Source organism: Protopterus annectens, chromosome 5.part1 (assembly GCF_019279795.1).
Source record: "Protopterus annectens isolate FY-2018-M chromosome 5.part1, PAN1.0, whole genome shotgun sequence".
NCBI classification, from domain to species: domain Eukaryota; kingdom Metazoa; phylum Chordata; order Ceratodontiformes; family Protopteridae; genus Protopterus; species Protopterus annectens.
The window spans coordinates 564,436,986-564,725,343 of record NC_056736.1 but is presented as its reverse complement, the minus strand read 5'-3'; the positions used below and the strand labels follow the sequence as shown (position 1 = coordinate 564,725,343).

Genomic DNA, 288,358 nt, shown 5'->3' with positions numbered 1-288,358 from the left:
TGGGGGCTGTGAACCTTTCCACCTTCATATATTTTCTTTCTTTGTTTGTAACAATCATTAGTCCATCGTTATATACATTTCTGAATCTCTGCCTTCCCTTACTCCATTTCTATTAGATTATAATCTAATATCAGATATTAAAATAAGAAATAACTGTAAATAGGAGGCACATATGCCAGCAATATATGGAAGATGGGATCCACCACACTTGCCAATATATAGGTTGGCCTTTAATCTAAATCAATAAACTAGATTTTACTGGGTCTGTAATATGATGGTCCAGGATGTTCCTTAACATTAAATATTGACCAAAATACTAGAAATATGGGTCCAGGATACTTGGATTACCATAAAATTAAGATATCAAGATATCAGAGAAGAATATGGGTTATCAGTAACAGTGGTATACATGTGTTTTGTTCAGCTTATATCCCATCTGACTGCCAACCATAATGTGATGTCCCCCACTTAAAAGTCGGGTCAGTAATTAAGGAGCATCAATCCTCACCACTGACTATAGTGTGGGAGTGTCACAGAAGCACCAGAGCACAGAGCACACAAGAGTAAAATTTCACAGTTTGCCTTAAGAGCACAACTGGAACTATTTCATGGGACTGCATGTTATACCTCTGTCCACCCCAAATTAGTCCCTTATCATACATTTCAGAACATGCATTCCAGTTTAAGACCTCTGACTCACTCACACTCAAAATAAATTTAAATCTCACACACACTAACATTTATGGGATCCCTGACACAGATTTCCAGCTGTGTCCTCTCCCCAGTACAAATTGTAATGATGCCACCAGAGACAGACAGGTCTATAAGCCCGTCAAATGGTGATCAATTATTAAAAATTAAATATTAAAATAAAATGATAGCTATGACTAGAAGCAGCAAGGCATTTGAGGGGACCTGGGGAGTATTAAACAGGTATAAAGACTGTATAATCTCTAAAGAACACACTGATTGTCCAGCCACAGTGTAAAGCAATGAAAAACATTTAATGATAAGTAAAATGATTACAAGAATGTAAATCAATAACTTTCAATAATCACCAGAATTCAATCACTAGAAATATAAAATTAAACTGTAGGATAGAAGTCCATCATCTTAGAAAAACTCTATCTAAATAACTAAACTTTCCTAATCTAACTAGAGAATACTGTCCCTGATCTAATCTAAAACATAACAGCGAGGCAAAGGCAGGCTTACAATTTCTGTGAGTCCTTTTTCTGGGTATCTTCTGCACAGCACTGTAACTGACTGTAACTTTCAACTAACTGCTGCTCTTCACAAACTGCCCAGCAACTGACTTTAGCAGTCTCTTTTATATAGTCCAGCTTAACAGTCTCAACTCTCTTATTTTAAAAATAACAGTCAGCTGTTAAAAAAAGTTATTTTTCCTGTTGATCAGCTGTTCAAATAATCACCTAGCAACCAGGAACATTCTGATGACATCATCTACTGTTCAGCTGATTCTCTACAGACAGTTTGTATTTTGGAATCTCCCTCACAAACATGTGCATTTAGAAATGTATCAAAACACTGACAGATTCTTTAAACATTTTGTATAAGCAGGGGGATAATCAACATTTTAAAAACGTATTTACATTTTCACAATTAGATAAGCTAGCATACAATACAAGCTAATCTGAGAATATACACAAATCTCCTGCCAGCCTGCCAGATTTGCTAACACAGATGACAGTATTTCATTTTCTTCACAACATTTATATAAATCTGTTCTATGTACTTTGAAATTCAGAAGTATATAGAAAAAAAAAAAAGAAAAAGTCAGGATTTGAGAATTATGAAACTGGACAAAGGGGAGGGCTGGTTATTATGTCCAATATGGATTATGAAAGGAAATTCTGGGGTCTATTATAGGGTAGTGCATATGCTCAAGTTAGTAGGAACCAGATGAACTTAGCCTATTATAAAATTAGGTTACAGCTAAAGGATGTATTTATTGATGGTAGGGTCAGCATTGATGAATTTAATTATTTGAATGTCATATTTCCAAGGGTGCCCACTTTTTTTTGGTGTCCAGAAGATCCATAAGGATTTGCGTGACCCTTGCATGTGCCCAATAAGTGGATGGGAGGGACTCAATTACTAGTGCTTGTGCACAGTTTTTGGATAATAAATTGAAGCATTTATTTAGGGATGAGGCATCCTTATGTAGGGACTCATGGCATTTTTTTTTTTTTAGAAAAGATGAATACCTTGGAATATAATGAAAATGACATTATTATCACCATTGATGTTAAGGATTTGAATAAGGTAATATCCCACCGCTTGGGGGCCCAGTGGTTTATGGACTTTTTGGTTAGGAGAGGAATTGTGCAGGACAAGGTTAACCTTTATGAGGAATTGTTAGAACTGGTACTGCACAATAACTTTATACTGTTTGAAGAACAATTTTATTTACAAAAAGAAGGTGCAACTATGGGATCTTCATTGGGCTCGCTTTTTTGCCAATATTGTTATGTTACAATAGGAATTCTTGCATATTCATGCATGTCAGTTTAGGACCTGATCAGTCTATATCTATGTTATCTAGATGATATATTTATTTTATGGAAGGGTGGAAAGGATGAAATAAGTAAATTCCTTGAATATATCAACAGTACTACTGAATTCCTCTTTTTCACATATAGTGTTGGTGAAAGTAATATTTCCTACTTGGATGAATAAGGAAGGATCTGTTGAATAACAGGTATATAGTGAGCATTTACAAGATACCAACATATTCAAACACCTTCCCTCATTTTTCAAGTGCTCATCCTTATTCTCAAAAAAGCTGTCATTAAAGGGTCAGTTGGTCGGGGCAGCATGTATGGTCATGACTGACCATGACTTTAGGGAGGAATGTGAAAACCTTAAAAGTGTGTTCATGAAAAGGGGTTACCCTGTTCATCTGATTGATGAACTAGTAGGGGACATTAGCTGTAAGAGGGAAGGTAGTTATTTTACCCACTTGTTAAAAGGTAATAGAAGTATTGAGGGACTTAATGTCCTTGGGGATGAAATAGTAGCTTCGGAAGATAAGGTACAACAATATGTGAACTCCTTTATTACTATATATAGTTTAGAAAATGATACTATTAGATGGGTTTTAAACAAAAACTGGAATATTCTAAGGGAGAATAACACTGTTTTTGAGAAGGTGGCAGAAAGACCCATAATTGTATACAGAAGGAGTAAGAACTTTAAACATATGTTTGAGGTGAAGGCTATTACACATAAAATCATAGTGGTATTACGAAATGTGGCAGATGTAGGTATTGTAAGTTTATAAAAGGGGGACTGGTTTAATGTACTGGGAATAACCTTTATATTAAAAGGGAAATTTAACTGTGATAGTGAAGGATTAGTGTATATTGCATTATGTCAGTTATGTAATTGCTTCTATAGTGGGAAAATGGAGCATAAACTTGTGAGTGTACATATGAGCATAACTACAATATCTGTAAAGAAAAAAGTACAAATGCACTTTGTAAGCATATTAAAGGACAGCAACAGGATTCTATTACTAAATGCTCAATGTCTCTGTCCTTTTTCTCCCTATTTACTGTCCCTGCTATGAATAAACAATACAATATTTAAAATATTTTAAATCAACTGTTTCTCTCCACTAGAACAGTACCTTAATGTACTATGGTGGTTTCACTTTCAAAATACTTATATCCCACCCTGGAAAAGCTTGCTGCAGTCTCCAATTTGTTAATGTCATCAAGGCCACTGAATACAGGTAGTTTTCTGGCCAATTCCCTTCCCAAACTGACATCATTGAGACTATCCTAAAAACCCACTCATGCTGTACTGTCATAGTGCCCTGGTCTTTCCCCTACCCATACAGAAAGTAAAGGCTAGAACAAGGAAACAGTACATGAATCAAGTCTCCTGCTGTGAGCTGTCAATCACAGCAGGTAATAGCTGAAATTACCCTGAGCACTATGACAGCTGCATTACATTGTAAAATGAAAGCGCTTATTTTAATATTTTTTTTTTAATAATTGGTGAAAAAATTACTTTTTAATGAGCACAAAGTATTTCTTGGACTGTGCAAAGAGGCTCTGGACCTTAGGAAGTCTTTGTTTCTTAAGTGTTTGGTTAATAGTGGAAGTTAATCAGGGATGTGGTTTAGAAACCCATCCAAATGGCCTTAATTGTGGGACCAACATATGCAAATTCTACATCAGTCCTACCTGACCCCTGCAAAACTATTTAAAGAGGGTAGGAAAGGAGACTTATCCTGTTGGATGTGCACTCATTTGGAAGTAAACTAAAACAAATATTTTGAGAATGATTACTGAGAGATACTGGTGGAATTAGTCTAAGGCATATGCAGCAAAATACTTCTAAAAAAGTCAAATTAACACATGAAGGATGTGTATTTAGTATAATGCAGTTGCAAATGGATATTCATGTAAACAAGCACATATACACTTAGTTCTAACAGCTGTTCCAAATGCATCATCAGAAGGTGAAAAAAATGTCTCAGCAGCATATGGGAGTGTGCTCAAGGACTATTATGGTCTGCAAAGAATAATCCTGCATTCATTGAAAAAAGGATCAACTAAACCTTCATTCTGATATTAGAATACAGTCTTTGCAGGTTAAACTCAGAGAATACCGACGAGGAACTGTGATTCCGAGACATGTGTGCGCTCGCACACACGTATGTACATTTTGTGTACTGCATAAGACAAAATGGGAACTCCATGCATTGCATGTAAATATTGGGGTTCACTTTGGAATCTCAAAATACTGAAGTGTCAAATTTCAGTATCTCGAGACCAAAGTGTCGAAACTGCAGTTGTGCAAAACTGCAGAATATCGAACCCGGAAATGTCGAACCCATAGTAGTGATTGCGCATTAGGTAAGTGTCATTTTTTTAAGGGTTTTGGGGAGGGTTTGTATGTATGTGAGTATGTTAGGGAGTTTTAGGTGTGGGTTAGAGTAGGTAGGTAAGAGTGTGAGTGTATAAGTGTTGAGAGTGGTGGTGTTTGTATGTGATGTGTGTTTGTGCAAGGGGGGGTGTAGAATGTATGGTGGTGGGTTTTCTGTCTTTTGTTTTTTAGTGCAATCTCAGAGTTAGTATATATAAGTAGGAGAGTATGTGTGTGTGTGTATGTGTAGGGCACAGCTCCCCACATGGAGGGTGGAGGGGTGCTTGCCCCCCTGCTTATAGGAAAGGTGTGTGTGTGTGTTTGTTTTGTTGTGTTCGTGTGTGTTGTTTTGGTTTGTTGTAATGTAGTGTTTTGTTAGGGTGGTGTAGTGTTTTTTGATAGTCGCGGTTTTGTGGTTTCGGGTTTGTGAGTTTTTGGCTTTATAGTCTCGAGATACTGAAATTTGATTCGGGATTATAAAGTGAATCCAAATATTTTCATGAATTGCAAATGTTTGACAATCCATCCTGAGCATACATTGTATTTTTGTTTAAGTCTGAAATGATGTTTCAGGTTTATATATTTTATTACATGTTGAAATGTTTTACTTTATTTTTTTACAATTAAAAAACATAACACTATGTAATTCAAGAAATCATAGCCAACACAGGCTGCCTAGCACCCTGATGATGAAAGATGGGACCTTTTCTACAACTTAGTATTGACTTTAGAAGGGGTCTAGCTCAGGAAAAAAAGACAGTTGGGTGTATTCAGAACCGGTTAAGGGATTTGTCTGGATGCAAAAAGAATGTCTTATGCATTTCCCTTTCAGCATATTCATCATCTTCAAGCCTGTGGAAATGCCTTTCGCTCTTCTAGAATTGTGTTATACTGTTTTTGACCACTGATACAGGCTTCCCCAGGGAAGATTGTACTGGGAATAGTAGAATGAAATACCCCTATCCAAAGATTCATTTACTAGAGATGTCTCTGTTCAAAAAGGTGGGATGGACCTAGAAAATTCTGGAACCCCTCCTCCTACTGCTGCACATAGCTTGACTCCTCAAAATGTCTAACCTAAAATGGCTTACCCATGAAGGAGGAGCCCTACCCAAATGGCTTCCTTTTATGAAAAGAAAACCTCTTGGAGTTCATGGATATATGAGAAAATTAGACACAGACTCTAGTCACCATATTAGCTTTGGTTAATTTACAGTCAGCATTATACTTAGGTCTAAAAAGAAACAGGAATGTTCCTAATTTCTTTAATCACATCAGTATATGGTGCCACTTAAGCCAAACCCATCTTCTGGCTACCATACCATAAACTACATATCCGAAAGAGTAGTAACGACATGGTGACCACTTAACACATATTAAGTGAAATGCTAGAAGTTGTGTTCAAAACAATAGTAGATGATTTCACTTCTCATAAGAACAAGTCATCCAGTATGGAAATAGCTTGTTGGATCACACCACTTTTTATATGTAAATCTATACAGCAGCTAATTAAAAAAAATGTAATCCCAACACATCCTTACAAATGTGTTTCATTTGACAGGGTGTAAAACACCTTAACAGTCTTCTTGGGAGGAAAGGTAACATCAAAATAACTGTTTCACTAGACTTAGCTGCAACCAAGTTTACCCAATCCAAACTGGGGCTAGAGATTTGAACTAGTGAACAGAACCATCTGGTACAGGATAAAATCCCTCAAAGGAGTTAAAACACAGCAGTGAAATATTAAATTCTTGAAAAACAATTTTCCTTAAAACTTCAAAGTTTTTATGTTACAGTGATAGGAAGAACGTAGGAGGACGAGAATACATTAATAGATTCTCTTATCTCATGAAACTATTTTCTTTCTCCAGAGATCTTTTCAGTATCAGAACCAAAATGCTCATAAAACATCATAAAAATAGAAAAAAACTAGCATTTTTGGGAGAGACATAGGATTTATCTTCTCCCCCTACCAAGATCCTCATTTTTATCAGTATAAACATTCTATCTTCTGTCAGCTTCAAATGCTGGTAGATGGGTATACCTTCTCTTGTTGTCATGTTGTTTGTTTATAAAAAACAGAAAAGCATAATTCATTTTCACACACACCAGCAAATTTTTAGTGAAGAATGAAGATTCAGCCCTTAATGCCCATTTTAATATGAACTGAGGCATTTCTGATTTGAAGATGAGTTTCAAGGGTACTAGAACACATTGAATGTTGACTGAATTATCAACACTTAAAATGTCATAATTCTGAAACAGCATTGACATCCAAAACAACTGCTAAATATACACAATCTTCATGTTCACTGGAGATTGATTATTTTTTCCATTTGGAGGTAGAGTTGTAACTTTGCCAGGGAGAAGCAGTTTTTTCATAATAGTCCAGAATTTTTGGGGATTATTTTGGTATGATATTTGTATGTGAGTGTAGTAGGTTTTTTTACCATTTTTGATCTGGGATTTGGATTTGTTTGTTAGGTGGTAGTAAGTTTCGAAGGAGCTTGGGTTTTGTTTCTTTGGTAGTAGGACCATGCATTGTCTCTGTCCTTAAGTAATTGTTTGGTTTCTTTGGACAGCCATTGTGTGTAGCCGTATTTAGTCTGAACTTTTCTAATGGGGACTAATGAGTTTAGAATTTCAAGAAATTTAGTATTAAAGTGTTCCACTGTGGAGTCAAGGTAGAGTTTTTTTAGTAGACACCAGCCATAACACTGCAGTAAAGTATTAAATGTGGTTGCTGAAAATCGTTTATAGCATCTTATCTATCTGTATAAAGTGGGCTTTTGGAGATTGGTTTTGTGTCTGAGTAGGAAGGTGGCTGTGTGGTCACTTAGGCTGTCAGGAAGACAACCTGAGTTGTGAACCAGTGAGGGTTTGTTGGTTAAGGTCCAGTCAAGGACTAACTGTTTTCCCTTGCATTTATCTTATAGGTTCATACTAGGCTATCTGCCCTAGGGCATTTATAAGCCTAGCCAGAGTGTGTTTGGCTTTCGCCACCCATTTTAAATTAATTTTGCTATGCCCTTTTTCAAGGTTAGTATACTGTGCCTCTGTCTAACAGTGACACAGAAGTGATACCCGGGGTAAACCTACGATCTCCCATCCACGCATCAAGATTCCTCTTGAAGAGAGTCAATGAGGGACTCTGCCTAACCTGGACTGGGATTTTATTCCAAGGTGAAGGGAGCCTCTGGGTTATGAATCTGTCCCTCCAGCATGTCCTATTTATTTCAGTGCTGAGGTTCAAGTCTCTCGAGTGCGTAGCTTGATGGGATTTGGATTTTCTGAGGTGCAGCATGTCCATTAATTCCGGGTTGGGCATGGCTTTATACGTCAGGCACAGATCGCCTCTGAGCAGGCGGTATGCCACTGAGTAGAGCTGGAGTTTCTTTAACTGGGCAGCATACGGCATCTATTTGAGCCCTTTGATCCTCTTGGTGAGGTACTTTTGGGGTCTTTCCAGTTGCTGCAGGTGTCTGGTAAGTACATCCCAAAAGGGGCATTGTACTCAATTATGGGCCTGATGAGGGATGAGTAAAGAGGCACAATGACCTCCCCTGATCTAGATGTGAATCCCTTCATGATTAGGTGGGCTACATAAAATGTTTTTCTAACCACTTTGGCCACGTGGTTTTCAAATGAGAGATTGCTGTCAACTTGGGTTCCCAGGTCCCTAATTACTTCTTCTGTACTTAATGGATTACCACCTATGTGGTAATTTGTGGGCACTTTGTTTTTGCCAAAGGGGATGACTATACACTTTTTGGCGTTTAGCTTGAGGCCATGGCTCTGGCACCAGTTGTCTGTTTCTATGAGGCCCTTTTGTAGGATGCTTGTGTCGGCTGGAGAGTTGATTATGGCGCCTAGTTTGCAGTCATCTGCGAACTTGGTCAGCCACAGTCCTTCCATGTTGGCCTGTACCTTTGAGAAATATATACCGAACAAGAGAGGTCCCAGGACTGAGCCTTGTGGGATGCCACTTGTAACTGGTTTGGAGTCTGACATGGCTCCAGCAATTCTAACCATGTGGGTTCTGTCCTTGAGCCAGTTTGCAACCCATCTAGTGACATAGGGGTTTATATTTAAGCTGGTAAGCTTATTTATAATGCCCAAGTGGGGTATTGTATCGAAGGCTTTTGCGAGGTCCAGGTAGGCTGTGTGGACCACCTTCCCCTCGTCAATGGCCTTGGTGACTGTTTCAAAGAAATCGACCAGGTTTAAGAGGCAGGATCTGCCCTTAACAAAGCCAAACTGGGTAGGATCCAGTGTCTGTAGGTCCCCAATATCTTTATTTATGAGGTCCATGATGATCCTTTCCATAGCTTTGCAGACCAAGCTAGTCAGACTTATGGGGCGATAGTTTCCAGGATCCGTTGAGGCACCACCTTTGTGGAGAGGGACCACTGTTGCTGTACACCACTCTTTGGGTACATATCCTGTAGTAAGGCTGAGATTGAACAGTAGTTTTATGTTTGGGTTTAGCTCTTCTTGGAGTTCATGTAGGACGCAGCCCAGGACACTGTCTGGTCCCACTGATGCTGTGTTTGCGCTGAACCTGTCAGCTAGGATGTTGGCAATGTCTGCGGGTTTGGTGTATTTTTTGTCATTTTGGACTAATTCTGAGCATATCTGGGAATTCCCACCCAGGTTCCTAACATAACTAAAGAAAGCCTTGTGATTATCCTTAGTGTCCTGTGCAATTTTTCTCTCGAAGCTGGCCTTATACGATTTTATGAGTGCCCGTAGTTTTTTGCTAATACTGATCAGAGATGCCTTCCCTTTTTGGGATTTTGCTCTATCATGTAGTAGCTTCCTCCTTCTATTGTATAGTTTGTTTTTGGCTGGGGTCCACTAGACAGGACACCTGCCTTTGGAGGATTGGGTCTTGGTTTTATTTGGGATTGCATGATCCATGCATTCCTGAAGGTGTTCACAGAATGCGATTATAAAGGATTCTGCGGTCTGTGCCATATTTTCCACAGGCCCGGGGCTTTGAAGGATTCCACCTCAGTTTTGAGGAGTGTGAAATTTGCTTTAGAGAAGTTTTTCACTGTGGGTTTCTGGGCAGGGGGTGGGGTCAGGATGTGAATATCCAGTGAGATTAGTTTATGGTCTGATCTTACCAGTGAGGGATACACTTCTGGTCTGGAGCATAGAGCCCCCATGTTGGTGATGATCAGGTCCAGTATGTTTCCCCCACTTGTGGGAGTGGTAACAAGTTGTTCCACAGCATTTGAGTTTATAAATTCTAGGAACCTTTGGGCTAGGGTGTTGGAGCTAGAGTAATGCTCCCAGTCTATGTTTGGGTAGTTGAAGTCGCCCAATATAATGGTGTTTGGAGAGACCTTCATATTTTCCAGTGTTCTCAGGAAGGCCGAATGGGGTTCCTGGGTTTGGAAGGGTGGTCTGAAGCAGGCTATAAACTGGAAGGCAGTTTTACCCACTGTTAGTTGCACATGGATAGTCTCTGATGCTTCGTGCTGTGCCACCAACGTGGAGGTGTGGGTATCTTTAACGAATATTGATACTCCCCTTCCTTTTGTGGTTCGGTCCAGGTTTTGGGGCTGAAAAGCACGGTATGAGGTATAACCTGGTAGTGCTGGGGTGCTCTCAGGAGCCTTGAACCAGGTTTATGTTACTGCACAGATATCGATGTTCTCCATGCTAAGGAGAGTTTCGAGTGCGTGCATCTTGAGGTTTAGACTTCTGGCGTTGAGTAGCATTACTCTTAGTTTCTTATCCCTTGTGACACCTATGGAGGTGGGTTTGTCTTTTGAGCCTTGCCTAAAAAAGGCACTATGGGGGTGGCAAGAGCCTTTGCCAATATCCAAAAGCCCAGGGGTGACAGGTGCAAGCCGTCCCTAGCGAAGCATTGTGGCTTGTCGAGCATGTCATCTCAGGCTGACAGGCATTGGATCCCCTTTGAATGACACCAATACTTAAGCCAATTGTTGAAATTGATCATCTTGTCTTCATATTGTGGCATCATTCTTGGTGAGGGTAAGATGCTACTCAAGGTCAGGGTCATACCGGCCTGGGCTACATGCTCAGAGAGCTCCTCTATGTCTCTTTTCATGTAGTCCAGGTCATTCACACTAGCATGGACTTATTTGTACTTGCCTTGTTGGAGTGACCTGAGTGCTTGTGTTATGTGGCGGATCCTAGCGCCCAACAGGCAGCTCACCGAGACCTTCTCCTTGTTCAGCCTGGTGAACGGGACGTCAGTGTGCCTGATGATAGAGTCACCTATTACAAGTGTATCAGGTGTGTTGTTTAGCCTTAAGGGCTGTGACTGTTCGGCACACTGGCTTTGTGATCTATGTGATGCACGTGTTTTGTTTTGGGGTAGCGGTTGCTTGGGTATCTGCTTTGGAGGTCTCTGCTGCTTAGGCAAATTTTTATTTAGAGCCTCCGAGTATGTTTTTGTGTGTTTATGTGTTTGGTTTGCTGTCGTGGTAGGTCTGTGTGAGACTGGAATTGTAGTGAGTGTGGTTTCCTTCTCCTCCTGACTGGCTACGCCAGTACTGAGTTGAGAGAGCTTAGCCTCCAGTTTGGCTATATGGTTGCATCTCTTATATGTGTTGGAATTTGTTGGGAGGAGGACAGGGTTGTCTGTGTACATGAGGCAGTTGTAACATTGCCTCAAGATTCCCAGATTCACCAGCTGGACCGGAGAGGAGATTGACAACTGACCTTTGGACATGCTAGAATAGTATTGGGAATTCTGTCTTGGTAGGTGTGTTTATGAATTGTATGTATCCATAAAGATTGATGAGATTAGTTGCATTGTCAGAAGAGCAGAAAAGCCAATCTGTATTAAAATCACCCATAATGATAGTTTCATGATTAAGTGAGGAAGATGACCAGGAGAGTAGGTTTTACATTGTGGGAAGTTGTTACTGGGAGAGAGGTAGACTGAGATTATTATTATGTTTGTTTGAGTTGATTTCAAGTCTGCAGGTTAGTATTTCACAGTAGTCAGTTTGGACTCTTTGGAGTTTTAGCATGTCCTTGTAAAGGACTGTAACACATCCACCACATTCTTTTGTTCTGTCTAGTCTGTGTATATTATATCCAGGTGGAAGGATTTCATTATCATCTATGTGGGGCTTTAACCAAGTTTCTGTTAAGATTGCAATGTCTGGTGTGTATTGGGTGATGAATGCATGTAGTTTATGGATTTTATTAATAAGGCTTCTTATGTTCATGTTGATGATAAGAATACTAGGAGTGTTTTGTGCTAGGGTAGTGAGTTGGAGGGGTTGGGTGGCATTAGTTATTTGTGTTCTTTGTTGAATCAGGTTTGGGCCAGGATTTGGGTGGATGTCTCCGCTTACGTTCAATTGATTTGTGTGTAAGGGAGTGGGTGGGGGGGTTAGATGTAGTTTTAATTCTTATCTGTGGTGGGAGTGTATGTGGTAGGCTTCAGAGGTATCTATATGAGAAACATTTGGTGATGGATTTATTGAATAGGACAGAAGTAATGGGAAAATTGTGGGGGGAGCTATGGTGCAGAAAAGAGAAAGGGTATGTGGGGGACTTATTTTTAGTATTGTTTGACTATGATAAGTGATAAGGTGGTGAAGGGTTGTGAGTAGGAGGAAGAAAAGCATTTGTACAGAATACATACTTTGGTTTAAGTGTTAGTTTCTGTGGAGGTGCGTTGGTTTGATTATTTTTTATTTTTTTAAATTTTGAGGCTCTTAGGTGAGAAATTACTTTACACTGAGAGGTATGGAAAACAGAACCTATAAAGATGAACAGAGGATTGAACACTAATAATTGATAATTGAGAGGAAATGGACTGCGAAAAGGAAATTGGATGGTTTGAAAGAGGTGGTGTGGTGTGCTTGAAATAAATGTGGATGATGTGGGGGTGGGTGGTAATTGGGGATAAGATATGGGAGTGGATTGAGTCCAAGCATAACAAGGATGAATGGAGCGGGCTGGGACCCTTTCCAGATGAAGAGCAAAAAAAAGAAAAAAACTATCATCTAAAGCCAGAAAAAAATTAGAGATGGGTTTTCTCTCCTTATGGGACTTTGTAAGGATTTTAGCAACCACAGAGCAGTGTCAAATAAGGAAACAAAGCAAGGACTATATACAGTTTAGGGCAACCCAAAGGAAGTGGGTATTGAATTTGTGTGTAGACTGAATATGCCATTTTAAGTGGAATAAGAAAAAAATAATCACACAGTTGGTAAAGCTACAGTGAAAGGTGGGGAGGACAGATAGGAGTAAGGTTGTGGGAGGCAGCTATCGTCCTTGGTGGTGAGCTGTATGAAATGCAGCTTCTGATAGTTTAAAAAGAGGCACAAGTTCTAAATGGGTATTTACTATCTTAGGTATGGTTTTTGGGTGAAGAAATAGTTCTTAAAACTGACCTATGACTCTGGATTTTGGCCACAGAATTCCATCCTTCTGTTGTATGTGTCCACACGTTACAGTGGGAGAAAGACACCAGGAGATGCTTCAAGGTGGGGGGGGGGGGGGTTCAGTTCACACTGGGGCTGAATCAAGTAGTGTGCTAGAAGAGTAAGTGTACATAGACAAAAGTATTAACAATAGTTATGGTGTAACGGGGTTATGGGGTAAATAATTAAGCATTCTCTTTTTAAGTGGATTGGTGTAAGGCATATGTAACCTTACAAGAAATATCTTTTTAGTATGAGAAAGAATGACACTGACCTTCACAATACTTATACTGTGATCATGATAACTACTTTAATAACCTACATAGTATGAGGCACAAAACAAAAGGCCTTATGTCTCACTCCACACGTCATATAACTGCATACAAAAACATGCTTAAGTCTTCTCAAGTGCTGAAGTTAGCCCTTGTCCATTTCCCACTCTGTACCCCTGCCCCATACCATATTTCATCTGTTTTATCCAGTCTTGTTCCTCTGTGTTGGTCTGCAGTTAACTAGTGCCTCTGAAAATGTTTTCAAGGGCCTTGCCACCATCTCTGTGGAATAGTATTTCCTTATGTCGACCTTAAACAATTTCCCTTCTGGCTGCTATGCATGTCACCTTCTCTTGTCCCCCCCCCCCCTTATTTCTTACCAACTTTATTTTTTCATTTGCCCCTGGTAATATGTTGCATGCATATCATATTGCACCTCCCCCTTCTCATTTACAGTAAAACATAGAAAAATAAGATTCTTATGGCAGATAAGGACTACATGGTATGCTAAGCCAGATCATTTTTATGGATACTCTACATATGCTACTTATCAAACAGTTTATCCCTAGCCCAAGCCCTTCTGATGCTGATGTCATGTCTGCCCAGTGTACTCTTAAATCCATTTACTGTTACTGATCTTACTCTCTCAGACTCTTCCAGTCATCTCTCCCTCTTTCTGTGAAATAGAGCTTCCCTATATCTCCCCTGAGAACACACTTTTCATCCCTAGTCTCTCTTATACTGTACTTGTTCTCTCTATTTTTTCTTTTTTCAAAGATGGCACCAATTTGAACTCGGTGTGGAAATGACATGAGGTTCTTAGAAGTACTGTTTTGCCCCCCACCCATACACAGAAACCTCTTTTCCTAAAAAATATACTGGTTTATCTTTTTTAAACTTGTATGGCTTCTAAGCAGAGACTGCATCATTTGTGTTGTCCTTCTCTGAACTGCTTCTAGGCTGTCCATGATATTAAATTGCACACCATTCTAGATGGGTTCTGACTACCTGCTTAGAATGGTGGATAATAACTTTCTACTTCTATCCTGCTGCCATTCTTGAAAACAGAAATCACTTCTGCCCTTTCCTAGCGATCAGTAACTTTTCCCTCTTCCCAAAATGTATTAGCATATAGAACTTAACAAGTTATTTTATTATTATTTTATTTTTATTGCTCCCAAGTGTACTCAGGCCAGTAGTTGTTATTATACTGCTATTCACTGTTACACGTTTTGGGCTGGTGCTTTTACAATGTGATAGTACTAATTATTATATATTTTTTTGCCTCTGGGTCTGTATCATGGATAAAATATTCTTTGGACAAGTCTGCTGACTTCATTAACAGATAAGAATTGTACAATGAATTCCATCTGGCCCAACTACTTTCATAGTATCTTAACATCCAAATGCCTAGGATCTACTCTAGATGATACTTTCTCATTGAGAGACCATGTAAATCTACTATAAAATTCAACATGACATGCAGTGAGCTATACATGAACAACTACCTAACCAGCACATCTAAACCTAACTTGTATGCAGTCTATTCTTAGTAAACCATTCTCTGCCTGTAACATATGCAGAGACTTAACAAATTTCTTACTCTGTAAGCGTGAAGAAATTTACCATATGTCAGCAAAATCAATTCTCAGTAGTTTTCCCAAAATTCAGCATTGCACCCTTTTACATAATCTATCCTGGCTGTCACTCAAAGGCAGATTGGATTTCTGGTATCTGTGTAATGTTCACAGATTCCTCTATCCTACTCTTAAGCATTATACCCCCAACCTACTGAATTTTATTACTCTGCTATAATGCTTCACTTGTCACAAAATATAATCATTAGGACTTGTAGAAACAGCAGTTCATATGGGCAAGTACTCTTCAAAAACTATGTAGGTCAGATGTGGAATAAAGTATCAGTTGCTATTAGAAGTTTAGGAAATATAACTACCTTCAAAAAATAATTCATCAGCTACAGGTCATCTATAGTTGCTGATTTATACTTCTCAATACTATTATGGTGGGAAAACAGGCTCTGAGCCCACACGAGCAGGCACAAACACACACACACACACACACACACACACACACACACACACACAATTGCCTCTCTAAAAGTGGCAAAAATAATAAGCCTATAGCATAGACAGCAAAACCATTTTAGGTTTTTATTTAATTTTACTTTTTATAATATTTTCATTTGAACTTTTCTTAAATACTGTCCTCAGTTCCTACTAATTTCCAATAATCTGTACTGTATTTCCAATAATGCTGAGAAGAAATCTGTAAATTAGTAATATCTTACTACTTTTTGACAATATTCTATGGTACAATATATCCTAAATTATGTTGTTATGTAGATTCACATTTTGCTATTATTTATCACTGGAGTCTATGAAAATAAGCTTCAACCAGGTGAACAACCTGGTTATCAAAAGATAAGTAAACATTTTGTGTATCTTTTAATTCTTTGAGTTATTTCAGAACTGTCTCCTCTGTGTAAGAACTTATCATTAAGGATAATGACCCCTTATAGTTTCTCTTTCTTTGTTCTGTTTATTTATAAAAAAAAAGTTTTATCTTGCTTTGTCTACCTATGTATATCCATATCTGTTAGATTATTTTTTCTTATTCCAGCTGTTCCACTCCCCCACCCCCTTTTACAATTTCCTGCTACACACTCCCTGTCAGATTAATCACCATTTCATAATAGGGCCATCATAGCCAGATATAGTATGCTCTCCAAATGTAGTCTTGCCTCTATACAACAGGCGTATGATCACAGCATGACTCACTTCCACTCACCTTATTAGGTATCTCTGATTCCTGCTGCTCTTTCAGATTCAATTTATTGAGCTCATTACATCCGAGTGACGCCTCCAGGTGCATCTGCAGTTACCTCCTACTGCGCCTCTAGGCGTCAAATATTGCTTCTTCATATTTGCATTAATACTTCCAAAACCATTCTACATACAAGGTATCCGAATATTTTATCTTGAAGCATACATGATGGCAAACACAGTTGTATTGATATCTGACCTATTTCAATGAGTATTTGTTAGAACTGTACAGTCACAGCTTTATTTTTTAAAGGCTCAAGCCACGCCCACTGGGAATTATAGGTACACACTCAAAAGAGCTGTACTGGAGGGAATGACTGAACGTAGGAGTGATTATAAAGGACAGATAGGGCTACTGTCTCAGCCTGTATTTTTTTTTCTTTTTGCATCTCCTTCACAAAAGTGCATACTGATGTTCTTTTTGGATTCAATCCCTGCTGCCATTTGTTTTCGTTTTCCGTTTCATTAAGATTTGCTGTAAACTATTCCTTCTATCCATGTTCACTGCAGTAATATTTTTTCAGCAGTGAACAGAATGAGCTTACTGTCTAAACCTAGTGTGATATTTGCACAAGTGTGATAAAAAAGACTGGTTATAGCATTAAATCCTGCATCATTCCAGTGATTACCTACTTTTCTCCAGACAATTCTATCTTATCTGTTATGCACTAGCTACTGCAGCATTGTGGGTTTTGTCGGTACACCCACAAATTTCCTCAGCTATCTTTTATAAACTGACATGTCAAAGGCCTTACTAATGTCCATACCCACTCCATTCTGCAGGGTTTACTTTGTCTGCAGGGGTGCTGTAGTAGTCATAGAACCCGGTTACCTTGGAATGGCAACATCCATGCTGGGAAGCTGTGTTCCTGCCCATCTCCAAGAGAACTGGCATTCTGAAACCCCTCTATCTTGTCTCTAAGAATCATTTCCATGACTTTGCTGGAATAGGATAGACATTAATATTCCTTGTAATTACATGGGCACTCACAAAATGCATGTTTCTGCAATGAAATTAAGATCACAGTCCCCCAGTCTTGCATCAACCCTTAAAGTTTCTAAGGAGAGACTGCATGGATAAGCCACTGGTTTGCTAGCTCATAAGGAGGTAGATCATTCAGACCCTGCACCTCAGAACCTACATAGTACCTTGAATTTCTTCCTTTCTTCCCCTCTGATCATGGTGCCTTCTGTCCATATATCTATCCATGCTTACATTACTTTGTTAGGCTGACGCCTTACTTTATTATGTAAATAATGATGTGAGGATGTGATTTATTATTTTGACCAACTTTCAGTATTCCCTCCTCCTTCTAGCATCACAGTGTTTTACTGATTGCTTACATCACAATAACAACACAATATATCTAATACGTATTATATTTGACCAAATAATCATACCATTTAAAACAACAATCTTTTCATACACCTCTTATCAAAAAGAAAGTCACCAAATGCCACCTGGTTACTCTGTACGTCTTGAATCAGTAACATTACATTGTATAGCATTATTTCTGCTCTCTAGGGCATTTACTCATGAGTAACTGTTTTATACCAGTTTGCTTCTTAAACTTAAAACTGTCAGAACAAATAGCTGTATCTTACTAGAAACAGTAATTTCAATGTCATTCTCTATCACAAGTGATACATTTATTTCATAATGGCATAATCATTTTAAACATTTTTACACATTCGTTGAATGTGCTGTACTGCTCTCTTCTCCTTCTGTCAAACCTCCTATATTTTGATGTTCACTTTTAACAGCTGCCTCGATCTCACATCCTCGACAACGTCTATTAGTGTCCAAGCAAACACGCCTCACATATTGCCCATCAATATTATAACATAACACTGGAAACCCTTCTCTATCTTGCCATCAAGCTACACTCCTAAATGTATTACTTCCGAAATTAGTCTTGAAATTTTCTTCATTTTAATACATGTATAATTAATTTTATGGCCTCCTTTTCAGTAGCAACTTAAAAATGGGGAACATATTAAGTATACCCCTCACAAAATAAACAGAAGTAGGTATCTTTTAGTCTCAGAACATTATATAATTTTGAACTGCCATCATATTGTGGCCCTGCCACTATTAACTACTGCACTTAGCCAGTGCATAAGTAACCTGGGAAGAAAACCAAGCATGCCCATTCAGTTATAATAAGAGATCAAAAGATCCTTGACATAAATTTTACTTATGCCTATGTTGTTTTTCATTTCTAAATTGAGTTTAAGCACAACCGGTTTCCAGACGACATCCACTTTTTCTACCAATGTCCCTCTTTTCAGGTCATCACTCAAACAGTTTTGCCCTTGCTGTCTTCTCAAGGCCAGGAAACCTCCTCCTTAATAACTATTCTGATGCACACTTAGGAGGAACACAATTGTTATTAAATCAATCAATTTTAATTTCCCTTATCCCAAAATGAAAAATGTTAGTTTTATAAAATACATCTATTTCACCTCCATAGAAACATCCTCAATTAAAGAATGCTATCTTGTTCTTTGAGTAACGTGTGTTTCATTAACGTTCATTTCTGCTAAAATACAAAGATTCCTCTCATTAAAGATTCAGTATTTATGAGTACAACTACTTTATTACTGCTAGGAACTATTACTATTACCAACCTCACACCTGATGTCTGTATCTATGCCTTAATAGCAAATATTACATTACAGTTTCATCTTGCTTTACTGTGATTTTCTTGTTCTTGTTAATGCACACTGTTAACTCCCGCCCCATCTGTTTAACACCTAAGTGTCACAGTAAACAGGCTCCATAACGTTTTTATGCAAATGTTACTGAAATAGCACATTCAAAAAGTTATAACAACACAGGGTCAAACACACAAGTGAAACAATCATGGCATAACATTTTTGAACCCAAAATATCACAGGTTTAAAGCTACCAAGAGACACTAGAAGCTCAATCACTTTATTCAGTGTCTTACAGACGTTTGAGGTGAGAGTTTTCTCTCTCTTACTGTACCATTAGAGACACAGTTAATTTAGACCTCCTGTATGTCCATGAGTCCAATATCTGCACCATTACTAGAACCAGAGATCTAAATCTTGACCAACAGATAAATAATAGCAGAGGGACAGGTTTACTACCCACTGTCTTCTAAACTTCTGGAATGGACTTCTCCTGCATGTTAAGCAGTGTGACTTGCTATCTTATTTTAAACATAACCTAGATGATTGGATCGGTAGAAACAAATTTACATCATGATTGACTGGAATGGCTCTCCTGAAGAAAGCGTGAGGGGAAGGTACTGACAAAGTCATGACTAGTCATAAAACTTAGTAGCCGTGGAATGTCAAAGAATCTTTAACTCATTCAAAAGTTGCTAACCTAATCTTTACTATATCCATGCTTTTACATGATGCCTGTATCTGATTGTAGTATAGACTCACTTTGTAATGGTGACATTATAACTGTTATGTCTTTATTAGCACTCCCAGTGGTTACATATTTGTTGAGTGTTACAGAAAACAGATTTCATGCAATACACATAAAAACAGCATTAGGTTCATAGGTTCATACTAGGCTATCTGCCCTAGGGCATTTATAAGCCTAGCCAGAATGTGTTTGGCTTTCGCCACCCATTTTAAATTTATTTTGCTATGCCCTTTTTCGAGGTATAGGTTCATAGGTTCATACTAGGCTATCTGCCCTAGGGCATTTATAAGCCTAGCCAGAATTAAAATAGTTGTAAAAATTCACCAATACTCTCAAAGCTGTAACAATCATAACATAACAGTTTTGAACATATGTTAACATAAAACATAAAGTATCCATTATCTGGAGTATCTTTATTTTTATAAGTTATATTCAGAGATCAACAATTTGAATTTGTTAATCTATTAAAAGTGTTCTTACTGCCATTGACACCAGTGACTCAAACTTTAATTAATTAATTTATTTATTGACATTTGTTTACCGTGAAAGTCCGACTGTCCACAAGTGCCCTTTTCCATTGGAGGCTCGGGGAGAAAAACTCCAATGTAACAAATTTAATGCAATCAATATTTACAATAAAAAGAAGTTATGTTCTTACCATAACAGTTGTGTTGTTCATTCATTCATTACTGATGGGGGTCTCTTCTGTCCTTAGAACAGAGTTGGCCTTATAACAATCTCATGCCAGCCAAAATCTCTCGAGCTAAGCTTTTACCCATAGTGCCCCTCTCCCTGTTACCTCAGATTGAGTTTGCTTGTGATAGGAAAGCTGAGGCTTTTTCTAAGCAGAAAACCCTAAAAACAGGATAGGACCCAATCCGATCCTCCAGGAGCCTCTGGAGGGGAAGGTGGGTGGGACATAATGAATGAATGAAGATAAACACCACAGATGGAACGTTATGGTAAGAACACAACTTCTTTATCTGATGTTGTTAATCTTCATTCATTCCTTACTGATGGGACAGAGTCCCTAGCTACTTTATGTCCTGGGAGGCCCTTATGGAAGAATGTTCCTGAGTACCATTGAACCAAAGGATGCTCTTCCCCAGGAGACCAGGTCCAATTTGTAATGAGTAATAAAGGTATAGGGAGTAGACCAGGTTGCAGCTGCACAGATATAATCCATTGAAGCCCTTGAATGAAAAGCTACAGAGGTTGCCATTGATCTGGTTGAGTGTGCTTTGACCTTGCTCGGTAGATGAATGTTATTCTTTTGGTAAACGAAGGATACACAGTTTGTCAACCATTTGGATAAGGTCACTTCAGAAAGAGGGTCCCCCAATTTTGGACCTGAGAAAGACACAAACAACTGGTCTGATTTATGTACTGGTTCTGTTCTGTGTAGATAAAAACATAATTGCCTATGTACGTCCAACAAGTGAAGGCAGTATTCTCCTCTATTCGAATAGTTTGGAAAAAAGACAGGAAGGTCAATTGTATGGTTAATTATCAATTCTGAAATAACTTTCAGGAGGAAGGAGGGGTTAGTCTGGAGTGATACTCCATCTCTATGAAAGATCATAGAAGGACGTTTGTTACATAAGCCTGAAGCTCAGATATCCATCTAGCTGAAGTTATGCCTACTAAAAACAGTGACTTTCAGGCCAAAAACTTCATATCACAAGAATCCGCAGGTTCAAAGGGTGGTTGTGTCAGAGATTGTAGCACCAGGGTTAAATCCCAAGGGTCAATTGGTTCTTTGAAAGGTGGTCTGATGTGCAAAACCCCTTTTAAAAAGGTTTTGCAGAGGCGATGGGAGATTAGGGATGAATCTTGGAAACCATCATGAAAGTTTGAAATTGCCGCTAAATGGACTCGAATTGTGGAGGCTGCCACTCCTGACTGTAGAAGATTTGAGAGATAATCTAAAACAAAGTAACAGGAGTTGAGCAAGGATCTAGTTTCTTTTGTTTGAACCAAATAAAAAATCTCTTCCATTTGCTGAGATAGATTTTCCTGGTGGATGGTTTATGTGAAGCTAGAAGAATATCACATACAGGAGAGGAAAGGTTACTCTGTCTGGCTATTTCCGGAAGTGGAGAAACCAAGCTGTCAGCTTGAGACTGGGAAGGCTGGGATGCATCCACACTTATGGATGCAAGATAATGTCTGGAGTTGGATCCAGAATCCAGGGCTGGTATACTAGGTGAGGCCAAAGGAAGGGAAACCATATCTGTTATGGCCAGTAAGGGGCAATGAGGATTACCTTGCTTCTCAGATGAAGGGCCTTCTTTAGAACAAGGGGAATCAAGGGGAATGGAGGGAAGAAATACAGAAGTCCTGTGGGCCAATCGTGTATCAGAGCATCCCACGGAGATTCCCTCTGTGAGGGGATTAGGGCAAAGTAGCTGCTGCTGCATTTGATGTTTACTGGGGAGGCAAAAAGATCGCAGCAAGGCTGACCCCAGCATCTGAAGATCTTGCCGTCACGACTGGATTGAGGGACCACTCGTGAGGCAGTAGGATACTTCTGCTCAGCTTGTCTGCAATCATGTTGGAAACCCCGGGAATATGCATTGCTATTAGAAAGCAGTCGGAAGCTATCGCCCATTGCCAAATTCTTATGGCATCTAGACACAACAGGTAAGACTTGGTTCCCCCTTGTTTGTTGATGTACTAGACTACTGACATGTTGCTGGACTGTATAGCAATTGTCCCTGACAGGAGGGTGGATTGAAATGCTTGCAATGCTAGAAGCATTGCCCTCAATTCTAGGACACTGATATGCAGATTGGCCTCATGTCTAAGTGTCTTGGACAGTCTGCCCTTGGTAAAGCCCCCACTCCCACCCTATCAGGGAAGAGTCCATGGTCACTGTGGCCCTAGGCTGAGGTGGGCAGAAGGGGTGACTCCATACTTCTTCGTCTGGCTTCATCCACCACATCAGATCCTGTTTGCATCATTGAGTTATATGTATCTGAAAGGATAATGAATGATGCAAGGGATACCACTGTGTCAATAGGAGCCATTGGAGAATTCTCATGTGTAGTCTTGCTAAGACCACTATGGTAATTGATGCTGCCATGGAGCCCAGGATTTGAAGAACTGCCTGAGCAGGGACTAAGTTTTGACAGAGTATCACCCGGATCTGGAATCTTATCCTGTGTAATCCGTGGTCTGGAAGAGAGACTAGGTAAGCATGCGTAATGAAAATTGCCCCTATAAATTCCAAGGTTTGAGAGGGAATCAAGTTGCACTTTCCCCAGTTTAATGAAATTCCTCAAGGATTCTGCTAGTTTGAGAGTGTCATTTAGAGCTATTTCCAGTAAATGCTTGGTTGGGGCAGTGAAGAGCCAATTGTTTAAATATGTAAACACCCAGAATCCTTGAAGTCTCAAGTGAGCTGTTACCACTGCCATGCACTTGGTGAACACCCTGGGGGCTGTAGAGAGTCCAAAGGGCAGTGCAAAAAATTGGAAGTGATTGGCTCCTAGCCAGAAGCAAAGAAATCTTCTGGAGCGCTTGTCCATCTTTATATGGTAATACGCATCCTGAAGATCTATTGAGCGCATCCAATTGTCTTTCTCCAAGAATGGGGGGATAGACTGAACCGTGATCACCTGGAATTTTTCCTGTTTGACAAATTTGTTCAGGATGCTGAGATCTAGAATTGGTCTCCAGTCCCCTGTCTTTTTTGGCACTAAAAAGAATCTTGAGTAAAATCTGGATCCTATCTGGTCTGGTGGGACTGGCTGGATGACTCTTTTTTGAAGCAGCTTTTGTATTTCCTGAGCTGCTGTTTCCCTTTGAGTGGGTGGAACGTCAGGAATTCATTTTGAAGACTTTGGATAAAGATTGAATGGGACGTGATAACCTCTGGTTATGATCCGCTGCACCCAAGAATCTGCAGTTATTGTCAGCCAGGCAGAAAGGTGCAGGGAAAATCATCCCCCGACTGCTTCCAGAGGAAAGCAATTGGGTCACTCCTCAGGAGCACTGATAAGGTTGTCCAGAGAAAGAATCTCTGGATCCCTGGTTACACGGACCCCTTCTGCCTCTGTAGGGGCATCTTCCTGAAGAGTTTCTCTCAGATTTCTTGTGCCACATCTTCCAAGTCTTCTGGTTCCTCGAGTAGGGACATTGAGGGGTGGAAAAATGTACGCCCATGGCAAACAGGGTTTTGCCATCCTTCTCACATCTGGCCAATGTGTCTTTTACTTTTGGGCCAAAAAATGAAGAGGCTTCCACTGGAGCGTTCAACAAAGAAGACTTAAAAGGGTCTGCAATGTCACAGAGGTGCATCCGGGTGTGATGTCTCATGACAACACCTGAACCCGATGCTCTAGCCACTCCTTCAGTAGCATGAGAAATCAAATGCATGGAGGAGTTGGATATGGATTCCAGGGTAGCAAGCTGCGAGGCAACCTTGTCATGTACCTCTTCAGAGACTGCTCCTGCTATGGTTTCGGAGACTAAGTCTCTTTGAAGTGTAGTGAAATGTGCCAGGTAGTTCAAAGACCTAACAGCAAAGGTCGATGATGCAAAGACTCGCTTCCCTAACATGTCCACTGCCGAGACTCCCTGTTTGGGGGGTGGACAGTCTCGCTTTCCTTGGCAAGCTCCTTCTTAGTGGTAGTTGCCACCACCATAGCATCTACAGAAAGACCCTTGGACCAGTGTGGATGTTGCTCAGGAGGGGACAAAAATTTGTCTGTTCTCCATGGGATTGATTCAATAGTATCAGGACTCTTCCATGCATGCTGCATGATGAGTTGAACCAGCTCATCTGCAGGTGGGGGGGGGGGGTCACCCAGGAAGTAGAGGGTCGAGGATGAAAGGCCTACAGGAATACGGACTCCTCGGAGGAGGGGTTGGAGTACTTCCAGTCACTCCACTGTTTTAAGATTTCCAGGATGTCTCTAAAGGAGACATCATCAGGTGGCAACCATGGGGACCCCTCCCCTTCATCGTAGTTAGTATCCTTGGTGTGAGATTCCTCAGGGGAGTCCACGTGCTTCCTCTTGCAAGTCCTTCTATGTGGTACCTCTTCAGCGGGTGTTTTTGATGAGGACTCCAACAGGGGTCACCCTTTGGCAGGGTATCCTGAGGTTCTTGTACTCAATGTCCCAATGTGGTGGTCTGTGTCAGCTGCGGCTCAGAGGAAGGACATATTTGGTGTTCCAACATCAATGGTTTGCCTACTGAGGCAAGAGCCCTCTCCATTGCCTGGAAAGCAGGTCCACCTGAAGCGGGATGGGAGCACAAAATCGAAAAGGACAGCCTCGGAACTGGGGTCACACCCCACTCCGACAAACCCACTCCCAAGGATGGATTCCCAAGGGGACTCTGTACTATCAGGACTCCTGGAACAGTGGTAGATGGCGCCATAGAAAAAAATGGAGCTGTACCAGGCAGCCCGGAGCCCGCAGTCCAGTCACAAACCTGGGGAAGACCCGGCTTTGAGCAAGTTGAAGGCCAAAGGGTCGGCTCCAGAACCACAGTGAGATTCACCAGCAAAACCAAAGGCATGGGAACCATAAAGGGCGTCAGTGCTGAGAACTTCAAAGACTGTAAGGAGGTCAAAGGAGGAGAATAAGTTGGAGTCCGTGGAGATAGGCTCCCAAGTCCAGATGGGAAGGGAGTTTTGGCAGGTGTAGCAATCCCTCTGACCATCAGCAGCTTATCCACAAGATGCACCATGTCTAATTCTGAGAGGCTCCTTGTCGATATAGTAGATATCCCAGACAGGGAGTCAGGACATTATAAGAAAGGGTTAAACTGTTGCCCCAAGAAAGGATCCACCATAGAAGAATATCAGGTCTGTGCAGAGTGGTCTATTGGCACTACGGCCTCGAGACTGGAGACCTGTATTGGAGGAATGTCAGGTATGGGTGCAGATGAAACAGACATTGTAGGCAAGCTTGGTGTCATGGATATGGTCAGTGCCGTGATCGGTGTTGACGTCAAAATCTGTAAAGATGGCACTGAGGTAGAAATTTGTAATTTAGTGAATATCAGTGCCGTAGACATAGTCAGTGCCTTTACACAATTTTTGTAGATGGCACCGAAGACGGTGCCATAGAAGCTAATTTCAGCTCTGGAGCTGACAAAGTCAATTTTGGTACTTTTTGCCTTGGTTCCTGTTTCTTATCACCCGAGGGTGAAGAAGGAAACAAATGTGGTCTCTTTTTATGCTCTTTTCTAGGAGGTGGTGAGCCCTCCGATGCAGAAATAACTTTTGAGAAGGGTGGCTTAAGGAGGCCCTTCAAGATCAACTTATTTTTTCTCTCATTAAGGGTTTGAGAGCTGAACCCTTGGCAAATGGTACAAGGAGGTTGAAATGAAACATGAGGAACCCCCAAACAATATACACAAGACACATGTAAGTTACAATTTGGCATCTTGCGACCACATTGGTCGCACTGTTTGAAACCCGACGTTCCTTTTTTCTCTGACATAATATACAAAAAAAGCAGTAGATCCAAATTAACCACAAACAGTAAACTTGGAGTAATTCTGTTGTTTTTAAGCACATACAGTAATAAAAGATAGAGGAAAGTTTTTTTTTTTTGAGAAAGAGATAGAGAGAAGGGAGGGAGGGAAGAATACCAACAATGGTATTTAAAATTTTACCTCAGAGGGTAAGGGAAAACCACCAATGGTACTTGAGAATTACCAAGAAGGTTGTTGAAAAAAGGATAGGAAGAAATTGGTAAATAAGCGATAGATTATAGAAAGATACGAGAATGAAAAAGGAATGAAAATTATTCAGGAAACGGTTTAAATATCAAAAAACCTGAAGTACTTAGCTGAGAGCTGGCTTGACACAGCTTTTCGGATACATGGCAAATGAGATCTGAGGTAACAGGGAGACAGGCATTATGGGTAAAAGCTTAGCTCAAGAGATTTTGGCTGCCACAAGCTTGTTATAAGGCTGACTCAGTTCTGAGGATGGAACTGACACCCATCAGTAAGGAATGAATAAAGACTAACATCAGATCAAATTTTATAATACAGTTTCAGGTATATACATAGCATAGTAGTCAGTATAATAAAATTTGTATTAATCACAACCAATATACAAGCAATGTATTAAGAATTTACAGATAGAAGAGTAGTGTACAAGATAGGTAGGAGTAATTTAAGAAATACATTAGGGTGAGGTATTAGAGGGAATAAGCAAGTTTAAGTGCTAATAGAAAAGTAATGATGGAATTGTAATTTGGTTTTGCTATATTAGAAGCAGGTATAGTATTTTAAGTACTACAATAAAGTCAGGTAGTAGAAGGGGACAAGCAGGTTAGTGATTTAGTGCTTTAAAGGGAAGTATAAGAAGGTGGTGAAGGATGTTAGAGGAGCTATGTCCCAGATGAGGAGCAGGGACAAAGCCAGGAGGCAGAGTGGAAGTCTTTAAACAATGGTTTGAAAAGATGCTTAGAAATTATCCTTCACAGCTCCTAGCTATTTTATTTTATTTATTTAATAATATTTGCTTACTGGAGTAATACACCAATCTCAATGGATCATTTGCAAGCACTGCCGCATATGTATCTCTAATGAAAGGGTCTATCTTATATCATCGAACGCTTAAAAAAGTGAACGCTGATTGATCGACCTAACTTAAGTGAAAGCTTACAATCTCGAACTGTCAGATCAGCGATTTTTTTCCCAGGGAAAAAAAATCGCTGCTCCAAAACACACACACACACACAACAAAAGCACACCAAACAAACAGAAATCCACACACATACACCTAAAATCTGATACCTAACCCTACACTAAACTATGCACACACCACTAACTACCCACTTACCTTAACCCAAACCCTAACCCTAAGGTCCGTCACTATCGCACACTCACCTCACCTGCTCCCTAATCCTAACTCACCTAAATCACCCTAACACTCACATCCACACAATCGCACACTTACCTGAATCCGACCAGTAACTTTCCACCATAACACTGAAAATACCGAAGCAACAGAAACGGACAACCAAATTCTTTCCCTAGGAAAAAATTAGAGTTTCTGCTGCTTCGATATTTTGCAGTTTCGCAAAAATAAGTTCGATCAATCAGCGTTCGCTTTTTTAAGCGTTCGAGGATATAATATAGACCCTAATGAAAGACTTGTAATATTTGTTACCCTACTATTTAACAATTTTATGGGGGCCTCATTCAAAGTAATAGACTCTTCTTTTAAAGTGGTTCCGTCTTCAGGTGAAATGATTCTAGTGAACAGTCCAACTCTTAATTAGTATAACCTTCAAATTTAATATAAAGACTTACCTTCTCTCTTATGTACTCAGTCTCTGATTTTGTTATAAAAATCTTTTTGACCATAATTAGTAGAGCATATACATGATAACTATAAGAATCAATCAAAGGAGGTTAGAAAGGATTGGGAAGAGAGACTGGATAAGCAATTCACAAATAAACAATTAGGTGATATATGTATGTCTCTCAAATATGCAACAAATCATAGAAGATTTAAGATCTTTGCTGGAAGTGTTTACATAGGTATTTTATACCCCAAGTAGACTCCAAAGAATTTTTCCTTACATAGACAGCAAATGCTAGAGAGGTGTGATGCAGAAGAAAGACGTAACTGGGAACATATTTTCTGGCAGTGTAATGAGTTGGCCGGCTTTAAACATTCCCTGCAGACTGCTCTGCCAGAGATACTGGGTGTGCAAATTGGTGTAACTAAGGAAATAATTTTTGTAAGCTATGATACTGAATTGGAATTGCCTAGACATAGTAAGGCCTTTGCTGAGTCTAATTCTGCTGGCTGCCAAAAAAGCAATTACTAGAAAATGGAAATCAAAGTCTGAACCAATTTACTAGAAGTAGAGAATATAGTAACAGAGATAAAACAACTGGAATTGGGATCTTTAGAAAAGGGTAGGAACAAATTACATAGGAAAAAATGGTAATTGTGGAAACAATACATGCAGAGGAAGAACAAGGTTTAAAAGAAGGCAGGATTTGAATCAGCTATGCAATGTTTGACTGATAATGACTAGACAGATTAAAAGTGATGTATAATGTTTGCAACTACAATTGTGTCACGATGGTTTGTTTTCATTAATATAAATGTAAGATTGCCTATGTCATATCTGATAATTTAATAAATATGTTTCTTGTTAAAAAATAGTTATTCTGAACCACTCATTAAAATTATATGTAAACTGGAAAAATATTTTCGACCACAAGCATATAGACTGTTAAGGAACTTGTCTGTTACAGTCTTTGTCCAGGTGGCTTGCTCTAAAAAGTTATCTTACTTTTCTATCCAGTTCTTGTTGCCCCCTCCCATTGCTCCTCCATCTCCACTGAGCTGACACATTTACCTGGATTTACAGTTTTCAAATATTTAGTCTCCATTACTTCTCAAAAATGATTGTAGAAGCAGCTCCTTTAATTTAGTCTTTGCTTTCTTAAAGTTTGTGTAAATGTCAAAGGCATTGTCCACCAAATAAACCTTCAACAGAAGTTCATAGGCATATACTAGGCTAATGACCACTGCGACCTTTATAAGCCTAGCTATGCAACCCAAATGTATCACACTAGTTATTGTGCCTTAGAGGTTATTTTTAGGGGGGGGGGTGTTAGTGCATGATTTAATTTCTGCCTCTGTCCATCAGAGACATAAGTTTTAGACCAGGGGTGAATTTCCAATTTTCCATCCACTGGTCCAGGTAGAGCTTGAATAAGGTTAGGGAAGGGTTCTGCTGGAGCCAATTCCAGAGAATGGGGATTCTCTGAGATATGTACCTTTCCCTCCAACATGTCCTATTCAAGTTGCAGGCAAAGTTTAAACTTTAAATCCTTATATTTAGTAGATATGGTGCTTTTTGTTTTCTGGATATGCAAAAGGTTCATCAGAACAGGATCCAAGAATGCCTTAAATGCCAGGCATAGATCGCCTCTCAGCAGTCTATAGGAAACAAGAGTACAGAGCTAGGGCTTTGAGGTGATCTGTATAGGACATTGTGTTTACATCCCGTATTCTTTTTATGAGGAACCTCTGCGGATGTTCCAGGTGCTGCATGTGCCTAGTCAGGTACATACAGAAAGTGGTGTTATAGTCAACGATAGTTCAGATGAAAGGTGAGAATGAAAAAGGAATGATATTCCATTTGCGTGGCACAATGACTTCCCTGGACTTAGATACCATGTCCTTACTTTTAAATTGAGTGAAATAGAATGATTTTCTTACAACCTTAGACATGTATGTCGAAAGCCAGGTTACTGTTTACATGACTCCCTAAATCTCTGACTACTGTGTCTATAGGGCTGTTTTATCAATGAGGTAGTTTCTCTGGGTGGCCAACTTCCCAAAAGGTACTACTGGCATTGAATTTTAAGCCATAGCCTTGGCACCAGTCAATTGTCTATATTGAACCTTCCTGTAAGATATTAGTTGGTGGGGTTTCTATGATTGCTCCTAGCTTACAATCATCTGCAAACTTGGTAAGTCAGAGGCCCTTGACATTCTTCTGAAAAATAGATACCAAAGAGGAGCAGACCCCACATACAGCCCTGGGGATGCCACTGGTGACTGGCCTCTTTGTGGCAGAGGTACGTCCAATCCTAACTTCATGGGTCCTATCTATGAGCCAGATGGCTGTCCAGTGAGTTACACAGGGCTTTATGCCTAATTCCATGAGCTTGTTTACAATGCCAGAGTAGTATATTGTATCAAATGCCTTAGCTAGGTCAAGGTAGGCAGTATGCACAATTTTGCTCTCATCCATTGCCTTAGTGACTTTCTCAGTACAGTTCACCAGGTTCAGTAGGCATGATTTGCCTTTGACAAAACCAAACTGGGTTAGATCCCATGTCAGAAGGTTTCCTATGTCATTGCTAGTCATTTCCATGATAATTATTTCCATGGCTTCACGTATGAGACTAGTCAGAATAATGGGTCTGTAGTTTTCTTGATCCATTGATGGTCCACCCCTGTGAAAAGGGATGATCGTTGCAGTATTCCATTTGCATGGCACAAAGACTGTGTGGAGGCTATGATTCAATAGTGACACTAGTGGCCTGAAAGGTCATATTTCAGATAATTTAGGAGGCACCCTGTGATATTATCGGGGCCCATCGAAGCTGTATTCTTGGCCTCAGAGGGCACATCTAAGAGCTGCTCCATACTGATAGTGGATGGATTATGTTAGACAGTACTTTCTGGGGAGCAGTTGGGGGTGAGAGTGGGAAAAGATGGAGCTGAATTTGTCAGCCAGAAGAATCGCTATATCTCCTGGTTCTGTGAACACAGTTTCCTTTACCAACATTTCAGCGCATTGTTATGTGCTGCTGTTGAGGTTTCGGACATAGCTAAAGAAGACCTTATGGTTGTTCTTGGCCTTGGATGCTATCTTTACCTCATAATTTATTTTTTTTTACTTTTTTGGTGATGTTTTTTTTTTACTTTTTTGGTGTTAACACTTCCTAGTTTTAGCTATCACTTTTATTGTTGTTGTACAACCTGTTTGATTTTGGATTATACCAGGTTGGTTTGCTTTTTGAGAACGTTTTGGACTTACTTCTGGTATACACAGCAACCTCTAGGCAGCCATTGACACAACTGAAAGAGCTTCTGTGAATAATTCCACATAGGCTGCTGTTTTATCTGGGTTTGGAGGGGCTAGTACTTTTGACAGGTTATCACTTAATAAAAGGTAGTTTTCCCTGGAGTAGTTTCTAACTGTTACAGGGTTTACTGGAGTTACAGAACTGATTCTTATTTTCAAAAGGACTACTTTGCAGTCTGACCTTGCCAGAAAGGACAAAACACTGGGAGATGGGTGCAGGGTTGCTCCATATTTGCGAGTACCAGGTTCAATATGTTTGTACCTCTAGTAGGCATATGCACTAACTGTTCCAAGGTGTTTATGTTTACAAAGTCTAGGAATCTCTGCTTGCAAATTTGGTGTCATGTAGGTATTTCTAACTTATAGAGGGATAATGAAAGTCCCCCATGAGTATGGTATTTGGTTGAATGGTGATTGTCTCCAATAGGTCTATGTATGAGCTATGGGTTTCATGGGACATACGGGGTGATCTATATTTTGCTAGGACATGCTATGGAACTTTGTCTATGGTAATCTGGATATTGGAGAAACTCCAATGCATCATCCTGTTTAACCAACCTAAAGGTATGTTTGCTGTTGATGTACACTGAGACATCTCCACCCTTAGTCCCTCCCTGTCTGTGCAGTTGCTGGTCTAAATGTATGAAAGGCACTAAAGTCTTCACTGTTGGGGGTACTACCTCCGGCTTTAAACTATGCAGTGGTAGCCGCACAGATGTCTACATTCTCCAAGGTGAGAAGACCTTGGAGGGAATGAAGCTTCTTGTTTAGATTGCTGGGATTGAGCAGTAGCATCTTTAGATTTCCTTGGGTAGATTCTGCTATGCTGGAAGGTTTGTCAATTTGGCATTGCCTAAAAAAGGCTGTATGGGGGACGACAATGTTTTAGCCAATATTCAAAAGCCTAGGGGGACTAGTGCAAACCACCCTTGCCAAAGTAGCATGATTTGTTAATGATGACCTCCCACCCTGCAAATATTATAACTCCCTAGAATGACATCAAAATCTAAGCCAATTATTAAAGTCAAACATCTTTTATTCGTATTGTAGCATTATCACTGGTGAAGGTAGAACGTCGCTCAGTACTAGACACATTCCAGCCTGTGACACATAATCTGAGATCTCCATATTGTCTCTTTTCATATAGTCTAGGGAGGTACATCTCAGACCGTTTACACCTACACGGATTATTACTGAATCAAACTTGGACCTCTGGTGCAGCGACTTAAGTGCGTGTGTTCTGCCTTTCGGCTTTTCCCGGTTAGGGGTTGCCACAGCGGAACTCCGGTCCGCTAGTAATTGGCAGTAGATTTTTACGTGCCGAGTTGCCAGCCCTGATGCACAACCTTCAACGAAGGTACACCCATTCACGCATGTCTCCACACAGAAGATGCTTTTAGCTGAGAATCGAACAGGACAACGTCTTACTGTGAGGCGACAACGCTACTGCAGCGCCACCACCGCAGTGACATAAGTGCGTGTGTAACATGGCAAATCCTGGCTCTGAGCTGCAGGTGACCATTATTTTCTCCTAATTTAACCTGGTTAGTGGGGCATCAGTATGTCATACCATGGAGTCACCTATGACTAGAGTCCTGGGTAGTCTATTGTCTTGCCTTATGGGCTTGGTAGTTGAGGCTCCACTGGGTGTAGCTGTATGCGCAGTGTTAGGTGTTGTTTCTGTTATGTGCTTTCAGTTTGTTGACAATAATTTTTGCAGGTGGAGTGTCTAGGAGGTCTATGTAGTTTGGGAAGACTGCATTTAAGTGCCTCAGCATAAGTAAGTCTATGTATGTGGTGCATACTGTGTTAGGACAGTGTAGAGTGTATGTTTCTAACAACAAATTATGAGTGTCTGTATGCAAGAGTTTTGCCTCCAGAGACATTGTGTACATGCATCTCTCAAATATTGTATTTGTTTCTTTGAGGTTTAAATGGTTGTCAGTGAACATTATTCAATTGTTGCATTGTTTCAATATTCTCATATTCACCAAACTGGGTGTGGGGAAGTTGGAAAAGTACATATCCATGATATCTGGTCCTTTACTGGGTGAACTACAAGGCAGCAGTGCCTAATGGATTAATAGTGTGTTGATTAAGTGTTCGTTTGGAGCTAGAAGCTAGAATAGGCTATATAACACTAAATTCAGGGGGCAGTGCTTCTCAAGAGGCACACTCGCAGCTCTATGCTATGCGCAAAATAGTTGCTCTACATTCATTGAGTTACTGCTACAGTTTTAGAGGAGGTGTTACAGGGAAAAGTTGTTTTCTAGGTGTCTGTATCTATACAGGGCACTACTAATTGCAGCTGTACAATGGGCAGTGGTATGCAAATATCCACAATTATTCATTTACTTAAAACACAGGAAATTGCCTTCTAAGTCCTCTGGCCAATAAAACAAATACTTATAGCTTTCTTGTAAGTTTTCTAACTCAGCTAGACCAGGCTATCACCTACTGTCACTATATGGATCCCAGTCTTCTTCTTAACATAAAAACACAAAATAAGATTGCTTGAGAGTGTAATGCTACCACAAAACCAACTTAAAAACTACCTGGATAAGGTGATTTCAAGTATTATAGACCTTCAAAATTATTTAAATCAACAAATCAACAAATAAAGCAAAAATAGAACAGTATCACTCTAAAATAGTTAACTGAAGTGCAAAATAATAAAATAAATCTCTTATATGCCAAGGACAGAGAAGGAATAATTCAGGACCCTCTCAGAGTGTGGCAAGGGTGCCAACCAGATAGGTGTTCTGGGAAATAAGCAGAAGGTAATATGTAGTAAAGGAGGTGTACTCAAAGGCAATACTGGTTTGCTGTGTTGGCACTCATTATGGATCTATGGAAATAACTGGGTGGGAAGAATACTTAAATAGCTTACATAACTGAAGGGGGGAGAGAGAGACTTGGAAATCAGATTACTATAAGAGATGGAGGCCATTGACACAGCCTTTTAAAGCCACAAGAGGAAAATGAGTGGAGGATTAAAGCTAATCAAATAAAGCCAATATTGGAGCTCTAGTCCTTTGACTCTAAGATACAGATCAATGACCCCAGGGAAGATAACATTTTAGAAACTTTAGCTTAATGTCTCAGTGGGGGTGGGGCAGACACAAAGAAGCTGGAGAAGAGAAAGGGACTAGAATATATCTTAAAGCAGGTAAATAATACATAGAATATAAGACTAGCAGCAAAACTGGAATATAAACAACTGTAAAAGCACTGATGCAGCAATACTGTAGCATAATATACACTACTCTTACCACTGCAATTATATCACCCTTAAAGGCACCAGACTATGCAGACATTTACCAGTAACAGTGTTTATGGAAAATGCAGTAATAATGACTAAATGATGCTCAAATCTGGAAATAGTTCACAGTTCTACTACAACTGTGAATGAAACTACAGGACTAAGGCCCCAGACAGGATTCAAAATACAGCTAGCTTTTAGAAGTAATTCTACTTATAGAGACAAAAGTGCAGTATAATGTGTAAACAAAATCTTCCCACAATCTAAAAATGCAAACCGATAACTTATTGGGCTAAAACATGGAACCCCCCCCCCCTTCAAAAAAAGTACAAGAAAGTATCACCATACAAGTCGCCATAAATACAACTTAAAATATTTAAGAAGAACTGAAATAAAAGCTTTTTTTCTTTACTTTTTATGAAAAACTTGTTGCTTACAGTTCAGGGCTTTCCACACATCTACAAGTCTTGCATAAAAGATATAGCTGGAAAAGACAGTCTATAGTTTAACTAACAACTCGTACACTCTGATAAAGCTTCCATAAACTGCAGCATATGTTAAAAAGTTTCATCCAAAATTCATGAACCTCATATACCATTTGACCTACTAATATAAATTTCCTTCCGGATTACCATAACTGCCACAGTTCTTGTTCCTTATATACAGACACAAATTGTACCAAAATATCTATGGGTTTACTAAAGTTTCTCTGATGCAAACAATACCAGATTGATCACTTTTCTCAATCCCGAATGACTTTAGTAAACCCTGTCCACAGTGCCATCTTGGTTTTTACAAAAAACATTAACTCTGAACACTCGTCTTACGCTTCTAGCACTCCAGTCTGTCTGAGATTCTTCCTTCATGCCTTATCTGCAACAGAAATCAACTCTTGTTGTACATATTCTACTTAACTAAGGAAATTACCCATCTAAGTTTGCACTTCTACTGTCTGCTGCTGAATGGACATTGTAGCAAGTCAATTACACAAACAAATCAGTGCCCTCAACTTTAAATAGTTCCAGTCACCTGGTATATAATCATCCAACAGGAAAAATATGTGCCACAGCCTAAACTTCACCTCTTCTAAACTTTTATTTTTTTCCTTGACATTCAAACACATTATTTTTTTTTTCATCTCAGGAACAATATTGTGATAACCAGCAGCTCTCTCAATTACCACGTGTGCATGTTAAGTTTTCAGTATTCAGTTATACAGCCTTTTTTTCACCTTTTTTAAATTATCACTTAAGACATGGGTAAACATACATTAATATAAAAAAACATATTGGCATGTTTCTAGTTCCACACATTATATATCACATATGTTCTTTTTTATAACTATCATCAGTCCAACATTACATAAAATGCTCAATTCCTGCCTTCCCTTAAACCTCACTCCTCCTCCAGAACATTATTCTGCATGTATTCTTCCCAAAATTTCAATTTATTTCTATATAATTTGCCCCTTCCCTTTACTAAATATCCCCGTTCTATATTTTATCTCTGTCACAATATTCAATAATTCAGATACATTTGGTTTAGTCTTTTATTTCCATTGTCCAGTAATTGCTTTTTTTGACAGACACCAGAATTAAACTTAACAAGGCCTTACTGTGTGTAGGCAATCCAGATCCTGTATTCCATCTAAAAAATAATAATTTCCTTAGTTACAACCATTTGCCCACCCATTGTATTTCTGACAGAGTACTCTGTAGGGAATTTTTTAAATCTACCATCTCATTATTCCCAGAACATATGCTCCTATTTACCTCTTTCTTCCCCATCACACCTGCAACATTTGCCATCTACCTGAGGTAAAATGGGTTCCTTTGCCAGTTGGCTTCAGTAAATTCCAGCCCCCTCTTGCCTATTCTCTGTACTCCTGCTTGTGGTCATCCCTACTGGCAAAATCTCCTTTCTCCATTCTCGCATTGGCTTAGTTCTTAGAATACTTTCTGTTACTTTATGAACGTAATATTCTGTGTGGGTCTATTATTCACCTTAAGGATCAGCATCTAAAATCCCACTGTCTCCTTATTTCTTGAATTTCTCCCTACTTCATCATTATCCCTTTCCACTTTGAATTATAACTTTCTGCTTATCGTATGTATATGAGCCGTGATTGTGAACCTCTAAAATATCCCTTCAAATCAAGTAATCCTAAACCACCTTGTTCTACTGGAAAGATCAACTTATCCCAATTAACCCTTGCCCTCTTCTACTCCCATATAAATTCCTTCTACTCTTTATTAATTAATGTCCACAACTTCTCTACTGATTGATAAAAATATGCCTGACTTGTACATAAAACTAAAGGGAATAAAAATACTTGTATATAAAACTAAAGGGAATAAAAACATTTTCACTGCTTGTATCTTTCTCTCTATATCCATAAGCAAAAGCTTCCAGTTTCTCAGTTTTCTGCAATATCGTTTGTTTAGTCTCTTTCAACATAATCTAAGCTGCCATAACAGAAGCATTTTAATCCATACTCCTAAATACTTCATCCTTATCATGTCCTCATACATATGGGTTTTGCCGAACTAATTCATGTGTATATCTTGAGAAGACTTGAAACAATCTCAGAATGTTCCACAACACTGAAATGTCCTTTTCTGGATTTATCAGGCACAAAATAATATCTGTAAATAAAGCCAACTTTCCTTGATTACCATACCAATTATATCCTTCAGTTTCTACTTCTCTTATTTTCTTTGCCAATGGCACTAAGAATAATGAAAATAACAAAGGGGAAAGAGGATACCCCCTGCATATTTCCTCTGTTCAGACACAACTTATAAGAGGGGAACCCTCCCACTTTAATTTTTGCCTCTGATCCCTCATATGCCCTCCTAATTAACCTTATTATTGTATTAGGGAATGCAAATGTTTCCATTGCCCTACTCATAAAATTCCAGCTTAATCTGTCAAATGTTTTCTCTGCATCAAGACCCACCAACAACAGATGTATTTTCTAACATTTTGCTTCCCTCTGGATCACCCTTGTTCTATTAATGTCATTAAATGTTTGCCTCCCCTTCACAAAACCACATTGATCCATGTCTATACATTTTGGCAACATCTTTGCCATTCATTTAGCTAGAACAGACATAACACTTTGTAATCATGGTTTAAAATAGAAATGGGTCTATATGAAGCTGGATATGATGGGTGTTTGCCATCTTTAGGTATTATGAACCACACAGCTTTTTCCAAGATGTTGGTGCTTTCCTTTGCTTTTAAAATACTGTTAAACAAAACCTTCCATATCTTAATCACTTTCTTCTCTCCTAACTTCCAAACTTCCATAGGAATACTATCTGGTCCTGGAGATCTTCCTGCAGATTGATTGTACATCGCCATCTTAATCTCATCTCCTCCAATTTTAACTGCTAATTTTTGAGCCTTATAACTAACTTTGGCATAATTATGAATTCTATAAATATTGAATCACACCATCTGGTCTCTTGCACACACAATATAGCAACCTTCCTTCTCTCCATCATATCAGGTAGCTCTCTCCCTATACCAGTCATACTGCCAACATTCAAAGTTCCTACCCTCACTACCACACTAACCTTCCTGTTCTTTATCCTACCTTTGGGCATGCCTTCCCCCTCTTCTTCTCCTTCTCATTCAGCCAACAGTAGCCCAGTTTCCACCAACACCCTGTTGGCTAACTGGTGATGGTCATTGTAAACCGGGCCTCAACCGATCCGGTATGGAAATCTGTATTGTTGTTTGCATATGTCATTTGGCAAAAGTTTTACACCAGCTGCCCCTTCCTGATGTAACCCTCCCCATTTATCCAGGCTTGGGACTGGTACGAAGAAATGCACTGGCTTGTGCATCCGCAGTGGCTGGATTCTGTTACCCATTCCTTAAATTCCTCTGTTTTTAACAGGTAGGTGGAAAAGCACCAGAATCTCATTTTTACATAATTACCTGCTTTTCTATCTTATTTTTTGGTGCATGATCTGAAACAGTTATTGGATATGTATCAAAGCATGCAAATACAAGCTAATGTTCCCGTGAAATATAATTTCTGTTTAGTCTAGCCCTGTACTTTGGGGAATAATAAGTAAATTTTCTGTAGAGTTCCTACTACTGAATTCATGCCTTACATACTAGAGATTTTCATAAATGTTTTCCAAAATCTGTTATATTTTCCTTTCCAAGTCCTCCCACATACATCCTCACTGTTGCAAATCAAGTTCCAGTCCCCACTTAATTTTCCCTGCTGAAAGCTGATTATTTCTCCCAAACTTGTCTTAAGCTCCATAATAGCAGTTTTTGTTGGAATATAAATATACGCCAGTGTAATTCTCCTTCCTTGCCAGTAGCCCCTTACTGCAAATCTATTTTTTATATTATTTTCTCTCTTCTATCACTATATGAACTCTTCTAGCAATTAGTATAATTACTTTCCTTTTCCTTTGTCGCCAGTTCTGAGATGAATATTCATCCTAAAACCATTTCTTTATCTAATTCACATGCTCATTTTTTTTCATATGCATCTCCTGCAGCCTTGCTATTTGCACCCTACGCTTTTTAATATAATTCAGTACTCTTTCCTTTTTGTCTATACCTGTAAGGTGATTTACATTCCAAAATAATATGGATAGTATAGCTATTATTATAATAAGAAGTTATTGTTCTCACCTATTATGCATGACAAGTTTTTTTCTGAATGTGTGTTTCCAACTTTTTTGTTACATGCACACACTGTTTGGCAGATGATTTTTATACAGTTGTTTTTTGTCATCTTTATTTGAAGTTGCACATTTTCAAGACTTTTGGTTTTAAGTTCCAGTCCTCACTTAATTTTCCCTGCTAAAAGCTGATTATTTCTCCCAAACTTGTCTTAAGCTCCATAATAGCATTTTTGTTGGAATATAAATATATGCCAGTGTAATTCTCCTTCCTTGCCAGTAGCCCCTTACTGCAAATCTATTTTTTATATTATTTTCCCTCTTCTATCACTATAGGAGCTCTTCTAGCAATTAGTATAATTACTTTCCTTTTCCTTTGTCTTCAATTCTGAGTTGAATATTCATCCTAAAACCATTTCTTTATCTAATTCACATGCTCATTTCTTTTCATATGCATCTCCTGCAGCCTTGCTATTTGCACTCTACACTTTTCAATATAATTCAGTACTCTTTCCTTTTTGTCTATACATGTAAGGTGATTTACATTCTAAAATAATATGGATAGTATAGCTATTATTATAATAAGAAGTTATTGTTCTCACTTATTATGAAAGACATTTTTTTCTGAATGTGTGTACATGCACACACTGTTTGGCAGATTGATTTTTATACAGTTGTTTTTTGTCATCTTTATTTGAAGTTGAACATTTTCAAGACTTTTGGTTTTAATGAAAATCCTCAAGCAAAAACAAAATACATGTACAGAACACCTCATAACTTATTTAGTTAGAACAAATACACAAAACTATGTACATCTTCAAAAAAATGAAGTTTAACCTATCAAATGGCAACTGCCCCAACTTGACAGCTGCACCAGCAGGCGTTACCTAACCTAAAATTAAGGTTGCCCGTGCAAAAACACATGCTACAGCCTGTTCTCCCACTTACACTGATTGCTGTCTCTTCTCATCTCTATTACCCCTCCCAGATGTGAAAAAGAACCTGGATGCTTTCAGAGTGCATTTACGTTTAGCCTTAAGAAAAAGTACACTAGCAATCTTTACATAAAAATAAATTATACAGCACTGGATTAAATGCACTGAAGATTACAGCTGCTAAGGAAGCTGCTATCTCTTACTCTCTTCCAATAATTTCAAACTTTATTTTTAATGAAATGATTGCCCTTTTACCTTTAAAATTTTCATTTCCCAAAGCAAACAATGCTCAGAACTCTGAAGATTAATTGCTTGCACCTGCAGTCAGCTCATCTGCATTGTAACATAGCAATTTGGGGGAAAAAAGGCTAAAAACTGCAGATACTTGAATGAGTTTTTGTCAGTTTCACTCAAAATAGAACAATGTTCAACTGCCTTTAGCTGCAGACTTCTTGGCTCCCACTGAACATTTACTAAAGGAAAACACAAGCGAATATTATTGCATATGCATGAAACTTAGCATTTATTATGATAACTATGATTTTGTCTTATTTTTCAAGCCTACTTTTATTACAGAAAACATTTGTTTTTACATTAAGCCAAGGGCATTAATCCACACATTCACCTATGCAAAAATAAGAGAAAACATCTCATCTCTAAATAAAATACAATCAGTGCACTTTTACACTCCACCCCACCAGCCCATAATTACAACATATTAACGTAAACTAGCCTTTGTCCAGACTTTTCTTTTATATTGTAAAGCCTATATTTCTTAAAAGTAAAAAGTACTTGTTTTCTTTAATATCTTTACATACAAAAATCACTGAAAAGACTCATCCTCACCACCACATTTAAAATACTCTGACTGCATACAACACAAAACTGTTTTACTATATAACATGCAGTTTATAACTTGAAATGCTTTATACAAATACTATTAACACCACAGATTATTTTACTTACAGTTACTTTTTTCCCTTTTAGTGTCCCTCTAAACATTCATGACAAAGTATTGGTACATGCTTTACAGTCCACCCACAAGTTTAACAAAGTCAACAAGAGTCCAATCTTTCTCAGCCATTTTTTCTTGCAAAGCTATATTTCACAAATGTGACTGATGCTTTATAATCTCACATTTGTTCAATAATTTCAGTGTTGTTGGTCTTCACATTTGTTCACTAATTTCAGTGTTGCTGGTTTTCTTTCTATTCATTTCCATTGCCAAACTCTGGTTCTAGTCCAAGGTACTCTTGATTTGTGTAGTCAGCCCCTGTGCTTTTTTCTCTCTCTCAAGCATTTTTATTTGGAACATTGGAAAAGATTTCACTGGCAAAGCCTTTCTATGAGTTGTATTGTCAGTAGAATGAGAAGCACAGCCTCCTTCTGTTTGATGGCTCCTTTTGTTGTATATACTTTTGTATTTCTCCTTAGCTTATTCTGGATCAGAAATGTCTTTTTTTAAGCACCTTTATTGAAATATCACTTGTGACACAGGCAAACTTACATTTATATAAAAGTAAATAAACCATATTAATGAGTTCACATTTGCAAACATTATACATCACGCACATTGTTACATAGCCTATAATCTAGACAAATTTACATAAATTAATTTTTGCCATCTCTTAAACTGCATTCCTCCCCAAAAACATTTTTCTGCATGCATTGTTCCCATAATTTCCATTTTATTCTATGTAATGCACTCCTACACTTTTCTAAAGAACCCACCTCCTATTCTTTTATCTCTGTTACAATATTCACTACTTCATGTATAATTGGTTTAGATTTTAGTTTCCATTTTCTAGTTATTGCTGTTTTGGCAGCCACCAGAACTGAATTTAACAATGCCTTACTATGTCTAGGTAATTCAGATCCTGTATCCCAGCTCAAAAAAAATCCTTAATTACACATATTTGCTCACCCAGTATTCCCCACAGAGTACTCTGTAGGGATTTTTTAATGTCTGCCAACTCATTACACTCCGTTACCTCATTCTTCCCTAACACACCTCCAGTATTTGCCATCTACCTCATGAAAAATTCTTTGGAGTCTGTTTGGGGTATAAAAAGTATCTATGCAAACATTTAAAGGAAACAATCCTAACTCTCCTAGACATTTTCTTGCATATTTGGGAGACTTACATATGTCCCCCATTGTTTCTTTGTGAATTGCATGTCTAATCTCTCTCTTCTCAATCTTTTCTGACCTATTCTTATTAATGCCTATAGGTATCGTAAATGCGCTGCTAAGTACCATTTTTCAACAGCAGCTTCTATTCTAGATTCAATTAAAATCTCATCCAGCATGTCTTTCACTTAGGTTTCCCCTATCCCTTCCTCTTTGTCTATACTCCGATATCAAGCCCTGAAAGGGAAGCCAGTCACTAGCCTGTAGTCCAAATGTTTTCTTGACTTCTTTCCATTCTATTACCTTTCCTTCTCTAATTATTTGTTCCCAGTACATTGGTACCTTTGCCAGCTTCCTCTAGTAAATTCCAGCCCCCTCTTGTCTATTCTCTGTACTCCTAATAGCAGTCATCCCTATGAGCAGCATCTCCTTTCTCCATTCCTGTTTTGGCTTAGTACTTAGTACACTTTCTGCTACTTTATGAATATAATATTTTCAGTGACTGCTGTTATTCTTCTTAAGGATCTGTGTCCAAAATACCACTCTTTTCTTATTTCTTGAATCATCCTTATCCATACTGAATTGTAGCTTTCTGCTTGTCTTATGTATAAGAGCCTTAACTGTATAGCTCTAAAATAGCCCTTCAAATCAGGTAATCCTAAACATCCTTGTTCTCTTGGGATGATCACCTTATCCCACTTGACTCTTGCTCTCTCAAATAAAATCCTTCATCTCTTTATTACTGTCCACATCTTCTTCTCCTCTGGTTGACAAAATATGCCTGATCTGAGTATAAAACTAAAGGGACTAAAAATATTTTTACTTCTTGCATCTTGCTATCCATATCATTTGGCAAGAGCTTCCAGTCTCTCAGTTTTTGTATTATCTTTTGTTTAGTTTCTTCCCACATATCCTTAACTGCCATAACAAAATCCTTTATAAGCCATACTTCTTAATACTTCATTTTATCATGTCCTCATAAATACAGGTATTGCCGGACCAATTCATGTGTGGTCACATACTTTATAGCTGTAGCCTTTGTTTTATCTTTATTAATTTTATATTCTGAAAAACTGAGATTAATCACATGAAAACAACAGATTTTTATGACTGTAAGGAGAATCAGCTGAAAGCAATAGATACGTCTCGTAACTCATAGAGCATCATTTAGAGAAGTGTGTACATTTTTGGGGTGGGGGACAACAATACAAGGGTGTAAGTAAAGCTCTAACAGTGTTGACTGTATCCCTGAAGTACTTGCCCACCAACAAAAGTGACTGCTAATATACACGACTTTTCAGCAAAATATGTGCTAATTTTAAAAAGCTTATTCACATTATTTAGAAAATTGCTACCTTAGCTTCAGATGTTTTGGTGGACAGACTTACCAACTACCAAGCATTTCAGTAATCCACAACCTATTTAATCATTATTGGTAAATCCCTACCAAGACTATTTGGCACTTCTATTATAGTCTGTCATTCTGTTTTTTTTTTGATAAACTTTATAACACTTATTAGGCATGCAGTCCAGAAAAGTGCTGAGGAGCCCAGTCTAAATTCCCAGTTGCCCCAAAGTATTACCTGGTTAGGTTTACTATCAAGATGTTGACGATTCCACAAGTGATGACTTACGCAAACAAAAATGCCGAAAATGACATCTAACAGTCATAATTACATCTTCAAAACATTATCGAAATTTATCTTGACTTCCGGTGGCTGTCTACTCTCATTTTGCTGTGCCACCCCACACCCCCTGCTAATTACATATTACAACTCCGAGATCGCCCTACAGTGAGGAAAAGGGCAAAGTTCCCAGTCCCCACTGTAATGTGATCTACAGTCGAAATGTCGATCTCACAACAGCAAATGCACACTAGCATTTGTTATTGTGGGTTTGACATATCTCGAATCACCATTATAACTTTGAAAACTGCCTTTCGATAATCAAAGTTTGCATAACGGCATTCTTGATTTTGATTGTAAACCACTTGGTTATACAAGTTGCGAGGAGTCAGACAGTAGGGTAATGGAGGCTGAAGGAATCAAACCTCTCCTTTTTCATAAACACATTACTTCCCTTTCAAAATAAGCTTTATTCTTTAAAAACAGGAACATTCATGCTATGCAAAGTAGCTTAGTTGACACCCTGGTTGGCAAAGATGATTGAGTTGATTAAAAAAACTGATACCTATCCTGAAAGAAGTGGGAAAAAGCCTACATAAGATGGAAAAACACAATATAAAACTTTTAGAATATTACTGGAATTAGTATCAACAAGGCAAAAACTAATTATTGTAGAAATGTGCAACAAGCACTCTGGGAGCAATGTAAACAATTCATGAACAATGTAAAATGTTTAGCTCACCAAAAGTATTTAAATAAGATACAAAAGCAAGCAAATTAAATTCAGAAACACTGTAGGGGGTTTATAAGCCTTAACTTCTACATTAGCAACAAATACACCTCCGGGATGGTTACACAAGATAATGCCCTGGAGTTCATCCATGTGCAAATCACCATAGATAAAGTCCCTTACCATATCCTAGCAAGCTATAGGTCACTATATATACCCCAAGAATCCCATAACTTGTACCTAGACTTAATGGAGGCACTCACAATCCAGCCAAATACCATATACATGGGAGACTTCAACTACCCATCCATAGACTGGGAAACCTACAGTGCCTCCAACTTGCAGGCACAACATCTCCTGCACTTTATTAAAACAAATACCCTTGACCAGATAGTGCAAGCTCCAAACAGAGGTCCAGACATACTGGACCTAATACGTAACAATATGAGAGAGTGCCCCCCCCCCCAAGTGTCACAGCCTCACTGTTGAATTCAATCACATCTCAAGCACTATGCATCTTCATGGGGTGAAATACGGTTGTAACAGTGTAATTCAGTGCTCTGGCATAACCTATAACTTTTACTGGGGGTGGGGTGGGGATGGGTGCAGTTTGGCTCCTGTATGCAGAACTTTTAAATTCCTGACTACACTGTTTGATGCCTCAGGTTTTTGCCTTATACCTTATAAAATGTTTGATTTTCTGTTAAGTCCATGAGGAATACAGTCAGTTGGCACTGCCAGACATTAGGGATTCATACTTTGTATTGCTGAAAAAATGTATGTTGATCCAAGGCCTGCTTTTCTATTAAGTTTTTGAGTGAATTAAAGTAATATTTAAAAATTGTCCCTGATTGTGGTCCTTTGCCCCCCACACCCCCATTACATTTTTACTTTGTCCACAATCCTTGAATACGTTGTAAAATGTGGGAGAAGGGGACTATCAAGAGATTTAGTTCAATCAACTTAGTGTTGGAAAAATACTAGTCTTGCAGTTTGCCTTATTGTCATTACTTTAATCTTAAAATAGGTTACAAAATAAATCTATTCTTTTCTCTTGGCTGTTTCATTGTTTCATACTGTTGTCTTCTGGGGACTGCTCCATTCATGGGCATGGGCTGTGACAGGTTTCTTAAATGGGTAAGTTGATGCTGGTGCTGGCTATAATTCGTTCCTTTCTTCTCTGGTAAATTAGTGAGGATTACTGGCACTAATAATGACAGCCTTTTGAGTTATAGTCTTCAAATTCTTCAGAAGAATGGATGTTAATATAAAATTTCCCTCTCTCTTTTTTTTTTTTTTTTTTTTTTTTACTTTTGATGGTCACGGCTGTACAGAATGGTGCTTAATTCACAGGTAGATATTTTAATAGTTTAATATAAGTACAAAGAGGAATATTTCATATTTGTGACTGTAGGCCTTTGGCCCTTCATTAACTTTTGTTTTTGTTCCTGGTTGATGTGCTAAGAGGATGAGAGCTTTGGCTTTTTTTTTTTTTTGGTAAGCTAAAGTGAGTAATCTTGCTGCAGCAACTTGATCTTCCTTGCTGTGTTTGCTTTTTCTTTTTTACCACTTCTTCTGACTACAGATGCTCACCAGAAGAGGTTATCTATTGGGGGGCAGTTGGTGAATGAAAGCAGAGTGCATACAGGATGATCACAATCAAGTGATCATTGCTGTAGCTTGGTTGGGGTTTGTGGTAAACAAAGCATGGTGCCTGAAAGCTCCAACCTGAAATACATTTGTGAAACATCTTTTTTTCACTTTTACTGTAGGAATCCAAATACATGTGTGAGCCCTGGTAACACTACATACTATCCACATCATCATAGTCTTATATATATATTTTTAATTTTTATGGAAGTCAACATAAGAGATATGTATCCTATACTTGAAGCAAGGTGGAGTACTGTAACCATTTCTTCTATCCTATAGTTGGAAGTGAAGCAGATTACTGTGGTTCTTATTTCAACAATTTTGGCAATCACACATGAGGTGATTGCCATAAGTGGCTGTGTGTATGTGCGAGGGCAGACTGTACATGAAAACAAAGAGGAATTGCATGCATTATGCAAAACAGTCATTGGTATGGCTGGTTTGGCAGAGAGGGAGTATGTCCAATGGTTCCATGTAGCAAGTAGGGAGATGATCTGTGGACTCCCCTAACTTGGTTGCCCTTGCCCATAAATTGTGTGACCTCAGGGAATGGTTTCACTAGGGGATGCAGGCCCTCATAATGCCCAAGGCAGACTTGACAGAATCTTATGAGAGATGGAGTTAATTATAAAGACAAAGTATGCAAAGGATTTATCCCAAATTGCTACCAGTAACCAATGCCAGGAGCATGTATATATAGTTTAAAATGGGGGGGGGGGGGTTTGTAATAAACTACCGTCCTAATCCCCCCCCCTTTTTCTTTTTAGATTAGACAGAGAGACAAAGAAAGTGTATGTCTTTACAGGGGAGGGAGTGAAAAGGCCTACAGCATGTGAAATAACTATTACATGAAAACTTTTTAACATTTGTTTACTGGGAAAGTCTGACTTGGAATGAAGCAAATTTTCAGCTGAGGCCCGGGAAGAAATGCTCAACACGCATACCTTTGTAACGTGGAAGCAAACTGGAGCACCCAGAGGAAACCCACACAAATGCAGGGAAGACATGCAGACCCCACACAGAAGGAACTCCAGCCGAGAATCAAACCAGAGAACCTCTTGCTGTAAGGTGACAATGCTACCGCTGCACCTCTGCATCATCTAAAACGAACTAAAAACTATCAAATAAAGATATGGCTCATCAGGGTCAGTATATGTGATGAATAGCAGCTAGCTGAAATATGGCACTTTTGCTGTTATGCCTGTTGTTTTCTTTGCATCATGACATTAGATGTATACTCATTGGAGGAAGTCTGGGGGTTCATGGAGGTGGCTGTTAGACACAGTAACGGATGTACGGCACCAGGTACAGAGCCATAGGATAATGAAGGGGAAGAAGTAGTTAAAAAAAATGCCATGTGGCCATTACATTTATGTTATTCCTTTGCAGCCAAATGTAGTGCATATTCTCAGAAGTTGGAAATTCCATTGGATAATGTGTGTTTTGTACCAAATACTTTATTAGATGTCCTTAATTTTTATATTGTGAACTGTCTTTGTAAAACTGGCATATGGCCTCTTAAATACAGCTGATAAGGCTTGGTTTTCAGAGGGGCTTTTTTGTCACAGGCTAACACTCTGCTTGGTGTCCACCTGGGTACTGTTTGTCCACTGGACAAAAGGGCTGGGGGAAGATGATGTATGAAATCAAATGGCTGCTATAGGACCACTTTTAAGTGATTATTCACATGATTTGTTAGAGTAGGGTGACAGAATCTACCAAAGAGCTAAATTACCATTATGTCATTGTGATTCCTTCAGTCAAACATAATATACCCTTTCAGAAGTATGTTTGTGTTTTACACTACAGTACCTTATTACAAGTCCCTGAGATATATTTTATGTGAACTGTCTTTGGGGAATCAAAATATGACCTATTACACATCTAGCAAAGCCAGAATTTCAGAGGGCTTGTGTTTTTACAGTCTGGCACTATGCTTGGTTTCTACCTGGGGAATATATGATCGCTGCAGAAAAGGCTGAGAGCACGTTATGTATGAAAGCAAATAAGCAGTTTCAGCATGAATTCTAATTATTGACATGGTCTACTGGGGAGACAGAGTCTGTCAAAGTGCTATATGACTATTATATTTATGTGATTCTGTCACAGTCAGAGGTAGTACACAGTTTCAAAAGTGAACACCCTCTCAAAAGTGAAAACTGTATGGTTTACCGAGACAGCATGTCTATGGTTTATTCCAAAGTACAGTAAGAAGCTGTCCGGTTCGATTCTCAGCTAGAGCGTTTTCTGCGTGGAGACATGCGTGAATGGGCATACCTTCGTTGAAGGTTGTGAGTCAGGGCTGGCAATTCGGCATGTAAAAATCTACTGCCAATCATCAGCGGACCAGAGTTCTGCTGTGGCGACCCCTAACCGGGAAAAGCCGAAAGACACAACAACCTTTTAGCAATTTCTTTTTTTTTTTTTTTTTTTTTGGGAGCTGTCTTCAGAGATCTGACAAAACTTATCAGATACAGTAAGTAAAGGCAGATACAGAAGGCTTTTGTTGTCTCGGTCTTTTAAAATATTTGTTTCTATTTGTGGGATATTTGACCTCTGAAAAAAAAGCTGAGTAAAAATGTCCAGAACATATGTGTACTAAGCTTGCAGTATCTCATTAGTGAAAATACTATATGCTTTTCCAGAATGAAACTGTATGTTTTAGTTGTAACATGTTGTGGCTACAATGCCATGCTTTCTGGCAGCTAAAGCTGTGGAGTAAAATTCAAGGGTGGAGTGTGTTGCACTGGAAGCTCTGTTAGAATTGCAGTTCTAAATGTGTTTTGTAGTCAAATACCATGTTATTACCTAAACATTTTTGTAATAATCTCAAAGGCAAACAGCAATGAAGCCTTTGGTTTAACTGAACTAATTTGCTTTTACTGTCAGTTTGACATTTTGCATTGTACTTGGTTTTCACTATGGGTGTTGTGGTGAACTTCTGTTTAGTATACTAAGTAAAATAATGGGATGATATATTTCTTTACTGAGTAGTCAATATACCTGAAGTAAAACTCCTACATATTTTTTTCTGATGAAATATAGATTTTTTTAGTTGTTTTATGCTGTGGCTACAATACCATACTTTTGAGTGGCTAAAGCAATGGGAGTGAAATATACAGGTGTGCTACGCTAAAAAAAGCTTGTGAGGTTATAACTGCAGTTTTAGGTGTGTTTCATTAACTGTACACTCTCTATTATCTAAAAGTTTCATGATGACATTTCAAAGGAAAACAGAAACATAACCTTTCAAAGACAGGTTCCAGTAGCTTTAGTTCTTAAGCCTTTAGTAACAGTCTAATATTATACATTACACACTGTTGTCATTGTGCATGTTGTAGCAGACCTTTGCTCAGTGTTCTATGTACAGCAGTAGCCTGGAATATTGGTTTACTGAGGAGCCAATGCATCACTTTTTGACATTGGACTTGTACCCACACAACAAAGTTTAGACTCATTTGCAGTAAACTCTGTTATAAGAAGGCTCAATTGTGTGTCTTTACAGCTAAAAACTCCAAAAGCAAGTTGCAGAAACAGAGATGATGTACAATCCACTATAGAGCTTTATTCAACCACCAAATCCACAAACAGTACGAAACAGAATGAAAAACGAACACTTGAAAATACATAAACGCCTTAGATATTCCACCATGCATTTTCATCTCATACATAGACTTCATCAGATGACCAGCCTGTTTCAGGAGGACCAATATTTAAATACAACCAATTAATCAGTTTATTATACAATTAAGTAATCTACCAATAAGTTATAAAAGTACTTAAGACCATAATTATACCCATACTTCAAAAAAGCTTGCTAAAATTTATCAAACCAACATTATAGTTCTTTATTCTTCTCAAATTAAAACCCATTAAATAATATTATTATAAAATCTTCAAAAAAGTCATTATTTAAAAAAGTCATTTTTAAAACAAAAGTTTCTAATATAAAAGTATAAATAAAATACAGGATATTCATTTTGTGCAGACCTGTGCCCTCTAGTGGCTATGTTTAGGTTATATTTCATATCCCTTTAGTGCTTAGCAGATCTTAGCTTTAACAAAGGTTTAATAGAGATATAGTCATTTAAACCTGGGGGGTCACTTGCTTCTAGGGTCATCTGCCACCATAGCTCCCTGTATTCTATTTTATCTTCCCAAGGACCCCCCCTAATATCATTTTTAATTTATTCTAAGACCATAAACAACTGTTTGTGGATTTGGTGGTTGAATAAAGCTCTATAGTGGATTGTACATATCTCCATTTCTGAAGCTTGCTTTTGGAGTTTTTGGTCATTTTGGGCAGTTTACAGTACTTTATTTTTGGTTATTGGTACTTTGAGTGGCGAGGAGATGGAGACGCAACCACTTCCTGATCCCAGAGGGCAGGATGAACTAGGCCAATCGCGGAAATTGATTGGCCAGCTTACTGAATTGATAGATTTACTTACCCCACTCAGCCAATCCCTGGTGGGGATTTACGGAAACCTAGCTCAGCGTCATAAGCCAGGACCCGAAGGGTTATTTATACAGGATGAAAATCCAAGGGAGCTTTATAGTACAAGGCGTCGGCGACCCTGGAGAGGAAAATGGTGAAACCTTTAATCCAGCTACTACTCTGAACATCTTTAAAGTGGGCGAAAATGGAGTTAGTTCCAATAAGAGCAGAAATACTGGGCAGAGATCAAAGGCACCAGACGCTAGAGCTATAGCGACAGGTACTGTCAAAACTAAAGTTTTTAAAAATATGAAGAACTGGTTACGGACTAAATATTCATTTAAACTTGATCACTCTAACAACAAACAGTATGTTTCTGGCGACTCATATAGAAGTAAATGTGATAAACTTTACAAATTAATGCATAAATATCGAACATTAGAGATTGAAAACGAATATTTAAAAGAATGTATCTGTAGGGAAATTGTACCTAAAGGCCTACGGGTATATAAATTTCCCAATAATGTTTTGGTTGGTTCTACTTTTTACAATGAACTCATTGAAGAGTTTAATAAATGAGGTTTAGATGTATTAAGATTAATCATTAGGGAAAATGTTAGGAATAAGGATTTAATCCAAAAGGACATAGATGAGTTAGACCAGCAGGTAAAGGAGGATTTAATGTTTACTATTAAGGAGGAGAAAGAAAAATATTATTCCATTAGAAACGATATAGACAACAAATGTGATGATTTAGTTTACAGAAAAATGAAAAAGTTGGAGAGGGATATTAAGGAATATAATAGCAACAATAGTTACCCCATACCTCCACAGAAGTATTCTAAACAAACTTTTGATAGACACAATCTTAATGAACCTATGGTAGAAAACAAAAGGAATAAAGAACATTTTTATGATGATGAACAGGAATATGATCAAGATTACCCCCCTCTAAGGAGATCTGAAAGACTGATGAATAAACAAGGCTTACAAGAGACAAATTTTCAGAGGGGGGGGGAGGGAGAGGGGGAGATTCTAAGGAATACTCACCTAACCCATCCTACCATATCCCCTACTGATATTCTTGTGGAAGGGGTCAGGAATACGTACAATAAGTATTCTATATACAATTTTAGCAATTTAAATATAGTAAAGGAACATTTTGTATTTTTTTTCTAAGGGGCTGAAGTTCATTCCCTATAAAAAGGGTGATATGACTAGAAGCCTACTAGATATTAAGATGTTCCTGAGAAAAGTTAATTTAAATATCACGTTCCCAGTTAAAAAAGTAAACAATAATACTGAATTAAAACTGAAAAGTACTTATAATCCCCCCTTACACCCCCGGTTAAGAAATTTAGAAAGGGTATTAGAAAAGGAAATAAGAAAAGAACAGACTAAGGTGGGGTATAAAGGAAACTTAAGTAGAAAAGAGAGAGAAATAATGTATGAAATTAAGGACAATAAAAATATTAGGGTAATGAAACCAGATAAAGGAGGAGGAATGGAGCTTATGGACAACATATTATATGAGAGCAAGATGAACACATTATTATGGGATGAAACAAAATATTGTAATGTGTCTTTAAATGAGATTAATATAGCTTATAATAAAATAGATGCGAGTATAAATGATATGTATGAGAAATTGATTGATTATAATACTTTTACGTATATGAAAGTAGATAAACCCAAAACTCCCACTATATTTGGTATACCTAAGATACATAAACAGAATTTTGTGTTCAGTTTACAGGGTAGGCCGTTTCCAGCTTTACTTCTTTTTATAGTGTTGATTATCCTTAGCATGGATTCCCTAGATGAACTACCATCGATTTTTTCTCCCAGGAGGGAGGATATAAGGGGTATCCAGTCTGAAATGGAAATCATGAAGGGCGAACTGACTCGTTTACTTGATTTAGTAAGTCAGCCTAATTACAATCGAAAGGGAGCAAAGCGGATGACATCATCACGCATGCAGCAAGGGAGTGGAACTGTTGATCCCCCACCAAATGGACAAGTGAATAGCGGACAACGGAATGAGAGAACCTCTTATGGATCCCATCAGGGCGATTTAGGTCATGCTGGCCAGTCCACCAGTGGCTTTGGATGTGGGTCGGAGGCAGACTACAACATTTCCGGCGTGAAACCAAAATGGATGGCGCCCAAGAGAACTTACACTATGGGGATGCATCCTTTGCGTGCAGGTACTGTTTCTAATCCCTACCATGGTAAAAATGTCAGCTCAGGTGCGCATTACAATTTTAACAAATTCATCACAGCTGACTTTGACTTTAGTGGTAGAAAAAATATAGACGACGAAGGTGACAACAATGTAAAAAATGATACAAATGACAATAAAACACTCAAAGATCTTATTTATGATTTTGGGAAAAAGCTGAAAACGCTCAAAAGTTTACAGCTTGAAAATGTTTATTTGAAGAAATGTTTAGATACTGACATTGTCCCTATGGGACTTAGGTTTTTTAAATAACCTATGGGTATTGATATGGACTCTATTACTATGGCTGAATGTTCAGAAATGTTTGACAGCTTCGGGTTCACATTTATGAGGTTTATTATGGACTGTAACAATAAGAAAATTTGCATTTTATTAGCTGAACTTGAAAAGTTGAATGATATTATATCCAATGATTTGTTATTTGATGAATGTGAATTTTGTTTGAACACTCAATACACATGGGTTCAAAACCTAGTTAATAAACAATATGAGAGAAAATGTAAAAAACTTAGAAGGGACATAGACCAATATGAGAAGGGTAATGCATATAGGTGGGAGCAAACTGATTATAGTAAGAAAAGGATGCACCAGAAAAACATAAATGAAGTACAACAGAATTATGTTAATATAAGGGACAATAATAGGGACAGTTATAGAAAAAAATTTCCTTCCCTGGATTTTTTAGAAGAAGATATAAGAAAGGGGAAACCCAACAGAGAACAAAATCAATGGCAGCGAAAGGGAAGTACCAACCAATGGGGGAATCAAGGGTGGAACAAGGACCAAAATCTACAGAAAAGAAATTAGGAATAGTAAAGGTGAATAATATTATGAGTAGTTCATAGGTTCATAGGTTCATACTAGGCTATCTGCCCAAGGGCATTTATAAGCCTAGCCCATAGTTATGTGGCTTTCGCCACCCCTTTAGTTTGAATAAAAACCTCAACATCTACAACTATACTAATACTGAACTTAAGGACGAATACTTTTTGTTACTTTCTAAAGGGATGAAATTTGTTCCCAACAGTAATTTTAATGTAGTGGACTATATTGTAGATTTTAAAAAATATTTAAGGAAATTAAATCTAGCCATACATTTTAATAATAATAAGAAAGAGCAGGATTCAATTTTTAAAAAGAGAAGTGTATATACTCCCCCCCTGAATTCTATTTTAGCCACATATGAAAAAATTGTAATTGATGAAATATATGCATATGGAAATAAAAGAAAGGCACACAAAAGGAAATACAATCTTACTAAAAATGAGGCTTCTACATTAAAAGATATTCAATTTAACAAAAATATAAGAATAATGAAACCTGATAAAGGGGGTGGGGTAGTAATATATGAAAATGAAGAATATATTAATAAAATAAATAGCATACTATTAAATTCAGGTAACTATGGTATTTCTTCTATCAATGAAGTTAATATTGGTTACCATAAAATTGACTTGTTTTTAGAAGACAGAATTAATATTGAATTGTATGGATTTTTAAAAGTGGAGTTTCCTATCGTCAGTACCATTGTAGGCATCCCCAAAGTGCATAAAAATATGGATGACCCTCCTTTTTGGCCTATAATATCAGGGAATAAATCCCAAACTTTCCCTTTTGGTAAAGTAGTTGACACATGGTTAAAACCCCTATATTCTAAAATCAAGCATATTATTATAGATTCATGGGATTTTTTGGGGAGATTGCAGTCAGACATGTTAATAAACAATGTGACACTAGTGACCATAGATGTGGTTGAGCTTTTTTCTAGTATACCCCAGGAGGAGGGACTATCAAGGCTGAATAATAGTATTAGGAAATATAGTGACATGTCTTGGGATAGAATTTCCCTTATTTTGGAATTTATGGAAATTATTTTAAGGTACAATTATATCCTGTTCGAAGGAGAATATTATGTACAAACTAAGGGGGGCGGCATGTGCCCCCATTTTCGCTAACTTATTTTTATTGGGTTGGGAAGATGAATTTATATTCGAAACAGATGGTACAACAAAATGACATGTTACTACAGATTCTTGGATGATATTTTTTTAATTTGGAAAGGAGATTTACAAGAATGAAATGGTTTTAAAGAATATTTAAACACCAGAAGTAGTTATCTCAAATTCACCTTTAACACTGAGGAAAAATCTATTTCCTATTTGGATACCTGTATTACTGTGGAAAATGGAAAATTTAAATCTAAGATTTATAGAAAGGAAACTTTTAGTAACTGTTACCTAGAGTATTCTAGTTGTCATCCTTTTAGCCAAAAAAGGAGTATAATAAAAGGACAATGTATACGGGCGGCTAGGATGACCTCTGAATTTTCAGATTTGACAGCAGAACTAGATTTTATAGGGGGATTGTTCATAAAGAGGGGGTACCCCCTTGGAATGGTGATAGACACTGTAGAATATGTTAAGAACGAGTGGGGGAAGAAATATAAACCTTTAATAGGGAGTGGGCCATTGAACAAAGGATGTGGTAGTATGGATATGAATACAGATAACCCCTGTGAGTATACAAGGGCATGTATATTACAATATGCTCCTTACAGTTCCGACATTAAGAATATTATTTCGAGAAATTGGAATATTCTAAAAACTGATAAGAATATTTTTAAGATTGTGGGTGAAAAACCCAAATTTGTGTCAAGGAATGGTAACAATATGAAAATGGAATTAGAAAAGAAAAAAGCAAGGAGAAATATCAAAGAAGTTTTGGGGGGTACTACAAAATGTGGTACATGTAACCAGTGTAGGTTTATTATAAACACACCCCTACTTAATTTGGAGGATATTAATAAGACAGTGGTCAAATTTTAGAAGGGTAATTGTAGATCACAACATCTAGTGTATTTAGCAAAATGCACAAAGTGCCCTTGTTTTTACATAGGGAAGACCGATAGATGTCTTAGGCAGAGAATTTATGACCACTGTTATTGTATGAATAAAAAAGATGTAAATAATGCCCTATGGAGACATTTGGATGGTAACAAAATATGTGACACTTTCCATTTTGGTAAACTGGAAATAGTTAGAGGCAATCCCAGGGGTGGTAGTATTAAGAAGAAACTAGGAGAATTGGAGGCTAGATGGCAAATTAAAGTGAATGCCTCAGTACATCCTGGTATTAACGACCACATATCCATAAAACCTATTCTAGAAAACCTTAGGAGATGGCTCACTTATTGAACTGTCTGGTTACTGTTCTACAAAATAATCACTGTTATTCACCATTATTACTTGGATGGTGGTTGCATATAGGAATGTACGCACTAGAATGATTTTATAGTTAGGATGTACATATTTCAATGTGTTGCATAGTATAATGATGAGTTATTTAATAAGGATTTTAAATGTGAATGAAAATGTATTTTATAATTAATGAAAAGGGATTAAAGCACTGGCACTTTAAAGTTTAAATATGAGGAAATTCAATTAATTTCCGATTGGTTGAAGGCTATATTTAAACTGTGAGCATTTTAATTTGTGTGTTCTGATGAAGTCTATACTATTAAATGAAAGCGCTTAACAATTTGTATTTCGTAAAGAATAAAGTGGTTTTGGAGACATTTCATCGTACTTGGTGTAACTTGTGCTAGTGCAACGTACATGCTGCAACTTGGAACGGACTTTTGTGTTCAGTTTACAGGGTTGGCTGTTTCCAGCTTTACTTCTTTTTATATTTTTTAAGATACATAAATGTGAAAGTGACCCCCTACTTAGACCTATTGTATCTGCAGAGGGATCTAAAACCTATGCTTTGGCTAAATATGTAGATAAAAAAATTAAAAAATGTATGGCTACATAGAAATACTATATTAAGGGATTCCTGGGACCTTTTAACAGAAATTTCTAACAAGTTATATCATGATAATCTTCTTTTTGTAACCAGAGACATCATTGATTTGTTTTCTTCCATTCCCCACAAGGAGGGGATGGAAATGTTGGAGGAGATTGTGTATGAGGACAAAATATTAACACAGGATGAGAAACTAGTAAACATATGGTTGATGGATTTGATTTTAAAGAATAATTTTATTTATTTTAACGGTGAATTTTATCAACAAATTCAGGGGGTAGCAATGGGAGCTGCCTGTGCTCCTACATACGCGAACTTGGTCCTTGCTAAATGGGAGGAGAAATATATTTTTAATACTGAATTTGAAAAATGTTGGTCTTTATATTGTAGGTTTTTGGACGACATAGTAATTTTTTTGACAGCTGGAAAAGATAAATTAGAGGAATTTATAATGTATATAAGTAATACAACTAATTTTTTGAGGTTTACATATAAAATTTCTGACATTAGCCTGCAATATTTGGACATTGAGGTATATAAAGTAGGTACAAATTTTGAAACTAAAATATGTAGAAAACCAACTTTCTGCAATTCCTTCTTGCATTTTGAAAGTGCACACCCTTTACATTGTAAGAAAAACATTGTGAAGGGACAATTTGTAAGGGGTTGCCATATGACAAGTTCGGAAAGTGATTTTCTTAAGGAGTGTGAATTACTACAGAAAATTTTTTAGAGAGGGGCTACTCTCTGAATTTCATTACCCAAATAAAGGAAGAAGTGGAAAAAGGGAGAATTGACAAATTTAAACCCATACTAGGATGTAAAGAATACAGTAATATTTTTATCAAAGAAAAGGCTAGAGAGGATTTTAATCAGGCCTTAATACTAGAATACAATGTTTTAAATCGTAATGTTAAAAATATTTTTTTAAGGGAATGGGAGAGATTTGTTTCCCTCTTGGACATAGAAGATTTGTCCAATATACCACAAAAGGTGATCTATAAGAATTCCCATTGTATCAGAACTATTTTAGAGAACAAACAAGTAGGTAGTAATAACAGGGGTAAGAAGGGAACATAGAAATGTGGCCATTGTACCCAATGTATATATATTTTAAATTTAGAAAATTACTACCTGGAAAGTAGAAAAAAGTGGATAAATAGCTCTGAATATTACAATTGTGAGACTAAGGGAATTATATATTTAGCTATTTTCAAGACATGTGGGTCCTTCTATGTGGGAAAGACAGAAAGGAAATTAAAAAAGAAGGATCTATGAACATAGTTATGAAATTTCAGTGGGAAAGGAAACTAATGCTCTTTTTAAACATACTAGGACCTGTTCAGATGCTAGTTTTGGTTTTATGGTCTTAGAACAAATTAAAAATGATATTGGGGGGGTCCTTGGGAAGATAAAATACGATACAGGGAGCTATGGTGGCAGATAACCCTAGAAGCAAGTGACCCCCCAGGTTTAAACAACTATATCTCTATTAAACCTTTGTTAAAGCTAAGATCTGCTAAGCTCTAAAGGGATATGAAATATAACCTAAACATAACCTAAACATAGCCACTAGAGGGCACAAGTCTGCACAAAATGAATATCCTGTATTTTATTTATACTTTTACATTAGAAACTACTTTTTTTTAAAAAATGACTTTTTTAAATAATGACTTTTTTGAAGATTTTATAATAATATTATTTAATGGGTTTTAATTTGAGAAGATTAAAGAACTATAATGTTGGTTTGATAAATTTTAGCAAGCTTTTTTGAAGTATTGGTATAATTGTGGTCTTAAGTACTTTTATAACTTATTGGTAGATTACCTAATTGTATAATAAACTGATTAATTGGTTGTATTTAAATACTGGTCCTCCTGGAACAGGCTGGTCATCTGATGAAGTCTATGTATGAGACGAAAACGCATGGTAGAATATCTAAGGCGTTTATGTATTTTCAAGTGTTCGTTTTTCGTTCTGTTTCATACTGTTTGTGGATTTGGTGGTTGAATAAAGCTCTATAGTGGATTGTACATCATCTCCATTTCTGCACCTTGCTTTTGGAGTTTTTGGTCATTTTGGGCAGTTTACACCACTTTATTTTTGGTTATCTTTACAGCTAAAACCTTAATCTAAGTGCCTGAAGGTCATGACATAGCAGCAGTATTCTGAAGAAATTGTGTAATATTTTTGCATGGTTACAGAGAAATAGTCCTTTGTGTATTCATTTGGATGCTCTGGTTTTTCAATTCTTTTCACAAAAATATACATTTTGTATTTTTTTAATCCGGCAAATACTTTTTATCTCAGTCATATTTTTTGGTGTGTTCTAATGAAATGAGAACCAAAAATACTATTTTCTTGGGAAAAGTGATATTTTATGTCATTTTTATGTTAAAGCAAAGTACAAATTCTACATACTTTGACAGACATGTACATATTTCAGATTCTATTGTCTGCTTCTCATGGTAGTAGATGCCAATTTATAAATCAGTAAATATTTGCCTTTTTATCTCATTAAGTGCCCCTGCTCCTCCCCAGCCTAAAGCAGCCTCTGGAACCTCTGTCTATTAGTACATAGCTTACCAAATTCAGTCTTTGGTTCTGCTTTTCAGCTCAATAAGATATATCTATAGCTTTTGTAGACCTTATCCTTGTAATAAAAGTCAGAGGCAGGAAATGAGGCTAACCTCCATTTCACTTGAATCTCCAAAACTTCTGCATGGCAATGAAAACCATTTGTAGCTCATTAGCACTAAAGCTGTACACCCATATACAACAAGAAGCAAACACAAAATTCAGACTTGGAATAACAATCAACCCCAACTTATTTATACTCAAAAATAAAGCCATAAATGTGTACTATTTACAAGGTCATAATGCATTCCTTTTGGAGATATTTTTGTCAGTCAGGGCCCAAATTTCATGTCCTAGCCTTATTTGGTCTTCAGTCCATTTTAGACCCAATTCACTGCTGTAATTGCACTGTTTTGGATTGGATTTACATCAATTTCCTAGGTAGGTATTGCTTCACAAAAGCTGAAACACTGCTAAAGCCAAGGAGCTCCAAAGCAATATGACCAGTTACAGAGTATATCATTATATACATCGAACTGACCTTTAGTCCTTGCAACCTAGTACTTCATGGTTCTGCCTTACAGATCAAACAACTGTAATATGGCAACTGCAGCATATGCTCGATATATTATTAATGTCACAAAACTTATACCGCCCTTGGATGATTCAATTACTTCCAAGGTGGGGGAAATTAGAAGCTCCGCATCTACTAGTGAGAATACATGAGAAAGAGATAAAACAACAGCAATTATGTCTGCAGATACTGATGGCATTCCAGTGGAAATTTAGAAGATGGGGGGAGATTATTAAAAATCTGAAACAATTGTTTAATAATATACTGAAAGCAGCAGAGATGCTTACAGCTTGAAAGGAAACAGTGTTGGTGGCAGCTTTACCAAAAGATGGAAGGGATCCACAGATTATTGGCAAGACACTGTCTACCCCCAAATTACCTTTTTTTAGGCAATGCCAACCTGATAAATCTGCCAACCTAACAAAGCAAAGGAAAATATGCAGGTGCTGCTGATCAATGCTAGGAAGCTAAACAAGAAACTCCACTCCATACAAGCCCTTCTTACCCTGCAGGACATTGATGTCTATGTAGTGAATGAGACATGATTTAAAATAGCAGAGAGCACTCCAACTGTGCAGGGCTATAAAGCCTTACACATGTTTAGACCTGCTACTGTGCAGAGGAAAAAAAAAGGTATTGGTGTCTTAATCAACATCCAGCAGAGACTCACAACAAGGCTGGTAAAGCAGCATGATGAACTAGAGCTTCTTCATGTCCAAATAACCATCAGAAAGGTCATGCACCATATATTAGCTAGTTACAGAACTCCCTCTTTGACATAAGAAAGCCACAATGCCTAACTACAGTAAGTAGAATCACACGGTATTAAATCCAATACCATTCTTCTAGATGATCTAAACTATCCAACTATAGACTGGGAAACTACACCCCCAGTAGTGCACATACACAGAGGTTCCTGGACTTTACCGATACAATTGCCCTAGAACAATTATTCAAAATACCCACTAGGGGGAAGAACAAGAAGTTATGTACTCACCATAACGTTCGATGTATGTAGTCCATCTCGCCTCACATTCTTACCCGTGGTTCGGAGCCGAATAGCAGCTCTGACTCGGCCAAACTTTTCTAGCTCGAAGTCTTCTATTGGCTGGGCTAAGCAGGTATCCCATGGTGCACTGCTCCATATCCCCAGATCTAGTTTGCTGCAAATACTCATTCATACTCCATGCATACACAACATCCAGGTAAAAAAGAATAAGCTAAAGGTGAAGGGAACTCTGTAAAGAGAAACTTAACCTCCAGATCCTCCAGGAAGGGGGAAGGTGGGAGGGTAAGTAAGAATGTGAGGCAAGATGGACTACATACATCGAACGTTATGGTGAGTACATAACTTCTCTATGTTATGTAGTCCAATCTCGCCTGCATTCTTACCCGTTGGACAGTGTCCCTAGCACCTACATCCTGGGTGGCTCATAGGAAAATACTCCTGAGTACTGTGGAACCAAAGGACGACCTGCCCCTAGATACCACTTCCAATTTGTAATGAGAAACAAATGTGGGAGGAGAAGCCCAAGCACATATATCATCCATCGACAATCTGGCATGATAGGCTATAGATGTAGAAACAGCCCGAGTAGAGTGAGCCTTGACCGGAAACAGCAGGACTTTTCCTCCTGCGGAGTAGGCGAAAGAGATGCAACTAGATATCCATCTGGATAGGGTGATTTTGGAGACAGGTGACCCAATTTTGTTTTCCGAAAAGGAGACAAATAATTGATCAGACTTTCGGATATCTTTTGTTCGGTGCAGATAGAAACGTAACTGTCTGTGTACATCCAACTGATGAAATTTAAATTCTGCCTTGTTTGAAAAATGAGGAAAGAATACAGGCAACTCAATAGATTGATTAAGATTGGATATGGAAGCCACTTTAGGAAGGAAAGAAGGCTTTGGTTTAAGAGAAACCCTGTCCTTATGGAAGATCAAGTATGGAGGTTTGATAGAAAGGGCTTGAATTTCTGAAACTCGCCTGGCTGAAGTGATTGCTATTAAAAAGGCTGTTTTCCAGGTCAAGAATTTCAAATCACAGGTAGCTGCAGGCTCAAAAGTTGGTGAAGTGAGGGCTTGTAGAACAAAATTGAAATCCCAGGGCCTGACAGGTTCAGAGACTGGAGGACGGAGTAATAGAGTATCCTTCAGGAAAGCCTTACAGAGTCTGTGAGCCATGAGACTAGGCTCATTCGCACCATGAAAATTAGAAATCGCTGCCAACTGAACTTTTATGGTAGCTGATGTGGAACCCTGATGGAAAAGCATAGACAAAAACTCCAAGACTAAAGCAATCGGGGCTGTGTAAGGATCAATTCCTTGAGTATGCGCCCAAATAGAAAACCTCTTCCATTTGTTAGAATAAATCTTCCTAGTAGAGGACTTATGAGAGGAAGATAAAATGTGAACTACTTCCGGTGAAAACTGGTGAAGCCTAATTAACGAAGGAAGTGGAGTAGTCAGGCTGTCAACTGGAGGGTCATCAGAGAGGGGTGGCACTGTCCCGACATGTGTGTCAGTAAATCTGGTTGTGGGTCCAGAATCCAAGGAGTGTCCACAATGTAGGGTTGGAGAAAGGGGAACCAGACTTGACGAGGCCAGTGTGGGGCAATCAGAATCATTCTGCTTCCTGAGGACTGTGCTTTCTGAATCACTTTTGACAGCAAGGGAAACGGAGGGAAAGCATAAAGAAGACCGGAGGGCCAACTGTGAACTAGAGCGTCCCTGGGTGACTCCCCCTGTGGGGGGATTAGCGTGAAGTAGCTGCTGCATTTGGCATTGAGGGGGCTGGCAAAAAGGTCGCAGCAAGGCTGACCCCATCTGCTGAAGATTCGTTCTGCAACTAGAGGATTCAGGGACCACTCGTAAGGCATTAGAATAGCTCTACTTACCTGTCCGCTATCACGTTGGACTTCCCCGGAATGTGTGTTGCCACTAGAAACCATTGGGAAGATACTGCCCACTGCCACACTCGCATGGCCTCTCTGCACAGGGGATAAGATCTGGTTCCCCCTTGCTTGTTTAGATACCACACTGCTGACATGTTGTCCGGGTGTACTGCAATCGTCCCTAGAGGCAGAAAGCTCTGAAGTGCCTGCAACGCAAGTAGCACCGCTCTCATCTCTAGGACATTGATATGTAGATGTATCTCATGATCTTGCCAAGTGCCTTGGACTGTCCTGCCAAGACAATGCCCCCCCACCCCATCTGGGAGGCGTCCGTGGTCACTGTGACAACCGGGATGGGTGAAACGAAGGGTTTTCCCCTGTCCAAATTGTTGGTGCAAAGCCACCAACTGAGATCCTGTTTGCATCTGTCCGTGAGCAAAATGGGGTGTGAAAGTGGAAATTTTTGGAGAGACCATTGAACAAAGAGGAGCCATTGAAGAAGTCTCATGTGCAACCTCGCTAGAGGGACCAACATAATTGTTGCTGCCATGGTCCCCAGGAGTTGAAGAACCCATCTTGCCTTTGCTTTCCTCAGGGGCATCAGGTTGTGTATTTGTTGCTGTAAGAATCTGATCCTTTCCTGTGGTAAAAATGCTCGCATTCGAATGTTGTCTAATTCTGCGCCTATAAAGGTGACACGCTGTGAGGGCAACAAGGCAGATTTTTCCCAATTTAGTGTTATGCCCAACTGTTGACATAGAGCAATGGTAGCGTCCCTGGTTTGGACTAGTAGATGCCTGGTGGGGGCGGTAAGGAGCCAGTCGTCCAGATATGGAAACACATGGAATCCCTGACGTCTCAAGTGAGTAGTCACCACCGCCATACATTTGGTGAACACCCTGGGGGCTGTGGTGAGACCAAAGGGCAGGGCTCGAAACTGGAAATGACTGGCTCCCAGCCGGAAGCGTAGGTGACTCCTGGATGCCCTGTCCATTTTGACATGGTAGTAAGCATCCTTGAGGTCGATGGAGCACATCCATACCTCTTCTCCCAACAATGGGAGAATCGACTGTAGTGTGACCATACGGAACTTGGACTTCTGTACATAGTTGTTCAGTCGGCTGAGATCTAATATGGGTCTCAGGTCCCCTGTTCTTTTCAGCACCAAAAAGAATCTTGAGTAAGTCCCTAATCTGACTTGGCCTGAGGGGACACGCTGGATGGCTCCTTTTCCTAGCAGCTTTGAAACCTTTGAGGCTGCTTAATCACTTTGACTGGGTGGAACGTCCGGGATTTTTCTAACTGAAGGGGGGGTCTGACGTAAACGGGATGACATGACCTCCGGAAATTATTCGTAATACCCATCGGTCCTGGGTGATGCTTTTCCAGGCTTCCGGATATAACGAAATCTGACCCCTGACTGGCTCCGGATAAGCACAGCCGGGCACGCCCTCAGGAACGAGAGTAGGGGGAGCCGCGAAAGGAATTGCGGTCTCCCGAATTGCAGGTTCCCCCTCTGCCTCTAGGGCGGCGTCTCCCTGAATAACCTCCCCCTCCTCTGCCTCTGGAGGGGGACTCACCTTGTGCGGCAGGAAAAAACCTCTGTGATTTTTTGAACCACATCTTCCTACCCTGCTGGGCCTTGAGGTAAGGCCTAGAGGGAAGGGAAAAACGGACCCTTACAGCAGACAGGGTCTTTCCCTCTTGTTCGCACCTGGTGAGGGTGTCTTTCACTTTGGTTCCAATCAAAGAAGAACCATCAAAGGGGGAGTCAGTGAAAGAAGACTTGAAGGCCTCAGCGAAGTGACAAAGGCGCAACCAGGCTTGCCTTCTAAGGGTGACTCCTGAGCTTGCTGCTCTACTCGCTCCATCAGCTGCATATGAGATGAGCTGCATGGAGGAGTTGACTATGGAATTGAGGGTAGACACCTGGGCGTTAACTGTCTGGGCCACCGCCTCAGGAACGTTACCTGCAAGAGTATCTCCTAACTCCTTGAGGAGATCTCTCTGGAGCAGAGTGAAATGAGACAGATAGTTCAGCGACCGTAAAATAAAGGTTGCTGACGAGAGGGTATGCTTCCCGTACCGGTCCATGGTCATAGACTCCTTGTTAGGAGGATGGACTGAGGAAGAAGTCTCTGCTACTTCCTTCTGAGTGGCCACCGCCACCACCATGGCATCCACAGGGACTCCTTTGGACAGAAACTCCTTACTCGAAGGAGCAGAAAGAAACTTGTTGGGACACCTGGGTACGGGCTCCACAGAATCAGGGTTTTCCCACACCCTTCGACAAATTAAATCTAGGAGCTCGTCGAAGGGTGGGGAAACCCAGGAGGCGGAGGGCTGAGCACCAAAGGCCTTAAGGAAGACCGACTCCTCCTCGGAGGGGGGCTTTGGATGGCCAATCACCTCTTTGTTTCAGTATCTCCTGTCGGAGAAGGAAACATCATCAGAGGATGACTTGGGGGACCCCTCCAATTCCTCGAGGTCAGTATCAGAGGTGAGAGACTCATCCTGGGAGTCTATGTGCTTCCTCTTGCACGTTTTCTTTCTAGGGGGCAGGCACGAACTCTGAAGGGCCCTCAGAAAAGTACAGTTTTGTACCTACCATAAATGTAGATGTCCGATAGGTATGCATCTGCAGTCATAACATATGGGTTGTCCTGCCTCAGGCAGCCCTTCAGTCGGCCGGATTCTAAAGTCTGGGTCTGGCCTCAGCTGATGTCGCACTTTCCCCGACGTCAGAGCGTCTGGGGTATAAAAGCATCAGCCAACGCCATTTTCTTCAGTTTTTCTTGCCCCAGATGCCAGGTGCCCTCTAGGAAGGCTAAATTTGGATAAATGCTGAAAAGTTCCAAACATTTGCAAATTATATATATGTATAACAAACAAATACACCATAATAGATTCCCCCAGCTAGCTGAAAGAGGGGTAAGCACCCTAGGAGTACCACAGAGGGGAAGGAGGGAGGGTAATCCTGACTGCAGATGCATACCTATCGGACATCTACATTTATGGTAGGTACAAAACTGTACTATGTCCTTCAAAGATGCATCTGCAGTCATAACATATGGGTAGAATACCATAGCCAATGTGGGGGAGGAGGTACTAAGAGAAGGATGGTGTAGTTAAGATCCCCTGCAGCACTGCAGTTGCAAACCCTGCTCTGGATCTAGAGTATAAAGGTAGATTGTAATGCTTGGCAAATGTATGCACGGAGCTCCAAGTAGCAGCTTCTAAAATGTCCTTGGTAGCCACCCCTCGTAGGAAAGCTGTAGTGGTGGCTGTGGCCCTTGTGGAGTGAGGCCTGATATTTTCAGGAACTGTCTTTCCATGAAAGGAGTAGCAAAAGCGAATGCAATTTCCTATCCATTTTGAAATTGTCTGTTTGGAAATTGCTCTTCCTTGCACCCCAGTTGCATATGCTACAAAAAGTTGGTCAGTTTTTCTGCTAGTTTTTGTTCTGTCCAAATAGTAGCGTAGTTGTCTGTGTATATCCAGGGTGTGCAAAAGTTTTTCCCCTTTATTCTGTGGGTTAGGGAAGAACGTAGGCAAGTGAATAGCTTGGTTCAAGGATACCCTAGATACCACCTTTGGCATGAAAGTAGGGTTGGTTCTTAGTGACACTCTATCCTGGTGAAAAATAAGAAAAGGCTGCACTGCCATTAACGCTTGTAACTCAGATACTCTTCTTGCTGAAGTGATTGCCAGAAGGAATGCAGTTTTCCAAGATAGAAACTGTAGTTCCACTGATGCTGCTGGTTCAAAAGGAGGTAGTGTCAGTTTTTCCAGCACAAAATTGAGATCCCATGCAGGTAGAGGGGGTCTTCTTGGAGGTTTAACATTCTTGATCCCTCTCAGAAATTGTCTGAGAAGAGAGTGTGAGAAGATGGGTGGATCCATATTGTATTCTGCTGAAATTGCTGAAGCATGAATCTTAATGGAAGAATAAGACAGGCCATTGTGGAACAATTCTGCTAAGTATTCTAGGATGTGTGCTAGGTTTGCCACTGTGACATCTGTGCCCTTTGATGTTCTCCAAATGAGAAATCTCTTCCATTTAGCTGAGTATGTCTTCCTTGTGGAAGGCCTGCGAGCCTCCAGGATAATGTCCTTCACCCTCTGAGATAAAACAGTTTGGTTGGAATTTAAGGAATTTTCCAGGCAGTTAGCCTGGAAAATTCAAGTTGGGATGCAGGGTCTTGAAATTGTTCTGCGTTAGAAGAAGAGGCCATAGGGGAAGAGGCCATGAATTTGCCTGAGACATGCTTCTCAATAGTGGGTACCAGTGTTGTCTTGGCCAGTCCGGAGCTATTAGTATCACTTTTGGCTGTTCCTCCCTGATCTTCAGTAGAACCTTGTACATCAATGGGAGAGGTGGGAAGGCATATACTGTTAGGGCATTCCAGCTGAAAGAGAGAGAGTCCACCCTCCAAGCTTGTGGGTGGTATGTCCTTGAGAAGAATGTCTTCAGTTGGTGGTTGAGTGGGGAGGCGAACAGATCTCCGGCATTCCCCATGTCTTTGTTATGAGTTTGAAGATGTCTGGATGCAGCATCCATTTGTGTGCATCCATGGTAGTTCTGCTTAAGCTGTCTGCCAGTGCATTTTCTTTTCCTGGTACGAATTGGGCCTGCAGCTGGATATTGAGATTCAGGCATAGATTCCACAGATTCATAGCCATCTGGCATAGAGGGTAAGAATGTGTGCCTCCCTGTTTGTTTATGTACCACATGACCGTGGTGTTGTCTGTCCTTATTAACAGATGTCCTTGTTGGAGAAAGGGTCTGAATGCCTCGATTGCATGCCTCACTGCCAGCATTTCCTTTTGGTTTATGTGCATGCTTAGCTGCCCTTGAGGCCATAGGCCTTGGATACATTTGTCCTCCATGTGTGCTCCCCATCCTCGGTCTGAGGCGTCCGTGGTGATGGTCTGCCTTGTTTTTGGTTTGTTGAAAGGCAGCCCTCTGTTGGACTGGCAGGCCTGAGCCCACCACAGGAATTCCTTTTGAAGGCATGGAATGATTGGTATCATGGTTTCTAAACTGTGACTGTGTTGAGACCATACACTCCTTAGGTACCATTGTAATTTCCTCATATGCAGCCTGGCATGTGGGATTAAAATTATGCAGGATGCCATGTAACCCAGGGCCTGCAGGACTTTCCATGCAGTAAGCTGAGTTTGTCTTGTCAGAATCATGAAGTAATCTGGAAGTTGTTTTTGTTTTTCTTCTGTGAGAAAAGCCATCTGCACCCAAAAAGGTTATCCTTTGGGATGGTACTAGTCTTGACTTTTTGATGTTGACTGTGTATCCCAAGGTCTGTAGCAGGTGTATGGCATAGGCCAAGTCCTTTAACAGTTTTTTCTTGTTGTCCGCTTGTATTAGACAGTCGTCCAGGTATGGATAAATTTGAATTCCCTGAAGTCTGCAATGTGCAATTACTGATGCCAGGCATTTCGTGAATACTCTGGGCGCAGTAGATAAGCCAAAGGGCAATGCTGAGAATTGATAATGCTCTGATCCTGCAAGAAATCTGAGGTGTCTTCTGCAATTTGGTCGGATAGGGATGTGCAGGTATGCCTCCTTGAGATCTAGAGTCACCAGCCAAGACTCCTTGCCCAACATGGGAAGAAATTGCTGTAGGGTCAGCATTTTGAATTTTGGCACAATGAGATAAGTGTTCAATGCGGACAGGTCGAGAATAGGCCTCCATTGGTTTTCTTTTCTTGGTACAAGGAATAGTCTGGAGTAAAATCCTTGGCCTTGTTCTGAACATGGTACCTTTTCTATAGCTTTCATCTGAAGTAAATTGCTGATTTGTCTTAAAGCCTCTGCCTTCTGATTTGGTGGAAGGTTTGGCATTCCGCTTCTTTATGGCAAAGTGTGGAAGTGAAACCTGTATCCTTTGTCTATTATTTGCAATGTCCATGTATCCTTTGTAATGCAATGCCAGTTTTTTGAGAATAAAGCCAGCTTTCACCAAGGGTGCTTCCAATTGATCCCTGGTAGGCGGAATCAGAGTCAAGTCATTGGGTCTGTCCTGTAGTAGTGGTTGTAGTTGTAGCTGTTGCACTACTCCTCTGGTTGGCAGGCTGCCACTGACGGCCTCTGTAGGAGCCCTTCGATTGACCTCTGCCTCTAGGGCGCCTGTTCCTGCCTCTCTGGGCTCTGGTTGAGTCTGGAAAGGACCAATTCTTTGTAGGCCAGTTTCTGCTGAACCTCGGTGGTTGAACTTGCAGGAAATCTTTAACTGTTTGCACAGATTTTGCTTTTCTTCAACCTTTTTTAGAATCTCCTGTGCAGGGGAGCCAAATAAATTTTGTTTCTCCATTGGAGCATCGAGGAGTTTAGCTTTGACATGGTCTGGCAAAGATTGCTCCTTCAGCCAGGCATGCCTACGAATGACTGCCCCAGTCATAGCTGATCTAAATGAAGCCTCCAGTGCATCATAGCCACATTTTAAAAATGATTACTAACCTGTTGTGAGTTATGTACCAAATCCTGAAGGGATTTACGGTCTAAGGGTTCAGGAGAAGAAAGTTTCTTATTCAGTTGATCTAACAAAAACTCTTGGTACTGTATCATATGGAATTGACAGTTTAATGCCCTGGCAGAAAGAGTTGCAGATGTATACACCTTTTTTCCCCATCTCTCTAAAGCTCTAGACTCTCTTTCAGAGGGTAGGGGATTTTTGGCAGTAGCGGCTGCAACCCCTTTAGGGCCCTGGGAAATAGTTTCTGGGTCTGCAGCATGGGCTTTATACAGATGGAAATGAGAATCCGGGACCCTGTAATATCTGTCAGGCTTGGCAGGGGCCGGAGGAAGAGAATCAGGGGCTGTACTGACATCATTGTACACATCATCAATTACATTTAGAACAGGAGGTATAGCTAAGGGCCTATGCTGAGGCAAATACAAAAAGGTCCTTAATCTTTTTCTAGAATCAGAGAAATCCTGACCTTGCCATTGAAAGTGCTCTCTCATGGAGTGTAAAGTCTCCCCAAAAGAAAATTCTTCAGGAGGGGAGGCCGAAGGGATAGATTCCTCTGCATCTGAATCCTCATAAGGCGAGTAAGCCCCTTCCTGGTGGTCTGACAAGTCAGATCCATCTGTGGAGTAATCTGAGGAGTGAGGTCCAGAGGGGTCAGTCCTGGGCCTTTTGTCTGGAGGAGGTTGAGAGGCCCTGTCTGGGTGAGGTTGTGAACCCCTAATTAAGGAGATAAGGTCCTCAGCAAGGCTGAGTATCTGTGAACTAGAGGAAGGCCTCTGGGATGTAGATTTGGCAGGCAAAGCTTTTGAAAGTTTGGCAGCTTTAGCCCTGGAAAAGGCCTTAATAGACATAGACCTAGCTGCCCCACGTGCAGGGGTAGAAATGTCCAAAGGTATGGTGTCGGACAATTCCTGAACACTAGCTTCGGTAGGGATTTCTGAAGCCGACTCAGCCGGGGCCTCTCGGGCCTCGGTGGTCGGAAGTATGGTTTCGGAAGAAGGAATCGCCGTGGACTCGGTTTCAGCCGAAACTGAGACACTCGCGGTAGGCCTAGCCGTGGTTTCAGCCGAAACTGCGGGCCGCGAGTGTCGGTCCTTTTCCTTGCGTTTTTTGACCATATGCGAAGTCGGAGTCTCTGACGGCATTTTATAAGCAAAAGCGGCTCCAAAAAATTCCTCTGCAAACTCCGACCGACGTCTAAGAGTTCATCGGTTGAAGGAGGCACAGGCTAAACAGGCTGATACGTCGTGGTCTGGGCCTAAGCAAGGAAGGCAGTAAGAATGGAAATCCTTATGACTTATTTGTTTCCCACAAGTTAAACAATTATTTACTTTGTCTGACATCGGCTGAGGCAAGAAAGAGTCCCCAATGGGGTACTTAGCTTTTTTCGAAGTCTTCGGTAGCTGAAATCTCTGGATCTGACCGACCGGCACTTGCGAACAGCTTCTGCTTCAGGCACCGCGCGGCAAGAAAGACTGAAGAAAATGGCGTCGGCTGGTGCTTTTATACCCCAGACGCTCTGACGTCGGGGAAAGTGTGACATCAGCCAAGGCCAGACCCAGACTTTGGAATCCGGCCGACCGAAGGGCTGCCTGAGGCAGGACAACCCATATGTTATGACTGCAGATGCATCCTTGAAGGACATCTTGGGGACCAGTCGTGGGGGTATCCCTAGGCCTTGGTGCTCTGCTGTTTACAGATAGGAGGTGATAAGAGGCTCTCACGGGAGTGGTGGGGGACAGAATGATCGACTCGCATGATGTAGCTGGCGATCTGGCCAGTGCAGTCCACATGGCCTCAAAGGCAGGCCCCCCCCCAAGTCTGAGGACCGGCCAGCCTCCGAGATCAAGACAGGAGTCAGGGTGCCTCGAGCTGAGGCACCGAGCAGAAGACTTGGAACCGAAATATGTCCCGAGATGTCCCCCTCGGGCCCAACTGAAGAATCTTGAGTCCTGAACCCCGTGGACAGAGCTGACAGGGTCGGAACCGACCTAGGAACATCATACGTCGCGGAACACACTGACTCCGAAGACAGAGATGCGCTCGGAGGAGGAATGATCGAAGAAGGGGTCGGGACGGGCTCCGGAGCTGACTGGGCTGGAGCCGAAAACAATTTTGCCAAAACTGGTGACTGGAGGAGCCTCTGCACCACCCTATCAACATCCACATCAGAAAAGGTCCTGGAGGATTTGGAGGACAGGGAGGGAGATCGAGATCTCCTCTCAGGTGAAACTGGTCTGACTGGGTGGATTGGCTCCGAAGAGGTTCCAGTATAATTGGAGCCGACGCCGGTTCCATCAACACCGACACTTCCTGTGGCCCCGAGGACAGTGGAGCCGAGGAGGTCGAAGCAAGTTTTGTGACTTTCTCCGATGGCTCCGAAGAAACTGAAGAAGCCGGAGATCTCTTTTTAGATTTTGAGGACTTAGGTTTAGAACTGGGAGAAGAATCCATGGCCTCTTCGAAAGAGGGTTTCAAGAGTCCCTTTAAAATCAGCTTATTCTTTCTTTCTTGGAGCACTCTGGGACTGAAAGCATGGCAGAAGCTGCAGCACTCCTGCAGATGGATGGCTCCCAGGCAATAAACACAAATTGAGTGCCCATCGGTGATGGACATTTTGTAACCGCACTTAGTGCATTTTTTAAAACCAGAAGGTTTGTGCTCTTTGGAATCCTTGGACATTTTCCAACAAGCAATCACAAAAAACCAACACAGCACTAGACAGTGTCTGACAAGAAAGGACCCAGACACACAACACCACAAAAAGCGGGAACAAGTTAGTAAACTTCACAGCACACACACAAGCCCCAAGGAACACGCACTGAAACAAAAAAGGCCAAAAACCTCTAACTAAAATGGTTTTCTGACCACAAACAGCAAGGGGAAACCGACACTAAAACCTCTAACTTAAATGGTTTTAGCACGAACAACACAGGACAAGAGGACTAGGTCCTCTAACTGAACTGGGCCTAGCCCGAAAGAACAGTTAGCGGGATACCACAAACCACAGACACACTACCTAAACCAAAACAACACTAAATAGACACTAGCTATGAAAATAGCTTTTTGTTTGTAAGAAATTTTCTCAAATAACAAGAAAAAAAGGTACTTAGCCACAGCCAAGAGCGAGACCACGTCCGAGCTACACAAGCGAAAAACGAGATCTGGGGATATGGAGCAGTGCACCATGGGATACCTGCTTAGCCCAGCCAATAGAAGACTTCGAGCTAGAAAAGTTTGGATGAGTCGGAGCCGATATTCGGCTCCGAACCACGGGTAAGAATGTAGGCGAGATTGGACTACATAACATCATCTTGTTTCTTGTCCTTACTAATATGAGAGCATCTTGTATTGCTCGTTGCATATCTTTACCACTTTTTAGGTCTGACCATAAAGCAGTCTCCTTCAAAATATAATTTAAACCAGAGACCCCTTCCACCCAAGGTACCATTAGAAATTTCTTTAAGACAAACTGCCTAGTCCTAACTGATACATTGGTAAGCTTCAAAAGGGTTCAGTAATAACTCTCCTGTATGGAATATACTTCTCTAAGTCAAGACAAATATTGAGGGCCTTTGACTGAGCAAATCTGCTGATGGCTGAAAGCTAGGTACAATCACTGAATTCCCTGAAGATATAGATATCCTCCAGGAGGGTCTGACAGACAAATAACTGGTGCCAGAACCATGGCCTAAAACTCACTGCAGAAAATGCATAATTATACCCTTTGGGAAGACAACCACCCCTGCAAATTACAACATTGATAACACTCTCCTAAGAGTAGATCCCAGTTGTAAGGGACTTGGGAACCAGGTTAACAGTAACCTGAATCTTGATCACCATATGTCTAAGGTAGTGAAAATCCATGTAGATAGCACAGTATCTGAGTAAGGGCATGGCATCCTGATCTAAGGAGATCAAAGTCCCACTATACACAGCCCTAATTAGACCAATAATTGAGTACAGTGCACCCTTCAGCCTGTACCTGACCAGGCATTTGCAACAGCTGGAGCAGTCACAGATGTTCCTCACTAAAAGAATACAGTGTGTAAATAATATGTCCTATGCATAAAGCTTCAAAGCCCTGCCCCTGTACTTGGTTTCCTACATACTAATGAGGGGAGACCCATGCCTAACCTGTAAGACATTCTCTGATCCAGTCTTGATGGATCTGTTACACAACAGCAAAACAAACAGCATTAGAATTACCCAATCTAAGGATCTAAACCTCATCTGTGACATAAACAAAGCATGTTAGAGGGACAGGTATGTGTCTCAGAGAGTACCCCTTCTCTGGAACAGACTCCCCATTCACGTGAAACAGAGCTCTTCCCTAAGCCTATTCAAATGCAGTTTGGATCAATGGATAGGAAATAGCAAATTCACTCCTGTCTTGTTGTCTGTGGCCCTTATGGACAGGGGCACTTTGTAGATGCCCTGAGGCTCAGGCATATACCAAAGCTAATCTTGCAGGTGGGCATTAATAATCAAGAAATTGAGGCAGGAATGGCTAGGCTTGAAAAGGCTCTATAGCAGTTAGCCTAATAACCTCCTATGATCCTATGACTCTGCGACATGCAGGCCAATTTCAATTTTAAAATAAAAAGAAAAACACCAATAGTCCAGAAGCAACATAAAAAGGGTGACCACTTTTTCAACAGAGATTTGGCACTTTTGCCCCTTCTATGAACAGGGCATCATCAGAGTAACTTCTGTTGCACATTCAAATTTTATTTATTATTTATTTTTATTTTATAATGCAATCAATCAACTTGTTTATTTAAATAAACAGTCAACAATTAAACAGAAGCCTTAGAATATCAAAGTTCAGTAAAATCACATACTAAACAATCTCCTATAAAATTAACATGCTATTTAAAAACAAATCTAACCATATTGTTGCTTCTATAAATGCCAGTAAATATTTACTCCATCTTAACTAAACCACACTTATAAATAGCACAAATAAGTGTAAACATTTTTTATCAAAATGATCAATAGACTAAAACCTTTGTGCTTTTAGCTTTAAAATACCCAAAAGCGAGCAGTGATCATTAATCCCTGGTTTTTGCATAGTTAACGTTAACTGCCAATAACTTTCTCTTGCATCTAGTATACTTTCGCCCCTATCTTTAAACTCCACTTTGTCAACCACAAAGAATAAAAATCTTCTGTAGTTCTCACGTTCTGTGGAGTGTGTGTATAGGGCAATACTCATTTTTTTATTCATGATGTCCCTAGCGTGCGCGCCTATATATTCTTTTAATTTTCTTACTGTCTTGCCCACAGAAAATGCCTGACATGTTGAGCAAGTTGCCAAATAAACTACCATCTTGGAATTACAATTGCAATGTCCTGGATAGCTCGTCAATCTATTATAACTTTGTACTGTAATGTAAGGTCTATCACTGATACATTTACAAAACTTACAAGCTCCACACGTATACATTAGTGACTGCATGTTTGTGATTTTCCCTGGGTGTTACTCTCCAAAGTATTTTTCAAGTTTCTGCCCCTATTAAACACTACCTGGCGTTTGTCACCCACTCATTATTTTCACCTCTACAGGAAATGTGTTCCAACAAGTATTGAGAATTGTGGTATAGCCATTGCATCGTGACTGTAATGTATTATCATAGCCTCTTTCATATCGTTCTCACTCTGGGTAATAATGAATTCATTAAATATATTGTAAGGGAGGTCAACCTTTAAAATCGGTGGAAATCTCTTAGTACGGTTCTTAATAACCTCTTTTTTACCATCCTAAGTAAATTTAGCAGGTATCCCCTATCTATAAATATGTTAATTAAAAAATAAATAAATAAAAACATTTCATCTAAAAAGTTGTCTTCTTCACTGACCTACCAAGATAAATGGACTATTTGGCCCTTGACAACACTATTTTTCTGATATTGGGGATGGCAACTGTCGAAATGTAGGAGTGAGTTTGAATATGCCTTTTTCAAAAAATGTTGGATGCTAAAGACCCTGTTAAGGGGTCTTTGTACAAACAACTGTCTAAATAATCTATTATCTGTGGATGTACCTTAAATGTGAATTTCAGGATGGAGGTAGTTGTGTTTAAATGGTCACTACATTTTGGAACTTCCCATGTATCCCTCTTCCATAAAATCAGGATATCATCTAAAAACCTGAAGCAAGATGTCACCTTGTTCATAAAAACAGAGGGGAATACATATATCCTTTCCTATTCTGTAGCTACCAGAGTTGTGTAAACTGAGGCACGAATAGCTCCCATTGCCACTCCTGAAACTCGCCTAAAAACTCTCCCTCAAACCATACAAAGTTGTTTGACATTAAATCCACTAAATCAACCATCAAATTGAATTTCATACTGGGTAACCATTCTGCCATATTTAATGTGTTACGGAAATATTCCAAGCCAATTCCATGAGGTATCACAGAAATTAGGTTAATCACATCAACTGCGATAAAAATGTTCGTGTTTGATTTAAGGGATCTAAACAATGCCATGAATCTCTTAAAATGTAAGGTTTCCCTCCTAATATCAGTTTATTCTTGAAATCTATACAGGCTGCTAATAGCTCAGTCTTAGGAGTCTTTTGCTGCCACTATAGGTTTGAATGGCGTGTTGTACCTATTTTGATGGATTTTGGGAATTCCAAAGATCAAGGGAATTGTTGGTGTCATCACCGTTAAACTTGTTAATCATCCCTTGACTGTAAAAATCGTATGACAAGGAATCAGTTTTCATATATGCGACATTAATCTCAATTTTAGAAATGCTCAGGTAGGTGTTGTCATCACTCAATATTGCAAAAATTTTTAATTGGTCTAAGTAATTCATAATGACAACCTTATTGGGTTTCATAATCCTAAATTCCTTGCTGGAAATCAATTCAGATAGACAAGTTGTCTCTTTTACTTGTAAATTATCACTTTTCTTCGTGTTACTTTTAAATAATTTCCTCAGTTCTCCCTCACATATTTTTTCTTACAAAGAAATCACTGGACTAGAAGGTGGAATAAAAACACTTTTTCTTTTGAACGACTTGGCACCCTCTGCAGGTATATTGCCATTAAAAAATAATCTCAGATTTAGTTGTGTATAACTTGAGGTGGATTAATAATTTACCAATGTCCATATTAAATGTAGGGACAAAGGAAAAAACATTTTTTAAGCAGAGAAGAATGACTAGATTCAACAACAAACTCAATTAAATTGTAAATGTGAAAACTCTCAGAGTCTGTTCGCTTTACTTTAGGTTAGGTGCATTCAACGCCCTCTCCCTTTGGATCTCTTTTGGTTTTGTTTGCCTCTCCCTTTCCTCTTTTCTTGCACTGAAGGTCATTCCCCCCTGATGTCCTTGTGCTTGTTCATCCTGATATATCAGTCTCTCCATGTGCTTCAAATGAGGGAATTCTAAAAAATCATTGTCGTACTGCAACATGTTGTCACTCGAGTAGATGTTTCCCTTGTGCTAAAATCATAGAAAAATGTAACAGGTTCCCCATCTTCTGTAAAACAATGGAACCTTGGGTCTAGGTTATGCCAGTTTTTCTGCATACTCAGTGTCATCCCTATGTAACTTTTGTTTCTTTTCCAGATTTCACTTAAAAAAACTTTCTACATCAGTGAATATTTGATGGTACCTCACTAAATTTAGGCATTAAGTCATTAACAACACTATCATTTAATTCGCTGACATCATTTTTAGGTTTGGTTTACTTACGGTTATTGTCTCAAATCAAGATTCTAGTTAACTCCAGCCCAGTGCAATCAAATAATTCCAGAAGTTCACCATGCCAAATTGGATATTTCCATATCCGCAAGCCCTTCGGAACCTGTTTAAAAGACATGGACTTAGAAAGAAACATATTATCAAGTTGCAGTAGCCTGTATTTTTTTATAAGGCTTTGTAAAGTCTGCAACTGTGTTTGCACTCTTCCATATTCTCTAAAACCTCAGTATGGCAAAGTAAATTCAATTTCCGGTGAATGTAACCAGTAGGATATGTCCTACATCTGCATATCGTTTGTATCTCCTGAACTGTAGGAACTATCACAGTTGTTTAGGATCCTGGAACTGCTGGTTTGAAAATTCAAAGTATCCTTCTGTGTCAAGGTAGACAGAGTATTAAAATTCTCAGTAACAGACAAATTAGCGACATGAGTAGAGAGCTGCTGTAGTAAACTGGTTAAGTCCCAAGCACACCTTCCATATCTTTAGAGGTGTGAAAGTATACCCATGAATATGGTGTAAAACTAGTAATACATGCACCAAACTCCAATAAAACCCAGTAGGTTTTAAAGTAAACACTGAAAAATAAAAACACCAATAATCCACAAGCAACGTAATAAGGTGACCACTTTGTTAACGGAGATATAACACTTTCACCCCTTCATTTTTAAGCCATGATTATGTCAATACCAGTAAAGAGAATAGCAAAGATATTACCTAAATTGATGGGTATGGAAAAATGGGTTTCTATAAGTGGAGGCAGACATTCGATAACAGAAACAAAGCAATGATGGCACAAAGGAAGGTAGAATATAACACATTATTGGTGAATCTTGATATAGAGAACTTTGACAGGGTATGCTGGGGGTTTCATGTGAGGGGCTATGACAGTGTTTGCATTCCCTAATGAAGTGACAAAAATATGAGGATATACAAGAGATCAGAAGCAAGAATAAAAACGCAGAGTGTACTGTCAAAAAAATTATGTTTGACAAGTGGAATGAGGCAGACGAGTACACTCTCTCTGTTGCTATCTCAACAGTACTCCTGACAAAGATTACAGAATCCAAAATACAAGGGCATATATGGACAGGAAGACAGGAGGGGTGTCTGTGGTGGTGTAGCAGTTAGTGTTTTCACCTCACAGTAAGAGGTTCTCCCGTTCGATTCCCAGCTACGGTGTCTTCTGTGCGGAGTCTTCATGTCCTCCCTGCAGTCGCGTGAATTTCCTCCAGGTGTTCCTCCCACAAGCTAATGACATGCAGTAGGTGAACTGGATACTCTTAATTGGCCATAGGTGCGAGTGAATGGTACGGATGAACGACTGCAGCATGACTAGCCACCCGGCGGTGTAAAACCTTGGCTCAAGATGATTGTCACTGTTGAAGTGACACCCCCAACCCCATGTGCAAAATGGGAAAAAGGGGTTGAGGATGGATGGATACGGAGAGGAAGACATGAGAAACTGTTTTTATTTTCTGATGATGGTACTGTATTATTTGATAAAATCAGAAAAAGACAACCTGGAATTATGGAACACATACACAATTCCACGTAGATTATTACAAGTTTAGCCATTTACCACGGATTAGAATTAAATCTTGTACTTGTGAGGTAAAGACCTTAAACATTATAACAAACCCCTCCTCCTTGTGATGTTAAAAAATAAAATAAAATAAATAAAAGTAATACCAGTCAATTATTCCCCAACACTAGTTAGTTCAATACTCATACATAAGTGAATGAAACATTTAGGGGTGTAGATCAAAAAGAAAAACAAAACTTAACTTTTAAGATAGCTGCACACTGAGCAACAGCTTAATTTAAGCTCTTCCATGTGAAAACAAAAAGCGGAGGAAAAGATTTGCCTTTTTGGGTAAATTTCAGTTACTAGTTAGTAAGTGCACTGCCAGGATTGCCAGCAAAGAAGAAATTTAGAGAAACTGAAAGAAAATCAACCACTATAATTGAAGAGAAAACATTGGCTAGGAAGAATCCTGCAGCTGTTCAGCAAAAACGAAGTTCAAACTCTAGCTTTGGTGCAATATATGACTTCCAGGAATATACAGAAAAAAGTCAAATGTGCTCAGAACTGACTAAAGTAAAAACACTGAAGAAGTATATCAACTCAAATAAAAGGTTGAAAAAGTGGAAGTTTTAAACAGATACTCAGATGAGATGTTAATGAAGAAAAGTCTGGGTAAGTATGACTGCTCAAGAAGAAAGTTTTAAAAAAATGGTAGAATTAGAGGACAGAGCATGTAGGGAAAAACCTGACATTATCTGCTGTAGCAGAGAAATTAGAAAGTACAGACTGTATTAATTTTATGAAAGCACAAATAAGCAACTGGACTAGTATCCCATGGCAGAAGTTGTTAACTGAAAGGGGACATTGTGTGTATGCTCCAAACCTGGCCATGACAAAACATACAAAACCTACAACAGCAATCCTACTAGCAGAAAAGAGTTGATTCTGATAAAATTGTGACAGAAAAACAAAGTACTTAAAGTTAGAGACAGCAGTTGTTTCTGGAAAATTATTATTCATGGCACACCAGACAGAAGAGTAAATTTACTCCAGCAATCGAGGAATAACAAGAAACAGGCATTAAATTCAAACTGCTTTATCCAGCTATCTTTAGAATATTTTTTACTGTAGGGTCAAAGTAATTTTTTGATGCAGACTATGCTAATCTGTGCAATAAAAAGTGAGTTATCAGACAGAAGAGGATTCTGCTTCTTATTCTTCTGATAATAAAGCTCACAGAGAGACTATGCCAGTAAAACCTTTTCCAATATTCCAACGAACAATGCTTGAGAGACAGAAAAAACACAGAAAGTGACCAGAACAGTAATGGCGAATCTTTTGGGCTCAGTGTATCAAAAATTCAGAAAATGCCAACCTAGACTCTGCTGCCCCCCCCAACAAAAGAGAAAATTCTTTACATATTCATTTATTTAAAAAAAAAATACAGTCCAATTGGGTGCTACTGTACATTATAAAGGTAAAAAAAAAATCAGTGACTTACAATAGAAAAAAATGATATGCGCGCTGATAACTGGGTTAAAACAGTGCACCAAAAAATGACCCTACTTTTAATAGTAATTTTGAATTGAAATGAAAAATATGGAACACATTGCATTTCATTTCACTTTTTTGTTGCTGAGTTTTAATAGATAAGTGCAGAGTCACATATTTCTTGTATTTTTGTTCATTCGGTTTCTCTGGTAACTTGGTGTTGGTGAACGCTGGTGTGTGACCTAAAATACCATGGCGTGTCGTCACCTTTGACATGAGTGTCAAGGTTCACCATCACTGGACTAGAAGAAAAAGGAGTATGTTGGAAATGAAGCAGAGACTGGAAATGGGAGTTGGAGATCAACAGGAAGAAAACCAACAACTCAGAAATTAACGAACAAATGTGGGATTACTAAACATCAGTCACATTTGTGAAATATTCTGAATCGAGAAAACCTGGAAATACTGGACTTATTTGACTTTATTAAACTTGTGGGGGACCCTAAAGCATAATATTTGGAAGAACATTAAGGCAAGGGCAAGAAGAAGCAAAGAGGTAACTAAGTAAAAAGTACAATTTTGTACCTACCATAAATGTAGATGTTCGAGTGTATACCCTGCTGCAGTCATCACACTTGGGTTATCCTGCCGTCAGGCGGTCCCGCAGTCGGACCGAATTCCAAAGTCCTGGTCCGGTGTCGGTTGCTGTCGCTTCTTCCCTGACGTCAGAGCGCCAGGGGTATATCAGAGGCATCCGACGCCATTTTCTTCATGGAAAAATAAAACAAAAACCCTTAGGCACAAGCAAATACACCACAGAGGTAGTATAGAATAGAGTGGTAGAGATAAGTTCAGCTAGTTCAGAGGGGATGGAGGGAGGGTAACCTGGACTGCAGCAGGGTATACACTCGAACATCTACATTTATGGTAGGTACAAAACTGTACTATGTTCATCGTGTTACCCTGCTGCAGTCATCACACTTGGGCAGAATCCCAAAGCTAAGGATGGGAGGTGGCGTCAAACAGTGTTAGAGGAGGCTAGAAGGCCCTGCAAAACTGCAGTGGCGAAGCCAGCTCTAGTCTTAGAGTAAAGTGGTAAGTGGTAATGTTTGGTGAAGGTGTGTACTGAACTCCAAGTTGCAGCTTCCAGAATATCCTTGGTTGGCACCCCCCTGAGGAAGGCTGTAGATGTAGCTGCTGCCCTGGTAGAGTGGGGCCTTATGGTAGCAGGAACTGGTTTTCCATGGTGGGTTTAGCAAAAACGTATGCAATGTCCTATCCATTTGGAAATGGTCTGTTTAGAGATAGCCTTTCCTTGTGATGCTGTAGTATAGGATACAAAAATCTGGTCAGATTTTCTGAAAACCTTAGTTTTATCCAAGTAGTAATGTAGCTGCCTGTGAATGTCCAAGGAATGCAGGAGTCTTTCTCCTTTGTTCTGTGGATTTGGAAAGAAGGTGGGTAAATGGATGGTTTGATTTAGAGCCACACTGGATACCACCTTAGGCATAAAAGAGGGGTTGGTTCGTAGAGAAACTCTGTCTTGATGAAAAAATGAGGAAAGGCTCTACTGCCATTAGTGCCTGAAGCTCTGAAACTCTTCTAGCTGAAGTAATTGCTAGCAGCAGGGCAGTCTTCCATGATATAATCTTTAAGTCAGCTGAGTAAGCTGGCTCAAAAGGAGGTAGCGTGAGTTTTTCCAGAACAAAGTTAAGGTCCCAAGTAGGTGTTGGTGCTCTCCTGGGAGACCTAATGTTTTTGGCCCCTCTGAGAAACTGCCTTAGGAGTGGATGAGAAAATAAGGGAGGATCCATGCTGTAATGAGCAGAAATAGCTGAGGCGTGGATTTTAATAGATGAAACAGAAAGCCCTTTGTGTAACATCTAAGTTAAATATTGCAGAATCTGAGATATGTCAGGCTGAAGGGTATTTTGGCCTTTAGCTTGGTTCCAGGTGCAAAACCTTTTCCATTTGTCTGAGTAGGCTTTCCTGGTGCTGGGCCTCCTGGCCTCCAGAATAACATCCATAACAGCTTGTGAGAGAGGAGCTGGCTGGTTGCTTAGGTGATTTGCCATGCAGCCAGGTTTAAGGTTTTGTGCTGGCTGTGTAGAATCTGATTGTCTTGCTGTGTGAGCAGGTGGGTAATTTGTGGTAGAATCCATGGTGGGCCCTGGGCCATATTCCTTAATAGTGGGTACCAGTGCTGGCGTGGCCAGTCTGGGGCAATGAGTATCATTCGGGGTCTCTCCATCCTGACTTTCAGTAGCACCTTTGTGAGAAGGGGTAATGGAGGAAAGTCATATACTGTTAGCATTTTCCAACTGAATGAGACTGCGTCCACTTTCCAAGCTTGATGGTGAAAAGTCCTTGTGCAAAATTTTGTTAGTCGATAGTTTTGAGGGCTGGCAAACAGGTCTATGTCTGAGAGCCCCCATTTTTGAGCTATCATTGCAAATACTTGTGGATCCAGTTTCCACTCGTGGGGATCCATGATGTTTCTGCTTAGGTCGTCTGCCAATGTGTTCTTTTTTCCTGGTAGGAATTGAGCTTGTAATTGAACTTGGCAAGCCAGTGCTGTGTTCCACAAGGTCATTGCTTGCCTGCATAGAGGATAGGAGTGTGTACCCCCTTGTTTGTTTATGTACCACATTACTGTGGTGTTGTCTGTCCTTATGATAAGCTGTCCTGGATGTAAGAGGTCCCTGAAGGCTGTCAGAGCATTTTGTACAGCTAGCATTTCTTTTTGATTTGATGTGCAGATTCCTTTGATCTGCAGTCCATATGCCTTAAACGCACCACCCTGCCATGTGTGCCCCCCAGGCATAGTCTGATGCATCTGTTGTCATAGTTTGCCTGGCTGGGGGTAGGGTGAAAGGCTGACCCTTGTTGAGGTGACATGCCTGTGATCACCATAGAAATTCCTGTTGAAGGCAGGGAATGAGAGGTATCATTGTTTCCAAGCTGTGGCTGTGTTGAGTCCATACACTTTTTAGGTGCCATTGTAATTTCTTCATATGCAGTTTTGCAAATGGTATTAGTAGTAAGCAAGATGTCATGAAGCCCAAGGCCTGCAGAATTTTTCTTGCAGGGAGTTGGGTCTTTGTTGCCATTGTTTGAAGTATTGAGTTAATTGTAGTTGTTTGTCTGGCGTCAAATAAGCCATCTGGGCCATTGCATTCAAGCTGGCACCCAGGAATGTCATATTTTGTGAGGGCACTAGTTTTGATTTCTTTTAGTTTACTGTGTACCCTAGGCAACTTAGAAGATGTTTTACAAAAGCCAGGTGTTGCAAGAGAATGTCCTTGCTTTCTGCTTGGATGAGGCAATCGTCCAGGTATGGGTATATTTGAATTCCTCTTTGTCTGCAGTATGCAATTACTGGTGCCAGGCATTTTGTGAAGACCCTGGGCGCAGTAGATAAGCCAAAGGGTAGTGCAGAGAATTGGTAATGGGTTGAACCTGCAATGAAACAAAGGTATCTTCTGCAATTTTATCTGATTGGGACATGCAGGTATGCCTCCTTGAGGTCCAACGTTACTAGCCAAGCTTTCTTGCCCAACATGGGAATAAGCTGCTGTAGTGCTAGCATCTTGAATTTGGGTACTTGCAAGAAGGTGTTTAAAATTGAAAGGTCCAGAATGGATCTCCAAGCATTGTCCTTTCTGGGGACTAGAAAGAGCCTTGAGTAAAATCCTTGGCCTTGCTCCTGTGTAGGTACCAGTTGAATGGCTCTCATGTCCATGAGAGCTGTAATTTGTTTTTGTGCCTCTGCCCATTGATTTTGTGGCAGGTTTGGCATTCCTTTTATCCTTGGCAAGGTGTGGAAATGGAATCTGTATCCGTGTGAGATAATGTGTAGGACCCATTTGTCCTTTGTGACGATGTGCCAGTTGTCTGCAAAAAGTGCTAATTTTCCTCCCAAGGGAGCTGCCGAGAGTTTTGCTTGGCAGTTTGAGGTTTAAGTCATTGTGTTTGCCTTCTAGTAGTTTGGGACCTGTCTTCTCCTCCCTTCTGTGTTGCAGTGCCCCATTGGTGCAGTTTGTAAGGGGTTTGTGCTTGTCCTCTACCCATTGGGCATCTGTATTTACCCCTCTGTGGTCTGTCAGAAGCTGGAAAGGACCAATTTTTTGTTGGCCAATTTCTGCTGAAGCGTGGGGGCTGTACCTGTAAGAAATCTTTGACCGTCTGCATAGATTTTGCCTTATCTTCCATTTTCTTTAAAACGTTCTCTGCTTTAACCCCAAATAAGACATCCTGCTGTAAGGGTACATCCAGTAACTTTGCTTTAACATGATCAGGCAGAGATTGTTCCTTTAACTAAGCATGCCTACGTATAACAGACCCAGAAACAGCTGCTCTAGAGGAAGCTTCCAAGGCATCAAAACCACATTGTAAAGTATGTTTGCCCACCTGTTCAGCTGCATGCAACAGATCCTGCATTTCCTTGAATTCAGACTGTTGAGGGTGCAAGCCCATCTTTTGTTTTATTTCAGACATTAGGAATTGCTGGTATTTAAGCATGTGAAATTGACAATTTAGTGCTCTCATAGCTAGGGTAGCTGAGGTGTAAACCTTCTTCCCCCACCTATCTAGTGCTCTGGAATCCCTTTCTGAGGGTACAGGATTTTTAGCCATAGAAGCCTTAGACCCTTTGGGACCCTGGGAGATTGTCTCTGGATCAGCAACAGGGCTTTTGTAAAGGAATTTCTGTGAGTCAGGCACTCTATACTATCTATCTGGTTTGGCTGGAGCAGGAGGCAGAGAATCTGGATTTAGACTAGATTCTAAGAAAACATCATCCATAATGTCCAAAACTGGGGGGATAGCAAGTGGTCTGTGCTGGGGGAGTAAAAGAAACTCTTGGAGCCTTTTCTCTGAGTCCGAGTAGTCCTGGCCTTCCCAGTGGAAATGTTCCCTCATGGTATGTAAGGTTTCCCCAAAGGAATAATCTTCAGGGGGAGAAGCTGAGGGAATGGAGTCTTCAGCATCAGAAACTTCATAAAGGGGAAAGGAGTAATCCTGTTCATCAGAGGAGCCTGAGGAAACAGACACTTGATCAGAGAAGGCATAATCCTCCTCCTGTCTAGGCCTTTTGTCGGGGGGGGGGGGGGTTGGGAACCCCTGATCAAAGAAATCAAATCTTCAGCCATTTTAAGCATCTGTTTCGTAGGCATAGGGCCTTGACCTGGAGACTGAAGTGTAGGCTTTTTTGGTTTTAGAGGAGTCTTAAGCTTAGCATAATATTTTATGGTGAGAGTAGTCGGTCTGAAGACACCTTCAGAAACCGAAGGTGTTTCTACAGCACCGGCTTCCCCAACTGCAATGTCGTCGGTACGGCCTAAAGAAAATGGCTGCGTCGGCCTAGAACTCTGCTGGGGATCCAAAGCGGTCTGAGGATCCAATTCAATGATAGCCAGGGGCTGCGTAGGCGCCTCACTGAAAACCGGAGAACCGGTGACCGGCCCAGCCAAGGCCTCGGAGTCTGGCTTGGATCTAGGCTGCCTGTCTTTATCTTTGCGTTTTTTATGCACGCCGGTAGTCGGTTGATCCGACGGCATAGTGTAATTAAATTTTCTACCAAAATAGTGTCATGTGAAATCAAAGCGTCGCTTTATAGTTCGCTTATTGAACCTAGCACAAAACCGACAACCAGTGACGTCGTGGTCTGGGCCTACGCAAGGTATACAAAAAGAATGAAAGTCCTTATGAGGTATTTGCTTCCCGCAAGAAATGCAATTGTTAACTTTTTCTGACATTGGACTGAGGCAAGAAAAGGTTCCCCAATGGGGTACTTAGCTTTGAAGACTTCGGACTGAAACTCGATTCGAAAATCTCAGGTGTCGGACGACCGGCACTTGCGAACTGCTTCTGCTTCGGGCACCGCGTGGCAATAAAAGACTGAAGAAAATGGCAATGGATGCCTCTGATATACCCCTGGCACTCTGACGTCAGGGAAGAAGCGACAGCAACCGATGCCGGACCAGGACTTTGGAATTCGGGCCTACTGTGGGACCGCCTGACGGCAGGATAACACAAGTGTGATGACTGCAGCAGGGTAACACGATGAACATCAATGTTTGTTCTTAACACTATTTTTATATAAAAATTGTGTTGGGCACCAAAAACTTACTCTGCCCTAGAAAGACCAAGCAGTTAAATGTGAAAAGTGTTCCTTGTAACACCTGAAATTAAAAAAAGGCCTTTGGTGCACAAATAAAAAAGTCTGGAAAAAGTTCATAAATTGAAGTTTTCAACCTATCAGGAATACTGCTACATTCAAAACCATGAAAAGGGATACCCAACAGGGAAAAGGCTACTAATAAAAAGACAAATATCCCTACTTGGTATCCCATAAAGTTTTCATGAACACTTACGTAAGAATAAATACTCTTACTGGTACAGATAAGGTGGAATAATTGTTCTAACAGAACAAAATTGTGGAAGAGACGCGTAGTTAATAGGTTCATACTTGAAACAGAGGAGGATGGCAGTGGAATCTATACATTTCTATGGGCAGTAGCACAGCTTGAACAGTGCTCTAGTCTTCTTACCAAAATACACCTGAAAGCATATTTGTTTAATCAACACACTTTTACTTCAGATAAAAATGGTCTCCAAGGTGAAGACCATCTGTGGGACATGCCAAAGATACAGGTTGTCTAGATCTAACAGCTTATACACAAAACTTTTGCAAGCTTGAGGGACTTACCTTAACTTCTTCTCCTTATGTTGGCCTCCATTGTGATAACTCAAAATACACGTTTTGTCCCTTGAAGATGAAGGAGAAGGACATCAGAGGGCTCATCTGCTGGAATTTCTGCAGCCTCTCTAGCTTATGCAAAAGTTTTCTCCAATATTTGTCTTTGGCGACACCTAGTGATGCTGCCAAACTCCTGCAAATTATACTTTTTTGCCATCAATTAATCAAGGTGTACTTAACTGCGGAAATCAAAAGAAGATGCGGGACTGCTGCAAAGTCATTTACAAGAAAAAAATCATTTTAACGCATTGATAAAAAGCCATAAAACTCAAAAGAATAATTTTAAATGGAAATTCACTTCTAATATCTCAGCTGTAAGAGGAAAAGTACAGTTTTGTACCTACCATAAATGTAGATGTCCGATAGACATGCAACTGCAGTCATAACATGTAGGTTGTCCTGCCTCAGGCATCCCTCAGTCGGCCGGATTCCAAAGTCTGGGTCCGACGTCGGCTGATGTCGCATTTCTCTCCGACGTCAGAGCGGCTGGAGTACATAAGAATCAGCCGACGCCATTTTCTTCAGTGTTTCTTGCCCCAGATGCCAGGTGCCCTCCAAGGAAGGCTGTAATCAAATTGGAAGACAAAAACAGGATTTCAAACAAATAAATGAGCAATAAAACAAATACATCATAACAGATATCCCCAGCGAAGAGTAGCAGGGATAGGAGTGGACCCTAGGCATAGAGCGGTATGGAGAGAGGGAAAATCCGACTGCAGTTGCATGTCTATCGGACATCTACATTTATGGTAGGTACAAAATGGTACTATGTCCTTCAAGAATGCAACTGCAGTCATAACATGTGGGTAGAATACCATAGCTTAGCTGGGGGAGGAGGTATGCTCTAGGACAGAGATGGTGTGGCAATCAAACCCTGCAGGACTGCCGAAGCAAAGCCTGCTCTGGATCTGGAGTATAGAGGGAGATTGTAATGTTTGGAGAATGTATGCACGGAGCTCCATGTAGCAGCTTCTAGAATGTCCTTGGTAGGCACCCCTCTTAAGAATGCTGTAGAGGTGGCTGTAGCTCTGGTGGAATGTGGTCTGACATTGGCTGGAACAGTCTTTCCATGAAAGGAATAACATAATCTGATGCAATGTCCAATCCATTTAGAAATAGTCTGTTTTGAAATTGCTTTTCCTTGGACTGCAGGGGCGTAAGCTACAAAAAGTTGTTCAGACTTCCTACTTGCCTTGGTTCTGTCCAGGTAGTATCGAAGTTGTCTGTGAATGTCCAAGGTATGCAACAGTCTTTCCCCCTTATTCTCAGGATTGGGGAAGAAAGCAGGCAGATGAATGGCTTGATTTAAAGAAACCCTAGATACCACCATTGGCATAAAAGTAGGGTTGGTCCTTAATGAAACCCTGTCTCTATGAAAAATAATAAAGGGTGGTATTGCCATTAGGGCCTGTAGCTCCGAAACCCTTCTTGCCGAGGTAAATTGCCAACAGGAAAGCTGTCTTCCATGAGAGAAATTGCAAGTCAACTGAAGCTGCTGGCTCAAATGGAGGTAGAGTCAGTTTTTCTAAGACAAAATTGAGGTCCCAGGCTGGCACTGGGGCCTTTCTTGGTGGCTTAATGTTCTTGATTCCCCTGAGGAATTGTCTTAGTAAGGGGTGAGAGAAAACAGGAGGATCAGTGTTGTATCTAGCTGAAATAGCAGATGCATGTATCTTTATGGAAGAATATGAGAGGCCGTTCTTTAACATATCTGCCAAATATTCCAAGATGAGTGGGATGTTCAACAATGATGCATCATGACCCTTGCTGGAATTCCAATTGCTGAATCTTTTCCACTTTGCTAAGTAAACCTTTCTGGTGGATGGTCTTCGAGCCTCTGTTAGTATCCACTGAACTTCCTTGGAGAGATAAGCTGAAGTTATTTATGGGATCTCCCAGGCTGTTAGCTGCAGTGTCTGAAGATTTGGATGCAGTGTTTCGAAATTGTGTTGAGTCAAAAGTAGAGGCCACTGGGGGAGGGCCCACCTCCTGGTGTGACATATGCTCTGTAGTAGTGGGTACCAGTGTTGTCTTGGCCAATCCGGAGCTATTATGATTCCCTTGGGCTTCTCTGCTTTGATCTTTAGTAATACTGAGGTCATCAGTGGCAGAGGTGGGAATGCATAGATTGCTAAGGAGTTCCAGTTGAATGAGAGGGCATCTATTTTCCAAGCTTTTGGATGGTAAGTCCTTGTGCAACATTTTGGTAGAAGATGGTTGAGGTGAGAGGCAAATAGGTCCACTTCTGGCTTGCCCCATGTCGAGGTGAGTTGTCTGAAGGCCTTTGGATGTAACCTCCACTCGTGTGGATCTGTGAAATTCCTGCTTAGGCTGTCCGCCAACACATTGTCTTTTCCTGGAACAAACTGGGATTGTAACTGGATGTTTAGGCTCAGTGATTTCTCCCAAAGCTGCATTGTCAGTCTGAAAAGGGGGTAAGAATGGGTGCCCCCCTGCTTGTTTATGTACCACATCACAGTGGTGTTGTCTGTCCGTATCATTAAATGGCCTTGCTGGAGTTGGTGTTGAAAAGCCTCGATGGCATGCATTACTGCTAGCATTTATTTTTGGTTTATATGCAGATGTGTTTCCTTTGGAGACCATTGTCCTTGTATACACCTGCCTTCCATGTGCCCCCATCCCAGGTCTGAGGCGTCTGTAGTCATGGTCTGTGTTATCTGTGGTTTTTTGAATGACATACCTGTGTTTTCCTGGCTCACCGAGGCCCACCATAGGAATTCCTTTTGTAGGCATGGAATGAGTGGTATGATTGTCTCCAAGTTGTTGCTGTGTTGAGACCAAATGCTTTTTAGGTACCATTGAAGCTTTCTCATGTGTAGTTTTGCTAATGGAACCAGTAAAATGCAGGATGCCATGTAACCCAGGGCCTGTAGGAATCGCCTTGCAGTCATCTGGGTGAGTTTTGCTAAACCTTTGAAGTAATGAGTTAACTTCTCTTGCTTGTCTTCTGTCAGGAAAGCCATCTGAGAGGCTGTGTCTAGTTTGGCTCCTAAGAAGATTATTTGCTGGGATGGCTGCAGTCTTGACTTTTGGAAGTTGACTGTGTATCCCAGAGCTTGAAGTAATCGTATGACATAATCCAGGTTTTTTGTCAACATCAATTTGTCGTCCGCTTGTATGAGGCAGTCGTCCAGGTGGGTAAATTTGTATACCCTGGAGCCTACAATGAGCAATTACTGAAGCCAGGCATTTTGTAAATACTCTGGGCAGTAGATAAGCCAAATGGCAATGCTGAGAATTGATAATGCTCTGGCCCTGCAAGAAATCTGAGGTATCTTCTGCAGCTGTGTCTGATAGGAACATGCAGGTATGCCTCCTTGCGGTCCAGAGTAATCAGCCACTCCTTGCCCAGCATGGGAAGGAGTTGCTGTAGAGTCAGCATTTTGAACTTTGGTACTATGAGAAAGGTGTTTAATGCGGACAAGTCCAGTACTGGTCTCCATTGAGATTCTTTTCTTGGAACAAGGAACAGTCGTGAGTAAAACCCCTGGTCTTGTTCTTGTTGTGGAACTCTTTCTATTGCTTTCATTCGAGTCAGCAGAGTGATTTGCTTGATAGCCTCTGCCCTCTGATTTTGTGGTAGGTTTGGCATGCCTTGTTTTCTTGGTAAGGTATGAAAATGAAACCTGTACCCTCGGTCTATAATGTCCAAAATCCATTTGTCCTTTGTCAGTCTGTGCCAGTTTTCTGCAAACAGAGATAATTTTCCACCCAAGGGAGCTTCTAGTTGTTCCCTGGTAGGCGGTAGTAGAGGAAAGTCATTGAGTTTGTGGTTGTTGGGCAGGTGAAACCCCTGCGCCACTTCTTTGGTTTCCTGGCTGCCACTGTCGTCCCCTGTAAGGGCCTCTGTATTGGCCTCTTCCTCGGCCACGTCTGTTCTTACCCCTTTGAAACTTTTCTGGATTAGGAAAGGACCAGTTTTTTGAAGGCCAATTCCTACTGAATCTGGGGGGTTGAACCTGGAGGAAATCTTTCACAGTCTGAACTGATTTTGCTTTTTCCTCGATGGTCTTTAACACATCCTTAGCATTTGCACCAAAAAGCTTGTTCTTTTCCAAAGGTGCATACAGAAGTTTTGCTTTTACATGATCTGGTAGAGGTTGATCTTTTAACCAAGCATGTCTACGAATCACTGCCCCTGTCATAGCTGCCCTACATGAAGCTTCCAGTGCATCATATCCACACTGCAGGAAGTGATTGCTTACTTGCTGAGTGTTATGTACAGCTTCCTGCAAAGTCTTCCTGTCTAAAGGATCAGGAGAAGCTAATGTTTTTTGTAAATCTTCAGCGAACTCCGCCCGGCGCCTGAGAGTGCGCTTGTTGAAGCGAGCACAGGCTACACAGGCCGAGACGTCGTGGTCTGGGCCCAGGCAAGGGAGGCAGTAAGAGTGGAAATCCTTATGAGGTATTTGTTTACCACAAAAAAGACAATTTTTAACTTTTTCAGTAATTTCTGACATCGGCTGAGGCAAGAAAAGGTCCCCAACGGGGTACTTAGCTTTTTTGATGACTTCGGTATCGTAGAATACAGGAGCTGACCGACCGGCACTTGCAAACTGCTTCTGCTTCGGGCACCGCGCGGCAAGAAAGACTGAAGAAAATGGCGTCGGCTGATGCTTATGGACTCCAGCCGCTCTGACGTCGGAGAGAAGTGCGACATCAGCCGACGTCGGACCCAGACTTTGGAATCCGGCCGACCGAGGGATGCCTGAGGCAGGACAACCCACATGTTATGACTGCAGTTGCATTCTTGAAGGACATCAGTAAAATCTTGAAAAATGTCTTATGTTAAAGACTAAAAGCTACCCAAAAACACCCAATAATGGCCTGGAGGAGTTATCTGTATGACAGAGATCTACTCACACAAGGAAGCGATTTCAAAGTTCTAGAGGGCTAGGCATTATGGGAATATGCAAGTCAGTACTAGGGGTAGGTGTTGAATTTGTAGCTTGAGAAAAAAAACTGAAGTGGTAAGCAGTCTCATTGTTTTCTCTGCCCTGCTGCCAGGATCTTTATTTAGCACTTCATTTGAGCCTAACCTCAAACATACTCTACTGCCATTAGTATATCTGGCATAGCCCTATTAAGTCAGATGCGCTGGTTAACAGAAACACCAATATTACATTAACAGTCCAATGAACAGTAAAGTACAGTTTTGTACCTACCATAAATGTAGATGTTCGAGTGTTCACCCTGCTGCAGTCATCACACTTGGGTTATCCTGCCGTCAGGCAGTCCCGCAGTCGACCCGAATTCCAAAGTCTTGGTCTGGCGTCGGTTGCTGTCGCTTCTTCCCTGACGTCAGTGTGCCAGGGGTATATAAGAGGCATCCAACGCCATTTTCTTCAGTCTTGCCCCAGATGTCAGGTGCCCACAATAGGTAGGCAAAAAAAAAAAAAAAAAATATATATATATATATATATATATATATATATATATATATATATAAAAATAAAACAAAACCCTTAGGCACAAGAAGTTCTTAGCCCCTCTGAGGTACTGTCTTAGGAGTGGATGTGAGAATAAAGGAGGATCCGTGCTGTAATGAGCTGAAATTGCTGAGGCGTGGATCTTAATAGATGAAAAGGAAAGTCCTTTGTGTAACATCTCTGTTAAATATTGTAGAATCTGAGGGATGTTTGGATCAAGGGGATTTAGGTCTTTAGCCTGGTTCCAGGCGCAACATATTTTCCATTTGTCTGAATAGGTTTTCCTGGTGCTGGGTCTCCTGGCCTCCAAAATGACATCCATAACAGCTCTGGATAAAGGTGTTGGCTGGTTGTTTAGGTAATTTGCCATGCAGCCAGGTTTGAAGTCTTGAGCTGGCTGTGTAGAATCGGATTGTCTCGCTGGGTGAGCAGGTGAGGAATTTGTGGCAAAATCCATGGTGGGCCATGGGCCATGTTCCTTAAAATTGGATACCAATGCTGGTGTGGCCAGTCTGGTGCAACGAGTATCATTTGTGGCCTCTCTAATCTGACTTTCAGCAGTACCTTTGCTAGAAGACGCAGTGGGGGGAAGGCATATGCTGTTAATGTTTTCCAACTGAAAGAGAGGGTGTCCACTTTCCAAGCTAGTGGATGGAAGGTCCTTGTGCAAAATTTTTGAAGTTGGTAGTTGTGGGGGCTTGCAAACAGATCTATGTCTGGGCGTCCCAATTTTTGAGCTATCATTGCAAATACTTGTGGATCTAGTTTCCATTCGTGTGGATCCATGATGTTTCTGCTTAGGTTGTCTGCCAATGTGTTTTTCTTTCCTGGCAGGAATTGTGCTTGTAACTGAACCTGGTAAGACAGTGCAGTGTTCCACAAGGTCATTGCTTGCCTGCATAGAGGGTAGGAATGTGTACCCCCTTGCTTGTTTATGTACCACATTACTGTGGTATTGTCCGTCTTTATTATTAGTTGTCCTGGGTATAGAAGGTCCTTTCAAAGCTGTTAGGGCATTCTGTACTGCTAGCATTTCTTTTTGATTGATATGCAGATGCTTCTGATCTGTAGTCCATTTGCCCCGAATGCACTGCCCTGCCATGTGTGCTCCCCAGGCACAGTCCGATGCATCTGTTGTCATAGTTTGCCTGGCTGTGGGTAAGGTGAAAGGCTGACCCTTGTTGAGGTGACATGCCTGTGCCCACCATACAAACTCCTGTTGAAGGCAGGGAATGAGTGGTATCATTGTTTCCAAGCTGTGGCTGTGCTGAGTCCATACACTTTTCAGGTACCATTGTAACTTCCTCATTTGCAGTTTTGCAAGTGGTATTAGTAGTATGCAAGATGCCATAAATCCCAAGGCCTGCAGAATTTTTCTTGCAGGGAGTCGGGTCTTCTTTGCCATTATTTTGAAATATTGAATCAGCTGTCGTTGCTTGTCTGGCACGAGATAAGCCATCTGGGCCATTGTATTCAAGCTGGTACCCAGGAATATTATGTTTTGTGAGGGCACTAGTTTTGATTTCTTTTCGTTTACTGTGCACACTAGGCAACTTAGAAGGTGTTTGACAAATGCCAGATGCTTTAAAAGAAGGTCCTTGCTTTCTGCTTGAATAAGGCAGTCGTCCAGGTATGGGTATATTTGAATTCCACTTTGTCTGCAGTATGCAATTACTGGTGCCAGGCATTTTGTGAAGACCCTGGGCGCAGTAGATAAGCCAAAGGGCATTGCAGAGAATTGATAATGCGTTGAACCTGCAATGAAGTGGAGGTATCTTCTGCAATTTTGTCTGATAGGGACATGCAGGTATGCCTCCTTGAGGTCCAAAGTGACTAGCCAAGCATTCTTGCCCAGTATGGGAAGAAGCTGCTGTAGTGTTAGCATCTTGAATTTTTGTACTTGCAGATAGGTGTTCAGAATTGAAAGATCCAGAATGGGTCTCCATGCTTTGTCCTTTCTTGGGAGTAGGAAGTGCCTTGAGTAAAATCCTTGTCCTTGCTCCTGTGTAGGTACCTGTTGAATGGCTCTCATGTTCATGAGAGCTGTAATTTGTTTTTGTGCCTCTGCCCATTGATTTGGTGGCAGGTTTGGCATTCCTTTGATCCTTGGTAAGGTATGAAAGTGGAATCTGTATCCTTGAGAGACAATGCTTAGAACCCATTTGTCTTTTGTGATGATGTGCCAGTTGTCTGCAAAAAAAGTACAGTTTTGTACCTACCATAAATGTAGATGTTTGAAGATCCACATTGCTGCAGTCCTTACATATGGGTAGTCCGCTGTCCTCGGTCGGCCCGAATACCAAAGTATTAGGCTGACGTCGGTCATGGGCGCTCAGATCTGACATCAGAGCGTCAGAGTATAAAAGCGCATGACCGACGTCATATCCTCAGTCTTTTCTTGCCCCAGATGTCAGAAGGCCCTAAAAAGGAAGGCCACAGCCAAAAATAGAATACTTCCCAAAAGGCATGTACAAATAACAGCTACCACCCAAACCATACAACCATTCCAAACTACAGAGGGGAAGGAGGGAGGGTAAATTGGACTGCAGCAATGTGGATCTTCGAACATCTACATTTATGGTAGGTACAAAACTGTACTATGTTCTTCATCTCACATTGCTGCAGTCCTTACACTTGGGTAGAATCCCAAAGCAGAGGTAAGGGAGGATGGCACCACTATAAAGAAGCAGGAGCTGCCAAAATGCCCTGTAAAATAGCAGTGGCAAAACCAGCCCTAGATTTAGAATAAAGTGGAAGGTGATAATGCTTAGAGAAAGTATGCACTGAACTCCAAGTAGCTGCCTCCAAGATATCTTTAGTTGCCACCCCCCTTAAAAAGGCTGTTGAAGTGGCAGTAGCCCTAGTGGAATGAGGCCTAATCCCAGCCGGAACCTCCTTGCCATGATGGGAATAACAGAAAGCAATGCACAACCCAATCCACTTAGAAATAGTTTGTTTTGACACAGGCTTGCCCTGAGAACTCAAAGCAAAAGAAACAAATAACTGCTGAGACTGCCTGAACCCTTTAGTTCTGCTCAAATAATATCGCAACTGCCTGTGTATATCCAAAGTGTGCAAAATCTTTTCCCCTTTATTTTGGGGGTTTGCATAAAAGGTAGGCAAATGAATAGTTTGGTTTAAAGCCACACTAGAAACCACTTTAGGCATAAAGGAAGGATTAGTACGCAAAGATACCCTATCCTTATGGAAAATTAAGAAAGGCTCAACTGCCATAAGGGCCTGTAATTCAGAAACCCTTCTCGCAGAGGTAATGGCCAACAAAAAAGTAGTCTTCCATGATAAATATTTCAACTCAGCAGTAGCTGCAGGCTCAAAAGGTTGTAGAGTGAGTTTCTCCAACACAAAATTGAGATCCCAAGCAGGAGTAGGAGCTCTCCGTGGGGGTCTTATATTCTTTGCCCCTCTAAGGAATTGCTTAAACAAAGGATGAGAAAACAATGGTGGGTCACAATCATAGTGAGCAGAAATTGCTGCAGCATGAATCTTAATAGAAGAGAAGGGCAAACCTTTGTCCAGTAACTCAGTAAGACATTGAAGAGCCACACTTAAATTAGGCTTAGAAACATCAAATGCTTTTGCTGCACTCCAAAATAAAAATCTCTTCCATTTATCTGCGTACACTTTCCTTGTACTAGGCCTTCTGGCCTCCAAAATAACATTCAAAACTTGCTGTGGAAGCTGAAACCCTCCAGGGTTTAAAACAGAATATGCCAGGCTGTCAGGTGAAGAGAGTGAAGTTTGACATTGAGTAAATGACTGTTCTCCTGAGACAGCAGGTGTGGAATCAAGGTAAAGGCCATGGAGGCTCCTACCAGACTTCTCAGTAGTGGGTACCAATGCTGTCGAGGCCAATCTGGAGCTATTAAAATCATCTTTGGCTTGTCCTGTCTGACCTTCAGAAGTACCTTTGGGAGGAGAGGCAGAGGTGGAAAGGCATACACATGAAGATTGCTCCAATTGAAAGAAAGAGCATCCACTTTCCAAGCTGTGGGATGAAAACTTTTTGTGCAAAACTTTGGCAGCTGGTAGTTTAGTGGAGAAGCGAACAGATCTATGTCTGGAGTTCCCCATGACACTGTCAATTTCGAAATACATGAGGATCCAATTTCCACTCGTGGGGATCCATAATTTGTCTGCTCAACACATCTGCTAAGGAGTTCTGTGCTCCCGGCAGAAACCTTGCCTGTAGATTTAGCTTTAAACTGAGAGCAGTCTCCCACAAAATCATTGCTTGTCTGCACAGAGGATAAGAATGAGTTCCCCTTGCTTATTGATGTACCACATGACAGTTGTGTTGTCTGTTAGAATCAACACCTGCCCTGGAAGAAGTAAATCCTTGAAAGCTATTAATGCAAATTGGACTGCTAACATCTCCTTCAGGTTGATATGTAGATGTAGAAGTCTGGCAGGCCACGTGTCTTGTATCCACTTTCCATTTAGATGAGCTCCCAAGCTTTGTCTGAGGCATCTGTCGTTAGAATCTGACTCGCCTCTGGCCGGGTCACAGAGAGTCCCTTGTTTAGGTGACATTCCTGAGCCCACCACAAAAATTCCTTTTGAATGCAAGGTATTATCTGAATGACAGTGTCCATATCTTGGCAGTGCTGTGTCCATACATTTTGAGATACCATTGTAGCTTCCTCATATGCAGTTTGGCATTGGGAAGCACCAGAATACAAGATGCCATGAACCCCAAGGCTTGAAGGACTGTCCTTGCAGTCAGCCTGGACTGATGAGACAATTGATGGAAGTAAAGAGAAAGAGTCTTTTGTTTGTCCGGGGTCAAAAGGCCATCTGGGATGCTGTATTCAGTCTCACACCCAGAAAGCACATGTCCTGAGAGGGTACTAGACTGGACTTTATTTCGCTCACAGAATACCCCAGGCATCTTAGCACTGCTATCACATAGTGTAGATGATGAAGAAGTTCGTCCTTTCCTTGAGCCAGAATCAGGCAATCGTCCAAATAAGGATAGATCTGTATTCCTCTTAGCCTGAAGAAAGCTATCACTGGAGCCAGAACCTTCGTGAACACTCTGGGCAGTAGATAAGCCAAAGGGCAATGCAGAGAACTGATAATGAGAAGTCCCAGCCCGAAAACGTAGATACTTCCTGCAACTTAGCCTGATAGGAACATGAAGGTAAGCCTCCTTGAGATCCAGAGTCACCATCCAGTGATCTTTGCCCAGCAGAGGTAAAAGCTGTTGTAACGTCAACATTTTGAACTTGGGAATGTCCAGATAAGTGTTGAGGATAGATAAATCCAAAATTGGTCCCCACGTGTTCCCCTTCTTTGGTACTAGGAACAGGCGAGAATAAAATCCTAGGCCCACTTCTGACAGAGGGACCGGTTGTATGGCTCCTATTTGGAGCAGCAGAGAAATCTGTTTGTGAGCCTCTATTCTTTGCTGAGGAGGAACGTCTGGCATGCCTTTAAAAGGAGGCAAGGTATGGAAATAACACCTGTAACCTTGGTGTATGATATCCAATACCCATCTGTCTTGGGTAATTAAACTCCAATTTTCCTTGAAAAGTGCCAACCTTCCCCCCAAAGGTGCTGCCAGACGAGAAGGCTCTGGCAGCTGAAAAGGTAGGTCATTGGGTCTGTTTACGAAAGGACTGACCCCTGCCCTCACCCGAAGACTGTGCAGGTGAACTCCCTGTTCTAGGCCTGAAAGAGCCCTGAGCTCTGCCCCTACCACGTCTAGACCTACCCCTAGACTGGGAATCATAAGAAGGATACGTCCACCCCTTGGTAGGCCAATTTCTGCTAAACTTCGGAGGCTGAACCTGCAAAAAATCTTTAACAGTCTGCATAGACTTAGCCTTGTCTTCCATTTTCTTTAAGACTGCCTCAACAGGTGAAACAAATAACACATCAGATTGTAAAGGAGCATCTAAAATCCTTGTCTTAACATGTTCAGATAAATTCTGATCCCTTAGCCAGGCGTGTCTGCGAAGAACTGACCCAGTGGCAGCCACCCTAGACGAGGCCTGTACAGCATCAAAACCACATTGCAAAGAATGCTTACCCACTTGTTCAGAGACATGTACCAAATCTTGTAGCTCTTTACACTCAATACCTTCCACCAGAGCATCTACCTTAGACTTCAATTGAGACAGTAGATAGTTTTGGTATTTCAACATGTGAAACTGGCAATTCAGAGCCCTCATAGCAAGGGTGGAAGAAGTATAGACTTTCTTTCCCCATCTATCCAAAGCCCTGGCCTCTTTATCTGGAGGAACCGGATTTTTAACAACAGAAGCTTTAACACCCTTAGGCCCCTGACTAACAGTTTCTGGGTCCACCCTAGGACTCTTAAAAAGATACTTATGAGCTTCAGGCACCCTATAATACCTATCCGGCTTAACAGGAGCAGGAGGCAAAGAATCAGGATTAAGAGAGGCCTCTGCAAACACATCCTCCACCACATCCAGAACAGGAGGTATAGCCAAAGGCCTATGCTGGGGTAAAAACAAAAATTCCCTAAGCCTTTTCCTGGAATCAGAGAAGTCCTGACCTTCCCACTTAAAATGCTCCCTCATGGAATGAAGAGTCTCTGAAAAAGAAAAATCCTCAGGAGGAGAAGCAGAAGGAGTAGAATCATCCACATCAGAATCAGAATAAGGAGAATACTCCTGCAAGTCTTCAGCCGAAGACTCTGAAACATCTGAAGCCTGCTCAAAACTCCCCAACTCAGGTTCCACCCTAGGCCTCTTATCAGGAGGGGGCAAAGAACCCCTAATCAAGGTAATCAAATCTTCTGCCATTTTAAGCATATGCTTCTTGGGCACAGATCCTGAAGAACTAGGAGTGACACCAACTGAAGCTAAACCTGGCCTGCCTCTGGGAGAAGCCTTGGAAACAGAAGGAGAAGGCCTAACCACCCTGGGAAGGGAGGGGAGTACAGTAACCTGAGAAGCCCCTTCAGCCTGACCTGCCTCCTGAGAGGCCACATCTTGCAATAACAAGGTCTCCCCCTGGGACTCCAGAGAAACCTCCAGTGGAACCACCGGCTCCACCGACACCTCTAAAGAACCGGCGTCCGCACGGACGACTTCGTCTAACCTGGGCTTAGCTGCCTTATCCTTGCGCTTCTTCGAAGAAGCGACGCCGGAGCATCCGACGGCATATTATAATTGCACCGCTTCCCGAAGACTAACCTGGCACAATCTAACCTTCTCTTAATAGTGCGCTTATTGAATCTAGCACAAAAGCGACACCCAACAACGTCGTGCTCAGGCCCTAAACAAGGAATACACAAAGTATGATAATCTCTATGCGGTATCTGTTTCCCACAAGAAATACAATTATTCACTTTTTCTGACATCCGGTAAACCACTGAGGCAAGAAAAACTAAAATATTCCCAACGGGTACTTAGCCAACTTTGACTCGGTCTGAAACTCCGAATTCGAAAACTTTCAGAACGCCGAACGGCACTTGCAACGCTGCTTCTGCATCGGACCATGCGGCAAAAAAGACTGAGGATATGACGTCGGTCATGCGCATTTGTACCCTGACGTCCTGATGTCAGTCTAATGCGCCTTGACCGACGTCAGCCTTATACTTTGATATTCGGGCCGACCGAGGACAGCGGACTACCCAAGTGTAAGGACTGCAGCAATGTGAGATGAAGAACATCAAAAATTCCCTAAGCCTCTTTCGTGAATCTGAGAAATCCTGACCTTCCCATTTAAAATGTTCCCTCATAGAATGCAGGGTTTCTGAAAAAGAAAAATCCTCTGGAGGAGAAGCAGAAGGAGTGGAATCCTCTGCGTCTGAATCAGAATAAGGAGGAAAATCCTGAATGTCTTCAGCCGAAGACTCTGAGTAATCTGAAGCCTGCTCCAAAGTTTCCACCTCTGGCTCCACCCTAGGCCTCTTATCAGGAGGGGGCATAGAACCTCTGATTAAAGAAATTAAATCTTCTGCCATTTTAAGCATGTGTTTTTTAGGCACAGAACCTGCAGAACTAGGACTGACACCTGTGGAAGGCAAACCAGGCCTGCCTTTGGAAGGAGCCTTAGAGACAGAAGGAGAAGGCCTAACCACCTTAGGCAAGGAAGGGAGAACAGCAACCTGAGAGGCCCCCTCAGCCTGACCTGACTCCTGAGAGGCCACATCTTGCAATATCAAAGCCTCCCCCTGAGACTCAACTGAAACCTCGGCTGGATCCACAGATTCCACCGTAGGTTCTAAAGAACCGGCGTCCGGAACGGACGACTCATCCTGCCTGGACTTTAAAGATTTGTCTTTGCTTCTAGCGTAGCGGGCATCGGAGGATCCGACGGCATATTATAATTACACCGCTTACCGAAGACAAGCCTAGCGCAATCTAACCTGCGTTTAATGGTGCGCTTATTAAACCTAGCACAAAAGTGACACCCGACTATGTCGTGCTCAGGACCCAAACAAGGAATACAAAGAGAGTGGTAATCCCTATGCGGTATCTGTTTCCCACAAGAAATACAATTATTCACTTTTTCTGACATCCGGAATTAACTGAGGCAAGAAAAAACAAAAATATTCCCCAACGGGGTACTTAGCCCAACTTGGTTTCGGTCTGAAACTCAGAATACGAAAATTTCAGAACGCCGAACGGCACTTGCAAACGCTGCTTCTGCATCGGATCATGCGGCAAAAAAGACTGAGGATATGACGTCGGACATGCGCTTTTATACTCTGACGCTCTGATGTCAGATCTGAGCGCCCATGACCGACGTCAGCCTAATACTTTGGTATTCGGGCCGACCGAGGACAGCGGACTACCCATATGTAAGGACTGCAGCAATGTGAGATGAAGAACATCAATTAGTTATGTACTTACCATAACGTTAGATGTATGTGGTCCATCTCGCCTATATTCATTACTGACGGGCTTGGAGCCGAGAATCGGCTCCGACTTGGCCGCTATAACTAGCACAAAGTCTCTAATTGGCTGGGCTAAGCCTGTATCCCAGGATGCACCACTCCCAAACCCCCAGATCTTGTTTGCCGCAATATAATCATTACACATACATAACCTCACAGGAACACACAGCAAGAAGAGAGAAAAAATAATATCCTCAGAAGGGTCTAAGAATAAAAATTTCCTCCAAGTCCACCAGGAAGGGGGAAGGTGGGTGGGTACGTAAGAATGTAGGCGAGATGGACCACATACATCTAACATTATGGTGAGTACATAACTAATTGATGTAATGTAGTCCTATCTCGCCTACATTCATTACTGACGGGACATCGTCCCTAGCACCTATATCCTGGGAAACTCATGGGAAAACACTCCTGAGCACCATGGAACCAAAGGAAGCCCGGCCTCTAGAAGCCACGTCCAGCTTATAATGAGCAATAAAGGTGTGTGGGGAAGCCCAGGTGGCTGCCGCACAGATTTCATCCAAAGAGAGCCTAGCATGAAAAGCCACTGAGGTAGCCATAGCCCTGGTAGAATGCGCCTTAACTGAGAAAGGTAGATCTCTATCTGCCGATGTGTAAATAAATGAGATACAGTCCTTAATCCACCTTGCAATAGTGCCTTTGGTCACAGGGCTACCAATCCTGTTCTCTGAAAAGGACACAAACAACTGATCTGATTTCCTCTCTTGTTTTGTCCTGTGCAAATAAAACCTCAGTTGTCTATGTACATCCAACTGGTGAAATTTTAATTCTGCCTTGTTTGAAAAGTGTGGGAAAAACACCGGTAACTCAATGGATTGGTGAAGACAGAAGGTAGAAGAAACCTTAGGAAGAAAGGAAGGGTTGAGTCTCAAGGATACTCTATCCTTATGAAAAATCAGATAAGGAGGTTTAACAGAAAGGGCTTGAAGCTCTGATACCCTTCTGGCTGAAGTAATGGCTACCAAAAAGGCTGTCTTCCAGGACAAATATTTTAATTCACAAGTGGCTGCAGGCTCAAAGGGAGAAGAAGTGATGGCTCTAAGCACCAAGTTTAAATCCCATGGCAAAACTGGCTGTGAACCTGGAGGATGAAGTAACCAGGCTCCTTTTAGGAATGCTTTACACAGTTTATGGCCCATGAGGGAAGGCTCATATGAAACGTGAAAATTAGAAATTGATGCCAGCTGTACCTTAATAGTGGAGGCAGCGGAACCTTGTCTGAAAAGAGTAGCCAAAAATTCTAAAACTGCCATCACAGGGGCTGTGAAGGGATCTAGGTTATGTGACTGGGCCCAGATAGCAAATCTTTTTCATTTACTGGAAGAAGATAGGATATGTACCACTTCTGGTGTAAAGGAAAGCTGTCTGACTAAGGACGGAAGTGGAGTAGCCAGGCAGTGAGCTTAAGGGTTCGCAGGGATGGGTGGAACTGCCCTGACAGATGAGTCAATAGGTCTGGAACTGGGTCCAGAATCCAAGGACCGTCCATAGTATATCTCTGGAGAAAGGGGAACCAAACTTGATGGGGCTAGTGTGGTGCGATCAAGATCATTTTGCTTCCCAAGGAAATTGCCTTCTGAATCACTCTTGGCAGCAGAGGAAACGGAGGAAAGGCATAGAGCAGACCGGGGGGCCAATCGTGGACTAGAGCATCCCTGGGTGACTCCCCCTGAGGGGGAATCAGAGTGAAGTAATTGCTGCACTTGGCATTGAGGGGACTGGCAAATAGGTCGCAGCAAGGTAGACCCTACCTGGAGAAGATCTGAGCCACAACTCGATCGTGCAGGGACCACCCGTGAGGCATCAGAATAGCTCTGCTTAGCCTGTCTGCTATCACATTGGACTTCCCCGGAATGTGCGTTGCCACTAGAAAAAGTTGGGAAGACACCGCCCAATTCCACACTCTCATAGCCTCTCTGCAAAGGGGATAGGACTTGGTTCCCCCCTGTTTGTTCAGGTACCATACGACCGACATGTTGTCGGAAAGAATTGAGATAGTGCCCTTGGGAAGAGAGCTGTGAAGTGCTTGCAACACTAGTAGCACCGTTCCATCTCCAGAACATTTATATGCAAGTGTAGCTCATGTTCCTGCCACGTGCCTTGGACCATTCTGCCCAGATAATGCCCCCCCCCACCCTGTCTGGGAGGCATCTGTGGTCACTGTGGCAGTAGGGGGCGGAGGATTCAGGGATCTCCCTGTGTTCAGATTGGGTAAATGAAGCCACCAACGCAGATCCTGTCGGCAATGTTCCGTTATAAGAATCGGATGAGACAGAGGGAGCTCTTGGAAAGGACCACTGGACCAAAAGAAGCCACTGTAGTGTCCGCATATGTAGCCTGGTCAGGGGTACTAGTAGGATGGTGGCCACCATGGAACCTAGTAACTGAAGAACTAGTCTGGCTTGGACCTTTTTCAGAGGTAATAAGGCCAAAACTTAAGCCTGTAGCACTTTTATTCTTTCTGTAGGAAGGAAAGCCCTCATTTCTGCGGAATCTAGCTCTGCGCCGATAAATGTAACACGTTGTGATGGCAGCAAGACAGATTTTTGCCAGTTGAAAGTAATCCCTAGGAGCTGACCCAAGTTGATGGTGGCCTCCGTGGCTCGAACAAGTAGATGCCTGGTGGGGGCAGTGAGAAGCCAGTCATCTAGGTAAGGAAACACCTGGAATCCTAGACATCTCAGGTGAGCAGTCACCACTGCCAGACATTTGGTAAACACCCTGGGGGCTGTGGTGAGACCAAAGGGCAGGGCTCGAAATTGGAAATGACTGGCTCCCAGCCAGAAGCGTAAGTGATTCCTGGAGGTCTTGTTTATCTTGATGTGATAATAGGCGTCCTTGAGATCGATGGAGCACATGTCTCAAAATCTCCAGGATGTCGAAGAATGAGACATCGTTGGAGGACGACTTTGGGGACCCCTCTGCATCATTGAGGTCGGTGTCCGAGGTGACAGACTCATCTGGGGAGTCTATGTGCTTCCTCTTACACAGCTTCTTTCTGGGAGGCTCTTCAGGCAAGGACTCTGAAGGGCCCTCAGAAAGCAGGGGACCACACATGGGGGTATCCTCAGGCCTTCGAGCCCCACTGCCTGCAGATAGGGGGGCATCAGAGGCTCTAGTCGCAGTGTCCGGGAAAGGAGTGATTGACTCGAATGATGACACCGAAGACATGGCCAGTGCGCTCCTCATGGCCTCGAAGGCGGGTCCACCTGAATCCGAGGAGCGACCCGTCTCCGAGACCACGATCGGAACAGGGGTTCCCCCAGTCGAAGCACCAAGAGGGAGACTCAGAGCCGAAGTCTGGAGCATCGATGTATCCCCCTCAGATCCGACCGATGAAACCCGAGTGCCGAAACCATCAGATGGGACCGAAAGGGTTGGAGCCGAGGTCGGAACCGAAAAACTCAAAGGGGGTTTCGGAGCCGATCCAAGGACCTCTCTCGACTCAGAACACTCCGGCTCCGACAACACAGAGGTGGTCAGAGGAGGAATTATCGGAACCGACACAAGGACAGGCTCCGGAGCCAACTGGGCTGGAGCCGAGAATAATTTCGTTAACACTGGTGACTAGAGGAGCCTCTGCACCAGCCTATCCAAATCCGAATCAGACAACCTGGAGGACTTGGAGGACACAGAAGGGGGTCGAGAAGTCTTCTCTAAAGGATCCAATGCAAAGCTAGGAGAATTGCCCCGAACTGGTTCCAAGACAATTGGAGCCGAGATCGGCTCCAACACAGCAGAAACCTCCTTCGGCTCCGAAGGCAATGGAACCGAGGAAGCCGTCTTCGGTACCGACAGCATCTCCTGCGGCTCCGAGACCAATGGAGCTGAGGAAGGTGAAACAATCTTCGATCTTTTCTCCGATGGCTCCGACGAACTAGACGGAGCCGGAGATCTATTTTTTGCTTTAGATTTCCCGCTAGGGGGAGAAGACGCCAAAGCTTCTTCCAAGGCAGGTTTTAACAGGCCCTTGAGAATCAACTTATTTTTTCTCTCTTGCAAGACCCTGGAACTAAACGAATGACACACACTGCAGGACTCTTGCAAGTGTATAGCGCCCAAACAGTATACACAGATGGCATGGCCATCAGTTAAAGACATCTTATACGAACATTTAGCGCACTTTTTGAACCCAGAAGGCCTATGTTCCTTCTGATCTTTGCCTGACATTTGTAAAGTGACAGAAAAACGACACCAACACGAAGGGAGGAGAAGGGACTCTAACTTAAACGCCCCTAAAAGAACCAAGGAGACACAACGAACAGGGCTAAGGCCCTCTAACTTAAATGGGCCTAGCCCGCCAAACACAAGTATACCACAACTACAATTATCAAAAAGGTCACAAAAAACACCCAGACACAAAACGTAGATATTAAAATAGCTTTTGGTTGGAAAATATTCCACAGAAAACTAAGTAAATAGTTCAATAAAGTATTTAGCCACAGCCAAGCTCGAGACCACGTCTTCACTCAACGAGCGGCAAACGAGATCTGGGGATTTGGGTGTGGTGCATCCTGGGATACAGGCTTAGCCCAGCCAATGAGAGACTTCGTACTAGTTATAGCTGCCGAGTCGGAGCCGATTCTTGGCTCCGAGCCCGTCAGTAATGAATGTAGGCGAGATAGGACCACATTACATTGCTAGTTTTCCTTTCAAGGGAGTTGCCAGGAGAGATTTGCTTGGTAGTTTGAGGATAGAGTCATTGTGTTTGTCTTCTGCTAGCCTGGGGCCTGTCTTCTCCTCCTTTCTGGGTAGCAGAACCCCATTGGCGAGGTTTGTAAGGGCCCTGTGACTGACCTCTGCCCTTGGCCTGTATTTGCCCCTCTGTGATCTGTCTGAAGCTGGAAAGGACCAGTTTTTTGTTGGCCAATTTCTGCTGAAACGAGGGGGTTGTACCTGCAAAAAATCCTTGACCGTTTGCATAGACTTTGCCTTATCCTCCATTTTCTTTAAAACCTCTTCAGCTTTGACACCAAATAATACATCCTGCTGTAAAGGTGCATCCAATAATTTTGCTTTAACATGGTCAGGGAGGGTTTGTTCTTTTAACCAAGCATGTCTACGTATGACAGAGCCAGTAACAGCTGCTCTACAGGAAGCTTCCAATGAAACAAATCTGCATTGTAAAGTATGTTTTCCCACCTGTTCAGCTGCATGCAACAGATCCTGCATTTCCTTGAATTCAGACTGTTCTGAATGTGTGCTCATTTTTTGTTTTAACTGAGACATTAGGAATTGTTGATATTTCAACATGTGAAACTGGCAATTTAATGCTCTCATAGCCAGAGTTGTTGAGGTGTATATTTTCTTTCCCCATCTATCTAGGACTCTGGAATCCCTTTCAGAGGGCACAGGATTTCTAGCCATAGAAGCTTTTGCTCCCTTAGGACCCTGGGAAATTGTTTCTGGGTCAGCTACAGGGCTTTTATAAAGGAATTTGTGTGAGTCAGGTACTCTGTAGTATCTGCCTTGTTTGGCTGGAGCCGGAGGTAGAGAGTCTGGATTTAAACTAGACTCCAAGTAGACATCATCCACAATATCTAAAACAGGAGGGACAGCAAGAGGTCTGTGCTGGGGTAGTAAAAGGAACTCTCGGAGACTTTTTTTAGAATCAGAGTAATCCTGGCCTTCCCAGTGGTAATGTTCCCTCATGGTATGTAAAGTTTCCCCAAAGGAGTAGTCTTCAGGGGGAGATGCTGAGGGAATAGAGTCTTCAGCATCAGAATCTTCAAAAGGTGGAAAAGTGTAATCCTGTTCCTCAGAAGAATCTGAGGAGAGAGAAACCTGGTCAGAGGATGCATAATCCTCCTCTTGTCTTGGTCTTTTATCAGGAGGGGGATGGGAACCCCTGATAAGGGTAATCAAATCTTCAGCCATCTTAACCATCTGTTTCTTAGGCATGGGGCCTTGCACTGTAGACTGATGTACAGTTTTCTTAGGTTTTAAAGGAGTTTTAAGCTTAGCATAAGATTTAATGGTGAGTGTAGTAGGTCTGAAGACACCTTCTGCAACCAAAGGTGTTTCCACTGCCCCGGTGTCTACTTCTGCACCGGTGTCGGTAGATGGGTGCGTCGGCCTAGTAGGCTCTGCTTGGGAATCCGCAGCTGTCTGGGGTTCAAGTTCTGTGGTCGTCAGGGGCTGCGTAGGCACCTCACTGAAAACCGGAGAACCGGCGACAGGCCCAGCTGAGGCCTCAGAGTCTGGCTTGTTCCTAGGCTGCCTGTCCTTATCCTTGCGTTTTTTATGTATGGCGGTCGTCGGCTTCTCCGACGGCATGATATAATTAAATTTCCTACCAAAGTAATGCCGTGCGAAGTCAAAATGGCATTTGATAGTTCGTTTATTAAACCTAGTGCAAAACCGACAACCTGTGACGTCGTGGTCTGGGCCTAGGCAAGGAATACAACAGGAATGCAAGTCCTTATGAGGTATTTGCTTCCCACAAGAAATGCAATTGTTAACTTTTTCTGACATTGGACTGAGGCAAGAAAATGTTCCCCAATGGGGTACTTAGCTTTATAGAAGACTTCGGACTGAAATTCAAATCGAAAATCTCAGGTGTTGGCCGACCGGCACTTGCGAACTGATTCTGCTTCGGGCACCGCGTGGCAAGAAAGACAGAAGAAAATGGCATTGGATGCCTCTTATATACCCCTGGCACACTGACGTCAGGGAAGAAGCGACAGCAACCGACGCCGGACCAAGACTTTGGAATTCGGGCCGACTGCGGGACCACCTGACAGCAGGATAACCCAAGTATGATGACTGCAGCAGGGTAACACGATGAACATCAGTAATTCTGCTGTATATAAGCACAATGAAAGAAAAATTACATGCTATGCTTTTGTAAGCACAGTATTTACAGCATGAAACACCAGTTCACAAAACCACATGTATGAAAAAAAAACTACTAGTGTATTTTTGTATTCATATTTTACTTATAAATTGCGCTGGTACAAGCATTCAAAGGCAATACACTGTTTAATAAATAACAGTTACATTTAAGTTCCTGAGAAAGAACCTACCACATATAAAGTTTCCAGAAAGCTGAAAATAACAGATACATTTAAAAGCAGTAATACTGAGTTGTACAAAGATTGTCACATCACAACACTCTTCTCATACTTAAATGTAAACAAATATATAAATGTATCTTTAGCTTACATAGTTTATCCATTTATACTTTTAACTGTGATATCAGAGCAATGAATAGAATGTATTTAGCAAATTCAAATATGGAAATAATGAAGCAATGAATTTAAAAATTAAAAGAGGGTTAGTCTGCAGGTAACTTAGATTCAAGTCTAAAAAAAAAAAAGGAAAAAAATTATAAAATGATTACTGCTCTAATCAGTGGGACATTTTGTACATGTCATTTATAAATCTGAGTCCCAACTTAGATATGGAAACATCCTGAATTTTACAGAAAGAAAAAAAAATACATTTCATATTCAGCAAATAATATATTTAAGGCTTGCCAAATATTAGTTGTTAGGTTATTCTTGTTGAAGCTGTTAAGATGTGGGCATGTACATTACATAATGTCCCTCCCAGCACATTACTAGGGAACACAGAATATAAAAATGGTCTCAGTATTTTATTTTAGTACCTGCATAAAATATGATGACTGCAGGATGATGACACCATAGCATGGCACTGGTCCATGCCTCAAGCGTTATGGGCTTGAACTGCATCCCAGCTGCAGGAGGGCTAGTGAAAATGGGGAGGGGGCACTGCCTCAGGTCACTGTACCTCTTTCCTGAAGAAGACTGTACTGCAGAAACCATCGAGGAGACCTGGAAAACAGCTGCTAAATGATTCATAATGAGACTCCATCCCTGTGGAGCCCTAGCACATGAGAACAAGCAGATGGGCTTGAGGATCTTGCGTGACCACACCTAGGAAAGAAACTAATGGGAAGATTAAAGGACAAACACAGCCTTTAAATGACAACTGTCACGTCCACATCCCCTTTACCCACTGTGGGAACAAATGGTAAAGGGTACTACAGCTGGAAGACTTCCATGAGAAAGCAAGCAGGGGGGTATGGGAGTGGGGGAGGGGGGACTATTACTCATGTTAAGCAATGAATAATAAATCAGTCCATCTGTGAATGCAAGCTGTAAGTTAAACTACGATAAGTTAACAGACTAGCAGCTACACTTGATGACAAAGTAATCCATAACTGCCAAAGTTACTTAAAAAATCACTGCTGTGCTCCTGGAGGTAGATGCATATTTTCTTTTAGGTGACTTTTCCATGAAAATTACATCTGTTAGATTGATCTGTTTATGTAACAGATGGTACAAAAAAAGTGCACCACCTTGTTCCTATAAATGAACCTGCTTACTATCAACTGCAATAATGGGACACAGTTACACCACAAAACCACTGACACACACTAACATCTTTCAGAACTGAACATCTCTGATTCTAAGAAAAGCAAATATATTTATCTGCACAGGACCTGCCTGTGAAAGGAAATGTATTTTCATTAAAATTAGGAAAAATGCGCAATCATGCACAATCTTCGCACACCATACAAACTAATCACACCTGCAGAGTCACTCTTCCCACACTTTCTATCAAGCCTCAACACAGAAAATGCTACACAGCTTCAGGGTAATGCAACAAGCCTAAACATGGAGGCTACAACTACTGACAAGGTATACAAACATACGAAATACATGATACTACCAAAATGTATAAAATCTTTACAGAATGAATTTGTATTATTGCACATAGTCCTTTCATCACATGTTGTTCAGAATTAAAATGCCAATTACTGTAGATTCACATTCAATCAGTATATTGCTTCCAATTTACTGAGAAGTGCTCTGGGACAGAATATGAGATTCATAAAAGAACAGCAGCATAGTTTGTCAAAATCCATCCCTATTATTTAGTAGCAATACATGCTACTATGAAACGATAAGTGCCGACTGCATATCCTACTCAAAAAAATTATTCAGAATATAGAGTTGTATAAATGGTCACAAAAATAACAGGAGTTTGATTTCCCCTCAAAGTATTTCAACATTACAACACTCTGCTGGCCCTTTTAATGTTCCATCAGAGCCAGACATTTCAAGTGTAGCATTTTTAAAGAAAAAGTTTACTTTTCGATTACTCCAAAACTAAGATGTGCAGATGGTAGCAAATGTTAATGACTGCTTAAGCATACTTTGTACGTAGGCATTGCCACAAACTAGAGTGGTACATACAAGTAGTTAAACATAGACAGGTTGAAAACCTTCAGCCTGATCAGCAGAATCTCTATGTTCCAACTCTTTGTCTTCTGACTCCATTTCATTCGTCTGGCTTTCTTTGTTCCCTGAAGGCTTAGGGTATCTAAATGGATAACCATTATCATCAAAGAACCTTCGGAAGGTGAACTCGTAGAATGCATGTTCTGAATGTTTGCTGTTGACAGAAGTCATTGTGTCGCATGTCCTGGTGCTGTCACCACTATCATTCCAAATACCCTCCTCTTCAACTGGATCAAAGTTGGAAGTATCCATAGGGTGACTAAGCTTTGGAACATATGGTGCAGGCTGCCGTCTGATGTCGCTGGAGAAATCTATGGAAGTAAAGAAAGAGTGGGCTTTGATTTCGTCTGTTCCATTTCTTCCTAAACGATCATCAGCAGCACAGCACAGTCGTGTAATAAGGTCTGATGCCTCAGGACTTAGTTTAACTTGTGGTGGAATGTGAAGTGATGTTTCCCAATTAATCACCTACATAAAAAAAATAGATTATCTTAGTGTCAGGAAGGAACAAACTTGAAAACTAACCTGCAGATAAAAAAATGCAAGATTTCTTTAAGAAATACAGAACTGACCACGCACAACAGACATCATAGTCACATTAAGCAAAAAAATTATTAATAACCATCATTTTTTTTCTTTCAAAATGTGACATACTGTATTTTCTAAGGCTCAACAAAAATCAGCTAAGAGAGATCATATACCTTTATAAATAAATGCACATAAACATAACAGGTCTAAACAGAAGATGCATGTTGGCATTACCACCATACATAACTTCAGCATCAAGCAAAACTTCTATGATTACACCCCAATCCCACCCCCCCACCCCCAATGTGTGAGCAGTCTATTTTATGGAACAGAACTGAAGTGCAGTAGTGCTCTCAAAGTCACCTACAGTGCATTACTGATAACCTTTCGGTAACACATACTTCAGCTGCTGAAATTCCAAACACCATTCCTAGAGGAAATAATGCAGCACACAGCTCAGTGGCAAGGCAACTGCAAATTCAGTTTGTTTAGAGATTTCATATGTGCAACTGCTAGTTTAGTGGCATACACATTAAATGCTGACCACACATAAGCTTAGTACAGATCGTCAAATAATACCAAATGTGCAACGTTTATAAGACAAATACTATGTTGAAAGCACAGCTGTGCAAGAACTTACAGTAACAGTAGACGTCCTACCAATCACTGCTGGCAGTATTCCTTGACATATGGGTTGTTGCCACTGACATACAACTGGGATACCAAAGCTTTACCTTCCCAAATTCGTACGTCTGATGCATGATCTCATCTCATTTGCACTAGGGTATACAGATGGAAGTATAAGCGTGGATCCACAGACTATCTCCAAGTCAGTGGACTGATGACTACTGAGAGAGGAGATTGGTCTGCTAGGAGGGGTTAGCTCAAAAAGGCAAGAAAAGTTTATTGTTCCCATACAACAGAGCACAGGTTAAAGTAAAGGGGAGAGGAAAATGAAAGCTGAAGTGAGACAGAGAAGAGGAGATGGAGGCGGGATGGAATACTGCAACAGTAATCAGCACGACATCTACTGTTACGGTTAAGTTCTTAAACAACTGGACTACGTCCTCACTGAAATGCAGTATTCCTGACATATGGGTGAGTCCCACAGCTGAAGAAGGGAAGAGTGGTTGGCTACAGAGAAGAAGAATTCCAGTAGCCTAGACAGAACTGAGCAAAGGCTGCCCCAGACCTGGAGAAAACATCAATTTTGTAGTGTTTGGTAAAGGTGTGTGCAGAGGACCAAGTGCCCGTCTCTAAGATAGACATGGACTCTGTTCCTTTGTGAAATGCCCCTGAGTAAGCCACTGCCCTGGTTGAATGTGCTTTAGGGCAGGAAGGCAAAGCCTTACCATAGTATGAGTAACAGAAAGAGATGGCTTTAGAAATCTAAGCTGCAATAGTTTGTTTGGAGACTGGCTGGCCCAGTTTAGGACTCATACGTGATACAAACAGCTGGTCAGTCTTTCCAAAGGATTTAGTTTTGTCCAGATAAAATCTGAGTTACCTGTGAATGTCCACAGAAAGTAAGCCCCCCCCCCTTTTGTGGATTCGGAAAGAAAGTAGGTAGATGAACAGCCAAATTATGGGACAGCTCATTCACTACTTTAAGCATGAAGGATGGATTATCCCTGATAATCATCCTGTCCTTGTGTAAAATAAGAAAATGGAGAATGGCCACGACAGTTTGTAACTCAGAAGCTTTCCTAGCAGAGGAAAGAGGCAAGAGGAGGATGGCTTTCCAAGTACAGAATTGTAGAGAAGCAGAAGATGCTGGTTCAAAGGGAGGCAGTGTAAGCTTTTCTAGCAAAAAAATAAAATCCCAAGGTGAAGAGTAGGGTTTACTTGGTGGGTTAAGATGCAAGACTCCCATTGAGGAAAAGCTTGACCTCTGCCCTAGCCATAACTGAAGGGCTAAGAGGAAGGCAGTCATTGATAGCTGACAGGTGAGTTTTAATATAAAAGTAGGCCAAACCTGACTGAAGACATTCGCAGAGATACGGTGGTACAGTAGGAACTTCAGATAAGAGTGGGTCCTGACAATATTTGCACCATCAATAGGTAAACCTTTTTCAATCAGCAGTGTTAGATTTTCTAGTAGTGGATCTCCTGGCCTCTTGTAGGACTTGAACAACCTCTTTACAGAAGAGGTGTCTGAGGAATAAAAATATTACTATCTATAGGGTCAGGTTGAGATAAAGAAAATTTGGGTGGAGGAGCAATTCTTTTTACTGAGTTATCAGGTCAAGATGAAGAGGAATCCTGCTATTTCCCTTTGTCAGGTTAAACAGCAAGGGAACCAATGCTGCGCCTTGGCTAAAATGGTGCCAGTAAAAGGGGTCTGCGTGCTTCCTTTTGTGCCTTGAGAATAATTTTTTGGAAGAAGAGGCAGAGGAGGAAAGGCATGGAGGAATTTCCCTGTCCACTGGAAGGAAAAGGCATCTGTTTTCCAGACTGTGGGACAATGGTCCCTGGTGCAGAACTGGGGGAGCTGATAGTTAATTGGTAAGGCAAAGAGGATTATCTGAGGAGTGCCCCACTGAAGGATGATCATAAGGAAAAGCTTCTCTGTTCAAAGTCCATTCATGGGGGTCCTCCAGTGAGAAGCTTATGGGAGTCTGCTAGCGCACTGTCCTGAGAAGGACGTATGTGGCTGTCTGCGTAATGTTCATTTAGGTTGCCAAGTTCCATGCCTCCTGGCCTAACCTGCACAACTGGCAGGACCTGCTACCTCCCTGTTTATGTGCCACATGACTATGGTGTTGTCTGTGTACACTAGGAATGGGCAAGTTTCAAAAGGTGGGTGAAAATCTGAAGAACCCTCATTTCCTTCGGATTGGTATGTTCCTTCGGGAACTGAGGTTGCAATTTCCCCTGCACTCGATGTGTTCCTGTCCATGTCCCCCACACCTTGTCTGAGGTGTCTGTGTGAACCTGCTGAAAAGGAGAAGGGTGGTATGAATGGCAGTTTTGGGTTGAGGATGACTTGTCCCTTCCACCAAAGTAGCTCATATCTGAGACAAAGGAGGAGGGGAATCAGGGTGCCTATGTCCAAGGGGTGACAGTGCAGGGACCATGCAGAATTCAGGTATTTTCCTCATGCGAAGCCTGGCTAGGGGGAGCATAGAATGGCGGCTACCATGAATCGCAAAGTCCTTAGCATCTACCTTGTTGAGCAACGGGTTGTGAAGGAAAGATTTTGGAAATAACTGGACAGACTGTGAACTTTCTCCAGTGGAAAGGAGGAGTGCATCTTCTTTGTCCAGTTGCAGCCCAGAAAAAAAAAAAACAGATTCTGCGTAGGGACCATGTGGGATTTTTTGCAGTTTATAGTAAAATCCAGACCTGTTAGAAGATGGAGGGTGAAGTGTAGACATTGAAAGAATTTCTCGAGAGCGAGCCTGTATGAGTAGGTCGTCCAGGTAGGGGCAAATATGAATTGCTTGAGTGTGACAGAAAGCTACTACTGGAGCTAGACTCTTTGTGAACACCCATTGAATTGTACAAACAGAAAGCTACTACTGGAGCTACACTCTTTGGGAACACCCTTTGAATTGTACAAAGACCAAAAGGCAGAGCAGTAAAAAGAAAATACGAGCAGCCAGAGAAAAACCTAAAGAATCTCCTGCAAGGAGGACAAATGGGTATTTGTAAGTAGGCATCCATCAGATCTAGTGACACTAAGAAAGCCTGGGGAAGGATGAAAGGTAAAAGAGTGTGAAAATTGAGTCTTTTGAAAGATGATACCTTAAAGACAGTGTTTAGGACAGACAGGTCTAGGATGGGTCACCACTGCCCTTCTTTTCTTGGGACTAGAAAAAAACCCTTGAGTAAAGCCCCTTTCCCATGAAGGAACTGCTTGATGATGCCCTGATTCAAGATGTCTTGAATAATGGGTGCCAGAAGGGATACCTGGTTTTAAGGAGGTTCTGGCATGTCTTTTAGAGGGGGAATGTTTTTATAAGACTTGGCATAACCGTCCTTGATTGTGACAACCCACTTTGTCAATGGTAACAGCTTCCCACCTGGCAATGAATAATGCAAGTCTTTGGGAAAAAAGGGTAATGCGACTAATGGTAGAGGAAAGGGTGCTGCTGAGGTAGTCACAGGTTTTTGTTTCCAAATAGAGGCCTCCCAGCTGGAGGTTTTCTATGGAGTTTTTCAGAGTACCTTTTCCTAGGGGGTTTCATTTGTTTCTGAACTGTCTTAGGATCCCTTACAATGAGGGGGTAGACTTAGATGGGTAGCACCTAGGGTATCTAGGACAGAGAGTAGGATCTGTCTGCAGTCTTTCATGGTCTTTCCTTGGTCTTGAAGAATTTTGAACAGGCTGTCCACTTGTGGAACAATGAGTAAGTCTTTATCCAACAGCGATTCTAGAATTTTATATATGAAATCCTCAGGTAAAGGCTGACTGTGAAGCCAAGCACAACTGTGAGCAACAGATTCAGCTGTCCTAGGAGCATCCACAGCATCATAATGGCACTTAGTGCTGTGTCTGGCAATTTGAGTTGCCTGCAATAGTAAGCTCTTCATTTGATGCTTAGACTCTGCTGTAGGACGGCCCAGTATAATTTTGTTTAAGGAATGCAGGACAGAGATCAATTACTTTTGTCATTTGCTGTCTCGTAATTAATTGCCGTAAAGGCAAAGGTAGTACAGATGTAAACATTTTCTCCCCATCAATCCATAGCCCTGCTATCTTTGTCAGTAAGTAGGGCATTTGCACTGGACAGCAGCTTAGAGGACATATCTGAAGAAAGAGATGCTGCTGAGGGATCTGCCACTGCGTTGATGTATAACATTTTAGGTCATCAGGTACTTGTAAAATCTGTCTGGTCTCTAATGAACTTGTGGTTGAGAATTAGGTGCAGAAGAAATGGACTGTAAAGTATCCTGGAACACCTCAAGGACAGGAATGACTGGAGAAGGGGCTGAATACCCATCTTCAAGAGGGTGTAATACATCTTGTGAACATCACAGATCTGCATGGATTGTCATTTAAAGTGTTTCATTATGTTATGTATTGCCTCCCCAAAAGAAGCCTTCTCAATAGGTGAAACCAGAGAGAGGGAGTCTTCATCAGAAGAAATTTGCCCCGGAGAATGCAGCTGAGAGGAAAAGTACAGAAAATGGTCAGAGTCGTAGTCCTGTTCCCCATTAAAAGAGGAAACCAGGATAGCTTTTTAAGGAGTACTTTCTGGTTGCCGAGAACCAAGGTTGGAGGTTTTAAAGACATAATAGCTTTGAACAACTCCTGTGATAAGTCTACCCACTCCCTCTTCCTAGCTGCTGAGGGAGAGGTCACGTGCCTAGTCTTCTGTTTTTTTCTTTTTAGGCGTGACATCCGCCTGGATAAAATGTACAGGTTCGGAACCCTATCAGACTTCTATTAAAGAGTTTGGGATCTCTTCCCTAGCCAAAATTTGAGGGACTCTTTGCAGTCCTTTGGACATATTGGCAGTCTGAAAGGCCTCAATAATCATACCAGCCTTAGACCGAGTCTCCATATTGGGCATCTAAGAAGTAGCCTGAAGTACCACTGCTTCTGCAACCTCAGCAGGTATGTCAGAGTCAGAAACATTAGACTATGGATCTATCTGCGGCTTCCTTAGTTTTTTTTTTGACGGCAGTTGGACATCTGAGGATGCAGACTCAGCCATCTTGGACTGGGCCAACCATTTACGATGCTGGGTCTTGAGAAAGGTATTGAGAGTAGAAAGCCTCCATCTAAGGGTTTTGGAAAGAACAATTGACAGAGCAAGATTTGTGACCATGCTCTGGGCCTAGTTAAAAATGACACTTGGTATGCAGACACTTTGTGAATACCCTGGGCGCAGTAGATAAGCCAAAGGGAAGTGCAGAGAACTGATAGTGCATGGAGCCTGCTCTGAAGCATAGGTATTTCCTGCAAGATTCCCTTATTGGAATGTGCAGGTAAGCTTCCTTTAAGTCTGAGGTTGCCAACCAGACATCTATGCCTAGCATAGGAAGCAGCTATTGAAGTGTTAGCATTTTGAATTTTGGGATTACCAAAAAGGTGTTTAGAATAGAGAGGTCCAGGATAGGACACCAGGAGCTGTCTTTTCTGGGAACCAGGAAAAGTCTTGAGTAAAAACCTTGGCCCCTATCTTCTGCTGGGACAGGGTGAATAGCCCTGATACTTAGAAGAGAGAGAACCTGCTGTTGAGCCTCTGCCCACTGATTTGGGGGTAGGCCTGGCCAACTGTTTGGAGTTGGTAAGGTATGGAAGTGGAATCTGGAAAACTATATTTAAAACCCATTTGTCCTGGGTAATGAGTTCCCAGTTTTTTGCATGCAGGGTGATCTTTCCCCCTAAGGGAGCAGGCAGTTGAGCAGGGCTTGGAAGGTTTAAGATTAAGTCATTGAGACATTTTCCCACAGGGGGGTGTCTTACTACTTCCAGCTTTGGAAGTGAGAGCCCCCCCACTGCTTAGGCCTGTGAGTACCTTGAGACTGGAGCCTAGGTGGTCTGCTGTTCCTGGGTTTGGACTGAGAAGGCCTGGAAGAGACAGGAAAGGACCAATTCTCAGAAGGCCAATGCCTGCTAAATCTGGGAGGCTGTACTTGCAGGAAATATTTAACAGTTTGCATAGATTTAGCTTTTTCCTCCACCTTTTTAATTACTTCTTCTGCTTTGTTGCCAAACAGGTGGTCTTGGTTTAAGGGAGCATCCAGTAATTTAGCTTTAACATGATCTGGCAAATTTTGCTCCTTAAGCCAAGCATGCCTTCTACGTACAGACCCAGTGTCAGCAGCCCTGCAAGATGCTTCTAGAGAGTCAAAATCACATTGCAAAGTATGTTTACCAACTTGTTTAGCAGAATGCATTAAATCCTGTAATTCTTTATTTTCAGCACAGTCAGTAATCAACATCATTTTCTGTTCAAGTAGTCCCATAATATGCTGCTGATACTTTAACATATGAAACTGGCAGTTTAAGGCCCTAACGGCCAAAGTAGCAGAAGTGTATACCTTCTTAATCTATCTGTTCAAGGCCCTGGAATCTCTCTCAGAGGGAGTAGGGTTTTTGGCAGTAGTAGCCTTAATGCCTTTAGGTCCTTGGGAAATGGTTTCTGGGTCCGCAGTAGGATTCTTGAAGAGGAACTTGTGAGAGTCAGGTACTCTGTAATACGTGTCAGGCTTCCTGGGAGCTGGAGGTAAAGTGTCTGGGGCCAGGCTAGATTCCAAGAAGGCATCATCTACAATGTCCAGGACAGGAGGAATAGCTAAAGGCCTGTGTTGAGGGAGGAGTAAGAATTCCCTAAGCTTCTTTTTGGAGTCAGAGTAATCCTGGCTTTCCCAACGGAAATGCTCCCTAAGAGTGTGTAAGGTTTCACCAAAAGAAAAATCTTCTGGAGGGGAAGCAGAGGGAATGGAATCCTCTGTATCAGAATCCTCATAGATAAATAAGGGCAAATCCTGGTAATCAGAAGAAAAGTACAGTTCTGTACCTACCATAAATGTAGATGTCCGATAGATATGCAACTGCAGTCATAACATATGGGTTGTCCTGCCTCAGGCAGCCCTCGGTCGGCCGAATTCCAAAGTCTGGGTCTGGCGTCGGCTGGTGTCGCCTCCTCTCCGACGTCACAACGGCTGGAGTATAAAGGCATCGGCCGACGCCATCTTCTTCAGTGTTTCTTGCCCCAGATGCCAGGTGCCCTCCTAGGAAGGCTAAATTTGGTAAATGGATAAAAATAATCCCAAACATGCACAACAGTAATAAAGAGATACACCATAGGAAATACCCCCAGCTAATGGAAAAAGGGGTAGGGACCCAAAAAGAAGGATACAGAGGGGTAGGAGAGTGGGAAAATCCGACTGCAGTTGCATATCTATCGGACATCTACATTTATGGTAGGTACAAAACTGTACTATGTCCTTCAAGAATGCAACTGCAGTCATAACATATTGGTTGAATACCATAGCCAAGCTGGGGGTGGATGGAACTATGATAAGGATGGTGTAGCTAAAATCCCCTGCAGGACTGCCGAAGCAAAGCCTGCTCGGGATCTGGAGTATAAGGGCAGGTTGTAGTGCTTGGTAAATGTATGCACGGAGCTCCATGTAGCAGCCTCTAAAATGTCCTTTGTTGCCACTCCTCTTAGGAAAGCTGTGGAAGTGGCTACAGCTCTGGTGGAATGTGGCCTAATATTGGCTGGCACACCTTTTCCATGGAAAGAATAGCAGAATCTGATGCAATGTCCAATCCATTTTGAAAGTGTTTGTTTGGAGATTGCTTTTCCTTGTACTCCAGCAGCATAGGCTACAAACAGTTGGTCAGACTTTCTGGTGGCCTTAGTTCTGTCCAAGTAGTAATGTAGTTGTCTGTGTATGTCCAAAGTATGCAGTAATTTTTCCCCCTTATTTTGAGGATTGGGGAAGAATGTAGGCAGGTGAATAGCTTGATTTAGAGACACCCTGGAAATAACTTTTGGCATGAATGTAGGATTGGTTCTTAAAGAAACTCTGTCTTGATGAAAAATGAGGAAGGGAGGCACTGCCATGAGTGCCTGTATCTCCGAAACTCTTCTGGCAGATGTGACTGCCAATAAGAAGGCCATCTTCCATGAAAGAAATTGCATTTCTGAATGTGCTGCTGGCTCAAATGGAGGAAGAGTTAATTTTTCCAACACATAGTTGAGGTCCCATGCAGGTACTGGCTGTTTTCTGGGAGGTTTGATATTCTTTATTCCTCTTAGAAACTGTCTTAGCAGAGGATGAGAAAACACTGGAGGGTCACAGTTGTATTTTGCTGAGATTGCTGAGGCATGAATCTTTATTGAAGAGTATGATAGTCCAGTATGAAATAGTTCTGTCAAGTATTCTAAAATCTGAGGTATACTCGGGTAATGCTGTGTCCTGACCCCTGTTGGCATTCCAGATGCTGAATCTCTTCCGCTTGGCTGAATAGGTTTTTCTGGTGGAAGGTCTGCGTGCTTCCAGCAAGGTCTCTTGAACTGATTTTGAAAGAGAATTAGGTGGAGAAGTCATGTTAGCCTCCAGGCTGTCAGATGTAATGTTTTCAGGTCTTGATGTACAGTCCTGTAATTGTGTTGTGTTAGGAGCAGGGGCCATAGGGTCAGAGGCCATGGTTTGGTCCGAGTTATGGTCAATAGCAATGGGGTACCAGTGTTGCCTTGGCCAGTCTGGAGCTATCAAGATGCCTGTTGGTTGTTCTGCTTTGATCTTCAGTATCACCTTGGTCAGCAGAGGCAGAGGAGGGAATGCATACATTTTTTAGAGAATTCCAGCTGAAGGAGAGAGCATCCGTTTTCCAGGCTAGAGGATGGTGAGTCCTTGTGCAGAATTTTTCCAGGTGATGATTTAAGTGGGAAGCAAAAAGATCTACATCCGGTCTTCCCCATGTCTTTGTCAGTTGAGAGAAAATGTGAGGGTGCAACATCCATTCGTGTGGATCCATGAAATTTCTGCTCAGGTTGTCCGCCAGTACGTTGTCCTTGCCTGGCACAAACTGGGATTGTAAATGTATCTTCAGGCTCAGGGATTTTTTCCCAGAGGAGCATTGTTAGTCTGCAGATGGGATAAGAATGAGTGCCTCCCTGCTTGTTTATGTACCACATGACAGTGGTGTTGTCTGTCCTTATTAGCAAATGCCCTTGTTGTAGTGATTTTTCGAAAGTCTCGATTGCATGTATCACTGCCAACATCTCCTTTTGGTTTATGTGCAGATGTCTTTCCTTTGGCGTCCATTGCCCTTGAATGCATCTGCCCTCCATGTGCGCCCCCCCATCCATGGTCTGAGGCATCTGTTGTAATCATTTGGCCTGCTTGAGGTCTGTTGAAAGACATGCCTTTGTTTAGCTGACTGGCTTGGGCCCACCATAAAAATTCCTTTTGCAGACACGGAATAAGTGGAATTATGTCCTCTAGGCTTTGGCTGTGTTGAGACCATACGTTTTCTAAATACCATTGCAGCTTTCTCATATGAAGTCTTGCCAAAGGTATCAGAAGGATGCAAGATGCCATGAACCCCAGGGCCTGCAGGATTTTCCTTGCAGTCAGCTGGGAGAGTTTTGCTAGGCCTTTGAAGTACTCTGGTAAATGCTGCTGTTTTTCCTCTGTGAGGTAGGCCATTTGGTTTTCTGTGTCCAGTTTGGCTCCTAAGAAAATAATCTGTTGGGATGGCAGTAGTTTTGACTTCTGAATGTTGACTGTGTATCCCAAGGCCTGTAGTAGATGCATGACATAGTCCAAATTTTCTTTTAAGGTTTGTTTGTTGTCTGTTTGTATGAGGCAGTCGTCCAAGTAGGGGTATATTTGAATCCCCTGCAGTCTGCAGTGTGCCACTACTGATGCCAGGCATTTCGTGAACACTCTGGGCGCAGTAGATAAGCCAAACGGCAATGCTGAGAATTGATAATGCTCTGTCCCTGCAAGAAATCTGAGGTATCTTCTGCAGCTTTGTCTGATTGGGACATGCAGGTATGCCTCCTTGAGGTCCAGAGTAACCAGCCAAGACCCCTTGCCCAACATGGGAAGGAGTTGCTGCAACGTCAGCATTTTGAACTTTGGCACTATGAGAAAGGTGTTTAGAGATGACAAGTCCAGTATGGGTCTCCATTTGTTTTCTTTTCTTGGAACAAGGAACAGCCTTGAATAAAATCCCTGGCCTTGCTCCTGAGGAGGAACCCTTTCTATTGCGTTTATACTTAGCAGTTTGGAAACTTGAGAGAGTGCCTCTGCCCTTTGATGATGTGGCAGGTTTGGCATGCCTTGTCTTATTGGTAATGTGTGGAAGTGGAATCTGTAACCTTTGTCTATCAAATCCAGAATCCAGTTGTCCTTGGTTAAGATATGCCAGTTTTGTGAGAATAAGGATAATTTTCCGCCCAAAGGTGCTTCTCTTTGAACCCTTGTAGGCGGAACGAAAGTCAAGTCATTGTGATTGTCCTTGCGGTGCAGCTGAACTGTCTGCGCCACTTCTCTGATTTGGAGGTTGCCATTGGCGGCCCCTGTAAGATCCTCGGTATTGCCCTCTACCTCAGGCACATCTGCTTTTTCCCCTTTGAAACTTGTCAGAGCCGGGGAAGGACCAATACTTTGAGGGCCAGTTTCTGCTGAATCTGGGTGGCTGTACCTGAAGGAAATCCTTGACTGTCTGTACTGACTTTGCTTTTTCCTCTATGGATTTCAATACATCTTGTGCATTAGCACCAAAAAGCTTCTGTTTTTCCAAAGGTGCATCCAGTAACTTTACTTTAACATGGTCAGGCAAAGACTGATCCTTTAACCAAGCGTGTCTACGTATCACAGCCCCAGTCATAGCTGCCCTACATGAAGCTTCCAGTGCGTCATAACCACACTGAAGAAAATGGTTATTAACCTGCTGAGTGTTATGTATATGATCCTGCAATGCCTTTTTATCAATAGGCTCAGGAGAGGCTAACTTTTTTTGTAAATCATCCAGGAGAAAATCTTGGTACTGAAACGTGAAAAAGGCAGTTAAGTGACCTCATGGCTAGGGTAGTACAGGTATATACTTTTTTACCCCATCTCTCCAGGGACCTAGCTTCTCTGTCCGCTGGCAGTGGGTTTTTGGCAGAGGAGGTAGCCACTCCATTGGGGCCCTGTGAAATAGTTTCTAGATCCACAGAGTGGGCCTTAAAAAGGTGCTTGTGAGTGTCCGGGACCCTATAATATCTGTCCGGCTTGACAGGAACAGGAGGAAGAGAATCAGGGTTAGCACTGGAGTCAGAGTAAACATCATCCAAAACATCCATAACAGGTGGAATAGCCAAAGGTCTGTGCTGGGGAAGCTTGAGGAAGGTACGAAGCCTTTTCCTGGAGTCAGAGAATTCCTGACCCTGCCATTGAAAATGTTCCCTCATGGAATGCAGGGACTTCACCAAATGAGAAATCCTCTGGAGGGGAGGCAGAGGGAATTGATTCCTCAGCATCAGAGTCCTCGTAGGTCTGGAAGGATTCTTCTTGGGTATCAGAATGCTCAGAATCCCCAGAGGCCACATCCGAAGAGAGGTCGTCCGCCTGCTCAGATATAGGCCTTTTCTCTGCAGGTGGCTGAGAACCCCTGTCCGGATGCGGCTGAGACCCCCTGATAAAGGAAATAAGATCAGCAGCCAGAGACATGATCTGCTTATCAGATGAAGGGGCCTGGGCAGGAGGTTTAGGATGGGCCTTGGCCTGACTGGCGGCCTTAGCACGTGCAAAGGCCTTGATGGACATGGATACAGGAGGCCTAGCAGCCCCACGTGCAGGCGTAACCTTGTCCACAGGAATGGTGTCGGGTAGATCCAGAACTTCAGTTTCCGGAGGAAAATCAACAACCGGCACCGGAGAGATCTCCGAGACCGAAGGTCGTGTTAACGCTGTGTCGTCGGCCTGGAGCGGTTGATTTACCACTTCCGTAGGGACTGGAGCACTAGCAGAGGGTTTGGGAGTAGCATCGGTAGTGGACGTGGGCCGAGGATGTCGGTCCCGGTCCTTGTGTTTTTTAGCAGATTGGGTTGTCGGTTGATCCGACGGCATGATATACACAAAAGATTCACCGAAAAAGTCCTCGGCGAATTCTGCCCGGCGCCTAAGAGTGCACTTATTAAAGCAAGCACAGGCAGCACAGGCCGAGACGTCGTGGTCTTGGCCCAGGCAAGGATGGCAGAGAGAATGGAAGTCCTTATGAGGTATTTGTTTACCACAAGACAGACAATTATTAACTTTCTCAATTTGTTCTGACATCGGCTGAGGCAAGAATAACTGTTCCCCAACGGGGTACTTAGCTTTTAGATGACTTCGGTACTGAAAACACAGGAGCTGACCGACCGGCACTTGCGAACTGCTTCTGCTTCTGGCACCGCGTGGCAAGAAAGACTGAAGAAGATGGCGTCGGCCGATGCCTTTATACTCCAGCCGTTGTGACGTCGGAGAGGAGGCAACACCAGCCGACGCCGGACCCAGACTTTGGAATTCGGCCGACCAAGGGCTGCCTGAGGCAGGACAACCCATATGTTATGACTGCAGTTGCATTCTTGAAGGACATCAGAAATTTCAGAATCCTGATCAGAAGGAAAATCATTTCTAGGTCTCTTAGAAGGAGAAGGCTGGCTTCCCTTAATTAAAGTAACAAGGTCTTCAGCCATTCTTATCACTTGTTTTTTAGGCATATGGGCCTGACCAAGCAGTTTGGACGTTGGTTTTCTAGGCGTGGGTCGAGTTTTAGGCCTTGAAGAAGAAGATGGCGTTGGTTTGAAACGCAAGTCAGTAGGCCTGAATACACCCTCAGAAGCCGGTGCCTGCACAGCGGCTCCGGACCCATCCAAGGTAGAGACACTCGCAGGTTCCATAGTCGAAGAAGCATCTCCTGACATACCGGACTCCGAATGGGTCTCAGTAGAGGCCTGTGAATCTGAAGTACAGGTATCAGGGGCTGCAAAAGCGCCTCACTGAGTACTGGCTAACTGGCGACTAGCTTAACGGAAGCGTCGTCGGCAACTTTGGACCTATGCGGTCTGTCTCTGTCTTTATCTTTATGTTTTTTCTGAATTTTGGTAGTCGGATGGCTTACTGAAGCCATTTCTGGATAGTTAAACAGAGTACCAAAATAATTTGCTGCAAAAAGATACCAACGACGAATAGTCCGGGGGTTGAATAAGGCACAAAACCGACAGCGAGGGACGTCGTGGTCTGGGACTAAGCAAGGAATGCAGTACGAATGAAAATCTTTATGAGGTATTTGCTTTCCACAGGTAATACAATTGTTAACTTTTACTGACATCGGTTAAGAGCAAGAAAAAGGATCCCCAACGGGTTACTTAGCTTTTTTGAAGACTTCGGTTCTGAAACTCAAAAACGAAAATTTCAGGAGTCGGCTGACTGGCACTTGCGAACTGCTTCTGCTTCAGGCACCGCATGGCAGGAAATTAGAAGTTATGTACCTACCATAACGTTCCATGTTAGTTGTCTTCTCTCGCCTTCTTTCTTGCTGGATGGGTTCGGAGCCGATCCTCGGCTCCGACTCGGCACTTGCTTAGCTTGAGAACTCTTTTTACCAGCTCGAGGCATCCCTATATCCCATGATGCAAGGCGAGACTACCTCAGATCTCGTTTGGTAGCTAAATAACTTTGCCAAAAATACTAATCCCAAAGGAAGAGCAAAACTAGCCTAGAAGAACTAGGCAAAAAAGTTCTTAAGATAGACTCTCTAAAGAACTAAGGAGAGTGAATCTGATAAAGAGAAACTCTTTAAGATCTGTCCAGGCCAGGGGGAAGGAGGGAGGGACGCAAGAAAGAAGGCGAGAGAAGACAACTAACATGGAACGTTATGGTAGGTACATAACTTCTAAATGTTAAGTTGTCAATCTCGCCTTCATTCTTGCTGGATGGGACCGCGTCCCTAGCACCTGAATCCCGGGTGGCTCAATGGAACAGACTCTTGAGTACTGTGGAACCAAAACTGGCTCTGTCCCTGAAGGCCAAATCTAATTTGTAATGAGAGACAAAGGTATGAGGAGTGGCCCAAGTAGCTGCTGCACAAATGGTATCAATGGGTAGCCTATCCTGAAAGGCTGTAGAAGTGGATAGGCTCCTGGTTGAGTGTGCCTTCGGTTTTGAGGGTAGTTGCTTGCCTCTGAGCGAATACACGTAAGAAATGGTGGAAGATAAGCATCTGGACAAGGTCACTTTTGATACTGGGAGACCATTCCTGTTTTCTGCATAGGAGACAAATAATTGATCTGATTTCCTGAATTGTTTAGTTCTATGCAAATAATATCTGAGCTGACGATGGACATCCAAAAAATGAAGCTTTTGTTCAGCTCTGTCAGAATAATTTGGGAAAAAAACTGGTAGATCGATGGATTGATTAATATTAGTCTGAGAAACAACTTTGGGAAGAAAGGATGGATTTGTTTTCAAGGGTACCCTGTCTTTGTGAAAAACCAAGTAAGGGGAACGGATGCAGAGAGCTTGAATCTCGGATACCCTCCTTGCTGAAGTGACAGCCAGTAAGAAAACAGTTTTCCAGGTCAATAACTTCAAGGAGCATGAAGCAGACGGTTCGAAGGGGGGTAAAATCAAGGATTCTAACATCAAATTCAGATCCCATTGTGGAGGAGGATGCTTTATTGGAGGCTTTAGGAGAAAAACTCCTCTCAGAAAAGCTTTGCATAGTCTATGTGACATAATGTTATGATCTTGCAAGCCAACATGATATTTGGAAATAGCCGCCAGTTGAACCTTGACTGTTGATGAAGAAGATCCTGACTGAAAAACTTCAGCCAGAAAATCTAAAACAGAATGCACAGGTGCAGTAAAGGGATCAATGTGCCTGGAGTTTGCCCAAAGGGAAAAACGTCGCCACTTGCTAGCATAAACCGTTCTGGTGGACGACTTCAAAGAAGCTATTAAGATATCTCTGACAGGATCAGAGATCATAGGAAGCCTGGCTAGGGAAGGAAGTGGAGCAACCAAGCAGTGAGGTTGAGAGAACGAATGGCCCGGTGCTGTTGACCCGATTGGTGGATCAAAAAATCCGGAACTGGGTCCAGATGCCAAGGCTGCACCAGGAGGTGACGATGTAGGGTCGGAAACCAAATTTGTCGAGGCCAGTAAGGGGCAATGAGAATCAACTTGGCTCTCAAAACGGTAGCTTTCTGAATGACCTGTGGAATTAAGGGGAAAGGAGGAAAGGCGTACAGAAGTCCCCGGGGCCAATCCTGGGTTAGAGAGTCTCTCAGGTGTTGTCCTGATAGGGGAAAGAGGGTGAAGAAGTCCGGGCATTTGTTGTTTTGGGGTGTAGCAAAAAGGTCGCAACAAGGGGTGCCCCACTTCAGAAATATCTCGTCCACTATCGATTGATTGAGAGACCACTCGTGAGGCATGAGAATGGCTCTGCTCAGTCTGTCCGCTAAGAGGTTGGACCTGCCGGGGATGTGCGTTGCTATCAGAAACCGATGAGAGGAGACTGCCCATTGCCAAAGTCTGAGAGCTTCTCGACACAAAGGATAGGATCTGGTCCCGCCCTGCTTGTTGATGTACCAGACCACAGACATGTTGTCCGTTTGAACTGCAATAGTCCCCGCGGGAAGAAAGTCATTGAGGGCTTGCAACGTTAAAAGCACCGCTCTCATCTCCAGGACATTTATGTGCAGATGGTATTCGATGGGTTGCCAAGTCCCATGGACCATCCTGCCCTGATAATGCCCCCCCCACCCGATCAGAGAGGCATCCGTAGTGACTGTGGCAACCGGAGGAGGGGGAACAAATGGTCGGCCCTGATGAAGTAGAGGGGAAGATATCCACCAGGTTAGATGAGTCCTGCACGATTGTGTAACCAAGATTTCGTGCCTCATGGGAAGGTTCTGGAACGACCACTGAGTGAATAACATCCACTGCAGAAGACGCATGTGGAAGCGAGCTAATGGTAGAAGTACAATGGCCGCAGCCATAAGACTTAGAACCTTCAGAACCAATCGGGCTTTGACTTTGCTGCTCTGCAATAAAATCCAAACGTATTTTTGGATGTCCAGAATTCTTTGATCTGTTAGTCTGGCTAACATACTGACGGTGTTTAATTCTGCGCCTATAAAGGTGATAGATTGGCAAGGCAGCAGAGAAGATTTTTCGAAATTCACCGATATTCCCAACCTTTTGCAAAGCTGCAGAGTGTAGTCTCTGCTCTGAAGAAGCTGATGCTTGGTGGTGGCGGAGAGGAGCCAGTCGTCTAAATAAGGAAACACCTGGAATCCTTGACTTCTCAGATGAGCTGTGACCACTGCCATGCATTTGGTAAACACTCTGGGGGCTGAAGTGAGGCCAAAGGGCAGGGCTCTGAATTGATAATGACTGGTCCCTAGCGAAGCGGAGAAACCTCCTGGAGCGCCTGTGTATCTTTATGTGATAGTACACGTCCTGAAGGTCTATCGAGCACATCCAGTTGTCCTTGCCCAGAAAGGGCATAATGGACTGCAGCGTGACCATCCGGAATCTTGCCTTCTTGACAAATCTGTTTAGATTGCTCAGGTCTAAAATCGGTCTCCAATCTCCCGTCCTTTTGGGGACCAAAAAGAATCTCGAGTAGACGCCGGATCCTACTTGGTCTGCTGGAACAGTCTGGACGGCTCTTTTTTCTAGGAGCTTTGAAACCTCCTGTTTTGCCAAATCCCTTTGACCGGGTGAGATGTCTGGGAGGGATTGGTGAGGTACGGGATACCTTTCGAAGGGGATTTTGTAACCCTCGGATATGATCGACTGTACCCACATGTCTTGTGAAAGGGAACGCCAGGCTACTGGGTACAGTGATATCCTTCCCCCGACTGCCTCCAAGGGTGGACAGTCGGGCAACACCTCAGGGATGCTGGAAGGGCTTATCAGGAAGAGACTCCCTGTTGCCCTGATTCTGGGGACCCCCCCTGCCTCTAGGGCGGCGTCTATTATTGTTACCCCCTCTGCCTCTGGGGGTAAACTGACCACGTGTGTCCGGGCGCTGCTCCTTGGGCTTTACGGAACCACATCTTTCCTCCTTTCTGACCCTTGGGATAGGGTCTAGAAGGGGTGGAAAAATGGACTCCTACGGCAGAAAGAGTTTTGCCGTCTTGCTCACACATGGTCAAGGTTTCCTTCACCTGAGGCCCGAACAAAGCCGAACCGTCAAAGGGGGTATTGGTGAAGGACGCCTTAAAGGGGTCCGCGAAATTACAAAGCCGCATCCAGGCTTGACGTCTAAGAGCCACTCCTGTGCCTGCGGCTCTGCTCGCTCCATCGGCTGCATAGGATATGAGCCGCATGGAGGAGTTGGTTAAAGAATTTAGGATTGCTAGCTGTGAGGCAATCTTGTCTTGAGCCCCAGCAGCTGAAGGATCCTGAACCACTTCACCTAGTTCCTTGAGAATGTCTCTTTGAAGTCTGGTGAAATGACAAAGGTAGTTCAGCGAACGCATAGCAAAGGTCGCTGAAGAAAACATCCGCTTACCATACCTATCCATAGTCCTAGAATCTTTGTTAGGAGGATGGACAGGCACAGAAGGATCCGCAAGTTCCTTCTTGGTGGCCGCCGCCACCACCACAGCATCCACAGGGACGCCCTTAGAAAGAAACTGCTTGTCTGAAGGGGCCGTAATAAATTTGGATGGCCTCCTGGGGACAGGTTCCACAGAATCTGGGGCTGCCCACGCCTTCCGAGCCTTTACCTGCATAAGTGGGTCGAAAGGCGGAGACACCCAGGAGGTGGAGGGTCGGGATCCAAAAGCCTCCAGGTATACCGACTCATCCTCGGAGGGGTCAATGGAAGGCCAGTTCCCCCTCTGTTTGAGGAGTTCAAGGATGTCTGAAAAGGAGACATCCTCAGAGGGGGACCGTGGGGAACCCTCCGACTCATCTAAGTCGGTATCAGATGTTGTAGACTCAGGGGAATCTGTGTGTTTCCTCTTACACGTCCTCTTCCGCGGGGGTTCCCCCTGCGGGATCAGGAGAAACCTCAGAAGAGGACGTTATTCCCAATGGGGAAACCTGGGGCGATGGATCCCTGGGCCCGAGAGCAAGAGGCTGGCAAGAGACATCAACAGGCACAGAAGAGGGAGGAGCTAAAGGGATGGACCGTTGACCTGGCTCAGGTTCCAGGACACTCCTCATCACCTCAAAGGCTCCCCTCCCTGGGAGGCCAGAATATTCCCATTCCGAAGAAACAGGAATTCCCGGCTCCACTGAGAGAGAAGGCTCCGAGGCCGATGTCGGTGCCGAGCTTACCAAAGCCGAAGCCCCGAGAGGGAAAGCGGGGTCGGACAAGGGTCCGATGCCACTAGCCCCCTCGGAGCCGACCAGGGAAACTCGACGACCGGATCCCTCCAAGGAAGGTCTCATGGAGGAGATCGGAGCCGAAGATGACGGAGCCGAAAGGGGATGTATCGGCTCCGGCGCCGACACGGTCGATATCCCGAGAAGCTCCGGCTCCGAACTCTGGAGGAGAGTCGGAGGAGGAAGTTCAAGGGGAGGAGCAATAGCCGAAGTCTGCTGAGATGGGCTATGGAGCATTTGGGCTAGTGCCTGTGACTTCAACAGCCTGCTTACCACCCTCTCTAAATCGTGGTCAGACAGCCTGGAAGATCGCGAAGATCGGCTCCGATGACTCCGTTCCGACAAAAGAGGAGACCTCGGAGCCGAGTGGATCGACTCCAAAGAAGGGGACAGAGATCTCTTCTTGGACGAAGCCATCGGAGCCGACGTCCTCTGGGTTCCAGATGGAGCCGAAGGCTTTTCGGCTCCGATACTGGATAATACGTCGGCGCCAGCCGGAGCCGACAAGGCAACTGTAGACTGAGTGTCGGAGCTGGTAGGAACCGACACTACCACATCAGAGGAAGAAAGATCGGCTCCAGCCGGAGCCGATCTCGACTCCGAAGGAGTCGGAGCCACCGGGGAAGGCTTAACCACTGTAGCCTGAACCTTAGGTGGCTTTGAAGGTTTACTCGACCCAGTCTTAGTGGGTGAACCTTCTGGCTTTAATAAGCCACGGAGGATTAACTTGTTCCTCCTCTCCTGCAGGACTCTCTGGCTAAAAGAATGACATATAGTACAGGAGTCCTGCAGGTGTAAAGGCCCCAGGCAGTAAACACAAGAAGTGTGACCGTCTGTCAGAGACATCTTCTGACAGCACGAGTCACACTTCTTGAAGCCTGAGACCTTTCCTTCCCTAGACATAGTCTAAGCAAAAACACACACACACACACTGAACAGTCACACTATTAATCCCAAAAACACACACACAGATAGGGATTACGAAAAAGAGGCCTAGGCCTAACTGAAAAATTATTAACTTTACCAATTAACTTGAAAGTTTAATTAAAGGGGAAAAAGGGTGGGCTGTAGAAAAACTACACACTATCTGATTATTAAGAAGAAAGGGAGAGAAAAACCCTGACTAACTTGTTTGAAAATTCAAACTCACCTGAGCTGGCAAAAAAAAGACCTCTTCGCAAAGCGGCAAACGAGATCTGAGGTAGTCTCGCCTTGCATCATGGGATATAGGGATGCCTCGAGCTGGTAAAAAGAGTTCTCAAGCTAAGCAAGTGCCGAGTCGGAGCCGAGGATCGGCTCCGAACCCATCCAGCAAGAATGAAGGCGAGATTGACAACTTAACATGACTGATGTAATGGTGTCAGCTGCATGTTTTATACCCCTGATGACCTGACGTAATGGAAGAAGAGACAGCATCCGACGCAGGAATCCAGAACTTTGATATTCCGGCCGGCTGAGGGCTACCTGCAGGCAGATAACCCAAATGTAATGACTGCAACAGTGAAACACGAAGAACATCTGGGATCTTTAAAAAACAGTAGGAGCAAATTACATAGGAAAAATGGGAACTGTGGGAACAATACATACAGGGGAGAAATGAGGTTTAAAAGAAGGCATAACTTGAATGAGCTATGTAATGTCTCACTAACAACGGTTCAAGTGATGTATAATGTTTGAAACTAGGATTATGTCAAATAAGGTTTGTGATGTAAAATGCTTGCAGCTGGGATTATGTCAATATGGTTTGTTTTCATTTATATAAATATATGATTGCCTATTTCATAAAAGATTATTTAACAAAGATGTTTCTTGTTTAAAAAAAAACTGCCAATGTCTATATGTGGTGTGACTGTGTGCATCCTTGGATAAAAGGGTGTCCCATCAAGAAATGGTTCTCTGCTTTAAGCCTGTTTGCAGTGGAGATGGGTTCAGGTTCCCCACAACCTGGAATTAGATTAAAAGGTATGAAAACTAATGTACGGGTGAATTAAAAATGTACGTTGAAGAATATCTGACAGAGGTGACAAAGCTGGGGAATTAAAACTCAAAAGAAATTTAAACAATAGTTAAGAAATGAAAGAGAATGCTGCCAATTTGTTTTTTTTTCTTTCATCTTGCTATGTTCTGGACTTTCCTCTTCTTCTGCAGTTCTCCCACTGCCAAATCATTAAAGCTACTAACATTTGCAATGCCAGCAGATGCACGACCTGCTGTGGTCTGAACCACTGTTCCAGTCATTCACTGCGACTGTTCCCATCCTAAATGCACTTAATCCAAACACATAAGTAATCGGTGGAGGTAAATACACATCATACGTTAACTTAGTGATCTCTTCTGGTTCTTAACAGTTGTTTTTTCAATTAAACAACTGTTAAATCCAGGACAAACCATCACTCCCCTCCCCAAAATCCCTGCTCCCACTGAGAGTACAGCTTCCCAACTAAATTCACATTTTATAAACTCCATACTGTCCCTGATAAATAATTACAGTAGCTCCTCACTCACTTTTCCCAAAAACACTACCCCTCATACCCACACTCTCTTTTTCCACCCCATTCAGGCCAGCTACATAAAGAAACTCCTTCTTCAACTAAAATCTACCATACTTGTCACAGACCAAATGCCCAATAAATTCCTAAAATTAGCAGCAGACTCCATCTCATATCCAGTCTCCCTTCTCATCTACAGCTCCATCGCTGAACAATATGTCCCCAAACTTTGGAAAATCTCATACATAACTCCGTTGCACTAGGGCAGCACATCCACTGAATTATCCAAATACAGGCCAACTGCTATACTATCTCCTCTAAGTAAAATAGTAGAAAAATGCATTTATTCTCAATTACTGTCCTACCTACTCCAAAATAACATCCTCTGCAGCTCTCAGCACAGCTTCCTACCCAAGCGCAGTACCACAACCGCACTCCCCAGCTTTACAAATCTTGTAAACCAGTACAGAAATAGTGGCAAACTAGTATCATCAATCTTCCTAGATATGTCAAAAGCCTGTGACACCATTTCCCATCAAAAATTACTTTATTAATTAACTATCACTAATCTCTCCCAATCAGCAATCTCTTGGTTCCATAGCCATCTTTCTGAATGTCAGCAAACAGTGAAGTGGCAGGATGATATTTCAGCTCTACTCACTATCACTGTAGGTGTACCACAAGGTTCAATTTTCGGGCCACTTCTTTTCTCTATCTTCACCAACAAACTCAGTTCCGTTTCCACCCAGGCCACTATAGTGCAATATGCAGACGATTATACTATCATCTGCAAAGCCCACACCCTCCCTGAGCTCCTTCATAAAACCCAAGCAGCTTTCACAGACAGAGCAATACCTCACAGATAACCAATTAACACTAAATCCAAACAAGAAAAACAAATGCTTTTCACTAATAACAGACATCCATTGCCACAATTCCCTTTTTAAACTCGTTCATCTAACACCAAAATCAAACCAGTTGACAATACTAAACTACTTGGAGTTACTATCGGTCACTCATTAAAATATAACCAGCACACAGCCCTTGTCATCCAACAGGTCCACATTAAACTCAGCTAACTGTAAAGAGCCAAACCTTTCCTCACTCCTACCACCAGGCAATCTATTGCCAGATCTTATCTCCTACTCACCATTCTGTATGCTTCTCCCATTTTTACAAACTTGAAAAAATCTGAATTGCTAAATTTGCCACTAACCTTCCCAACAGAACTCATCACTGCACAGCTTTAGGACAACTAAATTGTTTAGAATTACCAAATCTGCTCTTACTCAACCAATGTACTATAGCTCACACCATTGTTCACCAACCTAACAACTGCCCATCCCTCACAAATCTTATACAGATGTACCCTATCAACAGGACACTGAGATCATCCAATAAACTACTTTTAAAAGTCACCAAAGCAAACAATAATTTCGGAGACTCTCTGTTTTCACACCAGATAGCAAAAGTCTGGAATGAAATACCCCAGCTTATACAAAACTCTACCACAACGCCCCATTTTAAATTCCATCTAAAGGAACATCTAAAAAACAATTGGCTCTGCTCCTGCTGCAATCCTGGATAATCTTAACTCCTTTCTAATTTATTTTTCAGTCTTCTAATATTATCCCTCAGTACCGCCACATACCAATCACCATAAATTTTGTCATTGTACCACTTCTATGTGTATTTTGTTGTATCACTGTTAAATGTATGTATCTCTCACATTTCTTGGTTTGTGTTTTACGCCCTTGAAACTTGTACTATACTAATTTGTGAACTTTTTTGTTTAGATGGCCATTATGGATCTGTATTTTTCTCACACCTAGGATACTGTTATCCTATGTTAAATTGATTTTTTATTGTTACTATCTGTTACATCACATTCTATCCATATGTATGTATTCTCTGTATAGCTGTGAGGCTTGGTTTACTATAATTAACTCGAAACACAACATTTTACAGGCACGTTGCCATCCTGAAATGTTGAAAATCACTACTGCGCATGTACAAAATACTACTCCAAAAAACAAAAAACTTTTTGATATTAATGTCGAACTCCTGGGCAGCGCTCTTTTTGTTTTTCTTCACTTAAAATGCATACCTATCACATTTTTTGCAGGGGGGCAAGCTCCCCCTGCACTCCCCTTTGGGAGGCTGCACCCCCCACACACCCCCTGCTACTAATATATTCATAGGTTGTTACTAGGCTATCGTCTCTTGGGCCTATACAAGCCTAGCCATAACAATTTCCTGGCTATTTCTTCCCAGAATATTTACTTCCCTGGTCCCCTGTCTAGCAGAGCGACTGACGTGATCCCCGGGGTGAATTTCCTATCTCCCATCCAACTGTCAAGGTTCCTTTTTGAAGAGGGCCAAAGAGGCGCTCAGCTTGACATGTATAAGCAGTCTATTCCAGAGTATGGGGAGTCCCTAGGATAGGAACCTCTCCCTCCAGCATGTTTTGTTCATTGTGATGACCAGGTTTAGACCCCTAGAGCGTGTAGCTTTGAGGGATTGGGATTTCAAGTGTAGCATGTCCAACAGCACTGGCTTTGACATGGCCTTGTATGTTAAGCAGAGATCGTCTCAGAGTAGACGATATGCGACAGAGTATAGCTGGAGTTTTTTTAGACGGTCAGCATAGGGCATCGGCTTTAGGCCTGTGATTCTTTTAGTGAGGTATTTCTGTGGCCTTTCCAGTTGTTGCAGATGTCTTGTGAGGTACATACCAAACGGGGCGCTGTACTCCATAATGGGTCTAATGAGGGATGAGTACAGTGGGACAATGACCTCCTTTTTTCTGGATGAAAAGCCCTTAGTGATGAGGTGTGCAAGCCCTTAGTGATGAGGTGTGCTACATAGAAGGATTTCCCGACTGTTGTGGCTATGTAGTTATCGAAGGTGAGACCACTGTCCACCTGTGTTCCCTAAGTCCCTTATCACATTTTCGGTGTTTAGTGTACTGCAACTTATGTGGTAATTCATGGGTACATGTTTTTTCCCAAAGGAGATCACTATATATTTCTTGGCATTGAGCTTGAGCCCATGGCTCTGGCACCAAGCATCTGTTTCTGTAAGGCCCTTTTGTAGAATATCCACATCATTTAGGGATTCAATAATGGCTCCCAGTTTACAGTCATCTGCGAACTTTGTTAGCCAGAGTCCCTTAGTGCTGGCCTGTTCTTCAGAGAAGTAGATGCCAAACAAGAGCGGTCCCAGGACTGAACCCTGAGGTACTCCGCTTGTCACTTGTCTGGAGCTGGATTCTGAGTCGGCTACTTTTACAGTGCGGGTTCTGTCAGTAAACCAGTTGGCAACCCATCGAGTGACGTAGGGATTAATGCCCAGCTTAGTAAGTTTGCCAATGATTCCAGAGTGGGGGATGGTGTCGAAGCCCTTGGTGAGGTCCAGATAGCCTGTGTGGACTGCCTTACCCTCGTCCATGGCTCTGGATACTGATTTGAAGAAGTAAATCAGGTTGAGGAGACAAGATCGGCCCTTTACGAAACCAAACAGGGTGGGGTCCAGTGTTTGAAGGTTGCCAATGGCTTTGTTTATAAGTTCCATGACAATGCGTTCCATGGCTTTGCAGATCAGGCTCGTCAGATTGATGGGACGACAGTTCCCGGGATCCAAGGTGGATCCCCCCTTGTGGAGTGGGACAACTGTAGCTGTGCTCCACTCATTGGGCACGAAGCATGAAGTGAGGCTATGATTAAACATGACACTTAGGTGAGGTGCCAGTTTATTTTGTAGTTTATGTAGTACACAGCCCAGGAAGTCGTCTGGTCCCAAGGATGCTGTATCTTAGCTTTGAAGAGTGCGTTTTTTTTACCTGTCTGGCTGTGAGTACCAGATTTTGGCAATCTTTTGGTATTGAGATGGGCCCTTTACGGGATGAGGGGGGTGAAGTTGGCACTGAATCGATTTGCCAGGATATTGGCAATATCCTTAGGATCAGTATATTTAATGCCAATCTGTTGTGGCTCAGAGCAGATCTGAGCATTGCCATTTAGATTCTTGACATAACTATAGAATGCCTTGTGGTTGTCCTTGGAATCTTTGGCAATTTTATTTTCGTAACTAGCTTTGGAGGATTTTATGAGGGATCTCAGCTTCTTACGGAGGCTGGTAAGGGAGTTTTTTGCATCCTGGGATTTTCCTCTTTTTTTCCTTCTGTTGTACAGTTTGTTTATGGCAGGGGACCACCAGATTGGGTTCCTTTTTTGGAGGAGACCGTCTTGGTTCTGTTTGGAATGGTATGATTCATGCACGAGTGGATGTGCTCATACAGTGCCTTAGTGTAGGATTCAGCGGTCGAACTTCCAGTTCCCGTCTGCATGGGTGTCATGACGTTTGTCACTTCTGACTTGAGTAGCATGAAGATGGCTTTGGAGAAGTTTTTTATGGAAGTTTACCTACTGGGGGGTGAGGGTGGGATGTGGACATCAAGGGTGATTTGCTTATGGTCAGACCTGACCGACGAGGGGGTGACCACTGGTGTGGAGCATCGATCTCCCATGTTGGTAATGACCAGGTCCAGGATATTTGCATCCCCTGGTGGGACTATAGATTAGTTTGGTCCAGGGTGTTGGAATTTATGAATTCCAAGAACCGTTGGGCAAAGGTGTTGGTACCTGAGTAATTTTCCCAATTAATGGCAGGGTAGTTGAAATCACCCAGTATTAGGGTGTTTGGTTCTATCTTAATATTATCTAGCAAGTTTAGAAAGGTGTAGTGAGAATCTTGGGACATGGTGGGGGATATGTAGCAAGCTAGAATTTGGAATGCAGTCTTACCAAGTGTCAATTGCACCTGTAGAATTTCAGATGCATTGTGTTGGGCAACTAGCCTGGAGGTGTGAATATCCTTGGTGAATATGGACACTCCTCCGCATTTAGTGCTTTAGTCCTGGTTTGGTGGCCGAAAATTGTGGTAAGAGTTGTAGCCTGGTACTGCAGGGGTGCTCTCTGGAGCCTTGAACCAGGTCTCAGTTACCGCACAGACATCGATGTTCTCCATTTTTAGGAGTGCCTCGAGAGACTGCATTTTGAGGTTTATACTTCTAGCATTGAGTAGCATTACCTTCATATTTTGCATGCTTATATCTGTTACGGTGGTGGTTTTGTCCTTTGAGCCTTGCCTAAAAAAGGCACTACATGGGTGGCAAGAGCCTTAGCCAGTAACCTGAATCCCAGGGGCGACAGGTGTAGACCATCTCTGGCACAGCATTGTGGTTTGTCGATCATGTCGTCCCAGGCAGACAGATATTGGATCCCCCTTTGAATGGCACCAGAAACTTAGCCAATTGTTGAAGTCAATCATTTTGTCCTTATACTGTGGTATCATTCTGGGCAAAAGCATGATATTGCTCAGGGCTAGGGTCATACCTGCCTGGGCCACATGATCCAAGAGTCTCTTTTCATGTAGTCCAGGGAGGTATGTCTCAAGTCATTCATTCCAACATGGACAATGACAGAGTCGTATTTGTACTTGTGGAGTGACTTGAGTGCATGCGTTATGTGGGGATCCTGGCACCAGACAGGCAGCTGACAGTAATTTTCTCCTTGTTTGGCCTGGTGAGTGGGACGTCAGTGTGCCTGACTTTAGAGTCACCTATGACCAAAGTGTTGGGTATGTTGTCTTGCCTTAGGGTCTGCTGTTTGGTGGCACACTGGTGTTTTGAGCTATGTGTCACTTTGGTTGTAATTGGTGTTTGTTTGCGTTTCAGCTTCAGAGGTCCTTGTTGCATGGGCAGGTTAAGGTTAAGGACCTCCGCACAAGTGGGTTTAGTGTTACTATGTGTGGATGTTGGTGCCATGAGTTTTGAAGGGCTATGTGTTGCTTGAGGTGTAATGCAGGTGTTAACCTTCTCCTCTTGACTGTCTAGCACAATCTTGGCTGGAGAGAGCTTTGCTTCTAGTTTGGCTATGTAAGTGCATCTCTCGCAGGTTGTAGGGTTGGGAGGTAGGAGGAGAGGGTTGTCTGTGTACATGACACAATTGCTGCATTGCCCCAGTATGCCAAGATTTACCAGATGGACAGGAGAAATCATCAGAAGCTGACCCTTGGACATGCCTGGTTTGGTGTTTCTTTTGTAAAGTACAAGAGCTGTTTTCCCTTACCTTGGCAAGGTACTTTGCAGTTATAGGCTGTTTAGTGCCTACGGTTAATTTCTCCTTATTAACAAGAAGAATTGAGTGCTTGTATCAGTTTAAGGCTTCTTAGTGCATTCCAGCAGGTTTTAGAGCAACTGCTAGTCACAGGGATTCAGCTTTTAGTGTTACTACTGAGAAACCAGCTAGTTCTAAGGGAAAATTTGAAGAGCACACTTTCTGGCACTGGGAATAGTTTCTAATAAGCTAATAAAAGTGCAGGAGAGCAGAGAAAGTACAGTTGTGTACACTTACCATAAATGTAGATGTTCGAGTGTATTCACTGTTGCAGTCATAACAATACTACTGATTTACAGATGACTTGGTCTTTTTATGCGATGGAAGTTCAGAATATATTGAACAATTTATAACAGAGTTACATGGAAATAGGTTTAACCTGCAATTTGATGGCTTACAGTGGAGAAATAAGATCCCTTTTTTAGATATAACATTAGAGGGTAAAACTGGTGAGTCAGTTGCCACTGGGCTCCACAGAAAGTTTGATGTAGTTTATCAATTTTTGTTAGGAAATAGTTGTCACCCCATCCACTCTTTAGAGTCATTAACATATGGTGAATTTTTGAGAATATCAAGAATCTGCAGCGATAATGCTGATTTTGAAAATGAGTTATTTAAATCGGCTAACATGTTTAAACAGAGGAAGTATAACATAGATGTTATAGAGAAACGCATTGATAAAGTGAGAAGAGACAGACATAGTAAAGATAATAATAATAAAATAGTATATAGACAGCCAAGATCAAATTTAAAGACATATAAAGATGTAAATAGTTTTTTTATAGTATTAACATATAATTTGTTGAGTGAGAATGTTAAACAAGTTATAAAACATTATTGTCAATTCCTAAGTAAGTTTCCAGAGTTGAAAGGTTTAGTGGAACAGAATTTTTTTTTTTTTTTTTTTTTTTACAAAAGAGGGTCAAATTTGAAAGATAGGTTAGGACATACAAAATTTAAGAGACCACAAAATAGGTTAATGCAACAGATTCCGTTTTTAGGTACTGCACCCCGTGGAAGATGTTTTAGGTTGCAAACATATTGTACAGACTTTTTCTAGTATAAATAATATTAAATTTGAAACTGCTGCATCATTTAATTAACAGAAAATGTAGTTCATGCTATAAAATGCGGGTGTAATAAATTTAATATAGGGCAAACAAAGAGAATGTTTAACGTAAGGTTACTGGAACATTTAAGGGACATTAGATCAAATAAAGAGGAAAGTCCCTTAGCCCAGCATTTTAAATTATATCATGACAGTGTTCCGAAAGATTTAACAACTACAGTGTTGCAACAAATAAAGGTAGAAAATGAAGATTATAGGAGAAATATGTTATTGTATAAGGAGACTGCGTTTATTTTAAAGTTTGGAACTTTGATCCCATATGGTCTAAATGTAGATTGTTGTTGGAAATGTGTTGTGTATAGCTTTAAAAAGCATGTTTTTAAGTTTAATGTGTATTTAAATAATTAATTGTTTAATTAGATAATTGATGAATTGTTTTATTTGATACCATGGGTATAAAAAGTGAATTAGTATTATTTGAATTCACTCCTTGAAGGCTAAATATTAGCTGAGGCGCTAGAGTGTTTTGTAATAAACTAGAGGATTTAATCGACTACAGTTGTTGGTTATTTTACATTGATCTACTTTTGTTGTATGGTGGACATTACATTTGGGTTATCTGCTTGCAGTAGCTCTCAGTCGGCCTGATTAACAAATTCTTGGGTCCTGCGTCAGTTGCTGTCCCTTCTTCCATGACGTCAGGGGTATAAAACATGCAGCCGATGCTATTACATCAGTTTTTCTTGCCCCAGATGTCAGGTGCCCCCCTAATGGTAAGCAATTAAATCTATAAATACAAGGATATACCTCCAACAAAAAAGCAAATACACCAAAAAGTTTTTTGAGCATAGTAAGTGAGAGTAGAGGTATAGCCAAAAGAAGAAAGGGGGCTGGAGGGAGGGTAACCAGGACTGCAACAGTGAATAGTCGAACATCTACATTTATGGTTAAGTGTACACAGCTGTACTATGCTCTTCATGTTTCACTGTTGCAGTCATTACATTTGGGTAGATTCCCAAAGCTAAGGTTGGGAGGAGGAATTTAAATAGAATTAGGACCAGATATAAGGCCCTGCAAGACTGCAGTGGCAAAACCAGCTCTGGATTTAGAGAAAATTGGTAAATGATAATGCTTGGTGAAAGTATGCAGAGAAGTCCAGGTAGCAGCTTCTAGGGTGTCCCTAGTAGGGATGCCCCTGAGAAAGGCTGTAGAGGTAGATGCAGCCCTGGCTGAATGGGGTCTGATGCCCTGTGGGATAGGTTTTCCATGGTGCTTATACCAGAAATGAATGCAGTGGCCTATCCATTTTGAAATGGTTTGTTTTGAAATAGCTTTCCCCTCAGTCCCTGCAGCAAATGCCACCAGCAGTTGTTCAGATTTACTTTGAGGTTTAGTTCTGTCCAAGTAGAATCTAAGTTGTCTGTGCACATCTACAGAGTGCAGTATCCGTTCCCCTTTGTTCTGTGGGTTAGGAAAGAAGGTAGGCAAATGAATGGACTGGTTAAGAGCCACACTGAATACCACCTTGGGCATGAAGGAGGGAATGGTTCTGAGGGACACCCTGTCTGCATGAAAGATGATGAAAGGTTCCACTGCCATAAGGGCCTGTAATTCAGATACCCTTCTTGCAGAAGTGATTGCTAAAAGGAAAGATGTTTTCCAGGAAAGACATTTTAAATCTGCATTAGCAGCTGGCTCGAGAGGAAGAAGAGTGAGTTTCTCCAAGACAAAGTTAAGGTCCCAGGCTGGAGTTGGAGCTCTCCTGGTGGCCTTAAATTTTTGGCCCCTTTGAGGAACTGCTTGAGCAGTGGGTGAGAGAAGAGGGGAGGCTCTGTGCTAAAATGAGCTGAAATGGCTGAGGCATGAAATTTGATGGAGGAAAAGGACAAGCCCTTATGAAGCATTTCAGTCAAGTATTGTAAAATCTGAGGTAAATTGGGCACTGCTGCGTTCATTCCTTGATATTGGTTCCAGGAACAAAATCTTTTCCATTTTGCAGCATAAGATTTTCTAGTACTAGTCCTCCTTGCCTCTAAAATGATATCCATCACTGACTGACTGAGGGATGGTAAAGGAGAGATTAGGTACTTAGCCAGGCTGCTAGGGTCAGGGTTTGGAGCTGAGAGTGCAGAATCTGGTTCTCCTGAGACAACAGGGAAGGAGTCTGAGGCAGGTGCCATGGAGCCAAGCGTGACACACTGCACAAGAGTGGGTACCAGTGTTGGCGGGGCCAGTCTGGTGCAATTAAAACAGTCCTTGGCTTGTCCTGTTTGATCTTTAGTAGTACCTTGGAGAGCAGAGGCAGAGGAGGAAAGGCATAAACTGATAGGTTTTTCCAGCTGAAGGATAGAGCATCCACTTTTCAAGCTTGCTTGTGGGGAATCCTTGTGCAAAACTTGTCCAGCTGATGGTTCTGGGGGCAGGCAAACAGGTCTATATCTGGGCTCCCCCATTTGCTTGTCAACATGTTGAAAATCCTTGGTTCCAGTTTCCACTCATGTGGGTCCATGAGGTTTCTGCTTAGTCCGCCTGCCAGTGTATTTAGTTTTCCTGGCAGGAACTGAGCTTGTAGATTCACTTGGTAGCTCAAGGCTGTGTTCCACAATGCCATGGCTAGTCTGCAGAGGGGTAAGAATGTGTATCCCCCCTGCTTGTTTATGTACCACATGACAGTGGTGTTGTCCATCTTTACCATTAGTTGCCCTGGAAAAATGTGGTCCTTGAAGGCTGTCAGAGCATGCTGTACAGCTAACATTTCCTTTTGATTTATGTGCAGGTGCATTTGACTTAGTTCCATTTGCCCTGAATGCACTTCCCTGCCAGGTGAGCCCCCCATGCATAGTCTGATGCTTCTGTTGTTAAGATTTGGGCGGCAGGGGGTAATGTAAATGGTAGTCCCCTGTTTTGATGGCAGGCCTCTGCCCACCAAAGGAACTCTAGGCGTAGGTAAGGTATGACAGGAATCCTTGCTTCTAGATCCTGTGAATGTTGACACCATAGGCTTTTGAGATACCATTGTAGTTTCCTCATATGCAGCCTTGCATATGGAATTAGAAGAATGCAGGAGGCCATGAACCCCAAGGCTTACAGTATTTGCCTTGCAGATAGCTGAGTTTTTGTGGCCACTTGTTTGAAGTAGGTTGTCAAATGAATCTGTTTCTCTGGCGTGAGGAAAAGCCATCTGGGAAGTTGTATTCAAGCTTGCTCCCAGGAATATAATTTGTTGACAGGGTACCAGGTGTGATTTCTTTTCGTTTATGGTGAACCCCAGAAAAGTCAGTACCCTTTGAACAAAGGCCAGTTGATTCAAAAGAATGTCCCGGCTTTCTGCCTGAATTAGGCAATCGTCCTGGTATGGGTATATCTGAATATTTCTTTGCCTGCAAAATGCAATGACTGGAGCTAGGCACTTTGTGCATACCCTGGGCGCAGTAGATAAGCCAAAGGGCAGTGCAGAGAACTGATAGTGCATGTAGCCTGCTTTGAAGCGTAGGTATCTTCTGCAAGACTCCCTGATAGGGATGTGCAGGTATGCTTCTTTTAAGTCTAGTGTTGCCAACCATGTATCTTTGCCTAGCATAGGAAGCAGCTGGTGAAGAGTCAGCATTTTGAAATTTGGAATCACCAGAAAGGTGTTTAGAGGAGAAAGGCCCAGGATAGGACGCCATGTATTGCCTTTTCTGGGTACCAGAAAAGTCTTGAATAGAAACCTTGTTCCTTTTCCTCTTCTAGTACCAACTGAATAGCCCCCATGTTTAAGAGAGAGAGTACTTGATTTTGGGCCTCTGCCCACTGATTTGGATGTAGATCTGGCCACCCGCTTGGTGTTGGTAACGTGTGGAAGTGAAATCTGTATCCTTGGGACATTATATTTAAAACCCATTTGTCCTGGGTAATGAGTTCCCAGTTTCTGGCCTGCAGACCAATCTTTCCACCTAAAGGAGCATTCAGTTGGGAAGTGCTTGGAAGTTTTAAAAGCAAGTCATTGAGACAGTTTTCCATAGGGGGGAGTCTTACTACTCTCAGATTTGGATGCGGAAACCCCCCACTGCTTAGTCTTGTGTGTCCCTTGGGACTGAAACCTGGGGTTTCTGCTGTGTCTGGGTTTGGCTTGAAAAGACCTGGAAGAGGCTGGAAAGGACGAATTTTTAGAGGGCCAGTGCCTACTAAATCTAGGAGGCTGAACTTGTAAGAAACCTTTAACAGTTTGCATAGATTTAGCTTCATCTTCCATCTTTTTAAGAACTTCCTCAGCTGTGTTGCCAAACAGGCGGTCCTGATTTAAGGGAGCATCCAACAATGTAGCTTTAACATGATCAGGCAAAGACTGCTCCTTAAGCCAAGCATGCCTTCTGAGCACAGACCCAGTAACAGCAGCCCTTCAAGAGGCCTCTAATGAATCAAATCCACATTGCAAAGTTTTCTAACCTGTTCAGCAGAATGCATTAAATCCTGTAACTCTATTTTCAGCACAGTCAGGAATCAACATCATTTTCTGTTTAAACAATCCAATAACATGTTGTTGATACTTTAACATATGAAACTGGCAGTTTAAAGCCCTAATGGCCAAGGTTGCAGAAGTGTAAACCTTCTTACCCCATCTATCCAGCGCCCTGGAGTCTCTATCAGAGGGGGTAGGATTTTTAGCAGCAGAAGTCTTAATGTCCTTGGGTCCCTGTGAAATAGTCTCTGGATCCGCAACAGGATTTTTAAAAAGGAACTTGTGTGAATCAGAAACCCTGTAATATCTGTCAGGTTTTCTGGGAGCAGGAGGCAAAGAATCAGGGGCCAAACTAGACTCTGAAAAGGAATCATCAACAATGTCTAGTACAGGAGGTACAGCTAAAGGCCTATACTGAGGCAGGAGTAAGAAATCCCTAAGCCTCTTTTTTGAATCAGAAAAATCCTGGCTTTCCCAGTGGAAATGCTCCCTTATGAGTATGTAAGGTCTCACCAAAGGAAAAATCCTCTGGAGGGGAAGCAGAAGGAATAGAGTCCTCTGCATTAGAATCCGCATAAGTAGATAAGGGCAAATCCAGATCATCAGAAGAATCAGAAAAAACAGAATCCTGGTTAGAAGATTCATAAACAACTTCAGTCCCAGGTCTCTTGGGGGGGGGTTGGCTTCCCCAGAATTAGAGTTATAAGATCTTCAGCCATTCTTATCATTTGTTTTTTAGGCATAGAGGCCTGAGCATGCGGCCTGGGCGTTGGTTTCTTAGGCATGGTTCGAGATTTTGGCCTAAATGAAGAAGGAGGCATCGGTTTAATATGCAAGTCCGTAGGCCTGAATACACCCTCAGAAGCCGGTGCCTGCACAGCGGCTCTGGACCTATCCAAGGTAGAGACATCCGCAGGTTCCACAGTTGAAGCATCTTGCGGCATAACGGACTCCGAATGGGTCTTAGTAGAGGCCTGCAAGTCAGAAGTAGCGGGTATCAGGGGCTGCGAAAGCGCTTCACTGAGTACCAGCGAACTGGCGACTGGCTTAGGAGAAGCGTTGTCGGCAGCTTTGGACCTCGGTGGCCTGTCTCTGTCTTTATCTTTGTGTTTTTTCAGAATCCTGGTAGTCGGATGGCTAACCGATAACATTTCTGGATAATTAAACCGAGAACTGAAATATTTAGAGGCGAAAATATACCGACGACGGATAGTGCACTGATTAAATAAAGCACAAAACCGAAAGCAAGGTACGTCGTGGTCAGGGCCTAGGCAAGGAATACAGTACGAATGAAAATCTTTGTAAGGTATTTGCTTTCCACAAGTAATGCAATTATTAACTTTTACTGACATCGGAGTGCAGCAAGAAAAAGTTTCCCCAATTAAGTACTTAGCTTTAGTTGAAGACTTCGGTTCTGAAACTTGAAAACGAAAATTTCAGGAGTTGGCCGACTGGCACTTGCAAACTGCTTCTGCTTTGGGCACCGCATGCCAAGAAAGACTGATGTAATGACGTCGGCTGCATGTTTTATACCCCTGACAACCTGACTTCATGGAAGAAGGGACAGCAACCTACGCAGGACCCAAGACTTTGTTAAACAGGCCGACTGAGGGCTACTATAAACAGATAACCCAAATGTAATGACTACAACAGTGAAACACAAAGAACATCTAGCAGATCTAAGGGAAAAAAATGACAAGCACTGCTCTGTAGCTTACAAAAAATCCTGGATACACCAAATCTGTATCTGGGCTACACTAGTTCAAGAAGAGGTAGGAAACAGTTTGAGGCAGAAGATAATGAGATAATTCAATATGCAAAAGCTAAAGGGGTGGGCCTTTGCTAAGTTCTCACTATTAACATTACAGTGAGCTGATGTAATGTGACTTGGTGGGGGGGGGGGGGGGGGTCCAGTATCAACTTTATACCAGAGGCGGGCAACTCAAAGCCACCAGACCACAAGAACAGGGTGGGTGGGTGGGAATACCAGTTGTACAAATTACAGAGATATTAAATCAAAAGTGCAGACGAAAAATGAGAAGAAACACTTATCTTTTCTGAATATCACAGCAGGCAGTAAGTCAGTCTCTCAGCAGAGCTTGAGTAAGAGGTATATCTGACTTATGGCACAGAAAGCAGAAATAGACCTATTATCCAGACAATACAGTTGCAGGAATGCCCTGCCCAGACGAAAAAAGTTCTGTTCACTTTCTCTCACTAAGTAAGCAGATAGGCCTCTAGACAAAGGATTTCACTACAACTCCAAGATCTCACTATAGCGGGGATATGGATGAATTCCAATCCCCATTGTACCGCGATCTCCGTACAAATAGTCGAACACACTTATGTGAATGCACTACTGCAGGGTGGCCTATGGTTAAGGTGTTTGCCTTACAAACACAAGGTACAGGGTTTGAGTCTCACAAGGGATAATTGGCTAGGCTTAAAATGGCCTGCAAGGGCAATTAGTCTAGTACTAATCTATGAACCTATGAACCTATAAGTGTGTTACGACTATCCCATACACTTAGCATTTTGTGCATGACATTCTGATTTTTGGCAGCATACGTGCCGACAGAATGTAGTTTGCACAAATGATAGTAAACTATGGAGCATATCTCCCCGGGCCTCTGCTGAAAATGGGTCACTGGCCCAGTCGGACATCCCTGGTAAACAAACGTAAAATAAAAAAAAATAAATACTTAAGCTCCAGCAGTTGGTGATCTGTAATGCAAGAACAGCAGAAGCATATGTGAAAAAACTTGGTTCACTGCTATCCATCTGTCCCTCATGTCATTCTGAACCACAAATGTGGAAATTTTAATTTATACAAAAATACATTATCTCTGTTATTAACTGATAAAGCTACACTGTCTTAATACATTACAGTTAACATTTCATTTACAAAGTGACTATTGCAATAAAGTAAATTTCACAAACTGTATGAATTAAAAAGGTACTGGTATACAAGAATGCAGGTCTTTAAACAGAAACAATCATTTTACCTGCCTAACCAGCACCGGTTCCTTTAAAAATGCTTTCTTTTTATTTAATTTATCCATACATACAACTTACCTTAATTTGAGTTTCAGTGGGAGTTGCAGCCAGGAAGGGAGGTTGTCCTACAAGCATTTCAAAAAGAATTACACCTACGCTCCACCAGTCGCAAAGCTGAGTGTATCCTGAAATGACAGAATTCGTGTGAAATCCAACTATTCCAACAATCCCAACACTAGAGCCTCCACTGCCAACATCAGGAGTGCAAACATTCATAAAACACCAGCCAGCTTGCTTATTCTACTGTTTCTCCTCATTTTGGAGTACCTTCTGGACTGTCTAGAAGTACAACATTTTACCTTTCTTTTTGAAGTACTCTCAAACTGAACTTCTGTATAACAATGGTAGAGATAATGACCTTTCTCAAGAATAGTAACAATAATAATAATAATAATAATAATAATAATAATAATAATAATAAATGATAATAACTAATCAGATTACTCTGCAGAAACTCAGATTTTTTTTTTCATGCTAAAACATCTAGGTGTCTTTCTAACCATCTGTCTCAGTTCAGTAATCAGTCCGGTCATGATATTCTTAACCTTCTACTCCAAAACATCTTGGAGCTGTGCTACAGTAAAAAAAAAATCACCTCTCTTACTTTGATATATTAAATACTTTAACCGGTTTACTCTGCTGGTCATTGTCATTAGCATCTTCTTTAGTGTCTCAGTCATTGTTTCTTAAACACAAAATGGTACTTTATCCATATATTTAAAAAGTATATGATAAAAAATAAAGATAAACCATTAAAAGGAAAACAAACTAATATTGTCTGAATAATTACAAATTCTTGGCTTCAACTGAGGAGTGCTTTTGCCCTATAAGAGATTATCCGATCTAAGTTCACCCCCAACACTTAACTATATTTATACATTCTCAGAAATAATCAAAAGAAACCGAGAGAAAAGGAAACTGAACACTGGGGAGGGGTTCTGGTTAAGGACGATGGGATTGGTCATTGTGTAGATAGAGTAGAAAATAACCTCCAGTGACACAGAAAACTGAATACGTGGGTTATCTAAGGAAGGGTTATGCAAACCAGCTGGATTCGCATGGGGTGCCATTGGGATGCATCAATCTTGCTTTCACATTTAGTGGCTTATTCAGATCACGTTAGGGGAAATTTAAAAAGATAGATGTGGAAGAGCAATAACTGTTAGTAAGAACAGACGTTAAAGTGTATGAATGTATACATCAAAAGGAGTGGATTGGGACTTAAGTAGAGATGGATGGGTAACAAAGAAACCTAAGAACAAACAAAAAACATAAGTGAAGATGCTAGTCAAGGGGGGCTGATACAAATGAATAAATGCTAACAGAAAGCTAAGGGGCTCTGCATGCTGTAATAGCTACTAGTGAATATTACCGAGGTACTGGGGGCAATGAATTGAACTACCTCAAGTTCCTCATAATCAGTTTTCATTCAGACATACATGTCTGAAAAATAGGAAAGCAGGTAGTAGTTTGGAATAAGTAAAACACTACAGAAATGGGCATGAACAAATCCATAAAACAATAAAAATAAAACACGCAAGATAAATTACTAAATGTTTTTGTTACCCATTTTCTGAGTTCTTGTATGCTCTTGACAGAGGACAATGTGATCAGCCCTGGGTTTGATATGTTTTTAAGCCAATAATCCATTTTAGCTCTTTAATTATTAGTATTTGCTCTAATATCTTACTGGTTCCAGCTACTAACACCATGGTTTTCTGTTTTACAAGGTTTTACTCCCTCCCTTAACAGCTCAAGAACATATTCATATACGCAGTGGTCTGCTTTGGCTCTTCTTAAGTGTTTATGTACACTCTCCCCCATACCCAAAAGGCTACTACACAGCCACAGCTTGGTAAAAATTAGGGTATCTCCACAGCCTTTGTGCTGCATGTTGTACTCTTCATTCTTCTGAGGGAGTCAGCATTAAAGAAGAACAGACCACCATTCTCAGGATTGGGGTAGGGTGGGGGGGCTGGGGGTGTCATTAACAGTCTCCCTAATGAAATGTCAGTACTCATAACTCCGAGTGTCTACATGCCGACAAAGAAACACTGAAAATGCAGGAGAAGAGTGAATATCGAGCATAGCTCTTCTCCTTTAATTTTTTTTTTTTTGCAGAGAACTAAGCTCCCCTGCATCCCTCTGATGTGTGTGTGTGTGTGTGTGTGTGTGGGGGGGGGGGGGGGGGGGGCAAGTATTCCACACTTCCTGAACTTTTATATACTAACTCTGAGATTGCCATATTTTGGAGAAAATGGAATATTCTGAGTAATGTCCATAAAAACAATAACAGGAACCTAGAAGCCACTGCAGTACAGTCCCCAAGCATAATCCAGAGTCAGCAGTCAGAATTTGCATTTTGGATAGTAGAAGCAACGCTAATTATATGGAGAAGATCACCAAATCTGTCCACCACAAGCATTTCTTCTGGACGTTCTGTGGGATAGGAATCATCACATCTACAGGGGATCTGTAGCTTGGTTTCAAATGTTTCTGAGATGCCACTGTGTCCTCATGTAATTTTGCCTGAGGGGCCATGAGGAATAAAAAAAAATATGTATCTCAGTTTTCTCAGAAATTTTACTGCAGTCACAGCCTGCTACTGAGAAAACTGTAATAAGACTAACTCTCTTTCTGTTTGTCATGAAGTGGAAGTGCATTCATCTGTATGGAGTTTCTGACTGTCCCTAGAAAACTTAATGATGTGAAAGTGGACAGAAGAGGTTTCTTATAATTTAAAGTTATTACTAAAGAGTGAAAGCAGAGCCATAGCTTGTTCACCTAATGCCTGGTGCCTGCCCCATATCTCGTGCCTCACCCACTCAGCTGTTCAACTGAAGAGCAAAAATACAAAAGGTCTGCTTCACGGCAAGGTATACTCTTCAGTTAGGGCCCAATCACTACCTCAAGCAAAAGGGCTTCTTGTATTTGTAACTGCAGCAAGTCTGTCAGCTTACTACAGCACATTACCACACAAGAAATACTGAAGCAGTTTTCTGTACTGGCATTCAGCTTACCTACAATCTGCTGAATGCAACCAAAACTTTCCAGGCAGAAATGATAGGAATACACACAGTGGGGAATTTCATGAATGCTCAGGGCAGGAGCAGAAGAATCCCAGAAAAAGGATAACTGAAACTATAAGGTTAGAAGTCTGTTTGAAAAGTAGGCAGGGAAGTGAGATCAGGATATATGTGGGGTAATCTCTCACTGGCATCAGTGTCCACAATTGAAGTGACTACCTAAAAGAAAGCTGCATTCCCAATTAATGTACAGGCAGGCACATCATGAGGGATATGTTACTTAGTCATAAGGCAAACTGTTTGAATGGCGTTAGTCAAGATTCTCCTACATAAAAACTCTTCAATATCAGCACTAATGCCACAAATCATTCCTTTGTAATGAAATACATATGTGAGGGATAACAGTTCTGCTGGACCTATAGCTGTAAGCTGTGACCAATTTGGAAAGCATATTCCAGGAAGAAATAAATATTACTGCCTCAAAGAATATAAAATGCTTATAACACCTGTTCTATAAAATTATAAATATGCAGGTGGGCTACTATTAGATTTAGCTTGGCTAATTCTGTAGCAAGGCTCCAAAACAGGTAAAACTACCACTGACATGGTGCCCTTTATAATTTATCAGTGAAATAAATACATGTATTTATATAACTATTACAATCCACAAAATCTGCCCAGTGCCACCAGCTCCGTATCAATGACATTCAGAATTTACCATGAGACTTTCTTTTCTTCCTGCATAGGGAGAACAAGACTAGTCAAACTACCAAATGCAAGTCTGACCCAACAGCACAAAACAACTTCAACACAACTTACCTTTTCGAAGAAGAACTTCAGGGGCAATATAATTTGGTGTCCCAACCAGCGAATGTGCAAGGCATCTCTGGTGCTGTTTTGCAGCCCTTTGCTCCAGTGTCTTTAACCTGTCGCCACACTTGCAGTTTGATGCATCATCCCAGAGGTCACTGGGTTCCATACTATCCTGCCTAATATGACTCCCTGTAAAAACACATGTTACAAACTACATTAATGAAACATTTACTCCAGAATAAGAACTTACAATACAGTGCCCCGGTTTTTAAACATCTTCAGTTCATGCAGATGTACAGTTTTAAATCTTTTCCATTAATACATTCATTGCTATAAATACACAAGTTATTAAGTAATACACAAGTGAGGAACCAGCAATGCACTGCTGGCATTCACAGATGATCACAATTCGTCACTTTCTTCATTCATTTAAACAGTTGCCATTTAGTTTTTTTTTTTTGGGGGGAGGGGGCACCAGTCTGGGGACTGCCCAATGGGCAAGTGTAGATAGCTACTGCTCGATATTAGGTAATCAAACTTCTCAATAAGTTTCAGCCCTAGGATTCTCAACTATTGAAGAAGATGCCTTAATTCGCTACTAAGAAAAAAATCACAATAGCCCCATGATTCTAGCTTGTTAAGAAAATCAAACAAAACTGCATGGCAGCAGCACTGACTAAACTAAAAGTAGCTGTTATTCTACAGGTTTACAGATAATGACCCACAACTACAAGTCATTATGATGTCTTCCCAGACAGATATGATTAGCAACAATCAAGGTGCAAGACTGAAAGCCGTCAGATTCTGTCACTCAGCAATGGCTATACCACTGTACACGAAGAGTTGTTTTAATGAAATATAAGCTGATCATGCTAGACATATACTGACTAAATAACAGAACAGGGACCATTTAACATTATCATTGCAAAGGTTAACATTGCCACATCACACACCTTTGTTCTAAGCACTGATTTTGGCTGGCTAGGATACCTTTGGATGAAGTTTGCATGTCTTTATTATAACTGATTCAGTTTTATGTCAGTGGGAGGTTCCATTTTCCACCCACTGCATGTGTGAATGTGTCTAAGTGAATCCCAAAACGCTAAGCCATGTCTTTATGTCTGCTGCCTACTGAGATAACCAGACCTTGAAGAAGATAAACCAGATACTGATAAAATGAATGAATGAAATGCATGTACTCCACAGCAAAGAACCATTGCAAATATGAACAAGCTCAGCAAAATTCAAATAAGTTAAAATTAAAACAAAAAATGCACAATTGAACCGCCATTAAAAGGGATGTTTAAGTACTTTTGTCTTTAATAAGACTTCACTAGAGACATTTTTAAATTACACCATTAAATACTCCTTTCATCTACGTGACTTACAAGTTAACCAATCAGAAATCTCTTAATGACCAACAATTTTTAAAATGATTCCATTTGTTTAAAACCAGTTCTATGCTTCTTCAACTGGGTACTCTCAATTTTAAAGACTGCTAAAAAATCTATTCATTTTTCAGATGATTAACACCCAAAAACAAAAATCAACACGGCCTGCAGGGAACCAGTCAGAAAGCTTGTTAGAAGAGGACTGGCAATTCAATACCCCTGCAGCTCCATCTCCTGTACTGAAGATCGGAGAGAATCAAAACAGAATCAATAAGTTCCTATGTTGGTCCAGGTTTTGAGATTAGTCAATAGGATGACCCTAAGAATTTATTTGGACTGCAGGCCTAAGATGGCCTTTTCTATCAAGGATTGATATCAGAGTAAAGGCAAAGAGAAAAAAATGGGAGAGTCATAAACAAAAGACCAGCACTGGTAGAGTTTTTTGTAAAATCTAGAACAGAAACTGCTGTTAAAAAATAAATAATTAGTAATGCGTATAAAATATTGCATGATAGCTACAAGAGTCAATCTAAAGAGGTTAGAAAGGATTGGGAAGAGAGACTGGATTAGCAATTCACAAAGAAACAATGGGGATACATGTATGTCTCCCAAATATGCAACAAAATCTAGAACATTTGGGATTTTTGCTTGGAAAAGTTTACATAGGTATTTTTATACCCCAAGTAGACTCCGGAGAATTTTTCCTTGGGTAGTGACAGCAAATGTTGAAGGTATGATGGGGAAGAAAGACATAACTGGAAACATTTTCTGAGTGCAATGAGTTGGCAGGCATTAAAGATTCCCTGCAAACGACTTTATCAGAGATACTGGGTAAGCAAATTGGTGTATCTAGGGAAATTCTTTTTCTGAGTTATGATACAGAATCAGACTTGCCTAGACATACTAAGTAATTATGGTGGCTGCTAAAAAAGCAATTACTAGAAAATAAAAATCAAGTCAATACCAACTGTACTAGAAGTAGTGAATATAATAACAGAGATAAAAACAACTGGAAATGGAACCTTTAGAAAAGGGTAGGAGCAAATTACATAGGAAAAATGGGAATTGTGGGAACAATACATACAAGGGAGGAATGAGGTTTAAAAGAAGGCATGATATGAATGAGGTATATAATGTTTGACAATCATTGGGTAGATAAGTGATGTATAATGTTTGCAACTAAAATTATGTCAATATGGTTTATGATGTATAATGCTTGCAACGAGGATTATGTCAATATGGTTTGTTTTCATTTATATAAATGTATGACTGCCTATCTCATACGTGATAATTTAATAAAGATATTTATTGTTTAAAAATAAAAATCAGTGGGATGTCCCTGAGCAACCAATGTATCCAAGATGGCATTTCAGAGTGCATATTCGGGCTAGAGGAATGGAAGGGGCCTTCAAATGAGGAGAGTTTTATTATGTAGAGGAAAGAACTGACCCAGGAAAGGTTAGAGGAAATGAAATCCCGAGTATACAACTTAACTAACTAGAACTTTAATACCGAGTAGATTGAGAATATGGAAAAAAAAGGTATATATTTTACTCCAGGTATGAGGATGACTCTGAGTACATCTATTGCTGAACTTAAACTGCTTACATGGTAAATAAATTTAGCTTATTTGTTCAGCGGTGACTTCAGACGTTTTATAATAGGTTTACACAAAAGAAGTACTTTAACCCCCCCATATGCAGTATAATGGCTGCCTTCAAAAGAACCTTTGAATCAGGCATTAGATATTTGATAGAAACTGCTCCTACATACATATTTCATAACTTGACACCTGTGCAGAGGACAACACGTTTCAGTTGAATGGGTCTGTCAAACTGTGTTTTACAAAAACAAGCAAGAGGAGTGGAGCTGTGGTTGCAACTCAACTTTCAGTACTACAAAGCTATGGTTGCAATATCAAATGATAAAATGACATACAAGGATGTGCCAACATTTGAGATTTTAGAAGTTTATCAACTGCTTGATTTTTTGACAATGGTGAATGCCCACTGGAATTTTGACTTTTCCAATGTTCCATTTTCATGTTTTGGACAGATTTTCAGTATTCCATACATTCACAACAGTCCAAAGACCCCAATGAGACCTACTGTAGTAGCCCAAAGGTCTAACACTGAGCTAGTGGCAATATTTTTAAACAGAATTTTACAATCCGCTTTACATTTGGCCGCTTCTTTTATTCCCTGACTTCTGGCATTTTTTTTTTGTTAAATTAAAGGAATATACAGATTAAAAGATTAAACTAGATGAAATTTTTTTAGTCACAGCAGACATTAAAGTATTATACACCTCAATTCCTACTGCGGAAGGGATTGAGATGCTGAAATTATTTTTAACAAGAAAACTGAATTGTGTCTGTGTATGCTCAAGGGGAAGAATGTTTACACACAAAGATATTGTTTCAAAAGGTATTTTCTTACACCTGTTTCATTTATGGAAAAGAACAATCATGTAATTAGATGATTTTTAAGGTGCTAAATGCACTATTATTTTCTTGGAGTTCACCTTTCATTACAGCTTTAACAAAATGTAAAATTTAACAGACACAGTCATCTCATCATTTTTTTAGAAAATAACTTTTGCCAATTTGTATTTATGCTATCAAAGCTGTCATCCTCAACACACTAAAAAATGTGTTGTTAAAAGGCAGTTTGCAAGGCTTAGTCACGTAACTACTGATGACAGTGGCTTTCATGTTTCATGTACATCCACTTATAAGACCAGGCGGATAACCCTTTCCACCTGGTCTTATAAGAGAAGTAGATATAGACGTTACAAACAAGAGAATGGACACCTTTGATCCTATTTTAAGATGTGGCTTTAACAGTGGTTTTACAAAAAAGACAAATAATGTTGAAAGTAATGCATGCCAAAGTTTTGTCTTAACCCATTTAGTGGATGTGAAAAATATAATTGAAATTATACAGAACTGGAAAGTACTTTGGGGAAATATTGAAATCAAAAGGGTAACAGGGATGCCCTTAATTTTGTTTATAGATATATATGTATGTATATAAATATATATACACGTGTAAAAAGGTTGTAAGTTTATTGCACAATGATAAAAGTGATCAGAAAAAAAGTAAAAAAAAAACACAAAGGGACATTCCTCTGTTATAGATCCACACCAATACAAATTTATAGCAATTTCACCTTTATCTGAGGTAGCTAATTTTCAATTATATTTTCACAGCAGGTAAAGTGTCTTTTACAATCAAAAATAAAAACATGTGTTGAATGCCTTTGGAAGCCCAGTACTGAATGTAACAAGTTCAAGTTGTCTGAACTTTTGGTCAGTGAACAGTTAGAAAGACATACTAGAGGCAGAGATATTAATAACCAGCATGAATGAGAGAACTGGCCTAGAAAAATGGACTGCACCTGGACAGATACCAGGGGTTAAATGTACATGTAAACATTATGTATGAACTAAACAAAGGGATTAAAACATATAATTGGTTTTAAACAAATGGAATCATTTTAAAAACAGTTAAAAGCCGACGAAGGATTTTTGATTGGGTAACTTATAAGGTCACATGGATGATAGGAGTATCAAATAATGTCATTTGAAATGTGTGGTTTCGGATGAATTTAAGTTACCTAGCACAATCCAGTGAAACTTCACTTAGTGACGAGATCTGCAATGGGGTGAATGACGCTGATCAAGTCTTGCCCTCCTTGTGGTTAATCAATTTGGTTATGCTGGATTGTGATCAACAGTTTGAGAGTCAATTACAATCCTGTCAAGCACTACCACTGCAACCAAATATGCCTGTATACATGTACATATACATAGACGCACACGCATGTACATACAGATAATAGGTAAATGTTCAGAATAATATCAGTAGAAGCGATCAAATAGTTACAATTGCAAAATGTCAGCATTACTTTGTGGAATGTCAAAGTACAGTGGGTGTGGCAATTTGCCCTTCATCTGTTGTTGTGCCATCTCAGAGTTGACATACATAAGTAGCAGGGGGTATGGTGGCACAGGGGGCTTATCCCCTTCAAGAAAGCGTTTTTGTTTTTTTAAAGATATTTTAAAATCTAATCTTTTAAGAGCGATGTTTTGAAGCTTGATTTTATGTACTTCTGCTCTTCTGAGGTAAACTCACATTATACATAACAGATATGTACGTCTGATCTTCTGCGGTAAACTTACATTATACATAACATATATCTTTGGTGCATGAATCTCCAAGTTGGTGCATAGAAAAATATAAAAAAGCAGGCAAGTTCTAGCACTCAAAATATTATTTGAAGTTTACTGAAGCAATAGCATCATCAGGGTAATCTAGGGGAACCAAAATAAATCCAAACTTAAATATGTTTAATGTAGAGTCACATGACTCAAAAAATAGAAACATTAAAATAAAACAGAATGAAAAATAAATTGTCCATATTAATGAAATAAATTAACTTACTTGCCTACACTTACAAAACTCAAGTTGTGAAAAACATTTCCAAGAAAAAATCATAAGTGATCTATTTATCTACATTATTAGAAGAAACCAAAAATCATTGCAATTCAAAAGTCATAAGAAAAGGCTGTCACACCTGGTGGTTAGAAAAGTTTTGATAATTAACAGAAAAAAAATCGAATTCATTTACGTATGTTATAAAGTAAGATTAATCAAAATATGTTTTCAATTATTTATTATGCCATATAGATAGTTACAGCAAAATACAAATTATTAAAATTAATAAAGTGAAATTGATTAGTTAAACCCTGGTAAATATAGAGCTCCCAAAACAATTATTCTGAATCCTTCTTTCTTATTCAGTAATGAATGCTATTCAGTTAAGGAGGTACCTTCCCTTATTGTTGTTGTTTGTCTTTTCGGCTTTTCCCAGTTAGGGGTCGCCACAGCGGAACTCCAGCCCGCTAATGATTGGCAGTAGATTTTTATGGTGCCGAGTTGACAGCCCGACGTCCAACCTTCAGCGAAGGCATGCCCATTCACGCATGTCTTTCGAATGCCACTCGACCGCAGGGAGGACATGCAGACTCCACACAGAAGGCACTCCAGCCGAGAATCGAACAGAAGAACCTCTTGCTGTGAGGCAACAATGCTAGCGCTGCACCACCATTAATTTATCAATATCAATAAATACAAAAAACTGCCCTATTATGTTTGTGCGCATCTACATAAAGTTCGACACTCTCTCTCACAATTTATACCACTGACATATAATGATATTCTCTGCCTCCATGGTCTGCTTGTCTGGCCAACACAGAAAGCACTACAGGAACACACTACTGGTTACACTATCCATTCAGTAGTACATGTTAGCAGATGTCTATTTTTTTCTGCAATCTTTGTTTCTGAAAACATGCAAATTTAGTCTTTGCAAGTATAGGAAAACTACAGTTGTGTACCTACCATAAATGAAGATGTTCGAGTGTATTCACTGATGCAGTCATTACTATTGGGTTATCCTGCTGGCAGGCTACCGCAGTCGGCCAGAATTCCAAAGTCTAGGTCTGGCGTTGGTTGCTGTCACCTCTTCCCTGACGTCAGAGCGCCAGGGGTATAAAAGATGCAGCTGACGCCATTTTCTTCAGTTTTTCTTGCCCCAGATGTCAGGTGCCCCCAAAATGGTAGGCTAAAAATATTATGCCAATAATTAAGCATGCAGTAAAATAAACATTTCCTTCATCTACAAGCAAATACACCACATAGGTTGTATAAGATAAGAGAAGTATAGGTAAGTCCCAGCAAAGAAAAGGGGGATGGAGGGTGGGTAACCTGGACTGCAACAGTGAATACACTCGAACATCTACATTTACGGTTGGTACACAACTGTACTATGTTCATTGTGTTTCACTGTTGCAGTCATTACTCTTGGGTTGAATCCCACAGCTAAGGCTGGGTGGCTGGGCCTAAATAGGATTAGGAGAGGCTATAAGGCCTTGCAGAACTGCAGTGGCGAAGCCTGCTCTGGATTTAGAGTAGAGAGGTAATTGGTAGTGCTTTGTAAAAGTGTGCACTGAACTCCAAGTTGCAGCCTCTAAAATGTCTTTGGTTGGTACTCCTCTGAGAAAGGCTGCTGAAGTGCCTGCTGCCCTGGTAGAATGAGGCCTAATGCCCTTGGGCATGGATTTGCCATGTTGTGAGTAGCAGAAATGAATGCAGTGGCCTATCCATTTTGAAATAGTCTGTTTTGAGATAGGCTTTCCTTGAGATCCTGCAGCATATGCCACTAAAAGTTGCTCAGTTTTTCTGAAAGCTTTAGTTCTGTCCAAGTAGAAGCATAGTTGTCTGTGTATGTCCAAGGAATGCAGAAGTTTCTCACCCTTATTTTGTGGGTTTGGATAAAAAGGTAGGCAAATGAATGGTTTGGTTAAGGGCCACACTGGACACTACCTTAAGCATAAATGTTGGGTTCGTCCTTAGAGAAACCCGTTCTGGATGGAAAATGATGAAAGGTTCCACAGCCATGAGTGCCTGTAACTCTGAAACTCGTCTTGTAGAGGTTATTGCTACAAGCAGAGCTGTTTTCCAAGATAAAAACTTTATATCAGCTGTACTGGCTGGCTCAAAAGGCGGCAGTGTGAGTTTTTCCAAGCCATAATTGAGGTCCCATGCAGGTAGTGTGGCTCTCCTTGGAGGTCTTATGTTTTTGGCCCCTCTGAGGTACTGCCTTAGCAATTGATGGGAAAAAATAGGAGGATCCATATTGTAATGAACTGAAATGGCAGAGGCATGAATTTTACTTGATGAAAAGGATAGGCCTTTGTCCAGCATCCCAGTTAGGTATTGTAAAATCTGAGGAATGTTTGGTACCGATGTGTCAATTCCTTGTGCCTGGTTCCAAGCACAGAATATTTTCCATTTTTCTGCATAAGATTTTCTGGTACTGGGCCTCCTGGCCTCCAAAATAACATCCATCACTGCTTTAGAGAGAGGTATGGTTTGAATGGTAACATTACCCGCCATGCTGCCAGATTTAGGGTCCTGAGTTGGCTGTGCAGAATCTGATTGTTTTGCTGGGTCAGTAAGTGAGGAATTAGAGGCAATGTCCAGGCTGGGCCGTGAGACAAGTTTTTTAGGATTGGGTACCAGTGCTGGCGTGGCCAGTCCGGGGCAATCAGAATCATTCTTGGCTTCTCTTGTATGACCTTTAGGAGTACCTTGGGAAGGAGAGGCAGAGGAGGAAAGGCATATACTGTTAGACTTTTCCAGTTGAATGACAGAGCATCCACTTTCCATGCTTGCTTGTGATAAGTCCTTGTGCAGAATTTCTGTAGTTGGCAGTTGTGAGGGGAGGCAAATAGATCTATGTCTGGGCATCCCCATTCCTTTGTTATCATGCTGAAGACTTGTGGATCCAGTTTCCACTCGTGGGGATCCGTAAGGTTTCTGCTTAGTTCGTCTGCCAGAGTATTGTTCTTTCCTGGCACGAATTGTGCTTGCAGGTGTACTTGATAAGTCAATGCTGTGTTCCACAAAGTCATGGCTTGTCTGCAGAGGGGGAAGGAATGTGTGCCTCCCTGCTTTTTTATGTACCACATGACTGTAGTATTGTCCGTCCTTATCAGTAGTTGTCCTGGATGGAGTAGATCCTTGAAAGCTGTCAGGACATTCTGAACAGCTAGCATCTCTTTTTGATTGATATGGAGATGCATTTGGCTTGTGGACCATGTGACCTGAATACATTTTCCTGCCATGTGTGCTCCCCAGGCATAATCTGATGCATCTGTTGTTATTGACTGCCTGGCTGTGAGTAGAGTGAATGGCTGTCCCTTGCTGAGGTGACAGGCATGAGCCCACCATCGAAACTCCTGTTGCAGGCAAGCAATGAGGGTAATTAATGCTTCCAGGCTTTGACAATGTTGAGTCCAGACACTTTTTAGGTACCACTGAAGTTTCCTCATATGCAGTTTGGCATACGGAATTAGCAGAATGCAGGATGCCATGAAGCCCAAGGCCTGCAGAATTTTTCTTGCAGATAACTGGGTCTTTGTTGCCAACATTTTGAAGTAAGAAGTTAGTTGTCTTTGTTTGTCTGGCATGAGATAAGCCATCTGGGCAGTTGTATTTAAGCTTGCACCCAGGAATATTATCTCTTGAGAGAGTACTAGTTTTGACTGCTTTTCGTTTACTGTGTACCCTAGGCAAATTAATAATCTTTTTACGAATGCCAGATGCTTTAGTAGAGTGTCCTTGTTCTCTGCTTGTATAAGGCAGTCGTCCAAGTAAGGATAAATTTGAATTCCTCTTTGTCTACAAAATGCAATTACTGGTGCCAGGCATTTTGTGAAGACCCTGGACGCAGTAGATAAGCCAAAGGGCAGTGCAGAGAATTGGTAGTGCATTGAGCCAGCTATGACTCTGAGGTATCTTCTGCAAGATTGTCTGATTGGTATATGCAGGTATGCCTCTTTTAGGTCCAAAGTTACAAGCTAAGCCTTCTTGCCCAGCATGGGCAGAAGCTGCTGCAGAGTTAACATTTTGAATTTTGGAACGTCCGGAAATGTGTTTAGAAAAGACAGGTCCAGTATTGGTCTCCAGGCTTTGTCCTTTCTGGGAACCAAGAAAAGTCTTGAGTAAAATCCCTGTCCCTGCTCTTGCTGTGGTACTTGCTGAATGGCCCTCATTTGCATAAGGGACGAAACTTGTTTTTGTGCCTCTGTCCATTGATTGTGTGGCAGGTTTAGCATACCTTTTGCCTTTGGCAGGGTCTGAAAGCGAAACCTGTAGCCCTGGGACACTATATTCAATACCCATTTGTCCTGGGTGATCATGTGCCAATTTTGAGAGAAAAGTGCTAGTTTTCCCCCTAAGGGGGCTGCAAGAAGATAAGGGCTTGGTGCTGGCAGAGCCAAGTCATTGGGACAGTTTCCTGTATGGCTGTGCTTTGTCCTCTCCACTTTTGAAGGTAGAAGCACCCCACTGTTCAGGCCTGTATGAGCCCTGGGGCTGGGATATGCCTCTGGGACGTCTGTATCTGCCTCTTTGTGGCCTGTCCAACACTGGAAAGAACCAATTCTTTGTAGGCCAGTTCCTGCTAAATTTTGGTGGCTGAACCTGTAAGAAATCCTTTACTGTTTGCATAGATTTCGCTTTGTCCTCCATTTTCTTCAAAACCTCCTCTGCTTTAACACCAAATAAAGTATCATGTTGTAATGGAGCATCTAATAATTTTGCTTTAACATGATCAGGCAGATTTTGTTCCTTTAACCAAGCATGCCTCCTAGTAACAGAAACCGTAACTGCGGCCCTGCATGAGGCCTCCAGAGAATCAAAACCACATTGCAATGTATGCTTTCCCACTTGTTCAGTTGCATGCAATAAATCCTGTATTTCCTTATTTTCTGTACAATAAGAATTAGTCAAAATTTTCTGTTTTAACAGTGACATTAAGTATTGCTGATATTTAATCATATGAAATTGACAATTTAAAGCCCTCACAGTCAAAGTAGCAGAAGTGTAAACCTTTTTCCCTCCATCTGTCTAGTGCCCTTGAATCCCTGTCAGAAGGGATAGGGTTTTTTGCAGTAGCGGCCTTAACCCCTTTGGGACCCTGAGAAATAGTTTTAGGGTCAGCAGCAGGGTTTTTATAAAGAAATTTATGTGAATCAGGAACCCTGTAGTATCTGTCTGGTTTAACAGGAGCTGGAGGTAAGGAGTCTGGAGAAAGTCCGGACTCTGAAAATACATCATCTACAATGTCTAGCACAGGGGGAATAGCAAGAGGCCTGTGCTGAGGAAGTAGAAGAAAATCTCTAAGCCTTTTCTTTGATTCTGAGTAATCTTGGCTCTCCCAGTGGAAGTGCTCCCTCATGGTATGCAGGGTTTCCTCAAAAGAATAATCCTCAGGAGGAGAGGCTGAAGGAATGGATTCTTCAGCATCAGAATCCTCATAGGGAGGAAGAGAGTATTCCTGTACAGAAGAGGAGTCAGAGGAAATGGAAACCTGATCTGAAGAGTCATAGTCTGTCTCTTGCCTAGGCCTCTTGTCAGGAAGGGGACGGGAACCCCTGATCAAGGTAATTAGGTCTTCAGCCATTTTGAGCATCTGTTTCTTAGGCATGGAAGTCTGTCCTGGAGAATGCTGTACTTGTTTCTTTGTCTTTAAAGCTGCTGTAATCTTTGCTTTTGAAGCTGAAGTAGGCTTTACATATAGCTGTGTAGGTCTGAAAACACCCTCAGAAGCCGATGCCTGCTCAGCAGCTACGGACCCATCTGAGGGAATGAATTCCGAGTGTCCAATACCTTGAATATCCAGAGGCCTAGCTGGCTCCACGTGGGAGTCGTCAGCGGCCTGTGGCTCTGAGGTAGCGGGTGTCAGGGGCTGTGAAAGCGCCTCACTGAGAACCGGTGACTGGCTTAGCGGAAGCCTTGTCGTCGGTTTTGGATCTCGGATGCCTGACCTTCTCTTTTTCCTTGTGTTTTTTTAGAAACTCTGGTCGTCAGCTGTTCCGACAGCATTATGTAACAGAATTTTCGGCCAAAATAATGATAAGCAAAATCAAACTGACGCTTAATAGTGCGTTTGTTGAATCTAGCACAAAACCGACAGCTAGCAATGTTATGATCAGGGCCTAGGCAAGGAATACAGTAAGAATCATAATCCTTATGAGGTATTTGCTTCCCACAAGAAATACAATTGTTAACTTTTTCTGACATCGGTCTGGAGCAAGGAAAAAGTTTCCCCAACGGGGTACTTAGCTTTAATGAAGACTTCGGATCTGAAATTCATCTGTGAAAATCTCAGGAGTCGGCCGACCGGCACTTGTGAACTGCTTTTGTTTCGGGCACCGTGTGGCAAGAAAGACTGAAGAAAATGGCGTCGGCTGCATCTTTTATATCCCTGGTGCTCTGACGTCAGGGAAGAGGCGACAGCAACCAACGCCGGACCTAGACTTTGGAATTCTGGCCGACTGCGGGTAGCCTGCCAGCAGGATAACCCAAGAGTAATGACTGCAACAGTGAAACACGATGAACATCCACATTTAAAATATCAGTTTGAACCCATAACTGGACTTACCGGATGCTTTCCTTGCTTAAACTGCACACACTGCAATGGAATTTGCAAAGCATTTTTTTTTTTACAACTGTAAATACTACTACATCTTTTTCACATTTTATTGGTCTTGATATATTAATAAAGGAGGGAACCTCCTCAAATGAATGACATTCATTATTGAATAACAAAGAAAGATTCCGTACCAGTTACTTTGGGAACCTTATATTTTTATTTATTTACTTGACATTTGTTTACCGGGATAGTCTGAGGGGGCAGATGCCCATTTTCTGCTGAGGCCCTGGGGGGAAAGACCCAATAGATACTAAAGAAAGCAAAACAAAACATAAGATACAACTCATACAGAAACTTCAAGTACAAAGAAACACGTACTGTATATAAAAATAGTTGAAAATACATACTACTGGCAAAGCATTTACAAACAATGGATAATACACAATTTGCTTAGAGTAATGTATATTCACTAGGGTTAAATGAATCAATTCCACTTTATTAAATTAAAGAATCTGTGGTTTGCTATAATTATCTTTATGGCATAATAAATAAACTGTTAAAATATTTTATTTTTAATCAATCTAACTTTATATTATATATAAACAAATTTGATTATTTTCAAACCACTAGGTGGCAACATTTTCTTACGAATTTCAAATTGTAATGATTTTTGGTTTTCTATGGCCAGGAAGACAAACAGCTCACTTATATTTTTTCTTGGAAATGTTTTTCACATCTTGAGTTTTATAAGTGAATGTACGCAAGTTAATTAGTTCATTTCATTAATGTTGTTGTGTCTTTCGGCTTTTCCCAGTTAGGGGTCACCACAGTGGAACTCCGGTCCGCTAATGATTGGCAGTAGATTTTTACATGCCGAGTTGCCGGCCCTGACGCACAACCTTCAACGAAGGTACGCCCATTCACGCATGTCTCCACACCGAAGACGCTCTAGCTGAGAACTGAACAGGACAACGTCTTACTGTGAGGCGACAACGCTACCGCAGCACCACCACCTGGAAACATTTTCTTCGTGTTAATTTATTTTAATGTTTTGAATTATGACAATACATTAAACTTATTTAAGTCTGGGTCAGTTTTGGCTCTCAAAATGAAAATGATGACACTCTTGTAGCAAAAAACAGTCTGTCATAGTGAAGCCTGGTGACTTTTGTAAGGAATGCTGCTTCAATAAACTTCAGACTTTACTTTTTGAAACAAACACGCCCATGCAGTGGACATAACAGTTCCCTTCTGTCAAACCTGAAGTGACATCTAGCTTTAATGGCTAGGTTACAATGTTGACAATACACTGCATCAGGTATGGTAACGTCAACGATTATCTGCAATGGTTTCTCCAAGATTGGAGTTTGGGCTACTTTGAATAAAAGAAAAAGGTCAATTATTTCACTTTAATATTTTCCCTCATTTCTGGGTTTGTGTGATGTTTGAGAAACTACATTTATAGACTAGAGGAGAGGTGCACAGTCTCTATGTTATGGGTTGTAAGGTGGGTGTGGCATTTTTTTTTTAAATGCATTTTAAGCATGTGTGTTTGTGGTGTGTGTGTGTGTGTGTGGGTGTATTTGTTTTCCTTTACTGAATTAGTGGCAACAAAAAATTTTGAATCCTAAGGCGTTTGATGCCCAAGATAGCAAGGCTCTTTATTCTTTTACAAACACACAGACAGTTTTGTGTGCATGTAATTTTTTTACCATAACCTTTGTCAACAGATATGCATTTTATAGCATATATTTAACCACCACTACTACCAGTTAAGTGTAACTCAGAGTTTAAAAACTACTTGCATGGTAACTCTGCATTCATTAACTGATGTACTGGCTGTTGCTCACCAGTGTACAAATGACTTAATTCCTACAAGAGCAATGCTGAAGAAACAAAAAGAACTGCACAAAAAATCGTAAGTAAAATCAAACCTGTACAGCTGTCAGAATTCCAGTGATGGTCAGAAATGGATATTTCCCAGGAAATTTTAAGACTGATTAGGATAAACTTGTGCTGCCTTTACTCACTAAACTGTTAATCCATGTGACAATTATTTAATGAACTATGCAAGTTAAATTACCTTTTTGATAATACTTTGAATTGTGAGTCCATCGAAATCCAGTACATAAACCAAAATCAGTGAGCTTGATATGTCCATCAAGGTCAATCAAGATGTTGTCAGGCTTTATGTCTCGATGGATAAACCCCATTTTGTGAACACTTTCTATTGCCAAAGTTAGCTCTGCTATGTAAAACTTGGCAAGATGCTCTGGAAAGACCTCCATTCGCATTAGAAGGCTCATCATGTCTCCTCCAGGGATGTAATCCATGACAAAGTACAAGTTGTCTTTATCTTGGAAGGAATAGTATAGTTTTACCACCCACTCATTATCTGCTTCTGCAAGTATATCCCTTTCTGCCTTAACATGAGCCACCTGGTTACGGCTCAGGACATCTTTTTTCCTTAAGGTTTTCATGGCATATAGTGCATGCGTATCCACTTTCCGAGCAAGGCAAACTTCACCAAAAGCTCCAGTACCCAGTGTTTTAATTTTCACAAACATGGATTTGTCCATTTTGGCCCTTTTTAATCGGTTATAGTTGGATTCTTTCTGATAAAGAATTTTCCTCATTTGTTCCTTTTCAACTTCAGAAAGCCCAGCCTGAGGAGAAGAAAAACACAAAATAAAACAAAAAAATTACTACTTTGTGACCTACACAGGTAATACAGATACATGCTGGTAGGAACAGTATCATAAATAAGATTATTTCAAAGTTTCTTAACAAAACGTTTAATTCACATTTTACACCACAACTTACTACAAAATCTTTAAATGATATGAACAGGACAATTTTCAAAATGATACTGCTTTTGAAAAATTTTTAATGGCATTATGACTTATATTGTGTACTTCTGTTCTGGTATTAGCCAGAACAAAGTTCATCTCTGATGGAAAAAAAATCATGTCTCACAGCTGTCAAATATGTCTGTGATGTTCCCATTACCCCTCATATGACATCAATGCTATTAAGCTTCACTTATCCACTAAATACCTACTTTGTTGTCCTTACAAGAATAAGTAGCAGGTAAAATGACACACACATCAGCTGTCAAGCTACATTTGTAATATACATTTGCAGCATCACAAAGTACAGTTTTGTACCTACCATAAATGTTGATGTCCGATAGGAATGCATCTGCAGTCATTACAAATGGGTTGTCCTGTCGTCAGGCAGCCCTTCGGTCGGCCGGATTCCAAAGTCTGGGTCTGGCCTCGGCTGGTGTCGCACTTCACCTGACGTCATAGCTGCAGTTATTCGGGTATAAAGGCATCAGCCGACGCCATTTTCCTCAGTGTTTCTTGCCCCAGATGCCAGGTGCCCTCTTGGAAGGCTAAATTTGGATAAATGCCAATGATTCCAAATAGTAGAGAGCAAACACAAAAATAAGCATGTATGTACATATATACAAACAAATACACCATAATAGATCCCCCCCGAGCTAGCTGAAGGCTGGCAAATACCCAAGGAGTACCTCAGAGGGGAAGGTGGGTGGGTAATCCTGACTGCAGATGCATTCCTATCGGACATCTACATTTATGGTAGGTACAAAACTGTACTATGTCCTTCAAGGATGCATCTGCAGTCATTACAAATGGGTAGAATACCATAGCTAAACAAGGGGAGGAGGAAAGAGTAGAGATTATGGTGTAGCTAGGATCCCTTGCAAAACAGCAGTGGCAAAACCTGCTCGGGATCTAGAGTATAAAGGTAAATTGTAATGCTTGGCAAATGTATGCACGGAGGTCCAAGTAGCAGCCTCTATAATGTCCTTGGTAGCCACTCCTCGTAAGAAAGCTGTGGTAGTGGCTGTAGCCCTTGTGGAGTGAGGCCTGATGTTCTCTGGGGTTTTCTTTCCATGGTAGGAGTAACAAAATCTAATGCAATTTCCTATCCATTTGGAGATTGTCTGTTTTGAAATTGGTTTTCCTTCCTTTCCTGTGGCATATGCTACCAGAAGCTGGTCAGTTTTTCTATTGGACTTAGTCCTGTCCAGGTAGTAGCGTAACTGTCTGTGTACATCCAAGGTATGCAAAGTCTTTCTCCCCTGTTCTGTGGGTTTGGGAAGAATGTAGGTAGGTGGATAGCCTGATTTAATGACACTCTGGATACCACCTTAGGCATAAATGTAGGATTTGTTCTCATGGACACTTTATCTTGATGGAAGATCAGGAAGGGTTGCACTGCCATTAATGCCTGTAGTTCAGAGACCCTTCTTGCTGAAGTTATTGCCAGCAGGAAAGCAGTCTTCCAGGATAAGTATTGTAATTCTGCTGTTGCTGCTGGCTCGAAAGGAGGAAGTGTCAATTTTTCTAGCACAAAGTTCAAGTCCCATGCTGGCAATGGTGGTTTCCTGGGAGGTTTTACATTTTTAATTCCTCTCAGAAACTGTCTGAGCAGGGGATGAGAGAAGACAGGAGGATCCAAGCTGTATTGTGCTGAAATAGCTGATGCATGTATCTTGATGGAAGAATAGGACAGGCCTGTGTGGAAGAGCTCTGCCAAGTACTCTAGGATGTTGGCCATGTTTACCAGAGTCACATCTTCTCCCTTTGCAGTACTCCAAATGAGATATCTTTTCCATTTTGCTGCATAATTCTTTCTTGTTGAAGGTCTGCGAGCCTCCAGGATTATGTCTTTAACCCTTTGGGATAAATTTGGGTTATTTTCTGTTATGTAATGTTCCAGGCAGTTAGCTGCAGAGTTTTCAGGTTTGGATGCAGGATGTTGTAGTTGTTCTGTGTTAACAGTAATGGGATTAGGGGTAGTGTCCATATTTGATCCCGAGACATGCTCCTCAGCAATGGGTACCAATGTTGTCTTAGCCAGTCTGGAGCTATCAGGATGATCCTTGGACGGTCCTCTTTGATCTTCAGAAGCACCTTGTGCATCAAAGGAAGTGGTGGAAATGCGTATGCTATCAGGTTTTTCCAACTGAAAGATAGGGAGTCCACCTTCCAAGCAAGTGGGTGGTACGTCCTTATGCAGAATTTCTTTAGCTGGTGGTTGAATGGGGATGCAAGCAAGTCTATTTGTGGTAATCCCCATTCCCTTGTGATGGCTTTGAAGATGTCCGGATGAAGCATCCATTCGTGGGCATCTGTGGTTGTTCTGCTTAATATGTCTGCTAGAATGTTTTCTTTTCCCGGTACAAAAATTGCTTGTAACTGAAGGCCACATCCCATAGGTCCAGTGCCAGCCGGCATAGAGGATATGAATGGGTGCCTCCCTGTTTGTTGATGTACCACATAACTGTGGTGTTGTCTGTCCTTATCATCAACTGACCTTCTTGGAGAAATGGTCTGAATGACTGGATGGCCAATTTTACTGCCAGCATTTCCTTTAGATTTATGTGTAGGCGCAGCTGGTCTTGAGTCCATAAGCCTTGTATGCACATGCCCAGCATGTGTGCCCCCCAACCGAGGTCTGAGGCATCTGTCGTGATGGTTTGGCTTGGTTGGCTGTTGCAGAAGGGCAATCCTGCGTTTGATTGACAGGCCTGAGCCCACCATAGAAACTCTTGTTTCAGGCATGGGATTATTGGAATTTTGGTTTCTAGGCTGTGCTTGTGTTGGGACCACAAATTCCTTAGGTACCACTGTAGCTTTCTCATATGCAGTCTGGCATGAGGGACCAGAATTATGCAGGATGCCATGAAGCCTAGAGCTTGCAGTACTTTTCTTGCAGTTAGGTGGTTCTGCTTTGTTAATGCCAAGAAGTAGAGAGGTAGTTGCTCTTTCTTTTCTGCAGTTAGGAATGCCATTTGTTTTGATGTGTCCAGCTCTGCACCCAGAAAGGTTATTCTTTGGGATGGAATCAGCCTTGACTTTTTTATACTGACTGTATATCCCAAGGCTTGCAGCAGGTAAATGACTCTTTGTAAGTCTTCTGCTAGCTTGCTTTTGTTGTCCGCTTGTATCAGGCAGTCGTCCAGGTAGGGATAAATTTGGATTCCCTGAAGTCTGCAATGAGCAATTACTGATGCCAGGCATTTCGTGAACACTCTGGGCAGTAGATAAGCCAAAGGGCAATGCTGAAAATTGATAATGCTCTGATCCTGCAAGAAATCTGAGGTATCTTCTGCAAATTGGTCTTATGGGGACGTGCAGGTATGCCTCCTTGAGATCTAGAGTTACCAGCCAAGACTCCTTGCCCAGCATGGGAAGAAGCTGCTGTAGGGTCAGCATTTTGAATTTTGGAACAATAAGGAATGTGTTTAAAGCGGACAGATCTAGAATGGGTCTCCATTTGTTTTCTTTTCTTGGTACCAGGAAGAGTCTGGAGTAAAATCCCTTTCCTTGCTCCATAGATGGTACCTTTTCCACAGCTCTCATTCTTAATAGCTGAGATATTTGTTTTAGAGCTTCTGTCCTTTGAGTAGGTGGTAGGTTTGGCATTCCTCTCTTCCCTGGTAGAGTATGGAAATGGAACCTGTAACCTTGGTCTATAGTTTGCAAAATCCATTTTTCCCTTGTGATGCAATGCCAGTTTTTTGAAAATAAGGTTAATTTTCTGCCTAAGGGTGCTTCTAGTTGTTCCCTGGTAGGCGGTGCCACTGTCAAGTCACTGTGATTGAGGTGTCGTAGTGGTGGTGGCTGCGTCCGTGCCTCGCTGGTTGTTACCTTGCCATTGGCATCCCCTGTAGGCACCCCTGGATTGGTTTCTGCCTCTTGAACGCCTATTCCTGCCTCTCTGAGCCTTTGAGGAGTCCGGAAAGGACCAATTCTTGGAGGGCCAGTTCCTGCTAAACCTTGGAGGTTGAACCTGTAAGAAATCTTTCACCGTTTGTACAGATTTCGCCTTCTCTTCCATCTTTTTAGTACCTGCTGAGCAGGGAACCAAATAAATTGACCTTGTCCATGGGTGCATCCAAAAGCTTTGATTTGACATGGTCTGGTAATGCCTGTTCTTTCAACCATGCATGTCTCCTGATAACTGTGCCAGTCATGGCTGATCTAAAGGAAGCCTCCAGTGCATCATAGCCACATTTTAAAGAATGGTTACTAACCTGCTGTATGTTATGTACCATTTCCTGAACATATTTTTTATCTAAAGATTCTTCAGAGGAAAGCTTTTAGTTAACTGGTCAAGCATAAACTCTTGATATTGAATCATATGAAATTGGCAGTTCAAAGCCCTAGCTGACAAGGTAGCAGAAGTGTAAACTGTTTTACCCCATCTCTCTAAGGACCTGGATTCCCTTTCAGAGGGAGGGGTTTTTAGTAGAGGTAGCAGCTACAGCTTTAGGGCCCTGGGCGATAGTCTCTGGATCTGCAAAAGGAGCCTTGTATAAATGGTGATGAGTGTCCGGGACCCTGTAGAACCTATCGGGCTTAGCAGGAGCCGGAGGTAATGAATCAGGAGCAGTGCAAGCATCATTAAATGCATCATCTACAACAGAAAGAACTGGAGGTATAGCTAAAGGCCTATGTTGTGGCAAATGTAGAAAGGTTCTAAGCCTTTTTCTGGAGTCTGAGAAATCTTGGCCCTGCCACTGAAATTGTTCCCTCATAGCATGCAAGGTTTCCCCAAAGGAAAATTCCTCAGGTGGAGAGGCTGAAGGAATGGACTCTTCCGCATCAGAGTCTTCGTAAGGAGAATAAGAAGCCTCAGGAAGGTCTGTATGTTCTGATTCATCAGAGGAACCATCAGTGGATACTGGTTCAGGGGGCTCTGCTCTAGGTCTCTTATCTGGAGGTGGGAGAGAGGACCTGTCTGGATGAGGCTGGGATCCACGAATTAAAGAAATTAAATCCTCAGCCAAAGAAAGCATATGAGACCTAGTGCTGGGCCTGTGTGTGGGGTGTTTGGCAGGCACAGTTTTTGAAGCTTTGGCTGCTTTAGTCCTGGCAAAGGCCTTAATAGACATGGCTGCAGGAGGCCTAGCAGCTCCACGTGCAGGGGTTGAAATATCCAGGGGAATTGTGTCTGATAATTCCTGAGAAACAGCAGCAGAAGGCTGGATTTCAGAAGCTGATTCGACCAGGTTAGAGGAGGCCTCGGTAGAAGGCATGGTTTCGGCTGGAGAAAGAACCGCTTGCTCGGTTTCGGCCGAAACCGAGACACTCGCGGTTTGCTTAATCGCGGTTTCGGCCGAGACCACGGACCGCGAGTGTCGGTCCTTTTCTTTTCGTTTTTTGGAAATTTGCGTTGTCGGAGGATCCGACGGCATAATGTAGGCAAAATCAGAGCCGAAAATTTGTTCAGCAAACTCCGAGCGACGTCTAAGCGTCCGTCGGTTAAAAGAAGCGCAGGCTAGACAAGCTGCTACGTCGTGGTCTGGGCCTAAACAATGTATACAGTAGGAGTGGAAATCTTTATGAGGTATTTGTTTCCCACAAGATAAACAGTTATTCACTTTCTCTGACATCGGCTGAGGCAAGAAAGAGTCCCCAACGGGGTACTTAGCTTTTTAGAAGTCTTCGAAGTAGTATTCGGTAGTAGTAATCTCTGGATCTGACCGACCGGCACTTGCGAACAGCTTCTGCTTCGGGCGCCACGTGGCAAGAAAGACTGAGGAAAATGGCGTCGGCTGATGCCTTTATACCCGAATAACTGCAGCTATGACGTCGGGTGAAGTGCGACACCAGCTGAGGCCAGACCCAGACTTTGGAATCCGGCCGACCGAAGGGCTGCCTGACGACAGGACAACCCATTTGTAATGACTGCAGATGCATCCTTGAAGGACATCTGCATTTGACAAAGTGTCACGTTATCTGGGTAGTGATACTGAGAAAAAGGTATCATGGATATTTTATTATCTGCCTCAGGCATGACTGACCATAGCTTATTCATGCCTCCCATAACAGATTAGACAGCTGAATATATGGATTTGATAGCTTACAGCAAGGAAGAAAGAGTAGCTGAAGTGTGCACATCTTTCTGCACCTAAACACAGACCTACTGTCCATCATTGGAGTAAGGCATTAGAAGATGGAAGCAATTTGATGCGTTAGTCAGATTTTACAGAAATCACTGTTAGTTCTGAAAAAAAAAAAGATTTTAAAAAGTAATTTGTGAGTGTGTATAACCTTGTAAAACCTGTCAAGTTTCTCATGTACTGCAGGTTGAGAATCTGGTTTCAAGGAAGCTGTGGCAGAGGTACCTGTAAAGCCTCCAAGACTGGAGGTATAGCAGAGGGCTTGGAGATTCCCATACATATTACTAGAAGGCTTGGGGATTCCCATATATATTAGAAGGCTTGGGTATTCCCATTTATAATAAGTTGCAGTACATTTTCTGTACATCACAGACCTTGGGAGGATCTGACCCTTAATGTACCTCAATAAGGGTACCAGGAACTTCTGTTCAGACCAAAATGTGAGATATGCCCTCAGGTCCCTCAAATACAGTAAGCTGTGGTTCCCCCTTCATGGACAAACTGGCCATCTGACCGGTTCAGCAAGACGTGCTGAGATGTGGTTCCTTATCAGCCTTCAATGAATTCACCAGAGCAGGAGACGAGGAAAACAATGGAATGTATGAGGGCTTATAAAGAGCCACAGTAGAGACGTCCAGGTCTGATTAGACAAAAGAAGCTTCAGGCTTCAGCTTTTTAAGCTTCTTTCTTGGTTGCTGAATGATGTCCAGTGGGGAAGATTCAGATGCCATCCTATCTGATACAACTGTCCCAAGTCTCTGGTTTTCTAAGTATATTTTGAAAAAATCCCAGCATCCGCTTTAATTACTATGAAACAAGTTCTCTCAGACCTTTCAAAAAATAAGAACACTTCATACATGGACCCTTACAACATAGCAGGTTGCTTGATTATCAGTGCCAAATATAATTCCAAGAAACGTAGTCTCCCAGGGAGTAAACGCCCCGTGCATCACACACAATCCAATGATAAACGTAAAAAAGAGAAAAAGGTGCTGGAGCGAACAAAGGCTGCAAAACTGTGAAATCATCCAATACTGGAATAAAACAACGATATCCACAACAAACAGGTTTATTCAAAGACGAAAACAGTGGTAAGCGCTTTCACCCAGTTAGGGCTTCCTCAGACCATACAAAAATACTGTCAGCTGTTCACTGTTACAAGAAGAAAATAGCGCCAAAACAAAACCAATTAAAACTGTTAAAGTAACAGCGTACCTACTGACACAAAATTTAAAATACAGATATATAAATATAAAAGTATAAAAATGTTGTTTCTTATCCTGTAAAATCGTGACATCATACAACACATAGATATAACCTCATAACAATAAATTACATGTAGCTATAACCTCATATACATAACAATGAGTAGAGGTGCATAAACATATAAAGAACATGTACGTAGATCTAATATCTACATACTAGCCACAGTACAGTCCCTTCAGATAGTTACAAATATATTGTCCTAGGATGATCATCCATAATCTCGCCAGGAACCAAATGTACTGTTATAGGTGTACATAAGGAACCATCAAGATTCCTATCTAAGCCCTCTGGATTTAAGAAAAGGCTTCAGTGGTGTCTTATCATTGAGTCCTGGGGGGACATCCGCCCTCAGCCTGATAATCCATTTTGCTTCTTGTGTCTCAGTCCAATTCCTTATGTCTCCACCTCTGGGATTAACGGAAACCACTTCAAGTCCAATTCCTTATGTCCCCACCTCTGGGATTAACAGGAACCACTTCAATGACTCTAAAACTGAAAACGTGGGCATCATCTCTACATCGAACATGTTTGCACAGGGCATTAACCATGGAGCCAATCCTGATCTGATAGAGGTGTTCCCTTATTCTGTCCCTAAGTTTCCTGTCCGTTTTGCCAACGTAGAATGCCCTGCATAATGTACAGGATGCAAGACAGACTACATGTTCTGACATACAATTGGCAAGGACCTTAAACTCATACTTAATACCACTGGTAGGGTGTACAAAGGGGGATGTAGAATCAATATTCCCACAAAAATTACATTGGTTACAAGGAAAAGTCCAAAATATAACATGTTCACCATGCCTATGCCTAGAATGACACAGCAGTTTTTTTAAATCAGTTTTTTTTCTTATAGACAAACTGCGGGACATCTCCTATAACTTCTTTGACACTGGGATACACTGTCAATACCTCCCAGTGTGATCTAATCACATCTTTAATGCTCCCCACATCCTAGGTATAGAATAGGGATATCCTAATCTTGCTTGCTCGATCAAACCCAACCAAAGACTCCTGTTGATCTCTATCAGTCATAGTACCCACTAAGTCTGAAAAATAAGGGTAGCTCTACCAACTCTTAAAGCAGAAAGGTCAGACATAACCTTCTCAATGTCATAATTCCTATAGGCTCTGGACCTAAATCTACTACATAGGTCATTTAATTCAATATCAAAACCTTCCTGTGAGGTGTTGTAACGAGAGACCCTTATAACTTGACCCCTCACAATATTCCTGAAGATATATCATATATATAGATATATGATTATTTGAAATGTAATACTGAGATTAGCAGCTCTGTAATAGACTTGTTGGTCTTATTTCTGGAGGTTGTGTTAGAACAACATCTTTTGTTTTGACTCACAGTGCTACCTGCAGAGGGATGGCTTGGCTATGGGCGCTTCTTGTGTTAATAGCTACGCCAACCTTTTCATGGCTGCGTGGGAGATGGAATCTTTGTTTAAATTGGATGAGTTCTCTCTCAATGTTCTTTTCTACAGATGTTTTGTAGATGACCTTTTCTTTGCTTGGAAAGGCACTGTTGATGAACTGGTTTTGTTCATCAACAAAGTCAATGGGTTGTCATCATACTTGAAGTTCAATCATGAATTCTCGGATATGTGGATTTTGTTCCTCGATGTTTACATAGAGAGGTTGGGGAACGGTTTGTTAAACAAGGGGGTGTATAGGAAGTCTTGCCACCGAAATGCCCTTCTACATAGGCATAGTATGCACCAGGGATATTTTTCAGACTTAGTGGGTACTATGACTGATAGAGCTCAACAGGAGTCTTTGGCTGGGTTTGATAGAGCAAGCAAGATTAGGACACCCCTATTCTATACCCAGGATGTGAGGAGCATTAAAGATGTGATTAGATTACACTGTGAGGTATTGACAGTGGATCCCAGTATCAAAGACGTTATAGGAAATGTCCCGCAGTTTGTCTATTAGAAAAAACCTGATTTAAAGAAACTACTGTGTCATTCTAGGCATAGGCATGGTGAACATGATATATTTGGGACTTCTTTGTAACCAATGTAATTTTTCTGGGAATATTGACTCCACATCCCCCTTTATACACCCTACCAGTGGTATTAGGTATGAGTTTAAGGTCCTTGCCAATTGTATGCCAGAACATGTAGTCTGTCTTGCATCTTGTACAGTATGCAGGACATTCTACATTGGCAAAACGGACAGGAAACTTAGGGACAGAATAAGGAAACACCTCTATCAGATCAGGATTGGCTCCATGGTTAATGCCCTGTCCAAACATGCTCGATGTACAGATGATGCCATTTTCAGTTTTAGAGTCAGTGAAGTAGTTCCTGTTAATCCCAGAGGTGGGGACATATGGAATTGGACTGAGAAACAAGAAGCAAAATGGATTATCAGGCTGAGGGCAGATGTTCCCCCAGGACTCAATGATAAGACACCACTGAAGCCTTTTCTTAAGTCCAGAGGGCTTAGATAGGAATCTTGATGGTTCCTTACGTACACCTATAACAGTACATTTGGTTCCTGGGGAGATTATGGATGATCATCCTAGGACAATATATTTGTAACTATTTGAAGGGACTATACTGTGGGTTGTATGTAGATATTAGATCTACGTATATGTTCTTTATATGTTTATGCACCTCTACTCATTGTTATGTATATGAGGTTGTATCTACATGTAATTTATTGTTATGAGGTTATATCTATATGTGTTGTATGATGCCATGATTTTACAGGATAAGAAACTACATTTTTATAATTTTATATTTATATATCTGTATTTTAAATTTTGTCAGTAGGTACACTGTTACTTTAACAGTTTTAATGTTTTAACTGGTTTTGTTTTGGCGCTCTTTTCTTCTTGTAACAGTGAACAGCTGACAGTATTTTTATATGGTCTGAGGAAGCCCTAACTGGGTGAAAGCGCTTACCACTGTTTTCATCTTTGAATAAACCTATTTGTTGTGGATATCGTTGTTTTATTCCAGTATTGGATGATTTCACAGTAGTGCCAAATATAGCCTTTCTGAACCTGTGCTTAAACTCTTTAATCTAAGCCTTTCCACTGGTTATATTCCTGAAGCCTGAAAAACAGCTATTATAATGCCACTATACACGGGTGACCCAACCACAGACCCTGGTAACTACAGACCCATTAGCCTCACTAGCGTCATATATAAAGTTACGGAGCACATTATCTCAGACTTCATTAATCTGAGCATTGAAAATCTGACAACCCTGGACCCTCAGCAGACTGCATTTATTGAAGGAAGGTCCTGCCTCTTTAACCTCATTAATTTCTTTGAAAACTGACAAGTAGTGGATAGTGGTTATGCAGTGCATATGGCACATCTACACCTGGCTAAGGCCTTTGATACTATTTTCCACATGAGCATTACTGCTAGACTTAGAAATGTCAGTATAAATCCTTATACTCTGTGATAGATAGCTAACTGGTTGTCTGACAGAACCCATGATGTTAGAGTAGCAGGTGCCACTTCTGAAGGCAAAACAGTTACCAACGGTGTCTTACAGGGCTCGACTTTGGTCCCCCTCCTATTTGGCATATACTTCTCAGACCTTCAGACCTGCACTTCTGGCCTACAGCTAACTAAATTTGCAGAAGACTGTAAAGTGGGTGTTGTTAATTTATCTTCTGACACAATTGCTTCAACATAGCTTAGACCATGTTAACAATCACAGCAAGGACAATGGTCTCAAATTAAATGTAAAAAAATGTAGCATAGCTCGCTGTGGTAAACAAAACAGTTTCACTTACTGTATAAGATATATACCCCTCCAATCAGACACTGTTGTAAGGGATTTGGGTACTCTTGTTACCAACTCCTTATCATTTGATCATCATGTCTCCAAAGTATTTCAAAAAGCCTTTTATCTAGCCATCTAATTTTCAAAGGCATGGCTACTAGATTGAAAGAAGTCCATAAAAGTACTCAACTGTATTATTCTGCTGCAGTTATTACTGCTTGGTAGTAGCCTGATTCAATTTTAACTGTTATTCTAAACCTTTTGGTTTAAGCACTTGGGCTTTCAAACCAATTGTTTTACATTAAGAAGGTTTGTGGACTGCATTGTTGTGGCAGGACAGGTAGCTTACATCCTTCTTAGTTGGGAATTGCTGATTGAAGGCTCAGTGTCTGTTACTGTAAAAGCGCATTAGTTCTGGTTTAAGCACTTTGGCTTCAGGCCAGTTATTTTACAATAAGAAGGTTTGTAGTCTGCACACTTATGGGAGGACAGGCTAGATTCTGCCCTTCTGAGCTGGGAATTTCTGGTTAAAGGCTTATTGTGCCTGCTTATCTGATCTGTTTCTTTCTGAAATGTGTGTGCCTTGTTTGCTGTAGCCCAGAAGTTAGTAGTTTATTGGCCATTTTGGGCTAATTTCTATCTATTTAATTTCCCTGCTATAAATAACGCATTTGCGTGGTTTTGCACACCTGGCAGTGCTGGGTAGCTAGGGTTAAACTATTCCCGGCTCCACGAAGTCTGCTCTTCAATTTTTCCCTTGGAACTAGACTTTCAACTTAAGCATTCAAACGATTCATTTCACAGCCCAGCACTTACTCAAAACTCATAGCAAGCACTAATTAACCCTAGCACTAGACCCCCTATACTGTCCAGAAGGACAAGGCTCTCTATTTGTCCCTACCAGCCAATCAGTAAAACAGCTCACTTTACCTATTCAGGCATGTCCAAAGGGCAGTTTCAGGTGTACTCTCCAGTCCAGCTGGTGAATCTGGGCATTTTGAGGCAATGTTACAACTGCCTCATGTACACAGACAACCCTCTCCTCCTACCACCAAACACTAATATATGCGAGATGCAATTATACAGCCAAACTGGAGGCAAAGCTCTCTCAACCCAAGATTGGAACTGACAGTCAAGAGGAGAAGGAAAATACTTGCAACACACCACCAGTCTCACATAGACCTACTAAACCAACACTGGCAAATAACACACATAAATACATGAAAACATACTCGGAGGCTCTAAATAAAAATCTGCAAAAGCAACAGAGACCTCCAAAGCAGACACCCAAGCAACCTCCACACCCTATCACAAACCATGAAACACATACTTCACATAATCAGTGTGCCACGCAATCACAGCCCTTAAGGCAAAATAACATACCCAACACACTAGTAATAGGTGACTCTATAGTCATGCACACTGATGTCCCACTAACTAGGCTGGACAAGTAGAAGGTTTAAGTTAGCTTCCTGTCGGGTGCCAGGATCCGCCACATAACACAAGCACTCAGGTCACTCCAGAACAAGTACAAATACAACTCTGACATTGTCCATGTTAGTGTGAATGACCTGAGACGTACCTCCCTGGACTACATGAAAAGAGACATGGAAGAGCTCTCTGATCATATAGCCCAGGTCGGTATGACCCTGACCCTAAGCAGCATCCTGCCCTCACCAAGAATGATGCCACAGTATAAAGAAAAAATTATCAATTTCAACAACTGGCTAAGTTTCTGGTGTCATTCAAAGGGGATCCAGTATCTGTCCACCTGGGATGACATGCTCGATAAGCCATGTTGCTTCGCAAGAGATGGCTTGCACCTGTAACCCTTGGACTTTCAAATACTGGCCAAGGCTTTTGCCGCCACCATAGTGCCTTTTTTAGACAAGGCTCAAAAAACAAACCCACCACCGTAAACAGCACAAGTAACCAAAAACTGAGGGTAATTCTACTCAACGCCAGAAGTCTAAACCTCAAAATGCATGCACTCGAGGCACTCCTCAGTATGGAGAACATCGATATCTGTGCAGTAACAGAAACCTGGTTTAAGGCTCCAGAGAGCATCCCAGCACTATCAGGCTATAACTCATACCATACTTTTCGGACACAGAACCCGGACCGAAACACAAAAGGTGGGGGTGTATCCATATTCATCAAAGATACCCACACCTCCAGGTTAGTGGCACAGCAGAATTCCTCAGATATCATCCATGTGCAACTAACAATGGGCAAAACTGCAATTCAAATTGTAACTTGCTACAGATCACCCACCATGACCCCCATTCCACGTTTCTAGAGACACTGGAAAATATGAAGGTCCTACCAAATGCCCTAACATTGGGTGATTTCGATTACCCAAACATTAACTGGGAGAACTACTCAAGTACTAAATCTCTTGCCCAATGCTTCCTAGAATTTATAAACTTGAACACCCTGGATCAACTGGTACCCCCACCAGAGGTGACAACATATTGGACCTGGTCATCACCAACATGGGCGACCGGTGTTCTACACCAGAGGTCAAACCCTCGCTGGTTAGATCAGGCCATAGACTAATCACTCTGGATATTCACATTCCGCCCCCACCCCCAATCAAGGAAACCACCGTGAAAAACTTTTCAAAAGCAAACTTTACGTTACTTAAGCCCGAGGTGGAAAGGTTCACAGCCCCCATGCTAAAGGACAACGCTGTTCAAGCTGCTGAATCCCTTACAAAGGCACTCTATGAGCACCTGCAAGAATGCATGGATCGTGCTATCCCAAGCAAAACCAAGACTCACTCCTCCAAGAAAAGGAAACCAGTCTGGTGCACCCCTGCCATAAACAAGCTATACAATGGAAGGAAGAAACTAGTACAGAAAAGAGTAAAATCCCAAGAAGGAAAGACATCCCTGATTAGTATCAGCAAGAAACTACGATCCCTCATAAAATCATCCAAGGCTAGCTTCGAAAGAAAAATTGCCAAGGACTCCAAAGATAACCAAAAAGCATTCTTTAGCTATGTCAAGAACCTAAGTGGAAACTCTCAGATCTGCTCTGAGTTAGTGGAGAATGGCGCAAAATACACTGAACCGACTGATATTGCCAACATTCTGGCAGACAGGTTTAGTGCAAACTTCACCCCCTTCTCACCCCCTAAAGCGCCCATAACCATATCAGAAAAATGTAGTGCCCTGGCAATCACTGACACACAGGTTAAAACAGCCCTATCCAAAGCCAAAGATACAGTTTCAATGGGACCAGACGGTGTCCCAGGCTGTGTCTTACACGAGCTCCAAAATGAACTAACCCCTCACCTAAACACACTGTTCAAACTCATCTTCTCTACAGGCTACGTGCCCATAGAGTGACGCACAGCAACAGTTATCCTGCTCCACAAAGGTGGAGCCACAACGGACCCCGGGAACTATCACCCTATAAGCCTGACTAGCCTGGTCTGCAAGGCTATGGAGCGCATCATCATGGAATTCATTAACAGAGACATTGGGAACCTTCAAACATTGGACCCTACCCAGTTTGGCTTTGTTAAGGGCAGATCATGCCTCCTAAACCTGGTGGACATCTTTGAGAAAGTTACCAAAGCTTTAGACGAGGGAAATGAGGTCCACACAGCCTACCTAGACCTCGCAAAGGCTTTCAACACCATTCCCCATTCTGGTATTATAGACAAGCTCACCAGCCTGAACATAAACCCCTACGTCATGAGATGGGTTGCCAATTGGCTCAAGGACAGAACCCACGCGGTAAGAGTTGCAGGCTCTAGGTCCGACTCTAAACCAGTTACAAGTGGCGTCCCCCAGGGCTCAGTCCTGGGACCCCTCCTGTTCGGTATATACTTCTCAGAGGTACAAGCAATCACAGGAGGACTATGGCTGACCAAGTTCACAGACGACTGCAAACTGGGGGCCATAATTGACTCTCCAGCTGATACAGACATCCTCCAGAAGAGTCTCACTGAGACGGATACCTGGTGTCAAAATCATGGCCTCAAGCTAAATGCCAAAAAGTGCATAGTCAACCCTTTGGAAAAAACAAAGTACCCGTGAACTACCACATATGTGGTAGTCCCCTAAATACAGAAAATGTAATAAGGGATCTGGGGACCCATGTAGATAGTAATCTCTCCTTTGATAATCATATTGCCAAGGTGGTTAGAAAATCCTTCTATGTGGCCCACCTAATCACAAAAGGGTTTGCATCTAGAACAAAAGAGGTTATTGTGCCCCTCTACTCATCACTCATCAGACCCACCATAGAGTACAATGCCCCATTTGGGATGTACCTTACAAGACACCTGCAACAGCAACAGCTGGAAAGACCACAGAAGTACCTCACCAAGAGGATTACTGGCCTCAAACATATGCTCTATGCAGCCCGAATGAAGAAACTCCAGCTGTACTTGGTTGCATACCACTTACTCAGAGGTGATCCCTGCCTGACATACAAGGCCATGTCCAACCCAGAATTGATGGACATGCTCCACCTAAAAAAAAAAAAAAAAAAAAAAACAAATCCCTGAGAGCCACATGGTCTAGGGATCTAAACCTCACCACAACGATAAACAGGACATGCTGGAGGGATAGATCCCTGCCCCAGAGACTCCCCATGCTTTGGAACAGGATTCCAATCTACATTAGGCAGAGCCCCTCACTAACACTCTTCAAGAGAAACCTTGACGAGTGGATGAGAAACATAAAATTTACCCCAGAGATCACTGCAGTGGCTCTGCTGGACAGAGGCACAGCGAACTAATGGCTCTGCTGGACCGAGGCACAGGGAACTAATCTAAGGGGGCGACAAAAGCCAACACATTCTGGCTAGGCTTATAAATGCCCTCAGATAGATAGCCTAGTACTTACCTATGAACCTAATTCCCCCTTTACTCATATCTTATCAGACCCACTACTGAATATAACACACCTTTTGGCATGTATTTATCTAAACATGTAACAACTTGTGAGACCTCAGAGATTCATAACTAAAAAGATCAGTGGCCTCAGAAATCTTAGTTATCAGGACAGACTGTCAGCCCTTTCTTTGCACTCAGTCTCTTACACACTCCTCCATGGAGATCTAAGTTTAGCGTTTCATGCCATGAAAGATCCAACTTTATTTGATCTCAAGTTCCTTCACAGAACTAATGGTACATCAAATAGTAGGTTGAAGGAACTAAACCCTCATCAGCAGGTAAATAAAACATGTTGGCATGACATGTTCCAATCTCAACGTATACCTCAGCTCTGAACAAACATCTGCTATGTGTCATACAGACTCGCACCCTTGTCACCTTCAGTGTAAACCTAGATAATTTTATGGGCAGACTCAAATCCTCTCCTGGTCTGTCTTGTCTTGCCCTCCTTGCGGGTAGATGGACATTTTGAATAGGGTTTTTTGGCTAGTATTAAAATGGTCTGCAGACTGACTGCCTAGAACTTACCTATAAACCTAGAAGGAGAAAGAAGCAAGTGAGCATTCTGAGACTCCCACCCAATGAAAGGGAAACCAAGACTCAGAGGCTAAGGCTAAGCCATAGCCTCAGATGAGGGGAAAGGAAGGGTCTCAAAAAGAAGCACCCTATTTTGCCTGGGTGTTAAACCCTAAGCTCTTTCAAAAGTTTTCAATGGAACCCCATAGAGATGGGCAAAGGAAAAATGAAGGAGCAGAGGGGAGTGACCCAAGGCAGGATGCCTTCTCTGGTAGAACTAGGAAAGTCACCCTCTGGCTCCCAAACTCCAGAGAGCTATGACCACCAAGGAGACACTGATCAAGGATCCTTATGAGTCTAGCTTGTCAAGTTTGACCCTGTGTAGCCTTCTTCTGGAAAAGTGACAACTCAGCTGCCATAAAATTGGAGCTCCCAGCTAAGAAGTGCCCTGCCTATTAACATAGAAAGTGGTGAACAAGGACAGAACCTCTTGCCCAAACATTCCATTACTGTCAAAGGAAGCATTAGCCAAACCACACAATATACTCACATAATCATACCTGTTGCCCTCATTACAGCATCCACCACAGACACCAAAGATCAACTTAGGTGGGGCTGCACCAATATAAAAGGACAAAGTGAAGGTAAGATCCTCTCTCATCCTACATTCAGTAAGAGCCACAAGTGCATGAACCATCTTCATCAGGAAGACCTAGAATCTAGATAGGTAAAGAAGCGCTCTAAGTCCCAAGGTAGCAGAGGAATAAACTCTCATACCCCTATACTGCCCAAAGTTGTGAATGATCCCCTCATTCTTGCACACTGTTTTTGCATGCCATGTGGGATACGCCTTTCTCTCCATACTTCTATGAGTATCCTGTGAAACCATTCCTCCCCTAACTCACCCAACATCTTGATCATATGTACTATGATGTCATCTGGGCCTGCTGCGTTCCTTGACTTCATTTTCCTTGGTGCAGTTCTTATTTCTTCTAAGGTGGGCTCATCACAGCCTCATCGTAGAATATGTCTGGGGCAGTACAGTTTCTGTGTGGTTTCCTTCATTCATAAGCTGCTAGAAGTACTCCTTCCAACTTCCTTTGATGTCCTGTGGACTGGTGAGCAGACTGCTGCTGGCTTATCTTTATTAGGTTGCAAGGCAAAGACAGAATTTTTTGTCCCATCTGCTGAGTCACGTTCCAAAATTAGGTACAGTGCCTCTAATGTCTTGTTCTTTGCTACTGTGACTGTTCTCTTAGCTTCTTTGTTAGCTAACCAGTATTCCTTCTTAGTTTGGTCCACCTTTTCTATCTCTCACTTTTTTCTGCACTCCTCCTTTCTTTTGATGACTTCCTGGGCTTCTGCATTCCACCGCCAGCTTTCTTTATGTTATCTTATTTCCATACCTGGCTCTGCCACATATCTGTTCTGTAGTCCTCACACATGCTGTTTTGAGGCGCCGCCATTCTTCTTCAACTCCACCTATTTTTTCTTCTTCTTCTTGAGGTGCAAGACACCTGGATTTTTCATTGAACTCTTGTGATTTCTCTCCAGACAACTTCCAGGCATTTGGCCTAATCTCTGTTGCACTTAGAGCCTTCTCTGACCACTGCTTGCAGCTGATTGTGGCTACTATTGGTTTATGATGTGGGCCAACCGTTACAATAGGGATGACTTTGCAATTTGTGACTGCACCCCAATGTCCTTTCCTTACCAGGAGGAAATCTAATCTTTTATGTGATCTTGTGACTGTCTCTTTTGCTGAACCATGTGGTGGCCATAACCAAGCTATTTGCCCGAAAGAAGTCTGTAATGGTCTCTACTTTATTCCTGTTGCTCCTTCTGTGAGGATCCAGGAAGTTCTCATAGCTTGCTCTCTGTCCCTATATGGGCATGCAGACCTCCCATTTTAAAAGTAAATTCATATTGTCCTGCTCTACCTAGTAGATCCCACAACTACTACCAGAATACACACTTACTGGCCGTCACAACCTTGCTGTGGGAGCAGGCTGAGTTATAAATACTACCCTATCTTTACACTGGAGTCCAATAGGCATGACACTATCAATAATTCTGATAACATTCCTCACTGTCATCTGAAGATTCTTCCCTCACCACAACCCCACACCAATTTTTAGTCTGTCCTCCCCTTGAGTAGTAAACTCTGAATTTCAAGTCAAGTGGCTTTGCTGCATTGCCCTTCCATCTTGTTTCCTGGACAGACAAGATGCCAATCCTCCTCCTTACCATAATTTCATCCACTTACAAACTTGAGTGTAACAATCCTTAGTTCATACTTGACAGGTTGATTGGTTTTACTTCCAGCTTTCAGTAACAGTCCTATCCCAGGTAACCCAAGCTGACTAACTGGACATCTGCTGGCCTGTAGCTTACTGACCCAGGGTGACTGGGCTTTATGGTAGGCACACATTGGCCAGTAAGGGTACATATACCCCTCCCACTGCTATCAAATGGTCCCTGGCATAGACTGGATTAGGCCACGTCCTCCACCCACTTAACAAAGGCTAATATCCATTCTAATTTTGGTAACATTAGTCAACATGACCAGATCACCTACAGCCAATATTTACAGTTTTGACTGGACAGCCCTGACACTGGCACACTTTGTGATCTGTGTTCTCCTAGTTAAAGAATACTATGCATCACAGCTGATGCCTAACGTGTTTGGTCTATACAGCTTTCCCCCAGTAGGCACCATCTAGAGTCTGTACCTGCTGTCCTGAAACAAAGGCCTCCCCCAAAGATCCCACTGACAAGTCAAGCCAACACAGGAGGAAGCCCTGAATCCTGCAAAAGCACTGAACGCTGGACCGTGTCATGGAGCATGTAGGAAGCTAAACCAGACAAATCCCCCAAATGAGGAGGGGATATATGCACTAGGCTCAAAGTTCACATAAAAATACTGCCCACAAAATGTAAAACTGCGCACCTACAATTCTAGTTTGTACCAGAAGTAAAATAAATCTCCAGTCTGCTATAACCTCCCCACACAGCCCTATAGACTGGCTACCCTAGTAGAGTGACGTCAACAGCTAGTCTATAGGGCTGTGTGGGGAGGTGATAGCAGCCTAAGCTTTGCATTGCAGTACCGCCAGATCCATAACTTGTTAACTCAAGGAGCTGCTCCCCATGATCAGGCTTGGTGAAACCTGATAAACATCATAGGATGCATTTTACAATGGAACGCAGGGGTGCATCTCTCCAAGTTCTATTCTCATAGAGAGGAATAAAGGACTGTAACAGAATCCAGACCTTGCTAATCAGGCGATAATCCCTGCCAGAGAGGCCCTGGAATCCACAGAAAATCCAGACTCACCTCTAGAAGGCCTAAGCAAAAACTTAGGCTGAACACTGAATCAAGTGCTGGGTTTCAGGAGGACCCCCTCCTAATTGTTCCACGAGAAGCATAGTTCCTCCACACTTAAATTCAGAAATGCATCCACAGAAAATCAAAGTGCAAAAAGTTTTTACTGGAAACAACAAGAATAAAGATCTGACCTGTGTGAGCAAGAAAAAAAAAAAAGAACTGGTTGGTGCTGGGGATGACCGTGCTTTCGTAGCGGAGGCAAGATGTCACACTGTGTTGTCAATGTTATACTTCCATCTCTACTCATAGGAACTACTGGGAAAAAAAGTTACCAAATATGGACTATTGGAGAGGATAAATCCAGCCATGGGGTCCATCAAAGGGTGGGCAGCCTTGATGATAGACAACTTATTCAGCACAAACACATTGTTTCTTACAGAATATGCACATTTTCAATGTACAATGTAGATGCTCAAATAAAGGAGTATAACAAATTGTAGAAATATGCAAAATACATACTCCATGCATAAACAATGCAGTTAATACTTTAACTTTTATTCACCATGCACATTCTTGGCTATATGTCAGAAGCATAACACACAAAATGCAAATCTGCGATACTGAAAACTGAGACTTTTTTAAAATTGGGGGAACTGTGCCCCTCTGCATCCTACGTATAGGGGAACTACCTACTTTTAAGTATAATAACTCTGAGGTCACTGCACCTCTGGAAGAAAGGGAAACAGAATTCCCATTTTTTGCAAGTACAGAAATTTGCAGTTTTGTGAGACAGAGGAAATGGCATATTCCCAGCAAACAATGAAGGTTAGAGCCAGCATGTTGTTATTAATAACAGCATTCAAAACATGCATCAGATGTAAGATGCAGATCTGACAGTTACATGAAGTACATGCTGATATATCACATTGATCAGAGCATTTCATAGAAATATCTGACATACATATATACACAACACACACACACACACACACACCATTCGTATATATGTATGTACGACACAGACACACACACACCTGTATATATTAACATCATATGTGCGTGTGTGTACTGAAGCAGACTGAAACTGAAGCTAAAGCAACTTGACAGCAATACACCCTTCCCATTCCAAAAAATAAATAAATAAATAAAGAGCAGTATTAAAGCTGCATACCTACACCACAAAGTCTAAAATTTCCACCCAGTGAATGTAAAAAAATAAATATATAAACAGATCAATGAAATATATGGGGGTCAGGGGTGCAGTAAATGAAACATCTGCAGTTGTGGAATATAGGAACTCAGTTCATGATTTGTAGCTGTGCCACACATCACAGAATTCCTTTCCAAAACTCACACTACTACATACTTCATTTATTACACTGCAGACCTGTGTGTGTGTGTGTGTGTGTGTGTGTCTCTCTAATTTACACACACACACACACACACACACACACACACACACACACACACACACACACACACACACACACAAAACATTGTAGCACAACTGAGGAGTATGTACTTGCTGAGGGTAATAATAAAAAAGGGTGCAGCAAGAAGCAGTTTTAGTTAAAAAATACTAACAATATTTGTTACAGCAATAGGCAGGAACTGTGCAACAGAAAAAGCAGTACATGTTTAAGTATAAGATACTATTCCACATGTCTAAGATGGATATTATAAGCAGCATGTAAATACACCACTTAGGTATTTAGTAATGACATATAGCAAGCAAGCATCAACAGTCTGGAAATATGCAACACGGACAGCTGTAAACGTCAAAAGAGCATGTATTTGTCACTGAGAAGGTTAAACCTGACAGCTGTCATTTTTAGTGTGAAAGTGTACATATTACTGTATTATACAGCACAGGTACCAATGAGAGCAAGTATAACTGCATCTCAGTACGGACTGACAAGGATGAAATAAATAAATGAGCCATTTAAGTGCAGAAAGGATGATGGCTGACATGCAGTAGAAAAAGGGGGTTGTTTACATTAGCCTATGTAGTACCTGTTCTGCATTCTATGTAGGGATGACCACCAGGTGCCTTAAAACCCGTATTCGTGAGCATGTATATAATATTAAAACTCACGATGAAAATAGTGCTCTGTTTAAACACTCCCTTGCTTGTAAAAACTTTAAGAAATTTTTATTTACAATTATTGAGGTGGTTAAACCAGACCTTAGGGGTGGTGATTTTAAGAATTACGTTGAGCAAAGGGAGACACTCTGGCAAATCAAATTGAAAGCAGACAGGTTTCCTGGCTTGAATGAAGCTATTAATATCAAGTGTTTTTTAAAAGGTACTAAATTAAGTATTGACAAAGAGATTTTTACTTCTTCTTCTTTTTTTAAATGACTAGCTGCACTGGTTAATAACCAGGTTTTTAATTAATTGATTGATTAATTGTTTAATTACCTATTTGGTGAGGTATTTAATGCTTGTGGTTTTATTTTTGTGTATTCTGAGGAAGTCTCTGGACGAAAGCGGTTATTAAAAGTTTCATTACGCTATTTTTTGGAGCATTTGGAGTATTTCTTATTGGTTTCCTGTTCCTGCTTTCTGTTTTTTATATGTTATGTTACACCTCCATCAAAAAGCAAATACACCAGAAAGCTTAAAACAAGAAGCAAAGGTAGAGCCAAGAGAAGTCAGGGGGTTGGAAGGAGGGTAACCAGGACTGCGACAGTGAATACACTCGAACTTCTACATTTATGGTTAGTGTACACAACTGTATTATGTTCTTCATGTTTTGCTGTTGCAGTCATTACATTTGGGTTGATTCCCAAAGCTAAGGAAGGGAGAAGGAAGTTAGAGAGCATTAGGACCAGCTATGAAGCCCTGCAAAACTGCAGTGGCAAAACCAGCTCTGGATTTAGAAAAAATAGACATGTGGTAATGCTTGGTGAAGGTATGTACAGTGCTCCAGGTAGCAGCTTCTAGGATGTCCCTGGTATGGACCCCTCTGAGAAAGGCTGTAGAGGGAGATGCAGCCCTGGTGGAATGTGATCTTATCCCCTGTGGGGTAGGTTTTCCATGGTGCTTATAGCAGAAATGAATGCAATGGGCTATCCATTTAGAAATGGTTTGCTTTGAAATGGCCTTCCCGTCTGCCCCTGCAGCAAAGCCAACTAGCGGCTGTTCAGATTTTCTGAGAGGCTGAGTCCTGTCCAAATAAAATCTCAGTTGTCTGTGCATGTCCAAAGAGTGCAGAATTCATTCTCCTTTGTTTTGTAGATTCGGGAAAAAGGTAGGCAAATGAATGGACTTGATTTAGGGCCACACTAGACACCACCTTGGGCATAAAGAAAGGATTGATCCTGAGGGACACCCTGTCTGCATGGAAGATAATGAAAGGCTCCACTGCCATGAGGGCATGTAATTCAGACACTCATTGCTGAAATGATGGCTAGAAGGAAGGCTGTTTTCCAAGAAAGGAATTTCAACTCTGCAGTTGCAGTTGGTTCAAATGGAGGGAGAGTGAGCTTTTTCAATACAAAGTTAAGGTCCCACACTGGAGTAGGGGCTCACCTGGGGGGTCTTAAATTTTTAGCACCCTCTGAGGAATTGCTTTAACAGGGAGTGAGAGAAGAGGGGTGTTTAGTATTATAATGTGCTGAAATTGCAGAGGCATGAAATTTAATTGACGAGAAGGATAAGCCCCTGTGGAGCATTTCTGTTAAGTACTGAAGAATATGAGGTAAGCTGGGCACCGTAGTGCCCATACCCTGGGTCTGGCTCCAGGAACAGTATCTTTTCCACTTTTAAGCATAGGATTTTCTAGTACTAGGTCTCCTTGCTTCCAGAATGACATCCAGCACCTGCTTACTGAGGGATGCTATTGGAGAGCTCAAGAAATTAGGTAGGCTGCAAGGTTCAGGGTTTGAAGCTGAGGGTGCAGAATCTGCTCCGCCTGCTGGGACAGCAGGGAAGGTGTCTGAGGTAGGTGCCATGGATCCAGCAGTATCATGCTGCGCAAGAGGGGGCACCAGGGCTGGCGGAGCCAGTCTGGTGCAATAAGTATTGTCCTTGGTTTGCCCTGTTTAATCTTTAGCAGAACCTTCGAGAGGACATGTAGAGGGGGAAAGGCATAAACCGAGAGACTTTCCCAGGTAAAAGACAGGGCATCCACTTTCCAAGCTTGACTGTGGGGAGTCTTTGTGCAGAATTTGTCCAATTGGTAGTTCTGGGGGGAGGCAAACAGGTCTTTCTCTGGAGTCCCCCATTTGTTCCTCAAGAGGTTGAATATTTTTGGTTCCAGTTTCCATTCATGTGGGTCCAAGAGATTTCTGCTTATGTCATCTGCCAGTGAATTTAGCTTGCCTGGCAGGACATGAGCTTGTAGGTGTACTTGGTAGCTCAAGGCTGTGTTCCACAGAGCCATGGCTAGTCTGCAGAGAGGGTATGAGTGGGTTCCCCCCCCCTGCTTGTTTATGTACCACATAAATATGGTGGTGTCTGTCTTTACCAATAATTGTCCTGGAAGGATGTGGTCTTTGAAGGCTGTCAGGGAATTCTGTACAGCTAACATTTCTTTTTGATTGATATGAAGGTGCCTCTGACTTGGGTTCCATTTGCCCTGAATGCACTGCCCTGCCAAGTGAGCCCCCCATGCATAGTCTGATGCGTATGTTGTTAGGGTTTGAGCGGCAGGGGGTAGATTGAAAGGAACTCTGTCTTTATACAAGGAATGATAGGAATCATTGATTCCAGGTCCTGAGAATGTTGACACCATAGGCTTTTTAGATACCATTGTAGGTTCCTCATATGCAGTCTTGCATATGGAATTAGTAGAATGCAAGAGGCCATGAACCCCAGGGCTTGCAAAATTTTCCTTGCAGATAGCTGGGTCTTTGTGCCCAGTAGTTTGAAGTAGGTTGTCAAACAGACTTGTTTCTCTGGCGTGAGGTAAGCCATCTGGGAAGTTGTGTTCAAGCTTGCTCCCAGGAATACAATTTGTTGGCAGGGTACTAGATGAGATTTCTTTTCTTTTATGGTGCACCCCAGCGAGGTTAGAAATTTCTTTATGAATGCCAGATGTTTTAATAGCATGTCCTGGCTTTCTGCCTGAATCAGACAATCGTCCAGGTATGGGTATATCTGAATATCTCTGCCTGCAAAATGCAATGGCTGGAGCTAGACACTTTGTGAATACCCTGGGCGCAGTAGATAAGCCAAAGGGAAGTGCAGAGAACTGATAGTGCATGCAGCCTGCCCTGAAGCGTAGGTATTTCCTGCAAGATTCCCTTATTGGAATGTGCAGGTAAGCTTCCTTTAAGTCTAAGGTTGCCAACCAGGCATCTTAGTCTAGCATAGGAAGTAGCTGTTGAAGTGTTAGCATTCTGAACTTTGGGATTACCAAAAAGGTGTTTAGAACTGAGAGGCTCAGGATAGGACACCAGGAGCTGTCTTTTTTTGGGTACCAGGAAAAGTCTTGAATAAAAACCTTGTCCTCTTTCTTCTGCTGGGGACAGGTTGAATAGCCCTGATACTTAGAACAGAGAGAACCTGCTGTTGAGCCTCTGCCCACTGATTTGGGGGTAGGTCTGGCCAACCGTTTGGGGTTGGTAGGGTGTGGAAGTGGAATCTGTATCCTTGGGAAACTATACTTAAAACCCATTTATCATTTGTCCTAGGTAATGAGTTCCCAGTTTTTTGCATGCAGGGCGAGCTTTCCTCCTAAGGGAGCAGGCAGTTGAGCAGGGCTTGGAAGGGTTAAGGTTAAGTCATTGTGACATTTTTCTGTAGGGGGTGTCTTACTACTTCCTGTTTTGGAAGTGGGAGCCCCCCACTGCCTAGGCATGTGTGTAGTCTGAGACTGTAACCTAGGTGGTCTGCTGTTCCTGGGTTTGGACTGAGAAGGCCTGGAATAGACTGGAAAGGACCAATTCTTTGAAGGCCAGTGCCTACTAAATTTGGGAGGCTGTACTTTCAGGAAATCTTTAACAGTTTGTATAGATTTAGCTTTTTCCTCCATCTTTTTGAAGACTTCTTATGCTTTGTTGCCAAACAGGCAGTCTTGGTTTAAGGGAGCATCCAGTAATTTAGCTTTAACATGATCTGGCAAGTTTTGCTCCTTAAGCCAAGCATGCCTTCTAAGTACAGACCCAGTGACAGCAGCCCTGCAAGATGCTTCTAAAGAGTCAAAACCACACTGCAAAGTATCTTTACCAACTTGTTCAGCAAAATGCATTAAATCCTGTAATTCTTTATGTTCAGCACAGTCAGGAATCAACATAATTTTCTGTTTAGGTAGTCCCATAATATGCTGCTGATACTTTAACATATGAAACTGGCAATTTAAGACCGTAAAGGCCAAAGTAGCAGAAGTGTATACCTTCTTACCCCATCTGTCCAAGGACCTAGAATCTCTATCAGAGGGGTAGGCTTTTTGGCAGCAGTAGCTTTAATGCACTTTGGTCCTTGGGAAATGGTCTCTGGATCCGCAGTAGGATTCTTGAACAGGAACATATGAGAGTCAGGAACCGGTCAGGTTATCTGGGAGCTGGAGGTAAAGTGTCTGGGGACAGGCTAGATTCCAATTAGGCATAATCTATAATGTCCAGAACAGGAGGTATAGCTAAAGGCCTGTGTTGAGGGAGGAGTAAGAATTCCCTAAGCCTCTTTTTGGAGTCAGGGTAATCCTGGCTTTCCCAGCGGAAATGCTCCCTAAGAGTGTGTAAGGTTTCACCAAAAGAAAAATCTTCTGGAGGGGAAGCAGAGAGAATGGAATCTTCTGCATCAGAATCCTCATAGGTAGATAAGGACAAATCCTGGTAATCAGAAGAAATAGAGATTTCAGAATCCTGATCAGAAGAATCGGATGGAAAATCAGTTCTAGGTCCCTTAGTGGGGGAAGGCTGGCTTCCCCTAATTAAAGTAATAAGGTCTTCAGCCATTATAAGCATTTGTTTTTTAGGCATATGGGCCTGACCATGCGGTTTGGACGTCGGTTTTCTAGCCGTGGGTTTAGTTTTAAGCCTGGATGAAGAAGATGGCGTTGGTTTAAAATACAAATCTGTAGGCCTGAATACACCCTCAGAAGCTTGTGCTTGCACAGCAGCTCCGGACCCATCCAAGGTCGAGACATCCGCAGGTTCCATAGTTGAAAAAGCATCTTGCGGCATACTGGACTCCGAATGGGTCTCAGTAGAGGCCTGTGAATCTGAAGAAGTGGGTATCAGGGGCTGCGAAAGCAGCTCACTGAGTACCGGCAAACTGGTGACTAGCTTAACAAAAGCGTCGTTGGCAGTTTTGGACCTATGTGGTCTGCCTCTGTCTTTATCCTTATGTTTTTTTGGAATATCGGGAGTCGGATGGCTTACTGAAGCCATTTCTGGATAGTTAAACCGAGTACCAAAATAATTTGCTGCAAAAATAGACTGACAACGAATAGTTCGGGGGTTGAATAAGGTACAAAACCGACAGAGGGGGATGTCGTGGTCTGGGCCTAAGCAAGGAATGCAGTACGAATGAAAATCTTTATGGGGTACTTGCTTTCCACAGGTAAACTTTTACTGACATCGGTTAAGAGCATGAAAAAGTATCCCCAATGGGGTACTTAGCTTTTTTTCAAAGACTTCGGTTCTGAAACTCGAAAACGAAAATTTCAGGAGTTGGCCGACCGGCACTTGTTAACTGCTTCTGCTTCGGGCACCGCACGGCAAGAAAGATTGATGTAATGGTGTCGGCTGCATGTTTTATATCCCTGATAACCTGACATCATGGAAGAAGAGACAGCATCCAACACAGGAATCCAAGACTCTGGTATCCAGGCCGGCTGAGGGCTACCTGCAGGCAGATAACCCAAATATAATGACTGCAACAGTGAAACACGAAGAACATCACAGCAAATAAGGCAATTTATAGCATAACTTGTGATACAGAGTTTTACTGTAAGTTAATGTGTAATTTGTGATTTATTACTTTACTTCAACATGCAATGCTAAATTGCTACCACTACTCAGCAACTGAGGACTACAACCGTTTTCGTTTGTTTCACAGTATGGCTTGTTCAAACAGAATCCTGCATGTCTTAAAAAAGTAAAATGAATAAAACAAATCAGCACTGTAAACAGAAAATAAACATTTAAATACCTTTGCCATTTCTTGTTCAAGCTGTAGTCGTCTGTTTATTTTTTGGTGATACATTTTCATAACGTTCTCTATGTGTTGTTCCATGTAGAACTTGAAAGCAAAAGGTGAATAGGTCTTAATTCTAGACTCTCTTTTCTCTTCATCTTCAGTATTTTTTCTAACAGGCACAGGGGAGGTCTGTATTTGTTTTTTATCTTTTCCAGGTTTTTCAGATTTAACAGTCTTGCTTGTTTTATCAGCCTTACTACTGTTATCATCTGCTGTATTGCAGGCCAGATTGTGGACCCCACGAAGGCTCTGTTCCACACCATTGCATAAGCAGTTTGAGTCAAACTGCTCTGAACTGTTTGGCATTAATAAATGTTTAGGATAGGGAGGTGGTGGACATCTAGGTTCTTGCATATTATATTCGACTTGTTCTATCCCATAACTAATAGCCCCTCCAACTGAAACAGAATGCTCTCCAATCATTTCTAAATTTTCCATAGCCTGTGCCTGGGCAGGAAGCCACCCTGGGTGGGCTGGCCCCACAGCCTTCTGTGGCTCAGGCCTCATCACTCTCATGCTTTTGACTGGTTGAAGTATGTGAGCTGCTGACACTGTTGTCAAGGTGGGTGATAGGGAAGGATCCAATTTATTAGGACTAGCCTGTCGCACAGGCACTGTTACCTGTTGCTTATGACTGTTGAAGGAATTGGTTCTGCTTGGCACTTTGGCATCTGATCTGTATGGTACAAGCTGCCTTGGCGTTAGCTCGAGTGCTGGGCTTTGCAAAGTATCTTGCCTTGATGGAGAAGTTTGCCATTGCTGAACCTGAGCACCATTAATATCATAGAGATCCAAATTCAGGCTGTCTCTGGATGGAGTCAAAATGTTCTGTGGTACATCTGAAAAATCAAAATCATAAGCTGGAACTCTGCCAATTACATGCATTTGATGGTTGGAAGGACTTGTTTGTCTGTGATGAGAATGTGGAATATACAAATTTGAAGGAGGCTGTGGAAATGGGTGGTTTGGGCTATTCGGAGCTACTGGAACTTTATTCTGAAGGTTTCCAAAGTTGGCCTCCTGCTGCATTTTGTTTTGGAAAGATGGGCTCCGCTGAACACCGTATCCCACAGATTCACCCTGGACCATAGGATGTCTTAAGTAGTGAGTATTATTGGAAGCATGGGCACCCTGCATCTGCAAGGTCTGGGCACTATGATTACTGACTTGATAGTTAATCATGGCAGCATCCACTTTTGCTGGATAGGTTTTCTGCTGGTGCTGATGATTGCTGAGGGCAGGATGAGGACCCACGGAAGGTGGCCTTTGGACAGCTGCATTCATAGCAGTGGATTGTGAGGGAGGAAGCAAAAAGTTAATGTTGGGGACATTCATATATGGTCTTGACACTTCAGCAAGCAAATTTGGACCGTCTGCTCCAAAGCCTGGGCCTTCATACACTGAACTGTTCATGTGATGGTAAGAAGTCAATGAATCATCAGACCCTTCAAAGCCTGGCCTCCAGTCTCCTGTATTCAGTCCTGTGCTTTTTCCTTCAGAAAGGTACACAAGTAAAAAAGAAATCATTCTACAATTAGTATGTGGAAACTCAAGAAGCTGTGTTTTTACTGTTAATTGACTATTAGATGCCATAAAATACAATTCTAATGTCATTCTATACAATTTTAATTGTGTCTAAATCAATGTAACGATTTAATAAGTGACAGATCCCAAATTTAATGCAAACAAACTACATCAGATAAGGCAAAGAATACTTACCATTGTACTCTTCTTATTCTAAACACCTGTTTAATCTGTATGTTACACACAATTACTCTCCTGGAGCATTCATTCATCACCCGTTTCTCCACCTCAACCTACACTTTTTACCACTTTCCTACCTTTTTTTTTACTTTAGTCTCCTTATTCCACATTCATTAATGTACACAAAAAACAGTTTTCATAACAAAATATTTTAGCAGTGAAATTTAAAAAATTTCAATTGTAAATGCTGTATACAACCTATATATTGCAATGTTGTCTTCACACAAGTGTTCCGCTCATAAGCTTACTGCTATTTCAGAAATTCTTTGTTTATATATTTTTATTCAGCTACTTTTTTGTTTGCTCTTTTGGATAACAAACAAACAAATACACAAACGTACATAACATTTTCAAGCAAACGTTGGCTAGTAGGCTAGCACCAGTTAAAATAGTTATAATGTTCACCAGCAGGTGGCAGTATTGCACAGTAGATTTGTTTAAAAATGGCAGAAATGCCAGGGACCCCATGCAAATAAAGGTTGCTGTTGCAGTTGGAATTTTACTGATCTTAGCAGTCCTACCTCTTCCTCAAGTCTAACACTTCAAAACTAAAGTAGAGTGAAGCAAAGAGAGGAAAGGTAAAGGCTTGATGGGTCTATTAGATGCCCATGAAACAGAGGTCTTGTCCAACAGAACTTAGGCAAAAAGACGGAAAGAAATGTGAAACACCACAATGAGTGCTCATATTAAAAATATGCTTCTGATGAGAAGAGAACTGTTTTCAGATAATTGTTTTTATCTTCTACAATCCCGTAACTGATAGATTTTCCACAAAGAATCCCAAGCAGCGATTAGACTGAGAGTCTCAACAAAGTTAGATACTATAAGCTCAACTCAACAAATGGCTTACAGTTAGGAAAGACATTACAACTTAAAACGTGCAAAGGTTACTATGATGCTGTTGTTGTTTGTCTTTTCAGCTTTTCCCGGTTGGGGGTCGCCACAGCAGAACTCCGGTCCACTAATGATTAGCAGTATATTTTTTATGGTGCCGAGTTGCCAGCCCGAAGCCCAACCTTCAGCGAAGGCACACCCATTCACACATGTCTTTCGGAGGCCACTCGACCGCGGGGAGGACATGCAGACTCCACGCAGAAGGCACTCCAGACAAGAATCGAATGGGAGAACCTCTTGCTGTGAGGCAACAATGCTACCGCTGTACCACCGTGGCTTCATGCAAAGGTTACTAAGATAAAGTTAACAATACATACATGGAAGATGCTGTTTAGGAACTGGCTTGATGGTGTTTAAGAGAAGAGTACTTTCTGCACACCCCAGACTCCCTGATGAATCCCATTTCCTTATTCACACAACAGTATACAAGCACTATTGTCTGACATTAAGCAGCATATCCACAAAGAGTAAAAGAAGATGGTTGGACTTTGTCACTGAAAAGTGATACAGAAGACGTATAGCCAGCCTTAGGCATAGGCCAACTAGGCAGCTGCCTAGGGCGCTGCTCTAGCAGGGGAGCTTTTCCAGTATTTATTTGGTGTAGGTAAACCAGGATGGGGGCACCAGGTGGTGTGGGGGGGTGCTGTGGAGCCCTTTTGCCTAGGGCACCAAATGACCTAAGGCTGCTCCTGAGAAGACGGGAAGGGGTACAACAGGAAGACGAGACAGGACAGCTCTGGGGTGACATTAAGTATTTTTTCCACAGAGGTTTGTTGGTGAATGGAACACCACTCATTAGAAGGCTGTTTTTAAATACTGGAGAAATTTATGCCAATATGAAAAAAAATGACACTGTTTTAGCACGACACAGAAAAGTAGGATATCAGCTGAAAAGGAACCCTATTTTTTTCATTAAGTAGACAAAGATTTTAAACCTGTTAAAATATTGTTATGAACACTGTTGTCATGTACATTAATGGATGTGGAATCATAAGACTAAAGTAAAAAAATGTAGGAAAGTCGGGATAACTTGTCTTTATTTAAGGAAAAGATCTACATTTCTGTGACTTAAAAACATCTGCCAGTGAACTATATACCACTGCATATGGTGTGTAAAGTGATGAACAGCACTTTTACCCCACTTGTGAAAATTTACAGCCCCGTTATATTAAATTAAAAAATGTACTTTCCTATGTTAAGCCACTGATATAAACAGTGAACTTTAACCTCACCAACCATTACATATGCTCAGGGAAGCATCCATTCAAGTCTGTGGATTCAATTCATGATATCTGTAAGGTGACATCACTTAGGGACACATTGCATGTATTTGGGCAATGGTTTAATGAAAAGTTTGCAAACCTTTTTTGTTAAATTGTAATCCTAAAATCACAAGGAATGAAAAAGGGGAAAATGTTATCACTTAACTCACAGATGCTGTGATGTACACAGAACATCTGCAAATCAATTTTGTGAAAGAGATATACATGTACAAGTGAAAACAAATATTGAACTGGTGTACAAACAACACATCTTTAACAACTAACATAAGACCTGTACGTTCAGAATGCATAATGTGAAAGTGAAGAAAAAAAAACAAGCTATTGTTTGTCTTTCCAGAATAAAACATCTGTCAAGATATGAATGGACTGTGGATTCTAAATGTAAAACACATTAAAAGAAGTGATGTTCGTCACTTTTTGCAAGAATGAACTTATGAAAGGCTGATATGATATGTAAATAAAGCACAGTGAAGAAGTATGATTCTAACATGATACTAAAAAGATGTATGAAACAATCCTAATGCACTGCACTACAACTTCATTTTACAGAGTAGCTTAACTTTGTGGAAATCTTCCTTGTTCTTACAAAGACCTCAATGACTCTTATGTAAGATTCTACACCTAGCTGCCACTCTACCTTCAACAATCAAGTAACACAATGAAGAAACCTACAAAAAGATGTGATAGCGTTTACTTTCTTGGGAGCAATAGCATATGGCCTATCATCGAAATAGGAGAAGAAAGTGCATGAGATTCAGAAGACCATGTGCTTCTTTGCCAGATGCCACCATGAAGATGCACCTTCACCTTCCAAGTGGGAAAACATGTTGGGAATGAACTTGCAGATACCCCTCCAATCATCAAGGTAAGTCTTGAAGGAGATAGTACAGTCATTCAGATTTAACACACAGGGGCAATTTACTGTACAGATGTGGCAACAATTGGGTAAAGACTCCAGCCCCTAATGTACTTTACTTGCAAATTCATAATTTCACACACTAGAAGTAGGCTAACTGCTGTTGTGGGCCATCTTAAGCCTAGCCAGTTACCCCATGTGAGAATAAAACCCTGCGCCTTGTGTCTGTAAGGTAAACACCTTAACCATTATGCCAACCTCCCACCCTGTTGGTGAAGGTTCAGATCCTAGGTTCAGGCGTCTTTGTAGCCACTTGTTCTGACAAGTATAACAGATCCATTAGGGTGAGGTATTTTGACAGCAGAATGACAGCAGTGAATGCCAGCCATACATCTCCAAGCAAGAGTCTATATTTGAGAGACTTCTAGGATTAGGGCTTTTAGTCTGCCTAGGTAATGAAGGGTATTTGAGTCAATAATTTTTTTTGACAGGATTCTTTGGGGCCTTTTTAGAAGCATGATGTATCGGCCTAGATACATGTTGAATGGGGATACTGTACTCAACAATTGGTCTAATTAAGATATTGGACAGATGGACATCAGCATACTTTGACCTACATGAGATACCTTTGAAAATGAGTTGTGATAGGATTTTCTAACTACTACCATCCTTAATGTGGTGGCCTAAGGTGAGGGAACTGTCAACTTAACTGCTGAGATCCTAGATTAATATGTCCATATAAAGAGCAGTGCTGCATATACTGCATGTTTTAGCAGAAGGGAATTTCCTAAAGTTGACAATAATACACTTTTTTGCATTTAGTTTCAGTTCTTTCTGTACACCATTGGTTTGTAAGGACTAGTTTTTGGTGAAATGTAACTGCATCAATGGGGTAACAGATGATAATCTCTAGCTTGCAGTCACTGGTGAATCTGGTTTGCCACAGGTCAGGGTTTGTGGTATGGGGGGGGCCCCCAAAAAATATATACCAAAAAGGAGGAGTCCTGGTACTAAGTCCAATGGCAGACAACTGGTTACTTTTTAAGTGGCACCTGCCACCTTAATTCTGTGACTTCTATCCTTCAGTCATTATGCAATCCATCTTACCATTTAAGGATCTAATTTTAGTTACTTTAGCTTGTTTACAATACCAGCGTGGGGTACAGCATTGAAGGCCTTGGTTGGATCAAGATATGCTATTTAGATTAAGTGGACACTGTCCACTGCCTCTGTAATAATGAAAAGACATGATATGCCCTTGATGAAGTCAAACTGTTATGGGTCCACTTGTATAAGATTTTTAATATTGCACATTATGAGGTTGAACACAAGTTCCATGATCTTGAAAGGAAGGTTAGTCAGATTGATGGACTTCAAATTCCTGGAGTCTATGATGTAGCCTCCTTTACACAGAGGCATCACCACAGCAGTTTTCCAAACTTCTCAGCTATACTTGAGGCAAGGCTTACCTCTATGCACACATGAAAAAAATGAAGCTATTACTTGTGTGGCAGTTGCTTTACAAGAATAACACCTCCAAATTCTTTTAAGCATCAGAAGCTTAAGACCTTGTTTCCAATTAAGCTGCTAAATGGAAGCCTCTACAGTGGTCACTCTGCACCTGATGCCATGGCAATAAAATGATTAAAATTTAAACTTAAGTGTATGGGGACTAAACTGTGTGAGATCCTCACTGCAGCAATGCAGCTTTAAATAAAAAGTTCTTAATTCAGCAGTAATTATGTGCTGATGTTATGTCATCAGATCAATACAGTACAGTTGTGTACACTTACCATAAATGTAGATGTTCGAGTGTATTCACTGTTGCAGTCATCACATTTGGGTTATCTGCTTGCAGGTAGCCCTCAGTCGACCTGATTATCAAAGTCTTGGGTCCTGCGTCAGTTGCTGTCTCATCTTCCATGACATCAGGTAGTCAGGGGTATAAAGCATGCAGACAACGCCATTACATCTGTTTTTCTTGCCCCAGATGTCAGGTGCCCTCATAATGGGAAGCAATTATATACAAGGTTACACCTTCAACAAAAAAGCAAATACACCAAAAAGCTTTAAGCATAGTAAACAAGAATAGAGGTCTAGTCAATAGAAGTCAGGGGGCTGGAGGGGGGGGGGGGGTAACCAGGACTGCAGCAGTGAATAAACTCGAACATCTGCATTTATGGCAAGTGTACACAACTGTACTATGTTCTTTGTGTTTCACAGTTGCAGTCATCACATTTGGGTAGATTCTCAAAGCCAAGGATGGGAGGAGGCAATTAGATAGCATTTGGACCAGCTAAAAGGCCCTGCAAGACTGCAGTGGTAAAGCCAGCTCTGGATTTATAAAAAATTGGCAAGTGGTAATGCTTGTTGAAGGTATGTACAGAACTCCAGGTAGCAGCTTCTAGGATGTCCCTGGTAGGGACACCTCTGAGAAAGGCTGTAAAGGTAGATGCAGCCCTGGTTGAATGTGGTCTTATCCCCTGTGGGGTAGGTTTTCCATGGTGCTTATAACAGAAATGAATGCAATGGCCTATCCACTTAGAAATGGTTTGCTTTGAAATGGCCCTTCCCCTCTGCCCCTGCAGCAAATGCCACAAGCAGCTGTTCAGATTTCCTGAGAGGCTTAGTCCTGTCCAAGTAAACTCTAAGTTGTCTGTGCACGTCCAAGGAGTGCAGTATTCGTTCCCCTTTGTACTGTGGATTAGAAAAGAAGGTTGGCAAATGAATGGACTGATTAAGGGCCACACTGGATACCACCTTGGGCATAAAGGAGGGATTGGTCTTGAGGGACACCCTGTCCACATGAAAGATGATGAAAGGCTCCACTACCATGAGGGCCTGTAATTCAAACACCCTTCTTGCTGAAGTGATGGCTGGAAGGAAGACTATTTTCCAAGAAAGGAATTTCAACTCTGCATTTGTAGCTGGCTCAAAGGGAGGAAGAGTGAGCTTTTCCAATACAAACTTAAGGTCTCAGGCTGGAGTAAGGACTCTCCTGGCTGGTCTTAAGTTTCTGGCCCCTCTGAGGAATTGATTCAACTGTGGATGAGAGATGAGGGGTGGTTCTGTGTTGTAATGTGCGGAAATGGCTGAGGCATGAATTTTGATGGAAGAAAAGGAAAGGCCCTAGTTAAGTATCTCAGTTAAGTATAAGAATATGAGGTAAATTGGGTCCTGCTGTGCCCATCCCCTGAGTATGGCTCCAGGAACCGAATCTTTTCCATTTTTCAGCATAGGATTTTCTAGTACTAGGCCTCCTTGCCTCCAGAATGACATCCATCACTTGCTTACTGAGGGATACTAACGGAGAGATCAGGTAATTGGCCAGGCTGCAAGGTTCAGGGTTTGAAGCTGTGGGTGCAGAATCTGGCCCTCCTGCTGGGACAGCAGGGCAGGGGTCTGAGGCAGGTGCCATGGTGCCAGCAGTGACACACTGCGCAAGAGGGGGTACCAGTGTTGGCATGGACAGTCCGGTGCAATCGGAATTGTCCTTGGTTTGTCCTGTTTGATCTTTAGTAGCACTTTGGAGAGGAGAGGCAGAGGGGGAAAGGCATAAACTGATAGGTTTTTCCAGGTGAAGGACAGGGCATCCACTTTCCAAGCTTGTCTGTGGGGAGTCCTTGTGCAGAATTTGTCCAATTGGTAATTCTGAGGGGAAGCAAACAGGTCTATCTCTGGGCTCCCCCATTTGTTTCTCAACATGTTGAATATCTTTGGTTCCAGTTTCCACTTGTGTGGGTCCAAGAGATTTCTGCTTAGGTCGTCTGCCAGTGCATTTAGCTTTCCTGGCAGGAACTGAGCCTGTAGGTGCACTTGGTAACTCAAGGCTGTGTTCCACACAGCCATGGCTAGTCTTCAGAGAGGATATGAGCGGGTTCCTCCCTGCTTGTTTATGTACCACATAACAGTGGTGTTGTCCGTCTTTACCAATAATTGTCCTGGAAGAATGTGGTCCTTGAAGTCTGTCAGAGCATTCTGTACAGCTAACATTTCTTTTTGATTGACATGCAGGTGCATTTGACTTGGGTTCCATTTGCCCTGAATGCACTGCCCTGCCAAGTGAGCCCCCCCCCCCCCCATGCATAGTCTGATGTGTCTGTTGTTAGGGTTTGGGCGGCAGGGGGTAGAGTGAATGGCAGTCCCTTGTTTTGGTGGCAGGCCTCTGCCCACCAAAGGAACTCTATCTTTAGACAAGGTATGATAGGAATCATTGATTCTAGATCCTAAGAATGTTGACACCAGAGGCTTTTTAGATGCCACTGCAGTTTCCTCATATGCAGTCTTGCATATGGAATTAGTAGAATGCAAAAGGCCATAAACCCCAGTGCTTGCAGTATTTTCCTTGCAGATAGCTGGGTCTTTGTGGCCAGTAGATTGAAGTAGACTGTCAAATGAAATTGTTTCTCTGGCATGAGGTAGACCATCTGGGAAGTTGTATTCAAGCTTGCTCCCAGGAATACAATTTGTTGGCAGGGTACAAGATTTGATTTACTTTTGTTTATGGTGTACCCCAGAGAAGTTAGCAATTTCTTTACAAATGCCAGACGATTTAATAGTATGTCCTGGCTTTCTTCCTGAATTAGACAATCGTCCAGGTATTGGTATATTTGAATATTTCTTTGCCTGCAAAATGCAATGACTGGAGCTAGGCACTTTGCAAATACCCTGGGCGCAGTAGATAAGCCAAAGGGCAGTGCAGAGAACTGATAGTGCATGTAGCTTACTCTGAAGCGTATGTATCTTCTTCAAGATTCCCTTATTGGGATGTGCAGGTAGGCTTCCTTTAAATCCAGTATTGCCAACCAGGCATTTTTGCCTAGCATGGGAAGCAGCTGATGAAGAGTTAGCCTCTTGAATTTTGGGATTACCAAAAATGTGTTCAGAATAGACAGGTCCAAGCTAGGATGCCAGGAATTGTCTTTCCTGCGTATCAGGAAAAGTCTTGAGTAAAAACCTTGCCCCCATTCTTCTTGTGGGACAGGTTGAATAGCCCTGATGCTTAAAAGAGAGAGAGAAAGTACAGTTGTGTACCTACCATAAATATAGATGTTCGAGTGTATTCACTGTTGCAGTCATTACAATAGGGTTATCCTGCTGGCAGGCTACCCGCAGTCGGCCTGAATTCCAAAGTCCTGGTCCAGCATCGGTTGCTGTCGCCTCTTCTCTGATGTCAGTGCGCCAGGGGTATAAATGATGCAGCCAATGCCATTTTCTTCAGTTTTTCTTGCCCCAGATGTCAGGTGCCCTCTAAAGGGTAGGCTAAATTATGCCAATAAGCATGCATGCACTAAAGAAAAATATTCCTTCATCTACAAGCAAATACACCACACAGGTTGTATAGAATAGAGAAGTACAGATAAGTCCCAGCAAAGGAAAGGGGGATGGTGGGAGGGTAACCTGGACTGCAACAGTGAATACACTTGAACATCTACATTTATGGTAGGTACACAACTGTACTATGTTCATCGTGTTTCACTGTTGCAGTCATTACAATTGGGTTGAATCCCAAAGCTAAGGTTGGGAGGCTGGGGCTAAATAGGATTAGGAGAGGCTATGAGGCCCTGCAGAACTGCAGTGGCAAAGCCTGCCCTGGATTTACAGTAGAGAGGTAAGTGATAGTGCTTTGTAAAAGTGTGCACTGAACTCCCAAGTTGCAGCCTCTAAGATGTCTTTGGTTGGTACTCCTCTGAGGAAGGCTGCTGCTCTGGTTGAATGGGGCCTAACGCCCTTAGGCACTGATTTGCCATGTTGTGAATAGCAGAAACGAATGCAGTGGCCTATCCACTTTGAAATAGTCTACTTTGAGATAGGCTTTCCTTGTGATCCTGCAGCATATGCCACTAGAAGTTGGTCAGTCTTTCTGAAAGCTTTGGTTCTGTGCAAGTAGAAGCGTAGCTGCCTGTGAATGTCCAAAGAATGCAGAAGTATCTCACCCTTATTCTGTGGGTTTGGATAAAAGGTAGGCAAATTAATTGTTTGATTAAGGGCCACACTGGACACTACCTTAGGCATAAATGTCGGGTTTGTCTTCAGAGAAACCCTGTCTGGATGGAAAATGATAAAAGGTTCCACAGCCATGAGTGCCTGTAACTCTGAGACTCGTCTTGCAGAGGTTATTGCTATGAGCAAAGCTGTTTTCCAGGATAAGAATTTTATATCAGCTGTAGAGGCTGGCTCAAAAGGAGGCAGTGTGAGTTTTTCCAAGACATAACTGAGGTTCCATGCAGGTATTTGTGCTCTCCTTGGAGGTCTTATCTTTTTGTCCCCCTCTGAGGTACTGCCTTAGTAATGGATGAGAAAAAATAGGTGGTTCTGTATTGTAATGAGCTGAAATGGCAGAGGCATGAATCTTTATTGATGAAAAGGATAGGCCTTTGTCCAGCATCTCAGTTAAATATTGCAAAATCTGAGGGATATTTGGAAAAATCGTGTCAATTCCTTGTGCCTGGTTCCAAGCACATAATCTCTTCCATTTGTCTGCATAGGATTTTCTGGTGCTAGGCATCCTGACCTCCAAAATAACATCCATCACCGCTTTAGAGAGAGGTGTGTTTTGTATGGCTACATTATCCACCATGCTGCCAGATTTAAGGTCCTGAGTTGGCTGTGCAGGATCTGATTGTTTTGTTGGGTCAATAAGTGAGGAATTTGAGGCAATGTCCAGGCTGGGCATTAAGACAAGTTTTTTAGGATTGGGTACCAGTGCTGGTGGGGCCAGTCTAGGGCAATCAATATCATTTTTGGCTTCTCTTGTCTGACCTTTAGGAGTACCTTGGGGAGGAGAGGCAGTGGAGGAAAGGTATATACTGTTAGGTTTTTCCAGCTGAAAGATAGAGCATCCACTTTCCATGCTTGTTTGTGATAAGTCCTTGTGCAGAATCTCTGTACTTGGCAGTTGTGAGGGGAGGCAAATAGGTCTATGTCTGGGCATCCCCATTTCCTTGTTATCTTGCTGAAGACTTGTGGATCCAATTTCCACTCATGGGGATCCATTAGGTTTCTGCTTAGTTCATCTGCCAGAGTATTTATCTTTCCTGGCAGGAATTGTGCTTGCAGATGTACTTGGTAAGTCAATGCTGTATCCCACAAAGTCATGGCTAGTCTGCAGAGGGGGTAGGAATGTGTGCCTCCCTGCTTGCTTATGTACCACATGACTGTAGTATTGTCCGTCTTTATGAATAGCTGTCCTGGATGAAGTAGATCCTTGAAGGCTGTGAGGGCATTTTGAACAGCTAGCATCTCTTTTTGATTGATATGTAGATGCATTTGGCTTGTGGTCCATGTGCCCTGAATACATTTTCCTGACATATGGGCCCCCCAGGCGTAATCTGATGCATCTGTTGTTAATATCTGCCTGGCTGTGGGTAAAGTGAATGGCTGTCCCTTGTTGTGGTGACAGGCCTTTGCCCACCATCGAAACTCCTGTTGCAGGCAGGGAATGAGGGTAATTATTGTTTCCAGGCTGTGGCAATGTGGAGTCCAAACACTTTTTAGAAACCATTGTAGTTCCTCATGTGCAGTTTTGCATATGGAATTAGCAGAATGCAGGATGCCATGAATCCCAAAGCCTGCAGAATTTTTCTTGCAGATAACTGGGTCTTTGTTGCCAACGTTTTGAAATAAGTAGTCAGTTGTCTTTGCTTGTCTGGCGTGAGATAAGCCATCTAGGCAGTTGTATTTAAGCTTGCACCCAGGAATATTATCTCTTGAGAGGGTACTAGTTTTGATTTCTTTTCGTTTACATTGTACCCTAGGCATGTTAGCAATCTTTTTACAAACGCCAGATGCTGTAGTAGAATGTCCTTGTTCTCTGCTTGAATAAGACAGTCGTCCAAAGTAAGGATAAATTTGTATTCCTCTTTGTCTGCAAAAAGCAATTACTGATGCCAAGCATTTTGTGAAGACACTGGGCGCAGTAGATAAGCCAAAGGGCAGTGCAGAGAATTGGTAGTGCATTGAGCCAGCTATAAATCTGAGGTATCTTCTGCACGATTGTCTTATTGGGACATGCAGGTATGCCTCTTTTAGGTCTAAAGTCACAAGCTAAGCCTTTCTGCCCAGCATGGGCAGAAGCTGCTGCAGAGCCAACATTCTGAATTTCGGAATATCCAGAAATGTGTTTAGAATAGACAGGTCCAATATTGGTCTCCAGGCTTTGTCCTTTCTGGGCACCAAGAACAGTCTTGAGTAAAATCCTAGTTCCTGCTCTTGTTGTGGTACTCTCTGAATGGCCCTCATGTCCATGAGGGATGAAACTTGGTTTTGTGCCTCTGCCTATTGGTTGTGTGGCAGGTCTGGCATACCGTTTGTCCTTGGCAGGGTGTGAAAGTGGAACCTGTAGCCTTGTGACACTATATTCAAGACCCATTTGTCCTGGGTGATCATGTGCCAATTTTGTGAAAAAAGTGCTAGTTTTCCCCCTAAAGGAGTTGCCAGAAGATAAGTGCTTGGTGCTGGCAGGGGAAAGTCATTGAGACTGTTTTCTGTATGGCTGTGATTTATCTTCTCTGCTTTTGGAGGTAGAAGCACCCCACTGTTTAGACCTGTATGAGCCTTGGGGCTGGGATCTGCCTCTGGGGCGTCTGTATCTGCCTCCTTGTGGCCTGTCTGACACTGGAAAGGACCAATTTTTTGTAGGCCAGTTCCTGCTAAATCTGGGAGGCTGTACCTGTAAGAAATCCTTGACTGTTTGCATAGATTTAGCTTTGTCCTCCGTTTTCTTCAACACCTCTTCTGCTTTAACACCAAACAAGGCATCATGCTGTAATGGAGCATCTAATAATTTTGCTTTAACATGATCAGGCAGATTCTGATCCTTTAACCAAGCATGCCTCCTAATGACAGAACCCGTAACAGCGGCCCTGCAGGAGGCCTCCAGAAAATCAGAACCACATTGCAAAGTATGCTTTCCCACTTGTTCAGTTGCATGCAATAAATCCTGCATTTCTTTGTTTTCTGCACATTCAGAATTTGTCAACATTTTCTGTTTAAGCAGTGACATAAGGTATTGCTGATATTTAAACATATGAAACTGACAATTTAAGGCCCTTACGGCCAAAGGAGCAGAAGTGTAAATCTTTTTCCCCATCTGTCCAGGGCCCTTGAATCCCTATCAGTGGGGATAGGGTTTTTTGCAGTGGAAGCCTTGACACCCTTGGGACCCTGAGAGATAGTTTCTGGGTCAGCAGCAGGGTTTTTATAAAGAAATTTGTGTGAATCAGGAACCCTGTAGTATCTGTCTGGCTTAACAGGAGCAGGTGGTAAAGAGTCAGGAGACAGACCAGACTCTGAAAATACATCATCTACAATGTCTAAAACAGGAGGAATAGCAAGGGGCCTGTGCTGAGGTAATAAAAGGAAATCTCTGAGCCTTTTCTTAGATTCTGAGTAATCTTGGCTCTCCCAGTGGAAGTGCACCTGTATAGTATGCAGGGTCTCCCCAAAAGAATAATCCTCAGGAGGAGAGGCTGAAGGGATAGATTCTTCAGCATCAGAATCCTCACAGGGAGGAAGAGTGTATTCCTGTTCAGAAGAGGAATCAGAGGAAATGGAAACCTGATCTGAAGATGCATTTTCTGTCTGTTACCTAGGCCTCTTATCAGGAGGGGGATGGGAACCCCTGATCAAAGTAATTAGGTCTTCGGCCATTTTAAGCATCTGTTTTTTAAGCATGGAGGCCTGTCCAGGGGAATGTTGTACTTGATTCTTTGTCTTTAGAGGTGCTTTAGTCTTTGCCTTTGAAGCTGAAGTCGTTTTCACATACAACTGTGCAGGTCTGAAAACACCCTCAGAAGCCGATGCCTGCTCAGCAGCTCCAGACCCATCTGAGGGAATAGTTTCCGAGGGTCCTTGAGTTTCCAGTGGCATAGTCGGCTCTGTGTGGGAGTCGGAAGCGGCCTGTGGCTCTGAGGTAGCGGGCGTCAGGGGCTGCAAAAGCGCCTCACTGAGAACCGGCCAACTGGCGACTGGCCTAGCAGAAGCCACGCTGTCGGTTTTGGAACTCGGTTGCCTGTCCTTTTCTTTGCGTTTTTTATAAACTCCGGTAGTCGGCTGTTCCGACGGCATTATATAATTAAATCTTCTGTCAAAGTAATGAAATGCAAAATCGAACCGAAGCTTAATAGTGCATTGGTTAAATCTAGCACAAAACCGACAACTAGCAACGTCGTGGTCAGGGCCTAGGCAAGGAATACAGTAAGAATGAAAATCCTTATGAGGTATTTGCTTCCCACAAGAAATACAATTATTAACTTTTTCTGACATCGGTCTGGAGCAAGAAAAAAGTTTCCCCATCGGGGTACTTAGCTTTAATGAAGACTTTGGATCTGAAATTCGAATTTGAAAATCTCAGGAGTTGGCTGACTGGTACTTGCGAACTGCTTTTGCTTCGGGCACCGTGCGGCACGAAAAACTGAAGAAAATGGCGTCGGCTGCATCTTTTGTACCCCTGGCGCACTGACGTCAGGGAAGAGGCGACAGCAACCAATGCCGGACCAGGACTTTGGAATTCAGGCCGACTGCGGGTAGCCTTGCCAGCAGGATAACCTTATTGTAATGACTGCAACAGTGACACACAATGAACATCCTGCTTTTGAGCCTGTGCCCACTGATTTGGGGGTAGGTCTGGTCAACCGTTTGGGGTTGGTAAAGAGTGTAAGTGGAATCTATATCATTGGGAAACTATTTAGAATCCATTTATTTTGGGTAATGAGTTCCCATTTTTTTGCATGCAGGGCGATCTTTCCCCCAAAGGAACAGTCAGTTGAGCAGGGCTTGGAAGGTTTAAAGCTAAGTCACTGAGACAATTTACCATAGGAGGGAGTCTTACTACTCCTTGCTTTGGAAGTGGGAGCCCCCCCACTGCTTAGTCCTGTGAGCACCCTGGGGCTGGAGTCTGGGTGTTCTGCTGGTTCTGGGTTTGGACTGAGAAGGCCTGGAAGAGGCAGGAAAGGACAAATTCTTAGAGGGCCAATGCCTACTAAATCTGGGAGGCTGTACTTGCAGGAAATCTTTAACAGTTTGCATAGCTTTAGCTTTTTCCTCCATCTTTTTAAGTACTTTTTCTGCTTTGTTGCCAAACAGGTGGTCATGGTTTAAGGGAGCATCCAGTAATTTAGCTTTAACATGATCTGGCAAAGATTGTTCCTTAAGCCAAGCATGCCTTCTAAGTACAGACCCAGTGACAGCAGCCCTGCAAGATGCCTCTAATGAATCAAAACCACATTGCAAAGTATGTTTTCCCACTTGTTCAGCAGAATGCATTAAATCCTGTAATTCTTTATTTTCAGCACAGTCAGGAATCAAAATCATTTTCTGTTTAAGCAATCCAATAATATGCTACTGATACTTCAACATATGAAACTGGCAGTTTAAGGCCCTAATGGCTAACGTTGCAGAAGTGTATACCTTTTTACCCCATCTATCCAGCGCCCTGGAATCTCTAGCAGAGGGGGTAGGATTTTCGGCAGTAGTGGCCTTAATGCCCTTGGGTCCCTGTGAAAATGGTCTCAGGATCCGCAGTAGACTTTTTAAAGGGGAACTTGTGAGAGTCAGGTACCCTGTAACACTTATCAGGTTTTCTGGGAGCAGGAGGTAAGGTGTCAGGGGCCAGGCTAGATTCCAAGAAGGCATCATCTACAATGTACAGTACAGGAGGGATAGCTAAAGGCCTGTGTTGAGGCAGGAGTAAGAATTCCCTAAGCCTCTTTTTGGAGTCAGAGTAATCCTGGCTTTCCCAGCGGAAATGCTCCCTAAGAGTATGCAAGGTTTCTCCAAAAGAGAAATCCTCTGGAGGGAAAGCAGAGGGAATGGAGTCCTCTGCATCAGAATCCTCATAAGTAGATAAGGGCAAATCCTGGTCATCAGAAAAAACAGAAATTTCAGAATCCTGATCAGAAGAATCAGAAAGAAAATCAGTTCTAGGTCTCTTAGAGGGTGGCGTCCCCTGATTAGTGTAATAAGGTCTTCAGCCATTCTTATCATTTGTTTTTTAGGCATAGATGCCTGACCATGCGTTCTGGACGTCAGTTTTCTGGGCATGGATCGAGAAGAAGATGGCGTTGGTTTAATATGCAAGTCAGTAGGCCTGAATGCACCCTCAGAAGCTGGTGCCTGCACAGCGGCTCCAGACCCATCCAAGGTAGAGACATCCGCAGGTTCCACAGTCAAAGAAGCATCTTGCGGCATAATGGACTCCGAATGGGTCTCAGTAGAGGTCTGCGAATCTGAAGTAGCGGGTATCAGGGGCTACGAAAGCACCTCACTGAGTGCCGGCGACCTGGCGACTAGCTTAGGAGAAGTGTCGTCGGCAACTTTGGACCTATGCGGTCTGTCTCTGTCTTTATCTTTGCGTTTTGTCGGAATGTCAGTAGTCGGGTGGCTTACTGAAGCCATTTCTGGATAATTGAACAGAGTACCAAATATTTAGATGTGAAAATAAACTGATGACAAATAGTACGAGGTTTGAATAAGGCACAAAACCGACAGTGAGGTACGTCGTGGTCTGGGCCTAGGCAAGGAATGCAGTATGAATGAAAATCTTTATGAGGTATTTGCTTTCCACAAGAAATACAATAGTTAACTTTTACTGACATCGGTTTACAGCAAGAAAAAGGTTCCCCAAAGGGGTACTTAGCTTAGTTGAAGACTTCGGATCTGAAATTCGTTGTGTCTTTCAGCTTATCCCGCTTAGGGGTCGCCACAGCGGAACTCCGGTCCGCTAATGTTTGGTAGTGGATTTTTACATGCCAAGTTACCAGCCCTGACGCACAACCTTCAACGAAGGTACGCCCATTCACACATGCCTCCACACAGAAGACGCTCTAGCTGAGAATTGAACGGGACAACGTCTTGCTGTGAGGCGACAATGCTACCGCAGCACCATTACCGCGGGTCGGATCTGAAACTCAAAAACGAAAATTTCAGGAGTCGGCTGACCGGCACTTGTGAACTGCTTCTGGCACAGCACGGCAAGAAAGACTGATGTAATGGCGTCGGCCTCAATACTTGATAATCAGGCCGACTGAGGGCTACCTGCAAGTAGATAACCCAAATGTGATGACTGCACCAGTGAAACACAAAGAACATCCTATGTTGTGGGGGGGGGGGATAGTACCATAGCTGTCTGAAGGCTGTGGAAGGCTCCATTAGATATGGGGGTCTGCAAATCAGTGATCCTTTGGGGAGTAAGTGACACCAAGAAGAGGGTCTCCAGGAGATCTTCATCTTTTCCCCCTTTACTGGCAGAAATCAGGGATGGTACATTTCAGTATCCAGACACCTCACTGTAGCAAGACTTGATGAAGCCTGTTTGGTTATGTCCAGGAGTAGAGAACAAGTAACTCACTGACATATGTGCCTTGAGGTTTGGCAACACTGAAGCTGTACTACAGGTGGACATGCAGGTGTTCCCCTCGAGCACGAAGGGTGTGAAGCCTCCAATAAAGAACCAGACTAGTAAGCAAGTTGCCTTGTTTGGTCACAAATGCCAGGTGAATGATGTTCTATACAACAAAACTGAGGTCACCAGGAAGGGAAATGGGAAAGCTAGAGAACTTAAAGTGAAGCGTCCTTTCATGTGACACCCCACTACTACCAAGGAGAAGGAGAAGGAATCTCCTGAACTACATGTTTTAATTGTCCAAAAAAGTGAGATCTGCCTTGAAAGTAGGAAACTGGACAGAAAGTTGATGAAATACCCTTGTTGGAACATAAAACTTCAACTTTCTTCCATCTGGAGAAGTCAAATGTCCTGGTAGAATTCCACTTGTCCTCCATTATGTTTAGTACTCAGGATAGAAAAGTTTGTAATCAAGAATCAGTTGTAAATCCTCAGTATGGAGGACTGTTGAGCCATACTGACAGGGGCAGAAATTCCAAGCAGCAGCTGTTTTACAAGTGACAACCACTAATGTCTGGCTCACCAAGGAACTACTAGTAATCTTGTTTGCCTCTGCCTTTGTATTCAGGATACTTTGCAAAAAGGAACTGGTTGGGGGGGGACGGAGCAAAGATCCAACTCAATTCTTGGCCAAGGTATTCTGATCCCTTGAACAGAAGGTCTTCCTCTGAGAGTTTCTCTGGAAGCAAACAGATCTATTCCTGACAGACCCTACAGGTTTGTGAGTTTCTACCTGCTGTTTATAACAGCCACTTGTGCTTTGGGCTTCCTAACCTGCTGAAAAGGTCTGACTGTGTGGTCCAGGACTTGTGCAGGAAAATTACCTACAGGCTCAGCCCCCCCTCCCCCCTTCAAGAACTTGATCCCAAAGTATGATGGCTGGCCTGCTGCTAGCTGCTAATCAAACTGATAACTTGAGTCACAGTTCTTACATATCCAGGAATATAGGGAAATCAAGAATGGGGTCACTATCAGCCCAGTAGCTCAACATTTTAAACAAAGTCACAACCAAGATTTTAAACTGTTGTTTTTGTTATGTACCATTTAGAAAATAAATTAGCTATATTTTATTGTTTTAATGCTTCCTATAAAAGAAACAGGATTTTATTTATATGCAACAAACTCTTATCATAAAGGTATAACATAGGAACTGAACATGAGAAGTTTTGTTATACAATTACATGATGTTGCAAAATAAATGGTTGATGTTGAGTATTTAGGTTGCTTAATGTAACTGGCTCTTACCTAGAAAGGTTTTTATTTAAAGGGTGTCACCTGATAAAAGTTGCATAACCTAATGACGAGAACAATCAAGGTGCTAGTTGGTTTTAATGTTTAAATAAAGCTTTTTACGGCTTCCCAAGAGAGGGAACTTTGAGTTTGTTATAAGGAGTGTTAGAAGTTAAAAAGTCTGTATCTGCTATATAACTAAATTTAATGTCTGCATCTTTTCCTTTACTACTTTCTCCTTTTGCCTATTACTGCTTACTGCCATGTCCTTTTTTCGAGCACTGATACTTACAGTTTCCTAAATTCAAACTGCATTCTTTTTCCTTCCCAATTACTCTCAATGATAAGGTTAAGGCCGATTTTGGTTCTGAATGTACCAGACCATGTCAGCAGGCAGTGGCACAAGTCTACTGACAGTACGGTTGGCTCCATTCTTCTAAAGCTGTAGGGGATGCCACATGCGAAGAAAAAACCCAGTGTCAGCTGCAAATATAAGACCTGCATCGCTAGTTAAGTGCCTCTAGCTATCTTACCTGACATCTATGTCCTCGTGATTCTCTCGAACAGAGTCATAGAATTAGAAGTTATGTACTCACCATAACGTTCCATCTGAGTAGGTGTATTCATTTGTCTGCAACCTGTGGGTTATGGATCCGATATCGGATCCGAACCGGCATAGTTTTCCAGCTATGGATCCAAGCTCTCAGCTCCTCCCCTCACCCATAATGCCCTGCTCTACCCTCATGACCTCAGATCGAGTTTGCCAAAGCAACAATACCCTCAAAAGGGTAACAAGGAATATGCAGGAAACTGAAAGGCCAGGGGGATAGGAGGGCGGGATGGTTGCAGACAAATGAATACACCTACTCAGATGGAACGTTATGGTGAGTACATAACTTCTAAATCTGAAGTAGGATATTCATTTGTCTGCAACCTGTGGGACAGAGTCCCCAGCTACCTGAATCTTGGGCGCCATCATGGAAGGATATTCCGGAGCACCGCGGAGCCAAAGGATGCTCTACCCCTAGATGCAAGATCCAACTTATAGTGAGAAATAAATGTATGAGATGAAGCCCACGTGGCTGCTGCACAAATATCATCTAGAGGAATCCTAGCCTTGAAGGCTGCCGAGGTAGATACTGACCGGGTTGAATGGGCATGAACACTACCCGGTGCGGGCCTTCCTGACGCTTGATAAGCCAATAAAATGCACTGTGAAATCCAGCGGGACAGAGAAACTTTAGAAATTGGCTTGCCCAAATTGAATTTTGCAAAGGAAATAAACAGCTGGTCGGATTGCCTATGACCAGCTGTCCTGTTGAGATAAAATCTTAGTTGCCTGTGAACATCTAGTGAGTGTAGCCTATATTCACCTTTGTTTTCATACTTAGGGAAGAAAACAGGGAGGTTAATGGATTGATTGATGTTTGCTTCAGAAGCGATTTTAGGAAGGAAGGACGGGTTGGTCCTGAGGGAGACACGGTCCGGATAAAATACCAAGTAAGGAGGTTTAGCTGATAAAGCTTGAAGTTCAGAAACTCTCTTGGCTGATGTAATGGCTACCAAAAAGGCTGTCTTGTAGGACAAGAATTTGAGATCCACTGTAGCCGCGGGCTCGAAAGGGGGAGCGGTCAAGGCCTGTAGGACCAAAGAAAGGTCCCAAGGAGGAACTGCTTGCTTTATAGGGGGCCTGAGAAGGAAAGTACCCTTAAGAAATGTTTTGCACAATTTGGCTGACATAAGAGGATTAGACTCTTGACCAATGTGATAGTGAGAAATTGCCGCCAGTTGAACTTTGACTGTGGAACTGCTGGCACCATCATTAAAGAGAGAGGTTAGAAAATCAAGCACTACAGGGAGAGGAACCGTGAAGGATCTAGGCCTTGCCGCTCCGCCACACAGAGAAACGTTTCCATTTGCTTCGTAAACCTTTCTAGTGGATGGTTTATGAGCCGCCACCAAAATAGCCTTTACCGTGAAGAAATACCGGAGTCCTTATCAAGAGTGGAACTGGAGCAGCCAAGCGGTCAGCTTCAGGTTGTCCAGGTTCGGAGGAGGAATGCAGGATGGATGGGATATCAGATCCGAATGGGATCTAGAATCCAAGGAGGATTCACCGAGTGAGACCTTAGGAAGGGGAACCAGATCTGTCGAGGCCAGAATGGAGCAATGAGAATCATTCTGCAACCCACCCGAGAGGCTTTCTGAAGAACTTGCAGCATCAGAGGCAAGGGTGGATAGGCATACAGAAGACCGGGTGGCCAAGCATGCACCAGAGCGTCTCTTGGGGTACCTCCGGGAGGAGGTATTAGAGCCAAAGAACTATCCCACTTGCTGTTTGAGGGACGAGCAAAACGATCGCATGAAGGGGTTCCCCACCGTGCGAATATGCGTTCCGCTACTTGACAATTGAGAGACCACTCGTAAGGGGTCAGAATGGTGCGACTGAGCTTGTCCGCTAGGATGTTGGACCGACCGGAATGTGCGTTGCTATGAGAAAGCGATTGGTGGAGATTGCCCATTCCCAAACTCTCATGGCCTCTCGACAAAGAGGGTAAGACCTTGTTCCCCCTTGCTTGTTGATGTACCAGACAACAGACATATTGTCCGATTGAATCGCAATTGTTCCCAAGGGAAGAAAGTCCTGAAGTGCTAGCAATGCTAAGAGCACTGCTCTCATCTCTAGAACATTGATATGCAGTAAGGTCTCTGAATCGTTCCACGTGCCTTGGACTGTCCGGCCCAAGTGCCCCCACCCGAGGCGGAGGCGTCCGTGGTCACCGTGGCGAGGGGGAGAAGCACAAAATGGGCGACCCTCGTGGAGATCCGGGGAGTGGAGCCACCACAAGAGGGACCGCTTGCAAGCCTTGCTGATCGCTATGGGATGATGCATGGGGAGGGCAAGGTATGACCACTGTACTAAGAGCGTCCACTGTAGAATGCGCATATTGAGCCTGGCAAGAGGAAGAAGTGCTATCGACGAAGCCATGGACCCTAGAGCCCTCAGGACCAACTCCGCTGGAACAGAACATGAATGGAGAATGGCCCGCACCTGGAGCTGCAGATTTAGAACTCTGTCCGCAGTGAGGAAGGCTCGTAAACTCCTTGTGTCTAGTCTGGCCCCTATGAAATCTAAGAGCTGAGTGGGTGCCAGGTTGGACTTGTTTGTATTTATTGTGATGCCCAGAAATGGAGCAAGATGGAGAAAGGAGTCTCGCGCCGAGAGAAGTAGATGCCTTGTTGGGGCGGTAAGGAGCCAGTCGTCCAGGTAGGGAAAGACCTGCACCCCTGAAGCCTCAGGTGGGCCGCTACCACTGCTAGTACTTTGGTAAACACCCTGGGGCTGTGGTGAGACCAAAGGGAAGGACCCGAACTGGTAGTGACTGGCTCCCAGCCGGAAGCGGAGAAACCTCCTGGAGCGTCTGTCCATTAGGATGTGGTAGTACGCGTCCTTGAGATCTATCGAGCACATCCAGTGGCCTTCTCCCAGAAGGGGGAGAATAGATTGTAGAGTGACCATTCGGAATTTTTCTTTGGGGACTGCCAGATTCAAGAGAGAGAGGTCTAGGATTGGTCTTAGTTGCCCCGTCTTTTTTGGCACTAAAAAGAACCTGGAGTAGAACCCTGATCCGATCTGGTCTGGCGGAACGGGCTGGATGGCTCTTTTCTCTAGCAGATGGCCAATTTCTGCCAAAGCGGCCTCCCTTTGACCGGGTGGTACGTCTGGGAGGGACTTCATCTTTGGAAGGTGAAGGAAAGGAATGCGATATCCCCTGGATATGATTTGGAGAACCCAGCGGTCCGATGTTATGGACTCCCATGCCGCTAGGTGCCCCGAACGTCCCCGACTGCCTCCAGAGTAGAGCAGTCGGGCAACCCTCAGGGTTGCTGCGCGGCCGTTCAGAGAAAGGTTCCCTGGACCCGAAGTTTCTGGGAGCCCCTCTGCCTCTAGGGCGGCGTCCTCCCTGTCCTCCTCTGCCACGGAAGGACTGGTTGTCCGAGCAGGCTGGGACTGCTGCGACTTCGGAACCACATCTTCTTCTGACCCTTTTGGTTCCTAGAATAGGGCCTCTGGGGTGCAGAGAAGCGGATTCCGACGGCAGACAGCGTCTTCCGTCCTTCTCGCTCTGGGTCAACGTCTCGAACGGTCTTGCCAAACAGAGCAGAACCATCAAAGGGCGTTCGCAAGCGACGCCTTGAAGGGCTCAGAAAATCGCAGTGGCGGAGCCAGGCCTGGCGCCTAGTGACCAGTCCTGTCCCGCAGCTCTAGCGGCCCTCCGTAGCATGGGAGAGTAGCCGCATAGAAGTATTTGTGACTGACCTAAGAGTGGCCATTTTGGTGGAGTGCAGAGCTCTGTCCTCCTCCGAAATGGACTCAGGGGGGGATGCAGCGTACTCTTTAATAAGGTCTCGCTGCATCCGAATAACATGTGCCAAATAGTTCAGCGCCCTTACCGAGAAGGTCGCGAACTGAACATCCGCTTCCCAAGCGGTCCATCATCCGAGACTCCTTGCTCGGTGGGTGGACTGAGGGACTCTCCTGAGCCAGTTCCCTCTTTGTGGCCGCCGCCATCAACATGGCATCTACAGGAGGCCCCTTACTCCAATGGGTCCTGTCGGAGGGCGGGCTAAGGATCCTGTCAGGTCTTTTGGGAATTGGCTCCATGGTGTCCGGTTCCTTCCACGCCCTGGTGGTAATAAGGTCCACCAGGGGGTCGGCAGGGGGGGACACCCAAGAGGTAGACGGGCCCGTTTGAATGCCTCCAAGAACACGGACTCGTCCGAGGAAGACTTGGGGCAGACCACCCCTAATACGGAGCATTTCCATGATGTCTCCGAAGGAGACATCCTCGGGGTGACCGTGGGGAGCCTTCCCTTCCTCCAAGTCCGTGTCTTCAGTGAGAGACTCGGGAGTCAATGTGCCTCCTTTTGCACGTATGCTTGCGAGGGGCCTCCTCTGGGGGGCTGTCAGAGGAGTCCTCGCAAACAGCAATTTGCTCCATGGGAGCAACTTGGGGCACAGAAACGGGCTGTCCCAGGGGCCGGATGGTGGAAGCCTGGCCCAGTGCAGAGGGAGCGGGCGGAGCCGGCAAGTGCCGGGGGTCCGGAGACCCTCAACAGAGCCCTCTCCACTACATCAAAAGCCGAAGGGGAGCCGACCTCGATCAAAGGATCCGACAATCGGCTCCCCCTCGGATCCGAAGAGTGGATCGGAGCCGGCGCCGAGCACTCGGATCCGAAGGGACAGTGCGCTCCGACACAGACGGCGCCGAAGGAGCACTGATCCCCCCGGATCCGAAGCTCGGATCCAGGGTCCGAGATCGGATCCGACGCACTCGAGGCATGGTCGGATCCGGTACCAAGTACTATCGGCTCCGACCTCCCCGCCCGAAGCTGCTCGGCTCCAGTTGCTCGAACCCGGATAGCGGGTCGGAGAAGGAGCAATAGGCTTAAAAGGGTGTTGAGCTCCCGAGGGGAGGCAAGAGCACTCCCATCTGCATCTGGGCCTGGATGAACCTTCTCATCATCCGGTCCAGATCAGCATCCGAAAGGCTATGGGTAGATCTCGACGAGGCTACCGAGGTAGGCCTGGAATGCCTCCTCGATAGCCTCGATGGAGATCGGGTCTCCTCCTCCTCAGGACCCGGTGAGAAGCACACAGGGGACTGGAGCCGAGAAGGAGGAGACCGCACCGACAAGGAAGCCGGGGGAGAAGCCCGCTTGGCTGGCGGGGCCGAAACAGAGGTCTCGGCCCGCCGCTTGTGGTGCTTCTCCCTCCGGTCCTTTTTAGTTGCATCCCTCTCCTGTCCTGAAGCGGGAGTTTGAGTCCCAGGAGCAGGAGGGGGTGCCACAGGGGGAACAACTGCAGCCGCAGGAGTCCCCGAAGGAGCGGAGGTCGGAGCCGAGTCCGGCGGTAAAAGACCCGCCAAGACCAGCTTGGACCTCCGCTCTCTCAGTGCCCTGGGGTTGAACCCTGCACAAATGGAACAACCAGATGTGAGGTGTTCAACCCCAAGACACTTAACACACCGAGTGTGGCCATCAGCCGGTGAGAGCTTATGGCCACACTCGGAGCATTTAGAAAATATGGACTTAGGCTGTTCAGCCATAGTCTATAAACTTAACCTAAAGTTACAGAAAAGTAACTTAAACAATAAAAGAAGCACACAGGCCTCACACACACTCTACGTACCAGCGAGGGGAGGGAATAAAAATTACTACTGAAAATTAAATTAAACTAAAAACAGTCAATAATAACAGGAAACCTACAACTTTCACACAAAAATTGTTAAAGAAAGAAAAAAATTCTCTATTTTTCAACAAGAAAATAGTCTACTTAGCTGAGAGCTATGTATCCACATCTAGTTACCAGCGCGGCAAACAAGATCTGAGGTCATGAGGGTAGAGCAGGGCATTATGGGTGAGGGGAGGAGCTGAGAGCTTGGATCCATAGCTGGAAAACTATGCCGGTTCGGATCCGATATCGGATCCATAACCCACAGGTTGCAGACAAATGAATATCATACTTCAGATCAGCTATTACTCCCCCTGTTTTCTTATGACCTCTAATGAGACAGAAAGCAAAGGTATACATATCTGATTGTGCGGGTTCTTCCTGAGCCAAAAGTCTGAAATGTAATAGTGCACAATGTAGGAACTACTTTTTCTGAAAAGATTTCAAGCCTGCATAAACTAATGCACTGCTGGTGATTCTCTGCTGGGTGAGGAAAGTAAACCTATATTTTTTGTCTGTGAGTGATATTGCTGCTTTCTGTTTTACCTGCCCCATTTTGTTTTCTGTTTTAAGAAATCTGCTTGGACTGTTGTTTTTGCTCCATGTGAGAGATGGGCACAAATTATCTAGGCTGCACATTTCACATGTTTTTTTCATTGGTTAAATTGCTTCTTGAGTGATACTTAAGTACACACTGAATTTCTGAGTCTTTGTCTTTTTCTGAAAAGATTTCAAGACTGCTGCTGGTGATTCCCTGCTAGTTTTTTTCCCACCCAACCTTCCCTTTCTTGATCTGCTTTTTAAACCTGGTGATTTTAAGCTGCCCATGCTAATGTAAATTGAACTTAATAAGCTCCTTCCTTTCTATACTGCTGTTGATAACTGCCTATTTGCCTTTCCTTGTGCTTATATTGAAAAAGTGCATTTTGCCTCTCATTGACTGCTCTACTGATTTACTTGCTATGAATTCATTCTCTAGCTAGCTGTTGGATAAAGAGTTGTACTTTTGCACTCGAGCAAGCACTTGTTTTACATCAAGAGGTCAGTACATTTTCCATCTAGTGTACTGGGAGGTAGAGGCTGGGGAAACAGTTGTGATTTCTGCATGTAGTTTTATTGGCTGGAGGGCTTATTAATCATCTTATCTTGTTTTCAGTGTCTTAATAAATTCTGTACACTTGAATGTTTCTTGGCTCATTTATACAAAGCAAAGTACTTTTATTGAACAATCACATTTTTATAAGTGGTTTAAAGCACATACTGCTGTATCCGTATCTTTAAGTTTGTTTGTGGTGGCACTTCATATCTTTTAAGTTTGTTTGTGAAAGCATTTCACTTTGGACACTCCTTTACTATGCTTTTTCATTAGGAGGACAAGGATTATTCATCTAGTGGCAGTAGGTGTTTACCTGGTGTATACGAGCCGGGAAGTACACAAAAGGACTCAAGTATTGTTTTTTGCACTTCTTTTATATACTATGACTGTACTTCAGCAGTTTAAAAAAAAAAGTACTGTCTGCTGCTGCTTTAAGTAGTTAACTGTACTGTACTACATTGTATCCATTAGTTGCAGGGTTGTTGCAGGTAGTTGTGTGGTCTTGTTACACTTGGCTTCACACCAGCTATTCTACATTGGTATTTTTCTTCACCCTTGTGGCAGAAGAGAGCTGTTCTAACCTGTCTGAGTTGGGGATTGCTGGTGGAAGGCTTACTATGTGCTTTCTTGATCGGTAGTTAGCTTAAAACTCATTTTTTGTGCTCGTATTTAAGCCTCACGTTTGTGCAGTGCTGCTCTTCGTACAGCAGTGGTTAGCAGCATCCGGTATAGACACAAAAGGCTAGAAGCTTTTTCCCTAAACAGCTATCAGTGAAACCCTTCCAAGCTTTTCTGCTGTTCTAGGAGCAACTCAGCTGTGCACTGAGCAGCGTTGCCTTATTAATCAACTTTAGCCTACACCCTCTTGTAGTCTCAGTGCTACCAACACAGTTCTGTCAAATTAACCCATTCCCTTCCCTAATAAAACATTCAGTAAGAGCCTGCTATCATGGACGAGCAGTTTTCCATCATCTCTCTGGCCAGCCTGATAGACATGGACATCCTGAGACAATGTACCAATTATCTCATGTATACTGATAACCACGTACTCCTGAAACAAACAAATACTTCATGTGACAGATGTAGGTACACTATGAAACTGGAGGTACGACTCTCACATAAGGACAAATCGAATGCCAAACAGGTTGTCACCCCACACACACACTTCCCACACTAAATAAGGATATGACCCATAAACCCACATATGCAGAGGTACTCACTAGTAACTTGCCAAAATATCAGAGGCCTTTAAATGGACACTTCTTACACACGCAGCAATGTAAAAAAAAAAACAAAAAAAAATAACCACAACACATAATAACACACACACCAGTGTCTCAACAAATAAGCCCATATGATGTTAATACCACAAAACCTAATGTATTGGTCATAAACGACTCTGTTGTGAGACACATGGATGTCCTCCTCACCAGGCTGGATAAGGAGTGGGTTATGGTTAGCTGCCAGTCTGGTGCCGGGATCCGTCAAGACACTCAACCATAAGTACCGTTATGACTCCATCATAGTCCATGTGGGGGTGAATGACTTGAGATGTACCTCACTGGACTATACAAAGAGAGATATGACTGAGCTCTCAGATTTTGTGTCACAGGCAGTTATACACCAAGCCTTAAGCAGCATTCAACCTTCTCCAAGGATCATGCCACAATACAAACAAAACATGATTAACTGTAACAACTGGGTTAGCTTCTGGCAGTCCAAGGAGATCCAATATCTGTCAGGATTGGAAGACATGGTCAATAGGCCATGCTGCTTTGCCAGAAATGGTCTGCACTTGTCTCCTCTATGCTTTCGGATACTGGCAAAGGCATTTGCCACCCCTATTGTGATTGGTCATTTTGACATTGCCTAACAAACAAACTCCCAACACTACAAAATCCTCTCTAGATATAATAGCCTCCTACATCATAGCTACAGGTCCCCACCATGACAAAAAATAAAAAAGCATACTGCACACCTGGACCTGCTGGAGTCACTTGTCATACAGCCCAACACCTTACTCATGGTTGATTTTAATTATCCTAATACTGACTGGGAAACATACATGACCACACACGTGCTGGCTCACAGGTTCTTGGGAGTCTGTCAATGCAAATGTTCTGGAACAGCTAGTCAGCACACCCACAAGAGGCGCAAATGTCCTGGACACAGTACTCACTAACATGGGGAGAGCACTGCACCCCCCCCCCCCCAATGCGATGTCCTCCCTGGTAAGATTGGACCAGAAATCAGTGTAATTTAATGTAATTATAAGACCAGACAGCCCATCAAGCTCAAAAACGCTTAAGAATTTTTCAAAGACAAATAACCTCCTACTGAGTGGTGGTAAAATAAGTTTCAAAGCACCCTCGAATGCAGATAACATGGACTCCACTAAAGAGGTGTACACACACCAATGTCATGTATAACCACTTAACCAGTTGTACAGAATCAGATATACATGACCAAATTAAAATTAGGAATTATGTCCTTATCATAACTTGGTATCTGTGTTGTCCAACTTCATTCTTCCTCACTGATGGGTCATGGATCTGACCCTCAGATCCATCTCGGCTACATTTCCCTGACTTGAGATCCTGATCTCGAGCTCCTCCCTCTTCCTGAAATGCATCACAGCATCCTTAGTTCCTCAGATCGAGTTTGCTGCCTACTGCCCATAGGATTATAGAAACAGGATAGAAAGGAAGGAAGGATTGAGAATCAGACCAAAAACCTGAAAATTCCCATATCCTCCAAGATCCTTCCAAGAATGACAAGGCCGGGGGATGGTTGGAAGGGAAGGTGAGAAAGAATGAAGTTGGACAACACTGATACAAAGTTATGGTAAGTACATAACTCCTAAATCTGATGTTGTCCATTTCATTCTTCCTCAATGATGGGTCAGCCATCAGCCATATAACTCTTGGGAGGCCCTCAAGGTAAGCTATAGCGGAGCATTGTTGAACTAAAGTAGGCTCTGCTTCTGTAGACAATGTTCACGCTGTAAAAAGTGTGATGAAGGTATGGGTCTTTGACAAAGATACTGCAAAACAGAGACCGTCCATAGAGAGTCTGAGGGAAGACCAGATGATGTAGTCATAGATCTAGTAGAATGGGTTCTAGGAGGGCAAAGCAACTGCAAACCCTTTTTAGTATAAATCATCAAAATAAAACAGCCAGTGATGCAATCAGCTAGGGCAATAGTGGGAATTGCTTGCCCTAAGCGATTAGGAGTAATAAACACAAATAGTTAGCCAGACCTTCTGCACTGTTTCGTTCTGTGGAGATAAAACATGTCTGTTTGTGCACATCAAGGAGGTGAAGGCGATATTTGCACTTGTTAGAAAAAATTTTGGAAAGAAGACCAACAAGTGTGGACAGATTAAAGTTAGACTCCATGGTTACCTTAGACCCAAAGGAAGAAAAGGTTTGGAGAAGCACCCTATCTGTACTAAAGATAATGCAAGGCGACTAGGGAGACAAGGTATGTTTAAATGCTTACTGGATCAGCCTGTGAAGAATAAGTGTGGGATCGCAAGGTCAAAAGGGTCTTTACAGGAGTTATGAACGAAAAGATTTCTTTCATAAACGCTTTGTATAACATGGAAGTCGAGAAGATGATTCAAATCCAACTGTAATTTATATATTTATTTTATTGATTTATTTATATTTGTTGACCGGGAGTGTCCGACTGGACGTAGGTCCATTTTCAGCAGAGGCCCGGGGAGAAAAGCTCCACAGTTAAAATAAACAGACAGTAGTTACATTGGATTACATAGCGATTAACAATTTACATAGCAATTACTTACAACATATTTACAGATGAAGAACATAGTACATCAGTAGACAACTGGAATCTTTATCTGTGAAGTACATAACAGATATTAACAAATGTTACAATAAAAAGTTCCTGCTGTATAATAAGTACTAGGCCTATGAGCATCTGAGCTTGCTATAATCAAGGTAGTTAGTGGAGTGGAAAGAAAGGTAGTGGTTGGATGGGGTGGGTGATATTAGAGTGGGAGTTGCAAGGCCATAGCCAGCATGTTTTTAGGTGCGCTTTTAGTAAAGTTTTGAAGTGGGTGCATGATGGTATGGAGGTAATTGTGGGTGGGAGGGAGTTCCATAATTTGGCTATGGTGCAAGAGAATAGTGTTTCACCAGCAGAGTTATTGGCTTTAGTGATCTGCAAGTGATTTTTGTTGCTAATTAAATATAGCAGAAATAAACTGAAAAATAGGTCAATATTCTGTTTGAAGCCCATATCGAAAAACATTTCTATTTTTATTTATTTACTTATTTATTTGTCTTTTATTAACAGAGTTAGTCCAACTGGGCCAGTGGCCCATTTTCAGTGGAGACCTGAGGAGAAAAGCTCCACATACAAAATATCCAAGCAACTAACAATAACAGTTTCTTTTACATAACATGAAAATATAATTAGATACATTTTTGCCAATGGAAGTTAACAAACAAAACAACAGATAGAACAAAATGTAGATACTGTAATAGCAACAAAAAAGTAAGCCCACAATACATTTTAATGAGTGAAAACCAATGTGGAAGAGATAAGGAAGCGGTAGTGTAAATAGAAAGGCTGAGTTGTGGTGAGGGGAGGAAAGAGTCCAGTGTGTGAGAGAGATTAATAAGAGGAGAGAGGAAGATGATAATTAGTAGCAAAGTGTGTAGCGTTAATTAGAGGCACAGCTGAATATGAGATTAAGTAGAGTGTTAGAGGCACATCTAAGGTAATACAGTACTAGTTACTGCGAAGGTAATGTACCAAGAGGGAGAGGTGAAAATTGCTGCAGACAGCTGGTTAGGGAAGACAGTGTTAGGTAGGGTGGTGACACCAGCAGGTGGGAGAGTTTGCAAGGTATTGTTTTAATTCTCTTTTGAAATGGACTGAAGATTCAACAGAACGTAGATAAGTTGGGAGTTTGTTACAAGTTTAAGATAAGGAGCATTTGTGGAGTAGTCTACCTATTGTTTTATTTGGCCTGTAGGTGTCAAGTAGCATTTGGTCAGAAGTATGGAAATGCCAAGAGAGTTTGTAAAGAGTTAGGTGGGTGGACAGAGAGGGACAGTTTTCAGGTTTGAAAAGAAGAGAGTGTGTCATCTGCAGCTGACAGAGTTGGAGTAGTTGAGGAAATTCAAGCCATTGCAGTTCTCTGAGGGCAAGACTATGATGTGATTTATAAGGGGAGTTACAGGCAAATCTAGCTATATGGTTATAAGTTACTTCTAGTTTGGTCAAAAGATTTACTTGACGGTGGGTAAATATAGGGGAAGCATAGCATAGACAGGGGAGGAGGTAGGCTTGAGCAAGAGAAGTCCTAGAGGTGATGGATAAGATTTTTTTGTTTCTGTACAGTAATCAGAGTTTTTGATTGGTCTTTTTGATGAACTGTTGGATATGGAGGTCAAATTTCAGCTGGTCGTCAATTATAATTCCTAGAAGTTTGGTATGGGAGTCAGCATGAATGATGGTGTTGTCAAGGGAAGAGAGACTGATGGAAGATTTAAGGCCACACACTGATTTAGGAAGGAAAAGAAGTCTGGCTTTGTTTGGGTTAAGAATGATTTGGTTATCGACTAACTAATGTTCAATGGAATTAAAAGAAGTCTGCTTGAGGGAGTGAAGCTTGGTAGGGTTATCGGAGATGGTAATTCGAGTAGAATCGTCGGCGTATTGGATCAGTGATGAGGTGCAGGAGGCTCAGCATAGATTGTTAGTAAAAATATTAAACAAAAGGGGGCCTAGAATGGATCCTTGGGGAATGCTGGTTTGGACAGGTAAGAAAGGTGAGCAGAAGGACTGCCATCTAACAGACTGCTGTCTGTTAAGTCAGCTGGAGAACTAGAGAGTAGTGGATGAAGAGAGGTTAAATTCAGTTAGTTTAATAAGGAGCTTAGTGTAGGAGACTGTATCAAATGCTTATGAAGGGTCCAGGAAAAGACATGATACTGGTTTATTGTTATCTCTAGCCTCTGCTATGGTCTGGGTGAAAGATAGAAGGGCTGTAGATGTGCTATGATGGGATCTAAATCTGTGTTGAGAGGGGGTAAGGAGATTTTCCTGAAGTATTTAAGAAGTTGAGCATGAATGCATTTCTCAAGAATTTTAGAGAGGGGAGAGGGTGGCTATTGGGCGGAAATTAGAAGGGTCGGTGGAGTTTCCTCCTTTGTGCAGTGGAACTATATAAAAGTGTTTCCAAATTTCAGGGACTGAATATTATTTGATAGAATGGTTGATAAGAATAGAGATGGGATATACTATAGAACTGGCTGCAAGTTTGAGAAATTGGGGGGATAGTTTGTCAACGGAGGGAGAACATGGTTTAAGTTTCTGCAAGAGGGATTTAATATACGTAGTGGAAACAGGTTTCAGGGAGAAGGCTGTATGGAGGTAAGTGGTGGAGGGGGTAGGGTGTTGTCATTGATTACTGTTAGGGAGTGTTAGTTTGCAAACAGATGAAGTAGTTGTTCAGAAGGGTGGCAGTTTCAAGAGGAGTATTACTGAGAAAGTGTTGGGCATAGAAGGTTTACTTAGGTGGAGTACATTGTTATTGGTGTACCAATATTTTTTAGGGTTTGAGATGTGAGAGGATTATGCTACATGACAAAAGTTTTTCTTATCACGAATAATGAGCTTTTTGTGAGGTTTCCAATTTCTTTGAATTTAAGGTGGAGAGAAGATGATTTTGTCTGTATCCATTGTTTCCAGGTACTATCTCTAAGTTTCATGGTGGATAGGGTATCCTAAGAGAGCCAGGGTGCTGGATTAGGTTTGATCCTAATTTTCCTGGTTGGGGCTAGAGAGTTTAGTGCTTAGGAATGTATTGTTAAATGAGAGTATGGCTTCATTTAGAGGAAGAGCATATAGGTGATTCCAATTTATAAAGGAGAGTTGGTGGTTGAAGGTTTCTGCATTGACATTGGACAGGGAGCAGCAATCTCTGTAAAGGTGGCTTTTTGGAGCGTGGGGAGGTACTCTTAGTAATGAGACTGGTAGGTGATCATTTAAGATGTCTAGTAAAGTAGTGGGATTAGGGTAATGATTAGGATTGGAAGTTAAAATCCAATCAAGGGTGGAGCTGGAATTTTTGTTGATGCAGGTGGGAGCAGAAATAAGTTGATTAAAGCCAAAGAGGTTTATACTAAGATTAGGGGAGTTGGGGTAGAGTTTATTCCAATCAATGCTGACGTCACCTAATATGACTGTCTAATAAGATAGGTGCTGGGAGATCCAGGATAAGATAGATTCATGAATGTTGTTACCAGGAGGTATATAAATAGATGTTATGGCAAATTGTTTTTGTTTGGGTTGAAGTGACAGTTGAGAAAGACAAGTTCTGCAGGAGAGAAGTCAGGAAGGGGTATGCAGAGGATGGAAGAGGTTGAGCTGCTGGGAATGCATGATAGCAAAGCCTCCCCCTTTTTTGGAAAGCCTGTCATGCTGGAAGATGTTATACCTGGGGAGTAGAATTTCTGAATTTTTGATAAAGAGGTTTGAGCCAGGTTTCTGAGAGTGTTAAGATGAGGGGAGAGTGGTGGTCAATCCAAGCATGTAGTTCAGTTATTTTGTTTGGGAGACTTTGAAGATTAATAGAGTAAATGGTTAGATGTTTAGATAGACAGATGGGGAGTTGGTGCCCAGTAGTTGTGGTGGAGGTGGTACTATTGGGAAAAGAGGATGGGCCAGGGTTGGGGTGGATATTTCTATCAAGTAGGAGTGTTCTAGGATGAAAGTTTGTTTTAGAGAAATAGAGACTAGTGGGTTTGAACTTGTGCTTTGGGGACGAGACAGAAGGACTGAAATGCCTTAATTTGTAAAACTTAATATAGTAGGAATTGAAGACAGAAGGGGAGATATAGAAGTGTAAGGTTTTGTTATAGGAGGGTGAAACCGGGGTAAGAGTAGGAGATAGTGTAGGGTACAGTAGGGTGGTGTGATAAGACAAGCCAGCAAGGAGGAACAGAATGGGAGTTAAGAGGAAGTACTGTAGCATGTTGTTGGTATATGTGGATATGTTATAGAAGTGTGGAGACAGACAATGTTGACTGAAGGGAGTCTATGGAAAAAGCTAGGAAGTTTTAAGGAAGAGCAGTGGGTAAGAAGAGGGATATATAAAAAAAGAAAAAAGCAGGGTTGGGTAGAGGTATGGGGGAAGTGAACTGTGCAACAGAGGTAAGAGGAAGTGGGAGGCATGAGAGAAATAGGGAAATGCAGAGCAAGCTGGGGAAGGGGTAAGTGAGTGTAAGGTTACTGGCTAAATTGGTGTGCAGGGGGAGTGAGTCTACAGGGAGGTCAGAGTATAAATGTAGGGTATCCATGGGTGAGTGGGAATGGGGGTAGGGTAACGGAATTAAGTGAACCCGAGTGCAGCGAGGGCGAAAAAAGTGGCCTGGGCCAGGTCAGTTAAGGTAGCTATGAAAAAGAATCAGTCAAACAGGTACATTTGTTAGACAGAGTAGCTGGAGGGACTCAGACAAGAAAGTTTGCTAGAGTGCTCTGTGACAGGGGGAGAATTAAGGAAGAGTGACACAGAGTTGGGAGCAGTGATTCTGTGAAAAACAAAAAACTTGAGAGAAGGATAGCGCTTGGTTAGAGGAGAGGTGGGCTAGGAGGGAGATAGTGTATAGTCAAAACTTTAGTAAAGCAGGACAATGTAATGCCAAGAATGCTTGGAGAGTAATGGCAAGGTTTGGCACTGAGAAAAGGGGAAAAGTAATTAATGTTTGATGCTACAATAGACAAAAATGTTCAGGATTTTATTGAATGTACTTCTACAAACCCTCTTAGTGTAAGCTTTCAAGGAACCCAACGTAATATCATGAACAGATGGAGCAAGACTGAGCCACCGTACTATTATGGAAGGTGAGACACCATGTGGTGAGCTAGAGGGTGTGAAGACTGGAATGTTGGGTCTGAGAAGAATGAGATAGAATACTGCGACTGGGTTCCAAATAACTATGGAGGATACTTTTGATGGAACTGGAGGAAAAGGAGAAACAATACTTGGTGAGACTGAATGGGAGGCAAAGAGGACAACAAAGCTCTGCAACTTCTTAACTTGTGAAGTAACTTCAGGAAGAACAGTAAAGATTAAGTAGGCATAAGGGAAACCGACGGCTAAACCATAAATGAGAACATCTCCCAGGAAGTCCCCTGGAAGGGGGGGGGGGGTGAGAGCAAAATACCTGCTGCACCTGCTATTCAGGGAAGAAGGAAAAGGTCACAGCAAGGTTGGCCCCAACGGCTGATTTGCAACTGTATGATTGAAGGATCACTCGTAGGTCAACAGAATGAACATGCTGAGTCTATCTACCATAGTGTGAACTTCACTGATATATGCATTACAAACAGAAGTGGTCTGAAGGTAATGCCCATTTCCAGATCCTTATGACCTCCCTGCATAAAGGGAAAGAAACAGTTTCTCATTAATCTTGGATGTGCCAGAATACTGGCATGTTGTCGGTGTATATTGCAACAGTCCCTAGGGAAAGGACATCTTGAAAGGCACACAATGTTAAAAGGACTGCTGTCATCTCTAGGACATTGATATGCAACCTGGTCTTTGGGTTTCACCATGTGCCTTAGGTAGTCTTTCCCTTGAAAAGTACCCACATTCCAGTTAGGGAACAACCATGGTCACTGTGGCTATGGGGGCAGAAGAGAAGATAACCTGCCTAAAAAAACAGGTCATCTAACTAGGTCCATCAACGAAGGTGGCATTTGAAAAATGGAGTGGAATTTATAAAGACAAAGAGAGGCTGGTAAAGAATAGACCACTGAACCGCATAAGTCTATTGGTGGATTAAAACCCCCCTGCTAGAGAGACTAGTATTATGGCAGCAGACATAGAATCAAGAGTTCATAAGATCACTCTTGCAGGAGGTGACTGAAGTGTCATTGGACCCCCCCCCCCCACTTGATTTGTTAACAATGAAGTGACAAAGATGTTACCTGGTCTATGGAATCCAAAGATTGCCTATTAATTCCAGTTTTTGTATGGGAAAGATTTGTTTTGCCTGCTTTGTGAAAAGCCCAGTGATCTGGAGATCTGAAACGGGTAACCCCTGGCTTGTAGCAGATGGTCCCTGGTTGCAATAGTGAGGAACCAGTCAATTTGGCCAAGTTTATAGCAATGCCCAGGGGGCTGGTGATCTGAAACAAGAAACCCCTGGTTAGAAGAAGTCGATGCCTGGTTGGGACAGTGAAAAAACCCAGACATGGAGATATAGAAAACAGACAATTAGGTGCTACTCAAAAAAAAAAGGAGAGGCAAAGAGGGAGGCATTAAAAGAATGATGCTTAAAGAGTTACCAGAGGAATAAGAGTACCATGAAACAAATATATATGAAAAACACAGTATAGACAAGACTAACCCACTGAAACCAGTCTTCCTCTATATAAGGGATGAGAGACCCTTTAGTATGTAGAGAGGGCAACACAATGGCAGGTTAAGGAGATTCCTTGGCATCTTACTGGGAGAGGAGTGCAATGCAGGGAAAGGAAGATGTTAGAGATCCATTAGATATTAAAAAAAAAAAGAAGGACATGCTGGTTTAAATAATCATTTCTAATACTGAGAAACTGGTCGCCACCTAAATATATAGCTAGACTGTCAAACCCAGAAGGGAACTTAGATCAAAGCAAGTCCTGACCACTGAAAAAGGGAAAAGGAGAGAGACACAAGGAGGGAGACAGAGAGGAGAGAAAGAAGGAGAAGATCTCTCCAGCTGAGAGTCCTAAGGGCATTATTAGAAAGGGCAGGATATGTTGTGGGCTATAGCGCTAGGGAAAGAAAAAGGTCAGCAGACTCTGCGGTGGGACTATGCAGGGATTTGCCGATGATAAATAAACACAATTCTCTGAGGTACCCGTGTCTGATTAGGTATAACAGGAGAAACAGCCCATGAAGTCGTGACAGAGTGGATACGTCCAGAAATTTCCACCTTAGGTACCTAGTTATTTACTAGTCTAAATCTCTGGCAAGTTGGATAAGAGCAAGAAAATGCTTCAGGAAAAGACCATTGACAGAAAGCCTGTGTCCATTAGAAACACAGGTGTCAAACCAGGGATAAAGATTTCCAGAGGCAAGGGGAAAAGAGAAAGGCACTCCATTGAGATAGTGTTTGAAGGTCAGCGTTTAAACTTTGCCGCATATCTAACAGCACAGACTCTCCTGTCAATACCCCCCCCCCCATACTACCTGTCATGGAAAAAAGGTTTATAGGTTGGTACTAGGCTATCGGCCCTAAGGCCTATGCAAGCCTAGCCATAACAATTCCCTGGAAATTGTTTTCCACAATATTAACTTCTCTGGGCCCCAGGAAGGAAGGAAGGTCAAACAATTCACCTCTCAATGCTGTAAAAACTACAAAAAGATTATAGGAGGGAGCTTTAGTCACCTGTTCTAACTATCAGAGTACAGGATATTAGAATAACCGGGAAAGTGCCCTATTCAGACTAAATACCACAAAAATGGGAAAATCATCAGATCCAAAAAGTGTCTCAGATTCGAGGAAGTTCACAGTCAGTGTAGCACTCTGGATCCGAAGACACTGGATCCAAGAAGCCCCTTTCTGAAGTCTGCTACCCATAGGATCTTAAACTCAGATCTGAGGAAAGAGACTCATCAGCCCCAAAAGCTTTGGATCTGAAGGCTCCTGATCCAGAAAAAGAAACAGTTCAGATCATACCTCTCATATCTCCAATTTTGCATAAGTGTCCACTGCAAAAACCGGTCTTAATCTACTGAGACGACTTCAGATCAAAGATCTAACTCAGTATTGTTCGTATCTGGATGATTTGGATCAGAGAGAAACCAGAGAGTCAATCATGACCTACATGAGCAATGGACAGATTGAAATCAGAAAACCTTGGATCCGAGGCATCCGCTAAGACTTCAAAACTAGTTCAAAGTTTTGGCTTAAGGCAGGTAGGATCAGAGAACCTTGGATCCAATAAGAAGAAAACAGTAAACTAAAGGACTGCCAAAACCAGCCTATCAGACCCGGGGAGGACCTGGGATCTGAAGGAGGGCCTGGGATCTTCAGATGTGAGAGCTAATGTCCGAAGTCCTGCAAAGTGGTTCCATTTTATTTTAGTTTCAACTACTTATTCTGAAGGGAGGTTGAGCCCCTAAATAACCACTGTAAGAAGTCTCATGAATAAGGAAGTTGTCAGAACTGCTCACATTTTTTAGAACTGCTCACATTTTTTTTTTTTTTGGATGTACAGGTGGAGGAGCTGAACTTTGCTTGGATCTTTGGTCCTCTGAGACAACCGAGGACATCACAACACACCCTCAGAGATCAACAAAAATTAGACACGAGACCAAGTGTCAGCCACCATCTGACCTCAGCATAAACCTCTGAACTTCTTATAGCAAGAGACCCAAAATAAAGGCCATTTTTAAAGATTGCTCTTGCAAACTTAGAAAGTTGACAGAACACCAAGTTTTGCATTAGCATGAATTTTCTGAAGGGTATAAAGTCTAAAAGTCAAATGTTTGTCATTATTTACAGACTTCAACCCTCTGTGATTCACCAATGAACTGCCAGAAAACCACAATTTTATGTGAAACAGACACAAAAATATGAGGCAAAAATAAAAACTGAACATTCTGCCGAAATCTGTACAGTTGAGAGGTATGCCCCAGTGCCAACAGTTCGGATGCCAGAAACAAGGTGAAAACATGGACAGCTGAAAGAAATGTCCTCAAGCAGATCAACAGCAATCAAGCATCACAGACCCACTAGCAACCAGCAGTAGTGACACGACCAAGTCCACAGCACTGCCTAATTATAGCTTCTCTTTTAACTATAAGCAAAAGACAACAGTCAACTCAGGCACAAAAGCAAAGCCATTCTGAGGGGAATCATCTGTACCCTGACAAATATGAAGGACTTGACAGAACTAGTGGACATCGATACACATTACAGCCAACCAATCTACTTATTAAAAGTTCACCAACAGCAGCTGCAAAGAACTGGGAATACATAACTACAACACACACACTTACTCTTTCATAACCGAGGGAGGAAGGAGAACAGAAAAACAAAAAATAGACAAGAAATATAAGCAAATTAAAGTTCTCACAGCTCGAGATTCAGATTTCTTCATCCAACCACCATGGCGGCAAACGAGATCTGAGGAACTAAGGATGGTGTGGTGCATTGTGGGAAGAGCTTGAGGTCAGGATCTGAAGTTCGGGAAATGTGGCTGAGATGGATCTGAGGGTCAGATCAGTGACCCATCAGTGAGGAAGAATGAAGTGGACAACATCAGATCCAGATCTTGCCAAAAAACAAGCCACCTTGGTGGACCCCTAATACAAACAGGCTATACAGCAGCAGAAAGAAACTAATGTCCAACAACAAGAGGGAACTGCTCAGCAGAGGAAGAAATCTGTCTGTAGCTTAAACAAACAAATTAGAGATATTGTCAAGTCCTCCAAAGCTAATGACAAATCAAAAATAGCCTCCATATAACTACAAAGCATTCTTTAACTATGCCGGAAATCTAATAGGGAAAACCCAGCTATGCACTGAACTGGGTGTGAATGGCACCATCCATACTCAACCGGATTTAGCCAACCTGCTAACTGACAGATTTGGAGCATACTTTGCCCCCTGTCCCGTGCAGTTATACACCAAAGTGTACCTGCCACCATTCCTCAGCCTATTATCTCAAGAGAGCGGGTCATCTTGGCACTCTCCCAGGCCAAAAATACAGCATCAATGGGACCAGACAACATCCCAAGTTGCCTTTTAAACAACTTAAAACATGACCTAGCAGACCCACTTGGATCCTTGTTTAACCACAGCCTGCAAACTGGAGGACAGCAAAAGTAATCCCTATGCACAAAGGGGAACAATCAACTGACCAAGGGAATTATAGGCCCATAAGCTTGACTAGCCTCATCTGCAAGGCTGTGGAAAGAATCATTATGGACTTTATTAACAAGGACAGAGGTCATATCCAGACTCTGGACCCAGCATAGTTTGGATTCATTAAAGGTAGATCATGCCTGTTAAACATGGTTAACTTCTTTGAGAAAGTCACCAAGGCCCTGAACAAGGGAAAAACAGTGCATACCACCTTTCTTGACCTAGCCAAGGCATTTGACACAATCCCCCACTCAGGAATTATAGAGAAACTCTCCCAATTGGGAATTAACCCCTACATTACCACATGGGTAGCCAAATGGCTCACAGACATGACACATACTGTCAAAGTGGGTGACCTCACCTCTAGCAAAAGGCCAGTCATCAGTGGTAAACCAGAAGGTTCTGTACTGGGTCCCTTACCTTTGAGAACCTAACCACCAGCAATTGGGGCAACTCAGGATATATATGGCTAGGCATGTAGTCTAGTAACCTTCTATGAACCTACGAACCTATTTCTAAAGAAGTTACTGCAAAATTTCATCCATTAGAGTGCAAAGCGTGAATGGGCGTTCCTTCGTTGAAGGTTGTGCGTTAGGCCTGGCAAGCCAGCACGTAAAAATCTACTGCCAATCATTAGCGGACCGGAGTTCCGCTGTGGCAACCCCTAACCGGGAAAAGCCGAAAGACACAAACAAAAGTGCAAAATGGCTGCTGAACAACAAGTAAATGACACACAAATTACAAAAAGCAGCCAAGTCATATTTTACTTGTGGAAAAGTGGAAATTATTTTGTATGAAGAAAAAACAGTCCTGGATGAGGATATGTTGTGCTTAGCATGTAGCTTTTAAACAAATATGAGTCTTTTGACTTTTCAGCACTTTGCAAGGGACACCTGCAATGTTCAATGACTGCTTCTGTGATTTTTTTTTTCCCTCTCACATCTTGCATATATTTTAATTATTTTCAATGTACTCCTGCTGTTATCAGAACTATGCCCAATTATTTTCAATCCCAACAATTCAGTTGAAGAGTAGGCTGTTAAGTTTGCTACCATATGACTAATCATTACCCACAGTGGTACATCGGACACCTTTTCCCCAAATTTCAAAGTTACAATTTGTTGCCAACTTACATGGACACATTTAACCAAAACCTTTTATCATTTACATATATAAAAACAAACAATAAATATAACCACAACCAAAGTGATGCATCAGTGTTTTAAACAGTTACTTCTACTAATCTCTGATAATAGACGCAACAGTAATTAACTGTCTTAATGCAAGTCAAATGAGCCACACAGTCCTTTTCAGTAATTATAACCCAAGACACATACAAGCTGCACAGAAAAGGGTCTATATTATATCACTGAACGCTTAAAAAAGCGAACGCTGATTGATCGATCTAATTTAAGCGAAAGCTTACAATCTCGAACTGTCAGATCAGCGATTTTTTTTCCCCAGGGAAAAAAATCACTGATCCAAAACACATACACACAACACAAGCACACCAAACAAACAGAAATCCACACACATACACCTAAAATCTGATACCTAACCCTACACTAAACTATGCAGATACCACTAACTACCCACTTACCTTAACCCAAACCCTAACCCTAAGGTCCGTCACTATTGCACACTCACCTCACTCGCTCCCTAACCCTAACTCACTTACCCTAACCCTCATGTCCACTCAATCGCACACACACCTAACCCGAGCCCTAACCCTAACTCACCTAAATCACCCTAACACTTACATCCACACAATCGCACACTTACCTGAATCCGACCGGTAACTTTCCACCATAACACTGAAAATACTGAAGCAACAGAAACGGACAACCGAATTCTTTCCCTAGGAAAAAATTTGAGTTTCTGCTGCTTCGATATTTTGCAGTTTCGCGAAAATAAGTTCGATCAATCAGCGTTCGCTTTTTTTTAAGTGTTCGAGGATATGATATAGACCCCACAGAAAAGCATGCCCATATTTATTGTAACCAGAAATCATGGTCACTTATATATCTAGCTCTATTCTTTTAGACTAGGCAACAGTATTGTGCAAAGACCATTCAGTCAAGTAAAACAAATGACAATTAGAAATTACATTCGGTACCTGGAGATGTCTGCTTGATGACTCGCACTATCTGCTCATTCCTCGGATCCAGATAGCTCATCTTACTGATGTATTCTAAAGCTGCTTGAATACTTCTACTGCCAGTCTGTTTAAGAGCTCGAACTGCCATTTCCTGAAAAAAAAAAAAAAGAAAAGAAAAATCACGAATAAAGTACAAACTTTGTCAACTGGTTACAGTGTGTTATATGTAGCCGTACCCCCCCCCCCCAATTAATTAAGAATGCTGCCAGCTTGGGCAAACTGCTGCAGAATCAAACTGGAGGCTGACCCAAATCAGTCAAAGTTAAGCTTGTCTACTTGACAAAAAGTAAACTTACTGGAAGCTTACTTCTCTAACTAACATGATACAGACCAAAAAAATAGTTCATAATTTGGATTTTGTATGCATAAATATTTTAGATCATAAGGGACTACACAAAGAAGACAAAGAAAATTCAGCAAAAGGCCATGGCGGAATGCATATCACTACCTGATAACAATACATCTATATGGGAAATGAGACAAGAGTTAACACTGGTGGGCTCACATAAATTATAGTGCTGGTCCTATAATTACATATACTTTACTTGTACTTTAAAACGTCTTAATACAATCTTTAAGTGGATTCACTGGTTTATATGAAGATAAAGATGGTGGGTCAAAGATACAGGCAGTATTCATTATTGATTAATTTACACTTAATTATAGATGATTCCACTTGCAAAATAATTAATGCATGTTTCTTGAAAAAATACTAAAACTTGAGGTGAACTAGCAGTCACAAAGCTGTAATGATCTGTATTCGTCCACTTATAAACGTAACACAAATAATGTATTTTTACACAGAGAAAACACAGTGTAGTACATAAAACGTCTAAAACAGCCCATGTGAACACTTTCGTTTTTTGTTTATATTTCACATGTTGCAACTAGGCAATAGAACACTTGACCCTTTTGAAGCCAAGCCACTGGCGCTCCACTAGTACAGCCAACTAATTACTCCCCCTGGCCAAAAAAATTTACAGGTCTGTGGTAAACTTTCCAATCTCCCATCCATTCCATAAGATAAGGGAAGTGCTTTGCTTTACAAAAAGTGGGAGTTTTTTTTTTCAGAGGTGATGGATTCTTTGGGAGAAATATCTGGCATGCTATGAAGTGTTACCTTAAGTTGCAATAAAGATTTAGATCCATTGATTTTGCAATTGTGTTATTACTGGTCATGTGGATATGCAGCACATTGTGCAGGACTGGGCCATTTACAGCTTTGTAAGCCAGGCATAGACCATCATACAGAAAAGAGAGACAGGACTTTTATATGCTCTAGGTAACTTGGGCAGCTAGTGCTTGAGATTCCCTCTCTCTCTCTTTTTTTTTTTTTTTGAAAAATGTTTACTTGGTTGGGTTAGGTGCTCATATGGGTACTTATTAAAGAACACAATGTACTCCAGTAAGGACGTGATGAAGGACACAAAGGGAAATGATGATGGGTTTGGATATTAGAGAGGCCCCAAGTAATCAGCCAAGTGAGGCAGACAGCTTTCCTAATGATATTGGATATGTGGTGGTGCTCAAAGGAGAGTTCATCAGCCACACAAAGGTGCTTAGGTATTTAATGATGGTGGTGTTGTAAGGAGGCCATCATTTATGTGGTACCTGTGCAAGTTCCTGTTTCCCAAACAGTGCACTGCTACCTTTTTTTTGGTCTTCAGCTTTAGATCATGATCTTAATACCACAAATATGCCCAAGTTAAATCTACATGGAGGATATGAGTATACTACAGTTGTGTACACTTACCATAAATGTAGATGTTCGAGTGTATTCACTGTTGCAGTCATTACATTTGGGCAATCCTGCTTGCAGGTTGCCCTCAGTCGGCCTGAATTCCAAAGTCCTGGGTCCTGCGTGGGCCGCTGTCGCCCCTTCCCTGACATCAGGTTGTCTGGGGTATAAAAGATGCGGCCGACGCCATTTTCTTTAGTTTTTCTTGCCCCAGATGCCAGGTGCCCCCAAAAGGGTAGCCAAAATTTATCTACATTTAAATACATGCAGCAAAATAAACTTTACTTTCATCTATAAGCAAATATACCACATAGGTTGTATAAATCAGAGAAGGAAAGATAGGCTCCATCAGAAGAAAGGGGGATGGCGGGTGGGTAACCTGGACTGCAACAGTGAATACACTCAAACATCTACATTTATGGTAAGTGTACACAACTGTACTATGTTCTTCGTGTTTCACTGTTGCAGTCATTACATTTGGGCAGAGTCCCAAAGCTATGGTTGGGAGGCTGGAGCTAAACAGCGTCAGGAGCGGCTATGAGGCCCTGCAGAACTGCAGTGGCAAAGCCTGCCCTGGATTTAGAGTAGAGTGGCAGATGATAGTGCTTTGTAAAGGTGTGCACTGAACTCCAAGTAGCAGCCTCTAAAATGTCCTTGGTTGGTACTCCCCTGAGAAAGGCTGCTGAAGTGGCTGCAGCTCTGGCTGAATGTGGCCTAATGCCCTTGGGCGCTGGCTTGCCATGGTGTAAGTAGCAGAAATGAATGCAGTGTCCTATCCACTTTGAAACAGTCTGCTTTGAGATAGCCTTTCCTTGTGATCCTGCAGCATATGCCACTAGTAACTGCTCTGTCTTTCTGAAAACTTTGGTTCTGTCCAAGTAGAATCTAAGCTGTCTGTGTACGTCCAAAGAATGCAGAATTCTCACCCCCTTGTTCTGTGGATTTGGATAAAAAGTTGGCAGATTAATAGTTTGGTTAAGAGCCACACTGGACACCACCTTAGGCATAAATGTTGGATTTGTCCTCAGAGAGACCCTGTCTGGATAAAAAAATGATAAAAGGTTCCACAGCCATGAGTGCCCGTAGCTCTGAAACTCGTCTTGCAGAAGTTATTGCTAAGAGCAGAGCTGTTTTCCAAGATAAAAACTTTACATCAGCAGTAGCAGCTGGCTCAAAAGGAGGCAGGGTGAGTTTTTCCAAGACATAGTTGAGGTCCCATGCAGGCATTGGTGATCTCCTTGGAGACCTTACATTTTTGGCTCCTCTGAGGTACTGCTACTGTAAGGGATGAGAAAAGATTGGTGGCTCTGTACTGTAATGAGCCGAAATGGCAGAGGCATGAATTTTAATAGATGAAAAAGATAGGCCTTTGTCCAGCATCTCAGTTAAGTATTGCAAAATCTGAGGAATATTTGGCACAGCTGTATCAGTTCTTTGTGCCTGGTTCCAAGCACAGAATCTCTTCCATTTTCCAGCATAAGATTTTCTAGTACGAGGCCTTCTGGCTTCCAAAATGACATCCATCACAGCTTTACTGAGAGGTGTGTTTTGTATAACTACATTATTCGCCATGCTGCCAGGTTTAAAGTCCTGAGTTGGCTGTGCAGGATCTGATTGTTTTGCTGGGGCAGTAGATGAGGTATTTGAGGTAAGGTACAAGCTGGGCATTGAGACAAGTTCCTTAGTATTGGATGCCAGTCTGGGGCAATCAGTATCATCTTTGGCTTCTCCTGTCTGACCTTTAGGAGTACCTTGGGGAGGAGAGGCAGTGAGGGAAAAGCATATACTAATAGGGCGTCCACTTTCCATGCTTGTCTGTGATAAATCCTTGTGCAGAATCTTTTTAGTTGGTAGTTGTGAGGGGAGGCGAATAGATCTATGTCCAGGCATCCCCATTTCCTTGTTATCATGCTGAAGACTTGTGGATCCAGCTGCCACTCGAGGGGATCCATGAGGTTTCTGCTTAGTTCGTTTGCCAGAGTATTTTTCCTTCCTGGCAGGAACTGTGCCTGCAGATGTACTTGGTAAGTCAATGCTGTGTCCCACAAAGTCATGGCTAGTCTGCAAAGGGGGTAAGAATGTGTGCCCCCCTGCTTGTTTATATACCACATGACCGTGGTGTTGTCTGTCTTTATCAGTAGTTATCCTGGATGAAGTAGGTCCTTGAAGGTTGTCAGGGCATTTTGAACAGCTAGCATCTCTTTTTGATTGATATGTAGATGCATTTGGTTTGAGGTCCATGTGCCCTGAATGCATCTTCCTGCCATGTGGGTCCCCCAGGCATAATCTAATGCATCTGTTGTTAGTGTCTGCCTGGCTGGGGGTAATGTGAATGGCTGTCCCTTGTTTTGGTGACAAGCCTTTGCCCACCATCGAAACTCCTGTTGCAGGCAGGGAATGAGAGTAATCATAGTTTCCAGGCTGTGGCAATGTTGAGTCCAAACACTTTTTAGGTACCACTGAAGTTTCCTCATATGCAATCTTGCATATGGAATTAGTAGGATGCAGGATGCCATGAAGCCCAAAGCCTGCAGAATTTTTCTTGCAGATAACTGGGCCTTTGTTGCCAACATTTTGAAATAGGTAGTCAGTTGCCTTTGTTTGTCTGGCGTGAGATAAGCCATCTGGGTAGTTTTATTTAACCTTGCACCCAGGAATATTATCTCTTGAGAAGGTACTAGTTTTGATTTCTTTTCGTTGACTGTGTACCCTAGGCATGTTAGAAGTCTCTTCACAAACGCCAGATGCTGCAGAATGTCCTTGCTCTCTGCTTGAATTATACAGTCGTATATATTTGTATTCCTCTCTGTCTGCAGAATGCAATTACTGGTGCCAGGCACTTTGTAAAGACCCTGGGTGCAGTAGATAAGCCAAAGGGCAGCGCAGAGAATTGGTAATGCATTGTGCCAGCCTTGAATCTGAGGTATCTTCTGCATATTTGTCTGACTGGGTCATGCGGGTATGCCTCTTTTAGATCTCCCCTGAGAAAGGCTGCTGAAGTGGCTGCAGCTCTGGCTGAATGTGGCCTAATGCCCTTGGGCGCTGGCTTGCCATGGTGTAAGTAGCAGAAATGAATGCAGTGTCCTATCCACTTTGAAACAGTCTGCTTTGAGATAGCCTTTCCTTGTGATCCTTCAGCATATGCCACTAGTAACTGCTCTGTCTTTCTGAAAACTTTGGTTCTGTCCAAGTAGAATCTAAGCTGTCTGTGTACGTCCAAAGAATGCAGAATTCTCACCCCCTTGTTCTGTGGATTTGGATAAAAAGTTGGCAGATTAATAGTTTGGTTAAGAGCCACACTGGACACCACCTTAGGCATAAATGTTGGATTTGTCCTCAGAGAGACCCTGTCTGGATAAAAAAATGATAAAAGGTTCCACAGCCATGAGTGCCCGTAGCTCTGAAACTCGTCTTGCAGAAGTTATTGCTAAGAGCAGAGCTGTTTTCCAAGATAAAAACTTTACATCAGCAGTAGCAGCTGGCTCAAAAGGAGGCAGGGTGAGTTTTTCCAAGACATAGTTGAGGTCCCATGCAGGCATTGGTGATCTCCTTGGAGACCTTACATTTTTGGCTCCTCTGAGGTACTGCTACTGTAAGGGATGAGAAAAGATTGGTGGCTCTGTACTGTAATGAGCCGAAATGGCAGAGGCATGAATTTTAATAGATGAAAAAGATAGGCCTTTGTCCAGCATCTCAGTTAAGTATTGCAAAATCTGAGGAATATTTGGCACAGCTGTATCAGTTCTTTGTGCCTGGTTCCAAGCACAGAATCTCTTCCATTTTCCAGCATAAGATTTTCTAGTATGAGGCCTTCTGGCTTCCAAAATGACATCCATCACAGCTTTACTGAGAGGTGTGTTTTGTATAACTACATTATTCGCCATGCTGCCAGGTTTAAAGTCCTGAGTTGGCTGTGCAGGATCTGATTGTTTTGCTGGGGCAGTAGATGAGGTATTTGAGGTAAGGTACAAGCTGGGCATTGAGACAAGTTCCTTAGTATTGGATACCAGTACTGGCGGGGCCAGTCTGGGGCAATCAGTATCATCTTTGGCTTCTCCTGTCTGACCTTTAGGAGTACCTTGGGGAGGAGAGGCAGTGAGGGAAAAGCATATACTAATAGGGCGTCCACTTTCCATGCTTGTCTGTGATAAATCCTTGTGCAGAATCTTTTTAGTTGGTAGTTGTGAGGGGAGGCGAATAGATCTATGTCCAGGCATCCCCATTTCCTTGTTATCATGCTGAAGACTTGTGGATCCAGCTGCCACTCGAGGGGATCCATGAGGTTTCTGCTTAGTTCGTTTGCCAGAGTATTTTTCCTTCCTGGCAGGAACTGTGCCTGCAGATGTACTTGGTAAGTCAATGCTGTGTCCCACAAAGTCATGGCTAGTCTGCAAAGGGGGTAAGAATGTGTGCCCCCCTGCTTGTTTATATACCACATGACCGTGGTGTTGTCTGTCTTTATCAGTAGTTATCCTGGATGAAGTAGGTCCTTGAAGGTTGTCAGGGCATTTTGAACAGCTAGCATCTCTTTTGATTGATATGTAGATGCATTTGGTTTGAGGTCCATGTGCCCTGAATGCATCTTCCTGCCATGTGGGTCCCCCAGGCATAATCTAATGCATCTGTTGTTAGTGTCTGCCTGGCTGGGGGTAATGTGAATGGCTGTCCCTTGTTTTGGTGACAAGCCTTTTCCCACCATCGAAACTCCTGTTGCAGGCAGGGAATGAGAGTAATCATAGTTTCCAGGCTGTGGCAATGTTGAGTCCAAACACTTTTAGGTACCACTGAAGTTTCCTCATATGCAATCTTGCATATGGAATTAGTAGGATGCAGGATGCCATGAAGCCCAAAGCCTGCAGAATTTTTCTTGCAGATAACTGGGCCTTTGTTGCCAACATTTTGAAATAGGTAGTCAGTTGCCTTTGTTTGTCTGGCGTGAGATAAGCCATCTGGGTAGTTTTATTTAACCTTGCACCCAGGAATATTATCTCTTGAGAAGGTACTAGTTTTGATTTCTTTTCGTTGACTGTGTACCCTAGGCATGTTAGAAGTCTCTTCACAAACGCCAGATGCTGCAGAATGTCCTTGCTCTCTGCTTGAATTATACAGTCGTATATATTTGTATTCCTCTCTGTCTGCAGAATGCAATTACTGGTGCCAGGCACTTTGTAAAGACCCTGGGTGCAGTAGATAAGCCAAAGGGCAGCGCAGAGAATTGGTAATGCATTGTGCCAGCCTTGAATCTGAGGTATCTTCTGCATATTTGTCTGACTGGGTCATGCGGGTATGCCTCTTTTAGATCTAGTCACAAGTCAAGCGTTCTTGCCCAGCATAGGCAGAAGCTGCTGCAAAGTCAACATCTTGAATTTTACTATATATCCAGGACTGTGTTCAGAATAGATAGGTCCAGTATTGGCCTCCAGGCCTTGTCCTTTCTGGGTACCAAGAACAGTCTTGGGTAAAATCCTTGTCCCTGCTCTTGCTCTAGTACTTGTTGAATGGCCCCCATGTCCATGAGGGATGAGACTTGTTTTGTGCCTGTGCCCATTGATTTTTTGGCAGATCTGGCCAGCCGTTTGCCTTTGGCAGGGCATGGAAATGGAATTTGTAGCCTTGTGACATGATATTTAGAACCCACTTGTCCTGGGTTACGATGTGCCAATTTTGAGGAAAAAAGTGCTAATTTTCCCCCTAAGGGTGCTGCCAGAAGATAAGTGCTTGGTGCAGGCAGGGGGAAGTCATTGGGACTGTTTCCTGTATGGTTGTGATTTGTCTTCTCCAACTTGGGTGGTAGAAGCACCCCATTGCTTTGACCTGTATGAACCTTGCACCTGGGATCTGTCTCTAGGGTGTCTGGATCTGTCCCTTTGAGGTCTGTCTGACACAGGAAAGGACCAATTCTTTGTTGGCCAGTGTCTACTAAACCTAGGTGGGTGTACTTGTAAAAAATCTTTGACAGTTTGCATAGATTTAGCTTTGTCCTCCATATTCTTTAACACCTCTTCTGCCTTAACACCAAACAAAGTATCATGCTGTAAAGGTGCATTTAATAATTTTACTTTGACATGATCTGGCAGATTTTGTTCCTTTAACCAAGCATGCCTCCTAATTACAGAACCTGTAACTGCAGCCCTGCAGGATGCCTCTAAAGAATCAAAACCACATTGCAAAGTATGCTTTCCAACTTGTTCAGCTGCATGCAATAAATCCTGCATTTCCTTGTTTTCTGCACATTCAGAGTTTAACAACATTTTCTGTTTAAGCAATGCCGTGACATGTTGCTGATATTTGAGCATATGAAACTGACAGTTTAATAGCCAAGGTAGCAGATGTGTAAACGTTTTTCCCCATCTATCCAGTGCCCTAGAATCCCTGTCAGAGGGTGTAGGGTTTTTTTTGCAGCGGAAGCCTTAACTCCTTTGGGACCCTGAGAAACAGTTTCTGGGTCTGCAGCAGGGTTTTTAAAAAGAAATTTATGTGAGTCAGGAACCCTGTAATATCTGTCAGGCTTAACAGGAGCTGGAAGTAAGGAGTCAGGGGTAAAACTAGACTCCGAAAACACATCATCTACAATGTCTAACACAGGTGGGATGGCTAGTGGCTTGTGTTGAGGTAGTAACAGGAAATCCCTGAGCCTCTTTTTTGATTCTGAAAAATCTTGGCTCTCCCAGTGGAAATGCTCCCTCATGGTATGTAAGGTTTCCCCAAAAGAATAGTCCTCTGGAGGAGAAGCTGAAGATATAGATTCTTCAGCATCACAATCCTCATAGGGGGGAAAACAATATTCCTGATCAGAAGAGGAATCAGAAGAAATGGAAACCTGATCCGAGGATTCATAGTCAGTCTCTTGCCTAGGCCTCTTATCAGGAGGGGGATTGGAACCCCTGATCAAGGTAATCAAGTCTTTGGCCATTTTGAGCATTTGCCTTTTGGGCATGGAGGCCTGTCCACGTGGCTCTTGAGTTTGCTTCTTTGCCTTTGAAGGTGCTTTAGTCTTTGCCTTTGAAGTCGGTTTAATGTATAGATGTTTAGGTCTAAATACACCCTCAGAAGCCGGTGCCTTCTCAGCGGCTCCGGACCCATCTGAAGGAATAGCGTCCGAGGCTCCAATACCTTGAGTTTCCAGCGGCATAGCCGACTCCAAGTGGGAATCGGTAGCGGCCTGCGACTCTAAAGTAGCGGGTGTCAGGGGCTGCGAAAGCGCCTCATTGAGAACCGGCGAAACGGCGACTGGCTTAGAAGAAGCTTCGTCGTCGGTTTTGGGCCTCGGTTGTCTTTCTTTTTCTTTGCGTTTTTTGTGAACTCCGGAAGTCGGATGGCTTTCCGACGACATTTCTGGATAGTTAAACCTGCGTCCAAAGTAGTTTAATGCAAAATCATACTGACGCTTAATAGTGCGTTGGTTAAATCTAGCAAAAAACCGACAACCTGAAACTTTATGGTCAGGGCCTAGGCAAGGAATACAGTAAGAATGAAAGTCCTTATGAGGTATTTGCTTCCCACAAGAAATACAATTATTAACTTTTTCTGACATCGGTCTCGAGGAAGAAAAAAGTTTCCCCAACGGGGTACTTAGCTTTATAGAAGACTTTGGATCTGAAATTCGAAGTAGAAAATCTTTGGAGTCGGCCGGCTGGCACTTGCGAACTGCTTCTGCTTCGGGCACCGCGCGGCAAGAAAGACTAAAGAAAATGGTGTCGGCCGCATCTTTTATACCCCTGACGACCTGATGTCAGGGAAGGGGCGACAGTGGGCCACACAGGACCCAGGACTTTGGAATTCAGGCCGACTGAGGGCAACCTGCCAGCAGGATTACCCAAATGTAATGACTGCAACAGTGAAACACGAAGAACATCTCCAATGTAACTGATGATTGCTCCAAACTAACAATCATCTGAGGACTGGGTCAGCCATGGACTTCAATATCAATTTTGATATCAGACAAGTAAATATCAAAGAGAAGCAGTGCACCATTTTGTGGCAAGTCTCCTGGAGGGCAAAATGTCACCAACGTTAGTACAATGGGTTCTATTAGTAAGCCCACTGGGACAGGGATTTATATAGAACTTGACCAGTCTGCCAATATGAGAGTATGGTACAGTGTCAAAAGCCTTTGATAAATCAAGGTTACACATGTATATATAGTTTCTAATTAGCTGCTGCTTCTGTGACTCTTTCAAAGATCACAGATAGGCTTAACAAGCATGACCTATCTTTTACAAACCAAATTGATTTGGATTAAGAAATGAAGGTTCCTTATATCTTTGCTGAAGAGGTCTAAAAGAAACATTATATCATCCTGCAAATGATCTGATGAGGTTGACAGGTCTACAGTCACAAGGATCCAGGGTGGGATCTGCCCTGTTGAAGGCCACTACAACTGTACTCCACGCTTCTGGTATGCATCCAATGAAAAGCCTGTTGCTGAAAAGTTTAAGTGAGAGTTCCAATAGGGGATGTTTCAAACTGACCAGGAATCATCCTGGTATGTTGTATGTCATATGGGCACACAGAGCTGATGTTTTTGTAATTAAGAGCACTTTTAATATCTGTTTAATAGCTGTTAAAATTTGTTTAATATCTGTTCTGAGGAAACTTCCAGGAGGTGACTGGATACTCTGTATAGGGAAATTAGGATCTGACAGGTGGGAGAAGTTGCATCTGAATTTATCAGCTAAAATGTTAGCTGTAACTTCAAAGTCTGAGTGGGCACTGTAGGAGATACAGCAGGAGTAATGATTTTTTTTTTTTGTTTTTGTTTCCGCTTGCTTCATCCCACTTCAACCTATTGCAATGTCTCATATCCATTACTGGATTTACCAGCCTTCTCCACACTCCTGAAGATTATCCATATGGACTGGGGCCAAAATTCAGCATTCACACTATACCAGGAATTTTTTTTTTTAATTTAAGCCCTACCCTATTTTCCCTCCTGTATGGTCTCTCTGGTTTCATCTGGAGGATGGGCAAGCAATATGGGGTCTATGTCAACTATTCGAACGCTTAAAATGTCGAACGTTATATGGTTGAAACCATATGTTCGACATTTCAAGTGTTTGAAGGTTGACTTTTAATGGTGCTGTATGGTGCAGAATGGGAGAATTTCCCTTTTCTGCACTGAAGTGCGGTCTCGGAGTTGGTATATTTAAGTAGGGGGGTGGGGGGGTGCAGGAGGGCTTGCCCCCCTCTTTGCACTGTTAGTGTATGTTTTTCTTTTCTTTTTTTTTTTTTATTAGATATTCGAATTTCCAAATATCGACCATATGGTATTCGACATTTTGGAAGTTCGAATATTTGACATAGACCTGCAATATGGACATGTTGACTTATTTTTCCACCTCAACAGCAGGTTAGTCAATGTGCTTACACTAATCCCTCTAAGGAATACACCTCCTTTTTCACATGTCCCCGCACTCCACCAGGGATTGTCTACGGGAATGCCCTCAAGACCACCGGCCCTCAGGATAGCAACTACATGAACCCGGACCAGATGGGCCATAGTCAGAGCTTTACTCTATATGCCACCTGAGTGGCCCCGATAGTCATGCTTTCTGAGCTTCCTTGTGTAAATATATACTGCAGTGCAGTTATCCTTTGTTGATGTAACTATATTTAGTTCGTAATTACATTTGTAGAATTTCAACTTACTTTATTAACCCTTCTGAGGTTGACTGTGGCATGCTGAGATTTTGTTCTTTACTGCTATCAGGTTTTTCCTTTTGTTGTGAAGTTTGTTAATGATAGAGTTTACCAGAGGAGATTGTCACAAATGCAATACCAAATTTAGATACAAACAGCAGCAGAAGCCCATCTACAAGAGTTAAGATGGGAGAATAAAATTAAAGATATGTACTTACCATAAAAATAGATCATTGTTGTCCCACTCCATCCATCTTGATGGTTGGGTTATCTGCCTCACGGTAGATCAGAGTTGCAAACTAATTCACATAGAGGCTTCTCCAGCACTCAAGCTCTCCCACCCCTCATATAGCTACTCGGTCTCGTCTTGCCTCAAACCAGGTTTGCCCATAAAGGCATGCCAAGAAACTGGATACAACATGGCTATGAGTAAGGCTTCAGGCTTAGGTCTACTATGTACCACCAGAAAGGAATGCATCAATTTGTAGAAGGAATGGTGTAGTGGACATTGAGACAAATGAAGAAGGGACAACAAGGATCTATTGTTATGGTATGTACATAACTTTCCTGTCTAACGTTGTCTCGATGGTTGAGACAGATTCTCCAGATACTTTTCATCCTGGGTGGCATCAGGGTGAGATACCCTTAGGATGGTGGAACCAAAGGCTGCTCTAGACCTTGATATAAGGCCAAGTATATAGTACTTGATGAAGCATGCACTTTTGACCACATAGCTGCAGCACAAATGTCCATCCATGGTGGAATGTACGAAAAAAAGCTGTAGAGGTTGAAATGGATCTATCAGAATAAACTTTGGGTGTTCATGGCAAAGTCAAACCTTTGGAAATGTAAATTAAGGATACATAAACTGATAGCCAACTAAATGGTGTAACCTTGGCAACTTTGGATTCTAGTTTGACTTTTGAAAAGGACATGAAAAGCTGTTCATTCTTCCATATCAACTTTGTTCAGAGAAGATAAAATCTTAGTTGGCGATGCACATGTAAAGTATGTAGCCAGTACTCTGCTTTGCTAGAACGGTTGGGGAAGAAAACAAGCAAATTAAAAGACTGGTTCAAGGCTATCTCAAAGGCTACCTTAGTGACACAGAAGGGATCTGGTCTAAGAAAAACTATCTTTATGGAAAGTAAGTAGGACTGCTTGCAAGATAAAACCTGTAATTCAAAAATCTTTTTGCAGAAGTGTTAGCAACTAATATTTTTTTCCATAAGAGATGTTTTAAAGAGGAATTTGAAGTAGGCTCAAAATGGGGCTGTGTCGGTCCTTGAAGTGTCAATGTGAGATCTCATGGTGGGGCAGGTTTCAGGAGAAAAGGTCCCTTAAAAAAGGTCTTGCATATCTTAAGGGAAGCTGCAGCACTAGAATCTAGCCCTGGGTGATAGTTTAGAATTGCTACTAGATGGACTAATTCCAGAATTGAAAAGAACTGTGAAGAATGGTAGAATAGAAGGTACTGGAGCAGACAAGAGATCGGATCCAAACCTTTGTCAACACCTTGGGAAGACCCAGCAGATGAATATTTCTTCTGCCATTGCTGGGTTGAAGGACCACTTCTAAGGCAACTGTGCCTTTTCACTAGGAGACTGGGCTGACTTGGAATGTTTACTGCCATTAAAAAAAAAAGCTATGAAGACATGGATCACTGCCATAGTCAAACAGCCTCTTAGCACAGTGGGTAAGAGTGCGTACCTCCTTCGTTGTTGATGTACCATACCAATGAAGTGTTATCTGTATGGATGGAGAGCAGACCCAGGGGGGAGAACATCCTCAACTGTCTGCAGTGGTAGGAGTGCCCTTGTCTACAGAGCACTGATGTGAAGGTGAGTCTCTAGTTGGCTCTGTTTCATGGAATGTTCTCCCTTCATAATGGCCCCAAACCCAAGACAGGAGATATCAGTGGTAACTGTGGCTGATGGTAACAGGAGAAGTAATGGGCACTCTTCTTAGACTAGCTGGGAATGAATCCATCATTTAAAACATTTGCAACACAATCATATGCGATAATGAGACTGAGAAGCCTGAGAACACTGAACAGAAGAAGGAGTCCACTGCAGTACTCTCTTGAAGTATATGGCATAGAAAAAGGCATAATGGATACTGCTAGACTGCCCAAAAAGCGAAGACTAAGGGAGGATGGAAAAGTACAGTTTTGTACCTACCATAAATGTAGATGTTCGAGTGCTCACACTGCTGCAGTCATCACACTTGGGTTATCCTGCCGTCAAGCGGTCCCGCAGTCGGCCAGAGTTCCAAAGTCTTGGTCTGACGTCGGCTGCTGTCGCTTCTTCCCTGACGTCAGAGCGCCAGGGGTATATAAGATGCATCCAACGCCATTTTCTTCAGTTTTTCTTGCCCCAGATGTCAGGTGTCCCCAAGTAGGTAGGCAATACATATTGCTAATAAAACATATAACAGAAATAAAAAGAATACCTTCAGTTACAAGCAAATACACCACAAAGGTTGTACAGGACAGAAAGGCATAGATAAGTCCAGTTAGGTCAGAGGGGATGGAGGGAGGGTAACCTGGACTGCAGCAGTGTGAACATTTGAACATCTACATTCATGGTAGGTACAAAACTGTACTATGTTCATCGTGCTACACTGCTGCAGTCATCACACTTGGGTTGAATCCCAAAGCTAAGGCTGGGCGGTGGTACTAAACAGTGTTCGGAGAAGCTAGTAGGCCCTACAGAACTGCAGTGGCAAAGCCAGCTCTGCTTTTTGAGTATAGAGGCAAGTGGTAGTGCTTGGTGAAGGTGTGCACTGAACTCCAAGTTGCAGCCTCCAAAATATCCTTGGTTGGTACCCCTATGAGGAAGGCTGCTGATGTTGCTGTAGCCCTGGTGGAATGGGGCCTAATGTTACCAGGCACTGGTTTCCCATGGTGTGTGTAGCAGAAACGGATGCAATGTCCTATCCATTTTGAAATGGTCTGTTTTGAGATAGCCTTTCCTTGTGATCCTGCAGCATAGGATACAAAGAGTTGGTCAGATTTTCTGAAAGCCTTAGTTTTATCTAAGTAGAAACGTAGTTGCCTGTGAATGTCCAAAGAGTGTAGGAGCCTTTCCCCTTTATTCTGGGGGTTTGGATAAAAGGTGGGCAAATGAATGGTTTGGTTTGAAGCCACACTGGATACCACCTTTGTCATAAAGGAAGGGTTAGTTCGTAAAGCGACTCTGTCTTGATGAAAAATGATGAAAGGCTCCACTGCCATTAGGACCTGTAGCTCTGAGACTTTTCGTGCTGAAGTTATTGCTAACAGCAGGGCAGTCTTCCATGATAGAAATTGTAAATCAGCTGTAAAAGCTGGTTCAAAGGGCGGCAGTGTAAGTTTTTCCAAAACAAAATTGAGATCCCAAGTTGGTGTTGGTGCTCCGGATCCGGGGCGGTCTTATGTTCTTAGCCCCTCTGGGGTACTGTCTTAGTAATGGATGTGAAAATATAGGAGGATCAGTGTTGTAATGAGCTGAAATAGCTGAGGTATGGATCTTAATTGATGAAAAGGAAAGGCCTTTGTGCAATATCTCAGTTAAGTACTGCAGAATCTGAGGAATATTTGGGACAGGAGGATTTTAGGCTCAGAATCTTTTCCATTTGTCTGAGTAGGTTTTCTTGGTGCTGGGCCTCCTGACCTCCAGAATGACATCCATAACAGCTTTAGAGAGAAGTGCTGACTGGTTGTTTAAGTAATTTGCCATGCAGCCAGATTTAAAGTCTTGAGCTGGCTGTGTAGAATCTGATTGTTTTGCTGAGTCAGCAGGTTAGGAATTTGAGGTAAAATCCATGGTGGGCCTTGAGCCATGTTCCTTAGTATTGGATACCAGTGTTGGCGTGGCCAGTCTGGAGCAATGAGTATCATTTGTGGCCTCTCTGGTCTGGCTTTCAGCAGCACCTTTGCCAGGAGAGGCAGTGGGGGAAAGGCATACACTGTTAATGTTTTCCAACTGAATGAGAGGGCGTCCACTTTCCAAGCTAGTGTGTGGTATGTCCTTGTGCAGAATTTCTGTAGTTGGTAGTTTTGGGGAGAGGCAAACAGATCTATGTATGGGCTCCCCCTTTTTTGAGTTATCATTGTGAATACTTGCGGATCTAGTTTCCACTCGTGAGGGTCTATGATATTTCTGCTTAGGTCATCTGCCAATGTGTTTTTCTTTCCTGGCAGGAATTGTGCTTGTAGTTGAACTTGGTAGGTCAGTGCTGTGTCCCACAAGGTCATTGCTTGCCTGCATAGGGGGTAGGAATGTGTGCCCCCTTGTTTGTTTATGTACCACATCACTGTGGTGTTGTCTGTCTTTATTAGTAGTTGTCCTGGATGTAGGAGGTCCTTAAAAACTGTTAGGGCATTTTGTACAGCTAGCATCTCTTTTTGATTGATGTGTAGATGCATTTGATCTGCAGACCATTTGCCCTGAATACACTGTCCTGCCATATGTGCTCCCCAGGCATAATCCGAAGCATCTGTTGTTATTGTTTGCCTGGCTGTGGGTAAGCTAAAAGGCTGACCCTTGTTGAGGTGACATGCCTGTGCCCACCATAGAAACTCCTGTTGAAGGCAGGGAATGAGTGGTATTATTGTTTCCAAGCTGTGGCTGTGTTGAGTCCATACGCTTTTCAAATACCATTCTAACTTCCTCATATGCAGTTTGGCATATGGTATTAGTAGTATGCAAGATGCCATGAATCCCAAGGCCTGCAGAATTTTTCTTGCAGGGATTTGGGTTTTTGTTGCCATCATTTTGAAGCATTGAGTCAGTTGTCCTTGCTTGTCTGGCATGAGATAAGCCATCTGGGCCGTTGTATTTAAGCTGGCACCCAGGAATATTATTGTCTTGTGAGGGCACTAGTTTTGACTTCTTTTCGTTTACTGTGTACCCTAGGCAACTTAGGTTTTCGACAAATGCCAGATGCTGTAAAAGAATGCCCTTGCTTTCTGCTTGAATAAGGCAGTCGTTAAGGTATGGATATATTTGAATTCCTCTTTGTCTGCAGTATGCAATTACTGGTGCCAGGCATTTTGTGAAGACCCTGGGCGCAGAAGAGTTGAACCTGCTATAAAACGGAGGTATCTTCTGCAATTGTGTCTGATAGGGACATGCAGGTATGCCTCCTTAAGGTCCAACGTTACTAGCCAAGCCTTCTTGCCCAGCATGGGAAGAAGTTGTAGTGTGAGCATCTTGAATTTGGGTACTTCCAGGTATGTGTTTAAAATTGAAAGGTCCAGAATGGGTCTCCAGGCTTTGTCCTTTCGGGGAACCAGAAAGAGTCTTGAGTAAAATCCTTGTCCTTGCTCCTGTGTAGGAACCTGTTGAATGGCTCTCATGTCCATGAGAGCTGTAATTTGTCTTTGAGCCTCTGCCCATTGATTTGGTGGCAGGTTTGGCATTCCTTTTATCCTTGGTAAAGTGTGGAAGTGGAACCTGTACCCTTGAGATACAATATTTAGGACCCATTTGTCTTTTGTGATGATGTGCCAGTTGCCTGCAAAAAGTGCTAGTTTTCCTCCCAAGGGGGCTGCCAAGAGCGATTTGCTTGGCAGTCTGAGGGGTAAGTCATTGTGTTTGTCTTCCGATAGTTTGAGATCTGTCTTCTCCTCCTTCGTGGGTTGTGGCACCCCATTGTCGAGGCTTGTGGCACCCCATTGTTGAGGCTTGTAAGAGCCTTGTGGCTGACCTCTGCCCCTTGGGCATCTGTATTTGCCCCTCTGTGGTCTGTCAGAAGCTGGAAAGGACCAGTTTTTGGTTGGCCAATTTCTACTGAAATGAGGGGGTTGAACCTGTAAATAATCCTTGACCGTCTGCATAGATTTTGCCTTATCCTCCATTTTCTTTAAAACCTCTTCTGCTTTTACACCAAATAAAACATCCTGCTGTAAAGGGGCATCCAATAACTTTGCTTTAACATGATCAGGTAAAGTTTGTTCTTTTAACCAAGCATGCCTACGAATGACAGACCCTGTCACTGCTGCTCTACAAGAAGCTTCCAACGAATCAAATCCACATTGCAAAGTATGCTTTCCCACTTGTTCAGCTGCATGCAACAAATCTTGCATTTCCTTGGAATCAGGCTGCTCTGTATGTGTGGTCATTTTTTGTTTTAATTGAGACATCAAATATTGTTGGTATTTCAGCATGTGAAACTGACAATTTAAGGCCCTTATAGCTAGAGTAGCTGAGGTATATACTTTCTTTCCCCATCTGTCTAGTGCTCTAGAATCCCTTTCAGAGGGTACAGGATTTTTAGAAATGGAGGCCTTAACCCCGTTGGGACCCTGGGAAATGGTTTCTGGGTCAGCAACAGGGCTTTTATATAGGAACTTGTGTGAGTCAGGGACTCTGTAGTATCTGTCTGGTTTGGCTGGTGCAGGAGGTAGTGAATCTGGGTTAAGGCTAGATTCTGAGTAAACATCATCCACAATGTCTAACACGGGTGGAATAGCAAGTGGTCTGTGCTGGGGTAGTAAAACAAACTCTCGGAGCCTTTTCTTTTCTTAGAATCAGAGTAATCCTGGCCTTCCCAGTGGAAATGTTCCCTCATGGTATGTAAAGTTTCCCCAAAAGATTAGTCTTCTGGGTGAGATGCTGAAGGAATAGACTCTTCAGCATCAGAGTCTTCATAAGGGGGGAAAGAGTATTCCTGTTCCTCAGAAGAATCTGAGGAAATGGAAACCTGGTCAGACGAAGCGTAGTCCTCCTCCTGTCTAGGCCTTTTGTCAGGAGGGGGATGGGAACCCCTGATTAGGGTAATTAAGTCTTCAGCCATCTTAAGCATCTGTTTCTTAGGCATGGGGCCTTGAACTGGAGACTGTTGTACAGGCTTCTTTACTTTTAAAGGAGTTTTCAGCTTTGCATAGGATTTAATAGTAAGTGTAGTCGGTCTGAAGACACCTTCTGCAACTGAAGGCGTTTCAACTGCACCGGAATCCCCTTCAGCCATGGAGTTGGAAGGGCCTAAAGATAAAGGCTGTGGAGGCCCAGCCATCTCCGCTTGAGAGTCGGATGCAGCCTGGGGTTCTAAATCAGTGGTCGTCAAGGGCTGCATAGGCACCTCACTGAAAACCGGAGAACCGGCGACTGGCCTAGCAGAGGCCTCGGAGTCTGGTTTGGGTCTCGGCTGCCTGTCCTTATCTTTGCGTTTTTTATGCATCCCGGTTGTCGGTTGCTCAGATGGCATGGTATAATTAAATTTTCTACCAAAATAATGTTGGGTGAAATCAAACCGACGTTTAATAGTTTGTTTGTTAAACCTAGCACAAAACCGAAACCTGTGACGTCGTGGTCTGGGCCTAGGCAAGGAATACAATAAGAATGAAAATCCTTATGAGGTATTTGCTTCCCACAAGAAATGCAATTATTAACTTTTTCTGACATCGGTCTGAGGCAAGAAAAGGTTCCCCAACGGGGTACTTAGCTTTACTGAAGACTTCGATCTGAAATTCGATTTGAAAATCTCAGGAGTCGGCCAATCGGCACTTGCGAACTGCTTCTGCTTCGGGCACCAAGCGGCAAGAAAGACTGAAAAAAATGGCGTTGGATGCATCTTATATACCCCTGGCGCTTTGACGTCGGGGAAGAAGCGACAGCAACCGACGCCGGATCAAGACTTTGGAACTCTGGACGACTGCGGGACCGCTTGACGGCAGGATAACCCAAGTGTGATGACTGCAGCAGTGTAACACGATGAACATCTTTGCAATTTGAGTTCTCATGTCTATATGGCATTCTACAATGAATAAAGAGCGAGTGAGCTCCACTGCTTGACTAGAGAGAGAGGGAGACGGAGGGGGGGGGGGGGGCAAGTGGCTGACAAGTGGAGTAAGTAGCCTCACTTCATAAAAATCACAGATCTCTTTGTAACAAGACAAGATTTGGTGGCAAAAGCAAATCTTTAACAAACCACTTTTCTAGTGCCTCATCAAAAAATTGCCTTCACAGGCAGTAAAATTCAATTCAAAGCACACAGCGATACAACAAAATTAATTGAAATGTTATAACTGGGGTGGATGGAAATAACTGCAAGAAGCATTTTAGTTTAAACAGTAAATGGAAAATCTTTAGTCATGCAATACAATAGATGCTCTTTTTTATGTTATTAAGTTATTTTGGCTTACATTAACTTCAAATGATAAACTGAAACATTCATTACCAAAAAAATTACAGCGTCATATTCCAGTGGTATTAGTGTAAACAATTTACTTGTACACAGTTATTTTGCATGTCCCAAAGTAAAAGTTTAAAACAGAAGTTAATTCTGAATGAGTTCATAATAAGTAATGGAAACAGAGTAAAATTATCTGATGTTAACTTCTGTAGTAATATGAATAATAGTTTATGTAATCCTGTGTCCTTGTTGCACAGGTTACTTCAGAGAAACAAAAACATTTTCTCCATTAGATTAAAGGAACACTACAGAAATACAACAAAATAAAATGATGAGCAGTACAAAGGCAGAACATTTTTTAATCTGAGAAAATGGTGACTATATTAAACTAAAAACAGGGACTGTACATCATTATAGAAATACAGAAAATACAGTTGTGTACACTTAGTATAAATGTAGATGTTCGAGTGTATTCACTGTTGCAGTCATTACATTTGGGTTATCTGCTTGCAGGTAGCCCTTAGTCGGCCTGATTAACAAAGTCTTGGGTCCTGCATCGGTTGCTGTCTCTTCTTCCATGACGTCAGGTTGCCAGAGGTATAAAACATGCAGCCGACGTCATTACATCAGTTTTTCTTGCCCCAGATGTCAGGTGCCCCCCTAATGGGAAGCAATTAAATCTATAAATATACAAGGTTATACCTCAAACAAAAAAAGCAAATACAACAAAAAGCTTTTAAGCATTGAAAAGGAGAGAAGAGGTAAAGCCAAACGAAGTCAGGGGGCTGGAGGGACTGCAACAGTGAATACACTCAAACATCTACATTTATGGTAAGTGTACACAACTGTACTATGTTCTTCATGTTTCACTGTTGCAGTCATTACATTTGGGTAGATTCCCAAAGCTAAGGATGGAAGGAGGAATTTAGATAACATTAGGACCAGCTATACGGCCCTGCAAAACTGCAGTGGCAAAGCCAGCTCTGGATTTAGAGAAAATTGGCAAATGGTACTACTTGGTGAAAGTATGTACAGAACTCTGGGTAGCAGCTTCTAGGATGTCCCTGGTAGGTACGCCTCTGAGAAAGGCTGTACAGGTAGATGCAGCCCTGAATGAGTGGGATCTGATCCCCTGTGGGATAGGTTTTCCATGGTGCTTATAGCAGAAGTGAATGCGATGGCCTATCCGTTTTGAGATGGTTCGCTTTGAAATGGCCTTCCCCTCTGCCCCTGCAGCAAATGCCACCAGCAGTTGTTCAGATTTCCTTTGAGGTTTAAACCTGTCTAAGTAGAATCTAAGTTGTCTGTGCACATCTAAGGAGTGTAGTATCAAGTTCCCCTTTGTTCTGTGGATTAGGAAAGAAGGTAGACAAATGAATGGACTGATTAAAGGCCATGCTGGATACCACCTTTGGCATGAAAGAGGGACTGGTCCTGAGGGACACCATGTCCGCATGAAAGATGATGAAAGGCTCCACTGCCATAAGGGCCTGTAATTTCTTGCTGAAGTGATGGCTAAAAGGGAAGCTGTTTTCCAAGAAAGGAATTTTAAATCTGCAGTAGCAGTTGGCTCGAAAGGAGGAAGGGTGAGTTTCTCGAATACAAAGTTAAGGTCCCAGGCTGGAGTTGGAGCTCTCCTGGGTGGTCTTAAATTTTTGGCCCCTCTGAGGAACTGCTTGAGCAGTGGAAGAGAGAAGAGGGGAGGTTCTGTTTTATAATGAGCTGAAATGGCTGAGGCGTGAGTTTTTATTGAGGAAAAAGACAGGCCCTTGTGAAGCATCTCAGTTAAGTATTGTGAGGTAAATTGGGCACTGCTGTGCTCATCCCTTGAGATTGGTTCCAGGCACAGAATCTTTTCCATTTTTCAGCATAAGATTTTCTAGTACTAGGCCTCCTTGCCTCTAAAATGACATCCATCACTGGTTTACTGAGGGATGATAAAGGAGAGCTTAGGTAATTATCCAGGCTGCTAGTTTCAGTGTTTGAAGCTGAGGGTGCAGAATCTGGTTCTCCTGCTGAGACAGCAGGGTAGGAGTCTGAGGCAGGTAACATGGGGCCAACAGTGACGCACTGCACAGGAGGGGGTACACCAGTGTTGGCGTGGCCAGGCTGGTGCAATCAGAATCATCCTTGGTTTGTCTTCTTTGATCTTCAGTAGTACTTTGGAGAGCAAAGGCAGAGGAGGAAAGGCATAAACTGATAGGTTTTTTCAGCTATAGGACAGAGCATCCACTTTCCAAGCTTGTCTGTGGGGAGTCCTTGCACAAAATTTTTCCAATTGATAGTTGTGGTGGTGGTGGGGGGGGGGGGGCAGGTCTATATCTGGGCTCCCCCATTTGCTTGTCAACATGTTGAAAATCCTTGGTTCCAGTTTCCACTCGTGTGGGTCCATGAGGATTCTACTTAGTCTATCTGCCTGTGTATTTAGTTTTCCTGTCAGGAATTGAGCTTGTAGATGTACCTGGTAGCTCAAGGCTGTGTTCCACAATGCCATGGCTAGTCTGCAGAGGGGGTAAGAATGTGTACCCCCCTGCTTGTTTATGTACCACATAACAGTGGTGTTGTCCGTCTTTACCATTAATTGTCCTGGAAGAATGTGGTCCTTGAAGGATGTCAGAGGATTCTGTACAGCTAACATTTCTTTATGACTGATGTGAAGGTGCATTTGAATTGGGTTACATTTGCCCTGAATGCACTTCCCTGCCAGGTGCGCCCCCCATGCATAGTCTGATGCATCTGTTGTTAGGGTTTGGCCGGCAGGGGTAGTCCCTTGTTTTGGTGGCACGCCTCTGACCACCAAAGGAACTCTAGGCATAGACAAGGAATGATGGGAATCATTGCTTCTAGATCCTGAGAATGTTGACACCATAGGCTTTTTAGATACCATTGTAGTTTCCTCATATGCAGTCTTGCATATGGAATTAGAAGAATGCAGGAGGCCATGAATTAGAAGTTATGTACCTACCATAACGTTCCATGTTAGTTGTCTTCTCTCGCCTTCTTTCTTGCTGGATGGGTTCGGAGCCGATCCTCGGCTCCGACTCGGCACTTGCTTTAGCTCGAGAACTCCTTTTACCAGCTCGAGGTAACCCTATATCCCATGATGCAAGGCGGAACTACCTCAGATCTCGTTTGGCAGCTAACTGACCCTGCTAAAGACTATCCTAACATAATTAGGAACCATGGTTCCTAAAAGAAGTCCTCATAACAATGCTCCAGAGGAAGCAATCTAATAGGAACTCTCCAAGATCTGTCCAGGCCAGGGGGAAGGAGGGAGGGACGCAAGAAAGAAGGCGAGAGAAGACAACTAACATGGAACGTTATGGTAGGTACATAACTTCTAAATGTTAAGTTGTCAATCTCGCCTTCATTCTTGCTGGATGGGACCGCGTCCCTAGCACCTGTATCCCGGGTGGCTCAATGGAACAGACTCTTGAGAACTGTGGAACCAAAACTGGCCCTGTCTCTGGAGGCCAAATCCAACTTGTAATGAGACACAAAGGTATGAGGCGTGGCCCAAGTAGCTGCTGCACAAATAGTGTCAATGGGAAGTCTATCCTGAAAGGCTACAGAAGTGGATAGACTCCTGGTCGAATGTGCTTTTGGCTTAGAAGATAGTTGTTTGCCCCTTAGAGAGTACACATAGGAAATGGTGGAAGTCAACCATCGAGATAAGGTCACTTTAGAAACTGGAAGACCTAACCTGTTTTCTGCATAGGAGACAAACAATTGGTCTGATTTTCTTATTTGTTTAGTCCTATGCAAGTAGTACCTGAGCTGACGATGAACATCCAAAAGTGCAGCTTCTGTTCAGCTCTGTCAGAATAGTTAGGAAAGAAAACTGGTAGATCAATAGATTGGTTAAGATTGGTTTGAGATACAACCTTGGGAAGAAAGGAAGGGTTAGTTCTTAGAAACCCTATCCTTATGAAAACCAGATAAGGTGAACGAATACAGAGGGCCTGAATCTCAGAAACTCTTCTTGCAGAAGTAACAGCCAGTAAAAATATAGTTTTCCACGTCAATAACTTTAAAGAACACGTAGCAGACGGTTCGAAGGAGGTAGAATTAGGGATGCCAACATTAAGTTTAGATCCCATTGCGGAGGAGGATGTTTCACAGGCGGTTTTAGGAGAAAACTCCTCTTAAAAAGGCCTTGCATAACCTATGAGACATGATGTTATTGTCATGCAAGCCAACATGATACTTGGAAATAGCAGCCAGTTGTACTTTGACTGTAGATGACGAGGATCCTGAATGAAAAACCTCCGCCAGGAAATCCAAAACAGAATGTACAGGAGCGTAAAAGGATCAATATTTCTGGCGTTTGCCCAAATTGAAAACGCCGCCACTTGCTAGCATAAATAGTTCTAGTGGACGACTTTAAAGAAGACACTAAAATGTCTCTGACTGAGTCAGAAATCATTGGTAGCCTGGCTAGGGAAGGAAGTGGAGCAACCAAGCAGTGAGGTTGAGAGAATGAATGGCCCGGTGCTGCTGACCCGACTGGTGGATCAAAAGATCCGAACTGGGTCCAGATGCCAGGGCTGCACCAGAAGATGACGATGTAGAGACGGAAACCAAATTTGTCGAGGCCAATATGGAGCAATGAGGATCAATTTGGCTCTCAAACGGTGGCTTTCTGAATGACTTGTGGAATCAATGGAAAGGGAGGAAAAGCATAAAGAAGTCCCGAGGCCAATCCTGGGTTAGAGAGTCTCTCAAGGGTTGGCCTGGAAGGGAAATAGTGTGAAGTAATCTGGGCACTTGCTGTTTTGAGGGGTAGCGAAAGATCGCAACAAGGAGTGCCCCACTTCAGAAAAATCTGATCTACTACAGATTGATTGAGAGACCACTCGTGAGGCATCAGAATAGATCTGCTTAGCCTGTCCGCCAATAGGTTGGACCTGCCGGGATGTGCGTTGCTATCAGAAACCGCTGAGAAGAGATCGCCCATTGCCAAAGTCTGAGAGCTTCTCGACATAAGGGATAGGACCTGGTTCCGCCCTGTTTGTTGATGTACCAGACCACGGACATGTTGTCCGTCTGTACTGCAATAGTCCCTGTGGGAAGAAAGTCGTCGAGGGCTTGCAACGTTAAAAGCACTGCTCTCATCTCCAGGACATTTATGTGCAGATGGTATTCTATGGGTTGCCACGTCCCGTGGACCATCCTGCCCTGATAATGCCCCCCCACCCGATCAGGGAGGCATCCGTGGTGACTGTGGCAACTGGAGGAGGGGGAACAAAGGGTCGGCCCTGATGAAGAAGAGGGGAAGATATCCACCATCGTAGATGAGCCCTGCACGACTGTGTTACCAAAATTTCGTGTCTCATAGGCAGATTGTGGTATGACCACTGCGTGAATAACATCCACTGCAGGAGACGCATGTGGAAGCGAGCCAGTGGAAGAAGAACAATGGCCGCAGCCATTAGGCCTAGAACTTTCAAGACAAACCTGGCTTTGATCTTGTTGCTTAGTAACAGAAGTTGAACAAATTTCTGGATGTCCAGAATCCTTTGATCTGTTAGCCTGGCTAACATTTTGACGGTATTTAACTCTGCCTATAAAAGTGATAGATTGGCAAGGCAGCAGAGAGGATTTTTCAAATTTACCGAAATTCCCAGTTTCTTGCAAAGCTGTAGGGTGTAGTCTCTGGACCGAAGAAGCTGATGCTTGGTGGTGGCGGAGAGGAGCCAGTCGTCCAAATAAGGAAACACCTGGAATCCTCGATGTCTCAGGTGAGCTGTGACCACTGCCATGCATTTGGTGAACACTCTGGGGCTGAAGTGAGGCCAAAGGGCAGTGCTCTGAATTGGTAATGACTGGCTCCCAGCCGAAGCGGAGAAACCTTCTGGAGCGCCTGTGAATCTTTATGTGATAGTACGCATCCTGAAGGTCTATAGAGCACATCCAGTTGTCCTTGCCCAGAAAGGGCAGAATGGATTGCAGCGTGACCATCCGAATCTTGCCTTCTTGACAGACTTGTTTAGTCTGCTTAGGTCTAGTATCGGTCTCCAATCTCCCGTCCTTTGGGGACCAAAAGAATCTTGAGTAGAAGCCGGATCCTACTTGGTCTGCCGGCACTATCTGGATGGCTCTTTTTCCAGGAGTTTTGAAACTTCCTGTCTTGCCAAATCCCTTTGACCGGGTGAGATGTCTGGAAGGGATTGTAGAGGTACGGAAACCTTCAAGGGATTTTGTAACCCTCGGATATGATCGACTGTACCCACTTCTCTTGGGATAGGGATTGCCAGGCTACTGGGTACAGTGAAATTCTTCCCCGACTGCCTCCAAGGGTGGACAGTCGGGCAACACCTCAGGGATGCTGAAAGGGCTTCTCAGGAAGAGACTCCCTGTTGCCCTGGTTCTGAGGACCCCCCTGCCTCTAGGGCGTCTATTATTGTTACCCCTCTGCCTCTGGGGTAAACTGACCACGTGTGTCCGTGTAGCTCCTTGGGCTTTTCGAACCACATCTTCCCCTTCTGACCCTTGGGATAAGGTCTAGAAGGAGTGGAAAACTGGACTCCAACGGCAGAAAGAGTTTTACCGTCCTGCTCACATCTGGTCAAAGTATCCTTCACCTGAGGTCCGAACAACGCCGAACCGTCAAAGGGGTGTTGGTGAAGGACGCCTTAAAGGGGTCCGCAAAATTACACAGCCGCATCCAGGCTTGGCGCCTAAGAGCAACACCTGTGCCTGCGGCCTGCTCGCTCCATCGGCCGCATAAGATATGAGCCGCATGGAGGAGTTAGATATGGAATTCAGGATAGCAAGCTGTGAGGCAATCTTTTCCTGAGCCCCAGCAGCAGAAGGATCCTGGACTACTTCTCCCAGTTCCTTGAGAATATCTCGTTGAAGCCTGGTGAAGTGACAAAGGTAATTCAGCTTAACGATAGCAAAGGTCGCTGAAGAAAACATCCGCTTCCATACCTGTCCATGGTCCTAGAATCCTTATTAGGAGGATGGACAGGCACTGAAGGATCCGCCAGTTCCTTCTTAGTGGCCGCCACCACCATAGCATCCATAGAGACACCTTTGGACAGGAACTGTTTATCCGAAGGGGCCGTGATGAACTTGGATGGTCTCCTGGGGACAGGTTCCACAGAATCTGGAGCTTCACGCCTTCCGAGCCACTACCTGCATGAGTGGGTCGAAGGCGGAGACACCCAGGAGGTGGAGGGTCGGGATCCAAAGCCTCCAGGTATACCGACTCATCCTCGGAGGGGTCAATGGAGGCCAATTCCCCTCTGTTTGAGGAGCTCAAGGATGTCTGAAAAGGAGACATCCTCAGAGGGGACCGTGGGGAACCCTCCGACTCATCTAAGTCGGTATCAGATGTAGTAGACTCAGGGAGTCTGTGTGTTTCCTCTTACCGTCCTCTTCCGAGGGGTTCCCCTGCAGGGTCAGGAGAAACCTCGGAAGAGGAGGAAATTCCCAGTGGGGAAACCTGGGCGATGGATCCCTGGGCCTGAGAGCAAGAGGCTGGCAAGAGGCATCTGCAGGCACTGATGAGGGAGGAGCTAGAGGGATAGACCGCTGACCAGGCTCAGAGGCCAGGACACTCCTCATCACCTCAAAGGCTCCTCTCCCCGGGAGACCGGAACACACCCGCTCCGAAGAAACAGGAATGGTCGGCTCCAAGGAGAGAGAAGGCTCCGAGGTCGATGTCGGCGCCGAGCTTACCAAAGCCGAAGCCCCGAGAGGGAGAGCGGGGTTGGACAAGGGTCCGATACCACTAGCCCCCTCGGAGCCGACAGTGGAAACCGACGACCGGATCCCTCCAAGGAAGGTCTCAAGGAGGAGATCGGAGCCGAAGACGACGGAGCCGAAGGATGTATCGGCTCCGGCATCGAAACAGTCGCTGTCCCAAGAAGCTCCGGCTCCGAACTCTGGTGTGGAGTCGGAGGAGGAATCTCAAGAATCGGGGCTATAGCCGAAGTCTGTTGAGACGGGCTATGGAGCATTTGGGCCAGTGCCTGAGACTTCAACAGCCTGCTTACCACCCTCTCCAAATCGTGGTCAGACAGCCTGGAAGATCTCGAAGATCGGCTCCGATGGCTCCGCTCCGACAAAAGAGGAGATCCCGGAGCCGAATGGATACTCATAAGAGAGGGGGCCGAGATTTCTTACGGGTCGAAGCCATCGGAGCCGAAGTCCCTAGAACTCCAGATGGAGCCGAGAATTTCGCCCGATGTTGATACAGCGTCGGCTCCAGCCGGAGCCAACAAGGCCACAGTAGTCAGGGTATCGGAGCCGGCCGGCACCGAACCCACTACTCGAACAGAAGAAGTATCGACTCCAGCCGGAGCCGATATCGGCTCCGACGGAGCCGGAGCCACCGGAGGAGGCTTGGACACTGTAGCCTGAACCTTCGGTGGCTTAAGAGGTTTTCCTGACCCTGACTTAGGAGGAGAACCTTCAGGTTTAAGTAAACCTCGGAGGATTAATTTGTTCCTCCTTTCCTGCAGGACTCTCTGGCTAAAAGCATGACACAACGCACAGGAGTCCTGCAGGTGCAAAGGCCCCAGGCAATAAACACAAGAAGTGTGACCGTCTGTCAGAGACATTTTCTGACAGCACTGGTCACACTTCTTGAAGCCTGAGACCTTGCCTTCTTTTGACATCCTAGAAGGGAGAAACACAAACAGTCCCAACAAACACACCAATTAATCCCTTACACAGACACACAGGAAGGGAATAACTTGGGCAACTAGGCCTGACTAAAAACTTTAAACTGAAATTTTTATAAAAAGTTTAAAAGGAAGGGAATAGGGTGGGCTGTAACTAAGTACAGACTAAACTAACACTAAAGGGAAAAAATAAACCCCTAACTAAACTTTTTCTTATTTTACCAAGAAAAAACTTACCTCAGCTGGCAAAGGAGACCTCTTTCGCTAAGCGGCAAACGAGATCTGAGGTAGTTCCGCCTTGCATCATGGGATATAGGGTTGCCTCGAGCTGGTAAAAGGAGTTCTCGAGCTAAAGCAAGTGCCGAGTCGGAGCCGAGGATCGGCTCCGAACCCATCCAGCAAGAATGAAGGCGAGATTGACAACTTAACATCCCCAAGGCTTGTAGTATTTGCCTTGCAGATAGCAGGGTTTTTGTGACCACTTGTTTAAAGTAGGTTGTCAAGTGAATTTGTTTCTCTGGAGTGAGTAAAGCCATCTGGGAAGTTGTATTCAAGCTTGCTCCCAGGAATATAATTTGTTGACAGGGTACCAGGTGTGATTTCTTTTCGTTTATGGTGTACCCCAGACAAGTTTACACCCTCTGTACAAAAGCCAGATGATTCAAAAGTATGTCCTGGTTTTTTGCCTGAATTAGACAATCGTCCAGGTATTGGTATATTTGAATATTTCTTTGCCTGCAAAATGCAATGACTGGAGCTAGGCACTTTGTGAATACCCTGGGCGCAATAGATAAGCCAAAGGGCAGTGCAGAGAACTGACAGTGCGTGTAGCCTGCTTTGAAGCATAGGTATCTTCTACAAGATTCCCTGATTGGGATGTGCAGGTATGCTTCCTTTAAATTTAGTGTTGCCAACCAGGCATCTTTGCTTAGCATAGGAAGCAACTGGTGAAGAGTCAGCATCTTCAATTTTGGAATCACCAAAAAGGTGTTTAGAGTAGGCAGGTCCAGGATAGGATGCCATGAATTGTCTTTTCTGGGTACCAGGAACAATCTCAAGTAGAAACCTTGTCCCTTTTTCTCTTCTGGTACCAACTGAATAGCCCCTATGCTTAAGAGAGAGAGTACTTGCTTTTGGGCTTCTGCCCACTGCTTTGGAGGTAGATCCGGCCAACCGCTTGGAGTTGGTGACATGTGGAAGTGAAATCTGTATCCTTGGGACACTACATTTAAAACCGATTTGTCCTGGGTAATGAGTCCCCAGTTCTTTGCATGAAGTGCAATCTTTCCCCCAAAGGGGCAGTCAGTTGAGAAGTGCTTGGAAGTTTTAAAAAGATGTCACTGAAACAGTTTACCATAGGAGGGAGTTTTATTACTCCCAAATTTGGAGGTGGTGGCCCCCCACTGCTTAGTCCTGTGCGTCCCCTAGGACTGAAGCCTGGGTGCTCTGCTGGATCTGGGTTTGGACTGAGAAGGTCTGGAAGAGGCAGGAAAGGACCAATTCTTTGATGTCCAATGCCTACTAAATCTTGGAGGTTGTACTTGTAAACAATCTTTAACAGTTTGCATAGATTTAGCTTTTTCCTCCATCTTTTTAAGAACTTATGCCTTGTTGCCAAACAGGTGGCCCTGATTTAAGGGAGCATCCAGTAATTTTGCTTTAACATGATCTGGCAAGGATTGCTCCTTAAGCCAAACATGCCTTCTAAGCACAGACCCAGTTACCGCAGCCCTGCAAGGCGCCTCTAGTGAATCAAAACCACATTGCAATGTAGGTTTATCAACTTGTTCAGCAGAATGCATAAAACCCTGTAAATCCTCATTTTCAGCACAATCAGGAATCAACATCATTTTCTGTTTAAGCAAACCAATAATATGCAGCTGATACTTTAACATATGAAACTAGTAATTCAAGGCCCTAATGGCCAAAGTTGCAGAAGTGTATACCTTCTTACCCCATCTATCCAGCGCCCTGGAGTTTCTATTAGAGGAGGTAGGATTTTTGGCAGTAGTAGTTTTAATGCCCTTGGGTCCCTGTGAAATGGTTTCAGGATCCGCAGTAAGATTTTTAAAAAGGAACTTGTGAGAGTCAGGAACCCTGTAATATCTATCAGGTTTTCTGTAAGCAGGAGGTAAAGAGTCAGGGGCCATGCTAGATTCTGAAAAGGCATCATCAACAATGTCCAGTACAGGAGGTATAGCTAAAGGCCTGTGCTGGGGGCAGGAGTAAGAAATCCCTAAGCCTCTTTTTAGAATCAGAGAAATCCTGACTTTCCCAACGAAAAAGCTCCCTGAGAGTATGCACGGTTTCACCAAAAAAGAAATCCTCTGGGGGGAGCAGAGGGAATAGAGTCCTCAGCATCAGAATCCTCATAGGTAGATAAGGGTAAATTCTGGTAATCAGAGGAAACAGAAATTTCAGAATCCTGGTCAGAAGTATCAAAAGCAAACTCAGTCCTAGGTCTCTCAGAGGGGGAAGGTTGGCTTCCCCTGATTAAAGTAATAAGGTCTTCAGTCATTCTTATCATTTGTTCTTTAGGCATAGAGGCCTGATCATGCAGTCTGGGCGTCAATTTTCTAGGCATGGTTCGAGTTTTAGGCCTTGAAGAAGAAGATGGCACCAGTTTAATATGCAAGTCAGTAGGTCTGAATACACCCTCAGAAGCCGGTGCCTGCACAGTGGCTCCGGATCCATCCAAGGTAGAGACATCCGCAGGTTCCAAAGTTGAAGCATCTCGCGACATACCAGACTCCAAATGGGTCTCAGTAGAGGCCTGCGAATCTGAAGTAGCGGGTATCAGGGGCTGCGAAAGCGCCTCACTGAGTACCGGCGAACTGGGAGGCCTGTCTCTGTCTTTATCTTTGCGTTTCTTCGGAATGTCAGTTGTCAGATGGCTTACCGAATACATATCAGGATAATTGAACCGAGCACCCAAAAATTTAGAAGTGCAAATATACCGACGACAGATAGTTCATGGTTTAAATAAGGCACAAAACCGACAGCAAAGTACTTCGTGGTCAGGGCCTAGACAAGGATACGAATGAAAATCTTTATGAGGTATTTGCTTTCCACAAGAAATGCAATTATTTACTTTTACTGACATCGGTTTAGAACAAGAAAAAAAGTTTCCTCAACGGGGTACTTAGCTTTTAGTTGAAGACTTCGGTTCTGAAACTCGAAAACGAAAATTTCAGGAGTCGGCCGACCGGCACTTGCAAACTGCTTCTGCTTCGGACACTGCACGGCAAGAAAGACTGATGTAATGACGTCGGCTGCATGTTTTATACCTGTGACGACCTGACGTCATGGAAGAAGAGACAGCAACCGACGCAGGACCCAAGACTTTGTTAATCAGGATAGCTGAGGGCTACCTGCAAACAGAAAACCCAAATGTAATGACTGCAACAGTGAAACACAAAGAACATGGCAATGATTGTGACATTAAAATATTTTACGGTATAAGTTAATGTGTTTTAAAAAATAGCACTCTACACCCACCTGCATTAAACAGGGAACCAAACTGGTATGCTGTTACGTAATACTTAATTAACTGCTCATCTTAATTGGTTGTTTATTACTAGTAGGCATGGACTTTTCTTTTTAACCGTGTGTTTTGAATTGAACTGTACTTCTGTGAAGGCATTCTTGCCAAAACACTGGATGAATGGTTAACTAAAGATTTGCTCATGCCACCAACCTTTGTTGTTCTATTATAATATTTAAGTGTAGATGTGCATACAGATTCCTTTGTGTTTGAAGCTAGGAGCCATTTGTCTTAGTAGTGGAATGCACAGAACCCTTGCAGCCTGAGATGCAATGCAACCTTTGGCATGCATCTGGTAAATCCCCAGGGGCTGTGGTGAAACCAATGAGCAGAGGTCTGTCCTGATAATGACTGACTTCCAGACGAAAACTGAGAAACCCTCTGACAGCCTTGCAGCACTAACGTTCTAGTAGGCATCCTTAGGGTGCATCGTGCACATCCAGACCCCACTTACATAAAAGCAGAAGTAAGGACTGTACAGTAACCATCTAGAATTTGGTCTTTTCCACATGGAGATTAATGCTGCTATGACCTAGAATGGACTCCTGAAGTCCTTGTTTTTCCTTGGAACCAAAAAGAACATTGAGTAGACCCTTGATCATCTCTGGACTAGTGGGACCTTCAGGATGACTCATTTTTGAAGCTGCTGCAAAATCTCTCATGCTGCAGCCCTTTTTTGTTGGGGGTGGAATGTTTGCATTGGCCTTTGTAGTCTGTGTGGGGGTAAAGACAAAAGGAATGTTGTTGCTTCAGGATTTTTTTTCCACCAGGTATCTTCAGTGATGGCCAACCAACCTTGTGGTTGAAAAACATCTCCTGACTCCAGAAGGGAGACATTATGAAATTTTTCAGGAGCACTGAAAGTATTAACCTGAAAAGGGACCTCTAAACACTTGGTTCTGTGAACTCCCTCTGCCCCTGGGGAAGCATCTATCAGAATCACCACCATCACCATCACAAAGTGCCCAGTCTTTAATTCCCTTTGTGTGCAGCAAATTGTTTTTACTTTTTATTTATTTTTCACATCTTTATGTCCACAGCTAGGGTAGCAGATATTTCTTTATTTATTTTTGGTTTAAAAATAAAATTATAAATTTCTTGATTCATACTCCTCAACCTCTTAGTGTAATTCTGAACAAATGTAAAAAATAATGTGTGTGTGTGAGTGTGGTGGTGGTGGTGGTGGTGGTGGGGGGGGGGGGGGGGGGGGCAAAAGCCCAAAATCAGAGACAAATTTGAAATATTGCTTTTATAAAATCTGAATGTTGCTAGAACAGCAGGTTTTGCATTAGCATGCATTTTCTGAAGGACAAAGTCTGAAACTCAATGTATGTCTTTTATTTAGTGTTGTTTTACTATTGTTATCTGCTTTGTGTGTGCAAAGACACCAACATGGAAGTTTTTAAGCTAAACTTAATCTTCATTATATTTTATATGTTTGATGCAGATATCGTGTATTTCTCATTGTTAGACCACAGATTCAAGAACGTATAGACCCTTCTCTTAAAATCAGTGTGACAGTGCAGTTGCAGGTGTCATTTAATTTGTCAAGACATGCTGTAGGTGGATTGGACACTCCAAATTGGCCCAAGGTGTGAGTGTGTGCCTTCTGTGGAAGGTTGGGAAGGCTGGCAACTAGACACCGTAAAACTCCACTGCCAATCATGAGTGGACAGGTAATCGCTGTGGCGACCCCTAACCGGGAAAAGCCGAAAGAAGAAGAATGATTTGCTAGAAAGCCATATATTTTACGATAAACTGACTAAAAATACCAGGCAAAAATATGCATATTCTGCAAAATTCTAGGCAGTTAACAGGTACGCCTGACATAATTGGAGATAAAATATATTCTATTTTCCTCTCAACATGGCATTAAATTATAATGCAAAGTTTTAAATATAATATAGTAGGAAGCAACAGAAAAAAAAAATCTGTTTTGGCAAACTCCACAAAGATTGGGCCCCAGCCAACAGTCAAACCAGGAAACCACGCACGATGAAGCAGCAAAGACAACCATCAAATCCTTTGTACTGCCCTGTAACTGCAAACATCAGCAGACAGTGATATGTTGACGGTTATGATTTACTACATTTCAAAATTAACTTTCATTCCTTGCAGTCTAGTGTTGTTTGGAAGTACTCATTTTTTTCTAACCAAAATATCTGCCACCAATTACAAAAAACATTTAAAAGAGTGATAAACGAGTTCAAACAGAGTGGTTTCTTACACAACCACAAATACTAATGTCAGCTAGCCCACAAACCCAGGAGGCAATCTTTGTTGCAAATTAATACACAATAAAGGGACATCAAAATACACATATATTCAAGATCCCTATTCACAGATTTCTCTAATGTCAGAATGATCTGCAAACTCCAGCCAATGCAGCATTACTTTCCTTACATCCAGCAACAAATGCAGTAACAGAACAAACTATTTACAGGATATTCTGAGACTCCCCAACCCCAACCCACATTTCAGAAAGAACTAGATTTTTTTTAATTTTATATTTTTATTCTTTTATTTTTGGGTTGCACCTGCCAAAAGCATTCCTCCCAGCAGCTGCATTCCACGTTTGAAAAAATGTACCGACTTTAAAAGGTTTGAATTATAAATATCATAGAAAAAAAGATGCCATACACAGAATAAATAACATGCCATGAATAGGCATCCCAGACTGAGAACTGACAGACATAAATCTGCTCTTAAAATACATCTCTAGTATTGCATGACAGTTTTAATGAACTAAGAAAAGCAGTAGACATGGACCCAAGGAACCTACCTTTGCAACTTTATTCATGTCCTATGAAAGCCACTAGCTGCTTTCCACAGGATTCAGTAAAATACAATGTTGGTGCAACAGCACCAATAGTGCAGTTTTCCTTTGTGATGCTCTTTGGCTGGTAAGTAAAACCACTGCAGTCCGCATTATTCCTGTGCACATTTACTGCATTCCAGAAACACTGGAATTCATCATCATGCAACTCTTAACAGTTACTCCTCTGATGCATAAAAAAATATAAGGAATCCAAAACGTACTGCAAAATGGGATCTGCTTCTCCTTGAAAGACACAATTTAAGACACGATAGTGCTTTTCTTATTCTTTAGTCAAAATACATAAATTATTTCAGTCAGCATTTTTTAGAATACAGCTTAGTAAGTGCTAACCTTTGTTCACGAGTTCATGACCAAACATTAGTTTATAAGACATAAACATGGTATTTGAGCAAATCTTCAGAACATACCAAGAAGATTTAAATATGAAAGCTGAAACACATTTAGTGGATACTTGGTAAGACTTTTTAAAACAAATTCTGACATTATTACATATTTTAATGTACAATGCCACTATAAATCAAGTGGAAATAGGTGCTTTACACATAAAACATCTAACTAAAAATTTGCATTTAATTTTACATGGCAGTTTGTACTGTACATCTATGTAGATTTTTTGCTTTTATTTTCTGATATTCACAAGTACTTTATGTACTGTATTTTTCTGTTAAATAGACTTCCCAAGTATCTGAAACGATATGTCAGTATGATCCACATACTAAACGCCCCCAAAGTGAGAGAAGACCTTTCAGCTTCTGGAGCTTAGACACTCTTGCATCATGAAGGGAAGCTAGAGATAGAACAGGCTCATCATACGTGCAGCTTGGATCATCATTTTGCTTGTGCACTCTACCTAGCTTCAGGGATACTGATGTACAGTAACATCAGCAAGCGCGCACTATGTTCATGTGCATGTAGCACGGGGCAGCTGCCAGCATCCCTTTTGTTCTGTTTTTTTAACACTTTCTTCTTACACCATACTTGCTGACACCTCCATTGTTTGTTCAATCACCATCACAGGACAAGAGTAATTTGTGATTTAGCTGTCATACAGGCAGCCATGATGGGTATTATGGTACTAACCCTGCTCCTGGTAGCCAATGTGGGCACGCTCGTCACTACAGGGGTATTCTGTGCCCCCCAAACATGTGTGCTCCAACAAACATTCTCCACGACAGATATCATCACCAGTTTGGGATCTCCATTTTCCAGTCAAATTGATATTAGTTGTGTGCAGGCTTCCGCTTCCATGACAGCAGACTGCTGACAGGAAATACCCACTCTCTTCCCTCGGGATAAGAGAGTGGCCATAAGACACTCACTTCTTACTCTCCCTTTGACTGGCTCTTCCAGTACCCAAGTTACTAATCAAACTTGGGTCATTTGGGTCATAGTTATTGTTATATGCCTCTCTATTTCACAGAACCCGGCTTACCTGCATCTCCATTAGGTCCTCATCATGTTAAGTATCTCTTCATCAACAGCAATGCAACTCCTGGAAGGATCCAGTCTTTCTCCCTCTCAGGCAGATCATTTAGTCTCTGGGTGCTAAAACCTGAACTCATGCCGACCCTGAGGCACAAGGGGCACTAACCAAACACTAGTCACTGAAAGAAAAAAACACCCTGCTTCTGCACCAGTGGGCCTCTGGGATTATCTAGCTGACCATTTGAACAACCTGACCCTGGAGAATGGCACACATCTAGCTGCATAATGACACACCTACACAGTACAAAGGAACAAGCATATTATGCATGTATAGCAAGGCCACACAACAATGTGGTTACAGTTGAACACAAAACTTTCATCAAATAAAATATACCAGTATATACTATGCTAGATTTAGGATCATAAGAGGATCATAGGAGGTTTCTAGGCTATCAACCCGGAGGTGATTTCAGGCCTAGTCGTTTCATCCCATAGATACTCTAGTTATTCAAACAGCTAAGCACAATTATGAAGTGAATAAACTCTTCAAAAGCATCCAACAGACCAACCAACAGCAGGACAGCTATATAAAAAACAATAGTTTATTAAGTGAGCGCTTTTGTAGTGTAGACACACTACTTCATCAGACCGAAAATACAACTAACAATCAATCAATCAATAAATAGCAGCATTCAAAAAACAGCAGCAACAATCATATTGCCCTATTCATTAAGCAACAAGTCTAAAAGAGACAGTGTAAATGAAAAATATAAAATTTTGTATATGTACATATTACAGATTTGAGCTTTAGTTATAAAGCAGTGATATATATGTATATATTTTATATTTTGCATTTACACTGTCTCTTTTAGACTTGCTGCTTAATGAATAGGGCAGTATAATTGGTGCTGCTGCTTTTTGAATGCTTCTATTTTTGATTGATTGTTAGTTGTATTTTAGATCTGATGAAGTAGTGTGTCTACACTATGAAAGTGCTCACTTGATAAACTATTGTTTTTTATATAGCAGTTCTGCTGTTGGTTGGTCTGTTGGATGCTTTTGAAGAGTTTATCCACTACATTTTTATCCAGTAGCCCTTTTATACTAGCAGTGACTTGGTTTGTGTTTACAATCATGAACAGACATTTTAGTGGTCTAACTGCCATCTTGTAATACACATTGCTTGTTTTTTCAACTTTTTCTGGTTAGGGGTCGCCACAGTGGAACTCTGGTCCGCTAATGATTGGCAGTCTATTTCTATGGTGCTGAGTTGCCAGCCCGACGCCCAACCTTCAGCGAAGGCACACCCATTCCCGCATGTCTTTCGGAGGCCACTCGACCGCGTGGAGGACATGCAGACTCCACACAGAAGGCACTCCAGCCAAGAATCGAACAGGTACAACTAAAAGCTTGAAAATGGTTATCTTCACAGCCCAGCTTTAAAATGAAAACTGGAACTTAAAATGCAGCTGTAGCCACTTAAAGATCGATGCTGCAGTACTGTGGGGATGCTTTCTTCTACAAACATATCGTTCCATAACTGTGGTGAGAAGTAAAGCAGAATGAAAGACAGGCATGAGAGTGGTGACAAGGCTGCACTTCCTTCCCAGCCAGTAAATGCACACACACACACACACGCACACACGCACACACGCATACACACACACACACACACACACACACACACACACACACACACACACACACACACACACACACACACACACACACACACACACACACACACACACACACACACCACTACTTTTCATATTCTGCTACTGCCAAAGCCCTCACTCCTCAGATAAGTAATGTGCTTCTACAACAGATATGCTTAAGCTAGCAATCTCTCACACTGCTTGACACTGTGGTACTGCTTGGGCTGACACTTGCTTCAGAAAGAAGAATGCAATACTTTTTTGAAAAAAAAAATGCCACATGCTTAATAGTTTTCTGTTAAGGTATTTTTCTAAACTAGCTAACAACCAAATGGATGGACTTGCATATTACCACTTAGTGGAACTCAAACTGATAACTGATTAAATAAATGGAAAGAAACTAAACACTGCAGTTTGTGGTATTAAAATATGGTATGCTTTCTGACACTTTATCAAGTTGATATCACCTCACATATCAACTCCTCTGTGTAACCACCTGTACACATCTCACCTGCCACCCCAATCCTTAACTGTCTGGCTTCCAGTTTATGCTACTCAGGCAAGGGCAAGCAATGGCTACAGAATGTCCTCCATTAATGACAAAGTTGGGTGAGGGAGGCATTACGGCATGACCTCAGATAAGGCACAGAGATTTTTGACATCTTAAAGAGAGTAGACTTGCAAGAAGTACAGATGTACATCAAGTTCTGGGCTAAAGGATACTACTGACCTACTACACGTTTGTCCTCCTGCTAGATACTGCTCATGGGACAGCTCATCCTAGCTAAAAACAATGCCCAGACTCATTCCACTACCTGCGTTACAGAGACTGCAACTGAAAGTTCTACCATTGCATCTGTGACCCATCTTATCTGTCGGGATTACGCGACACGCACCTACAACACAATGCTGTCTGATATGCCTGATCTTCATTAGGTGAAGAAAAGCTGTGCTGAGCCATCCTGTATTAACCATCCTAAATCCAGGAGTCGCTAACACTGCATTCTCACAAAACTGGATCCTCACAGACATTCTGAATCAAATACAACAGCAAGAGCCTGAAAATACAGTTGCACCCTGCTCCTCCTGAAAATAAACAAAACCATTTCTTGTCCAGAATGGCCGGCAGGTGACAGCTGTAAAGCACAGACTAGCACTACAATTAATATGGACCAGTGAAATTCCTCTGCAGTGGCAGTTCATGATTTAATTCCGCAGTACAAGTGTAAGCTAAAAAAGTGCTGTTGGCCGACTGCTTGGCTCACTTATTTCTCAACAATGTCAAGAATGACAAGAAAGTGACTTGAGCTGTTTACAGCTAATTTTACATGAATAGTTCTACGGGTCCAGAAATAACAAGCAACAGTCGGTGACAAGCAACATTTTAACTATGCACAGCCAAAAATATTACAGTGCCGGCTGTTACATGTAGAGGAGCTGATGCATTTGTCACCATCTGGGAAAATGACAAACATAAAAAGGACAGGGATCTAAAACTGATCAAATCTCTAATTGTTTCTTTTTCACAGAGTACATGTCTTGACTTTGTAAAACAAACAAAAATATTACTTCAACAGAGAACAATACATGAACTATATCTGTTATGTAACTGTAATTACCAACATCTTCATGTCACACTGTCACCGTGTTAATTCACTTTGTACTGGGCAGTACCGAACTCTTAGGTGGCAGGTAAAACATGGTACCCCTAAACAACCAGTCTGTTAGCTGCAGTGAAAAAAAAAAAACATCAGAAGTTATGTCGGTCATTTTTTGTACTGCTAAGTGGCAAAACTTCAGTGATTAAATTTATTAACTACAAAGTAAAAGACACCACCTGTGTGTTAAACAACTTTGAATCTATTGAGTATGTAACACCAGGCTTAAAGATGCATCACACACATCACATTCTCATTTACACAGTTCATACTCACACTGAAATTTAACTCTGTGGTTTCCTGTGTATAACCGGGGATGGGGGGAACAACACCTATGCTGTTTAAAACATAATTATTTAAAGTTTTTAAAAACAGTCATCATAGAGTTCAATAACTGCATGTGCCAAACTTAAATTCAAAACACTTTTGATAAACACTAATTTGTGCAACCACTTGAGTGCAAATGGATGACTTTTCCCCCAGATGAATGACCTGCAGGTATCCTGGGATTTCATATTGCCCTCATGACAATGTGACCTCAGAAGGTGGCATGTACAAGTTGTACAAGACCACTGGGCGAAAAGCAGCCACTGAAGAACCCTCATGTGTAGTCTGGCAAGGGGAACTAGCATGATCGTGGCAACCATGGTCCCTAATAACTTGAGGACCACTTTTGCCTTGACCTTCCTCAATGGCAGTAAGGCGTAGATCTGCTGTTGTATCGCCTGAATTCTCTCTTCTGGTAAGAAGGCCCACATGAGCACCTATCAGGTTCGGCGCCGATAAAAGTGACATGATGCGAGGGCAACAAGGCAGATTTTTTTCAATTTAGAGTAATTCCTAACCTTTGGCACAGTGTAATGGTGGCATCCTTGGTCTGTAACAGTAGATACCTGGTGATGGCAGAAAGGAGCCAATCGTCCAGGTCCGGAAACACTTGGAATCACTGACGTCTCAAGTGAGCCATTACCACTGCCATGCATTTGGTGAACACCCTGGGGGCTGTGGTGAGACCAAAGGGCAAAGCGCGAAACTGAAAATGACTGGCTCCCAGCAGGAAGCGTAGATGACTTCTCGATGCCCTGTCCTCCATCTTGATATGGTAGTAAGCATCTTTGAGGTCGATGGAGCACATCCACACATCTTTCCCTAACAGAGGGAGTATTGACTGTAAGGTCACCATGCGGAACGCGGAACTTGGACTTTTGTACATGTAGGTTCAATCGGCTGAGATCCAAGATGGGTCTCAGGTCCCCTGTTCTTTACGGCACCAAAAAGAATATGGAGCAAGTCCCTAATCCTACTTGGTCTGCGGGGACAGGCTGGATGGCTTTCTCTGAAAGCAACTTTTTTATTTCTAAAGTTGCGGAATCCCTGTGACTGGGTGGAACGTCTGGAATTCTCTTGGTTGGCGGGGGAGGAGAAGAGAAGGGAATATGATAATCTCTGGAAATTATCTTTAATATCCACTCGTCTTGGGTGACGTCTTGCCAGGCTTCTGGGAATAAAGAAATGCGACCTCCAATCAACTCCAGAGACGCACAGTCGGGCCTCCCTTCAGGAGCACTGGTAGGGAGAACCGCAAAAGGAATCACGGTCCCCCTGGTTACGCGGGCCTCCTCTGCCTCTAGGGTGGCATCTACCTGAATTTCCACCCCCTCCCCTGCCTGCAGGGGAGGGGGAATCACTTTGTGCATCCTGAAAAAGCCACTGCGACTTCCTGAACCACATTTTCCCACCCTTCTGGCCCTTGGGGTAAGGTCTAGAAGGCATGGAAAAATGGACTCCTGCGACAGACAGGGTTTTTCCTTTCTGCTCGCACCTAGTAAGAACGTCCTTCACCTTGGTTCCGAATAACGATGAACTGTCAAATGGGTCGTTGGTGAGCATAGACTTGATGGCCTCCGCAAAATTACACAGGCGCATCTAGGAGTGTCTCCTAATAGAGACTCTGGAACCCGCTGCCCTGCTCGCTCAGTCGGCTGCGTATGAGATAAGCCTCATGGAGGAGTTGGTAAGGGAATTTAGGGTAGACATCTGTGCACTGACCTTCTGTGCCACGGCATCAGAAACGTTATCCTGTAGAGAATCTCCTAGCTCTTTTAGGAGATCTCTCTGGAGTCTTGTAAAATGCGTCAAGTAGTTCAGCAACCGCAGAGTAAAGGCCGATGAGGTAAACACATGCTTCCCTTACCTGTCCTTGGCCCGGGACTCCTTGTTAGGTGGATGGACGGTAGACAAAGTTTCAGCAAGTTCCTTCTTGGTGGCTGCTGCCATCACCATGGCATCTACTGGAATGCCTTTTGTCAAATATTCCTTGTCTGTGGGAGCGGACAAAAACGTATTGGGTCTCCTAGGGACCGGTTCCACAGTGTCAGGAGTTTCCCACACCTTTCGACAGACTAGATCTAGTAGCTCAAAGAAAGGGGGAGAGACCCAAGAGGCGGAAGGTTAAGACCCGAAAGCCTTCAGGAACACCGACTCCTCATCTGAAGTGGATTTGGAGGGCCAGCCGCCTCTCTGCTTCAAGATCTCAAGGATATCTGAAAAAGAGATATCTTCAGAAGACGACTTGGGGGACCCCCCTGACTACTCGAGGTCGGTGTCTGACGTGAGAGACTCATCCGGGGAGTTGACGTGTTTCCTCTTACACAATCTCTTTCTGACAGGCTCCTCAGGCAAAAAATCTGGGGAGACGTCAGAAAGTTGGGGATCACTCATGGAGGTATCCTGAGGCCTTGGGTCTCCCCTGTCCAGGGATAGAGGGCGATCTGAAACTGACACCAGTGCTGGAGGGGGCAGAGTATCGGTGCCGTTGGATGCAGCTGACGACCTGGCCAGCAGCATGCTCCTCGTAACCTTGAAAGCTGATCCCCCCGGTTCCGAAGGCCGACTAACAGTACAGGATACGGTAGTAGCCCTCGGCGCCGACGAGATGAGGTCCGAAGCAAATGTCGGGCCCAAGCTCACCCGAGCCGAAGCACAGAGAGGAAGGCTTGGAACTGATAAAGATCGATCCGAGCCCTCCCCCTCAGGTCCGACCGGGGAACTGTGGACCCTCGACCCTGTGGATGGAGCCGACGGGGTCGGAGCGGAAATCGGAACCGAGAGGCCAGGCGAAGCTACTGAAACAGACCTAACGGCACTCGACGGAACCAACAACTCTGGCTCCGAAGGCCGAGAAAATCTCAGAGGAGGAACAACGGACGATGAAGGGGCCATGGTCTCTGGAGCCGACTGGGTCAGAAACAAAATCAATTTAGCCAGCAACGATGACTGAAGCAGTTTCTTCACCACTCTATCAACGTCCTCATCGGAAAGGGTCCTCGAGGACCTGGAGGATATAGTTGGAGATCTGGATCTCCCTAAAGAGGGAGACTTACATGAAGGAGAACCCGGTCGAACAACTGGAGACCGGCTCCGAACCAAAATATCCATGACCAGCTCCGAAAGGCTGGGAGCCGATACTGACTTACCCAATACACTACCTTCTGTCGGCACCGAAGCCAATGGAGCCGAAGAAGGAGAAGCTGTTCTAGCAACTTTCTCTGGCGGCTTCGAAGAAACAGACGGAGCTGGAGAGCGCTTCTTAGCAGTCTTTTTGTCCTTTTTAGCTGGAGAGGATATGGCACTGGAAGAAGTAACCAAGTCTTCCTCGAAGGAGTGTTTAAGCAGTCCTTTCAGAATGAGCTTGTTCTTCCTCTCCTGTAGCACGCGGGGACTGAAGGAATGACAAAACAAGCAGGACTCTTGGAGGTGAATAGCCCCCAAGCAGTACATGCACACGGAGTGCCCATCAGTCAAAGACATTTTGTTGTTGCATTCAACACACTTTTTAAAGCCCGAAGGCCTGTGTTTCTTAGAATCCTTACACATGCTGAATAAAGGAGTACACACACAGGGACAAGTGCAAAACAACACGTACACACAAAAGACCTAACTAAACCCCGTGTGGGAAACTAGAGCCTCTAACTAAAAAGGGCCTAGTAATGACGGGAACAACTACAGGGAGGACTAGGTCCTCTAATTTAAATGGGCCTAGCCCAGGGAAACAAAGGCAGGATAACACCACTACCAGACACGACAAAACACTAAATAAGCTAACAAGTATACAGAAAACACAAACAAAAAGACCACACGGAAACAATGGGGAGGACTAGGTCCTCTAACTGAAACGGGCCTAGCCCGTGGGAAGAAAGGGAGCGAACGGGATACCAAAAACGGCCAACGAAAAGGCCACACAACCAGCAAGAGAGAGACACACAGTAGCTATGAAAATAGCTTTTTTTTGAGCAACAAATAGCCAAAAATTTAGAAAAAAGTATACTTAGCCACGGCCAAAAGCGAGACCACGTCTGGGCGTAACGAGCAGCAAACGAGATCTGGGGAATGGGCCTGATGCATGATGGGATACCTCTAAGCCACGAGCCAATTGAAGACTTAAGAGCTAGAGTATGGCCGAGTCAGAGCCGAGGTTCGACTCCAAACCCAGGGGTAAGAATGTAAGGTGAGATGAACTTCATACATCAAATGTTATGGTGAGTACATAACTTCTTGTTTCCTTACGCCACCAGAGAAGTGTTCAGTTCGTATGTTATCATCTCAGTCAAGTGCAATTACAAGTGTACATATCCTTCTAAATGTAAACAGTACTCAGGACTAAAAAAAAAAAATAATAATAATAATAAAAAAAAATTACAGTAGACAGGTATCCTTGTGGAAGGCCTAGACTGCAACCCTGCACCCCTGCTACTTGTACATGCCACCTTCTGAGGTCACATTGTCATGAGGAAAATATGAAATCCCAGGATAACTGCAGGTCATTCATCTGGGGGAAAAGTCATCCATTTGCACTCAAGTGGTTGCACAAATTAGTGTTTATCAAAAGTGTTTTTAATTTAAGCTTGGCACATGCAGTTATTGAACTCTATTATGACCATTTTTAAAAACTTTAAATAATTATGCTTTAAGCAGCGTAGGTGTTGTTCCCCCCTATCCCCGGTTATACACAGGAAACCACAGAGTTAAATTTCAGTGTGAGTATGAACTGTGTAAATGAGAAAGTGCCACTCGATGATGACTATTTTTAAAAACTTTAAATAATTATGTTTTAAACAGCGTAGGTGTTGTTCCCCCCTATCTCTGGTTATACACAGGAAACCACACAGTTAAATTTCAGTGTGAGTATGAACTGTGTAAATGAGAATGTGCCTTAGTATTTGATGTGTGTGATACATATTTAAGCCTGGTGTTACATACCCGATAGATTCAAAGTTGTAACACACAGGTGGTGTCTTTTACTTTGTAGTTAATAAATTTAATCACTGAAGTTTTGCCACTTAGCAGTACAAAAAATGACAGACATAACTTCTGATGTTTTTTTTTTCACTGCAGCTAACAGACTGGTTGTTTAGGGGTACCATGTTTTACCTGCCACCTAAGAGTTCGGTACTGTCCAGTACGAAGTGAATAAACACGGTGACAGTGTAAGATGAAGATGTTGGTAATTACAGTTACATAACAGATATAGTTCATGTATTGTTCTCTGTCTGTTGAAGTAATATTTTTGTTTATTTTACAAAGTCAAGACATGTATTCTGTGAAAAAGAAACAATTAGAGATTTGATCAGTTTTAGATCCCTGTCCTTTTCTTGTTTGTCATTTTCCCAGATGGTGACAAATGCATCAGCTCCTCTACATGTAACAGCCGGCACTGTAATATTTTTGGCTGTGCATAGTTAAAATGTTACTTGTCACCGACTGTTGCTTGTTATTTCTGGACCCGTAGAACTATTCATGTAAAATTAGCTGTAAACAGCTCAAGTCACTTTACTTGTCATTCTTGACATTGTTGAGAAATAAGTGAGCCAAGCAGTCGGCCAACAGCACTTTTTTAGCTTACACTTGTACTGCGGAATTAAATCATGAACTGCCATTGCAGAGGAATTTCACTGGTCCATATCAATTGTAGTGCTAGTCTGTATTTTACAGCTGTCACCTGCCGGCCATTCTGGACCAGAAATGGTTTTGTTTATTTTCAAGAGGAGCAGGGTGCAACTGTATTTTCATGCTCTTGCTGTTGTATTTGATTCAGAATGTCTGTGAGGATCCAGTTTTGTGAGAATGCAGTGTTAGCGACTCCTGGATTTAGGATGGTTAATACAGGAAGGCTCAGCACAGCTTTTCTTCACCTAATGAAGATCAGGCATATCAGACAGCATTGTGTTGTAGGTACGTGTTGCGTAATCCCGACAGATAAGATGGGTCACAGATGCAATGGTAGAACTTTCAGTTGCAGTCTCTGTAACGCAGGTAGTGGAATGAGTCTGGTCATTGTTTTTAGCTAGGATGAGCTGTCCCATGAGCAGTATCTAGCAGGAGGACAAACGTGTAGTAGGTCAGTAGTATCCTTTAGCCCAGAACTTGATGTACATCTGTACTTCTTGCAAGTCTACTCTCTTTAGGATGTCAAAAATCTCTGTGTCTTATCTGTGGTCATAACGTTCTCCCTCCCCCACCCAACTCTGTCATTAATGGAGGACATTCTGTAGCCATTGCTTGCCCTTGCGTGAGTAGCATAAACTGGAAGTCAGACAGTTAAGGATTGGGGTGGCAGGTGAGATGTGTACAGGTGGTTACACAGATGAGTTGACATGTGAGGTGATATCACCTCGATAAAGTGTCAGAAAGCATACCATATTTTAGTACCACAAGCTGCAGTTTTTAGTTTCTTTCCATTTATTTCATCAGTTATCAGTTTGAGTTCCACTAAGTGGTAATATGCAAGTCCATCCATTTGGTTGTTAGCTAGTTTAGAAAAATACCTTAACAGAAAACTATTAAGCATGTGGCATTTTTTTTTTCAAAAATGTATTGCATTCTTCTTTCTGAAGCAAGTATCAGCCCAAGCAGTACCACAGTGTCAAGCAGTGTGAGAGATTGCTAGCTTAAGCATATCTGTTGTAGAAGCACATTACTTATCTGAGGAGTGAGGGCTTTGGCAGTAGCAGAATATGAAAAGTAGTGATGTGTGTGTGTGTGTGTGTGTGTGTGTGTGTGTGTGTGTGTGTGTGTGTGTGTGTGTGTGTGCGCGCATTTACTGGCTGGGAAGGAGATGCAGCCTTGTCACCACTCTCATGCCTGTCTTTCATGCTGCTTTACTTCTCACCACAGTTATGGAAGGATAAGTTTGTACAGGAAAGCATCCCTCCAGTACTGCAACATCGATCTTTAACTGGCTACACCTGCATTTTAAGTTCCAGTTTTCATTTTAAAGCTGGGCTGTGAAGATAACCATTTTCAAGCTTTTAGTTGTAGTACCTGTATTACAAGATGGCAGTTAGACCACTGAAATGTCGGTTCATGATTGTAAACACAAACCGAGTCAAAGCTAGTATATAAGGGCTACTGGATAAAAATGTAGTGGATAAACTCTTCAAAAGCATCAAACAGACCAGCCAACAGCAGAACAGCTATATAAAAAACAATAGTTAATCAAGTGAGCGCTTTTGTAGTGTAGACACACTACTTCATCAGACCTAAAATACAACTAACAATCAATCAAAAATAGCAGCATTCAAAAAACAGCAGCACCAATTATACTGCCCTATTCATTAAGCAGCAAGTCTAAAAGAGACAGTGTAAATGAAAAATATAAAATATATACATGTATATCACTGCTTTATAACTAAAGATCAAATCTATAATATGTACATTTAGTCCTGAATACTGTTTACATTTGGAAGGATATGTACACTTGTAATTGCACTTGACTGAGATGATAACATACGAAATGAACACTTCTCTGACGGCGTAAGGAAACAGCAGTTAAGTTTATTTCTGCATGACTTGTTTGTTATTCGTACAGGCATGCGTCACTCATGGAAAAGTAAAAGATGGTTCGCATGAACACTCAAAGCAGCAATCAGGCTACAACAGAGATAATTTTTACTGCTATAATTTAAAAAATATCACAAGAAAAAAAAATAGAAATGAAATAATGAAGAAATGCTCAAACAGTGCCACACAGAAAACTTTAAACAAAAAAGAAAAAGAAAAACAATACATACATACACAACAGCAGTAAGAAAAGTTTTAAGTATTGCTCTGAAGTATTATAACATTTTGGGAGTTGCATAAAATAATTCAGTTAAAAAAATTAAGCCCCAGCTGAGTGCATAAACTCCTGGCATAACAGCACACTCTTGACTAAATCCCTACCACATGGGTAGTCTGCAACACTGCAATTTGTATGTTTTCCAGATTTGTTACCTTCTGTTAAACTTACTCCTCTTGTTTTCAAACCTCAATGACACTTTTCATCTGAGACATCTTCTTTTCTATGTTATTGCAATGCACTTGACACAGGAAAACATGCAAACCACTTTTAAAATCTACTTTTGTGAGAAAACTACACCATGTTCCTTTCTTACTTATGCAACACTAAATCCTGCTTCACTTTAAAAATCAACAGCTTTAATATACATACTCCTTAAATACTTACACATAAATTGGCAATGCTCCTACATAAAGCCCTCGGAAGATAACATTTGCATAAAGTTTACTTCATTAACTCAAGCGTATACCAATAATGAAGAGGAAGTGGCTATGCTTGCTCAATACTTGCACAACTCAAAGTAAAAAACTGAAACTTTAAAATTATCTGGGTGGTGGGTATGCTGGGGTTTACTTTCCAGGCCTGGGCATTTCAATGATTTTCCCTTAACGTTGGAATTAAGCATGATCAGGTGAAATAAATTTTCAGTGAAATTCCCACACGGGTATTACAACTGTAATTACCCATTTACGCTTGGCTATATACACTATAGTACTTGTGGACAAATACTCCACACTATCCTACCACCACAGAGTACTGTTTACTTACATCAATCAGAGATCTGTCTAACGAGTTACTCAAAATATATGTATTAGGCAAGGGGTTAATTCTGTAGAATACCCCAGCTCTGTTCCACACTTCCATCACATAATTAGTGTCCCATAAGACTGAAAGGACTTCAAAGTCAATAAATACAACACTGGGCAAATATTTTAAGTTTTCACTCTTTGAGCCTTTACACATAATCCTTATGCTACACAGTTTCACAAGTGTCATCTTGCATTCAAGTCACACTTCAAAACTGCTTTCTTTGCTGTTCACATTCACGCATGCACACGTGCACATTTCATCCCCTACCACACCACCTTAGTAATGCATAACTATAACCATGTTCCTTACTGTAAAAAAAAAAAAAAAAAAAAAATTGTCTGTAAAACTGCCACTGTACAAGACAGCTTGGGCACTCACTATGCTTGTGTGAGAGCGTGCGCGCGCGCGCGCACACACACACACACACACACACACACACACACACACACACACAAAACATTAAATCTATCCCACCACCAAACCCTTCCATTAACACTAACCCACAAATGCACTAAAGCTATAACCTTACCTGACCCTTAATTCTAAACCTAACTCACAAACACTCTCACAAACCCTAAATCTATCCCCTAACTTAACCCCTACTCTAACCCTAGCACACATATACACAGAAATTCCCCATCTCTATCACAAAGTCACTTATCTTTTTAAACCACACCGGCAATTGCTCAATCTGATATTAGCACAAACTGCTGTACACTACACTTTCTCAAACAAGGCAGCGTTTGACCAAGTGCAGTGTAACAATACATATGTGTACAAGTAGATTTAATTCAGTCGTGCTAGGGTGTATCCACAAGTAATTGAAAAGAAAATATCGAATCCTGACCTAATGAATGAGGAGAGTGGGAAGCAGTGTATAAAAGTTAAATCACAAACTACGACAGCACCCTGTCAATTGAGGTGAATCAGATAACCATATAATGCAGTGAAAACTGCAGCACGGATTAAGCTGTGCAGTAACACTCACTGGAACATTCGACACTGAAGTGCAAGTTACTTTACATCTCTCATACTGTGTTAAGCGGCAAGCCCACATAAATAAAAGACTGCCACTATCCAGAAAAAATAAGGTCCTACTTATACTGTATATATATATACATATAGCAGCAGGACTTCCCTGTTCAGTGAATCAGTACTTCGGAAGCAAGTATACAAAATGGACCACAGGATCATAGGATTTACAAGGAAAATCTGACCACAGACCATGAGCTCCTTATCAAAACTCACCTTTATTCTCTACCACCTTTGCAAAGAGGGTAGTGTCTGTAAGTCAAGTCAAAATTTAAGGACACCCATCCAGTTGTCCAAGTTACATCTGAAGGATGACAAGGAATTTCACTAGTTCATATGTAGAGGGACTCTGTTCTAGATCAAGGGAGAGAGCTGGGCGATGAACCCCTCTCTCTCTCTCTCTCTTGAATCTAGCTTCACGCATTCCTTATAGAAGGATGAAATCTCTGTTTCTGGTATTGGTTGCACAATTTGATTTGTTGAGGAAAAGGAGGTTAAGAAGAATTGGATCCCTAATGGCACAGAAAGCTAGGCACAGGCTTTTCTTCAGGAGCCTGTATGATACTGAGTACAAGGACAAGGACTCCAGTCTCACCTGATACTAAGGTTTTTGAAACCAGAGATTCTTTTTGAAAGGAATAGCTGTGTGTTTTTTTTTGTGTGTGTCTGGCCAAATACATGCTAAGGGGTGCATTATACAATAGATCAGAATAATGGAAAATATAGGGAATAATGACGTCCTTGGTCTTAGAAGAAATGCTTTTGGCAAATAGTTGTACAACACACAAAATTTTTGCAACTACAGTTGCCATTTGATAGTTAAAGGAGTAGAAGCTAACAACCCAGATCTCTAATCAAAGATTTGTATGGTAGTGGGATGCTGACCAGAGATCACTGTTATCAGTTTGGAATTCCAAAAAACAGATGCCAAAAATAGCAGGGGGCACAGTATACACCTCTGGGGGACACCACTGATCACCTTCTATCTGTCTAAGGAGGTGTCCCCCACTCAGACGTGCATTCTATCCTTAAGGCAACTGACTATCCATCTTGCTATATAGGAATTATGTTTAAGGCCATCAACTTATATACATTTCCATCATGCGGCATGGTATCACATGCCTTATCCAGATCAAATAAGGAGCATGGATGGTCTAATCACTGTCAACTGCTTGAGTGAACTTCTCAAAGAAGCTGACATAATTCAGCAGGCTGGACCTACCAATTACAAAATCGAACTGCAACTGGCAGAGTTTTTTGATGCCATTATTTACGAGGTTAGTGATGAAAACAGTTTGAGGAAGGGATCAGTGAATGCATGTTTTTACACTGTTTAGAAGACAAATTGGAATGTTGTCTGGGGCCCTAGGAATGAAGTGTTCTTGATCTTTAACAATAATTTAAGAATATGTTCCTTTATGATAAGTGAGGAGGTGGTGACTGGGGGATGGTTTGAGGGGAGATGATAATTTCAGGGGAGAAATTTGTTGCGCACTTGCCAGCCAATATTCTCAATGTCTTCTGGGTCTGAATAGGAGGCTCCATTATGAAAAGGTTTAGCCCAGTACTGAGAGTTACTTCTTAGTTTTCTGGTGTAACTGAAGACAGACTTGTAGTTATCCTTTGCTTTAACTATTAGTCTTAATTTATGGGATGCTTTGCTAGTCTTAATAGTCTTCTTCAGTTTTTAGTGAGGCTATTAACACAATTCCAGAGCTGTGGGGTTTTGGCCATACTAGGCAGTAGAGTCTTCCTTCTGTTACACAGTTTGCTTAAATCTGCAGATCACCAGGACTGTTTATTTTTGAATTTACAACTATATCTGTTTTTGGAAGAGAATGCCAGATTAATACAATTATCTAAATGAGCATAAATGCCATTATAGCTGACTGCATTACTGAGGCTAAGTACGGAGTTGACATGAATAAACTTAATTACATCATCATACAGTTATACAAGGTTTATTTGCCTTAATGAAGTCTCTAATGAGGGTGCTACTGGTTAAAAATGGAGTGGAAGTTCTGAGGGTAAAGGTAACCAGATTATGGTCAGACTTTACTAATGAAGGACC

At 42.3% G+C, this 288,358-nt stretch overlaps 1 protein-coding gene across 1 annotated transcript; it reads right to left on the bottom strand.

The window, feature by feature from the left end:
• Positions 1-108,230: 108,230 nt before the first annotated feature.
• On the bottom strand, positions 108,231-237,166 carry LATS2 (large tumor suppressor kinase 2). Its single transcript, XM_044073185.1, has 6 exons — positions 237,036-237,166; positions 194,210-195,750; positions 165,461-166,043; positions 150,986-151,168; positions 147,159-147,265; positions 108,231-111,053 (listed from the first exon to the last, which is right to left on the bottom strand). The coding sequence occupies exons 1-6, from the start codon at positions 237,163-237,165 to the stop codon at positions 110,547-110,549; spliced, it is 3,051 nt and encodes a 1,016-aa protein (XP_043929120.1). The 5' UTR covers position 237,166; the 3' UTR covers positions 108,231-110,546.
• Positions 237,167-288,358: the final 51,192 nt, after the last annotated feature.

Bases quoted from the DNA above. Each gene is read 5' to 3' on its own strand.
- LATS2 (XM_044073185.1), bottom strand. From the start codon at position 237,165: ATGGCAGTTCGAGCTCTTAAACAGACTGGCAGTAGAAGTATTCAAGCA. The intron at 166,044-194,209 runs GTATTTAAATGT...TCTTCTCCTCAG, and splicing joins TTGAACAAGAAATGGCAAAG to GCTGGGCTTTCTGAAGTTGA. The intron at 147,266-150,985 runs GTAAGTTGTGTT...CTGTCATTTCAG, and splicing joins TGAAGTTCTTCTTCGAAAAG to GATACACTCAGCTTTGCGAC.